The sequence below is a fragment of the Peromyscus californicus genome, unplaced genomic scaffold, assembly GCF_007827085.1.
Source record: "Peromyscus californicus insignis strain IS unplaced genomic scaffold, ASM782708v3 Scaffold_3__1_contigs__length_106647218, whole genome shotgun sequence".
NCBI classification, from domain to species: domain Eukaryota; kingdom Metazoa; phylum Chordata; class Mammalia; order Rodentia; family Cricetidae; genus Peromyscus; species Peromyscus californicus.
The window spans coordinates 23,860,384-24,103,301 of record NW_026294551.1 but is presented as its reverse complement, the minus strand read 5'-3'; the positions used below and the strand labels follow the sequence as shown (position 1 = coordinate 24,103,301).

General features: G+C 49.3%; 10 protein-coding genes, 1 long non-coding RNA gene and 3 other non-coding genes across 22 annotated transcripts; 10 read left to right on the top strand and 4 right to left on the bottom strand.

The window, feature by feature from the left end:
• The first annotated feature begins 288 nt into the window (after positions 1-288).
• On the top strand, positions 289-10,649 carry Gsdma (gasdermin A). 3 transcript variants are annotated; one of them, XM_052758952.1, is made up of 11 exons: positions 289-502; positions 697-877; positions 4,476-4,641; positions 5,565-5,661; positions 6,127-6,174; positions 6,532-6,558; positions 7,054-7,074; positions 7,629-7,783; positions 8,248-8,362; positions 9,780-9,853; positions 10,248-10,649. In XM_052758952.1, the coding sequence occupies exons 1-11, from the start codon at positions 289-291 to the stop codon at positions 10,488-10,490; spliced, it is 1,341 nt and encodes a 446-aa protein (XP_052614912.1). In that variant the 3' UTR covers positions 10,491-10,649. The 3 variants fall into 3 exon arrangements, with proteins under 3 accessions (XP_052614912.1, XP_052614914.1, XP_052614915.1); XM_052758954.1 differs by lacking the exons at positions 6,532-6,558; positions 7,054-7,074 and adding an exon at positions 6,908-6,919 and having other exon boundaries at positions 7,599-7,783; XM_052758955.1 differs by lacking the exons at positions 697-877; positions 4,476-4,641; positions 6,532-6,558; positions 7,054-7,074 and adding an exon at positions 6,908-6,919 and having other exon boundaries at positions 446-502; positions 7,599-7,783.
• A 4,575-nt stretch (positions 10,650-15,224) lies between these two features.
• Psmd3 (proteasome 26S subunit, non-ATPase 3) lies at positions 15,225-32,213 on the top strand. Its single transcript, XM_052757363.1, has 12 exons — positions 15,225-15,601; positions 18,322-18,512; positions 18,805-18,942; positions 21,010-21,146; positions 23,075-23,265; positions 23,964-24,067; positions 29,707-29,821; positions 29,904-30,023; positions 30,144-30,247; positions 30,497-30,652; positions 31,594-31,644; positions 31,751-32,213. The coding sequence occupies exons 1-12, from the start codon at positions 15,394-15,396 to the stop codon at positions 31,826-31,828; spliced, it is 1,593 nt and encodes a 530-aa protein (XP_052613323.1). The 5' UTR covers positions 15,225-15,393; the 3' UTR covers positions 31,829-32,213.
• Positions 32,214-39,076: 6,863 nt separating this feature from the next.
• On the top strand, positions 39,077-40,503 carry Csf3 (colony stimulating factor 3). Its single transcript, XM_052755636.1, has 5 exons — positions 39,077-39,116; positions 39,203-39,375; positions 39,717-39,824; positions 39,948-40,094; positions 40,345-40,503. Exons 1-5 carry the CDS (start codon positions 39,077-39,079, stop codon positions 40,501-40,503), a joined length of 627 nt encoding a protein of 208 aa, XP_052611596.1.
• Positions 40,504-42,080: 1,577 nt separating this feature from the next.
• On the bottom strand, positions 42,081-71,079 carry Med24 (mediator complex subunit 24). 2 transcript variants are annotated; one of them, XM_052756919.1, is made up of 27 exons: positions 70,967-71,079; positions 70,486-70,688; positions 70,316-70,398; positions 56,774-56,812; positions 56,405-56,478; positions 55,820-56,052; positions 55,619-55,675; positions 54,209-54,320; positions 53,960-54,110; positions 53,531-53,644; positions 53,037-53,084; positions 52,329-52,411; positions 51,986-52,072; positions 51,103-51,208; positions 50,575-50,717; positions 49,552-49,589; positions 49,090-49,172; positions 48,574-48,752; positions 48,359-48,458; positions 47,882-48,057; positions 45,291-45,555; positions 44,898-45,079; positions 44,591-44,681; positions 44,158-44,257; positions 43,092-43,172; positions 42,663-42,811; positions 42,081-42,556 (listed from the first exon to the last, which is right to left on the bottom strand). In XM_052756919.1, the coding sequence occupies exons 2-27, from the start codon at positions 70,613-70,615 to the stop codon at positions 42,440-42,442; spliced, it is 3,021 nt and encodes a 1,006-aa protein (XP_052612879.1). In that variant the 5' UTR covers positions 70,616-70,688; positions 70,967-71,079; the 3' UTR covers positions 42,081-42,439. The 2 variants fall into 2 exon arrangements, with proteins under 2 accessions (XP_052612879.1, XP_052612880.1); XM_052756920.1 differs by lacking the exon at positions 55,619-55,675.
• Positions 49,303-49,406, bottom strand: LOC128123588 (small nucleolar RNA SNORD124). The gene has a single exon (XR_008222759.1). It is a non-coding gene; the product is annotated as a small nucleolar RNA SNORD124 (small nucleolar RNA).
• Positions 71,080-82,544: 11,465 nt separating the features above from the next.
• Thra (thyroid hormone receptor alpha) lies at positions 82,545-108,374 on the top strand. The gene is made up of 9 exons (XM_052755896.1): positions 82,545-82,740; positions 94,667-95,019; positions 97,543-97,610; positions 98,346-98,446; positions 101,633-101,780; positions 102,346-102,551; positions 103,340-103,486; positions 103,959-104,217; positions 104,941-108,374. The coding sequence occupies exons 2-9, from the start codon at positions 94,967-94,969 to the stop codon at positions 105,189-105,191; spliced, it is 1,233 nt and encodes a 410-aa protein (XP_052611856.1). The 5' UTR covers positions 82,545-82,740; positions 94,667-94,966; the 3' UTR covers positions 105,192-108,374.
• A 228-nt stretch (positions 108,375-108,602) lies between these two features.
• Nr1d1 (nuclear receptor subfamily 1 group D member 1) lies at positions 108,603-116,125 on the bottom strand. The gene is made up of 8 exons (XM_052755895.1): positions 115,476-116,125; positions 112,528-112,869; positions 112,155-112,243; positions 111,897-112,041; positions 110,909-111,555; positions 110,398-110,583; positions 109,730-109,940; positions 108,603-109,088 (listed from the first exon to the last, which is right to left on the bottom strand). The coding sequence occupies exons 1-8, from the start codon at positions 115,504-115,506 to the stop codon at positions 108,889-108,891; spliced, it is 1,851 nt and encodes a 616-aa protein (XP_052611855.1). The 5' UTR covers positions 115,507-116,125; the 3' UTR covers positions 108,603-108,888.
• Positions 116,126-127,122: 10,997 nt separating this feature from the next.
• On the top strand, positions 127,123-134,920 carry LOC128122705 (uncharacterized). The gene is made up of 3 exons (XR_008222471.1): positions 127,123-127,693; positions 127,977-128,100; positions 128,465-134,920. It is a non-coding gene; the product is annotated as an uncharacterized LOC128122705 (long non-coding RNA).
• Positions 134,921-135,736: 816 nt separating this feature from the next.
• On the top strand, positions 135,737-148,098 carry Msl1 (MSL complex subunit 1). Of its 2 annotated transcripts, XM_052755694.1 has the most exons (9): positions 135,738-137,139; positions 139,593-139,816; positions 140,754-141,136; positions 143,018-143,065; positions 143,520-143,584; positions 144,344-144,411; positions 144,809-144,933; positions 145,335-145,407; positions 145,655-148,098. In XM_052755694.1, exons 1-9 carry the CDS (start codon positions 136,372-136,374, stop codon positions 145,743-145,745), a joined length of 1,845 nt encoding a protein of 614 aa, XP_052611654.1. In that variant the 5' UTR covers positions 135,738-136,371; the 3' UTR covers positions 145,746-148,098. The 2 variants fall into 2 exon arrangements, with proteins under 2 accessions (XP_052611655.1, XP_052611654.1); XM_052755695.1 differs by lacking the exon at positions 143,018-143,065 and having other exon boundaries at positions 135,737-137,139.
• Positions 148,099-149,492: 1,394 nt separating this feature from the next.
• On the top strand, positions 149,493-176,809 carry Casc3 (CASC3 exon junction complex subunit). Of its 2 annotated transcripts, XM_052755692.1 has the most exons (14): positions 149,498-150,332; positions 150,692-150,719; positions 151,137-151,174; positions 163,509-163,664; positions 163,750-163,901; positions 164,574-164,750; positions 164,909-165,594; positions 170,053-170,117; positions 171,458-171,572; positions 171,787-171,885; positions 172,139-172,353; positions 173,989-174,111; positions 174,375-174,439; positions 175,279-176,809. In XM_052755692.1, the coding sequence occupies exons 1-13, from the start codon at positions 150,105-150,107 to the stop codon at positions 174,396-174,398; spliced, it is 2,106 nt and encodes a 701-aa protein (XP_052611652.1). In that variant the 5' UTR covers positions 149,498-150,104; the 3' UTR covers positions 174,399-174,439; positions 175,279-176,809. The 2 variants fall into 2 exon arrangements, with proteins under 2 accessions (XP_052611651.1, XP_052611652.1); XM_052755691.1 differs by lacking the exon at positions 174,375-174,439 and having other exon boundaries at positions 149,493-150,332.
• On the top strand, positions 158,708-158,890 carry LOC128123532 (small nucleolar RNA SNORA73 family). The gene has a single exon (XR_008222711.1). It is a non-coding gene; the product is annotated as a small nucleolar RNA SNORA73 family (small nucleolar RNA).
• Positions 176,810-180,126: 3,317 nt separating the features above from the next.
• Rapgefl1 (Rap guanine nucleotide exchange factor like 1) lies at positions 180,127-196,197 on the top strand. The gene is made up of 15 exons (XM_052757145.1): positions 180,127-181,013; positions 183,560-183,638; positions 184,850-184,985; positions 185,214-185,311; positions 188,221-188,333; positions 188,465-188,632; positions 189,624-189,721; positions 189,839-189,961; positions 192,126-192,304; positions 192,408-192,498; positions 193,001-193,051; positions 193,150-193,237; positions 193,443-193,507; positions 193,868-193,922; positions 194,172-196,197. The coding sequence occupies exons 1-15, from the start codon at positions 180,494-180,496 to the stop codon at positions 194,294-194,296; spliced, it is 1,989 nt and encodes a 662-aa protein (XP_052613105.1). The 5' UTR covers positions 180,127-180,493; the 3' UTR covers positions 194,297-196,197.
• Positions 196,198-205,453: 9,256 nt separating this feature from the next.
• Wipf2 (WAS/WASL interacting protein family member 2) lies at positions 205,454-241,880 on the top strand. 4 transcript variants are annotated; one of them, XM_052756801.1, is made up of 8 exons: positions 205,454-205,617; positions 224,555-224,686; positions 229,007-229,139; positions 229,833-229,949; positions 231,025-231,681; positions 234,437-234,646; positions 237,762-237,863; positions 238,165-241,880. In XM_052756801.1, exons 2-8 carry the CDS (start codon positions 224,624-224,626, stop codon positions 238,203-238,205), a joined length of 1,323 nt encoding a protein of 440 aa, XP_052612761.1. In that variant the 5' UTR covers positions 205,454-205,617; positions 224,555-224,623; the 3' UTR covers positions 238,206-241,880. The 4 variants fall into 4 exon arrangements, with proteins under 4 accessions (XP_052612761.1, XP_052612759.1, XP_052612762.1 ...); XM_052756799.1 differs by having other exon boundaries at positions 205,454-205,655; XM_052756802.1 differs by lacking the exon at positions 205,454-205,617 and adding an exon at positions 205,784-205,893.
• Positions 211,567-211,670, bottom strand: LOC128123512 (U6 spliceosomal RNA). The gene has a single exon (XR_008222693.1). It is a non-coding gene; the product is annotated as a U6 spliceosomal RNA (small nuclear RNA).
• Positions 241,881-242,918: the final 1,038 nt, after the last annotated feature.

The following is a 242,918-nucleotide window of genomic DNA, read 5'->3' as shown; positions in this document are numbered from 1 at the left end:
AGAGAGAGAGAGAGAGAGAGAGAGAGAGAGAGAGAGAGAGAGCCCTTGACAAAGGGGAGGTCTGCCATCTCGTACCAGCCGTGTGAATTCTGGAGTCCAGGATTCTTCATCACCAAATAGGAATCCTTGGGTTCCTTCCAGATCCAACATTCAAAAACCCAGGCCTCTCTAAGGTCTCCCTCAGCTCTAGGAGTGAAGCCTGGTGACCCCTCTTTACACAGTCCTTCCCAGGTCTTGGTGTCCTCAGCAGCCATCTAGACAGTCTCCACCTCTTTCTCCACAGAGACAATGACTATGTTTGAGAATGTCACCCGCGCCCTGGCTAGACAGCTGAACCCTCGAGGGGACCTGACACCCCTAGACAGCCTCATCGACTTCAAACGCTTCCATCCCTTCTGCCTGGTGCTGAGGAAGAGGAAGAGCACTCTATTCTGGGGGGCCCGCTATGTCCGCACCGACTACACTCTCCTGGACGTGCTGGAGCCTGGCAGCTCCCCGGCAGGTCAGCCTCTCGAGCACAGCTGGGCTCCAAGGGTTCCCAAGGGGCTGGGGCTAGCCATCTGGACCACAAGGAAGACTCTGAAGCTGTCTCTTGCCTGATGTGGTTAGGTGTCACCAAGCCCAAAGTTCTCGCTGGGTGCTGAGGCGCCAGTGGGGATGCATCTCAGCTCAGCGCCTGTCTTTTCCTTCCTGTAGATCCAACAGATTGTGGGAACTTCAGCTTTAAGAACATGCTGGATGCCCGCGTAGAGGGAGACGTGGACGTACCAAAGACGGTGAAGGTAAAGGGGACGGCAGGCCTGTCTCGAAGCAGCACACTGGAGGTCCAGACACTCAGCGTGGCTCCCAAGGCTCTGGAGAATTTGCACAAGGAGAGGTGAGAGAGGGCGGGACTGAGGGGGTGATGGGATGGGGTTGGGCAGTGCATAGAAGATGCTCTGGACCACAAGTGGAAGGGTAAATCCCTCACCCTGATCTTTGTTCAATGCAGTCCACACAGGAGAATCTTTAAAGAGAATTCTCCTCGGGGGTGCGGTGGGCAAGTGCTCAATGGTGAGGTCTAGCAGGTGCAAGCGGGAATCCTTTGCAACTCTAGGTGCAACCAAGACATTTCCTAGACATTCTTCCCATCCTCTAGCTCTCTCCTGTTTCATTTCCTCTCCTCTCTCTCTCTCTCTCTCTCTCTCTCTCTCTCTCTCTCTCTCTCTCTCTCTCTCTCTCTCTCTCTCTCCTCTCATGCGCACGCACTGGAACATTCAGATGTTCATATTGACTTGCTGTGTATGTGACCTTGGAAAAGTCACTTCTCAGGGAACCTCAGGGGTTTTTGTTTTGTTTTGTTTCGCTGTAGAATGTTGGGAATGGAAGATAGTTTCTAAGGTTCCTTCAACCCTAAGGTTGTGAAACGTAATGGAAAAGGCAGAGGTCGCTAGTAACTGTTCCTTACAGAGACTGTTCAGAACTCTCTCCCATAAAGCAAGCTTCATACTGGCTCCATCCATGCACCTAGGGAATGCTGCCCCAGTAGATGAAGGGTGTGGCAGAAAGGTTGTTCATACAAGGCTCTGACTTGCATCTGGCTTAACAGGGGACCTGACTTTTAAATAATAAAGTAGTGGTTGAAAGTAGCAAGTGAGGACTGGAGGAGCCGGAAGGAAAGGTTTGAACGTTTGCTAAGTCACCTAGTAAACATTTACAGAGTTCTCACTGAGTGTAAAACATCCTATTATGTGCTGGTGTACCTAGAATGTCTGTGTCCAAGAACCTGGTGGTGTAGGTGGGTGAAAACTACCGTGTAAGAGTAATTATCTAGACAGGTGGTGGTGGATAATTACCATCTTTAATCCCAGCGCTCAGGAGGCAGAAGCAGGCGAATCTCTGAGTTCGAGGCCAGCCTGGTCTACAGAGTGAGCTCCAGGATAGTCAGGGCTACACAGAGAAACCCTGTCTCAAAAAAACAAAACAGAAGAGTAATTATCCAATACAAGAAGTGATAAGTGCATGGGAAGCACTCGGTTAGATTTGTGGCAGGCCAGGGGGCCGGCCGTCTGGCTGGGGAAGTAAGGCAAACCCTCACAAAGTGGTGGTCCTGGGTTTAGGCTTTGAACGATGAGTTGGGCATCAGGGAGAGAAGTGCATTACAAAGGCGTGCAGGTGAGATATCTCAATCCAAAAGGGACCGTGCAGTAATTAGGGGGACAGACACAAAGGAGGCACAAAAGGAAGGAGAGAAGGTTTTAGGGTGAACCAGAGCAGGTAGGAGCCCAACAAACAGACTCCAGGGAGACCCTGCTGCTCTGATGTCTCATGGCCAACCTGACCAGATGAAGAAGTACACTAGATAGAAGACGGGATTAGGAGCAGGAATCTCAGGGAAGACACTGTCCCGCTACCCATCAGAGGTTTAAAATGAGGACATGAGCTGGGAAGTGTGGCTGGAATGCAGGCAGGAATGGGCACAAGGCTTATTGCAAAGGATACTGGGATGGATTAAACTCAGGGCTTATTGCAAAGGATGCCGGGATGGATTAGACTCAGCCTCTGAGTGCAGAGCGATGGTGAGGGTTTTGTTAGAGGTGACTCTGGGTTTTGACTTAGGTTGTGACATTCCAAAGCATTAAAGGTGACAGATAAACAGGAGGACAGGAGAGAGGTAGTTCTGTGGGGATGGCTGTCGGCTCCTTTTGTGGCACAGCTGAGAATGGTCAAGGGGTAGCTGGGAAAGGGGCCAGAAGCTCAAAGAGAGGTCAGGACAAAGATGAACATGTGGTGGTCAACAACTACAGATCAAGATGGCAGGAACCAGGTCGGAAGATGAGGCAGCTGGAGAATACTCAGAGAGAGGAGGCATAGAAACAGAATCTCAGGGGCTGGAGAGAGGGCTTAGCAGCTAAGAGCACTTGCTGCTTTTGCAGAAGCCCAGAGTTCAGTTCTCCGTCCTCACATTGGGCAGCTCATGAGCACCTATAACTCCAGTTCTAGGGGGTCTGATGCCTTCTTCTGGCATACACACACACACACACACACACACACACACACACATCTCAGAGGATTTTTTTCAGAAAGTATTAAGGTTCCAAATCAACTGGAAAATGGGAGTCAAAGAATGTACATGATTTAGAAACCAGGGAAATAGGAGAAGTGGCAGGCAGTTGGAAGCCATGATAGGACAGAGTCACACTGGACAGTTAGGCAGGGCCATCCAGTTTAGAGAGGGCGGGGCCGCTGTGATTCCAGCTGAGGGGCAGAAACAGAAGCCAAATCAGAAGGAAGTCGCAATCAGAAGGAATTACGCTGGGGTGATGAAGACAGAGAGAATGTCGTATCTTTTGAGATATTTACCAGTGAGGTGAAGGAGACAAATAGGTTGGCAATCTGAGGGAGTGTTCCAGGAACGAAAGCGGGTCTCTTAGGGCCAGAGACATGTTTACAGATGGAAGGAGCTAGTGGAGGGGAGGCGCTGGGGATGACAAGAGGTGAGATTAGGAACGGAGCAGAGACGAAGGGGCTGGTCCACAGCTGGGAAATGGAGGCGGGAGCAGGTAAACTGCTTGTCCCACAAGTGTGAAGACCCGAGTTGAATCCCCAGCGCCCATGGAAAAGCCACACACATGTTGGCATGCGTCTGAGATCCCAGTGTTCTTACAGCGAGATAAGGGCTGATCAGAGACAGGAGAATCCCTGGGAGTGTGAACTGGAGGAAGGAGGACCCGGCTAGCCTGGGATATGCAGACAACGAAAGATCTTATCTTAAACAAGGCAGAAGGTAAAGACAGACACCTGAGGCTGTCACCTGACCCCCATACTGTAGTACATATCTCCATGTACACATACATCACACATGCGTGCATACATGTGCAGGCGTGCACACACACACACACACACACACACACACACACACACACACACACACCAAAACATGAAAAAGGAGACAGAGAGGGCCTCAGACACATGAACAGAGGCCAAAGAGGAGAACCTGCTCCTGAGGGTAGGAGGAGAGGAGGAAGTGACCGTGAGGCCTCAGCCCAAGCCAGGTGCTGAGCCTCCGGCTGTTTGCCCAGGTTTATCTTGCACCTTGGGAGGTAGTTGGCGTCATCTCTGTTTTATAGATGAGGCAACTCGGACTCAAAGCAGATGCCCTGCCAGGAAGCCGGAGGTCTGAGTTTGCACTGAGGTCTGAGCGGAGCCCGCATTCCTTCCCTGGCACCTTACTGTCTAGATGCTAGAGCTGACAGATTAAAAAGTAGACGCTGCGGGGCATGGTGACACGCGCCTTTAGTCCCAGAGCTTGGGAGGCAGGGCAGGTAAATCTCTGTGAGTTCCAGGCCAGCTCGGTCAACACAGAGGGGTCCAGGCCAGCCAGGGCCGTATAGTGAGACCTTGTCTCAAAAATAAAATAAGTATAGATACAAAGCACCGACATTGGCCCTGGTAAGGAGATGCTGAGTGATGTCCTTATGCTTTTCCTGCCTCAGAAAACTGGCAGCAGATCACCCGTTCCTGAAGGAGATGCGGGATCGCGGGGAGAACCTGTACGTGGTGATGGAGGTGGTGGAGACGGTGCAGGAGGTCACTCTGGAGAGAGCTGGCAAGGCAGAAGGCTGCTTCTCACTCCCGTTCTTTGCTCCATTGGGACTACAGGTTTGCTTCACACACACACACACACACACACACACACACACACACACACACACACACACATACACAGGCTCCATTAACTCTGAACGGTGCCTACTCACGATAGATGACCTAAAAAAAAAAGTATCCAAAGCCAAGTTGGCCACACACCCCTCTCCTCTGAGCAGTGGTACCGAGCAGGGCAGGTCCCTGTTCCGTATACCGCCGACAATACGGAGCAGGCCAACTGCTACTTATCTTCAATGCCCCAACCCCTCCCCTGCCAAAGCTGAAGAGCAGAGTTCCTGCCTGGTATGGTGGTGCACACCAGTAATCCAAGCACTCTGAAGGCAGAGGCCAGAGGGTCACAGGTTCAAGGTCAGTCTGGACTACGTGGCGAGACCCTGAGGTCGGGGTAGTTTCTTGTTTTCAGAAAGTCCTACGTATAGATGAGACACACAGTTAAAGCCCAGAGGATGCAGGCTTGGAAAATTCAGTAGAAGTAAATGCATCTCTTACATCTATCCATACATCTAGTGAGTGTATTCATGAGGGGTGGGATGGGATTGGGATCCAAGGGAGGAGTTGGCCATGGAAGACTTCCTGGATGAGATATGAATGGAGCAGTTGGTGTAGAGGAAGAGGAAGCAGGACAGAAGCAAGCTGAGAGGTGAGGGAGGAGGATGCACAGGCCGTTCTGCCCAGTTCCCTTCACACGTCCAATCCAGAAGCAGACACAGCATGGTGGATAGAGGGTGAGCCCTAGAAATGAGTGGGAAGGCTTCAAGTCCAGACCACAGAGAAAGAACAGCCTACTGGAGGCTTTCCAACCGCTCGTCTCCTCAAAGGCCCTCAGCCCCGGCTCTGCACCTGCCTCCTGCCCCGACTCTTCATGTTTCCTACGTAAGATCTCAGAGGACTCACAGACTCCCCTTCTGTGATCCTAGGGATCCGTGAACCACAAGGAGGCTGTAACCATCCCCAAGGGCTGTGTCCTGGCCTTTCGAGTGAGACAGCTGATGGTCAACGGCAAAGATGAGTGGGGTGAGCAGAGACCAGCATATTCTCCCCTCAAGAAAACGGTTGCCTGCATCCGTGCAGTGGCATCCTGGTCCTCTCTTGCCATGATGGGGGGAGGGGCTGGGGGAGGCAGCATATTGTATTGCCCATTGCTGGAGACAGAGCAGAGGCTGCTCTAGAAAAGGAGGGGAAGGACCTCTGAGTTCCAGGTGTCTCTGGGCACGAGATACAGAGACCAAACCAGCGCAGCCTTGGACCTCAGGAAGCCCAAGGAGGAGACAGATCCTGACACCAGTACTGGATTTCAGGGGAGAAAACGCTATTGTGGGCGAGAACTTACAACTTCCAGCAGTAAGGGTTGGGTAGAGAACTAGATGGGGCATTTGAGGGGCAGAATCTAGTCCTAAGCAGAACCCTTGGGCTTGAGGCTGAAGGAGGGATGTGGCAGCCGGTTGTGACCTCCTGGGTGTCTTCTCTTGTCCATTACAGACATCCCACACATCTGCAATGACAGCATGCAGACCTTCCCTCCAGGAGGTAGGTGCGCCTCTTACAGGCTTCCCACGTCTCTTGCTCCATGTTATGTGCTAAAATCTCCCAGGCTCTAACAGCCCCAGCTCCTGTCTGCTCTTATTTCCTGGGTCCTCAGACAGACAGAGATGTGGAATATAAATACTGCCCAAAAGGGACAAAGAAACAGAGGCCAGAGGCACAATCAGAAACAGAGATTTGGAGACAAGGTGTTCCAAGGTTATAGGGATGGGTGTGCTAACAGAGTCTCCGTGTTTTCATAACGATGCATGATAACGATGCAGTGAGGCTATCTTGACAATGGCTTTAGTGAAAGGCAGCCAAGAGTTCGTCCTGACAGATGTGCTCTGTTTGTGTTTTCAGAAAAGCCAGGAGAGGGGAAGTTCATCCGTGAGTGTTCCTTTCATTTTACAACTGTCTTGACTCAAGTTCAAAACTCTCATTTCCCTCCTCCGTGGGACTGACCAGAAAGTTGGTGGGACAGGTCTTAGCAAACAACTGTCCCTCAACTACGGCAGAACTTCCAATAGGAAGTTAGGAAAAAGCCGTGGAAAGGGGGAGATCTGTGGACAAGATGCGCAGGAGCTCGGCTGCCTCAGACCTTTGTTGTCAAGGGCCTCAGTAGCTGCAACCTGTTCCACACGTATCTGCTGTCCAGTAACTAGGGCAGGAGGCGCTGAGTCACTCAGCTGCTGGGCGACACCGATTTGGTCGGAGTGCCCTCCTCACACTGTATTAGCTCTTCTGCTCCGTTCCCCAGGAATGGGGCAAGAGGACTCTGGGGACAGCTGGGAGCTCAGAGGGGTTAGAGACTCACTGCCTAGGGATGGCTGCCCCTCTGAAGGAGCGCGTTCTTACCTGCCTGTTTACTCCTTATTTCCTCAGTTATCCAGGCATCTGATGTTGGTAAGGAGTTTTGTGAACGCTTTCAAGACTTTGCCACACAGGTGGGAGGAGAAGCATCGGAGTGGAAGGGAAAAGGCTGAGTCCCAGGTCCTGGGATTAAAGCCGTTCCCAGGAAGCCGCTCTCGCCAACGCAGACTGGATGTGCTTTAGGGTGCCAGGCCTCTACCTGTCTCTAAGTTGTCAAAGGCCTCGTTTCCACAAACTCAAGAGAAGGGGAAATGGGTTTCCCCCGAATGGCTAGCTGGAGTGGTTGAATACAGGAGTCAACTGTGCACTGGGACAGGATGAAGCCTGGGGGTGCGGGGCAGCGTCGCGCGAAGGAACGGTCCTGTTAGTTGACTGCGTGGGGTCTAGTCCACCTCCTTGCTCCATCCTTCATGACCCGAGGCTTTAGTAACTTCATAACCGCACGCCTTGGTAAAGAGGAAAAGTCATATTCAAGCTGGAAGCAGGGTACTGGGTCCTGAGGAAGGTGTGACAGGGCCCACCGAGAGGATGTACTGGGTGGGAGGGGCCCGGTGAAGGGGTGTCTGCGGCATTGACTGTGCCCCTAGGGGAGATGCATGAAGATTTCAAGACACTAAAAGAAGAGGTTCAGAGAGAGACTCAAGAAGTGGAGAAGTTGAGTCCAGCGGGGCAGAGCTCCCTGCTCACCTCCCTCAGCAATCTCCTAGGAAAGAAAAAAGAGCTCCAAGACCTTGAACAGACGGTGAGGTCCCATGGGGGAAACAGGAAGCGTGGGAGAAAGTACGAGTGGGTGGTGGCGGGCCATCGCGGATGGGGAGGGGGAGCTGACAGTGGCACAGAGGCTGTGGAATCCACGGCAGATACTGTCCCACGGCTGGACAAGTGTACCTAGGCTGCTAGGCCACCACTGGCCCCTTAGTCCCTGGGAAAGAGCCTCAGTACAGTTCCCGGAAGACATGGGCGCCCTCAGATGGTCAGAGGGTAGCAACAGGCCGGTGGCGCCCTCTGCTGGATAACAGCTTCAACCTTCCAGAGCTCAAAACCCAGGAACCAAGGAGCCTACCAGACCCGCATGTTCTAGGACCTGGCTTCCCAAAAAAAGAAATAGGAAGTGGGAGAGAATCAGCCTGAGTCCAGAAACTATTGTGTGTCGAGTGCTAGGTTAGACCTTTGCCTGAGGTGTCAGTCACCCAGTTTTCCTCACAGCTTGAAGGGGCTCTAGACAAGGGACACGAAGTGACCTTGGAAGCACTCCCCAAAGATGTCCTGCTGTCAAAGGATGCCATGGGCGCCGTCCTCTATTTCCTTGGGGCTCTAACAGGTGAGTGAGTTAGGCAGTTTTCTCTAAGAATAAATCATGGGAATGACTCCCCCAATGAATGAATGAGTGGATGCCAGGTAGTTTGTGCTACAGTGGTTTATACATACATTTTTTTTCAAACTGGTTCCGGCTGGGTATGTGGTTCAGCATGACAGCACTTGCTTGGCATACACAATGCTAAGGGGCCCTTGAGTTCAAACTCTGGTACTGGAGGGGGAAAAAGAAATCATCACCATTGGTTTCATTGCTAGGGATTCAGTTGGTCCTTATTTATTTATTTGTTTATTTACTTACTTACTTACTTAGCTACATACTTAAGCCTTCTGCATAGAGCTAAGTTCATCACTTCCATATTGCTGCCCACCTGTCAGCTTTCATTTCGGGGAGAGTCACTACTCAGGGGACTCAGTGAGTAAAGGCTCTCGCTGCCAAACCTGACAACCTGAATCCAACTCCTGGACCCCGCATGGTGGAGTACCACCCCTGCAAGCTGTCCTCTGTCCTCCACATACACATCATGGCATGCAAATGAGTGTGCTTGAATGCACACAACACACACACACACACACACACACACACACACACACACACACACACACAGAGTGTGGGGGGAAAAGCCAGACATGGTGATGCACACCTTTAATCCCAGTACTTGGGAGTCAGAGGCAGGTGGATTTCTGAGTTCCAGGCCAGACTGATCTACATAGAGAGTTCCACAACAGCCAGAGCTACATAGTGAGAGCCTGTTCTAAATAAATAAACAAATAAATAAATAAAGTGGAGGGGGGAAAAGAAACTTTCTATCAAATGCCAAACCCAAAGGAAACCCATCAGCTCTGACTCCTTTTACACCCTGGTTGTCACCGCTGTGGTAGCTCATGCCTATAATCCCAGCACTCAGGAGGTTGAGGCAGGGGGATCACTGTGGGTCTGAGGCCACCTTGGGTTATAGATCTGCCTCAAAAACTAACAAAAAACATGGCCTTGTCTTCTCCCCAAAAGTGCAGTGAAAGATTAGAATTTGGCTTTGCTGTGGGTTTTTTGAACAGGGTCTCAGTATATAGCCCTGACTGGCCTGGAACTCACTACACAGAACAATCTGGCCTCCAACTCCAGAGATCCATATACCCCTGCCTCTGAAATGCTGAGATTAAAGGTGTATACCACGTTACTCAGTCAAGGATCACAACTTTTATTTGATGGCCAGCAAAAGTGTGTGTGATAGAGCAGGAGTTCAACTGTGGATGGATGGATGGATGGATGGATGGATGGATGGATGGATGGACGGACGGGTGGACAGATGGACTGACGGGATTCATTGATTAGAGTGTGCAGGAATCCTGTAACTTCACTGTTTGGAGTTTGGAGTTCCTTCTGTACCAGCAACACGTTTTTCTTTCTCTGCTTTTCCATCCAGTGTTAAGTGAAGCCCAACAGAAGCTTCTAGTAAAGTCCCTGGAGAAAAAGATCCTACCAGTGCAACTGAAGCTGGTAAGAACAAGCAACAGAGCCGGGCGGTGGTGGCGCACGCCTTTAATCCCAGCACTCGGGAGGCAGAGCCAGGCGGATCTCTGTGAGTTCGAGGCCAGCCTGGTCTCCAAAGCGAGTTCCAGGAAAGGCGCAAAGCTACACAGAGAAACCCTGTCTCGAAAAAACCAAAAAAAAAAAAAAAAAAAAAAAAAGAACAAGCAACAGATGCCAGGGAAAGTTAGGGAGGGAGCAGCCTTAGAGATCCCTGCCTTATCCTGGGAAAGCTTGCCCTTCTCCGCTCCCTAGATTTTTAGGGTAATCAGCCTGCCTTTGTTAGAGGAGAGAGAGAGAGAGAGAGAGAGAGAGAGAGAGAGATTCTGGTACCTCCTTTTCAGGCCACTTTGGTCCCTTGCAGGTTGAAAGCACCATGGAGCAGAACTTCTTGCAAGATAAAGAGGGTGTTTTCCCGTTGCGGCCTGACCTGCTCTCCTCCCTCGGGGAGGAGGAATTGACCCTCACAGAAGCCCTAGTGGGGCTGAGTGGCCTGGAAGTCCAGAGATCCGGCCCCCAGTACATGTGGGATCCGGACACTCTGCCACACCTCTGTGCCCTCTACGCTGGTCTCTCCATCCTTCAGCTGCTGAGCAAGGCTTCCTAATGCACCTTCTCTGCCCTCTTCCCTAATGTCTTCCCAACCTTACTGTGCCCTATCTATAACACTCCAAGTCACTACAGACCCTCCAGGCTGAAATGCCATGCTCATCATGCATGGTCGCCAAATTCCACCTGCCCCACAGTCTCTTCCCTTTTGTGCTCTACCTCGGCCACCCACTAAGCCCATCTCCTGATGCTTAAATCCTGAAGATACAGAATCATTCAAAAATCTTTGTGAATTTGAGCCATTTCATTAAGAAAAACAAACATCAATTTCCTAGTTGAATCCGTCCCACTTCAAAATTATGTCAAAACTAAGACAAGCTATCTTCTGTTTTTTCTGTAAAGGGAATCATTCATTTGTGCCAGGTAAAGAAACAGACATTATCCACATGTACATGATTCTGCTCACACTGTCCTCAGGCTGGTTGGAAGATGCTCCGAGAACCCAGAGGGTTAGGATGTGGAATATCCGCTCTACCTTGAGAAGATCATCAAAACAGCATGAGTTCATCAACAGCCCATGTTCTCTGGTCCTGGTTGAGGACTTGGGAGAGGGAAGGGTCTAGAGGTATACGATACAAGCCCCAAACCAAACAACAATGAAAAGTTTTCAAGTTCGTTAAGTAAAAAATGCAGGTGATCATAGTGAGACCCTGTGTCAAAACTTTTTTAAATTAAGAAAGAGGAAAGAGGGCTGGAGAGATGGCTCAGTGGGTAAGATCACCAACTGCTCTTCCAGAGGTCCTGAGTTCAATTCCCAGCAACCACATGATGGCTCAGAACCATCTGTAATGAGATCTGGTGCCCTCTTCTGGCCTGCAGGGACACATGCAGACAGAACACTGTATACATAATAAATAAATATATCTTTAAAAAAAAAAAAAAGATATTTAAAAAAAAAAAAAAAAAAGAAAGAGGAAAGACTGGGTGGTGGTGGCGCAAGTCTTTAATCCCAGCAGGCAGATCTCTGTGAGTTCGAGGCGAACCTGGTCTACAGAGAGAGATCCAGGACAGGCACCAAAACTACACAGAGAAACTTTGTCTTGAAAAAAAAATAAATAACAACAACAACAACAAAACAAAGAAAAAGGAAGAGGGGAAGGAACTCTTTGAGGGTTGATCGACCTTTCACAGGGGTTGCCTAAGACCACCAGAAAACACAGATATTCACATTATGATTCATAACTATAGCAAAATTACAGTTATGAAGTAGCAACAAAAATAATTTTATGGTTGAGGGTCACCACAACATGAGGAACTGTACTGAAGTGTGGAAGCATTAGGAAGGTTGAGAAGCACTGCTTTAAATGATACTTTCTTTCGTTTTTTTGTTGTTATTGTTGTTGTTGTTTTGTTTTCAACCCTCAATTCAGGATGGGTGTGGGAGGAAATAGTGCAGATTGGCTTGGCCTGTATATCTTAATCCCATCAAATTTCTAGGTTCATATCACCCTTTGCCTAAAGCAGGCTTTGAACATCTGCCACCAGTCTTATTTATTTGCACTTATTTATTGGGGGTTGCATGTGTGCCATGCCATGCTTGTATGGGTCAGAGGACAACTTTTGGGAGTTGGTTCTCTCCTCCCATCATGCAGGATCCAGGGAGTGAAGTCAGTCAGCAGGCAGCGAGCAAAACCATCTCACCAGGCCACCTGTGTCTCCATCTCCTCCTCCCTCTTACATGTATGGGTATTTTGCCTGCATGTATATATGTGTACCACTTGCATGCCTGGTGCTCTCAGAGGCCAGAAGAGAAGTTTGGATCCCTGGAGGGAACTGGAGTATAGACAGCTTTGAACCACCATGTGGGTGCTGGGCTCTTCCAGGTCCTCTAGAAGAGCAGCTAGTGCTCTTAACCTCTGAGTCATCTCTCCAGCATCCTTCAACAGCCCCCCCCACACACACACACCAATCTCTTTTTTTTTTTTTTTTTTTTGGTTTTTCGAGACAGGGTTTCTCTGTGTAGCTTTGCGCCTTTCCTGGCACTCACTTGGTAGCCCAGGCTGGCCTCGAACTCACAGAGATCCGCCTGTCTCTGCCTCCCGAGTGCTGGGATTAAAGGCGTGCGCCACCACCGCCCGGCTTCACCAATCTCTTTTAAAGCATTTTATGAGTAGAATATATCTCCAGGCTCCCAGAGTCAGAATCTCCCACTTCTTACAGACCTCCTTGCCCAGGTCAGTTCCTCCACACAACAAGAACTCATGACCAGCTGCCAAGTTTAGCCTTTCTCCCCGATTCTCGGCATCTTCCGAAGTCGTCAGGTTCTACTGCATTGTTCTCTGCTGACTTGCTCATCCTTTCCTCGTGATGTAAACTTAATAGAGAGGTGAGCTAACATCTCAACTATCCAGCACGGTAACTTCTTTAATCAAGAGGATGAACAACAAAGCTGGTCTGTTTTCTCCCTTTCCCGTTCTCGCCCACCTGCAGTCCCGGGTGTCATGAGGGTACTTTCATAAGTTTATCCCTGAGCTCATTAGAAACCTCTGTTCCCGGTCCCCCAGCACTGAGGAGGGAGGGTGAAAGGACAGCTTGGAAGAACAGGTCCAGGTGTGTGCCCTAAAACTGGGGCACACAATTCTGTTTGACAAGCGACTTGCCTAATACAGAGAATTATTTGTCACAATAGAATAAAAATAATACAAAAGATAAGTAGGGATCCCAGCAAGATGACTCAGCAGCACTTGCTGCCAAGCCTCATGACCCGACTTTAACTGTCAGGCCCCGCGTGGTGTGAGGAGAAGGGACTTCAGGGAGTTGTTCTCTGATCTCCTCTCATACTAACCAGCCAACCAAACACATAAATGCAATTTTAAAATCCTATGCAGCTGCCAGGTGTGGTGGGGCACATAAAGATCTAGTTGCCTTTTATCCGAGTGCTCTGGAGGCAGAGGGTGAATCTCGGTGAGTTACAGGCCAGCCAGGGCTACACAGGGAGACTGTTTCAAACAAACAAACAAACGAACAAACACAAATGTCCTGAGGATTTAGAAATACAAGAGATGGCCGGGCGGCGGCGGTGGTGGTGCACGCCTTTAATACAAGAGAATATTGTCCGGACACATTCTGCGTCTTCTGAACCCTTGTTAGAGCATGTACTGAGCCAGTCCCGGCTCTTCGCAGAGGAGATCAAGTTTCCATCTGGAGTTTTGTTTGTGCTTTGAGAAACTGCCCCCTCCCCTATCTTCAAAACTAGTGCTGAAGGAATGGGAAGGCTTTCTAGTCCAATTTTCTTCCATTTGTGTACCCCACAAAGGACACCATTCTGCTCCCCATTCACAGGTGTCTGGATGTATACAGGCCTCCGCAAACTGCTCCCCAGAGCCTCTTCCTTCCATCCCCAAACACACTGCATCCCAGAGCAGAACATAGAGTGTCAACTTTTTTTCAAGGTCCCTGTGACGTGTGTGTGTGTGTGTGTGTGTGTGTGTGTGTGTGTGTGTGTGTGTGTGTGTGTCCCATGCTACAGTCCCTGTGTGGAGGTCAGAGAACAACTTTGTGGAGTCAGTTCCCTCATTCCACCTTTCCCCCTTTTCCAGGAACAGAACTCATGAGTCCTCAGGCTTGCAGCAACGCCTTTATTTACTAACTCACCTTATTTATCTGGTTGTTTTGAGCTTTTGAGAAGGTGGCAAACTCCCACACTATAGCCCAGGCTAACCTGCAAGTAATGACAATTTTCTCAGCCTCCCAAGTGCTGGGATTAACTGGAGGGGAGCATAGTGCCTGACTGGGTACATTATACTCTCTCTCTCTCTCTCTTTTTAAAGCATGTATTTATGGGGGTGTGCCACAGCATGCTTGTGGAGGTCAGAGAACAACTCCTGGGACTCAGTGGGACTCTTTTCTCTCCTTCTCTCATGGGACCCAATAACAAGCTCGTATCTTCACATTTGGTGGCAAGTGCCTTTATCCCCTGAGCCATTTAGCCGGCCCACATTATTATTATTACTATTACTATTATTTCGAGACAGTCTTTCTATGTAGTTCTGGCTATTCTGGAACTTGCTATGTAGACCAGGCTGGCCTCAAACACAGAGATCCGCCTCCCTAGTGCTGAGATTAAAGGTGTGGGCGCCACATCTGGCCCTACATTACATTCTTGAGCTGGGATTTGCAACAATCCTCTAGGTACTGACCCTGAGCCGTATACAGCGTGGACTCCTATTATTAAATTTGACTAATTCTACGCAAATACACCCTCCCCATCACACTTCCAGGCTGCAGAGATGATATGCCTTATATTCAGCCCTACACAAAAATTTGACAAGGAAGTTCGGATGCCACAGGGGTTGAGCTCAGTTCAACTTAACAGCCTAGCTACAAGTACACAAGCTCCCTTTCTTCCCGGTGCTGGAAGTATCTGGCGGGCGTTGAGAGCGCGAGCCTGATGGATTTCACAAGGGACCTGACCTGCGCAAACTGGAAGAGCTTGCGGGGCTGGGAAGGAAAAAAAGCCCGGCAACTTGTGATGTCATCTGGATCTGCGCTCCGATAGGCCCTACCTAATTACGTAGTTAGAGTCTGGGGTAGCCCGGGTTGGAGCCTAAGGGGACCTCTCGCGGACATTCAGAGATACGCACTCGAGAGGAAGATAAAATCACCACTCCTAAGCCCCACAAATTCTTGCGGACTCCTCCCCCTTCCTAGAAGATCCGCCTTCATCGTGCACCTCGGCTGTTGATTTCTTTCTCCTCCTCGAAATCGGCCATCTGCTCGCCGGGCCTGGCATTTCCCAGAAGCCCCAGCGCCGGGAAGGAGTTTGCAGCTGCTCGGTCATCGTGCGGCCCGACGCGAGCCCGCGCTGGTGTGCAGGCCCGGCTCTGTGCCTGGTCTCTGGTGTGAGGGTTTAGGCGAGGCCCCTGCCTCGGTCCCCGGACTAGGCCGCGACCCCGGGCGCCATGAAGCAGGAGGGCTCGGCGCGGCGCCGAGGCGCCGACAAGGCAAAGCCGCCGCCGGGAGGGGAACAAGAACCGCCGCCGCCCGCCCCCCAGGATGTGGAGATGAAAGAGGAGGCAGCAGCAGGGAGCGGCTCAACGGGGGAGGGAGACGGCAAGGCAGCCGCGACCGAGCACTCCCAGCGAGAGCTGGACACTGTCACCTTGGAAGGTACGGGAGCCCGCGTCCGGGACATGCCGCGATCACGGGTGACAGCGGCCACGGTGATGCGAGTTCTCCCTGGGACCTCTGCGCAGCCTCCGCCTACCTCGGTTCCCTGTGTTCGGTCCATGGGGCTGGGGTCGGAAATGCCCGCCCTGTCACCCTCGACCCCCGCCGGCGACTGAACCTGTTCTCCAGGCTGCGGACTGCTCTCCTCACACTCCCTCTCCTCATCTGGGGTTGCACCTTGGTCTCATCGAGCCTTTTCTTCAGTTCTCCCCACTGATCTACTCCATGTACACCCTATCTAACCGATTTTAGCGCCTCCGAAATGTTATTGAGCTCTAGAAATCAGCGTTTGTATTTGTGTCTAAAGAAGCCAGGGTAGCATTACACTGGCCCCTTAGTTTATAAAGGGTTCTGTAGCTCTAGCTTCCTTTAGCGAACTCCCTAGATGAGCTATTTCTACCTTGTGTTGCTTCCTTACTTCTGTAATTGAAGTATCTATAAACTGTCCCGTTGCTCTTTTCCTCTCCCTTGAGGTCCTTACTCCCTTCGTTTCTAAAGAGTTCAAGCACATACACACTTTAACTCCTCAGTTTGTCTTTTTGTTGTTGTTTGTTTGTTTGTTTATAGCGCTTACCTGTGGCCTCAACTCCTATAAGCCACCACCTTCCTCAGCTTTCTTCCAGATGCCAGTCCTCGGGTTCCTGTTGTCCTCTTGTTCCTCTTAAATTGCTGTATTACTTTTCCCACTTAGTCCATCCTGTCCATGTTTGAAGTGGGTGGGGTGAGACTTCTCACTGTGAGTCTGTGCGGTTTTCCAAGTTCTAGCTCAAGTGGGACCAGACTCCTTACTGGAATTTTTTTCTCTCTCTCTCTTTGCTTAACTACATGAGGAACTACTTCAAAACATGGAGATAAGCCACGTTATGCCCCGAGTGGTACTTTTGAGGATGTGTGTGTATGTATGGACTGCATCAACTCCCACTTTAAAACAAAAACAAAAACAAAAAAAACTTGGCAACAGGATCTATGTACAGTAAAGGTCTTTTATCTGAAATAAAAGTGGCCAGTGGTAGAGATGTCACTCAGCATTGCCTGAGTGTTTGTGTGTGTGTGTGTGTGTGTGTGTGTGTACACATTTCATTGTAGTTTTTCACTGTAGAAATTTTGAAACATGAGAATTCTAAAGTAACAGGGAGAAAAATTCAACCAGGATTAGCATGTTTTCCTGTGTATTTTCAAGCTCTTCTATAATTGGAATCACTGAAGTACACAGTTAGGATCAAGGTATTAGTATGTAAAAAATTTTTTTTTGTCTTTTTTCATTTAACACGTCCATGAACATAAGGTTCAATTTATTCGAGAAGCATTTATTGACTGCTCAGTGTAGTGATTGAGACTGGAAAGTCCAGAATCAGTTTCCCTGTTTGTATAAGTGAGATTATTAATAGCATTAGCTCTTTTGTTGGGTTATTGTGAACGTTAGAATGCATGAATTGTGCCTAGCACATACATAGTAAATTCATGGTAAGGCCTCTATTCAAAGCAGCTGTTACTATTTGTAATAATTGGTATCACAAGCACCATTGTTAAGTGGGAAATCTGACTAAGAAACTGCCAGTTGATTGCGTTCTCGTAAATTGTGTTTGTGTGTATGAGTGTTTTACCTGTGTGTTTGTAAGTGTACCACCTGTGTGCAGTGCCCACAAAGGCCAGAAGAGGACATCTGATTCCCTGGAGCTATAGTTATGGACGGATGTGAGCCACCATGTGGGTGCTGGGAATAGAACCCAGGTCCTCTGGAAGAGCAGCAAGTACTCAACCACTGAACCATCTCTTTGGCCCCATTTCTAAAGATTTTTATGTTGTCCTGAAAATCTGATTTACATTATAAATGTTCTTTTCCCTTTATTCTTTGTTTCCATTCCATTTTAAAATATTACTAATTTGGTAATATAAAAATGTTTCCTTTTTCAGATATTTGGATACTACCAAAATACAGTCTTCATGTCTTTTATTGGCTTGCCAACCTCTGCTTATGTCCAATGTCCACTTTTGTTTTGAAGTTATGGCCAGCAGTTTCTCTCTCTCTCTCTTTTTTGTAAGATTTATTTACTTATGTGCATTGGTGTTTTACATATATATGTATATCTGTGTGAGGGTGTCAGGTTCCCTGGAACTGGAATTACAGACAGTTGAGTACTGGGAATTGAACCTGGGTCCTCTGGAAGAACAGCCAGTGCTCTTAATTGCTGAGCCATCTCTCCAGCCTCAGTAGTTTCTCTTAGCCAGTTATGTAAGTTCTTTGTGAAATGAGCTGTGAATCTGGTCATGTGTTGCGCATATTTTTCTCTTGTTGACATGGTTATTCAAAAGGCTTTTTTTGTAGTCACACTCCTCAGTCCGCTGTGCCTGTCTCTGAGATTGCTCCACTGTTTACAAAGTCCTTCCCTAGTCTCAGCTCGGATGAATCTCCATGTATTTCTTCTATTGTTTCTCACCTCTTTTCTGTGCCTTTCAGCTCTCCTCTGCCCTGTCCCCGCCCCAGCTGTAGTTTCCTTGTATCCGGTTGTGTCTGAACATTGGTGCACTGCATCCATAAATACTGCTTAACTATTGGGCCAAAAGGGTAAATAGACATGTTCCATGGAACTGCTCCCCCAGAGTGGTGGGGGACAGGAGGAACTGGAAGTAACTTCTCTTTCTTCTCCGGTCCTTTGCAGATATCAAGGAGCACGTGAAACAGCTAGAGAAGGCTGTTTCGGGCAAGGAGCCTCGGTTTGTGCTGAGGGCGCTGCGGATGCTGCCGTCCACATCACGCCGCCTCAACCACTATGTTCTCTATAAGGCCGTGCATGGCTTCTTCACCTCCAATAATGCCACTCGAGACTTCCTGCTGCCCTTCCTAGAAGAAGTGAGTTGGGCTAGCTTCAAGGGTGTCTGATAGGATTTGCAGTGTCTCAGGTGTGATGGCTTCATTCTTAAGCCTTTTGTGAGATTACAGAAATCTTTATTATAGCCTGTTGCCAGCCTCCTTGACACTCCAAGGAAAGGACTGTCTTTAATTTTGTATCCTCAGCACCTGGCAAATTCTTTGTGCGTAGTAGGCACTCAGTAAATGTGCGTCAAAACACGTAGTGAGAGTCCATTAAACGCATGTTGATTGGTTGGCTGCACTTTTCCATGGTAACCCTGTCCTCCCCTAGCCCATGGACACAGAAGCCGATCTACAGTTCCGTCCACGTACAGGAAAAGCTGCATCAGCACCTCTTCTACCTGAAGTGGAAGCTTATCTCCAGCTGCTCATGGTCATCTTCCTGATGAACAGCAAACGCTACAAAGAGGTACCAGGATGCGGTGGGAATAATTAGCCAGCCCCAGGTCTCTGGGGGAGATGATCTCCAGTGAAGAAATAGAGGGGATCACTGTAAACTATCTCTCCACCCACCTCCCCAAGCTAGGCATGGCGGTGCACACCTGCAATCCCATTGCTCAGAGGCTGAGACAGAAGAGGAGTTCAAGGCCAGCGTGGGCTGCATAGTGAGACCCTGTCTCACATTTGCACAGCGTAAACTTTCATAGATCTTTAAGAAATGGTAGCCAAGTAGTGGTGGCACATGCCTTCAATCCCAGCACTCAGAAGGCAGAGGCAGGCAAATATCTGAGTTCAAGGCTAGCCTGGTCTACATAGTGAGTTCCAGGACAGCCAGGGCTACACAGAGAAACCCTGTCCGGAAAAACCAGAAAAAAAAAAAGGAAAAAGAAATGGCAACTAATCATGCATGGTGCCTGTCTATTACCTCAGCACTCAGGAGGCTGAGACAGAAGGATTGATACATGGCATGTGCACGTGCAAATAAAAGTACATATTTGTAAAAATTATATTTTTAAAATGCCAACTCTGGCCGGGCGGTGGTGGCGCACACCTTTAATCCCAGCACTTGGGAGGCAGAGGCAGGCGGATCTCTGTGAGTTCGAGGCCAGCCTGGGCTACCAAGTGAGTCCCAGGAAAGGCGCAAAGCTACACAGAGAAACCCTGTCTCGAAAAACAAAACAAAACAAAACAAAAAAGCCAACTCTGTGAGGCTGGAGAGATGGTTCAGCTGTTAAGAGTGCTGGTTACTGTTGACGAGGACCCAGGTTTGATTCCCAGCACCCACACGGCAGCTCACAACCATATATAACTCCAGCTCCAGGAGATTCAACATCTTCTGGCTTAGCACCAGGCAGGCATGTAATGCACCTAGTATACATTAAGGCAAAACACTCGTACGCTCATCCATGTAGTAAAGAACTCTGGCTTTGGGCCTGAAGCATTTCCAGGAAGGAATTGGGTATTCAAGCTGCACTCCAGTTCTCTCACTTGCCAGGTTGGGTCATCTTGCTTGACAGTTGTAGCTACACGGGACATGCAGAAATGACAGGTGTCACTCTTCATGCTCTGTTTTGTTCTTTTTCACGTCACCGTTTTGTTTGCTTGTTTTTGTTTTCAATAAAATCCATCCTTTTGCTGCCTGCGGTTGGGTGGTTTTCCTGTATACACAGAGGGCTGCACTGCCATCCACACTAACCCAAGGGCGTGTTCCCCGCTCCAGCACAAACGCCACCTTCCCTCGACCCACAGGCCACCTGTGTGCTTTCTGACTGTGCAAGACTGGCCTCCTGCATTAATACAAAGTCTGAAGATTAGGCAGTGGGTAATGGCATAGCGTGGGTCAATGAGCACGTCCTTCTGTGGTTTTAACTGAAGATGGAAGCGAGGATGTCACGTGTGCTCGTGCTGGCAAGCACTGTACCTCTGAACTGTCCCCTAGCCTCTCGGTTTCCCTGTGTTTTACTTCAGTGTTTACTCTATAACCCAAGCTGGCCCGAGACTTGCTGCAGTCCTCCTGGTGGGATTACATGTTTGTGACTGGTTAAGAGTCTTTTGTTTGCTGTTTTACCTGCATGTGGAAGGGTGTTGGAGCCCCTGGAACTGAAACTGCAGACTGTTGTGGGTGCTGGGAATTGAACCCCAGGACCTCTGGAAGAGCAGCCAGTGCTGTTAACCATTGAGCCATCTCTCCAGCCCCCAGCTGGCTATTAGTCTAATGAATATGCCTTCCTTTGTTTATTGTTACTGTTTTTGTTTAGTTTTGTTTCTCTAGCCCAGCCTAGCCTCAAACTGGATCTTCCTCCCTCCCAAGTACCAGGGTTACAGGCATGCAGCACCACACTTGGTTCTTTATGTGTTCTTGGGTTACTTTGAATGATGCAGATATTAGCATTTATCTATAAGCTTTTGTCTGTAGCTCTTTACAGTTCTCTTGGATGTACACCTAGGAGCAGAATTGCTGGCTCATCATACTTCCTCTTTGACCTTTGGAGAATTACCACTTAGTTCTCTTTTACTCCCCCAAACCCCTTTCCAGGCCCAGAAAATCTCTGATGACCTGATGCAGAAGATCAGCACTCAGAACCGCCGAGCCCTGGACCTTGTAGCTGCAAAGTGTTATTATTATCACGCCCGAGTCTATGAGTTCCTGGACAAGCTGGATGTGGTGCGCAGGTATGAGTAGTCAAGGTCTCCATGGGATCAGAGCCATGGTCATCACTACTACAGAGTTGTGGGCCTGGAGAGAATGAGGAACGAGTGGGTGTGAAGTTCTGTCTCAGTCACTGTTTGTTGATGTGAAGAAACACCATGACCAAGGCAACTCAGAAGGTTTAGTCCATTGTCATCATGGCAGCATGCATGGCTCTGGAACAGTAGCTGAGAGCAACATCCTTGTCTGAGGCGGGTGGAGGGCTGGCTTGAGCTTGGGGGGGGGGGGGGCGATTGAGACAGGGTTTCTCTGTGTAGCCCTGGCTGTCCTGGAACTTGCTCCGTAGATTAGGCTGGCCTCAAATGCAGAGATCCTCCTGCCTCTGCCTCCTGAGTATGTGGATGCTTGAGCTTTTGAAACCTCAGTGACACACTTCCTCTAGCAAGACCACACCTACTCCAACAAGGCCACACCTCCTGACCCTTCTGAGTCTTTCCAATAATGCTGCTCCTTGGTGACTAAGCATTCAAATATGTGCCTGTGGGGGCCATCTTGTTCAAACCAACACAGATACCCAGCAGGTAATGGGTAATCGCTAACATACCCTGAGCTGTGGGGATGGTAATCCTGGGTAAGCAATGGGGATAACCTCTGGACTTTAATGAACTACCCTTCCTGTCACCCCACAGCTAGGGAGGATTGGTGGGTGAGGTAGAGGTGAAAGACATACTAGAAATACTTTGGCTTTCTGTGCAAAACCTGCTCCAGCCACCCCAGCCGGAGCCCTTGAGAAAAGCCAGGGTCCTCGTGGTAGTTTCTGAGAACTGAGCTGACCGACTCCTCTTTCTTCCTTGGCTCCCTCTCCTCTCTGCCAGCACACTAGCCTCCTCTTCTTCCTCGGGCATAGCAGAAATCCCTCCTCAGAGCCTTTGGGCTCTCCTTTGCCCAGAACCCTCTCTCTCCACCTCCTTCAAGTCTATCCTTCCCTGTAACCATCTCAGTCCTGTGTGACCGGGCTGTGTAAAAGTCCTACAGCCTGAGTTCATCCCTGAGATCACATCATAAGAGGGTAAAGCCAGTTCCCTAAAGTTGTCCTCTGACCTCCATATCTGTGCTATTGCACACTCACCCATACACAATTTTTAATGTAATAAATAAAAATTTAAAAAAATTAGCCGGGCGGTGGTGGCGCACGCCTTTAATCCCAGCACTTGGGAGGCAGAGCCAGGCAGATCTCTGTGAGTTCGAGGCCAGCCTGGTCTGCAGAGTGAGATCCAGGACAGCCAGGGCTACACAGAGAAACCCTGTCTCGAAAAAACAAAAAAGTAAGTAAATAAATAAATAAAAATTAGTCCCGGGACTGTTGATGGTTCAGTCGGTAAAGACACCTACTGCCAAGCTTGAGGACCTGAATTTGATCCCCAGGACCCAGATGATGGACTGAGAGGACCAACCCCTGTAAGTTGTCCTCTGACCTTGCATACACACTGTGACCCTCAAGTGCACACACATAAGCGTACTGTGAAATGAAACCCTGGGGCTGGGAGAGAACTCGGCTGCTGAAGGCTCAGGCTCACAACCAAAGGACGGAAGGAAAGGAGCCAGCCCGCTCATGCCTCCTGTGTCCCTCTTGCTCTTCCCCTGGTTTCTGCTTAGCTTCTGCCACCATCTGTCCTGCTGGGTAAACCACACTCTTATCATAAGCCCAAGTGTTGTCCTTTCTAGATTGGTGCCAGACCAAAAGTAATTGGTAAATCGGGCAAGTCAGGGTTGTGTTTTGAGACAGGGCTCTGTGTAGCCCTGGCTGTCCTGGAACTAGACAAGTAGACCAGGCTGGCCTCAAACTCACAGAAGCCCACTTGCCTCTGCCTCCCAGTGCTGGGATTATAGATGTTAGCTACCAAGCCTGACCTAGTTTGAGAGTCTGACCTCCCTTTGCTTTCCTTCTCAGTTTCTTACATGCCCGGCTCCGGACAGCCACCCTCCGGCATGATGCAGACGGACAGGCTACCTTACTGAACCTCTTGCTTCGGAATTACCTGCACTACAGCTTGTATGACCAGGCTGAGAAACTAGTATCCAAGTCTGTCTTCCCCGAACAGGCTAACAACAATGAGTGGGCCAGGTACCTCTACTACACAGGTAAGCAGGGGTCCCCACCCACAAAGCTGATGCAGACTTTTCGGGGTTGGCCCGTCTGGCGTAGATAGCACTCATCCCAGATAGAGACGGGAGGGACGAGGTCATCAGCTTGAGCTGATTAGCACAGTCCAGGCCCACACATGGGATATTCTCAAAGCATCAGGCAAGCAAGAGGCCAGAATATTCTAAAGCCAAGGTGTTTGCCCAAAGAGGGGTAGTGGTGGTTGTGGGGAATAACACCATTTTTTGGTTTGTTTGTTTGTTTGTTTTTTGAGACAGGGTTTCTCTGTGTAACAGCCCTGGCTGTCCTGGAACTTGAGTTGTACATCAGGCTAGCATCGAACTCACAGAGATCCGCCTCCCTCTGCCTCCCTAGTGCTGGGATCAAAGGCGTGTGCCACCAGTGCCTGGCCAACACCACTCTTTTTTTTTTTTTTTTAAATGCCAACTTTGCTTTAGAGTTTTTTTTTTTTTTTAATTTATTTATTTATTATGTATACAATGTTCTGCCTGCATGTATGCCTGCAGGCCAGAAGAGGGCACATTCTTCTTATTACAGATGGTTGTGAGCCACCATGTGGTTGCTGGGAATTGAACTCAGGACCTCTGAAAGAGCAGCCAGTGCTCTTAACCGTTGAGCCATCCCTCCAGCCCGCCATCAACACCCTTTTGACCCACTCTCCTCTCATGTCCCCCAGGCCGAATCAAAGCTATCCAGCTGGAGTACTCTGAGGCCCGGAGAACGATGACCAATGCCCTGCGCAAGGCCCCACAGCACACAGCTGTCGGCTTCAAACAGACGGTGAGCCGAGTTCTGGTCCTCCCCTCTGGTCTTGCTTATCTGATACCCTTTAGGTCTGCTTCCCCGTACTGGAGCCCGAGCTCCTTGACCCTCCCCCTGTGGCCGCCCTACTGTGAGTGCTGGAGCAGCCAGCAGCACCTCAGCTCCTCTGCCAGCTGACGTTCAGATGAGTTTGAAATGTTCCTCATTCCCCAGCACTCCGAGCAGGTATCCCAGGCATGGCCTGGCTTGGGTTGATGAGCCCAGGCTTTTACTTGGTCCCTTACGTGCCAATCTTGATGAGTGTTGTCTGTTCAGGAAATCCAGACAGTCTCATAATTCACAAAGCTGAGGGGCTCCTGTGCACATAATCCTTGGCCACTTCAGAGCCTTCAGACTCTGGTGTTGGTCACCGTGAGTAACAGGAAAGGATAGAGAGGGCGTCTCTCGGTGGTGTTTCAAAGAGAGAAAGAGGCCGGGCGGTGGTGGCTCACGCCTTTAATCCCAGCACTTGGGAGGCAGAGGCAGGCGGATCTCTGTAAGTTTGAGGCCAGCCTGGTCTACAGCACGAGATCCAGGAAAGGCGCAAAGCTACACAGAGAAACCCTGTCTCGAAAAACCAAAAAAAAAAAAAAGAGAGAGAGAAAGAATTAGGCCTTCAGGGACCATGGGCCTATGTAAAGTATCAGAGCCCGGTTTGGGACCCAGTCTTCCAGCTATAGGCCTGTGTTCCTGCCTCAGCATGGCACCAGCCTCCATTCTTCCCTTGTCAGTGTGGGTGAACATGGGCAGTGATGGGTCAGTGTGCTGGGAAGCGTGGTGTTCAATTCAGACTGGGCCAACTTGGTTTTAAAGAATAGAAAATCTTAGGCCGGGCGGCGATGTTGCACGTCTTTAATCCCAGCACTTGGGAGGCAGAGCTAGGCAGATCTTTGTGAGTTCAAGGCCAGCTTGGTCTACAGAGCGAGACCCGGGACAAGCACCAAGACTACAAGGAGAAACCCTGTCTCGGGGGAAAAAAAAATCAGAAATCTTAAATTTGAACTGGTTTTTGGAATACTAATAGAATTTTCACACAAAGGAATTTCCAGACACATAGGACACATGAGCAGCCTGGAAGATTCTTACACTATAAGTCACACGCTTAAGTTTCTTTTAAAAATCACTAAAAGGGCTGGGCAGTGGTGGCACATGCTTTTAATCCCAGAACTCAGGAGGCAGAGGCAGGGGGATCTCTGTGAGTTCCAGGCCAGCCTGGTCTACAGAGCAAGTTCCAAGACAGGCACCAAAAGCTACACACAGAAACCCTGTCTTGAAAAAAAAAAAAAATTCATTAAAAGGGAGGTATGGTGGCAGACAGTGATCCAGGTAGTTAGGAGGCTGACACAGGAAGGTGGCAGGTTCAAGGGCAGCCTGGACTACGTAGTGTAAGACCTTGCCTCAAACAACAAAAATCACTACACATACAGATAATGAATAGTATGTCACGTGCTGGTGTAGCCTCGTGGGTAAGTCTGGTATCTCAAACAAGATGTAAGGATTCATGGCTCCTTACAGTAGCATCCGGGGCAGGATGGAGCCGAGAGAGTTGGGCTGGAATCTTTGGCCACTGTTCAGTAGATGAGGAAGCCTGGGACAATGGAAAAGGAATGTGTGTGTGTGTTTAAGGAGAGAGCCTATCCCCTGCTCCACCTCTTTCACAACTTTTTAAAATACATGTTGCAGCTGGGCATAGAGGGGCACAACTGTACACTCAGGAAGCACAGGCAAGAGTATTAGCACTGGTACCTGGGGCATAGCGGCATCCATCTTTAATCCCAGCATTTGGGTGGCAGAGGCTAGCTTGGTCTACACAGTGAGTTCCAGGCCAGCCAGGGCTAAATAGTGAGACTCTGTTGAGAAAAAGCTCATGTGCACATATGTGAGAGAGAGAGAGAGAGAGAGAGAGAGAGAGAGAGAGAGAGAGAGAGAGAGAGAGGGGGAGGGAGGGAGGGAGGGAGGGAGGTTTCTCAGGTACCAGTGCTGCTGGTAAACGTGAGACTGATTCACTTTCTTTTTTTTTTTTTTTTTTTTTTTTTAAATTTATTTATTATGCACACAGAAGAGGCTGCCAGGTCTCATTACAGATGGTTGTGAGCCACCATGTGGGTGCTGGGAATTGAACTCAGGACCTCTGGAAGAGCAGTCGATGCTCTTAACCTCTGCGCCATCTCTCCAGCCCCTGATTCACTTTCTTTAGGGATGCCATTCAGCATCCATTCCATTAGCCTCTCTGATAGTAAAATGGCACTGGTTACCTGCACAGAAGTCACTGTCCACAGCCACGACTACCAGAGTTAGAAAGAGCTTTATTAGAAGGGAAAGGCGGGGAGCCAGGGTGCGGGGGAGCAGAGCAGAGAGGAAACACAGAAAGAGAAGGGTGGGGGTCTGTGTCCCGCCCCCCCCAAAGCTGAGGGCTGAACCCGTGCCCCACTTTTTAAGTTGGGGATTACCATGCGGCGGGTACATAGTTGCCAGCACCCACTGATGATGTAAGACGCCAGACCCTGAAGATTGAAGGCAGGATCTTAACATTCCAGACTTTTTGCTTGTTATAAAAAAAGCGAGTGAGCTGGGCGGTGGTGGCGCACGCCTTTAATCCCAGCACTCAGGAGGCAGAGCCAGGCAGATCTCTGTGAGTTCGAGGCCAGCCTGGACTACAGAGCAAGATCCAGGAAAGGCGCAAAGCTACACAGAGAAACCCTGTCTCGAAAAACAAACAAAAAAAAAACAAAAAACATGAGTGAATAGGAATAGGGGTGTCATCTCTCCTGGAAAAACTGCTTCCAGCTGACTTGGTGGGCGTCGGTTGGCTCTTAGGGGAAGGGTAAGAAAGGGGGCCTTCCGAGGTAGACAGGCATCTTGGGATGGTGGGCTGTCCTGCTGCCCTGGAGCCGTCCATCCCTCTTGGCTTGGCACCCTGGCCACTTTTGTGTCTGACAGGATGCTGATGAGACAGAAAAGGCCTGAAGTAGATCCCACCTGTCCAGATGGATTTAAGCTGGTTTCTGGGGCTTGGGAAAAATTTTGAACATGTTAAGAAGCCGCCATAAGAAAATTAGTGACCATGGTAGTGTTTAGTACTCTGCTTGTATTGGTTAGTGTTGATGAGAGAGACAGAGATTGGAACATGTTAAGCTTTATCACAGACAGATTGTTTTAAGGCACCTGTTTCCTTTACTAGTTTAGCACCCAGGAGACACAGGTGACCAATTGTTAAAAGCATTTAACAGTAATAGATGGTTCTATTAAAGTCTGTTTTTGCAGAGCCCAGACGCTTTTGGGTCTGGGGTGTAAATACCTTTTAGCTGTTACGGTTTCTTACTTGATGATCTCTGGACTCCAGTTCTGTGGTGGTCCTGTACCATTAGCTGAGCAGTGAGTTAGGAGAGGAGCTGGGAAGAGAAAAGCTTGTGGTGCATGAGAACTTATTTCTGTGGAATCAGGGACAAGGCAGAGATCAGGGCCCTCCCTGTCTGTGTGCATGAGGAGGAGAAGCACTCTGACAGGTCTGGAGTGAGGCACACGGAGGGAGCAATGAAATGAAAGCGCCTACCTTAGCTGCAAAATCTTTTTCCATTAAGTAACCCTGAAAGTACAATTAAATCTGGTGAGATGGGTAAGGCTGTCCTCCCTACCCCGACAATAGGGAAACAAGGAGAGGTGAGACCCCAAAACTCCCAGGACTGGGCCAGTGGCTCTGGTGTCCAGAAGGAAAGAAACGGATCGCTTCTAGGCTGCATTCATTCTGGGTTCCCTTCGAGCCTGTGGCCAAGCCTAGGTCTGCTGGAGGTCTTAGCTTGATGTTCCCATGCCATCTTGGTGCCTGGGTATAGTCAGCTGACTGATTGTCTTTCTAGGCGGCACTTTGAACAAGGCTCAGTTGATGGCCTGGCCTGGCCTGGCATGTACTAGCCCACCTGGGCCCTTTTTTTTTTTTTTTTTACTTAAAACAGGGACCCAATGGCTTTCAGGAGCCAGTGTGTGCCAGCAATGCCAGCAATTTTGTTCTCGGGCTTTTTTTTTTTTTTTTTTTTGGTTTTTTGAGACAGGGTTTCTCTGTGTAGTTTTGGTGCCTGTCCTGGATCTTGCTCTGTAGACCAGGCTGCCTCGAACGCACAAAGATCCGCCTGGCTTTGTTTCCCGAGTGCTAGGATTAAAGGCGTGCGCCACCACCGCCCGGCTGATGATGTAAGATGCTGCGCATGTACAGGGTCCCAACACTCTCCACCATAAACCTTAAAAGACAAACTTTCAAAGTAGGTCTGGGAGAAATTTAGGGAAGGGAGTAGGGGATGAATATGATCAAAATACATTTTAGGAAATTTTCAAAGAATAAAAATATAAAGTAAGAAAAAGCAGATATATTGGTCCAGGCTTCTTGGTGCATGTCAAATTCTAGGACTTGGGAAGTTGAGGTAGGAGTATTGTTCCTAATTCTATGGCGAGTACAGGGCTAACCCAGGCTATAACCTAAACTGTATAAGGAAAGCCTGTCTTTTGAAAAGGCAGACATAGCCGGGCGGTGGTGGCGCCACGCCTTTAATCCCAGCACTCGGGAGGCAGAGGCAGGCGGATCTCTGTGAGTTCGAGGCCAGCCTGGGCTACCAAGTGAGTTCCGGGAAAAGGCGCAAAGCTACACAGAGAAACCCTGTCTCGAAAAAACCAAAAAAAAAAAAAAAAAAAAAGAAAAGAAAAGGCAGACATAAATTTGCTCCCTTCCACTTCTGAGGACTAAAGCCTGACAGGAGGTCTTACTGGGCCAGCATCAAAGCACGGGTGGGGTGGGCATCCTAACCCCACACTGTGTCATTCCAGCCTCTCCTTCCCTCTCATCCTCTGTAGGTTGTTTGTTTGTTTGATGTGAGTATGAGAGAGAGAGAGAGAGAGGGAGGGAGGGAGGGAGGGAGGGAGTGTTAAGAGTCTCCACATAGCCCTGGATGCCCTAGAACTCACTCTGTAGACCAGGCTGGTCTCAAATTCACGGAAATCCTCCTGCCTCTGCCTCCTGAGTGCTGGGATTAAAGGTGTGCGCCACCACGCCTGGTCTTTTTTTTTCTTTTTTTCTTTTTTTTTTTTTTTTTTTTTTTTTTTCAGAGCTGAGGACCGAACCCAGGGCCCTGTGCTTGCTTGGCAAGCGCTCTGCCACTGAGCTAAATCCCAGCCCCTCTTTTTTTCTTAAAGATTTTATTGAAATGTGTGTGGGATGTCTGTCAGTGTGCACCGTGTGTCTGTGGGTTCCCGCAGAGACCGAAGAGGACGACATCAGATCCCCTAGAGCTGGAGTTTCAGGCAGTTGTGAGCCACCGTGTGTGTGCTGGGAACCAAACGCCTATCCTCTGCCGGAGCCGCAAACATGCTTATCTGCTGAGCCATCTCCGCATCCCTCGCTCCCTTTTAAATTCATTTGATTTAGTTTGTGTGTACACATGTCCGTCTACCTGCGTGACTGTGTACGCCACCATTCTGCCCTCCCTCGTCCTCAGTGTGTCTGATGAGATCAGAGCCCCATTCATGTTTCCCCATGTACAAGCTCCCTGCCCACTGTGCTCCCTGCCCACTGTGCTCCCTGCCCACTGTGCTCCCTGCCCACTGTGCTCCCTGCCTGTCACCCCTGGCAGGTGCACAAGCTTCTGATTGTGGTGGAGCTCCTGCTGGGGGAGATCCCAGACCGCCTGCAGTTCCGGCAACCCTCCCTCAAGCGCTCTCTCATGCCCTACTTCCTCCTCACCCAAGGTAAGGCTCATCCCCCAGAGCCCGCCCTGGAGCCCGTGTGTATACCCATTACATCAACTAAGCCACTCCTGTGCCCTCACAGCTGTTAGGACAGGAAATCTTGCCAAGTTCAACCAAGTCCTGGATCAGTTTGGGGAGAAGTTTCAAACAGACGGGACCTACACCCTAATTATCCGACTGCGACACAATGTGATTAAGACAGGTGTGGATTTGAGTCTGAACAGGATGCGGATGGGCTTTCTTCCTGGGACGGGCAGCCTCGTGGGTAGGTGGGTGGTAACCCATCTGTGCCCACCTGCCCAATCCACTGCTGCTCCCACAGGTGTGCGCATGATCAGCCTCTCCTATTCCCGTATCTCCCTGGCGGACATTGCCCAGAAGCTGCAGCTGGATAGCCCAGAAGATGCAGAGTTCATTGTCGCCAAGGTGGGGCTGGCTTGGGAGCCACAGTGGCCAAGGATGTGGCCTTCCTGCTGGTCCAGTGGGCAGGAGTAGGAGGGACTTGGCCAGAGGGTACTGCAGTAGCCCAGTCCCATCAGAAAATGCCAGGAACTGTAGCCAAGCCAGGAGGTTGTCAGAAGGAGAATGAGTCTGGGCGTGAGTGTTAGGACAGAGGACCAGAGCAGCACAGCAGTCTGGCAGGCGGTGACCTTTCCTCCCTTTGGGAGCCCACAGGCCATCCGGGACGGCGTCATTGAGGCCAGCATCAATCATGAGAAGGGCTACGTTCAATCCAAAGAGATGATTGACATCTACTCTACCCGGGAACCCCAGCTAGCCTTCCACCAGCGCATTTCCTTCTGCCTGGACATCCACAATATGTCTGTCAAGGTGAGGCGCCCTTGGCTATGATTGGGCTCCTTGGCATTTATGTCTTCCCTCCCCAGAACATTCAGGGAAGCCTGTCTTGGTTAGTGCCCATGTCCTCGCCCATGTCTAAAAATCACTCATGTGCATCGGGCCGTAGGGACAGAGGACTCAGCCAGTGCTCCCTGGCCCTGGCAGCAGGACTGTAGGGCCTTCTGTCCTTAGAGTGTCACCAGGGAGGAGCAGCAGGGCTCCCAGCGTTAAGGGATCACCTTTGTGAGCCCCTGTCCCGTGAAGCAGATGGTGAATTGCTGCCTGGCTGGCCTGCTTCAGGGATTGCCGAGACAGTTACTCCACATGGAGCACTTGGCCAGGCTCACCTCTATAAACCATGAGGTGGCATTTAGTTCCATGGAAGGTTCTAACCCCTTCTGTGCCTAGACACAGTTTGGCCCTGTTCTGGCCTGGTCTTCCTCTTTACCCAGGAACCAGGGTATTGCTGCCTGCCTTAAAATCTGACAGTGTACTCTGCAGACGTGTGAGGCCCTTTGTGATCAAGTCATTTCTATCCTCACCTTTAACATCTGGTAGTATAAGAATTCAATTCTGAACTGGTGTGATGGTGCACATTTTAATCTCAGCACTCAGGAGACAGAGGCAGGTGGATCTCTATGAGTTTGAGGCAAGCCTGGTCTACAAAGTGAATTCCGGGCTCACCAGGGCTATGTAGAGAGACCTTGCCAATAGATAGGTGGGTGGGTGGGTGGGTGGGTGGATGGATGGATGGATACATACATACATACATACATACCTACGTACCTCCGTACCTACGTCCATACATAGATAACTTGGCACCTAGACAGGCGGGTGGCCATGGCCCACCGTGTTCAGGCCTTGGTGTCTGGGGTAGACAGAGGGCACGCCAGTGACTCCTGCTTCTCTCTTTCTCCACCTGCTGTTTTCAGGCCATGCGCTTTCCTCCCAAATCCTACAACAAGGACCTGGAGTCGGCAGAGGTGAGCAAGAGTGAAGGGTGGACCTTTTCAGAGGGAAGCCGGGAAGGCAGGAGGGCAGGGCAGCCCCTCCTCCCTTGGGTGAAGCCGGCAGCCCCTCTCTCCGCAGGAACGGCGTGAGCGGGAGCAGCAGGATTTGGAGTTTGCCAAGGAGATGGCGGAGGATGATGACGACAGCTTCCCTTGAGCCGGGGCCTGGGGAGGGGTGGGCTGAGTGGAGACTGGCGTTTGTCTTTTCCCTCAGGGGTCCCCTGCCCGGGAACCTGGCCTCCTTTTCCCACACACAGCTCAGACTGCATATGTGCTGTGCGGGAGGGTCAGGGATGCCGGGAGCCAACTCTCCCCCTCTTGTTGCCATGCCTCTCTGTAGCTGGTGACAATACACTGTGGGCAGAACGGGTGGCAGTCTCCTGGAGGCAGGGTCCTGCCTAATGGTGGTGTAGGCAGCAGGAGGGGACGGGCAGAACCGTGGATTAGGGTGTGGACTAGGGCCTGAAGTTGGGACATGTTGGGTTGTATGTTTTTGAAGCTTCAATTATGATTTTTAAACAATAAAAAGTTCTCCAAAGCTCCTTGCACTTGTTGAGTTACAGTGTTGACAAGCCCAGGTGGCTTTCTTTCGTTGGCATCCTAGGCCCAAGTGTGATCAGGATCCAGCGGATCTGCACTGAAGGACGACAGGTGAGGTGAACTGAGGTCAGGAGGCCCAGGTTTAGGGCTCTCAAATGTCAGGCAGATGGATGAGTGTCCTAGGCTTCTCTGCACCCGCCATCAAATAAAGGACTAGACTTTGCCTCCTGGTCTTCAGATCAGAACCTGAACTTCCAAGAGGCTCAAAGGGGTCGAACAACAAGAGATGGAAGTCAGTGGGCAGAGCGCTTGCCTAGCATGCATAAAATCTCTGGGTTCGAGTTCCAGCGCTGCACAAATCAGGCATGATGGCGCACACCTGTGACCCAGCCCAGGCTTGGGTTCAAGAGCAAACTGAGCTGTGTGAGACCCTGCCTTTAAAAGTCAAGAAAGAATGAGCGCTGGCCTCGTGGTGTGCCCGAGAGAAAGCAAAGCCTGGCCGGGTGGGAACAGTTTTGCCCAATGGCCCTGCGGAGTGGGAGATAGGTTGCTCACTGAACACAGAATTGGGGGCCAGGAAGGGGCACCTCAGCTCCCCAGCCAACCCCAGCTGCACGTGGCTTGGGACATCCACCCGCCTTTGTCAAGTGTCCCAGGGCTGATGACAGTACCCACACTGGATCATCGGTGCAGTCAGGCCTTATTCCTGGAGCACTGCACACAGGCGGGGTCTGCCTCTGGATCACTGGTGCAGTCAGGCCTTGTTCCTGGAGCTCTGCACACAGTGGTGGCTGCCTCTGGCTCTCCAGGGTCACCTTTGCACCTTGCGTGCTCAGGGCCACTTAGTCATGTTTTCTGACAGAGTGGTCAGTGGGAAAGCTTTATCTTGCCAGCCTGTCTGTGAGCTCCTTAAGGACTGGGCTTCTAACCTCAGTGGCCACCCTAGTGGCTGGCATGACATTTGGGTTGGTTAAAGTATTGTTCATTGGTGAATGCACACTGACACACCTCGCCAGGAGCACAATTCACTCAACATGTTTTGGTCTTTGCTTTGGTTCCTGATCTCAGCCCTGGTCACAGTGACTGGCATCGCTACATCCTTCAAGCTAATGCCACCTCATTGTCATAAAATGCTTCTATGAGATAGGACTCCCTCCAGCTTTCCACTCCGTCTTTGCAGATCTTATCCCTTTGTCCAAAGTGTTCATGCTTTAAATATTCTATAGTTTTGTTTTCTGAGACAATGTAGCTTCGCTTGGCTGGGAGCTGGCTATACAGAACAGGCTAAACTTTTAGCTAGCAAGGAGGTTAACAGAAAAAAAATGACTGACAGATTCAAGAAGAATGAGAGCCAGAAAACCTTGGCAAATGGACCAACTGTCTAACGACGACAAACTCAAAATCCTAAACTCATCAAACCAGGAGAGGGTCTCCTTTGGATCAGGTGGTAACCATGAGCCTGTGGTACTGGGCATTACCAGACGCTGAGCAGGTAAGGAAGCGGCAGGCTCAGATTATATGATAACACCAAAACATACAAAAGTGCACATTTAAAGGTCATAGACTGGGGTTGGAGAGATGGCTCACCGGCCAAGAGCTTCTTGCTCTTGCAAAGGACCTGGCTCATAACTGTTACTCCAGTCCCAGGGGATCCAGTGCCTTCACTGACACTGAATGGGATATACACATGTACATAAAGGCAAAACACTCATACACATTAAATATATATATATATATATATATATATATATATATATATATATTTTTTTTTTTTTTTTTTTTTTTTTTTTAATTAAGCTAGGGATGTAGTTCAGGGTAGACTGCTTTCTTAGCATGCCCCAGGCCCTGGATGCAATTCCTAGCCCTGCAAAAAAAAAAAAAAAAAAAAAAGATGAAAACCTGCCTGAGCCCTTCCAGGTGTTGACAGCCAGGGCTGCAGCCAACCCTGTATGAACCACTCCGGCCTCCCTCAGTTGGGCTCTGTCAGCCCCTGGGTGACTCTCCAGGGGAAAGAGGCCTCTGCTCTTTGATCTTTCCCCTCCCACGCCATACAGCCCAGGCAAGCCTCAGACTTGCTACCTAGCAAGTTTGACCTTGAACTTCTTTGTTTTTATTAGCATATATTAACTATACACAACAATAGGCTTCACTGTGACATTTGCTGAGTATATATACTGTATTTTGACCATATTAGCCCTCATGACCCCTTATTTCCTTCCTGCTTATCCCCTTCCTCCTCACAACTACTTCCTGTTCAACTTTATTCTCGTTTTGTGTGTGTGTGTGTGTGTGTGTGATCAGGGAATTTTTTTTTTTTTTTTTTTTTTTTTTTTTTAGTTTTTTTGAGACAGGATTTCTCTGTGTAGTTTTGGTGCCTGTCCTGGATCTCGCTCTATAGACCAGGCTGGCCTTGAACTCACAGAGATCCACCTGGCTCTGCCTCCCAGGTCCAGGGATTAAAGGCATGTGCCACTGCCCAGCGATCAGTGAATTTCTTTAGGGTTCCTTTGGTTTGTTTGTTTGTTTGTTTGTGACAAGGTTTCTCTGTGTATCCCTGGCTGTCCTGGAACTCACCTGTAGATCAGTCTGGCCTCAAACTCAGAGATCTGCCTGCCTCCACCACCTTAGGGTTCTTACAATAACTCAGAAGTTAGAGGCATGGGCACCTTGCCATGGTAACTGAAGAAAAATCTCTTCCTCCCCCAGTAACCATAAACTGCAGATAAATCCCTGGGGAAGGGGGCAGTGAGCCCCTTCTCTTCCCTAATAGGATGCCAGGCCCTGTCTCATGCAGGTAACCATTACAACAGCTGTCATCAGCAGCCAGATGTGGTGGTGCATGCCTTTAATTCCAGTACTCAGGAGGCAGAGGCAGGCAGAGGATCTCCGTAAGTTTGAGGCCAGCCTGGTCGACAGAGCAAATTCCGGGACAGCCAGGGCTACACAGAGAAACCCTGTCTTGAAAAATAAAACAGGCTGGAGAGATTGCTCAGTGGTTAGGAGCTGGCTGCTCTTCCAGAGGACCAGGGTTCAATTCCCAGCACCCACATGGCAGCTCACAACTGTCTGTAACTCCTGTTCCAGGGGATCCAACACCCTCATACAGACATACATACATACAGGCAAAACACCAGTGCACATAAAATAAAAATAATAAATTAAAAAACAAAAACCAGCTGGACGCTCAGGTGCAGTGGCCATGGCCATGTCATTTTGAGAAGTGTTCTACAACACAACCCCTCCCCCCAAGTCTGCATTCTGTCTGCCCTCTTCCACAACGATCCCTGGGCCTTGGGTAGGCAATACAGTTGTCTCACTAATGGCCAAGCATCCAGCAGTCACTTATTCACAGCACTTTGACTAGTTATGACAAATTACCAATGCCCCCTACTACTGCTGCCTGGGGGACCAGCCTCCAGCGGCGCAGGGCTCAAGGAATCTTCAGCATTTTGTCGGTGTGTGCTAAGACCTTTCTATCTGAGGGGGTTAGGGAAAAAGACACTCACACACTCTCTTGATGTTTTCCTTCTTTATTCTCCATTCTTCTGCGTTCTTTCCATGTTCTTGCTACTGTATACCTTTTTTTCTACAGCTTACATACCCCATAAAATCTTTCAGGCAATCCAGGAATCACAATGTGATTATATTCTATTTTTCAAGTGAATGATTATAATGAATACAAGTAAAAACATGTTTTTCATCTCCCTTAAATGATTAAAAACAAAGTCACCCCAATAAACCACATTTACATCTAAGTAACTTGTTATAGATTAATAGAACATGAATAAGCAAGGAACATTTTTTTCTCAGGCAACTCTTTTGTTGGCAGGCTACATATTGTGGTTACAAAGAAAGAATCAATCATTTTATTATTTATCTTGAAAGGTAATCTTATAAGAAATCTTAAAGAAATCATAAACCTAAACTTTTATATGTGAAAAAGAATCAGTCAGCTCTACTTTAAATCTTTAGGGTACATACCCACTCATCAATACTTTTTTATATCAGGAGATTGAGGGCAGAAATGGGTCTAAGGAATTAATTGTCACCTTTGATCATCAACCAATCCTAGCAAGAAAGTACATCAGCTAATGATGTACAGGAAAGTACATCAGCCCAATGGCTGCTTTGTTCCTGTTCCCTGACCTTAAAGAGTTCCTCACTCAACTCTGTGCCTCTCTAAAACTTTAGATTTTCTTCTTGGGTTTTTTACCTCAAAGCTATTTGATGAAAACATCTTAATCTAACTTTAAGTTATTTTCAAAGCTTTGTTTCAGTTATAATGCACTCCAAAACCTGTGAACACATCTCTCAACATTAAGGTTAAAAGAATTAAAGCTAGTTGAGCTACTTGGACTCAATTGTTTTTCTTAATCTGGGCCACATTAACCTGAGCCACAGTCTATACGGCTCCCCAAGAGAAACTCATGTGTTCTGACTGTGTGGGCACATCCTTGTTTTATTTTTTATCATCAAAACTCTAAACTGACATTAAATCATCTTCATGAAAATGTCCAGGAGAATGGGATGTTTCCATGAGATAAACACACTACACTGCAGGCAGTGGGGATCTCCCCACACACATTCACATCGTGCCGGATACAAAAGGAAAATGGCAGCGGCAGGCATGTAAAGGCACAGCAGAAGCAAAAGACACTCTGGCGGTTGTGGTCTCGGGGTCTTGCCTGTCTGAGATTCACCCATCAGGGACTTTCCTCCCGGTGGGCTGACACGCTGAACTTCAATCACCACCTGCTGCTCCTCTGGCATGGCCACCGGTACCATACAAAAAGAAATTTCTCCGACCTAGGCTGACACTCTATGGGCATAAAAATCATTATTTGGATGGCACCTGGACAAGCACATAATGTCTGTTTATCAGAACAAGAACAGTAGTTTCCCTACTGGGTCCTATGACTTCCCAGTCATAGACACTGACCATGATTACAGCATTAGGGAGAATTCCCTCCTGTGGAGCCAGCCTCCAACCCAATCAGGAAGCCATTGGTTGCTCTTAGAGACTTGCCACTATTGCGTGCCAGAGGCCCTGGGTTCACATTGTGCCTGGCCAGTCAGGAGTACAACATGCAGAGACCATGGCAGAGTAGGACAGTGGATGACAGTTCTCTCAGCAGCCTGCATAGCTCCTTCATGCACTGTGAGGTCTAACCTCACATGTGAGGGAGGAAGCTCTGAGGTCAGTTCCAGCTTGATTTCTCTGTATCTTATGACCAGAACCTGTGATGTCTTCAGCAACAGAGTCTTACCATCGAGTTCTGGTTAGCAGCTACCAGCAGTAGCACTTTCTCATGGTGTGGTGACCCCCGACCATAAAATTATTTCATTGCTACTTTATAATTCCTAACTCTAATTTTGCTACTGTTATGAATTGTCGCAACCCACAGGTTGAGAACCACTGACCTATACACAATGAGGAGTTTCTGACATGTGAGGCAGCCAGTTGTTGCCAGTCAGCATGTTTAAGAATAGGAATCTCCTGCTCTGCCCTCCCAAGCATAGAGGACAGGTAGATGATGTCCTGGACATCTGTGGCCACCAGAGGGCACCCTAGCCCCAGGAATGGCCCCGCCCATTCAGCTATGCCTTAGCATCAAAATATGTCTGTTCCTTGGTCCAAAAGGTGGAAGTAAAAGGGCTCAGAAAGTGACAGCTTGAGATGTGATCAACCAGACAAGTGTGCCTCTCCTCTTTAGCCAGTAAAACCCTGTCGGAACTGAGACAGAGGCTGGGATGTCCCTTCAACTCTACTACCCATGACTGGGCAAGGCATTTCCCTCTCTGGCCCAGTTCACAGGGTTGAAAACTCAAGATCTCTTCCAGAGCTAACACCGGACAGAGTTCTAGGATTGGAGATGCAATGTCTCCTTTCTCACCCCAGCCTGCATCCATTCACGTCTCCTCACTTGTTTCAGTGGAGTAGAGATCATCGGGACCCTGTGTGTCCCAGCCCCTTGACTCCAGATCCTCCAGACTCTGCTACAGCAGGGTAATATGCCAGGACAGTTATGCAGGGAAACAGAAAGGCAAGGTCAGGTGAGCAAAGAGCCCCAAAGGGTCTTGATTCATTCAGGACAGACATCCGGTTTCCTCTGGCCTCTCTGCCGGGATCCAGGGGCTTAAAGGAATGAGTCATACGAGGGGTATTGGGGAGTTCCCAGCTAATCAGCCTGGAACAGGACAGCCCGAGTGCTAGATCATTTTGTTTCTATCCAAATGTGGAGTGGGCACAGACAGCAATACCCTAGGGTGCTGACCAGGGCTTCTGGTACTGCAGGAAGCAGCCGCCTGGGAACTTACGGGTACGGAATGAGAACAACGGGTTCTTCCGTCTCTCTCAGAATGGTCGCCCCAGGTATAGGTATCTTGAGACTCACAGGAGAAGGGGCAGAGGGGGCACCCCAAGCATGTCTAGCCGAGGGTGGAGAGACAGAAGCAGCCTTGACCTGAGGGCCTGATTCCTCCCCAAGGTCTGACTGAGCGCCCGGCTGTAGCCTCCAGGGCTTCACCAGAACTTCAGCCTTGTTGGACTATTCAGATCAAACACCCTGGAGCAATCCAGGCCTGGGTGTGGCTGGAGGAAGAGAGTTTGAGGGGGACAAGACGTCAAGGAAGGAGCAGAGATTCCCCGATTTCACAAAACTTTCGCAAAACAGCTTTTTCCCAACCCCCTGCATTGTCCTGGGCAACAGCAGAAAATTTGCATAAATCCTGGAAGTTATTACTAAGCCTGAGTTGCCCCAACCCCAGGTAATTTCCTCCCAGCCTCAATGGGGTTATGTATAAAGGCCCCCTGGAGCTAGGCCCTGGCAGAACCCAGAGCTGCAACCCAGATCACCCAGAATCCATGGCTCAACTTTCTGCCCAGAGCCGCATGAAGCTGATGGGTGAGTGATCCTGACTACCTGCCCTGGGCGTGGAAAGGAGGGAGGCTGGAGTGGCACGTGTCTCAAACCTGTCTGTCTGCTGCCAGCCCTCCAGCTGCTGCTGTGGCACAGTGCACTCTGGACAGGACAAGAGGCCATTCCCCTGGCTTCTGTCACCTCTCAGCCACCAACCCTGCCTTTGCCCCGGAGCTTCCTGCTTAAGTCCTTGGAGCAAGCGAGGAAGATTCAGGCCAGGACCTCGGTGCTGCTGGAGCAGCTGGTGAGTTAGGCTGTGGTGGGTACACAGGGAGGGACACGGGAGGGCAAATGGGAAGGAAGCAGGCGAGGGAGACACCACAGTGGCCGTGTTCGCCTAGTGTGCGCAAGGGCCTGGATTCCACCCCCAGAACCCTGACGAAACACTGAGGAAGGCGACATGGGACATGAAGGGACATGGAAGAGAATAAGAGGAGGCAACAGTGGAACCCTCTGGGTGGGACAGCACTCAGGGTCACCGGGACAGTAGGGGGCTGGGAAGCCAGGCGGACAGGGATGAGAGGACTCGGAAGGGAGAAACAGCCTGGCCCAGGTGAGTGGCCCTCAGCATCCTTCCATTTACAGTGTGCTACCTACAAGCTGTGCCACCCAGAGGAGCTGGTGCTGCTCGGCCACTCTCTGGGTATCCCACAGGCTCCTCTGAGCCACTGCTCCAGCCAGGCCCTGCAGCTGGTGAGTATTTGGAGGGGAAGGGGGACCAGGAGGAGGATGAGAAGGGACTACACCCTGGTATTTGGGCTCCTGAAGGGAGGGGGTGTCCCACTTCCCAGTGCCTAACCCTCCTCCTATCGCCAGACCAAGTGCCTGAGCCAACTCCACCGCGGACTGTTCCTGTACCAAGGCTTCCTGCAGGCCCTAGCGGGCATTTCCCCGGAGTTGGCCCCTACCGTGGACATGCTGCAGCTCGATGTTGCCAACTTTGCCACCACCATCTGGCAGCAGGTGAGTTTCACCTGGAGGGGCGGGGAGTGAGGGTGAGGAGAGGATCTGGGCCAGCACACCTGGGCACCCTGGAGGCACTCGCTCTGAGGCCCGTGTATGGGGGGCCCTACCCCTAGGCCCCTGCTTCCTTCAGGCTGAGAGGAGGGATTACTGTTGACATTAAGAGCGAGCCCCACAAGCCAGCTTACCAACTCCCAGCACCCCCTCCCCTGCAGTGAGGACTGACCCCTGACTGATCTCCTCCCCACAGATGGAAAACCTGGGGGTGGTCCCTGCTGGGCAGCCCACCCAGAGCACCATGCCAACCTTCACCTCTGCCTTCCAGCGCCGGGCGGGAGGTGTCCTGGCCACTTCCCGCCTGCTGAGTTTCCTGGAGACGGTTCACCGCGCTCTGAACCGCCTCGCCTAGGCTGCGAGCAAAGCCCTTTCCAGCCAGTTTATTTATCTCTATTTAATATTTATGCTTATTTAAACCCACTATTTAAAGCTGGAGAAGAAAAAGATTTCTTAATAAAGAAAAATAAATAAATAAAGACGGAGAAGAGGGAAAGGAGCCCCAGCTTCTAGGCCCTTCTCTCCACTCGGAGCTTTGTTCTCCTGCTTGTAGCAGTGAGGGGAAGCTCTTGTGTCCTCCTGTCCCCAGGGCTGGAGGGAGATAGGTAAATACCAAGTATTGATTCCTGAGGCTGCTCCAGGTACCCGGTTCTGTGGTTGTACGAAGGGGCCACAGTGAGCCCCACTGTCCTGAGACCCTATCTCAGGGCCCGGCAGCATCAGGGGGTCTCCCTTTTTGGAGACTAGACATCCCTGTTTAATATTTAAACAGCAGTGTTCCCAAACTGGGTCCTTGCATCCCTTGCTCTGGTCAACCAGGTCGTAGGTTTCCCTGTCCCCATAGGAATGAAGCCCCCGAAGAAGCAGAGGCAGCCAGGCTTGGCCCTGGAATTTACTGGGTCCTTTTTTAGGGCCTTGTGAGCTAGGACTCGGAGTGTGAGAGGGAAAAGGCAGAGGGGACCCTATAGGGAGGGTATGGCACAGGAGGAAGCCTGCCTGTCCAACCTCCCTCTAGGGCCCACTTGCTCACTGTAACCAAGCTTGAGGATAATAAAGTGTTTGTATCCAGTAAATGTCTTTCTTCCTCCTTGGGTTTGGCCGATGCCTGGCCAGGGGCTGGTGAATAGTGGGAGAAACCAGATAGAGAAGAGGAGGGTGCTGAGAGGAAGGACATTCCAGCTCACCCTGACCGATCTGGGTGCCACTTAGTACATCCTGAGCTATGACAGGGACACACGGTGAAAATGGGAGAGGGGGCGTGGGGATGGGGGCAGACGAGCTGCAGCCGGGGTACACTGAACATGTGCACAGGACTGGTCCCTTCAGCACCTATGAAAAGCCCTAACAAAGCTGTCCATCGTCCAGTAGAATGACACCATGCTTTGACAGGCAGAAAGCGGGATCAGAACTCTAGCTCTGGGTTGGCTGGCTTTCCCTCAGCAAGCTCCATCTATCTCTTTGCTATCATCCTTGGGAACACTTCCCTGCCTAGGCACCTTCCTCCACAGCCCTCTATAACATACCATTGGCTCCTCAAAGCCCTACCCACCCCAACACACACACACCATTTCCCTTCCCACAGCCTCACAGGTCCATGTCCCTAGACTTGCAGAGTATGGAGGACCCTCATCCCTCCAACAATCTTCTGGAAGGCACACACAGTGACTTCTGGGCCAGAGTGGGGAGTGTAACTAAAGAGCTAGACATCCTGCCCTGCACAGCACAATGCAGGGGCCTTTCACCAGAACTTTCCGCTTTCAACGGGGAGTGCTGCTGACTCTTCATCATTCCCGTGGGGCCTGTGAACAATGTGCCCGGCCTTCCAGACCTCCTCCCCCCACCACAGGACTGTGCCCTTCCCTGCCACAGCACAAGAGACTGCAGGGAGACACTGTCCCCACTGACAGCAAAGCCACCAACAGCACTCAACAGTCACAAGAGCCACAAGAATCTTTATTTACAAATGAACCAAGAGGGATTCCCCCTCGTGAGTTATAAAAATAAACTTATATACACACTGTGGCCCTATAAAGTCCCTCCTTGGAGGTCAGCTATTGCTAGAATTGGGCAACCATCGGGACCGCTCACAGTCTCTGGGTTCTGGTCGAAAGGACAGAAAATTACAGAAGGACCTGGGAGAGGTGGTAGGACACGGTAAGTAGAGGCAGGAGTGGGGGTGGGCCTCAGACCGAGGAAACATCCTTGCACCACTGGCTGGGGCAGCCTGGGCTCATCTTCACTCTCCCTGCTGGGATGCTGGGGCTGGGAGCCTCCAGGCCACTTGGAGCTCCTCAGAGTGCAGCAATGGCTTTGGCGGCCACTTGCCGACCCAGGGGCAGGCTGAGGTCTGTGATGGCCAGCACTACCTTGGGGCTGGACATGGCAGACACCTTTACCAGTTCTGATACCTGCCACAGACAGATGAACACAGGTAGCTCCTGGGTGTGACATCCCCGGAGGAAGACCCCCCCTCCCTTCTCTGGGGTCACCCCTGCACCCGCCTGGGACACTCACGGTAGTGAAGGGCATGAACTGCAGAATGCTGCCCCTGCTGTCCTGCTCCAGACAGTCTACACACTCCTCCATGAACCACTGCACAAACTGGGTGTGGGGGCCTGCGGTGCGCGAACCCAGGATGGAGGAAATGAGCAGGAACAGGTTGGCTGTGCAGAGCGGAACAAGACAGCAGAGCTCTAGAGCAAGTCATCCGGGGAAGGGACTGAGGAGGTAACAAAGAAGCAAGAGGAGCTCCCACAGGACGGCCCAGGACAGCAGGCACGGGAGGAAGACGGGAGTAAAGGGGCAGCAAGGGAGCAGGAAGGCATGTGGGGGCGGCACAGGAAGTCGGGGCCCAGAGGATCCCTTCCGGTAGACACGCCCTGCCTCTGACGAGGGGGCTCCTTCTAGCTCAGTCTGCAGACAGGTGCAGCTGCGAGGACTCACCCAGGACTCGGTTCAGAGGGTCCCTCATGTTGACTGTGTGCAGTTGGGAAGCCGAGAGGGAGCTGTTCATGGAGCGGTCAGCTGTGGAGTGGCAGAGAGGGTACTTCGTAAGCTCTGACTCTAGGGGAGCCTTACCTGTCCCCTACCTTCAGGGGAGTCTGGTACATGTGGGGAACAGAAGAGTCTGACTCTGGAGAACAGATGAGTGAGGAACTAGCCCTGCTGAGCACCATCAGAGGCCAATCCTGGCACTCTGTGTGGCTGAAGCTGCCTATCCCACTCCAAGTCCCCCTGCCCTTTTTTTTCTTTTTACACAGGGTTTCTCTGTGTAGCTTAGGAGCCTGTCCTGGATCTTGCTCTCTAGACCAAGCTGGCCTCGAACTCACAGAGATCCTCCTGGCTCTGCCTCCCAAGTGCTGAGATTAAAGACATGTGCCCGGCCCTCAAAGCCCATTTCATAGATACACAATCTGTTTACTAAGGGCCTGGCTAAGGTCAGAGGTGGTCAACCCTGCATCTTTCCTTTGCACAAGCATGTGGCTGGTTCCCTGGTCCTTATAAGGCTACAGAGAAACTTCCAGGTTCAGGAGAAATCTCTGGAAACAGGAAACACGGGATGTCAATACAGAGCTTGTGTCCGAAGGACACCTGGCTGCAAGGAAAGGATGCCATGGGCTGCCCTCTGGAAGGAAGGCAGGCCAGCCCCAGGTCAGAGCCTGGTGGAGCCTGTTCTCAGCCACAGGGCATGTCTCTGGGTTAGAAGGAAGGCAATGTCCAAGCTGTGCCAAGGCAGTGAAATCTCACTGGGTGTCTTGTCATCCTTTAAGTGGAGACAAGAGAGGGTTAGCTGTGCGGCTTGGAGGGGCCTTGGAGGAGAACTTCAGGTCCTATGGAGAGTGTCAACCCTGTTCCCACCAGCAGGCAGCAGAGCATCCACTAGGGGACAGAGGTGCAAGCACCCGCCACCCCACACTGTCTGAGAGCCAAAGACGGCTATCAGCGGCAACCGAGGCAGGTCCTTGGGATGAGCGGGTCCTAGCAAGCCCGTGACCTCCCCAACGCTCACTAGGACTGGACAGAATGTTGGCGTCATCCTCATTGGAGCTCAGCAGTCTCATAAGCTTCGAAGGCTGCATGTCTTCCACGGGGAAGAGGCTGATATAGTCCTGTGGGCAGGGAGTCACTATCAACACACCAACCTCCCAAGTCTCAGAGGACTGGAGAGGGCGGGAAGTCAGACCTGAGTGGAGAGGAGTGAGCTTCCTAGTCCTTGGCCAGCATTCCCAGCAGTGACCCTTCCCACACCCCAACCTCTGCCCTAGTGAGCAGAAAGGACCCTCATCAAGGATACTCAGGGGCCCACTCAGACACTCCCCCAGACCCTGACCAATCACAGCTGACCTCAGCCCCGCCCTCTGCCTAGGAAGGCAGCTCTCCGCTATGAGTGATCAGAAAATGTCTGTTGAATAAACACATGACCGGGTCAGCAGTGGGCCTACCTCGATATCTTCCCTGTGCCTCTTCTTCTGGCGTGAGGACGCCTGTCCCTTGTAGGAGGAGTAAGAACTCAGGGCACACCACACAGCTAGTCTGGTGAAGGGTTCCAGGAAAAAGGCATAGGTAAGAGCTCCCAGAAGAAGCTATGCATTCATGCTGAACAAGCCCCTCCCACCCACCACCACTCAGCAGGCCCCCCAACCACAGCCCAGCTTCTTGAGGTGGCCCCAGGGCTGTGGTGCCTGAATCTGGGTGCTACATGCTTGGGGCTCAAGGGGGACACCAGGAAGGCTCTGGAGAGAATCCTACTTGGCTAATGCAGTGCCAGGAGGGTCCATCAGGCCGGGCCACTTGGAGGAGTCAGTAAGCAGGCCGGGCAGGATGTGGCCCAGCAGGACCAGGGTCACTTGCTGCATGTCCAGGCAGAAGATGGAGTAGAGGAGCTGTACCGCCCTCAGTGTGTGCTCCTTCCGAGTCTCCTTCAGCAGCTCCTGGACAGGGGGCAAGCAGCGGCTGAGACACTGTGGTTCTCACACCCCAGCCACCTCTACAGCCAAAGGTGCTATCCAACCCCAACTCCAACTGTCTCCCCAGGAGACCACCCAGCTTCCAGCAACCTCTCAAAGGAACCCAGCCTACTGCGGCTGTGCACACCCACGCCCCAGTCTACATGGCTGTCCACATCCAGCCCAACCCAAGTACCTTAATCAGGTTGTTGCAGAACCAGTAGACGCCGCCCATGTGCAGCAGGGTGTCAAGGATGTGGATGGAGCGGCTGTCCACCCAGCCCCTCTCCAGTACCTTGGCAAAGATGTCTGTCAGTACCTCCTTGATGGGGCGCTTGGGAGGAAGCAGGTTCCAGTAGGGCATCGTGTCCACGCCCGTGGATGGAAATTTGATCTGTGTGGCTGTCTGCTGAAGCACGTCCGCACACATGTGTTCCAAGATTGAGTTCATAATCACCACCCTGGAGGCCAAAGAGGATACATGCAGGCGTTACCCCTGCGTCAGGTTACGGAAACATGGCTGAGGAATTAGACCCACTGTATGCTAGGGGAGGACACATCGGTACAAACCACCACTGACGGGGGCTATTTGTTGGGCATGAAGCCGAGAAGAGGCACAGGGCAGGGCTTCTCTTCTCTCACAGGTTCCACCAATCTATTCAGATTTTCTAGTCCTCCCTCCCCCCTCCAACTTTCCCATCATCCCCCAGGCCTGAGCTCTGCCAAATCAGGGTCATAAATAGATACAATCACTTCCCCCTGAGCTGAGTACTTGGGGGGGGGGGGTCCCCGCCCAGCCTTGGCCTCCTCCCAAAGTAAACTGTAACTTCCAGGAGAGGGCCTTGGGCTGCCCCCGGGATTCTTCCCGGCCCTGGGTAGCTGGGCAAAGTGTTCACAGCCAGGAATCCTCTCAGGAACATCTGGGGCTATGAGGCAGCTGGGGTCTGGAATGTCTGGAGCGCAGGGACACTGCTGCTACCTTCAGAGCCTCTCTGTCACCTGCACAAGGGAGCCCTGGATTTCCACTGTGCCCGTGGGGTGTGTGTGTGTGTGTGTGTGTGTGTGTGTGTACACATGTGCACATGCACACATGCTTGAGATGGAGGATGTCAAAGCAAATGTTCCACAGGCAAGAGGAGAGCAGATGTGATCTTACAGACCCTCCTCAAACTTGGTTTCAGCTGGGTTTCCACATGTTGCTCAGAAAACACCCAAGCAGCTGCCTTATGAGCTGGCCTCAGCACCCACATTTCAGAGCAGTGCTCCTCATGTGCCCCTTGAGGGCAGGATGGTAGCCAGGAAGGGCACATACATTCCATGTCACTCAGCCTTAAAAAGGGAGGAAATAAGCCAGGTGGTGGCGCATATCTTTCTTTGATCCCTGCACTCAGGAGGCGGGCAGATCTCTGGGTTCGAGGCCAGGGTGGTCTATAAAGTGAGTCCCAGGACAGCCAGGGCTACACAGAGAAACTCTGTCTCAAAAAATCCCTGCCAGGTGGTGACAGCACACGCCTTTAATCCCAGCACTCGGGAGGCAGAGCCAGGCGGATCTCTGTGAGTTCGGAGGCCAGCCTGGTCTACAGAGATCCAGGACAGACACCAAAACAACACAGAGAAATCCTGTCTGGAAAAGCAAAAAAAAAAAAAAAAAAAAAACCTCACTCCCCCCGCGCCCCCCCACCCCACCCCCGCAAGAAAAAGGGAAGGGAGGAAATCCTGTCACATGCTAGAATATGAATGAATTTTGAGGAAATTATGCTGAGTAAAGTTATGAGAAGGCAGATATTACGTAACTCTAGTTATATGAAGTATCTAACGGAGCCAAATCAGAGGGACAGAATATAGCATGGAGTTTCCAGGAACTGAGAGCAGGGCGGTGAGCAGTGTTTACTGGGTAAAAGGCCCAGAGACACAAGATGAAGACCGTCTGGAGGTCTGTTTCACAATTCCAACAGATTCCGTATACTGAAGGACACACATCAGCACAGGTTAAACGGTAGACTTTCGATTACGTGCTTCTTGCCACATCTAAAAACCAACAGTCCAGCACTCGGGAGGCAGAGCCAGGCGGATCTCTGTGAGTTCGAGGCCAGCCTGGACTACCAAGTGAGTTCCAGGAAAGGCGCAAAGCTACACAGAGAAACCCTGTCTCGAAAAACCAAAAAAAAAAAAAAAAAAAAAAAAAACCAACAGTCAAACAACTTCCCAGTTGAGTGGATGAACCGACTGAACTCAGCTAGCGGAAGTCCCTGAAGAGCCAGTACTTGAAATGGCCACCAGGACAGCTGGGGGGGGGGGGGGGGGGGGGGGGGGGGAGAAGCGATGAAAAGTGCAGATGGCTCAGAGTTCCTCGACAGTGACACAGCCATGTAACCCTTTGCTCGTCTACCTCAGCCAGTGTTCTGGAACCGGGAGCCTCTGAGGACAGATGTCAAGCTGTTTGGGCTCTGTACTTCCCGAACACGGTTGTGCAGGATTAAAACACTCGCGATACAGAGACACACACCAAATATCTGCTGAGCCAGTCGAGTGAATATGTGAACAAGAATGTGAGGGAGTGGTAGGGAGAGCGAGAAGAGAGACAGTCCAACTACCCTGAATGGGCACCCCCTCAGTGGTAAGAAGGTGGGCTGGTCAGAACCCGGACGGAACAGGAAGTGGCTTAGCGTGGCTACCTGGGAAGGTAGAGGCTGAGAGCGTTGGAGTGGGATGCGTGTCCCTGCGGCGCTGACTCCTCACCACACACCTGCAGGGGCAGGGAAGGGCGGGGCAGGGCAGCTCACTGACCTCTCATTGTAGAACTGCAGGGTGTTCTCACTGTACAGGGGCCCTGCCAACTGGCGGATCATCTGCAGGGACTTCTCACGCTCATCCAGCCCCAGCATCCGGACATGGGCCACAAGCCAAGCCACAGCACACACTGCCAGACTGCATACCTTTCCCTTGATATTATCGGTGATTTTCTGTGGGGAGCAGAAGAGAATGACCTAGGGACTCTCTGCCTCCCCCTGGCCATCACTCCCATGGCCTCTGGAGGTAGCTGGGGGTCACATGTAAAATCTCAAGGTACATTCCACACCTCTGTAATACGAATTTGATTTTCTCAAAGATAATGGGAAGGAGGAAGTGGCTAAGACAAGGATTCTAAGACTAATACCCAAACATGATCTCCGGCTTGAGGATTTATCTGTATGCAAAACAACAAGCTCTCAATGACTAGTCTGTGTCTCAGGCAGAGGGGAGCTCAAGTAGAGGTGGAGCTACCTGGATGGACTCGAAGGCCAGAACCCCATTCTCCCAGGCATTGAGGATCTCCAAAATGGCTGCTGAAATGCTCAGGCAGGCTTCATGCCACTTCATCTGTCTAGAGAGGGGAAGCGAAGGAGGAATATCACTACAAGGGGCTGGAAACAGGGTGTGGGGAAGAGGGTCTTGGATGCCCCCACCGCTACCCTGAGGTCAGGACCTAAGCCACTGACACTAGTTTCATCTCTGAGGAGTTGTTGAGCAAGGCCACCAAGGACTCTACTTTGGTGGAGTCAGGCCGAAAGCAAGGGTGGTCAGGGTTCAAAATCTTGCCCTCCTCAGGCATGCAGGTCTGCATCCAAGTCTCAAAGAAGGGGACTTCTTCTCCTGAGCTTGCCTCGGAGAGAATCACCTGGATAGGACAGAGACACCAGTTGAGAGAGGAGGGCGTGGCACCTGCCAGGGCTGAGCCAGGGCCTCAGTTCCCTGCTCTGTCACCATTCCCTTTCCAAGGACCCATCTGTCCAGGAGAGGCAGACAGGGAGCTGTGCTGCCACCTAGTGGTCAGTATGAATGTGACACCAGAGGACTTGGGATGCTGGGTACCCACAGACATAGGAGGCCGATTTCAGGCCAACAGAACCTGCTGGCTAAGGAAAGGCTGAGGTAAGGGAGTTATTGGCCATTTCCTTCCTCTTTGTCCTACTCCGTTGGTGCTTCTTAATGGCACCAGTTCTCATCTCACTCACCTCTGAGCCATAGGTCTGGGCCACATGGCATAGCATCAGGAAGGAGATGTCGAAGAGCAAGGCACGAACAGAGGCTGTCTTCGCTGTGGGAAAGGCAAGAACACCAACCTCTCAGCCCAGGGCGGGGACCCCCAGCCCTGTACAGATCAGGAGGTGCTGGGGATCCAAGGCCTCATGCACAGTGGGCGGCATGGAGGCGACATGCCAGCTCAGGATTCCCGATGGAAGGTCAGGAACCAAGTGGGTCCTTCAAAGCTCTGGGGCTCAGAATCCTTTTCTTGGGTCTTACTTAGAACATCATCCCTTCCTTGGAATCCAAAATTTCCAGAACCCAAACCCATCTGAAATGGTACGGGTGGAGAAAGGTGGGGGGTGGTTCTGGATGAGACTTTGCCTCCCCAGAATGAGCAAAGGCGGCCCCTCCCTCCCTCCCTTCCTCAGTGCGGAGGGACACAAACTTACTGCTCTCTCCGCTGCCATGGGTAGTGAACTCGTTTAGGCTGCAGGAGGAACAGAAACAGGCAGCATCAGCCAGGGTAGGAGCTGAGCAACGGGAGTGGGGGAGGTGGTCACTAGAGCCTAACTATGGAAAGTGTCACCATTACAGAGAAATTAGCACTACTATTAAAAGACTATGGTGGCTCACATCTCTAATCCCAGCACTGAAGGGGCTAAAACATGGAGCGCTTGAGGGCAGCTTGGGCTACACAGTGAGACCCTGTTGCAAAAATTTGTAAGATTCCCAGAATGGAACCATGTTCCAAATGTCAAACTCCAGCCAAAGCAACAGAATTGAAGAACTCCTTATTGGCCGGGCGGTGGTGGTAATGCACACCTTTAATCCCAGCATTCCCAGTAGGCACAGGCAGGTGGATCTCTGTGAGTTCCAGGACAGCTTGGTCTACAGAATGAGTTCTAGGACAGCCAGGGCTACACAGAGAAACCTTGTCTTGGAAGGGTGTATGTTTGGAGGGGGTCCTGCAGAGGCCAGAAGAGGACGTTGGATGCCCTGAGACTGGAGTCAACAGACAGTTGTGAGCCGTCATGTGGGTTCTGGGAATTGAACCCGGGTCCTCTGGGAGAGCAGCCAGTGCTCTTAATCACTGAGCCATCTCTCCAACCCGATGCCTCATTATCTTCTTTTTGGTTTCTCGAGACAGGGTTTCTCTGTGTAATAGTCCTGGCTGCCCTGGAACTCACTCTGCAGACCAGGCTAGCCTTGAACTCACAGAGATCCGCCTGCCTCTGTCTCCAGAGTGCTGGGATTAAAGGTGTGGGCCACCACTGCCCATTATCTTATCAACCATCTTTAGCTCATCTTCAGCTGAAGAGAAAGGAGCTCTCTGAGTCAAATGAACCTTCTGTCATGGTTTCTAGCTAGGATGCTTTGCCCTGGCCTGTGCACCTCAAGGGAGACCGATACCCAGGCATCTCCTCCCTTCGAACACAGCCTCCCATGCCACATCAGGCTATGGCTCTCCTCACTTGATGAATTTCCGGGCAAAGGATTTAAGCTTCCCAGTGGCAGCTGCAGCAGCCAGCAGCAAGTCCAGGCTCTTCCCAGACAGCATGTGTCCCAGGACCCCCAGTAACCCCTCCGGGGACTTGGAGTGGTCTGCATCCATCGTCTGGGGAAAGGAGAGAAAGTCAGTGAAGACCCCCAGATCCAGCCCAGCCACATCTCCTCTCTGCATGTGTCCACTGACTGGTACACCGTACTTTCAAATGTAATCTGTCACTTCCTGGCTCTAACAGGAGGATGAACGCTGAACACTCTCCTCACGCTGCCAGCTTTGTGCTTAACTACACTGGGGGCCGGGAGGTGTGAGTGAGGATCTGGCTGGGAGCTTCCCTTCTGTCTCCTCATCTAACGTCAGCTTTCAGTGGCCTCCCTCTTTTTCCACTCCCTAAACTGCTTAGCATGGAAGCCAGAGAGCAGAGAGGTCTGTGGGCCCAGTTTGTTTACCCGGCTGCAGAGAAAAGCTCCACAGTAGCACAGGCAGGCCCACTTACCTTGAGGATGTTCGTGACAGTGGGCTCTGCCCGGAGGATCAGCCCAGGGTTAGGCTGGATGTTGGCATTTTCTGATGATTTCAGCTGGGGGTCTCGATCTGCTGTGCTGTGGCCATAACCCGGAGAAGAAAACAGAAACAAAGAGAATTCTCATTTTTCTAGTGACAGAGCTCACACTGTAACCTAAGGTGGCCTCAAGGTAATCTTCCTGCTTCAGCCTCTCAATGCTAAAATTACAGATGGGAGCTGCCACTCAAGGCTAAGAAAAATATCTTGATACATTCTCTAATCCACTGGGTGGGATGGCTGGCACTTTCTCTCAAGCCACTCAAGTGGCTGAAGCAGGTGGGCCTCTGCATTTGAAGCCAGCCAGAGCTACGGAGTGAGACTCTGTCTTGTAAGAAAGAAACTCTCTACTCCAACTCCAGAAACAAAAGCAGAGAAGAGATGGACGCACACAGGAACCTCTGGGGTTGGAGGTGTAACTCAGCCACCCAGCATTTGCCTCACGTGCCCAGCGCTCTGGGGTTAATCCTTAGCATAGCAAAAAAACCAAAGAGGCTTTCAAGTTGGGATGAAGTTTATGACCAAAAGTGTGCTCAATATCATAACCATTTCTGGTTGTCATTACCACTACAGCCCTTTTGAAAGTTCATTTCAGATGAAAGGGAGATTAAGGCCTCACAGGCCAGGGTGAGTCAGTGAGCATCAGCTCAGAGCAGGAAACCCTCCTCTGGTGGTCCTGCTCCCTGGACCCGAGGACGGTCTCAGTCACTTGCTCCTCAGACTTCAAAGAGAAAGGCAAAGGCACCAGAAACCAGTCTGGCAAGAGAGAGGGAGATCAAGGGGCCCCTAAGGCAGCCCAAGGGGGCTCACAACATACCGCTTGCCCACAAGGATGGCAAAATTGACTTCGGACAGAAGTCCCTGCTTGTTGCACTCTTGGAGGAGGAAGTTTGTGCAGTCACAACTGTGAAGGAAAGCCAGGGACGGAAGTGAGCAGAGAGCTGGGAACAAGGGGTGTCTATGCAGTCTCCTCCCCGCTTCAGGGTGAAGAAAACTCAAGTACCCAAAGGTAGAAGGGAGGGCTCTGGGGACTTGGTAACTATGAGCCTGCTGCCTCCCACCCCTGCCGAAAGGGTCGCTCCCTGCAGCTCATCTGACAGCGAGAGCAGGGACGGACTCGGGACACCTTCCAGGAGAGCAGGCGAGCAGGGGGCTCATACTTGCAGCGCTGGTCAGCTTTGTCCAGCAAGGGCGTGAGCTTCAGCAGGAACTCAAAAGCGGAGTTGACATCCTCAGTGAAGTCCTACAAAAGTCAGAAACTTCCAGCTGGGTTCTCTGTCCTCCAGGCCCCCACAGCCTGAGGGCAGGTCCACAGGGACCCCTTGCTCAGTGAAAGAGAAAGCAGGCTGTGACCACCACTAGCCCCCAGTAACCAGATGGGGAGAGGGTGGAGGTACCACATTCTCCATGGGGTTACCCTGGCCAAATCACTGCAGGTGATCCTGCCTGTTGGGGTGGAAGGAACCAGCCTAAGGTGATCCTGCCTGTTGGGGTGGAAGGAACCAGCCTAAGCCACGACAGGAGTCTAGGGCATGTGCAAGGATGGACACAGGTGTTCACAGGTGCACACAGCCTTCCTCTGGGCACAATACACTACCACTCAGCTGCAGTCTAAAAGATCCACCCTTAGCTGCTGGGCCCTGGTGATGCACACTTTTAATCCCAGCACTCGGGAGGCAAAGGCAGACAGATCTCTGTGTGTTCAAGGCCAGCCTGGTCTACAGAGCGAGTTCCAGGATAACTAGGGCTACACAGAAAAATCTTGTCTTGAAAAAACCAAGAAGGAAAAAGAGAGAGAGAGAGAGATCCACCTTGTATTTGCTCATCCTTATCTGTTCCGATAACCCTCATCTCCGTCTCTAACTCACCTTTTCCCCATGAAAATATTTCTTCAGCTTCACCAAAACCTGTGGAATCTAGGGCATGAGGGAGGAAAAGAGGAAGATCAATGTCCTTTCTCTCTCCCTCACCACAGAAGACGCTCTGTTCCCCGCTGCGGGCACTAAGTAGAGGCACTAGGGTGACAGTACTTGGAATACATGGTAGCCCGTGGGTACCAAGCACGTGACACCTCTTGGCCTACAGGTCATGGGGCCGCCCACTTCCGCCACCTCAACGAGGTAAGAACCACGGTTCGGAGGGGATCAGGGCCACTTCCCTGGCTCTCTCAGCTGCCCTGAACTAATTGGTTAAGGGTGAGCTGGGCAAACAGCAAAGCTCCAAGCAGCTAAACTCAGGGAAAATGACCAGCCGGAGCTTGCGCTGGACACTCAGTGGGCTGGACTAAGTGCCAAGAGGGGACACACGGGACAAAGGTCTAGCATGTTGCTCTTCTTTGTGTTGCTCCCATGTCACCAAGTACCTTGAGATAGGTGAAAGCCGTCCACTTCAGCTCCTGCGTACCCTCAGGGGACTCAATGAGTCCCACAAAGCAGGCTTTCCAGATTTCCAGGACAAAAAGGGGGGTGGGGATATGCTGTGGAGAGTCCAAGAAGGAGGTGTGAGGGGGTGCCCAGATCCCGGCCACCTTCCACAGGCTCCAGGGAATGGCTGGGTCTCTTGACTACACAGCAGGGTTCCTGCTCCAGTGCTTAAAACCAGGATCATGAGGTCAGATGGCAGAACTGTGCGATTGGCATCCATGTTCCACCAAGGAATCAAGAGGAAATCTACTCAAGTACCAGGCTCCTCCCGCTTGTCCTAAATGGTCATCCACCTTGCTTGGCCACACCCACCTGCATGGGCCACACCCACCTGCATGGGCCACACCCACCTGCAGGGCCACACCCACCTGCATGCGCTTCACCATCATCAGCTGCTCCACCAGGGGCTGCATCTCCCCTGTCAGGTTCATGGTGCCCTCAAGCAAGATCAGCGCGTGGACGGTGGGGAAGCCAGTCTTGTGCAACTGCTCTGAGTGCACGGACAGCATGGTGGGGATACTGAGGAGACACACACACACGGGGACAGCTTAGGGACTGAAGAGACAGCGCAATAAGAGACCACATCCCCATCTTCCCATCTCCTCCAGAAACCTAACCTCCTGATAAGTGTGCCACACTGCTCGGCCTGGCTCCGGAGCTGGGGGTTGCTGAGATTGGCCAGGATCTCCCCGAGCTTTAAAAGACAATGCTCGATGGCAGTCCAGGAGGCTGGTGGAGGAAAAGTAAGGCAGAGACATGCTGGGAAGGAGAAGTAGGGCATGGCCCCAAACTCGACTGTGGCCCTCCCTGGGCCCATGAAACCACACAGCAAGGCTTTCCTTCTCCGAGGAGGATGTGGAGGCAGGGTCCTGAGGGCGGCATGCACTGTTTCTACAAGGGGAATAGGCAACATGGGACGGAGCACCCTAGAAACCATACCACGGGCCTGGCTGACAGGAACTACCCACACTGACTGGAGACACACGGCAGTAGGAGAGAAGCACAGGGTGGGTGGAGAGTCCAGCGGCCAGGCAGGGACAAAGGCCACGAGGTACTTCTGGAGCAGCCCCACGAGGCCAGCCTCACAGCCGCAATCACTTCTACTCTGAGGAAGCTAGCTCTACACACCATGCCAACACAGCATGAGTTTCTGCTCTCTTAACAGCTTGCCGGACTGGTCTAGTCCACTGGTCTCTCTCTTAAATGCCCGCACTCATGGCCCACAGCACATACTCAGTGCTTAATTACTAGTCACTTATCCTAGCTACAATTCCAAAGGTCAACTGATGAATGATGGCACCAGCTAGCCAATTAACCTCCATGTAGCACAGGAGTAAGAAAAAGACAACCAAGACCCGAGATCCATTAAGATTAAGTATTCATCTACTTTTTTACCAATAAACATTTATCAAGTGTGCAAGAGGGCAAGGGACTGCCAACACTAACAAGAAAACAGATGAAGAAAAACTGTCGGTGCAGTCCATTTTGACACAGCAATCGTTCTCTTTCTGGACTTTTCCCAGACGAAGCAATTGAGAAGTAAATAGAGACTAATCCCCTAACAAGCTCTCCAACCGAGCCCTGAAGACGCGGGTGTCACCCACTGTGACATCCATGTCAAAGGCAGACAGGAGACCCTTAGGTGGCCCTAGCCACTGGAGCTCAAGCAAGACTGGCCTCAGGCCTCAGCTGCGGGAAGACTTCCCTCCCACAGATCTGCCTGTTCTAGGCTCTGGAAGGTTCTAATACTTAACATTGGACCTGGAGTTAAGAGGAAAGAGCACACAGTCCTGACAGACAGGCACTGAGTCTCACCGAATGTTGCAGGCCACACCTGAGTCGTCTGCTTACAGCAGACGCAGTGCCTCTCTCGTCGTGAATTTCCTCCAGGTGCATGGCACTTACTTCCCACCAGTGTGAAAGTTTGCTGAGGGCAGGGGCCCTGCCACATGCTCCTTTGGTAGCCCCCCTCCCCCACCCCCAGCACCTGGCACAGTGCTGGGCACACAAGAATACTCAGTAAATACCTGTTGGTTGATTGGCTCGGGTGCCACCCTGCCCAAGTCCCTGGGATGTGTGCAATGCTTATGAGGAGAGAAAAGAGGAAGTGGGATGATTTTGGATCCTTCTAGAAAGAAGTGGGATGGCATCCTGCCTCTCCCCTCTCAATCAAAGGACCAGCCACAGAAGCAGCAGCAGGCGGGGCGCAGGGGAGGCAGGGGACATACAGGCCTCCTCTAGTTTGGCGATGTGCAGTAGAGCTCGGTTCTTGGTGCTGCTAAGGGTCTTTTCCAGGCACTGCAGGCACAAGGCAAGCTGCTTCTCTCCGGTGGCTGGAGTGCCAGCCTCCAGTCCTTCTTGGGGCCGCTCTGCAGAAGCTGCTGTACAACGTAGCAGCCAGTGGAGGGCGCTAAGAAGCGCTCGGCACAGCCCGATGCATTCCTCTGCTTTGCCGTGGCAACTACCCAGAAAGGATGAAAATTTGTATCTATTCCAAAAGCTTAAATCCAACCCACACCAATGTTCCCCCAGAGTCTCTGGCACATCCCTACTAGGGGATAGAGTTGAAAAGCTGGCAGGATCCTACCCAAGCTACCTAGTGCAGCCAGCTTCCACAAGACAAGATTTTAAACCTGCTCTTCCAAAAAGAGAAGGGGCACTTAGTCTTAAGGGAACAGAAGCTGGGGGTGGGCAGGGGGGTAGAAGAGATGTGGGAACCCACAGCTGGTCTCAGTCTGCCTCCTAGACTCCAGGCTTTTCCTCAGCACTCAAAGAATGATGGGATGCTCTGAGCTTCCTCACCCATCTCTTACCTGAGTCGGTCACAAAACATGTCCATGATGTCCAGCAAAGCCTGGACACACAGGTCCCGGGAAAAGTCATCAAACTGGGGGAGAACAACAGAGAGTCTACAACACTGCCTGTCAGCCCTGGGTCTCATGAGCAGCAGCCCTGTGCACAGGTCCCCTTCTCCTCCCTCCAGCCTTGGGCTGCAGACGCGGCATCCTCTCCAGATGGAAATGTGTTCCTAACTCCCAGGACCTCCTCCCTCTAGGGGAGTCCACCATGCCAGGCAGAGGCTTCAGGTGGACACATGGCCAGAGTGGCCAAGGTGGTGGGTCTTGTCTGTCACTATGGGACCTCTGTTCCCTCCCGCAGCTCCTCAGTGGCCATGGTCATACCTTACTGATAGCTGTGAGCACAGAGGAGTAGGACACCATCTAGAAGGGAGAGACAGGGCAGTCAGACAAGGCATCTACTTGAGAGGGGCAAACATTGATGCTTCAATGCCACAGCTCTGAATCCCCAACCCCTTCAAGAGGCTTCCTCAGCGCATTAGAAGACACACAAGAATGCGGGGGTGCCGTCCTCACTCGCGCTTCTATCAGACACACTGCAAGTGCTCCCCATATAAGCCGGCTGAGAGGACTCTCAAGAACTCAAAGGGACTGTTTTGTCTTCTTACGGTGTTCCTTGCCAAAACTAAACAAGGTTTAGTTGGCCACTAGTGGGCAGAAGAGCCACCAACGGTGAAGGCAATGTTGCTTTATTTCTATAACCTTTCTGTGTAAGGGGGGAAGGGACCAAACTCGGCCTCGTGCCAGAGAGGCAGGGATGATAAGAGTGATTCTGCTCAACTGAAGACACACAGCAATGGTCAGTGCCGGCCTAGCACGTGCCCTAAACTCAATCTGAAGCACAGGTGGTGTGTGTGCAGGTCAACTTTTTCCAAGTCAACTTTTTTTTCTTTTTTTTTTGGTTTTTTCTTTTTTTCTTTTTTTGGTTTTTCGAGACAGGGTTTCTCTGTGTAGCTTTGCGCCTTTTCCTGGAACTCACTTGGTAGCCCAGGCTGGCCTCGAACTCACAGAGATCCGCCTGCCTCTGCCTCCCGAGTGCTGGGATTAAAGGCGTGCGCCACCACCGCCTGGCCCAAGTCAACTTTTTAACTAGCCCTGTTGCTTCTTCTGTCAGGAAGACTGAGGGTATGGCTGAGCAGTAAAGTGCCCCGGAGCACTTTCCTAGGTGAGCACTGGCCTAGTTCAAGCTCCCGCACCAGAAACACACACACATATACACACACACACACACACACACACACACACACACACACACACACACACACCAGTGACCTTGAAGGACACAATGACAGCCGCATAGTCCCAGCTACTTGGGAGGCTAAGACTGGAGAACCACTGAGCAGTGAGATCAGTCTGGATGGACATCATAGCAAAACCTGAGATCACACAAACAGGGACATGTGACAAGAAGTGACAGATATCCCCAACACTGAACAGGAAGAAGCTGCTGCCTTCTCCCAGTCAGGGAATCACTTTATTCGGAAACCGCCACAACCTGACGTTTGTAGAATAAGTAAATTAAAACATACCCTTAAATTAGCACTTCCCGGAGTTGCTGGCAAAGCTGCATTAACGGAAGGGAAACAAAATGGCGTGCACCTGCAAAGCCAGCACTCAGGAGGACTGCTGTAAAGGTCAGAGCCAGCCTGAGCTACACGGTAAGACCCAGGCTTAGAAACCAAAACAAACTAAATGAATGTAGAACTCCGGTTCCTGGTGCTGGGTGTGCAGGTCGGTGATGGAGTACTCGTCTAACCTGTGCAAGGGCTTCGTTTCATCCCAATATTGCAAAAGACACACATAACTGAGTTTTTAAACTAATTTTTTTTTTTTTTTGGTTTTTCAAGACAGGGTTTCTCTGTGTAGCTTTGCACCTTTCCTGGAGCTCGCTCTGTAGACCAGGCTGGCCTCAAACTCACAAAGATCCCCCTGCCTCTGCCTCCCAAGTGCTGGGATTAAAGGCATGCACCACCACCGCCCGGCAAAAACATGCTTTTTTTTTTTTCTTTTGGTTTTTCGAGACAGGATTTCTCTGTGAAACAGTGCTGGAACTAACTCGCTCTGTAGACCAGGCTGGCCTGGAACTCACAGAGATCCACCTGCCTCTGCCTCCCAAGTGCTAGGATTAAAGGTGTGCGCCACCACCGCCCTAAACTAATTTTTAAATGTGTATTTGATGTGTATGTACGGATGTTTGCCGGCCTGTACGTCTGTGCCACAAGCAGGCCCCACCCGGAGATCAAAAGGGGGATGGGATCCTCCAGAACTGGAGAAGTGGCCAGATTTCTTTTTCCTTCTTTTTGAGACAGGGGTTTCCTGTGCAGCCTTGACTGTCCTAGAACTCTCTCTGTAGACCAGGCTGGCCTCAAACTCACAGAGATCTGCCTGCCTCCCAAGGACTGGGATTAAAGGCCTCTGACACCATGCCCCGCCTGTGTTTTTAACCACTGAGCCATCTTTCTGGCCCACAAATACTTTTTAATTCCTCAGTCATACTACCCTCAATTCAAGTGCTGGTGGCCACTTTACTGTAGAAAACCATCTTAGACCATGTTGCTCCAAAGCTTCAAGACAGTAAGAAATGTTACAGGGTTTGGTGATGTGCTCAGTGATGAGAGCATGTGTTAGAATGCTGATGGTCCTGGCTCCCATCCCCAGCACTAAAAAATTAAAAAAATGGGCCGGGCGGGTGGTGGCGCACGCCTTTAATCCCAGCACTCGGGAGGCAGAGCCAGGTGGATCTCTGTGAGTTCGAGGCCAGCCTGGGCTACCAAGCGAGTCCCAGGAAAGGCGCAAAGCTACACAGAGAAACCCTGTCTTGAAAAACGAAAAAAATAAAAAAATAAAAAAAAATAAAAAAGGGAGGCAGGGAATGGTTTTTCACACACATAGAGCTTCTGTATGATACATATTTTAAAAACATTCAGCCGAGTGTGATAGTGCATGCCTTTAATCCCAGCACTCAGGAGGCAGAGCCAGGTGGATCTCTGTGAGTTTGAGGCCAGCCTGGTCTACAAAGCAAGTTCCAGGACAGCCAGGGCTACACAGAGAAACTCTGTCTCAAAAAGCAAACAAACAAAATGCATAAATACATAGATCCTCATTGTAAGAGTTCTCAAAACCATCATGTAGGGGCTGGAGAGATGGCTCATTGGTTAAGAGCACTGGCTGCTCTTTCAGAGGACCCAGGTTCAATTCCCAGCACCCACATGGCAGCTCACAACTGTCTGTAACTCCAGTTCCAGGGGACCTGACATGAAAGCACTTAAAAAATAAATAATTTTTAAAAAGCCATAATGTATTTATAAACATTGAGAGGCAAAGACTCTTGCTGCCAAACCTGATGACCTGAGTTCAATACTCAGGACCCACAGCTGGAAGAACTGACTCCTACCAACTTGTCGTCTGCCCTCTACACACGTACCCTGGCACATGTACCCCCTGTCCAGAGGTGCACAAGCAACAGCCTTCGAAGTTGTTTCATCCCGAGATCTCATTTAACTAGTGCTTCCAAAACACATTTGTAGAAATCCCGCCTGGACAGTACATTCCCTGAGGACAGAGATAACATTCAATTCCTGTCTGTTTCTCTAGCATCAGGAAGTTTCCATTGCTTCAGGTTAACTGAATGCTATTAACGAGATGCAATCTGAAAAATTTGTACCTTGCAACGTATCTCTGTTAGTAAAATACATTTGTCACCATAGAGAACCAGTTTGAAAGAAATCATTTGTTCTGAGTGAATTTAAACTCTGAGCTCAGTAAGTTGAGGTATATGTAGCTCAGTGGTTGAATGCTAGACTAGCACGCATTCGGCCCAGAGTTCAATCCTCAGCAGTGCAAATAAGAACAATAACCATGTGCTTGCAGAGTGTGGGTAAGATACGATGTCTCCATCACCTGGACAGACATTTTAAATTTATTTATTTTTATTTCATGCACATTGGTGTTTTGCCATGGGTGTTGGGTCTCAGGAACTGGAGTTACAGACAGTTGTGAGTTGCATGTGGGTGCTGGGAATTGAACCTGGGTCCTCTGGAAGAGCAGTCAGTGCTCTTAACCACTAAGCCATCTCTCCAGCCTCTGGGTCAGACATTTTAAACCAGAGCTTGTGGATGAACAGGAACAAATACAAACAGGGCTTCAATACAGACAATTAGCATGCAGAACCATCAGCAGCAGGACAGACTGTGAAGCCAAAGGGAGCGTCTGTCGGTGATCAGAGTTGGGAACCTGCCTGGGCAGAATGACCATGCCCGTCCAGGCTAGTGTTTGTTTATTTATAACCCATGTCCCCATAGCGAGAGCTTGGAGAAGAACTGAATCTTGCTGGATGCCAACCTGTAGGGGGAGCTAGGTGTTTCAACTTAAAAAACAAAAAAACAACAAAAACAAAAAGCCCTGGACCCCACACCAAGCAGGGAACCCCAACTATGTCGTGCATGCTCTTAGAAGGCTGTTAGTCAAAATGAATTAATGGCCTTCAGATGGTGAACTCTGCACATTTCTTCTAAGTTTATCAGTTAAGTGCTGCTCTAGACACACCTAAAAGCACTTACCACATGGTGACCTGTTTCTCCCAGCAGGACTTAAGTCCATTCCAGTCTTAACAATTCTACCAACTAGACGCTGGGAGCTGACACAAGACCTCGAGGCTAGAGGCTGGCATAGCGGCCCGCACACGTGGCCAGCCCAGGCTGACCTTGCAGCTGTCTAATCCTCTTGCCCGTCTTCAGACTCAACACCCCCAACCACTCCTAAGTGCCCTCTCCAGGCTCAGCACTGGACCAAAGAGCCTCTTAACTCTGAAGGAAGAATAAATTACTAATTTTGCATAGCACTCAACAGGCCATGAAAGTCTTTCATATACATTCTCTTCAGCCATTCTGCTTCTTGCCTTTCTCGTCAGTGTTTATTACACATCTTAAGAGCCTTCTATTTTAGAGAGAGCTTCCCACAGACCCCACAATTCCATTTAACCACCCTCTCTGTTCTCTCCACAGACGCGGCGTTCGCTCCTCTCACGGTCTCCCCCTCCACACCCTCCGCTCCCTCTTCACACTGTCATCACTTCTGTCCTGACCCCTGCATGAATCTTTTCATCACGGCCATCAACCGACTCTTGCTGTTAAGCCCATGGGCTCTCACTTTTGATGGAACCAGCTTCCTGGCAGCAAGTGACACCATCAAACACATCCTTGACTTCCACCCTTTCCTTTTCTTATTACCTTAAATGCTCTGGGTGGTTTCTTCTCTACTCTCTTCAGATTGTTCCTTACATGTGCTCTTGACATAGGATTAGGTTCTCAGGAACTTGCCATGGACCACTTCTCTCACCCATGTTCCCTGAGCAATGCTATCCATGCACATCCTCCATCACCATCTGAGGCCGACGACTTGTTAGGATTTGTCCCCCAAAGACGAATGTGCTTCCAGCTAGTGGATATCCAGCTAGGATAACCCTGAGAGCTGACTGGATTAATCGATACATGGAGTCACAAACTGATGGCACTACTGAAAGGGTGTGGAAACTCCCAGAGGTGGGGCCTCGTTGGAGGAAGAAAGGCACAATTTTGGGAAGCTGTATCTTGTCCCCAGCCCCCCTCTGCTTTCCTTTGCTTCCTAGCTCCAGGGTGTGAGCAACTTTATTCCTGTGCATCCCTCCAGCATGCTCTTCAGCCTCATCACTGCCTAGAGATGACAAAGCTGGCCAGTCACAGCCCACACCAACCCTTCTTTCCTTAGGTGGCTTGTCTCCAGAATTTTGTCACAACAGAAACGACTACACATTCCTAAACCAACAGCTCACATCTACACTCCTGAGTTCTAGGCATCAATGCGACCTCCTCCTGTCTCCTCGGACAGTCCCCACTGGCACCATGCACGTAACAAGGCTGCAGATGGCTATCTGCTGCCCTCACTTACATCCGAACCCTAATGACAACACCACTCTGGTTCTTTGTCCTCACGATGCTATCAGCTATCGAGCGTCCATAGCAGAAATCCAGGCCTCACCTCTGACCTCGTCCCTCACTCCCCTCATCCAGTTCATCAGCAAACCCTCTCACTATGACCTCCTAAACCAGTAGTTCCCAACCTTCCTAATGCTACAACCCCAAGATACAGTTAGTTCCTCATGTTGTGGTAAACCCCAAACATAAAATTATTTCATTATTACTTCATAACTGTAATTTTGATACTGTTATGAATTATAATGTAAATATCTGATATACAAGATATCTGATAGTCAACCCCTGTGAAAGGCTCTTTCAACCCTTGAGGGGTCACGACCCACAGGTTGAGAACTGTTCTTGAACTCATCCTGAGTCTGCTGCTTTTCCTGAGTTCATGTTGGTATTACCTCTCACCTAAGTCAGGGACCGGAAAACTACGTCTTACGAACCAAATCTGCCTCTCATTTAGATACTGCCTCTCTCGGCTTTCAAGCTATAGAAACAGAACAAAGCTGTAGAAACGGAACAGTGGCATCAGAGCACAAAGAGGCTTGCAAAACTGAAATGGTTACTGTCTAGTCCTTTACAAAAACAGACAGACACAATCGGAGGAAATGGCCTCCCTGCCTTCTGCCTTGATTCCCTTCCACTTGGCCTTCAAGCTGCAACCGGAGTGGTCTTCTCAAGTTAGTACATACATTTGAACCTAAACTTTGTCTGTAAGCTGACATGCCTGAAAACAGCCAGGAACTTTTTTTTAATGATTTGTGTGCACACACACACACACACACACGCGCGCGCGCGCACACACACACACACACACACACACACACACACACACACACACACACGCTAGAGTTAGAGGAAGTCGTGAGCCACCAGACAAGGGTGCTGGACACCAAACGTGGGTCCTCTGGAAGAGCTGTAAGCACTCTTATAACTGACGAGCCACTCTCCAGTCTCCAGTTTCATGAATTTTTGAAAAATGAAAATCCTAGGGCTGGGATGTAGCTTGGTGGCACAGGGCCCGGGGTTTGATCCCCAAGCAACAGTAAGACAGCAAAGCACGTGTGCCAAAAAGGACAAACGTATCAGGCCTTGTCTATAAGCGAAGTCAAGACAAAGGATGGCCTATTCAATAAAGGTGATTAGGACAACTGCTCATCTACTTGAGAAAATGAGTAAGTCTAAATGATTTATAAAAAGAAATACAGAAAATAAAGTCAAGTGTTGGCAGAAATGAGCTGGGCGTGGTGGTGCATGCTTTAGTCCCAGGCCTTGGGAGGCTGAAGCAGGCTCAGCGACACAGGGAATTTGAGACCAGGCCCAGCTCTGTGAGAGTGTCCCCCAAAATAAAAACAAATAAAAAACAAAAATAAATAATAAGTAAACAGTGCAGAGGTCAGGTGTGGTGGCCCATACCTCTAATCCCAGTACTGGGGAGAATGAGGCAAGGGGATCTTGGAGAGTTCCAGGTAGCCTGGGTTACCACATAGTGAGACTCTGCACCCCCCCAAATAAAAACAAAACAAGTGTTAAAAAAATTTTAATGTGCTGGGCTATGATGGTACACGCCTTTAATCCCAGCACTTGGGAGGCAGAAACAGATGGATCTCTGTGAGTTCGAGGCTAGCTTGGTCTATAGAGTCCCAGGAATTCTAGAGCTGTTACAAAGAGAAACCCTATCTTGAAAATCAAAACAAAAGAAAAAAATTAATGTATATAATTATTACTGGAGAGATGGCTCATCAGTTAAGAGTCCTAGCTGCTCCTCCAGGTGGTCTAGGTTTGATCCCCCTTATCCATATATCCATATGACAGCTCACAACCCCAGCTTCACAGGATCCGATGCCCTCTTCTGGCACCCACATATTGGTCAAATATACATTCTCTCTCTCTCTCTCTCTCTCTCTCTCTCTCTCTCTCTCTCTCTCTCTCTCTCTCTCTCACACACACACACACACACACACACATAAAAAAAAAACTGAGGCCGGGCCATGGTTGCTCACCCTTTAATCCCAGAGTTCCTTAACAGCCAAGGCTACACAAAGAAAACTACATCTTGAAAGACCAAAAGTGAAAGACTGTACGCAGCACTGGCAAAGGGCTAGGCAAGCACTAAAGCACAGTGGAGAGGGCTGGGGATGGCTCACTGGTGAGTGCCTGCCTAACATTTTCAGGGCCAGGATTCAACTCCAGCACTCAACAACACCACACACACTATGGGAGTGTAAAGCGATAGTTTTTTTTTGTTTGTGGTTTTTTGAAACAGGGTTTCTCTGTGTAATAGCCCTGGCTGTCCTAGAACTCACCTTGTAGACAAGGCTGGCCTCAAACTCAGATTCCCCTGTCTCTTCCTTCCCGAGAGTTGGGATTAAAAGCGTGTGACACCACTATCCAGCCAGAAATTACATTTTTAAGTATCATAGAGATAGTTTCCCAGATATGCAGGTAAAGGTATAGAAGGATGTCCTATGATCCAATGATTACTGTGGTAAAAACAAATGATAACAACTTAAACTATAGTAAACAGGGAGCATTACACACAGTTTAAAAGAGTGGGATGGGGAACTACAGTAAATACCACATGCTAACAGGACAGCAGACAGATAGACTGCCAGGGAAAGACACCCATCAACAATGGCATCCCCAGCTGAGGAACCCTGCTCCCATTCAGCATTCCTAACACCATCCCATACCATAGGGATACATTTCCATGGAATCTAAATACTGGTACCATTTGTTGACAGAAGTTACTTGGTAGCTGTGGGAAAGGAAGGAGACAGAACACAAAGTGCAGGGTAAGTTTCCAGAAGGATGGAAATGTCTTGCTTGTCTGCTGTTTTGGACGTTGGTGACATGAATACATAGAATTGCTAATAGATAGATAGATAGATAGATAGATAGATAGATAGATAGATAGATAGATAATCACTGAATAGCTGGGTTTTTTACAGCTGGAGGTGAGGCTTGATGGTAGACTGCTTTTTTAAGTGCACAAGGCCCTGGGTTCTATCCCCAGAGCCTACCCTAAGACACATACACAGAATCTGTATATTTTATCCTAATTTTACACATTTACACACATACAAAATTGTTTCCCTTATGTGTGTATGGTGTGTGCATATGCATATGTGTGTTCCTATGTGTGCTGGTATCCATGCATGCATGTGCACATGCATGTGAAGGCCTGAGGTTGAGGTCTGGTGACAGCTCACCACCTTATTCCTTGATGCAGGGTCTTTCAACTGAACCATAACTCACAGATAAGGCTCCACTAGCTGGCCTATTATTAGCTCAGGACGTCCCATTTCTGCCCTCCAAGCACTGGAATGACAGGCAGGCTGCCATGCTCACCCAGCATTTACTTAGGTTCTCATACTTCTTTACCCACTGGGCACTCTCTCTGCCAATACAAATCTTATCACACTATTTCTCCTCCTAAAACTCCCTAAGTGATGACCAGCCACTGTGGGATAAAGTCCATCCTCCTCACATTATCATGGGTTTCTTTTTATCTGATCTCTGCTTCTCTAACCACTTTCCTAAACCAGGTGTCACAGTGACTTACACCTGTGATCCTCAAATTTGGGAGGCTGAGGCAGAAGGACTGCCATGAGTATAATGCCAGGCTGAACTAAAGAGTGAGATCCTGTCTCAAACAAATAACAAACAAACAAAAACTCAAATTTTGAAATATACCACTCTCCTTGAAGTCCTAGGCAGCAGATCTCAAGGTATGATTCAAGGAACACTTAGGGTCCCCAACACCTTTTTAGAGGGACTGAAAGCCCCAGCTATGGTTAAAATAAGGCCGAGAAGATGACCCAGCAGGTAAAGGTACCTGCTGCCAAGTCTGACAACTCGGGTTTGATACCCAGGACCCACATGGTCGAAGGGGAGAAGCAATTTCCAAAAGCTGTCCTCTGACTTCCATGTGTGTATGATGGTGCACACACACACACACACACACACACACACACACAATTAATGTAAAAGAATTTTTAAAAAATAATACTAAGGTATAATTTCACTCACATTTTCTCACAGCTGAGCAGTAGAGTGTCCCAGAGATTTGATGATGTGTAATGATATAATATAGCTAAATGTGGCAACAACTAGATTATCTGTGTAACTCAGTTACACAGTTTCAAAAGGACCATTTCATGATGTTGCAAAAATCATGCACGATGCTCCATAACTGCAGTAGACACCTGTAATCTAGCACTTGGATAGCTGAGGCAAGAGGATTGGGAATTTGAGGTCAATCTGGACTACATGAGACTACTGTCTCAAAACAAACAATTATGCATTGGTAAAAAGTCAGCTCAAGGTACAAAAGGGCCATTGGGGGTATATTCAGGTGGTAGAGCACTCACTTAGTACATATAAGTTCCTGGGCTTGGTCCCCAGCACAAGGAAGAAAAGTGTAAGAGAGACCATAGAATCTGCATGCAACTCTATACAAAGTTATCAATGATGGGCTCATATTACCTGCTAAAGTTAGGTATAGTAACAAAGAATAAATCCAGGCATGATGATGCACGCCTTTAATCCCAGCACTTGGAAAGCAGAGGCAGGTGGATCTCTAATTTGAGGCCAACCTGGTCTACAGAGTAAGTTTCAGGACAGCCAGAGCTTCATGGAGAGACCTTGTCTTGAAAAAAAGAAAAGTGGGGTTGGGGATTTAGGTCAGAGGTAGAGCGCTTGCCTAGCAAGCGCAAGGCCCTGGGTTCGGTCCTCAGCTCCGGGAAAAAAAAGAAAAAGAAAAAAGAAAAGTAACAAAGAACATCCAACAATCTAAAAAGCTTACTAAAATTTCTCTCCCATGCTGGTAGAATGGTTTGGTGTGCGTGTGTGCTTGTGGTACATGCCTGATGACCCAACCTGAGTTCCATCCCCAAAATTCATGGCAGAAGGAAAAAAAGTGAACTCTTGAAGGTTGCCTTCTGACTGCTACATCAGTGTGATGGCGTGCATGCCCACACTCACACATCTATACACAAATAATACTAGTAAATACAAGTTACATTTATTTTTAAAATATTTCTCCCTTGCTGGGCATTAGCTGTACATGTCTTTAATTCCAGCACTCAGGAGGCAGAGGCAGGCAGATTTCTGAGTTTGAGGCCAGCCTGGTCTACAGAGTGAGTTCCTGGACAGCCAGGGCAAAATAGAGAAATCCTATCTCCAAAACCATACCCCTCCCCCGCAAAAAATATTCCTTTTCAAATCAAATGTTTGCTATATGAAGTCAGATTTTTGTTATATGTCAAGAAAGACAGACTAATGGCAAAGATTGCAGAAGCACGTAAGAGAATTTAGTGGTCTTAAGTAAGACGTTAAACAGATTTGCGAAACTAAAATGATGCCGATTTCCTCACTAATTAGTTTTAGTTTGGGAAATACAGTTATTTTCACAGTTACTACTTTTTCATTTTGTTCTTGCTTTGAGGTTTTTTTGTTTGTTGTTTTTCATTTTCGGGGGGGTTTTGTTTGTTTGTTTGTTTGTTTGTTTGTTTGTTTGAGACAGAGTTTCTCTATAGAGCCCTGGCTATCCTGGAACTTACTATGTAGAGCAGGCTGGCCTCAGACTCACAGAGATTCACTTGCCTCTGCCTCCTGGGTGCTGGGATTAAAGGTATGTCTGGCTTTTTACTGTTATTTTAAAATGTATACCTCTCTCTCTGAGGCTGCCCTCAAACTCATTATGTATCCACAGATAATCTTCAACTTCTGACCTTCTTCCCTCTACCTATAAAGTGCTGGGATTACAGGCACATTTGTGCCAGGACTTTGGGTCACACCTTTAATCTCAGAACTTGAGGAAGAGGCTGTCAGATTTTCTATGCATTCAAGGTCAGCCTAGTTTACATAGTAAGTTCGAGGCCAGCTGGGGCTATATGGAGAGACCCTGTCTCAAAGAACAAAAATCCCAGGACCTTGTCCATGCTGGGCAAGCACTCTCCTAACTTAGCCACATCCCTGCCTCTGGACAAGTGTGCCTTACATTTCTGTTTTAATCCCCATGGTATCAAGTATGTGTACAGTGCACATAAACAGAACCTCCGTGCCGAGTCCAGCTCTGCGGCAGCAATGCCACATTAACTTCCATTCTTTTGTGGCCCCAGGATCAAACCCAGGGCCTTGTACATGCTAGGCAAATGCTTTACCAATGGACATTTCCAGCCCTTACTTTCAGCAGTGAATGTCCTGTGATTTCTCCCTCCCAGCCTGTGTATACCTTTCCTCTCTGCTTTTCACTCTCATTAATCTGTGTGGCTAACAGCAACTCAACACTGAGACCTCGTTTTAAACATCACTTCCTAGGGGCTGGAGAGATGGCTCAGGGGTTAAGAGCACACTTGACTGCTCTTCCAGAGGACCTGGGTTTGATTCCCAGCATCCACATGGCAGCTCACAACTGTCTGTAACTCCAGTTCCAGGGGTCCCAATGTCCATTTCTGGCTTCCACAGGCACTGTCTGAACATGGTTGCACAGACATACATGTAGACAAAACACCCATGCACATTAAGTAATAAAATGAATAAATCTGCCGGGCGGTGGTGGCGCACGCCTTTAATCCCAGCACTCGGGAGGCAGAGCCAGGCGGATCTCTGTGAGTTCGAGGCCAGCCTGGGCTACCAAGTGAGTTCCAGGAAAGGCGCAAAGCTACACAGAGAAACCCTGTCTCGAAAAACCAAAAAAAAAAAAAAAAAAATGAATAAATCTGTTTTAAAAAAATCACTTCCTCGCCGGGCGGTGGTGGCGCACGCCTTTAATCCCAGCACTCGGGAGGCAGAGGCAGGCGGATCTCTGTGAGTTCGAGGCCAGCCTGGACTACCAAGTGAGTTCCAGGAAAGGCGCAAAGCTACACAGAGAAACCCTGTCTCGAAAAACCAAAAAAAATAAAAAAATAAAAAATCACTTCCTCTAGAAAACCTTCCCTGGTTGCTCAGACAGGACTAGGTATCACGTCCATGTCCTCCTTCCATTGTCTCCATATTCTGTCCTAACCAGATCTTAAACCCATCCGATCAACCATTAGTGATAGTCTGCATTACCTTCTAGGACCAAATTCCCAGGGCCTACCACTGTCTGAAATACTAGGGTAGGGCTACGGCTACTTGCTATAGCATGGAGTACTTGCCTACCATGTCCAGGGCCTAGGAATTTAAGTCCATCCTGGGCTACATAAGACATTGTCTCAAAAAACAGAAACAAGGGGCCGGCAAGAAGGCTCAGCAGGTAAAGGTGCTTGGCATGCAATCCTGCTAACGTGAGTTCAAATCCCCAGAGAACCTATATGAAGGTGTGGGAAGAACAGAAACAACTCCACACAACTGTTCTACCTTCACATGCATTCTGCAGCATACACGTCGCCCCACAATTATATAAATTTCAAAAGTTTTAATTGTAAATGTATATGGAGAGAGCAAATGAATGTAATGTTCATCACAAAAACGAAGTGTTGCCGGGCGGTGGTGGCACACGCCTTTAATCCCAGCACTTGGGAGGCAGAGGCAGGCGGATCTCTGTGAGTTCGAGGCCAGCCTGATCTACAGAGCGAGTTCCAGGACAGGCACCAAAACTACACGGAGAAACCCTGTCTCGAAAAACCAAAAAAAAAAAAAAAAGTGTTAGCTTTATTAAGAAAATAAGCCAGGGCTGGAGAGATGGCTCAGTGGTTAAGAACACTAGCTGCTCTTCCAGGACCTGGGTTCAATTCCCAGCACCCACATGGCAGCTCACAGCGGTCTGTAACTCCAGTTCCCAGAGATCTGACACCTTCACACCAATGCACATAAAATAAAGTTAAAATAAATTTAAAAAAAAAAAAGAAAAGAAGCCTAAACTAAAACTGTTCTCCAAGTGTTTTACCTCCAAAAGCCAGGGGATGGGAATGTTTACCTGGGAACTAATGGCGTACTTCAGGTAGGACAGGATGAGAGGATTAGGGGAAGGTCCAATCATGGCCTGCTCCAGGAGTGCTTCTGCAAGGGAAATTTTAAAAAGGCTGAGTGGTGACAACTTTCCTGGGTTCTCCCCTCCCACCCGTCCTTCTCCATGTTACTGGAGACCTGCGAGGTTGAGAATGTCCCAGGTGGCTCCTCTAGGAAAGAATTTCTTCATGTTGATGGCCCATTGGTAGTCACTCCAACGCTCCTTCCAGGCCTGCAAAATGGCTTGCCTCAGGTTCACCACCTTCATGATTTCACTCCAAGGAGGCGAGACCGGTGACGAGGTGGGAGTTTCAAAATGGAGCCAGAGGAGAGATGGGCTTCTGAGGCAAAGAACAAGGGAGAGATAAATAGAAGGGAAATTCGGGAAGACTTAAGCAAGACAGAAAAACTAGACAGAGTAGAAATGGAGGAGGCAAAGGAGAGATTCTGCCACCCTCTCCCCTTCTGATCTGGGACAGAAGGTGTGTCCAATGGGCCAGTCCAAAGCCCTCAAGAGAGCAGGAAGGGGTTAAGCCCTCTCCGGCTGCCTTCGCTCTAGCTGTGTTCCTCACCACTACCACCCCAAACCCAGATCTACCCATTCCCCCATTTCCTCTACCTTCCTCAGCCCTGAAGTTGTAATTCTCCTTTTCTTTCATTCACCATCTCCCCAAATTTAAGCCCACCGGAAAAACCACTGCTACGTCGTAGGCAGCGCCATCTTGGCACCTATTAAGGAACTCATTTACTATTGGTCCGCGGTAACAGACACCGACCAATAGAGAAGTAGCAAGAGGCAAGTCCTGCCACAGTACCTTCTGGGAATTGTAGTTCCTTAGGACTTGTCTATGCCACCAAGCAAGCAAAAGAATCTAATTGGTTCTGGTGGTTTTTCTCTGAGATTATCCAAAGAGCTGAGTTACGTTGGTACCAGGAGACTCAGGACCTGGGGAAGAAACCCTCTGTCTCTCAATGTCGTAGCCATCTATCTATACCTTCAATCATTCTGGATACCCTGGTTATCCCCCAGGAACTAGGCACAACATGGGTATTATGTGTTATGTACAGCAGTGTGTTCTAACATGACTTCTGTTGGGTTTTTGGTTTTTGTTGTCCAAAGCCCCTGTTGCCACTAGAGTTCTCATTTCATGTTCTATTCCAAAAGGGACACAGAAGTGTGGCTAGTCTCACACATACCACCATTTCACCCCAAAATCTGACAGTGCTCCTAGAATCCCCTGATCCTGAATACTGTTTGTATATGAAGGGAAGTAAGGGGAAAAAAAACCTAGAGCTGGGTGTGGTGTTGCACACCTTTAATCCCAGCACTTGGAAGGCAGAGCAGGCAGATCTCTTGAGTTTGAGGCCAGCCTGGTCTACAGAGTTCCAAGTCAGCCAAGGCTACACAGAGAGACTCTGTCTCTCTGTCGGGGGGGGGTGGGGGGCAGGGAGGATAGGGGAGAAGAAGGAGGAGGAAACAGAAAACAGAGGTTAATATTAATGTATGACACCAAAACTGTCTAAAAGGCCGGGCGGTGGTGGCACACACCTTTAATCCCAGCACTCGGGAGGCAGAGCCAGGCGGATCTCTGTGAGTTCAAGGCCAGCCTGGTCTACAGAGTGAGATCCAGGACAGGCACCAAAACTACACAGAGAAAGAAACTCTGTCTGGGGGGGGGACGAAAAACAAATAACAAAACAAAACTGTCCAAAAGGCCTAGGGAAACAAAAGGTACTGTGGTACTGTGGGTGAGACCATCCTGTAAAACACACTTGGAGGCCCCCAGCCAGTGTTTTATCACCCCTCTTTTTCTTCGCTTCCAGTCTCAGATCCTGAGGAGATGGATTCCACTTATAGTCCCCAGCAACTCTCTCTCTCTTTTTTAATTAATTAATTAATTAATTAATTAATTAAATTTTTATTTATTTATTTATTTATTTATTTATTTATTTATTTTTTTTTTTTTTTTGGTTTTTCGAGACAGGGTTTCTCTGTGTAGCTTTGCGCCTTTCCTGGAACTCACTTGGTAGTCCAGGCTGGCCTCGAACTCACAGAGATCCGCCTGGCTCTGCCTCCCAAGTGCTGGGATTAAAGGCGTGTGCCACCACCGCCCAGCAATTTATTTATTTTTCTATTGTCAGCTTGATACAGTATAAATTCTTATCCTAACAGTGAAATGTTTCATTGAGGCTTGCCCAGTAATTGTGTAAAACCAAAACTTATTATAAGCCACAGTCATCCTAGGGTCCTCCCTGCTGTAGATATAGCCTCCCTGGTTCCCCAATAACTCTCTTTAGTCCCACCCTCCTTTTTGTACAGCTCTGCCAGGACTCTACCACTGAACTACAGTCCCTACCCCAAGCTACCTTTTGAATGACCATCAGGATAAAGCTTGAGAAAGCAGACCATGAAGGCACTAAAGATGGCCTTGTAGACATTCAGACAGACTGAGACTGACAGGAGCCTGAATGCCTGGAACATGCTATAAACGGGGAGAGGATGGTTGGAGTAGGGCCAGATCACATCCTTCTGAGACTGGTACTGCCTATGGTCTTCCTCCTTCTCTACACCCCCCCCCCGCCCCCCCCCCCCGCAGCTCCCCCACCCCTTCTTATTCTGCTCCTTGTGCCTTCCCAAGGGCTATTACTGGAGCAGAGCGTTTACACAAAACAGCCACCAAGTACGTGCAGCCAATGCTTCCAAAGCAGGAAGGAGGGAGAACTCAGACTCCCGATTCATAACCTTCAGGATCCCCCTCCAAACAGACCTGCGCTCGACTGATGCTGCCGTGGGCCGCTTCTCTCCAGGCTCTCATCTAACTGTCTTCCCTCTACCTTTACCCGTGGGGACCCCCTACTCCTTTCTGTCACACAGCCTGATACTCCCCTTCCACCGCCATAAATTGTTTCTGGATACGGCTGTTCTTTTCCTACCCCTCATAGCCCAAATGGCCCCTCTTGGAGAGAGGCTGTCAACTCCGTGAGTGGGCCTTATCGAGTGAGTGGGTGTTCGGTCCAACCCATATGGGAGGGGGCGGGGATACTTGGGCCTGAGGGTAGTTAGACTCAGCTGAGCTCAAATCCTTCCCTCTGGCGCGCAGCCTGGCAGATTTCTGAGAGGGAGGGTGTTCCTCCTCCACACTTCATAATGATGAGAGGCAGCTTTTGGTATGGAGCCATCTGCCTTCCCTGGCCCCCTACTCCTCACCAGCAGCCCATTCTTTAGGCTTGGCAGGGTTTCCCCAAGGACTCAACTGTATGTACAAGGACTTCCTCAGCTCTAGGCAAGGGCCATCATCGACTTCTCTACTTTTTCCCTATCCCACCTCCTTCCTCCTGGGAGCTCTCTTAAGCTCTGAGAATTACTTACCACACAGGGAAGACAGACTCCATGATAATGCTCCCAAGAATGAGAGAGAAGATGCCGCGTTCCCTTTGGGGTATATGGAAAATGTCCCCAGCTCCTCTTAAGCTCCCCCTCCCCCCCCCCCCTTTACTTATTCCATTGTCTTAAACTGCTCCTCAGAGGCTGGGCTCCCGCTTCTAGCTCTGAGCCTCAGGATCTTCACCATTTCTTTATTATTCGTGTGTCTGGTGTGTGTGTGTGTGTGTGTGTGTGTGTGTGTGTGTGTGTGTGTGTGTGTGTATGAGACTGACTTCAATGTGATCCCTAATTGTTCTCCCCCAAATTTCTTTGAGACAGAATCTGCTACTGAACCTGGAGCTCACCCAATTCTTTTAGCTAGATAGTTGGCCAGTGAGCTCCAGGGACCCATCTGTTTCAACTACCACTGCTCCCCCAGCACTGGGATTATAGATCTGGGCTGCTCCACCTGGGTACTGAGGATCCAAACTCAGGTCCTTCTGTTTACATGCCGAGCACTCTACTGACTGAGTCATCCTACCTTCCCTTTTTAAATTTTTTTTTGAAACGCTGTATGTCTCAGGCTAGCCTGAAATTCACAATGTAGCCAGGTTAGCTTCAAACTCATCCTCTCGCTTCAGCTTCCTGGATGCTAGAAGTCTAAGCTTGTACTAGCATACTTAACATCTCCACCGTATTGGCCGGTCCGGCTGAGGGAGAGGTCTAGATGGAGAAGAGGGGCATGTGGAAGCAAGCCAACAGACTGAATGACATGGAAACATCCAGAGCCAATGAGAAAAGCATCCTGGCCTTGGAGTAAGGGGCTGCAAGAAACAGGGTTGGACTTGTTGCTCTTGTAGAGAACCTGGATTCACTCCCCAGCACCCATACAGTGGCTCACAACCATCCTTAACTCTTGTTCCAGGGGCTATGATCCCTCTTCTGACTTCCATAGGCAGCAGGCACATACATACATACATGCAGGCAAAGCACATATTATAAAAAAAATTAAAGGCTTGAAAAAGGAACAGGTTTTTTTATTTAATTTAATTTTGTTTCATGAGTGTCAGAGCCCCTGCAACTGGAGTTACAGACAGTTGTGAGTTGCTATGTGGGTGCTGGGAATTGAACCTGGATCCTCTGGAAGAACAGCCAGTGCTCTGAACTTCTGAGCCAGCTCTCCAGCCCCAGGAACAGGGTTTTGTACCCAAGGGGGAGTGGACATTCCTTATCTAAACTAGTAAAAAATGGATAAGAAAAAGTACCAGGGCTGGAGATATGGCTCATTGATTAGGAGCACTGGCTGCTCTTCCAGAGGTCCTGAGTTCAATTCCCAGCAACCACAGGGTGGCTCACAACCATCTGTAGTGAGATCGGGACACCCTCTTCTGGTGTGCAGACATACATGCGGATAGAGCACTCGTATACATAAAATAAATAAATAAACCTTTAAAAAATTTAAAAAACAAAAGAAAAAGTACCAAGGGCCCAGACCCCCAAACCCAGAAACAGTAAAATCATTTAGAAGCATATGAGGCCCAGAGAATTTCAGATTCCCTTTTTCTCAGAGTGGAGGCCTTGCCTGCCTCCTCCACGAGCACCAGCTATGTGAGGAAAGAAAGTCTTTCCTACAGGCTCATATACATAACTCCAAACTAGTTCCCAAACTGTAACCCCTGCTTTCAAAGGCTGGAGAGATGGCACAGCAGTCAGGAGCACTGGCTGCTCTTCCGGAGGACCCGGGTTCAATTCCCAGCACCCACATGGCAGCTCACAACTGTCTATAACTCCAGTTCCAGGGGATCCTACTTTCTCTTCTGGCTTCCTAGGGCACTGCATACAAGTGATGCATAAACACACACACTGCCAAAACACCCATACTAATAAAATAATTAAAAGATTATTCAAGCCAGGCATGGTGGCACACGCCTTTAATCTTAGCACTGGGTAGGCACAGGCAGGTGGATCTCTGAGTTCAAGGCCAACCTACTCTATACAGTGAATTCCAGGATAGCTAGAGCTACACAGAGAAACTCTGTCTCAGAAAAACAACAAAAAAAAACAACAAAAAGAAACCACTGTCTATGTAGGGGAAGAAATAATGCAAAGAAGCCAATAGGTGATTATACTTTCCAGACAGTCCCTGTGTCCCCAACACTCTATCTCTATCATCCTGCTAACCCAGAAGTGAAAAGCAGAATTTGCTTGGGGTTCTTTTTTTTTTAAGGCTTTATTTATTTTTATTTTATGTGTACAGTGTCATGTTTATATGTTTGTTTGTGTACCTTATGCATGCAGAGCCCATGGAGGCCAGAAGAGGGAGACAGAGCCCATGGAACTGGAGTTACAGTCAGTTGCAAGCTACCATGTGGGTGCTAGGGACTGAACCTGGGTCTTCTGAAAGAGCAGCTAGTGCTCTTAACTACAAAGCCGTACCTCTAGCCCCTGGGTTTTGTTGTTTTTGAGACAGAAACTTGCTATGTGTCCCAAGCTGGGTTGGAATTTACTAAGACACCGGACCTGAACTCCTTGTCCTCCGGGTTTTGCTTCCTTAACTGGGATTACAGGTGTGCCTTTCTACATACCAGATGAAAGAATGGAGTCTGAGCCAATCCCTATAAGTTTCCTAATACCCTGAAGGATCTCTCCCCGCTCCACACTCATGACAACCGGAGAAGAGAAGGGAGGTGCTGGGACCCTAAAGCCCCAGCTTTAGGGAAGGGAGGCCAGCTGCCATCTCCTTTGTAGTATCCTTCTCTTCAGGCCCCTAAAACAACTCTGCCACTGTATACTTGAATGTCCGTCTGTCCAGAGGACAAACCTGGTGCGCCATTCCTCAGGTTCTGCTCCTTTATTTATGTATGTATTTATTTATTTGAGCTAGGGTCTCTCATCGGCTTGGAATTCACCATATAGGCTAGGCTAGGCAACCCCAGGGATCTCCCCAGCTCTGTCTCCCCAGCACTAGGATGACAATTTCCTGTGGCCACACCCAGCTTCATCGTCGTCGTTTTATTTTGTTTGTTTGTCTTAAACGTAGTCTCTCTATGGAGGCCTAGCTGGCCTCGAACTCTCCGAAATCTGCTGGCCTCTGCTCCCGAGTGCTGAGATTTAAGATGCTCACCCTAACACCCAGCTGACACCCAGCTTTTCATGTGGGTTCCGGGGATGGGACTGAGCGCGTCATGACTACGAAGCTGGCAGTTTGCTGACTTAGCTCTTTCCTCAGCCCTCTGCTCCTTATATTCTTGACCTCCATGCAGACTGCCGTCCTCTCCTCTGAGTGGAGGGGGAGGGCTGCCCGGGGGGGGGGGGGGGGGGAGGGGCAAGCCTATCCTCTGATGGTAAATACTGGCCTCCGCCCCATTCTTTTCTCTTCTGTTGGCAAAAACAGGATGAGGGGATTCTGGGAAAATGAAACCAGAAGGTGGGAACATTTGGAGGATCCAATGCCTGGCACACATTTAATATTTTTTCTAAAAGTCAAATGAGGGGCTGGAGAGATGGCTCAGTGGTTAAGAACACTGACTGTTTATTGCTAAAATGCCTTCCCAGAAGGAGATGTGAGCAGTTTCTATCCCTTCTCCTAAGGTCTCAATGACAGACTGCGGCACCGTTCTACCGAAGTTCACTCTGCGGAACCAGTGGGTTTACTGGACTTCCTTACAAAGCACAGGTGAGGATTTACTTAAGGGGTGTGGTGCTTCTTCCCCACAGGTCACACCTCAAAGCCTTTACCCAGCAGGGTTGAGGGCTTCCCCATCACTGAATAGATGGAGCTAAAGACACGAGTCACACGTGTATACTCTAGCCCTTGCAGGAGACTGCTTGCAATCAAGGCAGCATTTCATGCAACAGATGGTAGAGAAGAGTTGGATGCTCAGGGAAGGGTCCTGTGACCCTCCACACTTCTCCTGAGGGGTGGCAAAACTACAAGCCCGGTTGACATGATCTTTTGGCAGTGGGGGACACCTGAACACCCCAAGATGGCAGTTGTTTGGCTCAGAGGATAGTCATCTACAACACAGAGGATCTTCGTTTCATTCCCAGCACCCACATCACGGCTACCAATCAAAGCCAACTCCTGCCCCAAGGGATGTGAGGCTCTCTTCTGGCCTCTTCGGGCACTGGGCATGACTGTGGTGCACAGACATGATTACAAGTAAAAACACCCATATAAATATAATAATTTTTTTTAATGAAGTCAACACTCAGGAGGCAGAGGCAAGCAGATCTCTGAGTTTCAGGTCAGTCTGGTCTATATAGTGAGTTTCAGGATAATCAGGAGGGATTACAAGCAAGACCCTGTCTCACAAATAAAATAAAATAAAATAAAATAAAAAGGAAAGAAAGCAAGCCAAATGAATGGATAAAAGTAGGAGAAACCTCAAAAGACAACCCAGAGAAAGCATTGGTTTATTTCTTTATTATTTTAGTTTTATTTTTGGCTTTTAGAGACAGGTTTCCTCTATGTAGTCTTGGCTGTCCTGGAACTGGCTCTGTAGACCAAGCTGGCCTCGAACTCAGAGATCTGCCCACCTCTGCCTCCAGTGTGCTGGGATTAAGGTGTGCACCACCACCGCCTCCTGGCTTGGTTTATTTTTTCATATCTCCCCTGAGTGCCAACACCAAGGCTCACCAGGCCTGGTCCTTCTCCTGGTCTTCTTCAATGACCCATCTGATGGAACAAAAGTGATTGATGAGGGAAAATTAGTGACCTCTTAACTTTTAGCAGGGTGAACCCTAATTTCCTATTTTCTCATCTCTTCCAGCCACTAATCCCCGATCTACATATTGTCCCTTTCTCATCCTTTTTTTCCTTCATTTTTTTTAAGCCTCTGCATATGGAGCCATTAGTCTTTTATTATTTGAAACAGGATCTCACTATGTAGTCCTGGCTGACCTGAAATTTGCTGTGGAAACCCAGTTGGCCTTGAATCCAGAGATCTACCTGCCTCTGCCTCTTGTGTGCTAGAATTAAATGCATGGCTCCTTTCTCTTTAAAAAGAAATATATGTATCCACACTCACACAAAGACACAGGGAGGCCAGAGGACAACACAGGAATCAATGCTCTCCTTCCACCAAATGAGTTTCAGGGACTGAACTCAGGCTCACAGGTTTGGCAGCAAGACCCTGTAATCCATGTCACTGACCCATTTCTATTTCTTGCCTTGTTTGATTATTCAATTTTATTTTATGTGTTATGAGCATTTTGCCTGCGTGTCTGTATGTATGTGCACCACATGTGTGTCTGGTGCCCTCAGAGGTTCAGAAGATGGTGATAGATCCCCCGAAATTACGGACGGTTCTAAGCCACCGCGTGGGTGCTGGGAACCAAACCCAGGTCCTCTGCACAGGCAATCAGTGCTTTTAACCGTGAGTCATCTCCCCAGTCACTTCCGACACTTCTTAGGTTGGAGAGCATTAAGGGGGAGAAGCTTTTGGGTTTAGGTTCTCTTAGCTGGTGGTACTAGAACTTCCTCAGCTTTCTTTTCATTGCACCCCCAATAAAGGAGGCTTTGTCTGCAGGCCCGAGATCTGATGGAGACCTTCCCACTTCCTGACATCACTCAGTAAGCTCCATCAGTCTGTAAGCCTCAGATGAAATGCAACAAGGGGCATGCAGCTTGGTGGTAAAGTCTGTGCGTATGTTTTGCAGCCTGAGTCTGACCCCCAAACAACAAATAAAGATGAAATATGGAGGACAATTGCTGAGGTCTGAACTAGCTAGCTGCAGGGCTAGCTGGCAGAAAGGCCTGCTCCCTCGGTCCTCAAATTGCTAGGGATCTACAAGCTTCCTAGCAGAGGTGAAGGATGCTGAGTGGGTTCCGGCTGCCAAGCTTTTGGAAGAAGCTCTGCAGAAAGATATCTCCTGGTTCAGAGGGGGTGGAACCCTCAAGAAATCTTGGGGTGCTTCCTAGCAACAGCCTTGGAGGAAGGGAGGAAGAGGAGGAAAGGAGCGAGGGCGGGGCTTGGGCATGTCTGCTCCCACTGGAGCCCAGAGAACAGGCTGTTCCTCCTGCCTCCTTGGCAACCAAAATCCAAGCTGGAGGGGAAGGGGCTGGCAGAGAGAGCCCCTTGGAGGGTCTTTAACTATCTCACTCATGCCCCACCTTCTGGCTTTCCCCATAGGTGAAGGAGTGCCTTGAAGCAGAGATGAGGGGATGGGAGGGAACGGTCTGATGGGGTGTGGTTCGTGGAAAAGAACGGGAGCTGGGGATACACTGAATTTGAGAAGAGCTAGCAGCTCCAGGAAACAGGTGGGCAGGATGGGCAGGTGGTAAGAGGGATGAGGCAACACCAGGTCAGGGGCTACAAGCCCAGACCTGGACTGGGTCCTGGCATCTGGTGAGATGCCAGCTCTGGAGGCAGCATGCCCTTCACATTGCCCTTGCTGGGTCTGTTATCAGCCCATATTGGGAGCTCAGGGGATAGGGGGGATGGTGAACCTTTGTTGTTAAGTTCAGCGTGCCCCACTCTATCCCTGGCAGGGCTGGTTGAAGGTGTGCTTGTAGGTGTTTCATTTGTTAGATGTTACGTAGGATTTCACTTGGGGTGGGATATTGAGGATTTAAGGAGGTATCCTCCATCTTTAGAGCCTTTATCAAGACAGATGTAGTGGAGGATGACTGAATCCCTAAGCATGGTGGAGCATGACTTTAATCCCAGGACTCAGCACTTGGGAGACGGAGGCAGGAGGCTCATGGGTTCCAATCATTCTGGCAGTTAGGGCTACATAGTAAGTTAGTAGCAAGACCCTGACTTTAAAACCAGCAAGCAAATAGACCAGCAAGTGAAATAAAATAAACAAACAAAAAACCCCTCCAGAACACGGAGAGGACAAGAATACCACCTTCCCATCTGAATTCTCTCAGTCCTCATCTTGGTCCAGACCAGTGCTGAACCACTCAGGCAGAATATAATTGTATTTCTCATACCCTGGGATTATCTCTCAGCTCCTCTGGTACCCCAGTCTCCAGAGACTATTTCCATATGGGCTTGCACATGGACTCTGAGCCTGTACACTGCCTTGCTCCCCAGGGTTTCGGTCAAATCTGATTATTGTTGAGGTGGCCTCCGTTGGCAGACAGCCACCCTCAGTACACTGACTGCACACTGCAGCCTTCTGCTCTCAGCTGCAGCTGTTGCATGTCCACGGGGAGCTGGGACTGAACAGGTTCATTTACTGCATGCTGACTCCGCACGCTGCAGCCTCAGTTCCCCACTGCAGCTGCCCACTGTACAGTGTAGGCTTCCTTCAACCTGTGTGTGTGGGGGGCGGGGGGTGGTGGTGCGTCCCATCACCAGTAACTGTTGCCTTCAACTTTACTCTTCCCTCATCCCAGCTTTCTTTTGTATCAGGAGCCCCAAGAGAAGCATTCTCCCTTCCCCTCGTGCATTGCGAACCCTTAAAATCCCTTGGAAGAGAAGGGGCTCCGTGGCTCAGGGTGTAGGTGGCTGAGACTAAGATGAGCAAGGGCAGCCCAACTTGGATAGACTGTTGGTCAGCATCCCACTCAGCGAATGATTCTACCCAGCATAAACTGAACGGTTAGAAGTGCAGCTCCCCTGACAACACTCACTGGCTCCTCCCCAAAGAGCAGGCTGTGGAGGCAGGGCTCCGCCCTGGGAGCCGTGGGAAGGCTATGGCCCCCGCTGGTAAAACTGGGCTAATGACAGCGGGGGAACCGGCGGGGCCAGAGGGGGGTGCTAGGGTAATTAGACCTCTGCCTGGCGGGTAGTAGATCCCGAGATGAAAGGGGCTCTGGCGTCACTGACAGGGTTTTATGTCCATGAATGCAGAGGTGTGTGTGCGTGCGTGTGTGTGTGTGTGTGTGTGTGTGTGTGTGTGTGTGTGTGTGTGTGTGGCTGGCGCGCGTTCGTGCGCGTGCGCGCGCAGGGGTCCGGAACTGGCATGGAGACCTCTCCTTTGAGAAAGCGAGTCCATCTCTTTGCAGCCACCCTGCTCCTTAGGTTAGCCCTGGAACCATTTGGGTTTTTTGTTTGTTTGTTTGTTTGTTTGTTGTTTTTTTGATGGTGCAAACATGAGAGGAAATCCCACCTCAGTGAAACCAGGGGATGAGGGGCAGTAGCGAGTCCTACCCGCCCGGCTCCTCAAGCTTAGCACGGGCTGTATATTGTTGGGGAATGGCTGGTGGGCAGTGAATAGAAAGAGCCTTTGTGGAGAATAGAAACGTTTTCAAGAGGAGGCAAGGGATCCAGCATTAATGTTAGAAATGAGAGAGGAGGCACAACGTAGAATGAGCCTCCAAAAGGGTTAGAAAATAGGACTGTTGAAGTTAGGAGGATTTCAGAAGTAACCTGTCCACCACTTCGATTTTAAGCTCTAACCCTGGCAGCTGTAATTTGTTCAAGGTCACACAGAGAGTTGCTTGGAGAGAAGGGACGCGAACTCTGAAACAAACAACCCCTAGCGTTTGGTATCTGGACTTTTCCCCGGATTTATAAGGTGCAGAGAGCTCCCTGAAACTTCCCCTCTACCCCAGGGTGCAAACCAGAAAACCCCCAGTTCTCCCAGCGAATGAAAGCTATTTTGTTTAAAAAAAAAAAAAAAAAAAAATGACATCTTTCTCAAAATGTGTCACCGAGCACCGCTCCTCGACGGAGCCGCAGGGGGTGAGGTGGGCGAGTCTGAGCCTGGTCGGGGCCAAGGCGATCGAGGGGCAGCCGGCCGGGGTCCCGGGGCGCGGGCGGGGGGACGAGGGGCGGGGGCCGGCGGCTGCGAGGCGGCCTGCAGGGAGCAGCCGCGAGCCGGCCGGGCGCGCGGAGCCGGAGCCCCAGCCGGAGCGGGGCGGGGGAGGGAGGAGCCAGAGCGGCCGCCGCCTCTGCCGGAGGAGCCGCGGGGGCCGCCACACTCGCCCCCCGCCCCCCCGCGCTCACTCGCACTCACACCCCGGCGCTGGAGGCGGGCGGCCCGGGCCCCACCGGCCCCCCATGGACGCCCCCGGCACGGGGCGCTGAGACCCCCGCGTCGTTGCCCAACTCGGTTCCGCGCGCCAAGCCAAGGTAAGGAGGAGGGAGCGAGGGGGGCATTAATATGCAAATGCATCGCGATTGATTATGCAAAGCCGCGGGTCTCTGGCCAGCTCGTAGGCGGGCTGGGGGCGCCCAGGGGGTTCCCGCCGCCGACCTCTGCCTTTCCGGGCGCCCGGGTGACCCTGTCACAGCCCGAGAGCCAGCCGCTTACGCCCTGGGGAAGGGAGGTGCTGTTCAGTGGTCGGTGGGCCCCGGGGTTCGCCCGCGGAGATGGCGTCTGGGCCTCCCCTTCGAGGGCCCGCCCGGCCTCTGTCCGGCCGGTCTGCTGCGCATTCCCGGGCTGGGCCCCGCTGCCTGCCGAGGCTCCCCCGCCCGCCGCGCCGCGGTTTGTTTACGGTGTGCCAGAAGCCTGTCGTGTCCCCCCCCCAACCCCCCAGGCAAGGAGGCCGAATGGCCTTTGCAAAGCTGCCTCCAGCTTCGGAGGGCAATGTGGGTGCGGCAGGGTGGGGGGGCTTGCATGGGCTGGGGGAGAGAGAGTCCCCCTCCCCTCCCTGCCTTCCCAGTTGAGCATGGCTTTCTGGTTGCAACACTCCTAATTGCAAAAACGCGGCGGGTGGGGTGCGGTGGGGGGAATGTGAGCGTGTAGTAGTGGGGGTGTACTCGATGGTCCCTGGATGATTAGAATTGCTGGCCGGTGGTGGGGAAGAGAGGAAGGAATGGACTCATGTTTTGTATGTGTGCGCGTGTGCGTGTCGGGGTGTGTGTGTGTGTGTGTGTGTGTGTGTGTGTGCGCGCGCGTGCATGCTTCCCATGTTTCCCTCCCTTTGCAACGTGTCTCTGGTGCCCCTTTTCTGTCTAGGGCCCTCCCTTGTCCAGTGTGAAAGGAAGGCCTGGGAAGATGTCAAAAGCAATGGAGAGAGCCACCCATTTCAGGGACCGAAGGGGGGGCACACAGAAGGAAAGCCAGGGAGATGGGAGTCTGCCCCTGAATGCTGGCTCTGGACCCAGGAGGGGGAGGGGATGAAGGGGGCCATTGTCCAAGATGAAGGGGGAGGCAAAGGTGACATGCAGACACAGATATGCCCACACAGACAGCCACATGCACACCCAGGGACACCCAGGCAGATTCAAGGACAGGAGCTTCTGGACACACCCACATGGGGACAAGGGAAGAGGCAGGCTGCCGCTGCATGGTGGAGCTCAGAAGGGTTGGACACACCCACGGGAGACCGTGAGCAGAGAGAAGGCCTATGCACATACCCACGCACAGGGTCACAGGGAGATGCTGTCACACACAGGGGCAAGGAGGAGTCGCTGTCACTATTGCATGCGTGCATGCATGCATGTGTGCGCGTGTGCACACACAGCAATTGCCCACAACCACACAATTACAAAAGACCCTGTCACTCACAAGCACACACGCTCTCACATGTGCCCAATCATGTAGTCGTCATTGCTTGCCAGTTTGACAGTCACTCAGTCAAACAAAAAACATAGCTACACATCAATACATGTGTACACAACTTAGCAACAAGTATTTTCCTGGATTCTTCTGTGGAGCTGAGGTTCTGTAGACAATAAAACCTCTACTACCGAGAAAATCAAATTCATCTGTATGAAAAGACTTTTCTGCATAATGGTGCAAAGCATGCATTCCTGATAATATAGTCTCATTACTGTCGGTTGCCATACCACCCAGTTACTAGATGGCAAGCTCCTTGAGACATGGGAGAATCTCTAGAAGAGCCCTGGATCCCACCCAGAGCCTAGCACAGTGTGTGCTCTGTAAACACTTGTTAATTGATTGACTGTGGGAACTCCAGGCACAGGTGCACTCCTTTACACCTCGTCTCACAGGTGCAGGGGCCATGCCCGGGGCTCCGGTCTGCAGTCCCAGCTCCCACCTGGCAGTGTCCAGATAACCCCTGCAGAGAGACACATTGTAGCTGGGGCAGGGATGCGCTTAAAGGCACACAATCACAGACTCTTCCCTCTGGCTTCTTTCTATCTTCCAGGCTCAGCCACTGTGTAGCAATGGGCTCCCCCCCCCCCCTTTAGAGAGACAGAGAAACAAGAGCAAAGTGGGGGCAAGGGGGTTCCAGACGGCCGAGTCATGGGCCTGCAGCAGTGTCCAGTGACTTCTAGCAGCTGGGATTGTCCTGGTTGCTGGGGGAGGGGTGTCTGGGGAAGAGTTGGGAGTGGCTCTCTGGCTCTCTCTCATCCCTAGCCTATAAGCCAGTGGGGACCTAGCTGCCCCTGCTAGGGGTTATTTGGCTGGGCCTTTCCTGGGGACCCTTGGTTGTCCCCAGCTGCGTGCCTGCCCCCCACTGTGAATCTGCCCCCTTTCTCACCTCTGGTCCTCCTGTCCAAACTTGGAAGCTTTCCTTGGGAGGCCGTATGCTGGCGAGCGTCTGCGTGAGGGAGGTGTATTTTTGACTTGGAATTTCTCTCTAACTCTGTCTGTATTTCTGTTGCTGTCTTGGGGTGTCTGACTCTCTCCTTGTGTCCCTGCCAGTCTGTAGCTCTCTCTCTCTCTCTCTCTCTCTCTCTCTCTCTCTCTCTCTCTCTCTCTCTCTCTCTCTCTCTCTGTCTCTCTCTCTCTCTCGCCGATTCTGCCACGGCCTCTTTTCTCAGAGCTGACAGCAACATTCTTCATACTTTTCCAGTTGTTAATGCTCAAATTCGGGCCCTCTGGCCCGCCCAGCCTGCCTCTGGGGTCAGCAGGAGGTTGGGGTGGGGGGTGGGGGTGCTCCGCTGGCTCAGGACATCCTGCGCTTCCTTGATGCTGCAGCTGTGGCTGGCCAGCAAGTTTTGGGGGCTGGGAATGGGGAAAGGGAGGGGAGTAGGCTTTGCTGCCTGTGCTGACCCCTCAAGCTGGCAGGCCCAGCCAGGGAACACTAGTTCAGTGGGAACACTTTAGGTTCAGGCTGCAACTCTCTAAGGAGGCAGTGAGGAGGCTCCTCCCCTAACTGACCCAGGCGGGAAAACCATGCCCCCCCCCCACCTTGCACAGTGGCAGGAGTTGGCAGGACCCAGTTGAGTCCACATTAGGACTCATGATGGCCTTTCTTCACACCCCTGGCAGCTGAGACCTACCTCAGAGATGTCCCAACAGCTGTGTCTTCCTTGCCCAGCTTCAGGATTGGTTCTGAGGGTACAGCTGTGCCAATTTTAGGGGGTGCTAGAACCCACATGTGAGGACAGAAAGGGTAGCTCTTTCAAGGAGGGAATTTGAACAGGGACTACTGGCACAGGAGATCCAAAGCCTGGGGGGCGGGAGGGGAGGGGAGGGCACGACAAACATGCCTTGCTGTGCTCCCTCTAGCCTTGGTCTGCTTGGATGAGAACATATTAGTAACGATCCATCATAGAGTACTCATAGACTTCAACAGAAAGACAAACTGAGGTTTGTCACAGGGGATACATAGCCAGATGAAAGAACAGGGTATCCTTATTCTATCGAGTCATATTGCAGGTCTTAGGTTGTTATGGTTAAAAGCAGGCTTTTGTTGTTTGCTCTGGAGTTCAGCTGCCTAGGTTTGAATCCTAAATGCCTCCTGCTAGTTGTGTGACCTTGAGAAGACTTCAATTTCCTTCTTGCCTTATCTAGAAACTGGAGATGATGATATCTATCTCATCTAGCTTTGACATTTATAGTTGTTAAAATATATTAAATGCTTGGGAGGCTGAGGCAGGAGGATCAAGGCCAGTGTCATCCACATAGAGAGTTGGAGGCCAGCCTGAGCTATGTGAGACATTGCCTCAACCAGATAGACACATATACAATGCTTTAAAAGTGCCCAGTTCCGGGCTGGGGATTTAGCTCAGTGGTAGAGCACTTGCCTAGCAAGCGCAGGGCCCTGGGTTCGGTCCTCAGCTCTGGGGGGGGGGGGGGGGGGGAAGTGCCCAGTTCATAGTGAGATATAGTAAATATAGTAAATGGCACAAGCCTGGTCTCCTAGCAATGGCTGGAAAGCCTGAGGAAGGAAGATCAGGAGTTCAAAGCCAGCCTTGGACACATAGTGAGACCAGCTTAACTCCTCCCCCAAAATGCACCGAGTTCATGCCTGGAGACCCTAGGATGTCTGGTAGGAGTGTAGTAGAGATTTGGGTCTCCCAAACGTTACGGGAATGGGGATGGAAGTGAGTGGGGAACAATGTATGTCCACCCTCCTCACCATTCACACATAACATCTCTTGCTCACAAGTTTTTTGTTTGTTTGTTTGTTTCTAAGAAGAACTAAGAGCCCACAGCAGACCTCTCTGCCCCTCCTCTTCCGACCTCTCACCTTTTAATTTAAAAGGAGTCCTTGGCATCTCAGCCTGGGACACACCTCCTCAGCCCTATGGCACGTGCACGTGAATGCCTGGGTGTCACCACGTCTCTCTTGGGACAAGTCTGAGTGTTGGCAATGAGAGGGACAGAGAGAAAGAGAGAGAGAGAGCACGTGCATGAACAAAAGCAGGGTCATCTCCACAAGCCTAGGAGCCTGGAAAGGAGGGCCGTGCCCTTCCTCCTCCTTCACCCCAGCTACCTACCAGGACCTAGTCCTGCCTCACAGATGTCAGATTCCCCTGACACACAGTGCCCATTTAGTAAAAGGTGGTGGCAGGGAGGAAACGTGCTAAGGAAGGGCCAGCACATAGCACCTGGAGGTCCTGGGTCTGTCTTGGTGTCCCTTGCTTGGCCGGGACTCTTAAGAATCAGGATCCTCTTTCCCACAAGCCCCATTTATTCAGCCCCTGCTCTTCAAGGTGAAGTAAGGACAATGAATGGGTCGTGTCGGTTGGTGGAGGGACTTGGAGCCTTTGGTGTGAGAGACAGTCTCAATTCCAGTCTCATGGCTGCAGAGGTGCTTAGGGAACTTTGGAGCCTCTTGAGGGGAGGCAGGTGTGGTGTGTGGAAAGAATACTGGCTGGGAGTTGGGGACTGGGTTTTTGCCATTCACCAGTTGTATAACTCGGGGCCTGACTTTTTATTATATATTACCCACTTAGGGTAAGGGTGAAGAACATAATATTGGGCGTAGGGCGATGGCTCGGTAGGAGAATACTTGCATGTGTGAGGTTCTATGTTTGATCCCCAGCACTGCAAAAAAAAAAAAAAAGAAAAGAAAAGAAAAAGACAAGCCACTTAAGGCAAGATGGTAGCATGCTCAGTCTGTACTGCTGCCTGGCATGGTAAGCTGTTCCTGTGGCTTCCTCTCTCCTCCCCAGGCTGAGGATGCACGTGCCACCAGGAACCAGAGACAGTTCCGTCTCTCACCGAGACATCTGTGGCTCTCGTGCAGTGGCACACGTGTCGTGTTCTTTTGCCTGACAGGCAAGAGATGGGGTACCCAGTAGGGACCGCCTTGCCTTCCTGTTTGTTCAGAGGGGTCAGAAGTTCACAGGTAGACAGGGAGACAAAATGGATATTATTGTACCCGGAAATACTGCCCTGCTGCTTTGCTTTGGAGGTGGGCATTGACCTGAAGAGAGGGAGTTAGGGTTCACAGGTTAGCGCCAGAGCCACAGCCACACCCACTCAACAGTGGCAAAGAGTGGTGGTGGTTTGGACAAAGCGGCCACCCACGTTCTCTTCCTCCTCCTCCTCCTCCTCCTCCCCTTTCTCTTGTAAAGAAGAGATGGGCTCCTGGCTCTGAAGCCCTGGCTGCCCTGTTTCATTTTCTCTTTTACCGGGCATGGGGAGGAGGAGGGGACAAGCTTTGGTAACTATCAGCGTTTTCATACACATCCGTGAGTGGGTGTGTTGTGCATGCATCCATGTGAGAGTGTTTTGTGCATGTGTGGGCTGGGTAGGGCTCTGAATATCTCCTGGAACGGGTACTGGAGCCCTGTAGTTCTGCGCATGCGGGATGAATGTGTGAGTCTGCACGTGTCCATGTGTGTGCCTGAGACTCAGCTGCATTTGCTCTGTTCTCTCTCTCTCTCTCTCTCTCTCTCTCTCTCTCTCTCTCTCTCTCTCTCTCTCTCTCTCTCTCTCTCTCTCTCACACACACACACACACACACACACACACATTCAATCTCTCCAATTCCATTCTCTCCTTCCTTCCTTTTCTATTCTTCCCCTCCCTCTCTTCCCCTCTGTCTCCTCTCCAGCTCCAGGCCTCCCTCCCTCTGCCTCTGCCAGTTCTGACTGGGTGGGGGCTAGCTCTTGCCTCCCTGGGGTGCCTAGGAGAACATCCTGTCTTTCTCTCCCCTGCACCATTCCTTCCCTTCCCAGGTGATGCTTCCTGTAGCTGGCAAGCAACTCCTGCCTTAGAAAGAGGGAGTGCAGAGGGGGTACCCCCAAGCCTTGTGCCCATGATGCCATCTGGTGCCAGTGCCTTGGCCCCATGACATTCATGCCTCCAGCATTCAGCTGCCCCAGCTCCCAGCTCCAATTACCCCGTCGGCTGGGGGTGGGGTGGGGAGAATACACTATGCCCAGGTTTTTTGTTTTTTGTTTTCGAGCGGGGGTGGGGGGTGGGGGGTGGGGGGGGAACCTGCCTAATTCTTACTTTTTGGCGACTTAGATTTCTTGCTGGTTTTTCTGAAGGGAATTGGGAAAGGGGACCTGAAATTCTGTGAGGGATGGGTGGACAGCCATCCATCACTAAGTGTGGAGGCTGGGCATGACCAGGGAGGTGGTGACCCCTAGACCTAGCACCCTTGATGCTTTCTGGAGTTAGCCTGGACTAGGTGAAGGGCGAAGAAGAAGCAGGTGGGTAAGGCTATGGGGGAGTGGGTTGGGAACACAGTCTTTGATGTTAATACTGGGCATGTGGCCCAAGACAGGGCTACTGTTTATGTCTTTCTGTCTTTGACCTGCAGGGGGGGGATTTCCTGTTATAGTCTTTGTGGTGGTTGGAGGTGGGGGGGGCGGGCAGGGAGGATCCTTTGTTTAAGCAACCAGTCTCCCTGTAGTGCACATTCCCCCACCGAATTTCCCATTCCCTAGTTTTAAGGCCTACCATGGCTAGGAAATCTGACTTCTGGGTCACTGCTCTTAAGTTCCAGAGTGCTCAAGCAAGATCCCACCCAGAGGTGCTGCGCCTCTCGGTCCCCCACCCCCACACCTATAAACTGCACCTAAGTCTGTGTGTGTGTGTGTGTGTGTGTACTTCTCTGCCACATCACACCTGCCAAATAGTCCCTGCCTTCCCGCCTTCTCTCTTTCCTGGCACTGGGATAGCAGAGAATTGGGTGGGGCAATCCTGCCCAATCCACACCTGAGAACAGAACAGGGTATGGGTCTGGGGAAGGAGGGAGAAGCCCCAGTCCTGGGGGAGGCTTCTGTCCTGAAACATAGAGTATGTGTTGCCACCATAGGTCCTCAATGGCCATAGATGACCCCTACCTAGCCACTGTTGGGTCGGTGCTACTTGTGGGAACCCACGTTGGCACCGGGCACGCCTGCACACAGATGCCTGTTTGCCTGTGCATGCCCGTGTGTGTTTGGGCTACAGTGGCTGCCCTGGCCTCTCCACATTACCCTTGATGTTTCTCCATAGTGTGGAATCAGGACATCTATGCAGGATGACTGGGAGTTGGGGTGGGGGGACTCTTCCCCCCATCCTAGTAGCAAGCAGAGGGGAAGGGGAGAGGGAGGTGTGAACCTACCCACAGCACTATTAATAGCCCACATGCCAGGCCACCAAGAACCAGCTGTCACCGTGGAAACCATTTCGACTCCCCCTCCCCCAGCCTCCATGGGGTGGGACTTAGGCAGGGCAGAAGCACCCCCCCATCTTGCTTTGTTACTCCCCCTCTCCCTTTGTCTCTCTCTCATCTGCCTCTCCTCCCTTATCTGTCCTTCCCATCTCACCCCTTCCTCTCCCACCCTCTTTCCCATCGCTCCCTCCTTCCTTTCCCCCCACTTCCTTGACACCCCTTGCTTTGCCCACATCTCTACCTCACCTCTTTGTCCTTCCCTCTATATTTTTCTTTCCCTCTTTTCCCATCGTTCCCTTTACCTGTCTCTTCCTCCTTTTTTCTCCCCTCTTTACAGCTCCTCAGTGTGTGTGCATGTTCGTGTGTGTGTGTGTGTGTGTGTGTGTGTGTGTGTGTGTGTGTAAGGATGGCTAGGCTTTCCTCAAAGCATTTAAGGACAAAGTTCAGGGGCCCCAGAAAGGTAGAGCCATAGCCCAGTGCAGAGCCTCAGAAGCGTGCACACTACTTGCTACTAGATGGTTAGGGGCAGAGTCCCTGCCGGCAGCCTCAGGAGTCCTTTGGGCGTATCCCAGGGATCCACGGAACTGCAGAGTAGGACAGGCGGCAGTGGGAACCTGGCATGGTGCCCATGGATGCCGCATCGGCTTCTTGTCCCTGTCCCCCATTGCAGAATCACTTAAGCTTAATGAAATGCTTCCCCCTCTATGGGCAACTTGCCCATGCTGCCACCCAACAGCTCTTGTCTGACAAAGGAGGAGTGGGTGGCCAGGCCGTTGGACAGGTGGGTCTTTTAGTCCTGCTGTCCAAATGAGAGCCTGGACCCCATAGCTCCACCCTCTTTTGTCTCTTTGGGTCTGAGCCCCCTTCCCCGCCACAAAGGCTGTGCTAGGAAGGAGCTGGGGACTATTAAGCCAACTCCAGGAAGAGGGGAGAGAGGCTGCCCTTCAGGGTGGTTATCCTTGACGTAATACCCCTTCCCCACTGACCCTTTCCTGCCTGGAGCTGACATGGGCTCACATGGTTTGTGCCTTCCTGCATGCTGGGCCTCTGCCTGGGCTCTGTGTAGGCCCATATCATCCTTGGAGAGGTTTTCAGGTGTCCCCAGGGGTTCCAGACACTTGCTAGGCGCCAGACAAAAAATGCTCTAAGAAGTGAGGCTAGCACCTTGACCCTCTTCCACTGCCAGGGGATAACCGTAACTTGGGCCACACCACCTGGCACCAGGGCACATTCAGCTCAGCACAGAGGTAAGGCAGACAAGGACCATGCCCCTCCCGCTGTGGGCACGTGCAAGCCTTTGGCAGTGCCCAGACACATTTGGAGTTAAGGCTGGGCCAGGGAGGAGAGAGGGGAAATAAACAGGGTAGCTTAGATTGGCACTGCCCCACGTCTGCCTTGTAGCAACTGGTAGTGGTGGGATGCTGGGGGGAAGGGCACCTCCAGAGCTCTGGCCTGAGGCAGGAGCTTCCCATGCCACTGGCTCCTGCTGAGGTTCCCTGCCAGGCCCTGCCCACAGCTGCTAATACCCATTCCTACACACCCTGGCCTTCTTTGCCTGCCCCCAAGGCCTGTTCCCCAGGGCTGCCCCTCTCTGCTTGCCCACTCCTGGGTCTGCCTCCTCCCTTCCCTGGGGGCGCTTGGGCCTCCGGCTGGCGAGTGGATTTTTCCAGCTTCTGTAAACAAGTGATGGCAGTGTGCCAGGCGGGCAGGAGACAGGCGGGGGCAACACCGCAGCCAGGGTGTGCCAAGCACCGAGGCCTAGTCGGGTGGTGGTGGGGGGACGGGGGACGGGGGGGGGACGGGGAGGGAGACACCCAGACCCAAAGAGAGAGAGAAAGAAAGAGAAAGAGAGATTCAGACCGACAGACAGACAGACAGACTGACTGAAGCCTTGCTGGGCACAGCCAGCAGTGGGGACAGAATGGTCTCTATTGTCCAGCACCCATCGTGCTCCTCACTGTTGCCCCCCTGTTCTAGCTAAGACAGTGCCCAGCCCTGGGCATCCCCACCCACTTCTCCTCCTCCCCCACCTCCACCCCTTAGGGCTGGCTATGCCATTATAAATTTATAACAGGAATTTCTCCACAAGCCAAGAAAAACTTGACCTACTTTCTTGATGGCTCCCTGGGCTAAGTCTCCCCACTCACTGCCCCCCCAGACTCCTGTCCAGCCCCCAGTGCCCAGTCCTGGCCTGGGGGTGTCAGAGACAGACTGAGCCCCTTTTCTGTGTAATTCCTATTTTTCCCACCCCAGGGGCTTGCATGAGTCCAGAGGCCCTGTCCTGTTGCCCTGCCCCTGCCCAATGCCCTGCTTTATCTCTGCCCCCTCCTCTCACCCTGACTCCTTATCAGCTCATGGGGGTGGAGCAGGGGGCCTAAGCAAGGTCTCTGCTGCAGCAGCCACGTGATGGAGTCGTATGTGGGGAGCTGCACCCTTTGCCCCTCCCATATGCCCACACCTGCTTGTGCATGCAGCCAGGACACCGTAGGCCTGCAGCCAGGGTCACAGTGGGCAGCTCAGAGGAACTGGAGGTGGAAGTCTGGTCTAGCACTCTTTTTCCTCCAAGTAGCAGAATAAGGCCAGCACTAGAGCCAGGCTGTGACGCTGTAACCCCTGAGCTACCAGCTTCCTAGCTGCATGAGCTTGAGGGACTCACCAAGCTTTCTGAGACTTGGTTTCCCCACCCAGAAAGTTCATTCTATTTTATTTTATTTTTTAATGTTATGCTCTTTTGTTTTTTATATAGAGTTCACTGTATAGCCCAGGCTTTCCTTAGATTTGTGACAATCCTCCTGCCTCAGCCTCCTGAGTACTTGAACTATAGGCATACATCATCAATACATCTGGGAAACTTTTTTTTTTCTTTTTTTTTTTTTTTTAGGACAGGGTCTCTAGCACAGACTGGTGTTAAACTCACTCTGTGACTGAGGATAACCTTGAACTTCTTCTTTTTTTTTTTTTGAGACAGAATTTTTCTATGTGTAGCCCTGGCTATCCTGGAACTTCCTGAAACTCACTCTGTAGACCAGGCTGGCCTCTCAGACTCACAAAGATTCACCTGCCTCTGCCTCTTGAGTGCTAGAATTAAAGGCATGTGCCACCACCACCTAGCCAACCTTGAATGTCTAATTCTCCTGCCTCTAGCTCCCAAGTGCTGGGATGACACACACGCCAGCCTCTTCCATCTGCAAAGTTCTCGAGCCCCCTTCAGAATGAGCATCCTATCTGTTCAGTGGACATCAACACATGTTCGCTTCCTTCCTTTTCCCGCCCTGATGGATGGCAGCCAGTCAGCTAAATCAGCTAATTCTCGTCCTTACACTGGACACTGGGGTTTGGGACTTGGTGTGAGGGATTTAGAAACCCTTAAAGGGGCCAGGCATGGTAGGGCATACCCTTACTCCCAGCAGTCCAGAAGCAGAGGCAGATGGATTTCTGCAAGTTCTAAGACGGCCTGGTGTACATAGTGAGTTCTGGTCTCAGAAAAAGAAAAAGAATGTCCTCGAGGGGCAAGAGTTGGAGTTTCGCTAATGCACTGGAAGCAGAGAGAGTCCATTCTCCTTTGTTTTTGTTGTCTCTCTCTCCTTTAAGAGTGGGCTAGGGCTGGGCAGTGGTGGCACACACCTTTAATCCCAGCACTCGGGAGGCAGAGCCAGGTGGATCTCTGTGAGTTCGAGGCCAGCCTAGTACACAGAGTGAGATCCAGGACAGGCACCAAAGCTACACAGAGAAACCCTGTCTGGGGGGGGGGGGGGAGTGGGCTAGGAACATAAGCCAGCGGTAGAGTACTGGCTCAGCATACACAAGGCCCTGGGACATTCATAATCCCTATATGCTATCCTTCTGCCCCACCCTGCCTTTGTGGGGGACCCCAGCCCCATGCCTGTGCTTCAGACTGCTTATCTCTGATCCCCTCTTGCCTTATAACACTGATAAATCCTAAAAAAAAAAAAAAAAAAAAAAAATCTTGGGTAAAGGGTGGTAACAATAGCTAATATTTAATAGGCGCTCATAAAAGGCCAGGCGTCTGTTTGAATGTGAGCATTGAGACTAGTTACCTGCTGCGTAGATGACCTCATTCTTCCCCCTCACCCCTCCCTGTGTCTGGGGCCTGTGTTTAGCTCTCCAACTGTACCTGTGACAGAAGGTTATTCTGGTCCTATTCCTGTACCTTCCCGCCATGCCCACTGCCATTTTGCTACAGGCCCCAGGAAGCTACTAAATATTTCCACTAACTCTTGCTCACTGACCCACCCCTGTGGCACCTTCTTACCCCTGCCTCTCTCTTCTCTCCACAGATATCTCCCGACAGGACACGCCTCTGAAGACCTCCCAGCCCCTAACCCAGTGCCATTCACCAACCCAGCTTGCCCCTAGCTCTCCCACCTGCCGCTCCCTGGCCCCTCCCACCACCCGCCCTCACCCCTTTGGGGCGCAGGGCATGGTGTGAAAGGCTGAGTACTGAGACGGGTACCATGGGTGCTGTGCCCTAGGGCCTGGGTGGTGGGGGGTGGGTGGCCTGTGGGCGTGGGGGGGGGCAGTGTGCCCACCCCAGTCTCTTGGCGTGCTGGAGGGCATCCTGGATGGAATTGAAGTGAATGGAACAGAAGCCAAGCAAGGTGGAGTGTGGGTCGGACCCAGAGGAGAACAGGTAATGAATGGGTCTAGCAAGCCTGGTAGTGCCTACTCATAGCAACAGACATGGATAGCTCTCTGGGCTTAAGAGAGCTGGTCTCTTTTAAGTACCCCTGAAGATGGACATGAAGCCAGCAGGCCAGGGGCTGAGGGCATGTTTCTATGTCTCAGAGAATTAGGCACTAAGCTTGAGAGATGCTTACTTTGAAGGGGAAAGTGATAGGAAACAGAGTCATCACAGGCAACAGACATGTGGCCCCTTCCTTGGCAGTGCTGGGCAGTCTCAAATGTCCCCATTGTCCCCTCTCCCAGTGTTCCCTTCACTTGAGCGTGTGTGATCCCAGTGGCCTTACCGTTTTCTTCTTCTTCCAATCCATTCACCATCTGACCACCTGACCACAAACAAGCATGCTCGTCCACAAGCTGTGGTGCATATAACATAACATTTCCGGGTACAGGCACCAACAACTGTCGGTCGGAGCCCACACTTCTTTTTGGAATCTATTGGAAACCCCACACACTCTCCGTTGTTCATGGTCAAAGGCGGGCACTGCGATGGTGCTCCTCCCAGGAAGTGGAAGTATGCATCAACTATGAAGGTTTTACTTAGACATGGATGAGGCGTCACCCTGTACGCACAACTAGGGAGGGGCCGCCTCTCATCTGCCTGCCCTCGATCAGTTCAGAGGGTCCCTGCCTTCTCGGGCCGCTCCAAGTGGCACAGAGCTCTGTCCCATTTGGCATGGTGTCCCAGGAGCTGGGTACAGCCTGTGCCTATGGCCAGGGCAATAGTGGGGGTGGGGTGCTCTGGGGAGCAGTGTAGCTGGCTGTTGTCTAGGAGATCAGGTCCTGAGCCAGAAGGCCGGAAGTTTGGCCAGGCAAAGCCCTTGTGTTCAAGACTGGTTCTTTGGAGGGGCAGAAATAGTGGATGGAGTTTGTGATCGTGTCGGTAGGGCACTGGGTAAGCCCCTTCCCCCAAAGTCCCATGCTTAGACTCTGAGACAGACTGCCACCATGTAGCTATCCCTTGCATCTCCAGTATTTCCCTGCCAAGGCTTCTGGGGGAGCCTGCTCTAAGGTCTTGGATAGAGGTAGAAATGTATAAAGGTTCCTAGTCCCTCGGAATTGAGACACCTCTTCTCCTCCCCCTCCCCTCCCCCATGCATATGCACCACCTTGTGGCTGTGTGTGGAACTGCACCCAGAGGCTCTGAGCCTGGTGATATCCGAAGCTGTCTGTTCAGCTGGGACCTAGGTGGCCTGAGTTCGCCTGCACTCGCACACTCACACACACACAGAAGGCTGGAGGCAAGCCTGACCTTCCAGCCTTGTAGAAACCAGACAGGGGTAATCCCCAGGGTGTGTGAAGCACAAGGCTGTCTGTGACCGTGACCCTGTCCAAGGTCACTGTGTCAGTGTGTTGGGAGCTGCACCAGGCTGTAGGAGGAGGGGCTCTGCAACATGTCACACACAGGGTGGGTGTGGAAGGTTATACAATCCTTGCATGCGTAGAGGCTTATGTAACCTGCGTGTGCTGAGGTTACGTAACACATATGTGGAAAACCTGGCAACATATATGTGCTGTGGCTGACAGTTGCTAATAATACCTTGCATGGAGCAGCTCAGAGTCCTTTTCCTGGCCGGTTCCAGTGCTTGGTGTCACAGTGCCCAAATGGCACCTTAAGTTTCCGATTTGTTATTTGGAGGCCATGAACAGGGTGACCCTAATAGTTTCAGTCCGCATGGGTTATTTAGCATGTGTGCATGACCTAGAAATTAAGCAACATGTTCACATGGGAGGGAGGATGGCACTAATGGGTGCCTGCCCAGGGGGTTCTATAACACATGGACACATCCTAGAAGTCGTTTAATACATTTGAGAATGCCCTGAAGATTGCACGAATTTGTAGATCCTAAAGCTTATTACCATACTTGGGTTTATACTGAAGGCTGCATAGTTATTCACATGCGTAGGTGTCATATTGCATATATATATATATATATATATATATATATATACACACACACACACACACATATTCTAAAGGTTACATAGCTTTAAGAATATTCCAAGGAGCATTTCAGCTCCTTTTGGCATACACTGAAGGCTTAACTATGTGAATGTTCTATAGATTGTGGGTGAAATGTATATGTGTGTGTGTGTGTGTGTGTGTGTGTGTGTGTGTGTGTGTGTGTGGTGGGGGACTTTGGAACACTGCTTACGTGTGAGACATGTATGCATTTTGGAGTCTCATAGCAATCCTTGTCTGTGTGAATGTGTTGGGGCCCTAAACATGGTTTTGGTCCCAAGTAAGCCCCTTATCTCTCCCATGCAGCTACCAGATAGATAGACCCTTTTCAGCTGTCAGCTGATGTAGGGGTGGGAGGTGGACTAGGGACCTAAGACGGAGGGGGGAGCCAGGCGTGGGGGGGAGCCAGGCATGGGGGGGGAGCCAGGCGTGGGGGTTCGGGAAGCCTCTTAGGTGAGAAGGGGCTGGCCAGAGGCTGCTCTGTGATTCTTCCCACTTTGCCCCCTGCAGTACCAGGTCACCAGATGGAAAGCGAAAAAGAAAGAACGGCCAATGTTCCCTGAAAACCAGCATGTCAGGTGAGCCTAGCTCCGCATGCATGCCCCTCTCCCTACCTCGCCCCTCCAGAGCACACTTGGCTCCTCCAAGGCTGGGCCTGGAGCTCCTATGTCTCTAGAGGGAACAGCCTACAGCACATGGGTGGGATCTGCATGGGGGTGAGACTGGTGACTTATCTTGGCCTTTAAGGAGGAATTAGGTCAGGAAGGGCCTCTTTCACCCTCCCAGAACCTCCTCATTGAAGGATCCACCAGCCTCAGGGTGTCTGTTCTCCTAAGGTGGGGTGTTTCTTCTCCCAATTCCCTGTGCTATTCTGTCACTTAGATGTAACATTAAAAAAAAAAAAAAAAAAACCCTAGCCAGGCCAAGTGTAATGGCACCTACCTGCAGTTATAGCCCTTTAGGATACTGACATAGAAGGATCACTTGAACCCAGGGTTCAAGACCAGCCTGGGCAACATAGTAAGACCCAGCCTTAAGAATAAATAAAGACCTGGAAGGAGGGGGTGGGGGAGGGCCACTGAATGGGCAGTCGGAAGAATGAAGGGTCCATGTATTTGAAGGGAAAAGGGTGGGCAGTCCCCTCACCCCCTCTACGCGTCCCAGGACTTCTTTCTACTTTGAGATAAAGAACCTTTCAGTGAGGCTGAGCTAGGAGAAGAATGGGAAAGGCAGCGTTGGGTGGGCACCATCTAGGAGCTCCTCTGCCGGGCTCCACACCATGCCCACTGCCTCCACCCTTTCCCCCTTCCCAGGGTATATCCCTAGTTACCTGGACAAAGACGAGCAGTGTGTCGTGTGTGGGGACAAGGCAACCGGTTATCACTACCGCTGTATCACTTGTGAGGGCTGCAAGGTATGGACGAGCCGTCTCCTGTCCCTTCCCCAGAGCCTGAACCCCTTTGAATCTCCATACCTGGCATGACAGTCAGTCTCTGTAAACGTGTGACCTAAAGCCTGCCTGTTATGTCATTTTCTTCTCATTTATTCATTTGTTTGTTCATAATCCTCTCACATGCCATTTGCCTGACCTCTCTGAGCCTCAGTTTCTTCATTTATAAAATGGGAGAAATTATGCTACCTTTATTATAGAGTTAATAAGCAGATTAAACTAGATCATTTACCTGGCGCTACTTTAAATAACTGCAGAGGGGTGGAAAAAAGAGTATGGCAGATGTAAGAATTAGGACTGTGATAGCCTTTAAACTAACGCCAAGCACATACAAACATTTAGTAAAGGCCAGGCATCATCCATCCTTGCAGTGTGTTAGGAATAAGGGGTGAAAAGCCAAGAGTGGTAGAGCACACCTGTAATTCCAGCACTTGGGAAACTGAGGCATGAAGATCATGAGTTCATGGCCACCCTGGGAGATATATATATTAAGTTCTAGGCCAGCCTCAGCTACATAGGAAGACCCTGTCTCAAAAAAAGAATTTGTTGCACAGTAGTGCATGCTCATAACCCCAGGGCCCTGGAGGCACAGGCTACCTGATGCCTATGAGTTGAAGCCAACCTGATCTACCTAGTGAATACCAGACCAGCCAGGGCTACACAGTGAGACCCTGTGTCAAAAAAACAAAAAGCATGAGGGATACAGTATGTGTCCTACCTACCTTCAAGCTACTTGCAGTCTACCCAAGAAGCAATCTGCAAACAGGAATCAGTGTCTTTCAAAATCTGGCTCATAGAGGTTTGGCGAGATGGCCCTGTGGGAAAAGCGCTTTGCCGCACAAGCCTGAGGGTGTGAGTTCAGATCCCCAGCTCCCACATAAAAAGCCAGGGATGGCCGCATATCTGTCTGTACTCCAGAACTGTGAGGCAAAGACAGGGAGATCTTTGGGGCCTGCTGGCTAGCCAGTCTAGCTGGTCAGTAAACTCCATAGTGAGACCCTGTGTCAAATACAACATGAGACCAAAAGGGTGAGGAGTGATTGAAGAGCACACTAGATGTTGACCTCTGTCCACCACACGTGTACACACACACACACACACACACACACACACACACACACACACACACACATTACGGAGGCGGGGGTGCAGTATGATTCCCGGGTGACCTACAACACTAGCTGTAATGCAGATTCCCAGGCTACGTATGCCTCCTACTTAGTCCAAACCTTGTTGTGGTGGATTCCAGGAATCTGCTTTTAACAAGTGCCCCAGGTGATCCCAATGTACCTGAAGAGGTGAGAGCCCATGCTGAAGGGTCATGATGGGAACATAGAAGAAAAGATGACCAAACATTCTTTCCAGCAGAGGGTCAAAGGCCACAGACTTGGAAAAGCCTGTTAAATTCAACCAGTTTCAACCTGTATGGCTTTTCCAGGACCACCACCTCCTGCAAATGCGGGTCTTTCCAGAAAGAGATCATTTAGAAGTAAGTGAGACCAGGCATGGTGGTCTCATGCCTACAGTCCCATATTCAGAAGACAGAAGTAAAAGAGTCAAGTTCAAGGTCATCCTTAGCCAAATAGTGAGTTTGAGGCTAGCCTGGGCTGCATAAGACCCTCTCTCAAGCTGGGTGGTGGTGGTGGTGGTGGTGGTTCACGCCTTTAATCCCAGTACTCAGGAGGCAGGGGCAGGTGGATCTCTGAGTTCGAGGCCAACCTGGTCTACAGAGTGAGTTCCAGGATAGCAAGAGCTACACAGAGAAACCCTGTCTTGAAAAACCAAACAAAACAAGACCCTCTCTCAAACTAACACGCAAAGGTATACATACACAGTGCAGAAGCTTGAGGTTTCTCTCTCTTACTGTCAGCCAAACCAAAACCAGTTGAGATTCCACGTTTCAAAGCAGTGTTCCTGGAAATAATAGTAGCAACAAAGCCAAGAGCAAGGGTCCTCAGCTCCAAGGACGTCTGAGTCGCAGGGGAACATCCCCCAAAGACAGAGGTGCCCTGTCTCCACTTCTAGAGTTTGGTTTTGTAGGTCTAGAATGAGGCCCAGGAGTCTGTATCTTGGTGCGGTAATTTTAATTCACTCTAGGTCTGGACTCTCAGACCCTAGTGTCTTCTAGAGAAGGCCCAGTTCTGGCTTCGAGGTTAAAAGTAACATGCATGAAAGGCACATGCCAAGTGCACATCACATAGTGAGTTCATCGGGAATCAACACTTCATGTTGCTATCATCCCGATTCTTCAGGTTTTCCCTTTAAAACAAAGACTAAAGCAATAAGTTTTTAAAAATTTACAAGCTATTCATGTTCACACTCAGTGCATGTTCTCGAATATTGACCTCCCTATTTTATAAATCCTTTTTTTTTTTTTTTTTTGGTTTTTCGAGACAGGGTTTCTCTGTGTAGCTTTGCACCTTTCCTGGAACTCACTTGGTAGCCCAGGCTGGCCTCGAACTCACAGAGATCCGCCTGGCTCTGCCTCCCGAGTGCTGGGATTAAAGGCGTGCGCCACCACCGCCCGGCCCTATTTTATAAATCCTGTCTGCACAGATAATAGGCAAAATATTGTATATGGGAATGCTTTGGGGGTCAGCGTTGCTTTTAGAGTCATTTAGCAAGCCAGGCAAGATTGGACTTTCTAGGGCTGGCAATGGAACTCTTTTGGTTGAGTGCTTGCTTAGTATGCAGAAACCCTGGGTTCCATCCTAGCACCACAGAAACCAGCTGTGATGGCACATGCCTGTAATCCTAGCACTCCCGAGGCCAGAAGTTCAAGGTCATGCTTGGCTACATAGTGAGTTTGAGACCAGCCTAGGCTACATGAGACTCTGTCTTAAAAACTATTTAAAGTAGATTTCCAAGGCCCTTAGAGCACACACACCAGCCCAAGGCCCAGTGCTGCCAACGACACTCACTGTTCTGCCACCACAGACACCCCTCATCCCTCGGCAGCCTGGTGGTAAGGGCATGTGTTTCTCAGATCCTTTGGCTGGGTAGAGTCCAGCAATCCTGGGCCTACAGTGACATGTGGGTACCAGGTGACACTTGCTCCCCTTGCCCCGCCCCTACTTGGTGAACTCTCTGGTTGGCTCAGGAGAGGAAGTTGTAAGGGTGAAAACCTGCTCCCTGTGCCCCCGACCCTAGGGCTTCTTCCGCCGCACAATCCAGAAGAACCTCCATCCCACCTATTCCTGCAAATATGACAGCTGCTGCGTCATTGACAAGATCACCCGGAATCAGTGCCAGCTGTGCCGCTTTAAGAAGTGCATCGCCGTGGGCATGGCCATGGACTGTAAGGGGCACCCATGGGGCAGTGGAGTCAGGCAACTGCTGTGGTGGGGCTGAGTGCCAGGGTAGCAGATTCCTTCCTGGGTCCCCTCAGGGCAGAGTGGTAGCCAATGCAGGTCAGGCTGATTGTAAAGTCTTGATCTCAGATTTGGGGGCCTGGTGCCCTCATCCCAAAGGAAATGGAATTCCTGGGTCGGCTTGATGCTTCTTGCCATTTGAGGACCTTAGGGAGGGAGTTGTTGAGTAAAAACTTGGGTGTTGTGTGTCCCCAACCTAGCAGGGTTCCTGTTCCCCAGGAAGGCACATCTAAATGAGGAGGGGCTCTTTCCTCAACTGTGGGTTAGGTAGCAGGGTCAGCTAGAACTCCTCTCAAACAGCTCAAACCAGAACATTATTCCTCGGGCCAGCCTGCCTAGAGTTGACTTGGTCCCAGTGATTAAACATGGTTCTTATTGTGCCACCCTATTACTAAGTGATTTGGGAAGTCACTTAACCCCTTGTACTAGGATGAGAAATTTCTGAGCATTGTGGGGGCGTTGCCAGGCAAAATGTCTTTTGTCTGTCAACAGTGGTTCTAGACGATTCGAAGCGGGTGGCCAAACGCAAGCTGATCGAGCAGAACCGGGAGCGGAGGCGAAAGGAAGAGATGATCCGATCGCTACAGCAGCGACCAGAGCCCACTCCTGAAGAGTGGGATCTGATCCACGTTGCCACGGAGGCCCACCGCAGCACCAATGCCCAGGGCAGCCATTGGAAGCAGAGGCGAAAATTCCTGGTAAGAAAGCATGCCCATTGAGAGCGCAAAGGCTTGCCTCCCCTGGAACCCTTCTTGATTTAACCCAACCCAAAGCTGGTGCTCTGTACCTGTATCCACATGCCTTTGCTTTCTGGAGCCTGTCTGTTCCATCCAATGGGATGCTCTGTGAGAACTGGGCCTTCTCTTCCTCTGAATTCCAAGGCAGTCCCCACAGCGACTGAGGACATAGTCAACATAACAGTATTTGGGGGCACCTGCAGGGATCCAGGTGTTGTGTTGAACCCTCACAGAACTGACTGCCAAGTGGGTGGTCAGATTGGAAGGAGATGGACCACTGGGGCCTGGCTCCCTGATAGAGTATGCCAGGGAATGGAAAATGCACTAGGAGAATTTCCCCAGTGCCAGGCAGATGTTTTTGTAATGGACTGGTCCTGTGACTCTGCTCGTCCTAATTAGTTGTGCTAGGCTTCTGTCTCTGAAGTGCTGGTGACTCTGCCTTCCATACAGACTTGTGGTAAGGGCTAAAAGGAGCTGTGTAGAACAGGTGGCCAGCCTACAGCTGAGTGTCATGTTTTCAGTCACTATGGCTGCGTTTTTAGTACAATTTATTAACTGCTATTCTCACTACTATCAATATTAGCAAATTTCAAATGCTCTCCCTGGGCTCTCCCAAAGTTGAAACCTTGGCTGGAATAGGGGGACTTTTTCCCCAAGCTGCCTTGGAGCTCCCCCTGGTGGGCAGGGAGTCTCAGTGAGTGGTTGAAAGGGGTCTGCAGCCCCAGCTGACCCTCAATCTCTCCCTCTAGCCGGATGACATTGGCCAGTCACCCATTGTCTCCATGCCAGATGGAGACAAGGTAGACCTAGAGGCCTTCAGTGAGTTTACCAAGATCATCACCCCGGCCATCACCCGTGTGGTGGACTTTGCCAAAAAACTGCCCATGTTCTCCGAGGTGAGTAGCAAATGGAACCTTGGGTCACTCCCCACTGGGTCACACAGCCTCACTGGGTATTCCTCCGATGTTCTCTAGACAGAGGGAGTGATTCTTGTAGACCAACAGATATTTAGCACATGAGTGTATACGCATGTGTGTACACACACACACACACACACACACACATGCACACACGGTCCTAGAGTGACCATTGTACCTCCAGGCAGCGTGACTCATCTCTTCATTCTGCGTAGCACTGACTGGAAATAGGCTGCTGCACTAGCTGTGGGACCTTGGCCAAGTTACCTAAGTGCCCTGTACTACAGTTTTTTGAAGAGGACTGGAAGAATGAGGGGACCTCACTCTTGGGCATAACTGTGAGGTTTAAGTGCAGTAGTGCATAGGTGGGCATGGCCCAGCAAAGAGAGTGGGGAGATCGTGGGGCATGGGGAGGATGTACTGAGTGGTCTGTGGTCCTACTGTTCCACAGCTGCCTTGCGAAGACCAGATCATCCTCCTGAAGGGGTGCTGCATGGAGATCATGTCCCTGCGGGCAGCTGTCCGCTATGACCCTGAGAGCGATACCCTGACGCTGAGTGGGGAGATGGCGGTGAAGCGGGAGCAGCTCAAGAATGGCGGCCTGGGTGTAGTCTCTGACGCCATCTTTGAACTGGGCAAGTCACTCTCTGCCTTTAACCTGGACGACACGGAAGTGGCCCTGCTTCAGGCTGTGCTGCTAATGTCAACAGGTATCTTGCCACATGTGGCTGAGAGGTCCCAGAAGCTCTCAGGGGCTCTAGCGTTTATCTCCACCCTAGGCTTCCTGCTTGCCCCCTTCCTTAGGTTCGTCTTTCATAGGCACTCTGCTTTCACTCCCCAGCTCCTTCTCTGTAACCCAGTCCATCCTCTGTCCCCTAGACCATGCTCTATTATTTTATTTTTTAATGAATTTTTCCCTCTCATGTTTGGTCTCCAGACTATTTATTGCCTTTGACCCCCAACCTTCTCTCTGTCTCTGTTCCTCCTCTGTCTCCAGCTTTCCTCTCTTAATGCCACCTCTCTGTTTCTCCTCCTTATGGATGGCTTCATAGCCCCTGGCTCTCCATGCATCTCCCCGACCCCAGTCACCTAGTCCTGCTAAGGAAGTTGCTCCTACCCATGTCCCTTGGTGCCTTTTTTTTTTTTTTTGCTTTTTTTGTTTGTTTTGGTTTTTTGAGACAGGGTTTTGTAGTCCTGGCTGTCTTGGAACTCCCTCCATGGACCAGGCTGGCCTCAAACTCACAGAGATCCGCCTGTGTCTGCCTCCTGAGCACTGGGATTAAAGGCGTGCACTACCACTACCCAGCCTCTCAGTGCTATTTTCTTCCCCTGGTCTCTCCTGGGCTCTCTGCCTCAGTGTCCCTCCATGCCCTCCCGAATGTTTTCTCCTGTGTTTTTCTCAGCCCTCAGCACTCATTCCCTCCTCCCTGCAGACCGCTCCGGCCTGCTGTGTGTGGACAAGATTGAGAAGAGTCAGGAGGCGTACCTGCTGGCCTTTGAGCACTACGTCAACCACCGCAAACACAACATTCCACACTTCTGGCCCAAGCTGCTGATGAAGGTGACTGACCTCCGCATGATCGGGGCCTGCCACGCCAGCCGCTTCCTCCACATGAAAGTCGAGTGCCCCACCGAACTCTTTCCCCCTCTCTTCCTGGAGGTCTTTGAGGATCAGGAAGTCTAAAGCCTCAGGCGGCCAGAGGGTGTGCGGAGCTGGTGGGGAGGAGCCTGGAGAGAAGGGACAGAGCTGGGGGCTGAGGGAGAACCCCCCCACCTCTTCTCTCCTTCCTCCCATCCTTGGATAGATGCAGCTCCCATATACCCCTGCACTGCCCAGTCCCCCTCAGAACCTCCAGCCCTCACACAGGGCAACAAATGAACTTGCTATGAAAGACAGTATGGGAGGCTGGGACCTAAGTCCTAGAGTTCCCGGGAACCCCCAACCTCTAAGAAAGTAGGGAAAGGGAGGAAGAACTAAGAGGGGCAAGCCATCCTGATTGTAGGGTCAGGAGGAATGAGGAATAGGGGCAGATGCCCTCACTCATCCCTATACACACAGGAGAGCCCTGCCAAGTTCCTTGGCCTAGATTCCCCTTCAGGCCACAGGTCTCTACTTCCCCAAAAACCTGGGTCCTGGCTGTAAAGGACAGCTTGGCTTGGCTTAGCTCCTCCCCTGGAGGCTAAAAATGGTAGTCATCCTAACTGCACTTTGGAAAGCAAATAAGGGGAGACTATAAATGAAGAAAACCTAGACAGACAAAAGACAAAACACAAAAAAACAAAAAAACAAAAAAAAACAAACAAAAAAAAGAGAGCGTTGAGAGAGAGAGAGAGAGAGAGATGATATTAAGTTATTAGCTGAGGCTGGTCCAAGGGGAAGGACCCCCCCCCCTCCCCACCCCCATGCACTTTGAGAACTGCCCTTCTGACCCCCAGAGAGAAATGCCCCCAGCGGACCTACAAGGGTAGGGCTGCTGGTTAGAGCTGTGAGCTAACACAACAGGGTCCTGGCGCCCCCCCTTGCCTTGCCCCTCCCCCCCGCCCCCCCCCGTGCCCCTTTGGCACCGCACCCCAGTACTTCCTCTGCTCTCTGCCACTCGTGCCCGCTGAGTTCCATCTACCTCTCACGCTGGATGCCAGCTGGCCCCTCACCAGCCTGCCCTGTTGCCCACACAGCTCCCCTTTCAAGTGCCCAGCCCCAGGGGCCTCCTGTTCCCCCTCCTCCTATACCTTGGCACCCACACACAGGAAAAACTGCGGCCCAGGCTCCTTCCCTCCTCGTATCCTGCAGTATTAGCTACAATCCAGATGCTGCTGCATGGGGGGCGGGGTGGACATGTGTGTCTCCCAGAACCTCCGCCCACCCCTGTGGGACTCCTGTTTCCTGTCTGTTTTCTGGGCTCCCTTGGCCCTCCTTACTGACTCCCACTTGATGCGCTAACCCAGACGTAGGGCAGGCTGGCATGCAGTGGGAGTGTTTCTATCAGTGGCACTTAGGGGCCCCGGGGAGGAGGCAGTTGGCACTCCTCCTGTTTTCTTTGACGCTCGCTCGCTCGCTCGCTCTTTAGGCCAGCCACCCCTCCGCCCCTGGGACCCTTCTCCCCTCTCCTTTTCTAATTCAGGGACTTTGGCTTGAGCCAGCTCCCACCCTCTGGTGAGGAGTGCTCTGTTGGTCTGCACTTGGGTGAGCTGCCCTCCCAGTCCTCCCTCCCCCTCCTCCCCCTCCTCCTCTTCCTCCCTTTGACTACAGCCCACTCCTCTGCAGAGAGGGAGGGAGGAGGCGGCCCTCCCCTGAGTGGGAGGGAAGGGAGGAGAGGGAGAAACAGAGCAGACCAGTGGCCCTGGCCTCAGGGCTGCATGTCGGCAGGGATGGATGGGTGGACATAGATGCCCCCCGGAAGCCATGGGGAATGGGGCAGGGGGGGCGGGGAGGGGTGCCAGGGCTTCCTGCGCTTTGCACTATTGGGGCAAAAATGTCTTAAGCGGTGGGGAACCTGCCACCCCACTCTGACCCTCAGCCTGCCACAGCCCCTCTACACACACACACACACACACACACACGCACGCACGCACGCACGCACGCACGCACGCACACACGCAGAGGAAGGCAATGCTTCACTGTCCCCAGGGCAGTGTCCTCCACCACTGTCCAGGTGTTCCCACTGGGCAGAGGGCCTGGAGGAGCATCTCCTGTCATCACCTGTGCGTGTGCCTGCCCCACCCCTTGGGGCCTCCGGGCCGCCTGTGCTCTCTTTTGTCTCTACCCTCTTTCTCTCTCCGGGGGTACTGATTTCCGTATTCCTCCAGTCCCATGGGTAAACCTTCTCATACCTTCCCCCGTGACCTGGGGGCCCAGTGGAGTTCCTGACCTTGCCTGCTGTCTCCCTCCTTCCCCTGGCTCCACGCCTCCCTGTCCATTCCCAATCTCCGCCGTGGGCATGGCCTCTTACAGGCACTTGGGAATCCCCTCCCCTCCCCCAAATCGTATGAGCTGTGAGCCCCTTCCCCTCAGCCCTCCCCCTCCCCCTCAGTGACGTGGAGTGTATGTGTGTGTTCCTGTGTGTGAATGTATGAGTGAGTACACGTTGTGGGAAGGAGCCAGAGAGACTCAGGAGTGCCACGCACCTGCTCTAGAGAGGCAGCTGTCCCAGTCCCTACTGTGGAAGTGGGGGACAGGGCCCTCTCCTGGGGGCCATTGGTGCTAATGGGGGGATGGACTTGGCATGGGTGCTTAGCATGCCTTCCCCCAGTGTTGGCCCGGGGCACTAGGGCAGGCCGGGTGGGGCAGCGGGTGCAGTATTGATGGGAGAATGGGTTGCTGGGAGAAGGTTGGGGGGGCCAGGCCAGGACAAGGGGGTGCCAGAGCCATGACCACTACCTGCCCCTACCACTGCCTCTCCATCTCAGTATTCCCCCCTCCCATCACTTATAACACACATACCTCATCCAGCCTCCTCCCTGCTCAGACTTGGGGAGGGTGGGGGAGGAGGAGCCCCTACCCCTTCCCCGGGTGGTGGGTCTGCAGGGCTGGGAGAGGGCAGGGCAGGGGGTGTGACATAGACACCGTCCATTAGGGGGAAATGTACTTCCTGCCCTAGGAACTCCTGGGTGGAGGAGGGGGGGGACACTACCCAGAGGCGCTACTGAATGTATGAGAAGCTGGTGCTGGGGTGGGGGGAGGGGGTTTATGGCTAGAAAACAGGGAAGGAGATAGGTCCCTTCCCCAGAGACGGGTGGGACCGGTAGGGGTGACTTGAGGGGCTCCTACTCCTGCCCCACAGTTGACAATCAGTATGTCTGTTATGTGCGATTTTTCACCCCATTGTGTTTTGGGTCAGGATTTTAAAGAAAGATATTTTTATGGTAATTGTTGCTCGTCTATTTTACTACATATTTATGTAATAAATATATGATGAAAATAACCCCCGTGGGCACCCCCCCTTTAGACTTGTGTGCTGTTTCCCCATATTCTCCCATCTGCTGGCAGAGTACCCACCCCACAAGCTGACCAGATGGAGAGGTGCCCCCCCCCCAGCCTTGGCAGTAGTCCCCTCCACCCCCAGCCCCCAAACGAGCACACACCACAGAAGCCAACTCAGCTGTGAACTATTGGATTTGAGACAGGAACAGAACAAGTCGGGGGGCCAGAGGAGGGCGGGAGAGCAAGAATGGTTTAAATAGGGGAGGATGGGAAGCATGGTGATGGGGGTGGGGGAAGTTATTTACAAGAAGGCTCAGGGGGCCAGAGGCTCATCTTGGAATATTTTATAACAATATAAATAAGATTCTGGTTTGCTTTTCCTTTTCGTCTCGTAAAGGAGAGAGAAGTGCAGAGTTCGATTCTGTACAAGGGGGCAGCGGCAGAAGGCCGGCCGGGCGGGTCACTGGGCGTCCACCCGGAAGGACAGCAGCTTCTCGGAATGCATGTTGTTCAGGGTCCGCAGGTCCGGCAGCTTGAGCAGCAGCTTGGTGAAGCGGGAAGTCTCCGAGGGCCGGTTCTTCAGCACCAGAGCCCGAAGAGCCCGCAGCAGCGTCTCCTGGAGCTGCTCCACCGAAGCGGAATTCTCCATTCCCGAGCGGTCTGTGGGGAAGAAGACAGCGGTGAGGCAGGCTCCCCGAGCTCCTCCTCCTCCTCCTCCTCCTCCTCTGACGAGGACCCGGAGGTCCCCGAGGATATGGCAGGCAAGGCAGCCTCGCCCTGAGGCCCCTTGGAGGGTGATGGGGGAGGAAAAGGAGGGTGCTCCTCCTCCTCCCAGGCCTCTGCCCCAGAGCAGGGCATGCCCAAACAACACTGGGAGCAAGGCCACAGGCTGGCCACCTCCCACCCCTCCAGACCACCCTCCTACCCTGAGCAGGCCACACATTTGGCCAAGCTCCCTCGCTATGTGCTCTGTAGTTCCCCCTGCCTGGGATGCCCTTCCCCCTCAATGCCTGGCAATATCTTGTCCCTTTGAGGCTACTCAAGTGTCACCTCCTTCCCCAGCTCTCCCAGGCAGAAATAGTTGTCTGTGCTTCCCCCAGTTCATGCTTCTACTGTGACACTTATCTCACTGTTTTATAATTAGTCGGGCATGAGTCTGTTTCCCAAGCTAGACTGTGTCTGAATCATGTCTGTACCCCAGTGCCCAGTGCAGGGCCTGGCCTAGAGTAGGTACTCCATAAAAGGTATGTTAAACTGAACTGCGTGTGCCTCCTCCAGGGTCAGGCGAGAGCTTGGCCTACCTGCAGAGACAAGCACCACAGCGGTGAAAAGGCCCAGCTCCTCCTCGGTAAGCGCCAGGGAGTTGAGCTTCTCGCTGAAGTCAAACATGGCATTGAGCAGGTCGCCCATGCCCATGGCACCGAGCTCCTGCAGACTGTAGGTTGTGCGGCTCAGGAACATCACTGTCTGGTCCTTCACGTTGAACAATGATGCAAAACGCACCATCAACACCTGAAGTGAGGACAGTCATCTTGAGGGAGGTGGGAGGAGAAGCCTTTGACCCCTACAGTTTGCCCAAAACGTCAAGGGGGTTGGTTGCCTTTGTTGCCTTAGATTGCCAGTAAGGGGGAAGACCTCGGAATGGTCAATAGGGGGGGGGGACCCAAGTGAAAGCACCCATCAGTTCTGGAATGCACATTTAACCAAAGACCATCCATCGGCTCCTGTCTAGAGAGGGGAGCAATGTGCCCTAGGTGTTACTCTGATACGGGAGATTGGAGTACACACTGGCTTAGAGGATGGAAGTCCCACATACCCAGAGGTGGGCGATCGTGGTGGAGGTTCCCCTCTTCCGTCAGAGATAATACCGTTCCAAGGTCTCTGTGAACCCCTTCCCACCCCAGTCCCTAAGCTATTCTAACTGGGTCCTGCCCATAGTCAAGAGCAGGCAACAGAAAGTATTGCTCACCTCAAAGGTGCCAGCCTTAAGCAGGGTCACCTGGTCGTGCTGAGAAAGGTCACGGAAGCCGGGGATGTGCTTGGCAAATTCTACCACTTCCCGCACAGCAGGCGTGAAGCTCATCGAGAAGTCTTCCCAAATCTCTTGCACGGTCCGGCCACTGCGTCCGTGGGGATACATGTTCATGGGACATGCCTATGGGGAAAACGGAGTTAAGGAGGGGCATGTCAGCCGGGGGGGGGGGGGCTCACCTGGGCTCCCTCAGCGGGACTCTTTTTTCCACATTCTGCCTGGGTTCAGAGCTACGGCCCCTGAGGATGGGTCTCTCACCTACAATAGCATTCAGGTGCCAATTGATGATTTAAGAGTTTCCAGGCAGAACCCAGGCTTTAGGGTAGAATGTCATTTCCTGGGCAGAGGGTATCCGCACTCTCAGCCTCCAGGAATACTAGCTGCCTTACTCTGGGTCCAACCTTTGAGCCCCCCTCCCCCTCTCCCCACACTGGCTCCGTGCCCTCACCAGCAGAACATTCTTGGTGTTGCCTTGCCGTAGACTGTTGGCAGGTGCCTCGCCTTCTGAGGCCGAGTAGACGTGGGTGGGGCATAGACGGTGCCCATTGCTGTTGGGTTGGTGGCAGCTGTGGTGGGCAGAGCCAGAGGGCCAGGTAGGAGGGTAGGAGGAGGGGCCTTGGCATAGACCATTCAGTGCTTCATTATGACGCTGAGCCGCCAAAATGTTATTGTCATTAGGGGTAGGTGGGCATCCCTGACTCTCCCAGCGGTGTTGGGTAGGAGCTGAAGGGCTACTTGATGATGCATGATTGGCATTGAAGTTGCCAGGTGAGGTGCCTAACTTGTCATGGGCGTAGGTGAAGATTTCTCGATGGGCCCGAGCCACCTGGGATATCACATCCTCCACGGTGGGCTCAGGGCTGGGGGATCTGGGCGGTGTCAGCTGTTGTGGGAACTGAGAGAAGCCCACCAAAGGCGTGGGGGCTGGCGCAGGAGGTGTCGAGGGGCCTATGGAGCCTGTGGTGGGGTGAGGGGTAGGTGAGGTCTCCAGAGGGCACAGGCTGCTCAGTTGGTTGTTGGCCAAGTTCATGGCGCTCTGCATCTCAGCGAGCATCCGCTGCTTCTCTCTCTTGGGGATGCGCCCAAAACGCACAGCTGCAACAGGACGAGAGCAGTGTCAGGAAGTTCTCACATACTCACGTGCCCCTCTTCCTTCCTTCCTCCTGAAAGGGCAAGACCCTGAGAGCTGGGGTTCCACTTCAGAACTGAAACCAGCAAGGCCACACCCATTCAAAGGGTTTGATAGTAGGTGACCAGGGGGATGACTGGGAGACGAGTGTGCTTGCCCAAGAGGTTAACACATGAGCGTCCTCCATGCAGATGACACTCACAGTACCACGTTCTCAACTTAAGGCTCTTTTTTAAACGGAAGGATTAAGGCAGAAACAAGGTGGAAGGAAATGGGGCAAGGAGGTGGCATGGGGATGCCGCCTTACCATCTCTGGACATGCCAACGGAGAGACACTTCTTGAAGCGACATTGCTGGCAGCGGTTCCGATTGATGCGGACGATGGAGCAGTTCTCGTTTTTCAGACACCGTTTGTACTGGATATTCTGTTGGATGCTCCGACGGAAAAAGCCCTGGAAGGCAGGGGCGACTAGTGAACATCTTCATCTAAGCTGAGGCTGTGCATCTTGGGGGGTGTGTGTGTGTGCAATCACCTGCCTGGGTCCTCAACCCCAACCCGCCTCACCTTGCAGCCCTCACAGGCATGCACGCCGTAGTGGAAGCCTGAGGCCACGTCCCCACATACTTTACACAGTAGCACCATGCCATTCAGCTCTGTGGGAAGAGACAGGCAGAGGGTAAGCAGAGAGGCCTGAGATACAGAGGCTTTCCTGGTAGAAGATTCTAGGAGGGAAAGGCTAAGGAGGAGCTCCCATGTCTAGGAACACTCAGGTGACCAGACTGGACTTGACTGGACAGGAGCTCGTACAACTCTAAGAGAAATCCCAAAGGCCCAGACATAGACCGGGAGAGTAACTGTCTCTAGATGGATGGAAACCAACTATCAACTAAATCCTGGCTCACTTCCTTTCCCCTAAATCAGTTGGGCATTTACTCACTGGTAATGTTGCTGGTGCCCTTGCTGGGAGACACTCGGCTGCTGTCTTCCATGGCCACTTGTAGACTTCCTGGGGGGCTCCCATTATAGAAGGAGGAGGAAGAGGAGGAGGACGAGGAAGATGCCGAAGAAGGGGAGCTATCATCACTGAGGCTGGGTGGTACACTTCCAAAAGAGCGGGCAGGGTCCTGGGTGAGGGAGCCGGTGGGTGATGGTGGGAAGTATGTGGGACAACCTTGAGTCAGGGACTGGAAGCTGCCATTGGAGCTGTCACTGTAGAGGGACTCCGGGCTGGTCCGGCTGGGAGAGGAGCCACTGGAGCCAATGTAGGTGATAACACCACCTAATAATAAGAGAACGCAAGAGGAGGGTATCAAGCATCGTGTCTGTGGGTCAAGGGCACCACCTGATCCATCACCAAAATACTGTTCCTCTTAGGAGTTATTCATGTAGAACCCCTAACCTTGGAGTAATAAGCAATTCTCCCACACACATTAGACATGACGAGGTCAACCTAGTCACTCTAAGAAAGTCTCCATCACATGCTACATAGGATAGTCGACCTAGTCCCAGGAAACACCCATGGCCACTTATTTGCACAATACATTCAAGTTCTGCTTTGAGTGTGAGGCATAACCCCACTGGCTGGGCATCTCATACATGGGAACCTAGATAGTTTCCTGGGGAACATAGCAACTGTAGCTAGTCACTTAGTTATAAGGGGCAGACTTGGGGACAGGATGGGCAGCTGGCAGCCATTCACAAACCAAGCTGCCAGTTCTACGCTAAGACCTATCCAGTGATGGACTGTGAAGGGCGGCGAGCCAAGAGTTAATAGGATAGAGGTCATACAAAGGTAAGACAGTCATCTTCGCTTCAACCCCAAAGACCCAGTCTCAAAGAGTACTGCAGGGAAGGACTCGGTTCAGCCTGGTTCCCCTGGCCTCCAATCGATGAGTCACAATGACTCTGAGTCCAAGAAAGACTTGAGAGATAGGAGCTGCAGGAGACGGAAGGGAGGTATAAATTGTCCAGCTTGGGGATTTAGGCGGTCCCGCTTTCGGGTCTCAGCCAGATGATGACTTTGGCTCTAGGGCCACTCAAGGACTTTGTCTCTCTGGTTACATGGCCAACCAGGTGGCCCTGCTCCCGTGTATCTGCAGAAGAGAAGGGTGACGTGCCCGCCACACCTCTGCCAAGCACTCTGCTTGGCCTGCCATGGGTGGAGTGGGGAAAGGGAGGATCCCCAGACACGTGTGTGTGCTGACACATGCCGTGCCACCGTGTCTGCGGAAGCACATGTCTTGCTCACCCACTGACACACACTAAACTAGGCAGGGCAGCCTTAAAATAGCTCAAGGTTGGTCAGGGTGAACCCAGCTGCCCGTAAAATAGTCGCAGAATGGCTAAGCGGCTACAGTTTCACGGCTGGGGTGGGGGATGGGATATTTACGTGGACCCAAATGAACTTGACCTAGTTTACCCATCCTGAAAGAGGGCATGAGAAAGTCATTCAAAAAGTCTTCCAACTTTGAACTGAGGGGCGCTGCTTAAAAGACCATAGTTCTAAATCTAGAGCTGTATCACTACCAATTTGCTTTCCAACCTAGAGGAAATCAACTCTTTCTCTTTTGGTCTGTTTTCCTCTCTGTGAGGACAAGAACAGTATGATGAAAAGAAGGAGGATTTCTGCTTTGATTCTAATATGTTCATGTTTTGGCGGAGAAGACATTCATGGCAGGCAAAGAGCTACTTGGGGAACAGTAAGACTTTGGGAACGAATATGGAAAAGCTGGGTCTAAAAGCAATAAAATGACGTTGGTACGATTCGGATTAAGGGGAGTAAGGATGATCCAGTGTGAGGTCTCGTTGGGACGCATAAACTCGAGGCCAGAAGAAGTCACCGGGGTGGCCCCATCTTACTCAAGTCTCGGTCATGGAGGGTAAGAGGGCCAGGCAGTGGAGAGGAAAAGAAGGCAGGCGGGGGCGGTGAGTCAGCCCAGCTTCACCCAGATCTAGGTGGAGAAGGGCGGGGCGGGAGCCTGGCCCTCAGCTGGCCTCACGTCCCCGCTCCACGTGTGCCCCTCGCACGTGGCTCCCCAACGAGGAACCCCGGAACTCGAAGCACCGCCTTCTTCTCTTCCCTACTGTCGAAAGCAGAAACCCGCCCTCGCCCCGCCCCTCCGGCGGCGTCCTGGGTCGAAGGCTGGGCCCTAAAACCAAGCTGGGCCGGGACATCAGAAGGGAGGAGAGAAGGGAACACGCGTTGCTCAGGCAACTTGAGGGGCGGAGCTCATTATGTAACGAGGCCGGGAAGCAATGACCAATGGGATGGTGGCCACGGCTTCTACTGAATGAAAACAAATGCAGCACGTGGGCCCGGCTCTGCAGCCATGTGAGCCCTCCCCAGGCTCAGGCGCTGTGGGTGCCCTGCCTGGAGATGAGCCCCGAGCACCCGACTCCTCAAGTGGAGCTCCCTACTGCCACTGAGGATTCCCCTGCAAGACCTGACCCATTCCTTCAGACCCTCCAATCCCACAGCTTCCCAGACTCCTTGGAAGTAGGCTAGAACTGGAGGAAAGGGAAAAGTGACAGGTATACCTACAGCTGCAAAGGGCGAACAGATGGGGACCTTTCCAGACACTGCTTCAGAGTGCTCAGTCTCCCTAAACTCTTCCACTCGCCACTAGTATCCACCTTCCATTTCACCTGCGCAAGATTCAAGTTCCTCGGGCTCAGGGGAATTCAGGGGGGTAGTAGTAATGACATGTTTCAGGCGCATTCCCAGCCAGAGTAACCGGCTCTGGAAATCCTACCTAGTGACTCTCTCAGCACAGTAGCAAACACCGGCCAGAGGGAATCCCCAATCCCTTACAAAGTTCCTCTCATAAGCCGAGGATGGAAATGGAGACAGCGACAGAGCAAGGAGGATGATAAGAATCTCAGTACCTGTGTTGTTGTTGGAGTCCAGAGTCGTCATGTCTTCACCAGCTGAGAGCGGTCATTCAAACTGGACCTTGACACAAACTGGAGGTTGCGATGGTCTCTCTCGCCCCCTGGGCAATGGCTGAGGGAGACAAGTGGAGCCCGCGGCTCAAAATCAGGATTCCAGGCACCGAGCAGTAAGGTTCTGGGGTAGCCGGACTGCAGCCCTGCAGAAGGGTAGGACGCTGAGGCAACCGAGGTCTGATTTGCATGGGAAGAGCAGAGAGAATGTGTGTGAGGAATCAGCCTGCAGCAGATCTGGCTGTTAGGTAGCAAGGAGGGTCGGGTCTCTGCAGTACACCGGATGCCACTCCTGAAGGCTCCGCAACGCTGCAGGGTAGCGAATCTGGAGCTCCGGGTGCAAAAGTCCCAAAGGGAGAGAAGCTGCAACCAGGAAGTAGTAGGTGATGGAGAAACGAGGCACCCAGACGCAAAGAGAGACGTGTGCCCTGCTACGATCCCTCAGCAGTAATATTTCACTCTGCCAATCTCAACCGCCTTTTGCCCGAGCCTTTCCCTGGGACAGAAGGCTCTGCGCAGGCGCCAGCAGCCTAGGGTTCCCGGGCCGCACGCGGCACTGGAGCAGGTACCATGTGATTCCAGGGAGCGCCTCGTGCCCCAGTGACACACTTTTCCAGCCGCCGGCACGTTGAGCTCTATGCGTCTGCGCACCGCCAAGATTGTTGGGATTTGTAGTCTACTGACAAAGTAGGCGGAGTGCGTCCAGTCCCCTTTTCTGCTAAGCAAAAGTGCTTGCTGGCAGCGGGGAGGAGCTGAAAGTGGACTGGGGTGGAGTTTTCTGAAGAGTCAGGGTGGCGTGTTTGGAAAGCCTTGTATGGCAAGGGCATGTGAATTCCTGGGGAGGGCCTGGCAAGCTTTACTGCTCCGTGGAAGATCAAAGCTAAAAGGCCCTTTTTGCAAACCTAGCAAACGTGAGACCTTCACGTGATTGCAGAACTGACCTCACCCTGAGGTTATTGGCGAGGTTATTGGAGTGGGGAGGAATGGGGGAGCATGGGACACGGGACACGGGACACCAAGCTGGGGAAGGAGATTTCCCTGGAGTCAAGAATTCAAGCTGGTTTTTGCTATGGCGACAAGGCCGGATAGACAGTGTGATCCCCTTTCCCTTATCCCCCTCCCCTCACCCCCACGCCCCCAGGAAGAATACCCACGGGAAAGGAACGACATAGATACAGTGGGGATATCCCTGGGGACTCCCTGTTTGTTTTTACGGCACCACACTGCCCACTCAACTGACTTTGGGGTGAGTCATTTCCCTTTATCTGGGAAATAAAAAGGACAGCATGGTGAAAGTGCTTTGAGGTGCTAATGTGGAGGGGTCTGCTCCCTGCAGTGCTTCATGGGAGCAGAAGGAGTTCACAGGTTACCTGAGAGGACGTGAGGATCATTTTAATCCCCCCTTCCATTGGCAGAGTGTGGTGGCTCATGCCTGTAATCATACTTGAGAGGCTGAGGCAGGAGGACTGCCATGCGTGTAGCTCTCTACATGGCAGGACGCTGGTGGGGTGGGGGTGGGGGTGATCTTTCCTCCTCTTACTAAAGAAAAGAAGGGACTGGCCCAAGGTCAAACATCCACTGCTTGTTTTTGCATGTTTTGTTTTGACACCGGAGTTTCTCTGTGTAACTGCCCTACCAGTCCTGGAACTCACTCTATAGACCAGGCTGGTCTCACACTCACAGAGATCCGTCTGTCTGTGCCTCCCGAATGCTGGGATTAAAGATGTGTGCCATCACCACTCGGCCATGCTCGTTTATGAACATCACAGAGATCGTAGGTAGATGGGCAGAAGAAACACTGAACGGGACTTAGAAACAATTAGCATCTCCCTTTCAGAGCAGCAGTTGAGTCAGGAGTCGAACACAGGTCTGGAGAAGGGCTTGGGTTGTACGGAGAGATAGAAGCATCCACAAGCAGCCAAGTGAGCTAAGCCACCTGCTTCTCTCTCCAAGTCCCCTGAAGTGCTTCCGGGAGTGGTTTTCTTTCTTCCTTCCTTCCTTCCTTCCTTCCTTCCTTCCTTCCTTCCTTCCTTTCTTTCTTTCTTTCCTTCCTTCCTTTTTTCCTTCCTTCCTTCCTTTCTTTTTCTTTCTTTTTTTACCTGAAGCCTTTTTTCACTTGCTTTTAGGCAGCTCCAGAGAAAGAAATAATGGAATCCTGGGACTCAGGGCAGCCACCTAGGTAGCAGAGAAAAGCATATAGGCAGCATGGTGGTTTGCCCTGGGCTACTTGGGAAACTGAGCCAGGAGGACCACTTAAACAATATGAGACCCCCACCACCACCACCTCAAAATTAGAGTGAGGGCACCGAGGGAAAAGTAAGCCGAGAGTTAAGGCCAGTGATGTTGACTGGGCAGCAGGCTCGGCCACTGCTCATCTGAAGGCTAGGCTTCAGCTCGGTTCCCTCACACCTAACAAGAGTGGGACAGACAGGGAAGCAGTCTTTTCTCTGGCACGCCCTGTCCCTTGGGCCCAGAGCTAGGAAGCTGCCGCAGAGCACCATGGGAGGAACTGGGAGGAGCTAGGACAAACAAGGAAAGAGACTTTCCAGGAAAACTTGGTTTTGAACTCAGCCTCCACTCCCTCTCCCTCCTCCTCCTAGACTGTGTGGAAGGAGAGCTGGGAGGCGAGCTGCTTTGTCCCTGGCTGCCTGCTCTTTGTGACCTTCCTGACTGGGTCGGAGCCCAGGGACCCCACCCAGGTATCTGCCAGGGCTGCTCCAAATCCCAAATGGGACCCGTGGCGCTCTCTAGACCCTCCACCCCACCCCACACAGCACACTCCCCTGTGTTGCTCTGGGTCGCCCCAAGGCCCTGTGCTCTGTTTATAGCTGTGGTGGTCCTGCCCACATCCTCTTGATGAGCATGTTTCCATATCAAGGAAGGGCCAGAGATCAAGACTCTCTCCTGGAGTTTGCAGCCAGTGAGAAGGCAGAGGGAACCAGAGCTGCAATTCAGTCAGCCTATCCCTGCTCTTGGCAAGAAGCAAGGTTGTTTTGCAGTGTGTGTGAGGTATGAAGGCAGAGGCTGGGAGGAAGGGAAGGAGGCCCATTACCTCTGACCCTGTTTCCTCTGCACTTTTCTCCCTGACAAAGAACTTTTTTTTTTTTGAGACAGAGTCTAGTTCTGTAGGATGGCCTTACATTTTTAATCTTCCTGCTTCTGCCTTCCACGTGCTGGGGGTTACAGATGTTACTCATACCCCCAAGTCAGAGAAGTGACTCTGAAGAGTCTTTGCAGTGGGTTTGAGGATATAAGCCCACTTCCCACTCTCTATCTCTTTTGTTGGATTCAGGGTAATAAAATGAAAGGTAGGGCTTTTGTCTGGTTCTAGAAAATTCTAATATATAAATTGTGCCCTTTCTGTTTATCAGGAGCTTCTGGAAGAAGGGCAGAGGAACCAAGGAACCAGGGCCACCAACGGAACGTGCTATCTCACTCAACGGGGGACTAGAGTAGACGGGTGGCCTCTCTTTGACCTAAACCTTGGCTTAAGACAACAGCTGTAGGGGCTAGAGAGAGATGGTTTAGTGGTCAAGAGTGATTGCTGCTCTTGCAAAGGACAAGGGTTCAATTCCCAACGCCCAACATGGCAGCTCACAACCATCTGTAACTCCAGCTACAGAGAATCCAGCATACTCTTCTGGCCTCCATGGGTTCCAGGCACACAACAAATACATGCAGGCAAATTACCCATATCCATAAAATAGAAATTAAGTTTAGGAAAAAAGACAACAGATATAGTTCAATATAATCTATTGTACGGTGGCTGATCATGCCTATAATCCAAGGAGTTTAGAAGCTAAGGCAGGAGGATTACTATGAGTTCAAAGTGAGCCTGGGCTACTTAGAGTTCCAGGCCACTGATCCTTGACTACAATAGAAGACCTATCTCAATCAATCAATCAATCAGTAAAAAAAAACCTTACCAAGGGCTGGAGAGATGGCTCAGAGGTTAAGAGCACCGACTACTCTTCCAGAGGTCCTGAGTTCAATTCCCAGCACCCACATGGTGGCTCACAACCATCTGTAATGAGATCTGGCACCCTCTTCTGTATACATAATAAATAAATAAATCTTTAAAAAAAAAAAACCTTACCAAAACAAAACAACCACAATACCCTTCAAGCTCCCACCAGCCAGACATTCTAGCTTACTACACACACACACACACACACACACACACACACACACACACACACCCCATGCACTCACATAATACATATAGAGCTAATTTTAGCTCCCTAGAGCCTGACTCAATGAAGAGCACTCAATAAAGTACAGCCCTGGATCCATATGGTATGCACTTCCACTTGGCTTCTTTGAAGTCTGGGATTCTGAGGCGTGACCTCACTATTTGGAGGCTTTGTTAGGTCCTTTGTGTTTGTGTTTTCAACTATGTCTTTAGTTTTCCCAGGATTCTTGGAATGGGGGACGACATCAGAAATAGAAAAACAGGGCTTGAGAGATGGCTCAGCAATTAAGAACACTAGCTGATGCTAGGCGGTGGTGGCGCACGCCTTTAATCCCAGCACTCGGGAGGCAGAGCCAGGCAGATCTCTGTGAGTTCGAGGCCAGCCTGGTCTACAGAGCGAGATCCAGGAAAGGCACAAAGCTACACAGAGAAACCCTGTCTCGAAAAACCAAAAAAAAAGAACACTAGTTGCTCTTGCAGAGGACCTGGGTTCAGTTCCCAGCACTCATGTGGTGGCTCACAACTGGGTGTAACTGCAGGTCCTGGGGATCTGATGTCTTCTGCTCTCCTCAGGCAACAGACATGCCTTTAGTACACATCCGTACATGCAGACAAAACACACATACACAAAATAAAAACATTTCTTTAAATCTTTAAAAAGAGAGAAATAGAAAAAGGAGAGAGAGATCAAGGGCTCTAAGCTCTGGTCAGAGCTCCTTGGAATGCTCTTAGGGGGCTGGGGGCCATGATTAGGAATGTAAACAGCACCTTTACATGTGTACATGTGTGCAGTGAGTACAGGAGTGGGTGGGGGTTTGATCTAGTCCCCTTGACAGTTGGTTGTTTTGGGTAACAGGGCAACGCCCTATGCAAATCTTGAGTGGCCTAAATCTTGGGCAGACTGACTGACTGACTGACTGAGGGTGGGTCCCTACTGAAAATAGGTCAGACTTTAGTTAGGTGCCTTCCCATCCCCCTCCTTTCTCACCAGGGACCCATTGTCCAGGGTAAGAACCTGTTGGCCCAGGTGATGCAAACCTGGAATAGAAACCCAGGGATGCCCCTGAATCAGGGAACCAGACGTTTACCTGAAAGAGGTTCATTCCCTGCCTTCCTGGATCATTTTCCTGGTTTCTAAAAGGCCAGTTAGTTTTCTCTACCCCATCCAAAACCCTACCATTCGTGGGGGACCTCGAGACCAGAGGGACAAAGTCTGAGTTAATTTATTATGAAAACTTGAGAAAAGATAAGACAGGAGCCAGGGCTGACGGGGTTCAGTGGTTCTGTTTTTCCACCCTTTTCCCACTACAATTCTTTCAACAGAAACCAGACAACAAATTTCGTATTAACTACCAACTGTATACCAGGCACTGTGCTAAGGACCTTCTAAACATTATTTCCTTTGGTTTTCATAGCAATTCAGTGCTGTAGATCAGGTTTTTTGGCTGTTTTGTTTTGTTTTTCTGAGATGGAGTTTCTCTGTGTAACAGCTCTGGCTATCCTGGAACTAGCTTTGTAGACCAGGCTGGCCTCGAACTCATAGAGATCCACCTGCCTCCGTCTCCCAAGTGCTGGGATTAAAGGCGTGGGCCACTACCCGGCTGTAGATTGCATTTTATATTTTGGAGATCAGGAAACTGAGGCTTAAAGATGTTTGTTAACCTGGCCAGGATGCCAGAAGGGACTAGGATTTGTCTTGAAGCTGTGTTTACAGAACACTATCAAAGAATGATAGGTCATAGAGATTACTGGAAGCCTAAAACTCCCTATCCATGCTTGGGACAACCACTATATGTCACTGTCAATAAGCATGGCAGTGCTGGGGCTTCAGTGCCAGCCTGAAGAAGAAATTCAACTGGCAAGACTTCCCCTCCCAGAGAGAATAGGTCCTGCAGGGGGGTGCCTCTGAGTCCTGTTTCCCAAGCAATGGTGGTACTGGGAAGGGCAGTGTAGCACCAAGGAGAGAAACTTCTGATCCCTCCCACCAAGAACCTCAGGTTCCCAGAACCTCTCTTTCAACTCCAGCATTTCCTCTTCCCCTAAACTCTTTCTCCATCCTGCATTCCCGTTGTCTGGTTGTACAGGGTAGGAACAAATCAGAACAGGATGCAAAAACCAAACCAACCAGTCAATTAAAAAAAAAAAAAAAAACACCAAACTTCCACATGGGCTCCTGCAGAGGTGAGGGACTCAAGCAGACATCTGAGCTCAGGTCTCCACTCAAGTCCCCAGCTAGTGATGGATGGCTAGGGAAGGGCTGATAGGCCAGGGCCTTCAGAGCCCCTTGGTGCTTCCTTCAAGGGATGTATTAAAACTGGGTTCATCCAAGCGTGGTGGTGCCTCACACCTTTGCTCCTAGCTTGGGAGGTAGAGGTAGGCAGAGTTCTGTGAGTTCCAGGCTATCCTGGTCTGTAGAGTGAGTTCTAGGTCAGCCAGTGAGACTCTTTCTCAATGAATGAATGAATGAATGAATGAATGAGCTGGGTTTGCTGAAAGTCTGGAAGGTCATCAAGGACAGATATAAGTTGTGACATGACCCTAAGGAAAGACAATCTGGCTTTCCCATTTATCTGCCTGAGATATGTGTACCTTTAAGGCCACCATCCAAGATCAATGATACTTCAATGCTTTGGGAACTCAGAGGAGAGTCCCCTTCTCTGAGCTCAGGCTCTTAGTCACATCACAGGATCCTAGAGGTGGCATGGACTGTCCTTAGCAGGACAAGATAAGCCCAAGGTGACCCTTTATCTGGTAAAGAGTCCACCTTCCTAGCTGGGGGGACAATAGTATCCAACATGTCGTGTTGATGTCTCCCGTCCATTCTTTACTGTACCACTGCTGTAGGCCACTGTTGAAAACCATCTTCCGGGCTCCTGCACCTGCACACTGGCTGTCCTCGAGTTGAGCCTCTGAGGACGGAGATGCAGAGAAGCGTAGGTGTGAGAAGGCAGGGTGCTTCTGTGCCTGCTGTATCTCCGTTCTAAGCTGCACGTCAAACCCTCTCCTGATCCAGCTTCTCCTATTCTTTGGGCCTTTGCGGATCTCAGTGCAGCTGTCTAGGGAAGCCAGCGGCTCATGACCGTCCTCGTGAGAAGGATGGACTTGGGAGGAACTGGGGCCTGGGCAGGCATCGGGGGCCCTGTGTAGCTTCTGGGAGGCTTACATAAACACTGGCTGGGCTGAGGAGGGAAAGGAGGGTGCAGTAGGCTTCCCAGAAAAAGAAAGCAAGCAACCCCCGCCCCGCCAGCTCAGCCTGTGTGGAAAGAAGGAATAAGGCTCACGTTCTGTCCCTCCTCCCGCCCCGTCTCCACTGGGTGCAGCTGTTGGTTGGAAGGGCTGCAGGATGATGGGGGAGGGAGGCAGGGGAAGGAGGGAGAAGATGCTACTTCACAAATTTAGGATCCCTTCCCCCTCTTCTAAATGGAGGGGGGGGAGCGCTGGCAATTTGATGGGATTTTCAATGCGGCAGGAAGGAGCTTTGGCTCATTAGAATGCGCAGTTTGCACCCTTGGAAGAAAAAAAAAAAAATCTGTGCTGGTTGCAAAAATGCAGACGTGTGTAGGGGCCCAGAGGAGAGATTAGGAAAAAAAAAAAAAAAAAAAAAAAAAAAAAGCGCCAGCTCTGCAATGCAGGATCTGCAAAGTTTTTGGTGTGCGAGGAAATGTGGGTCGTTCTCATTTCATTTGCTTGTTCCTGCTAACCTACTGTCCGCCTGACTCCAGCACAGCCTCACCTCGCAGCAAGAGGCACTGCGGTGCAGAAACAGGGTCACCAGTGGGCTGGGGCAGAAGCCGTGGGCTGGAAGTAGGGGCTCTGGGGTTGCAATGCCTGTGAGCGGGGGAGGGGACGCTTCAGTGAGGGTGAAAGCTAAACTTGTCTTTTGCCCGGTTGCTTGTTCTGGACAGGAGTCGGTGTGACAGCCTTTCTAGGTCTCCAGCTCCTCCTAACCACGGACTACCAAAGGGACTTCCCCTTCCAATCCACGGTCTCCATAGACCCCTGGTGCAGACATGTTCTTAGCTTCCTGTTCCCGACTCACAAATCCCTGATTCTCCTTGTTCTAATCCTGGAGTGAACACTAGCTACACGAATGTGTGACATCCGCCTTCCTAGAAAGAGGGGACAGGGAAGCCTGTTTTGGGGAGCCCAGGCTGCCGGGAAAGCAGGTCTCAGCTTGGAGGCCAGGACCCCACATCATAAGGAGGCTGGGGTGAGAGATGCTGGGCTCTTGACCTGGAGAGGCCCTGTGTTATTTGGGGGAATCTGGGCTCTGAGGACTGTAAATGCCGAGGGGCTGTTGGGGAGGTGACCAAGCTGCCTCGCTGATGACTGCGCTCCCGGTGGCTCAGACGAGAGAGAGAAAAAAAGGACACGAGCGGAATACAGGGCAGCAGACAACAAGGCGGCCCAGTGGCCTTTCACTCCTTCCCCGGTCTATCCCTCCTGCTTCCCCGGGCACTGGAGGACAGGGCCGAGTGTGTTTGTGCCGTCTTGAAGCTCACGCGGGCTGCCCGGGTCACATGGCCCGGGCATGTGCAGCCTGCTCCATTTCTACCACAACAACTCGCTCATAAACAGCCTGGCTGCTGCGGCGGTGGCGGCGGAGACATGTGCGAGCGAGGGGGTGGGGCACGTGGCCCTGCCCGAGCCAAGGGAAGGACTGGATTGCTCGGCGCTGCCTCCACCCCTGCAGACACTGGGCTGCCTAGCCACAGGAAATTCCTAGTGCTCCCTCGCTGTAGCAAAACATGTTTTGGGGGAAGTGACTTTCAATAAGGATAGAGTCAACGGACTAAATAAAAAGAGCACGGACAATCAAGTTCTAGATTGACATGCCTGCCCTTACCGCGTCGGGTGGAGGGTCTGCGCAAAAGTGAGGTGCTCACGATGCTCCCCGCTTCCCTCCTCCTATATAAAATTGGGACCGACCAGGTCTTCGTGGTGAATATTGAGGTGAGGGGCTGGGATTCACCGAGGCAATGATTCTCAGATCAGTAATGTGGAGATTATTAGCATTACCTGAAACCCTGTGAGAAATGCACATTCTTAGGTCCACCAGAGGCTCGCTGACTCTCAAACGCTGGGGACAGCTCAGGAATCTGGTTTAGGACGCCCACCAGGGGATTTATTGTCAGAGGGAAACACAGCTCTAGGTCTGAGTTCTCTCCAGGAGATACAGCCATGATCTGGGGATATTTTTACCTTTCTCCAATGTGGGGCAACATCTCAGAGTTCAGCCAGAAAGCATAGTCAGATTTAGTTTGACTCTGTACAAAACCCCATTTATCGAGTGCCTCCTGTGTGCCAGGATTCTGGTAATGAGGGCAAATGGCACAACAGTAGCGGGGTAGTGAGTTGCTGGGTTCTCAAAGGGGAGGAGAATGTACTGGAGGAAGAACGAAGCAACCAGAAGAGCAGATCCTCCATTTTCCCTCCCCTTCTCCCCCACACCTGCGCTCTGAGTTTCCTGTTCAAACAACTGACTAGAGGGCTGAAGACGCAGCTCTGGCTTCAAGTCCCAGCACTGAGACCATGAGGCGGCAGACCCCTGACCTTCGCACCTTTAGTCCCTGCACTTGGAGTTTGCAAGGGCAGGTGGATCCCAGCCTCCGCTACACAGTGAGACCCTTTCTCAAAAGCAAGCAAACGAAGAACAAGTCAATGCCCCCTCCCATGAAAAGAAAAGCCCATTATTGTAATTTGTAATTTTTCTCTTTCTTTTCTTTTTTTTTTCTTTTCTTTTTTTTTTTTTGAGGCTAGAGGTAGACTTTTTCCCCTTATTTATTTTTATGGTGGTGTTGGTTTTTGTTGTTGTTGGTGGTGGTTTTTTGTTTGTTTGTTTTGTTTTCTGAGACAGAGTTTCTCTGTTTTGGTGCCTTTCCTGGATCTCTCGCCCTGTAGACCAGGCTGGCCTCGAACTCACTGAGATCCACCTGGCTCTGCCTCCCGAGTGCTGGGATTAAAGGCGTGGGCCACCATCACCTAGTTGTTTTGTTTTTTTTTGAGAGAAGATTTCTCTGAGTATTTCTGACTGTTCTGGAACTCACTCCGTAGACCAGGCTCACCTTGAATTCACAGAGATTCTCCTGCCTCTGCCTCTGCTGGGACTAAAGGTGTGCGCCACCGACCTCTCTCGTTTCTTTTTATTATTTTATTTTATGTGTAGGAGGGTTTGGCCTGTCTGTGTACTGTGTGCATGGCTGGTGTCTGTAGAAGCCAGGAGAGCATTGGGTCTCCTAAAACTGAGTTACAGATGATTGTGGACGATAGGGCCTGTTTTTGTCGGGCCTGGGGATCTTGAGCTAGGTTTAGCCATAGACCCTTGATTGCTCTGTGTCAAGCTAATGCATGAGCACACATTTGCCCGAACTCATATTGCTTAGATCTCTCCAGGGTGAGGGTAGGAAGAGCCAGGAGAAGGGATGAGAGGGTTGGAAGTTCCCCGGGTCAAATGAGTTTAGCAGATAACGGGCAGGAAAAGGTTTTCAATAGGAGAGGGTGGGATAGCACTGGCCTATTCCAAGACCCCAAAGCTGTGCCCAGAGGGTCTCAAAGGTAAATCACAAAGGTTCCTGAGAATGAAAGCTGAGCCTGGAATGTGACTGGAGAGTGGAGGATAGCCACCAGAAGCGGAGTCTCCTTACATAGGCAAAGAAAGCAAGAAGGGGGGCATCAGGACCGGGAGCGTGCCCAGGCCTCTCGCCTCTCGGGGCTTTCCCTCCAGCACGGGGGTGGGGGGTGGGGTGGGGGGGGTGGCGGGCTGGTTGCAGGCTCAGGCTCCAGTGACCGACTCCTTCACTCTCCCTGATTTCTGTTCTGAGCAATAGATTTTTGTCTGAATCTCATGGAGCTCTTTCTTTTGCTTCTCTGCAAGACTTCCTCTGGGCCTGAAAGGCTCTGGGCCCGGAGCAGAGAGAGCCCTGCCGGCCCAGCTGCAGTGACCTACATCGGCTCTCCCCTAGGCCTGGGCTGTGGGGGCTGAAGTCTCCAGATAGCAGCTTGGGAATCTGGCACAGGTCTGGAGGTGATGACGGCAGGCAGACAGGTTGCAAAAGTGGCACTGGGGATCTGTGAGGCAGGGGGCGGCCACCAGACTGAATTCTCCTTTTTCCTATCAGAAGATTCTCCTCCCACAAATGCAAAAGAAGTTTTGAGCAGTGAGCCCCTTCAGTAGGACAGAGAGGTCCCTGTCAGGGATCTGAAAGTGGGTTTTTTTGTTTGTTTTTGAGTCTCTTCGTTCTCGATAAACGCATCCCAGTCAGCTGCATCGGGCTGCAAAGATTTCCTTGGTCTTGAGCTGCATGAGTGAGTTCAGATTTCAGCTGATTTGTTTCAGGGAAAATGGAGGCTGAGTCAAGGTCAGGTACTCAGAAATCAGCTTACTCCTAGGTTTAATCATATAGAGACTTTAGACCCAAGGTTCTGCGAAGGAACTTGAGGGGGTGAATTGCCATTAATAACTGATGGCCCAAGACCCTGACAACCGAATCCCTCCTTCCAGACAGGGAAAGCAGATCCTGAAATAGGTGCCTCCCCGACCTATTGTGAGCCACAGTGCTCAGGGTGACCACCCACTCCCAGACTGTAGATGTTTTTGCACAGGCTAGGAAATCCTACTGGGGTGGGGGAAGGAAATCAGACTGTGGTCACAAAGAGTGACTTCAGAGCCTTTCACTTAGCGGAGAGAGGGGGTGGGGGGAGGGGAGACAGGCTTGCAAGACTGGGTGGCTCTGTGTCCAAAGGGCTTCCCCTTGCCAAGCCCCACCCCAAAGCCCAGGAAGTCCACAGCTTGGCACCTAGCCAAGGCAGAGCATTCCTCAACCTTCTGACCGGCTGTGTGGGACGGTTCCCACAGGAGGAGGGGGGAGGGGCGGGAAACAAGGCAGAGAAGAGGTGACCCGGCAGTGTGCAAGGTGAGGGTGAAAGGCGGAGATATAACCTGCAGCGTCACGAGCCCCTGTTAGCGAAGGTGAGACTGGATGCTTTCCGGCGGCTATGCCAGGGGTCTGCAGCCTCAGAGCAGAGGGTCCTTGTGTCAGCTCTCCGTTCAGGGTCATCCCTGACGTCCCAAGTTGTCCTGCAAGCTACTTCAGTTCCCGTGTTTTCTCTCCCACTTACTCTGGTTGAGCTCGGGCGCCCCCAAGTGTCTAAAAGCGGGAACTGCAGCTGGACGGGGGGTGGGGGTGGGGTGGGGGGAGGCGCTCTGTGGGTCTCCCTTTGCCTAGATGTCTCTGCCCCTCCCTTTTCCTCAGCCTAAGCCCAGGACTCTGGAAATAGCACCTGGTAATGGGAGCGCTGACAGATGCTGAGTTATAGGAGCGCAGATGGCCCAGCCAGTCTTCGGACTTGATCGCTTTGGGACTCTTTCCCTTCAAAGTAGGTGCTCCAGGCCAAGCGTGACAGTCCATACCTATAATCCCAGCACTTGAGTGGCCAGGGCAGGAAGACTGCAAGTTCAAGGCTGGTCTGAGCTAATAGTGACACGAGGAAAAGGGGAGGGTTGTGGTCGGGTGTGGTGGGGTCTCGGGACTCTACCCATTTTCCCCCACATTTCCTCACTTCATTCCTTAACGTGTCCCTGTCTTATGTGTTTCTTGGCCACAATAGGGTCCCTTTCCTTGGGCTTCCAGGCTTGTAGCTCTTGGGTTATGACTTCTGTGACCTTGGAACCACAAATAGGCCCACAATGATTCCCATTTTATTTTTATTTATTTCTTCTGTTTTTCAACTGGGGCTGTAGAGACAGCTTGCTGATACCTGCAGAGGCCAGAAGAGGGCACTGGATCCCCCGGAAGTGGAGTCACAGGTGGTTGTGAGCAGCCCTGTGTGCTGGGACTCTTCCTCTGGAAGACCAATCAAGGAGCCATCTCTCCATCCTCTGGCCCCAGTCTTCCTGCCGTAGCCTCTCTAGTGCTGGGACTACAGGCTCGCACCACCATGCCAGCCTACTAAATTTACCCTTTCTTTCCCACACCACTCAGCCCTTATCTTTCTGTGAACGTTGTCCACGATCCACCCCCTCCCCAATTCTGCAACCCCAATTCCCCATCCAACTCTTTTATTTCCAGAACAGGAAAGGGGAGATTCTTGCCGTTGTATTTTGCTCAAGGTATTTTCCCCCAAATAAGTTGAGAACCAGAGTGTTGAGAAGACAGAGACCTCAAATCAGGATAAATGAGCACAAGAATCCCATCCACCTCTTTTTGTTTGTTTGTTTGTTTGTTTATTTATTTATTGGAGACAGGTTCTCTCTATGTAGTCCTGGAACTTGCTATGTAGACTAGGCTGGCCTCAAACTCACAGAGATCTATGGCTGCCTCTTCAGTACTATGATTAAAAGCATGGGCCACCACGGGGTGTGTGTGTGTTTTCACTGCGTGCCTCCTCCTCCTCCTTCCAGCACCATCTCCTGGGGCTCTTTCCTTTCAAAGCTAGTGCTCCTAGTGCTGACAGGGAGATACTGTTTTAGAAACCTGTTAGCTTGACCAGTCTGACTGAGCTCGTATAGAGATCTACTTAGAGTGTTGTTGGGGAAGTCCTTTAGGAACCGTCCACCCAGTTCAGAGAGGCACTGCACCCATAACCCAGTTCATAATTAGGGAATGCTCCTCTCTCAGCTCTTCATCAACGCTATGAAGTCTGAAGGAGTTGGAATAAAGGTAACCAAACTTTACTAACTCCACACCAAGACAATTTCATTGATGGTAACTCTCTCTTGTCTCTAAAGAGGGCACTGGGGGTTGAATGTAGAGGTTCCAGCTCCTGCACCCTACCATTCTGCAATGTTACCACTGAGCTACATTCTCAACCCTTTTACTATTTGGAAACAGGGTGTGGCTAAAATAGCCCAGACTGACCTGTATGTGGCTACCCTCTTCAACCTCGCCATAAGCCCGAATTACATCTTCTGTGTACCCTTGAAGTTATTTTTGGTTTTGTTTGACAGAGTCTCACTGTGTAGTTTTGGCTGGTCTGGAACTCGTTATGTACACCAGGCTGGTCTCGAACTCACAGATCCCCTGCCTGCTCCACAACATCGGGCCCCAACCCTTCGTCTTCAACCAGAGAACTATGTGGGTATAAACAAAGTCATCTTCGGCTGGAGCAGCCACATTACCCTATAGTCAGTGACCTCTCCGTAACTAACCCTAGCCCAGGCTGCCGCCCCAGAGTCACCCTGAAGAGGGCACTTTTGTTCAGTGGCTGGCTCATGCCAGCTCTAAGGGAGCCTGAGGAAGGAAACACAACAATTGACCACGTGTTAGGGGTGGTTCTCGCAGGGGTTGCTGGGACAGGGAAGGGAGGTCCACGTGGAGTGGGCGGGACACTCTGGAAGTTTTGGCGGGGCTGGCCGATAGGGGGAAACAAACAAACAAAAACAACACCCAAATTTGAGTTCTGGTCTGATTGGGAAGGGAATTGAAGAAGCGGGCGGGTGTACCCCGTCCTTGGGGAGGACCCAGGGACGGGGCACACCCACCCGCAGGCCCGATGGAACGCAGGGCAGGGCTGCTGGCAGCGAGCGCCCTGAGCCCTGCAGACCGTCCAGGGAAGCTTCTGGCTCCGTCCGGGCTGCTTGGTTTCCTAGCCTGCGTCTAGACGGGAGAGGTGGCGAACGGGGCCGTGGTCTCCCTCCGGGGCCGTGGGGGGACTGAGTTAATGTCAGCCACGCAACTCCAGTTTTTATTTACCTTCCTGAGCGCCTCGGAAAGCCGCCCAGGAGAAACCTCTCCCTGGAGAGAAGCCAAGACAAACGTTCGCTTTCTCACTAGCAAGTTCTGCCCCCTGTTAGCAGCCTCATTGTCAAAAATGGAAGAGACTGGCAAGATGAGCTACTCCAGTCTTCCTTCTTTAGGGGCTGTGGTGGAGGTCGGTGTGGTGTCTGGGAAAACCAAGACCCGGACAGGTGAAATGGCTTGCCAATGCTCTTCACACCACGGGGATGCCCTCCAAAGAATGGAGGTCATAGGACTGGAACTCTGCAATTCCTTAAACCTGAGTAGGAGGGTGAAAGACTTGCTATGAACTCTCTCCAGACTTGCAACCACGAGGCAAAGTGGTTGTCATCCCACGGGAGATAAAACAGTTTAGGGACTGATTTGTGGGTATTAAGCACTGCTTCTCTTGGGTTCCCTCGCAGCTGACTCCGCTTTTAGTTTTAGGACAGGGTTTCTCTCATATTGTAGCCCAGGCTGGCCTGGAATTCATTATGTACACCAAGCTGAACTCAAAATCCTCTGGCCTCAGCCTCCTCCTTCCAGGGCTGGGATTACAAGCGCGCCCCACCACACGTCTCCTGGCCTTTACACTATGAAACCTCACTTCCTTATGTGTTTAATCAGGGGTCACCGAAGCTTAAGGCTTAATGGTTTAGAAGCAAGATTTCTAATGAAAGTAACTCTCTGCCTGGCCTGGAGGCTCACACTTGTAGGAATCTCAGCACTTTGGTGGGGGGTTAGTGGAAGGTCATAAAGAGTTGGAGGTGAGTCTGGGCTACAGAATGACACTCCGCCTCAAAAAAGGGGGGAAAAAAAAGTCCAGAAAGACCTTTCTAGGTTTCTGGTGGTTTATTCCTTGGAATTAAGCTACAATCAGACCGCCAATCCAAAGATTCCAGTCTTGCCTTTGGGGAAAAAGTGTGTTTACTTAATTTGATGCAGTGAAATTGTAGACTTTGGACTTTAGAGCTGAGACGTTTCCAGGAAAAATAAAGTTGGGGACTGATGTAGGATTACCAGCTGATAATTTGTCTGCCGGTAAAGATATTTTAAAAGTACTGCCATCGATTAGTTTACTGACATCGTTCATTTCACAAAAGAAAGTATATTTTAGGCCGGTGGATTGAAAGTTCACAGTTCAAGGTCAGCCTGGGTAATTTGGTGAGCCTGTCTCAGTGAGTGAAAATCAGGCTGGACATACAGCTCGGTAGTAGACGGCTTGCCAAGCACTCATGAAGTCCTAGATTCACTGTCCGGTACTGCTTAGCAAACACCAAAGAGCTTATCTCCATTAGAAACTGCTCCCGCACACCTGGCACCTATGGCTGGGCACTAGACCAGTGCTCCCACCCACAGTTCATCCTAGACTGACTCCAGTTCGGTCTGTGTGCCCCCAGATCAGGGGCGGGCAGCCAGAAGAGAACCAACTCAGCACTTAAAAATTTTTTGTATATAAACAGGCTCTTGTAGGTACCCTAGCTGGCCTCTAACTTCTATCTTCTTGCTTCCATATCTCATGTTAGTAGTTAGGATTACAGGTAAGTACTTTCAGGCCTGGCGACCTAACACCATTTGGTATGCCTCACACACTAAGAATTGTTTCCAGTACTCTGGAGGCAGAGGCAGGCCCATCACCCTGAGTTCCAGGCCAACTTGGGCTATATAGTGAGACCCTACCACAAACCAACCAAACCAAGAATGTGTAATAGTTGCATTTTGTTTTTTTCTCTTCGAGACAAGGTTTCTCTGTGTAGCTTTGGTGCCTGTCCTGGATCTTGCTCTGTAGACCCTGCTGGCCTCGAACTCACAGAGATCCACTGGCCTCTGCCTCCCTAGTGGTGGGATTAAAAGTGTGTGCCACCACTGCCCAGCATAGTTGCAAATTTTAAAATGAGATTGTAAATTAAGATGATTAGAAATAAGGCTAGGGGTCTAGCTCAGTTGGTAGAGTACTTGCCCAGCAATGTGAAGCACTGGGTAAAACCTCCAGCACTGAATACACTTGGCCTGTGGTGAATGCATACAATAGTCAATGCCTATAATCCAGCACTCAGGAGGTAGAGGCAGGACAATAAAAAGTTCAAGGTCCTTGTCAGTTACACAGTAATTAGAGGCTACCTGGGATGGATATATATACACATATATATTCCAAGCAAAATTATCAGGAATACAAATACCATGTAATACAGTTATACTGGAAAATGACCACATTCATATCATGCATTGGGGCTGCTTTGGCACTACAATAGTAGAACTGAAGGTTAAAAAAGAAAAAAAAAGCCTTCTAGTCAGCCAAGCCTAAAATAGTTACTGTCTGGCCCTTGAAGAGTAGGTAAGTAGGGTTAGCCTAGCAGGATGGTGTGTGCCTGTAATCCCAGCACTGGGGACGTGGCAGCAGGAAGCCAGTTTGGTCTAAAGACCCTATCTCAAACAAAACCCCAAACCAGAGCTTCTGAATCCTCAGGTGTAGGGCAGGACTAGGTCATCTGCACATCCACGGTTTCAATGAGGAGGCTGGCTTGGGTTTATTAGGTTTGCACTCGGAGGAATGTCACAGCGTTCTGTGGAAGTCGGGATCACTTCGTGGAGTCGCTTCCCTCTCACCTTTACACATCCTGGAATTTACCTCAGGGGGCCAGGCTGTGCCTGCTGAACCAGCTCGCCAGCCCTGAGATTGCGTTCCGTAGTTTCATGCTACAGCCTTGGCGTCTTCTCTTTGATGAATTTACATTACATTTATTTGTGTTTTTGGCATGGGTCCCCTCACTGTGAAAGTGGAGCTCAGAAGACAACTTGTTCATCTCCTTCCATTGTTTGAGTTCCCGGGCCCCAACCCAGGTCCTCAGACTTGGTGGCAATTTCCTTTACCCTGTGAGCTTCCTCACCTGTCCTCCTTTTATATGACACCGAAGGCTGAACCTAGTACTCTGTGGGTGCTAGGTGAGCAAAGAGCACTCTGCCACTGAACCTAGTACTCTGTGGGTGCTAGGTGAGCAAAGAGCACTCTGCCACTGAACCTAGTACTCTGTGGGTGCTAGGTGAGCAAAGAGCACTCTGCCACTGAACCACAGCACAGACCTGTCACTCCAAGACCTGGGAAGTCTTGAACTTGGGATAGTCCTACCTAAGTCTCACGAACTAGCTGGGATCACTGGCCTTTGAGACAGGCCTGGCACTCTGCTCACACTCTACTGGTAGTTTCTCTACATATCCCTATACCTCTGGAACCCGAGATGAACTACTCACCATCTCACACCTGAACTAACAGTTTTCAAGCTGGCCCACATTAAGAGCCTACTCTTAGCAGGTATATGTCTAGATACACGGAGCTAACAATCTATGGAATTCACATGTTAGTAGGTGAGGATACTGCAGGACAAATGACGTAGTGGGTGGTGAGAAATTCTGCAGAAGAAATGGAGGTCGGCAAAAAAAAGCATTAGAAGATGGCATTTAGTCAAGAGCCAAAGGAAGCGAGGAAGTCACGTGGACCTGATGAAGAGTCCATGCAGAGGGAGCAGCAAATGCAGGGACCTGAGCAGACAGACAGGAGGCGACTGCGGCAGGAGAGAAGGGCAGCAGTGGGAGCCCTCAAGTCCACATGTGAAGGGCCAGATTCTTCAGGCCATTCCAAGACTGCTTTTACTCCAAGTGAGACAGGAAGCCACGAGACTTTAGAACAGAGAATGACTATGACCTATCAGGATCACTGTAGATGCCCAGGGCGGACTTAGGCAAAGGTGGAAGCTGAGAGACTTGATTACAAGCATTCCATAATTAAAACAATCTGTAAAAAAAAGCAGGGATTGTGGCTTACATCACGGTGGGAGTTGTGGAGATGATGCAGAAGTGTATTATTGTGGATTTGTACTTTGAAAGAAAGATGGACTGACTGACTGGATATGGGGAAGCAGGACTCCGGTGGCAGAGTCAAAAGCTTGACTTTGAAATGCCTGTTAGACACCCAGCTGGACACATTCTAGGCGCTTGGAGATAGGGTTCTGGAGTAAAAGCCCAACAGGCTACAATCTGGGCGGTTCGGTGTATGCCAATTGATAGTGAGACGGTGGGGAGTCTTCATACTGAGAAAGATCACATCCTACAAACTTCTCAATCCCCCCCACCCGACCGTCTAGTCTCACGTATCCCTAAACCCAGGACTTCCCTGGCAGAGTTGAGGCCAGTCTGCCGGAAAGAGGGCTGGGACTCTGGAGATCCACACCCATTCCCTCAAGCTTGTCAAGGGTTTCATGGCCCACAAAGCAGAGGGAGTTTCTAACTAGAAGCTTTGACATTGGGCCAGATGTTCTATGCCTGCACTACTTATTTTTGGAGACAAGGTCTCTCCATGTAGCCCTGCCTGTCCTGGAACTCACAGAAATTCTCCTGCCTCTGCCTCACAAGTGCTGGGATTAAAGGCGTACACCACTACACCCGGCTATCTCCATAAATTTTTTTTTTAGAAATGCACTTCTGACTGGCACACACACACACATGACACTATGAACCCGGAGAACGGGAAGAAGTGCTCAAAAGAGAAGGCCCCAGAGAACGCTGAGTGTGATACAAGCATACATCTCCTCGCGGACGTCTGCGCCTTCTCCCAGAAGATGCTAGCAGTCGCTCAAGAAGGCTGGGGGACATGGCTCTCGGCAGTCCTTCACCCCAAGAAGGCTGTGGTTAAAAACTCCCCCGGGCAGCAGACATCATCGATTTTGCTGCTCCGGGAACCAGAGGTCCCTCCATTTCTGGCGCTGGATCCCTTAGAGACAAAGAACTCGGTCTCACGGAGCCGACGGGGTGGAGGCTCTACCTTCCACGCCACGGAACACCCGCCGGCTCCGGGGCGGGGGGGGGGAAGGGGGGAGCCTGGGTCGGGGCTGCTCCGGAGGGTGCGTGGGGCCCCGGCGTGGGCCAGGCCGCCGGGCGGGGGCGGGCAGGCTCGGCGGAGCGGCCGGGAGGCGACCGCGAGGGGCGGGCGCGTCTGCCTCCTTCCTTCCTTCCTCCCAACCCCATCCTCTCGCGCTTCGTTCGTCCGGGGCTCCTCTCCGCCTTCCCCGGCCGCCCGCGGCCGCCCCCGCCCCCGCCGCCCACCTTCGCCCGCGCCGGCGTCCCCGCCCCCACCCCCGGCCTCCCCGCGTGGGCCCCCCGCGCCCCGGTCCCCCCCCCCTCGGGCCGGCCGCGGCCCCTTTCACAATAGCGCTACCCGCCTCCCTCCTCTCGGCTCCCGGTTCGCTGCCGCCCGCCCGCCCGCCGGCCCGCCGCCCTCTCGGCGCATGCGCGCTCCGGGCGGCGGCGGCGGCGGCGGCTCCGGCTCCGTTTTTTTTAAAGGGAAACGCTGAGGCGCCGGGGGTGACTGTGGGGGAGGGGTCCCGGAGCCGCGGAGACCCCCCGGGGGGAGGCGGCAGACCTCCCCCCCCTCCCGGAGTAGGAGGGTTCTGGGCGGACCCGTCCCTCCCACCCCCTCCTGAGGAGGAGCAGGGAGTGGGGGGGGGAAATGGAGGCTCGGGGCGGCTGAGGCGAGCTCCGGGGCGGGGGGCCGGGGCGGGGAAGGGGGGGTGCGGGGTGGGGAGACGAGGCGGGCCCGGCCGGGCCAGGGGGGGGCCGAAGCGAGCTCCGGGGATGAGCTCGGGGGCGGCTGGGTGCGAGCTCCTGCCTCTGCGGCGAAGGCGACGGTGGCGGCAGCAGAGGCGGCGGCGAGGCCCCCATGGGTCGGCGGCGGCGGGCCTCAGCCGCGGCCTCCACGCGTCCGCTGGCCGGCGGGATGGCGCCGGGGCCTCGGGGGAGCCGCGTTAGCCGAGGCCTGCGGCCGCTCCGCTGAGGCGAGCCCGCCAAACTCCCCTCCCCCTCCTCCGTCCTCGACCCCCCGCACCTCGCCCCTTCCCCACCCCCTCCTCCGCCTCGGTCCCCCGCGCCGCTCCGGACCACTATGACCATGAGATCCGCGGTGTTCAAGGCGGCCGCGGCGCCCGCCGGCGGCAACCCCGAGCAGCGACTGGACTACGAGCGGGCGGCGGCGCTGGGTGGGCCCGAGGACGAGTCCGGGGCGGCCGAAGCCCACTTCCTCCCCCGGCATCGTAAGCTCAAGGAGCCGGGGCCCCCGCTGGCCTCCTCCCAGGGCGGGAGTCCCGCGCCCTCTCCAGCCGGCTGCGGCGGCAAGGGCCGGGGCTTGGTCCTCCCGGCCGGGGCGGCCCCCGGGCAGCAGGAAGAGAGCTGGGGCGGCTCGGTGCCCTTGCCCTGTCCGCCCCCAGCTACCAAACAAGCCGGCATCGGCGGGGAGCCGGTCGCAGCCGGCGCCGGCTGCAGCCCCCGGCCCAAGTATCAGGCGGTGCTGCCCATTCAGACGGGCTCTCTCGTGGCGACGGCCAAAGAGCCTACGCCCTGGGCTGGGGACAAGGGTGGGGCGGCTCCCCCAGCTGCCACCGCCTCGGACCCGGCGGGACCCCCACCACTACCTCTGCCCGGGCCGCCACCCCTCGCGCCCACCGCCACTGCCGGGACCCTGGCGGCCAGCGAGGGCAGATGGAAGAGTATGAGGAAGAGCCCTCTCGGGGGTGGCGGCGGCTCGGGAGCCTCCAGTCAGGCCGCCTGCCTCAAACAGATCCTTCTGCTGCAATTGGACCTCATCGAACAGCAGCAGCAGCAGTTGCAGGCCAAGGAAAAAGAGATCGAGGAGCTGAAGTCCGAGAGAGACACGGTACGGGAGGGGTTAATCGGCAGCCGGGCCGGGAGCGAGTTGTGCGCATGCTCGGGGGAAGGGGGCTGTAGGAGGCAGAGGTCCCCGCTTGGTTAGGGTTAGAGGAAGTTGGCCACCAGCGAAGGAGTGCCCTAGATGCTGCTGGGTCGTTAGGAGCCTGGCTCACTGACAGCGTTGGGTCCGAGGGAAGGGTTAAAGGGCAACCTTGAGAGTGTGTGTGTGTGTGTGTGTGTGTGTGTGTGGACTTCGGTTGCCAAAGGGTTAATTTAAAATGACAGCCCCAGACTTGTGGGAAAGACGTTTAGAGTGGGAAAAGACCGATTTATGAGGGGTTAAGATGATGGGGTGGGGTGCAGATGTGGTGGCTGTACAGAAGGGTTAATCTAAAGCGCTGTTGCGTTAGAAGTGCATTGTAGAGGAGAGGGACATAACAGCTGTTGCTCCAACCGCTACTGCAGCATCTTCAGACAGGAGGGTCGTCATAGGTCTTTTAGCCGGTAGAGGGTAAAGATGGTCTACGTGGAATCCTATTGTAGCTTTTCTAGATGAGCATCACTGCCTTTGATTTCAGGCAGTTTTTGGTGTTTTTTTTTAGTGGGGGAGGGGGAGGAATCTGAGTTACAAAACACTACCCACTGACCAAGTCTCTTGAATAAGCGGGAAGATTTTGAGACATGAGCCTATTCAATGTATTCAGTAGCTCCTTCTACCTCCCAGAACCTTGAGGTAGTAGAGAAGCCCTGCTATTTCTTTGTACTTCTGAAGAACATGACTACATAGGATTGTTTCCACTGCAGCAGCAGTCTTGGGTACCTCCATGTTAAGCATACTGCCTCCCGCCCAGGGAAGCTGGTGTGGCGGGGTATTTCTGTGCTAACATACCTTTTGACTGCCTAAAAATAAACATGGTTTCTGCAGTTGGGCTGAGGCCGCCGCTCTCATTCTCGCTCTCCTCTCCCCTCTCACCCTGGTGCTGTGGGCACCCAGGGCTGAGCAGGGAGCAGAAGAGCTACTCATTTGTTTGTTCTCTAAATGAATCGCCATCCGGCGACTGTCTCATCGGAGACTGCCTTCTGCAAGGTGGAATGGGAGCTGGGGCAGCTCTCACTGAAACCCCTCAGTGTTGATTTGTGGAAGTTACTCAACATGGAGGTGACCCTGCCCAGCTACTGTACTGCAGTCTAAGGGTGTGATGGTACTGTAATTACAACACATCATATCCTTCCTTCCATGGGAAGGGGGTGGGAAGAGAGGGACCAGTAAAAGAGAAGACATCAAGACTATGTCACCCACAAAACATGGTTAAGTAATGCTAAGGCTGTGAACCAGAACAGAAGATGAAGTGAGAGGATGGCTGACAAGGAGAGCTCTGCTGAGTCCCTGAAGTCATGTTCCCTTCATAGGCTTTTGGAGGTAGGAAAAAGTGGGGTGAGGTAAGGATAAAGGACCTGTCTGAACTTGGCGTTCACTGCTCCTCTTATGTGCTGCAGTCTAGTATTGCCTCAGCCCCTTCCTCTTATCACAGTTACTGTTTGGCCTCTGCTGAAATCTAGGCTATGGATGTAATGAAGGCAGCATTAATATCACTGTTTAACCCAGGCAGCTTCCTGTAGTCTGGTGTAAGTATAATAAGTTTTTATGACAATAGACTTCTATTTTCTGCTTGATTTTTGTGGTTCACTTTAATTAGAATGAAAGTAATTTTAATAAATACTTAGATAAGTTATTTTTTTTGTTGTCTCAAAATCAAAGCAGAATATATGTCATATTTGTTGGTATTAATATAATACTGTATTATAATTCTTTACAGTGTAGTATGTTTTAGAAGTACTCCCTCAACTATACACACATAACATTTTCATGTAACACTACTATCCCTAGTGACACTCTCTGCGCTCCTGATTCCTTTTTACTGTACTGTTTGAACATTCCATTGTGTCTGGAGTTTTGGAGTGAACATAGAGCAGATAGAATTTGGATAACCTTAGGATACTTTAAAAGAACACAGAGCTGAGAATGTAGTTCAGAGTGCTTGCCAAGCACACTCACGAGGCCCTGGTTCTGTCCCTAGCATCACATACAACAGTGAAGAGTATGTATTCTTCACATATATAAGGTTAACTTCAGGACTCTCAAATGACCTGCAGCCACATGGCTAGCTGAAGTGAGGCCTTCTCATTAAAGGGCACACTGGCCCAGCCCAGTAGAGAGGATCTTCTTTCAGAAGAATGAACTTAGAATTGCCCCATCCCTCTTACCATCCAGACTAACTCCTGCAATTGTCTTTTGCCTTTCTTGAGTTTAAGGAAAGCTATTCAGATTCGTGTCTGCCAGTTCAAAGTTGAATTCGTAGGGTCCATGGCAACATGCAGAAGACTGCTGATTCCTAATTGGGGCTAAGTGCTCGTGTTTAACTTGCGTGTGTAAGTCTGCATCTTGTCATTTTGTTTTAGCTCCTTGCTCGGATTGAACGTATGGAAAGGCGGATGCAGTTGGTAAAGAGGGATAGCGAGAAAGAAAGGCACAAGCTGTTTCAGGGCTATGAAACTGAAGAGAGAGAGGAAACAGAGTTGACTGAGAAAATTAAACTGGAGCGCCAGCCGGAGCTTTGCGAGACATCCCAGGCTCTGCCTTCCAAGCCTTTCTCATGTGGACGGAGTGGAAAGGGACACAAAAGGTGTGCTGATAACTTTATTCCAGCTGTCTGAACGAGATGAGGAACTGTTACTGATGACTGGGCCTGTGGGATTGGGGTTTATGGATTGGCTTTATAACACACAGAGCCTGAATTGAGAAGTCTGTTATGCCAAGGGCATGGTGGCTCACACCTGTAATCACAGCACTTAGGATGCTGAGACAAGAGGACTCTTGTGAATTCAAGGCCAGCCTGGGCAACAGAGACCTTGTTTTAAACAAACACCTGCCCCCCTCCAAGTTTCTGTGTTAAGAAATTGTCTTGAAACATTTTTTTTTTTTTTTTTTGTCACAGTACTAAATACAAATGCAGAGTATATCTTAAAGAGAATGAGTAAAAAGTGTTACCTTGTTGAATCTAGTAGGGAATAGAACAGTTAATTAATTATTTTCAAGACAGGGTATCTCTGTATATTCCTGGCTGCCTTGGAACTTGCTCTGTAGACCAGGCTGGCTTCAAACTCAGAGATCCATTTGTCTCTGCCTCCCGAGTGCTGGGATTAAAAGCGTGTGCTACCACCGCCTGGCTCAGGTAGATTTTTTTTTTTTTTTTTTTTATGTGCATTGTTTTTGCCTGTATATATGTCCGTGTGAGGGTGTCATATCTTGGAGTTACAGACATGTTAGCTGCCATGTGGGTGCTGGGAATTGAACTCGGGTCCTCTGGAAGAGCAGTCAGTGCTCTTAACCACTGAGCCATCTTTCCAGCCCTCAGTTAGATATTCTTAAGCATAGATGCTTGCTCATTTACCAAAGACCCATTCTGTATACTTTCAAGCATGGCACTTGCTGCCTGCCATGTCTTCCAAATGAACAATGGTTGTTTAGGTACCTGGATACTGCTCTTGCCTTCAAATATTCTAATCAGATTTTATTCAGAAGTCAATTAATTTTATAACATTTTCTTTCCTACCTAATAGGAAAACCCCATTTGGAAATACAGAAAGAAAGACTCCTGTTAAAAAGCTGGCTCCTGAATTTTCAAAAGTCAAAACAAAAACTCCTAAGCACTCTCCCATTAAAGAGGAACCCTGTGGTTCCTTATCAGAAACTGTTTGTAAACGTGAATTGAGGAGCCAAGAAACCCCAGAAAAGCCCCGCTCTTCAGTGGATACCCCACCAAGACTCTCCACTCCCCAAAAGGGACCCAGCGCCCACCCCAAGGAGAAAGCCTTCTCAAGTGAGATGGAAGATTTGCCGTACCTTTCCACCACAGAAATGTATTTGTGTCGTTGGCACCAGCCTCCCCCATCACCGTTACCATTACGGGAATCCTCTCCAAAGAAGGAGGAGACTGTAGCAAGTAAGGCATAGAGAACACTTGCTCTTATACCCTAGTGGTGGCGGTCAAGCTAACAAGTGTGAAATGCCTTTGGCATTTTTTAAAAAGTGCAATCAATAAAGCAGAGTTCTGTCAAGAATGAGTAAGTTAACAGCCAGAGACAGACACTGTGCAGGCATTGCAAATAGATGGAATTACAGCAAAATGTGCTCAATGTATGTGTCTGCTTACAACACTGGGAGATGTGTTTGCCAGTAAGTTGCTCATCACAAGAGCACCAGACTTGGGGGTGTAATCTCCGGCAACTTGCATGCCCTCTGAAAGAAGGGTTTTCTGTGCTGTGAAACGCATAGAACTTACACTTTGCCGTGCACGACTGTTCCTGCATTGATATTGTGTGAAACCTGGGAGGGTGGTCTTTGGGTGTTCTCAGGGGCCAATGGTAATCTTTGGTTGGGGAGCCAGCTTGGGGTGGGGAATTTCACCTGGGCCTCCGCTCTCTAACTACATAAACATTTATCTGTATCTCTATGTCCCGGTCTGGGGGCAGGAGGGATCTGCCAAAGGCCAACAGTCTTACTTTACCTTACTGCACTTCACAAGGTTCTAAGATGTGAAGAGTTGACTTGGATTGCAGTAGCCCATTGGTTGTTCATATATTTAAATAAAATGGTCTACAAACTATTTTTCAAACAATAAGGACTATCTTGGGATATCTGAGCTGCTTGGGGAGGGGGTGGGGTGTGGGAACTTGGTCTTTATTCCTGTTTATTTTCTTAATGGCTTCCACACAGAGATGATCCCCACCTTCTATATGAACCAGTAACTAATGTGTCTTCAAGTGTGTTATATTAGTCTATGACAGTTATTGTGGGTGCTCTTGGGTCATGGTGGGGAAAGCTTTCTTAGGTAGAGCCTTAGACCTAAGTTTCTAACCCTGTGCCTTACTATAGCAGAGATGGGGATGGGAATCCATTCCAATAAGATGTGAGCCATCTCCAGGCTTTGTTTGGCTGTTGTGGGGAAGACAGATGAATGATCTAACCTTTAGTAGGCCTCACACTTAAGTATACGAGACAGACCAGGGTCCTGCTCTAGAGTCTGATACTTTTGTTGTTTCAGTCAGTTGAACAGGTTCTCTTAATAGTTAATTTTTGCTGCTACAGCAATGCTGTGTAACAATTTTAGGAGAAACCGTGAAGCAACTTCCCATCCGGAATTAGGAAATGGCTTGGTCTGGAGTTCTTCTGTGTGACTGGCTGTTTTTGAAAAACCCTGTCTACTCTAGTAGAGCAAGTTCCAAACACATCTGAGATTGTGGGCTTAACACCCTGAGGGAGTGTGACTGGGAGATCCCAGTCTCTTGAGGAGCCTGAGTTCTGCATAAATGTGTGAACCCTTATTGTATGACGCCCCTATCTCAAGAGGAAGTCTCAATGACTTATCCTAAGGAAGCCCAAGTCTTTGTGCGTGTTGTTCAGGCTGGACCAGCAAGGTAGTTTGTGTGGAGGGAGGAGGAACTTGAAGAAGACTCCGTGTGTAAGTGCTGGGAACACTCATCTGTTTATTTGACAACTAGGGCCGACTTTTACTCACCTGCCACGTTCTGAGTTTAAGGTTTGGTATCCTTGGCCATCAACTGTTGCAGGGAAACCACCCTAAATAATGAAGAAAAGAAGTCGTCTCAGTGTAAAAAAAAAAAAAGTGGTGGGCTTATTTTCTTTTCTTTTGTCTGTTGTTCCCTCTTCCCCTCCCCCAGAGAGAAATTCTCAAAAGAACAACTCAAAAAACAAAATGGCTTCCTAGTGAGAACATCAGTCAGTGATGCTCCTTTCCTCCATTTTGGGTATGGGCTTTTTTTCTTTTTACACTGAGATGATTCTTCTTTCCTGCATTATTTAGGGTGTCTGATGCCATCAAGTGTTGCAGGAGAAACTTCAGTCTTGGCTGGTGAGTAGATTAGGAATTGCTGGCCGGGCCTGGGTTGGGGATTGGTGGGATGGTGGCTGGTTGGGAGCTTCCTTCTCCGTCTGTTGGATGTGGAAGAGTAAGATTCCTTGGTGTTTGAAGACACTACCGTAGACAACAAAATGACAACACATTTCAGTTGTTTTTCAGGAACTTCAGTAGCATCCATTATATGAATTGTCAGGTATTGGCGTAGGGTTTTTTGTGATCCTGAGTTTGGCAGACTGCAATGGCATTTTAGATTCTTTCATACCATAGCGAGGACACTGACTATGGCTTTGGGTGAGGCCATAGAATGGACTCCTATCACTTGGTAACTGTCTTACCTAGGGAGAGACCGATTGTCCTAGTGAATAGTCGGACGGTTGTGTGACTTTGGATTTAAGGGTGCTTCCACCCCTCCTCTTTTTCTTTTTCTTTTTCTTTATTTTTTCAGTTCCTTCTTGGAGGGACCACTCAGTAGAGCCTCTAAGGGACCCAAATCCTTCAGACATTTTGGAGGTAAGTACCAAGAACTGTGAATGAAGAAAATTGGAAACACTAGAATATAGGGGGGTACAACTAGCCCCTGTGGTTGGCATATAGTCCTAGCTACTCAAGGAACTAAGGCGAGAGAATTACTTGAATTTAAGATGTTGAGGCTTGTCTAGGCAATATAGGGAGATACTATCTTCAAAAAGGGCATGGGGGGAGAGGAGGACCTTAATATTTCCTATAACTGTCGATGGATTAAAAGAACTCCTAAGAACAGAAAGGAACTTGAGGTTATTTATTTAGTCTTTGTTTTTCATCTTATGAATGAGAAAAGTGGGTTCTAGAATAATTAAGTTATTTTTCAAAATTAGTATTGAGATGGTGTTCCAAACTAAGGTAGATTCCATACTGAGTACAGAAGTTAGGCTGTGCCACTCGGCAACATAATTCTACGTTCCAAACTTACTTGGTTATTGAAAAAAGGATATTTTGAATTCAGACTCTTATAAAGTATAGAGGTAGGGAGAGTTTATGGCCCTCTCACAGGCATTTGACATGACTTATCCTGGAAAGTTATGGGAATTAAATTTGAAATTTGGGATTTCTGAAAGGATAGGGGTAAGGACAGGAGTGTATTTGATTGAGTCTTTTACCAGAAGGTTTACATGATCTATAGAACTCTTTAGATAATTTTAGAACCTGAAGGTGAACATTTTTACACTCCTGAAAACTTTGGGTTATTCCGGCATGGTCATAAGGAGCTTACCCCTGCTGTTCCTCTTCCAGAACCTGGATGACAGTGTGTTTTCAAAGAGGCATGCAAAACTGGAGCTAGACGAGAAGAGGAGAAAAAGGTAAGGCCAAGATCCCCATCCCGGGACATCTGATCCCCAGGACTGAGACTCCCTCTTCCATATTGGGGAGAGTCTTAGGGCACTTAACATTCATGTCGTACTCGTGTCCTAGTTAGCTGAGTGTCTCAGCTGGGGCGGTTGTTCTTACAGGCAAACAAACATGTTGGCCATTTCTTGGATGTCTTCCCTCAGTACTATTTTGTGTGGAACACCAACACATAATCTAGACTGCTAGACCCAAAGAGTTCTTCCTCATCCAGGTAGTCAGTTCCCTTTACCCCATCTAGAGGAGTTAAATAAGGATCTTCTAGCATCCAGAAAATGAATTGTTTTCGTAGGACAATTTTTAGGTCAATAGTAATGCTAGGTTTGTTTGTGTTTGTCTGGTTTTTCCCAGATGGGATATTCAGAGGATCAGGGAACAAAGAATTTTACAGCGACTGCAGCTCAGAATGTATAAAAAGAAAGGAATTCAGGAATCTGAGCCTGAGGTTACCTCATTTTTCCCTGAGCCCGATGACGGTAAGTTGTATCTATCTAAAAATTTTGGGGCTGGAGAGATGGCTCAGTGGTTAGGAGCACTTCTGTTCTTGGAGAGAGCAGAGTTTGGTTTCCAGCACCCACACTGGGCAGTCCAGAACTGCTTGTAACTCCAGTTGCAGGGGACCTGATGCCCTTTTCTGACCTCAGAGGGCACTGCACTCACGTGTACAAATCCACACACACAGACACATTCATAAACGCTTAATATAAAATAAAGCAAAATAAACTTACAAATGTAGACTTTTCATGGAAAAAAAAGGGTTCAAGTCTCTACAGCACAGCTTGCTCTGATGAGGAAGCTGTGTTTTGGAGGTAGTATAGTTGTTATACATTTCTCACCTCTTGCTAATAAGGTTGTCCTGTATGATTTTCTTCCATAGTTGAAAGTTTGATGATTACCCCCTTCTTGCCTGTTGTAGCATTTGGACGACCATTACCAAAATTAACTCCACAGTAAGTATAAAGGTTTTTTCCCTTCTCCTTTTTCAGGTAGTTTGGACCTCCTTTTCAGACTCTATGAAGGAAGCCTAGATAAAATGGGGACCACTTGGCTTAGGGATAGTCATGATTCTTTGGTGATAGCCAAGAAGTAGCAATGCTGTTTAAGTCAGAAGCAGGTGATTTGCCACTTTGGTGGTAAGCTGACTATTGCTAGTCTCTGATGCAGCCTTCTCACTCTGTTCTCATGTTTTTTTGCCAGGAACTTTGAGCTGCCCTGGTTGGATGAGCGAAGCCGTTGCAGGTTGGAGATCCAGAAGAAGCAAACACCTCACCGGACGTGTAGGAAGTAGCTGTACTGGCAAGAACCCTGTCTTCAGATAGTTGTAGCATGCCATTCCAAGAGAATGGCAGAGACCTGTATATGTGACCTATGTCCTCATGTATGTTATCATTCACTGGTAATGCCTTTCCATATTCCTTTTTGAGTTTTGTTTTTTCACTCTGATTTCACAAAACAAACAAAAACCTCTTGCATTGGGCTAATTGTGATTATGGAGAGTTATTGGGACTTGTTTTCCCTTTTTGGGGAAATGAGCTCTGGAGCTCATCCTATAGGATGGTGGATTTGGAGTTTTCAGGAGCCGCTTCTGCTCACTTTGCCTATGTTAAAGGGGTACAAGGGCTCTTACTTAGCCATGTCGAAGATGGAGCAACCCCTGCCTCATAGGAGCTGTGCCTGCCCTGACCCTGTGCTTCCCTGGTGCGCCTTCCGAATAGTTTGGGTAGAATAGATTTGACACTAAAATAAGACAAGAGGAACTTACCATGAGCCTTAGGGCCCAAGGAGGAACAACAGAGGAAGAAATTAGAGCAGTTCTGTGAAAGTTGGTTCTCTCAAAACTGGCTGATCACTTTAATTGGGTAACTGAAGTTCTTCTGCACCCCTCAAAAAAGAAAATGTTCAGAGAGATTGGGGATGTACATTTCCAACTAGTTACAGTGCTAAACAGATGCCTTGTCATCTGGGGATGGCATGCCAGAATCTGTATAGATGTCCTTGTGTCCCATCACTTCTCAAGTATTCCTTAGTGGGGTTTCATCCTATTAGCCAAACGTTTGGTGGTGAGGTAGAAAATTTGGGGAGGGTGGGGGGAAGGGTATGGAAAAATATGCTTCCTTTGGCTGGCAAATGTCTACATCTTGAAACAAACAGTTGTACCTAATGAACCTCTATTCGTTTAGTAAAGATAGATTTATACATGTACCATCTTGGTTCCCATCTCCTGCCCTTGTTTTGTTACCAAAAGAAAAAAAAAAGAAAAAAAAAATCAGGATGGACAGCACTCCCAGGCCACTTGGGTCTCAGTGTAAGATCCCTGTGAACTATCTGAAGGGAAAATAGAACCGAGACCTCTGGTCTTATATATATATAGGAATTGCCTTTCATTAGTCTTCAGGACTATTGTATAAAAACAAGTAGGGGTCTGATCTCCTAGGAGGTAGGGGCTTTTATCCTTGAAGAGAATATGTCCCCGGATTATTAGCACTTTTAGAGGAGAAGCCAAGGTATTGTAGGGTGTGTGGCTGGCCCATCAGCTGAGCATGAGAGAATGGGATTGCCATTGTGGGAAGAGAAGAAAAGTTCCTCAGGGGCCTCCCACTGCTAAAGCTTTTTTTGAGATGTTATCTGTGCTCCCTGGGTTTGACTTTGAAAGGAATTATTCCAGCAGTACATGTAGTATTCTTGGATGATCTTGCTGCTCTCAATTCTCTTGTGTGTGTGTTTGTGTGTGGCTATGGGTTTTCATTGTAACTCCATCTGCTTAGGAGTGTGGTCTCTCTGTAATGGAAGCTGCCGTAAACTTCACTGCAGCAAGGATGTAGAGAGAAGAGGACTTATTCCACAGGGGCTTTCATCTCACACCTTAACGATGAGGATATATCTAGAAAAATTGGGCCAGATTTTTGTGTTTTGTTTGTTTTAATGAGGCAAGCTGGTTAGTGCTCCTACTCTGACCTATGTTAGGGCTCTTTAGAATTTGCTCCTCCCAAAAGGAATAACCTCAGTCAGTTGTCTCTTTCTTTGTTCCTTGATCCCTCTCAGTTTCTTCTTGCTACTATGATTTGTCAGATTCCTACTTTGGGTGTGGGTTAGCAGACCTAACCTCTCACAGAGGAGTCCACAGATCCTGTTTTTGCTAGACTGAGAGGAATCCATGAGGTGCTATCTGGCAGGACTTAAGTGGATTCTATTGCTTTGGTTCTCCTTTCCCTGAGGACCTAATACTTGTTATGTCCTCTTCTAGATTTCCTTTGGTTTGGGTATGTGAGGTTTGTTGAGAAGGAGGTTGAAGCGAAGTTCCAGGAGTGAAATTACAGTGTGTTAAGAGTGTGGGGAAAATTAGTCTTATTTTTCCCTACATGGGATACAACACTGTGAAATTCAGTCTTCAACAGAAAGAAAGGCCCTGCAGTTCTCCTAAAACATAGTTCCTTATTTCTTTCTTTAACAAAGTTTAAGCTAGTGTTAATAAATTAAAAGAGAAGTTGCTTGTCTCTCCAGCTCAGCTTTGTTTCATGCCGTTTCATATGGTTGTCTGTGCTGTATTCATACTTTTGATACCATTTCTGATGTGTACAGTCGGCTGTCTTGTAAATATCTTACAAAGAGTTCAAGTGTAAATAAACTATTGTGGCCGTTAATTTTTGAACTTTTGCCTCAATTTATTAGATTTGTTGGGAAACATTAAATAATTGTTTGTCTATATGAAAGATTGGGAAAGTCTTATTCTCCAATAAAATAGAACAACACATTATTTCCCCCTTTTAATAAGGGGCTCATTCCATTTGTGTCAGAGTACAGAACATGTTTCATTCCTTTGTCCCGAGCCCTTCTTTGTACATAAATGGCAAATTACAAAGCTCATAGCAAGACCTTATAGGTCATCAACTCAGCCCCTGATACATGATTTCTCCTGGATAACAGTCCAGACAAATGTCCAGATCTGCTTAAACTATGTCTTCTACGCACATCTTTTTTTTGCTTCTGCCTCCCGAGTGCTGTGATTAAAGGCCTGTGCTACCACTGCCCGGCACATCTTCTTCTGTATGTTTGAAGACCCTCATTGTAACTTGAACCCCTTGGTTCTTGTTTTGTAACTAGAGTGATGAGAAGAGATCATCTCTTCCCTCATAGTTCTTCTAAGAAGATGTCTGGTATCCCAGACCATCTGTTCATGCTAAACATGCACAGTTCTTAAGAGCTGTTTCTCAGAAGGACTGTGATCCCAAGCAATCACACAGGATAACCCCAGGTTCACCCCAGGTTCGAGGTCAGCCTAGCTTACAGAAGACCCTGTCTCAAAAACAAAGTTGGACCAAGCAGGGTATGGTGGTGCACACCTGTAAATCCTAGCACCTGGGGAGGCTGAAGCTGGTGGATCATGAGTCCGAAAAGACTGGCCTGAGGTCATAGATTCTGTCTTTAAAAAAAAAAAAAATGGACTCAGACCAAACAAAGGACAAAGTGGCAGACTATCCTTTTCCTTATTTAGACACTAAACTTGGCAGTCTTACTGCACATTTTAGCTTGTGATGGATAAGATTCTTAATGCCTTTCACACTTATTAAATCATGCATCCTCCATTTTGAATTCAGGCAGTTGGTTTTGGAGCTGAACTCCATGATACATTTGGTTGCCTGTCTCCAGTTGAGAGAACCAGCCCCTGCAAATATTCATGATTCCTTCTAGTCCCATACTGTCTGTAAATCTGGTAAGCAGTGAGATCTTTATAACTATTTATGAAAATAGCTCAGAATCCTATTACCTTACGACGATTCGATGTACATTATCAATGTGCACTGATAACAGGTAACAAACTATATGCTGTTTCGAGGTAGCAGTATTGAGATTTTTTTCATGGCTGACAAATGCATTGCCCAAAGCATTTTCTGTCAGATAACACATCAGAATTTTAAACGCTAGGTTTCTACTAATATGCCGAGACTTTTTTTTTTTTTTTCTATTTTTGGAGACATGATTCCAAAACTGGCCTCTAACTACGTAGCCAAGGATGATCCAGCCCTAAGTGTCCTACCAACCTGAACTTCTAAAAATGTGATAACTAGGTTGGGAAGACACACGGAGAAAGGAAAATTTGAAAACACACAACAAACACCGCGGTATTGTGTTTCCACTGCAATTTCTCCTTTCCTCTAAATTTAGACTGAGGTGAAGAGCTGGCAAATCTGACGCAGGACTAAGGCGTTTTCACCTGGATTCGTGATTTTATCATGCGAAGGAATACAGTAAAATGCTCTGTCTACAACTCAGGGAGAAGCGAGAAATGGAAAACGAAAATCATGCAACAGCTCCAACGCCACAGTGGAGCTGTAACAGGTCGAAGCCCTCCCCAAGGAAAGCCCAAGATGGCCGAGCTCGGCACCCACAGAAGCTACAGCAGACCGGTCCCCGCGCTCTAAGCCCGCACGGGGGGACACGAAGTGCCGGGCCACGCCCCCTTACATCACCGACATACGTAATCTCGCTCTCCCGAAAACGTGCCGCAGGGAGCAGGCCCCGCCCCACGGAGAGAGGGGCGGTCCGCCCTGGACGTGAAGCACGCCGGGACTCCTCTCGAGCCTCCCGGCAGCCTCTGCGACGGGCGTGGTGCGTAAGGAGCTGACCAGCGGTGGCCGTTCTCCGTAAGATGGCGGACCGGCGTCGGCAGCGCGCTTCCCAGGACACTGAGGACGAAGAATCCGGTGCCTCGGGTTCCGACAGCGGCTCTCCGGCGCGGGGCGGCGGCAGCTGCAGCGGGAGCGCCGGGGGCGGCGGTAGTGGCTCGCTGCCTTCCCAGCGCGGCGGCCGCGGCGGGGGCCTGCATCTGCGGCGGGTGGAGAGCGGGGGCGTCAAGAGCGCAGAGGAGTCGGAGTGTGTGAGTGAGCGTTTGCCGGGCGGCGACCCGGGAAGGGGGCGGGGTGTAGGTGATGCGAGCTGCTCGGCCTCCTGCTCCAGGGGAAGGTTATCCCGCTGCGAATTTGCATCCAGCCCCAGGGAAGAAGGGCTGGGTGGTTTCTGAGCGCCGGGCATGCAACGCGGATGTTTATACGGAAACTGGGTCTGGAGGTGTAGAGAATTGGCCTTCTTGATTGTGACTTATAAAGATTTACCTGTCCCCATATCCTTAGTCAACCATTCGTGTTGATTTTTCGGTTCTCCCTCACATTTAATTGCGGGTGGGCTCCCCAAGTCTGGATATTACAGCTCTAACCGGTGTCATCTTCTTCCTCTCAGGAGAGTGAAGATGGCATGGAAGGCGATGGTGAGTGATTTTACTTTACCGTGATGAGTTTTTTGGACCTGAACCGAGACCACGTATTTCTAACGGTGGACTTCTCTCGGATTGTTAAGTTTATTTTTTTTCGGGGAGTGTGCCCAGGAGTAGCTTTTTGTACCATAGGGATCACGAGCAAGGTTGTTTTGGTTCCTTTCTGGAAGGTGACAGATTGAGATCACTGCAGTTACTTACAGTACCGCCTGCCAATACCATAGTTTTTTGTCAGCATAGTCACCAACTTCTCCATCTGTAAATAAATAGAAACTATAATTTCACGCGTCTCAAAAGTTGCTGTCCAAATTGAGGTTTTTAGCCTGATCCAAAGCGATCAGTCAGGAATGTAGTTATAATAATTTTTATTGTTTTCTTCCCCCCTTTCACATATTTGTGTTTTCTTTGCAGCTGTTCTTTCCGATTATGAAAGTGCAGAAGATTCAGAAGTGAGTGTGATAGATTCTTTTTCCTTATGGTCAGAAAATGTCTTTTTATTTTTTATTTTTTTTTAAATTTATTTATTTTTATTTCATGTACATTGGTGTTTTGCCATGGGTGTTGAGGAATTGGAGTTACAGACAGTTGTGAGCTGCCATGTGGGTGCTGGGAATTGAACCAGGGTCCTTTGGAAGAGCAGTCAGTGCTCTTAACCACTAAGCCATCTCTCCAGCCCTGAAAATGTCTTTTTAAAACCTACATTTGTGTGGTACAAAAATTCCCTGACTTGTTTCTCTGTTTGTGTGTTCTTCATTTATGCTTTTAAAACTCTGTTAGAAGCAGGGCGGTGGTGGTGGTGGTGGTGGCACACGCCTTTAATCCCAGCCCTGGAGGCAAAGGCAGGTGGATCTCTGTGAGTTCAAGGCCAGCCTGGTCTTCAGAGCAAGTTCTGCACAGCTCGGGGTACACAGAGAAACTCTGTCTCGAAAAACAATGACAAAAAGTCTTTTAGAGAAGATCTTGTTGAGCTGGTGACAGCAACTGGCAGCCATGTCTCTTCAAGCTATGGATCACAGTGCTAATTGGTTTGTTCTCATTTGAACAAAGTGAGTTTCGAGGCAGAAAATGAGAAGATACTGAAATGCTTTAGGAGATGTTACAGTTCACTTTATACCATCTAGGTTGAAAAGACAGCCACTTGGACCCCTCCTCCCCATTCTGAATGGTTTGTGGGGAAAAAAATCCATCCCTTATTTTATAGATAGGGCTTTTTGGTGTCTATGGGAGTGTTTCCCAGGGCAGACAGCATGTTTGGTTTTGATTGGCTAGATAACTGTAGATACTGTCAGAATAACTTTGTCCTAGAATGATCTGCCCCAGAGTTGTTGAACAGACTTCTGAGTTTTGTATTTTGGTGATGGGGTTATATTTGGGGAGAATTGGATTGTGGGTCAAGGATTTGCTCTATAAATATGTTTGTTTCATTAGTTAGATTTTGTGATTTGTTTGTTTTGTGATTCTAGGGCTTGAGCCTAGAGGTAGGCGCATGCAGAGAAGTGTTCTACCACTGAGGCTACTACCTCAGCCCTATATATCTCCTAGGATTTTGACTGTCTTAGACTGTATTACAACTTGGGAGTGTAACAGTAAACATTTCAAAATTCCTATTTTAGAAGGAAACAGTACTCTAGAAAACCTGAGAAAACAAAAGCTTGTGGCATAGAAATAAATTCAGCAAAATATAAATTCAAATAAGTTCAGGGCCATCCTGGACTATAAACAAGACCCTATCAGGAAAAAACAAAACAGGAAATGAAACTTTTTTTGTTGTTGTTGTTGTTAAGATTTTTTTTTTTTTTTTGGTTTTTCGAGACAGGGTTTCTCAGTGTAGCTTTGCGCCTTTCCTGGATCTCGCTCTGTAGACCAGGCTGGCCTCGAACTCACAAAGATCCGCCTGGCTCTGCCTCCCGAGTGCTGGGATTAAAGGCGTGCGCCACCACCGCCCGGCTTGTTAAGATTTATTTTATGTGTATGTGTGTTTTGCCTGAACTTATGTGTTGCACCGTGTTCACGTGTACAGGTGGTTTTGAGCCACCATGTGAGTGGTGGGGACTGAAACCAGGTAGGTCCTCCGCAAGAGCAGTGAGTGCTTTTTAACTGCTGAGTCTCCAGCCCCTCACTGTAAGTGTAGAGTGGCTTACCATTCTGTTTATAAAGGAGTTTGGATGTAATTCTGAGAGCAAAGAGAGAAATTGCACAGAAGGTTTGCCCAACATCAACCGTGGATGAGGCAAGACTACAAAGTAGACATCGAAGTTTCTTAGGAATTAGGTGTCATAATATACAACGCACCTATAATTCCAGCACTCTAAAGGATCAAGAGTTCAAGGCCAGCCTTTGGCTTCATAGCAAACTGTCTCCAAAAAAGGGTTTAAAAAATGTGTTTTAAGATAATCTAAAGAACTTGATGGTGGTTCCCTAGACATCTAGTGAGACTGGCAAGATGTGGACCAGTGTGAGAGTTATTTTGGTTGGACTAAAGGACTTCCCCCTCAATTAAATCTAATTTGGTATCTAAAGAAGAAGTCAGTGTTTAGATTGATTAATGGAGTTAATAACTAAAAAAGAGATAGTACTCAGAAATTCAGTAGTGGCTTAGGTTTTAGATGGCTTTTTAATTTTATTTTTTTGTGCTCCAATCCAGGGCTTGTCCCTGAGGCTGGTGCTCTAACATTAAGCAACACCCAACCAGGTTTGGGATGTTTGAAGAGAAAGGAACCTATGAGGCTTTCAAGTGTTAAAGTTTAATACATGATTTATTTTTTTTTTATTTTTTTTTATTTTTTTAGTTTTTCAAGACACGGTGTGTATTATATATATATTTATTTATTTTGTTTTTGTTTTTCAAGAGAAGGTTTCTTTGTGTAGCCCTGGCTGTCCTAGAACTCACTTTGTTGACCAGACTGGCCTTGACTCATAGAGATCATCTGCCTGTCTCTGCCTCTCAAATTGGGGGATTAAAGGCGTGCACTACCACCACCACCACCACCACCACCACCACCACCACCACCACCACCACCACCACCCAGCATAATGAGGCAATGCATTTTTTTTTTTTTTTTCCAGAACAGGGTTTCTCTGTGTAGCCTTGGCTGTCCTGGAACTTGTTCTATAGACTAAGCTGGTCATGAACTCAGAGTTCTGCCTGCCTCTACCTCCCGAGTGCTGGACTTAAAAGTGTGTGAAGTTAGCCAGGCAGTGGTGGCGCAGGCCTTTAATCCCAGCACTCAGGAGGCAGAGCCAGGCGGATCTCTGTGAGTTCCAGGCCAGCCTGGGCTACCAAGTGAGTCCCAGGAAAGGCGCAAAGCTGCACAGAGAAACCCTGTCTCAAAAAAACAAAAACAAAAAAAGGTGTGTGAAGTTATACTTTTGATAGGGTATGGTCTGGCATGCCTTTGTTGTTTGTAGGAATGCTGTTCTTTTTATCCTTTCTATGTGGCTGTCAGCTGCAGCAGGAAATGCAGTTCAGTGTGGCTGCCAGTTCAGCCTGTGAACGCTGCTAAAAACTTTGAGGGGGTTCTACTCAAATATTCCTTCTTGGGATGCTTGATGGATACCACAGCAAAGGATTTCGGGGCAAGTCAGAATGAGGCAGTTAGTTGAAGTTATTGATGAAAAGAAGGATAAAGCTGTACATGGTGGCACACACTTTCAATGGGAGGCAGAGGCAGGTGACTCTGAGTCTGAGGTCAGCTTGGTATACCCAGCAAGTCCTAGGCTAGCCAAAGCTACATAGTAAAACCCTGTCTCAAAAAGAAAGAAAAAATAAATAAAAAAGAACAACAACAAAACCGAAAATTACCCAAGAAGGATAATCTAAAGAGAATCTAATGAAGGTGTTAAGAGGAGAACATGCCTAGTTGTTTTTATTAATTTTTTTATTATATTGAGACACAGTCTCTTTTTCTATAGCCCTAGCTGGCCTGAACCTTATTTTTCTTAACCACAGGATTCTGTCCTTGAGTGGGAGGGAGACCTTTTTTCTTTAGGTACATTGTGCAGGCTTGCAGGTGGAGAGGGGGTGTTAAAGGGTCCCGATTTATACAGAGGTCACAACGAGGGTAGACTTAAGACATAGTTATTTTTAAGATTTATTTATTTTATATGTATGAATATTCTGCCTACGTGTATGTATGTGCAACACATGTATTCCTAGTGCCCTCAAAGTATATTGGATCCCTAGAACTTGAGTATTCATGGTTGTGAGTCATTATGAGTGCTGGGACTTGAACCTGGATCCTCTTCAAAAATCAACAAGTGCTCTTAACTACTGGAAGTCTCTCCAGCCATTTACCTATTCATTTTGTATGAGTTTGTTTTTCTTACCCTTTAGAAGAAAGCATGTTTAGGGTACTGTTAGAAAGGTACTGTACCTTTTCTCACTTCACAGAGCTCCCTCTCCCATTTTTCTGTGATGGTGAAAAGTAAGGGAAGCTTTCTGAGGTTTCTTGTTTTCGTTCTTCTCCCCAGCTTGTGCTGGAACTTTCTTGTGCTGATTGGTTTGTTGTCTTCTCAGTCGTCTCTTTGCTGTTCGTGTTCAAGAAGGAGCCTTGACAGCTGGTCAGTTTGACCCTGAGATTGTATCATAAGCTTTTCCATTTACATGGTATAACCCCTCCTGGTCTCAGCAGTCAATGACTGTTGGTTATTTCAGGGTTTTCCTGTTCTTTGGTATCTTTACATCTCTCTTCCTCCTAAACCAGCACTATGCAAGTGCTATGGCTGTCAGTACTTTTGTGTATACATTTAGAGTTGAAAGTTTAAGACACACCTTGTTAACATAGTTTGGTTGTAAAGGTTTGGGTTTTGCTGTCTAGAAGCTATCATTCCATGTAGAGATTGAAGAGAAATAAACTGTGTTGCTGAAGCCGGGCATTGTAGTACTCATCTCTAATCTCAGATACTTAAGATGGTGATGCAGAAGGTCACAGAGGCCAGCCTGGCAACATAGAAAAATCTTGTCTCAGAATTCTTTTCTTTTATTTCAATTTGAGACAGGATCTATGTGTACTTGATGGTTTGAAACTTGCTTTGTAGATCAAGCCTGCCCTGAACTCACAGACATCCACTTGCCTCTGCCTTAGCATATCCTTCCATGCCAGGCTTCAGAATAAAAATTTGAAAAGGGCTGTGCGGTGGTGGCTCATGTCTGTAATCCAGCACTCAGGAGGCAGAGGCTGGTGGATCTCTGTGAGTTCAAGGCCAGCCTGGTCAACAGAATAAGTTCCAGGACAGCTACACAGAGAAACCCTGTCTCAAAAAACAAAAAACAAGCCGGGCGGTGGTGGCGCACGCCTTTAATCCCAGCACTCGGGAGGCAGAGCCAGGCGGATCTCTGTGAGTTCGAGGCCAGCCTGGGCTACCAAGTGAGTTCCAGGAGAGGCGCAAAGCTACACAGAGAAACCCTGTCTCGAAAAACCAAAAAAAAAAAAAAAAAAAAAAAATTGAAAAAGGGTTGGGGTTTGTAGCTCAGTGATAGACTGTTAAGTATTTACAAGGCCCTGGGTTCATTCTCCAGTATTACAAAACAACCAAAAAGATGTGTTACTTCCATTTTTCCCAGAGTGGTCCAAGAAACCTTTTTTAAAAAATGTTGTTATTAGGGCCAGGCATGGTGGCGCACGCCTTTAATTCCAGCACTCGGGACGCAGAGCCAGGCGGATCTCTGTGAGTTTGAGGACAGCTTGGTCCACAGAATGAGATCCAGGACAGGCACCAAAACTACATGTAGAAACCCTGTCTCGAAAAATGAAACAAAACAAAAAAGAGTAAATAAAAGAAAATTTTTTTTAAGGGCTGGAGCTGGAGCTCAGTGGGAGGGCATTTGATTCAACCCAGTATTGAGTAAAAGAACAAAGAAAATTTTGACAGAAAGGAAAGCTAGAGAGAATACTTCAAGGTCAAAAGGTGATTTGTTTTTTATTTGGGAGAGTCTCCAGTTTAGTTAAAAATTGGAGGAATACGTAGTAAGGGAAAGAAAAAAGACAGAATATGGGAGAAAATATGAGCCAGACAAACATTTTTATTGTTTTGTTTTTGAGATAGGGCAGCCCTGTCTAACCTGAAACACACTGTGTACACCAGACTGGCCTTGAAGTTACAGAGATTTGCCTGCCTCTGCCTCCCAAGTGCTGGGATTAAAGGCGTGTGCCACCACTGCTCGGCAAATACCTCTTTTAAGAGGTATAGTTGGGCAGGATTCAAGAATGAGAGGTTTGCCAGAGGCTTGCATTAAGGTTCAAGAAAGGAACTGAAGTCAGGCAGTGTGTGCCTGGTTGGATTCCCTGCATCAAGGCTCTGGGAGGCTAGTGCTTGAGGCTGTAAAGGTGATGTCTAAGTTGCAGTGGAGACCCCAGGATATTGGAGATGTCAGAAAACTGCAGTATTCTTGGCCATAATCAGGTGTCCTGTCTTAGGGTTACTATTGCTGTGATGAAATGCCATGACAAGACGCAACATGGGAGGAAAGGGTTTATTTGACTCACATATCCTGGTTTTTTTGGGGCTACCAGCTTACAAAAAAAACGACTTGGAGACTTATTAATTATGAAAGCTCGGCCTTAGCTTAGGCTTGTTTCTAACTAGCTCTTATAACTTAAATTAACCCATTTCTCTTCATCTACATGTTGACAAGTGACTCATGGCTTTTACTCCTGCATGTGTGTTCCCTCTGCATCTTCTGGCGATTCCTCCTTTCTTCTTCCCAGAGTTCTCTGTCCCTAGAAGTCACACCTAACCAACCTCTTCTTGTCTAGCTAATAGCCATTCAGCTCTTTATTAAATCAGTCACAGTGACACATCTTCATACAGTGTAAGGGAATATTCTACAACAGGAAGCCAAGGCAGGAACTCAAACCAGGCAGGAACCTGGAGGCAGGAGCTAATACAGAGGCCATGAGGAGTGCTGCTTACTGTTTGCTTCTCATGACTTGCTCAGCCTGCTTTCTTAACAGAACCTAGGACCAGGAATAGCACCAACCACAAAGGACTGGGCCCCACATCATTCCCTAATTAAGAAAATGCTCTACAGGCATGGCTACAGCCCAGTCTTGTAGAGGCATTTTCTTTATTGAGGTTCCCTTCTCTGAGATTATTCCAGCTCTCTAAGAATATTCCGAGTTGACATAAAACTAGCCAGCACATCTCCCCACAAAGGAAAACCTGAGACCAAATGGATTCACTGATGAATTCTGTCAAACTTCTAAGGAAGATCTCCTCCTGGTCCTTCTTAATTTGTTCCACAAAATAGAGAAGGAACACTGCCAAATTCATTGTATGAAGCCAATATCATCCTGGAATCAAAAACAGGTAAAAACATAACAAAAACAACAAACCATTTTCTCAGATGAATGAAATGCAGACGTTCTCAGCAAAATACTTGCAAACACATTAAGATCATACATCATAACCAGGCAGTGGTGAGGCACACCTTGAATCCCAGTGCTTGGGAAGCAGAGGCAGAAGGATCTCTATGAGTTCAAGTCTGGTCTATAGGGTGAGTTCCAGGACAGGCTCCAAAGCTACACAGAGAAACACTGTCTCAAACAAACAAACAACCCAAAAAAAACAGAATCATACATCATGAACAAATGTCTTCATCCCACAGGTGCAAGGTTGGTGTTGCATGTGTAGATTAATGCATGTAATGCACCGTATAAACAAGCTAAAGCACAATGCATCCTCAAAGAAATTAGGGAAAGTATCTCATTCATAGTAGAATGCTTGGCAGATTCATAACTTGTTTCTCTTCTTAAAAAGAAGCTTACTAGCCGGGCGGTGGTGGTGCATGCCTTTAATCCAGCACTTGGGAGGCAGAGCCAGGTGGATCTCTGTGGGTTTGAGGCCAGCCTGGTCTACAGGTCGAGATCCAGGACAGGCACCAAAAACTACACAGAGAAACCCTGTCTCGAAAAAGCAAAAAAAAAAAAAAAAAAAAAAAAAAAGAAGAAGCCTACTGTAGCTGTCTCTAAATAAATAAAGTCCCAAGTGTGGAAAACCCAGGTGGTCTCACCACCCGGGCTCTGTCTGAGTGGTACATGGGAGTGTAAGTCTCCTTTCACATAGTTGCAGATGGAGCCAGGCCTCATGTCTACACCTACATATCCAGGCCTTCCTCAGAGACTTGTGGGCAATGACTGAGGAGACAAACTCTGTAGTGAACAGATTTCTAAAGCACTTGTTCAGGGTGTGAGTCAGTCACACCTGTTGAAGAATTGTGCTTTGTTCTCTTTTAGTGTATTAATAATAAACAAATTCTTTAAAATTTATTATTAGATATGCTGGAGAGATGGCTCAGCAGTTAAGAGCATTTGCTGCTCTTCCAGAGAACCTGAGTTCAGTCCCAGGTCCCAGGCCCACTGTGGGTGGCTCACAGCCACCTGTATGTAACTTTAGCTTCTTGGGATCTGACACCTTTTCCTAGCCTCTGCAGACACTTGTGTCGTTGGTTGTTTTATTACTCTTTATTGTTTGGGGGCCCACCACCCAGCTCCAAATAATCACACATGGAGACTTTTTCTTATAAATGCCCACCTTAGCTTGCCTTATTTCTTGCCAGCTTTTCTTAAATTGTCCCCTCTACCTTTTGCTTCTGGACTTTTTCCTTTTCTTACTTCTGTATATCTTATTTTCACTCTTATCCTCTGGCTGGTGGGTGGCTGGGTGGTTGTTCCCTTCTTTTCTCGCTCCTTGATCTTCTTGCTTCTAGATCTTCTTTTCCCAGATTTCTCCTATTTATTCTCCCTGCCTGCCAGCCCTGGCTACTTCTCTCTCCTGCCTGGCTATTGGCCATTCAGCTCTTTATTAGACCAATCAGGTGTTTGTAGACAGGCAGAGTAACACAGCTTAAAATAATATTTCACAACATACTTACACATCTTTGACATTTATTATTGTGTGGAGGTAGGGCATACAAGGACTATAGGCTTTGAATCTGACTTGAAGTCTCCTCAGCACTATGCTGTTCTTTTTGCCCAGTTAACAAAATTAGGTATCTTTCTTTGTGTTTGCGTGTAATATTGGGTCTCGATTTTTATCCCTGGAACTCACTGTGTATAGACCAGGCTAGCCTCAGATTCACATATCTGCCTGCTTCTGCCTCCCTAAACTGGTATCAAAGGTGTGTATCATTACAACCAGCAAAATTAGTTTCTCAATAGGAATATACACGTTTCTTCATTGACATTCCATCACAGCCTAAATAAAATGTTGTATAAAACAAAGTTCCCTCATTAATAGTGCTAATACTACTTTTACATCTTTAAATTAATTAGCTGGACATGGTAGCATGCCTATAAATCTAGCTCTTGGGATGGGGATAATTCACTAGTTCAAAGCCAGTCTCAGCTACGTAATTCCAAGCCAGCCTAAGCTATATAATTAGACCCTGCCTCAAGAAAGAAAGAAGGAAAGAAAGAGGACAGAGGTGAGGGTGGGAAACCGATGGGTAAGAACTCTTACTGCTCTTGCAGAAGACCCTGGTTCTATTCCCAGCACCCACATGGCAGCTCACAACCACCTGTAACTCCAGTTCCAAGGGATCTTATGCCTCCTGACAGCCACAGGTTTCTGCATGCATGTGGTCCACTTAACATACATTCAGGTGCACACATATATGCATAGAATAAAAATCAATTTAAGGGTGAAATTCAGGGAGCATACGAGTAGAAGAGCATAGTGAAGAAGTATGTATGTACACTGAGCAAGTTCTTGTTTGTCTGTTCCATAACCTAGGAGTAAGGAAAGTACTGAATGATTACCATCCTCTCATCCCCCAGAGAGGGAAAACAATAGAATTGCAGAGGATGAAAAGAATCAAGGGTGCTTGTTAAGCTGTAGATAAAGACTGATTGTCACGTTGCAGGTGTAGTGAAGCTTCTTTAGTTCTCCATCTCTTTTCTGAGACTTGTCACTCAAAACACTTTGAAGACAAAACATCCAGATGATGAGTGGTTTGGAGTATAAACATAGAAATGGAAAGAGGGATTAATTGGCTTGTTTGTCTAGGTCAATTAGGCAAGCTTAGCTTTATTTTAAAAAAGGACAGAACGCCGGGCGGTGGTGGCGCACGCCTTTAATCCCAGCACTCGGGAGGCAGAGCCAGGCGGATCTCTGTGAGTTCCAGGCCAGCCTGGGCTACCAAGTGAGTTCCAGGAGAGGCGCAAAGCTACACAGAGAAACCCTGTCTCGAAAAAACCAAAAAAAATAAAATAAAATAAAAAAGGACAGAACATTGAAAGCTTCAAGCCTAGCCAGGACTCTCACATGGTATCTTTACCAGATCCTGGTAGGCTAGCCTGAAGTGAGAAGGCAGTCTGATTTAGGTTAGGTGCCAGGTACAGTAGGAGAGTAAGAAGTAAGAGGCCAGGTGGCAGAGGTTTAACACATCATTAGTGACTAAACCACCTTCCCTTCAGCCCATTTCTTTGCATTCTTAATAGCTCTGTAAACCTCCCTCTGTAATCCAGTTATGTCTCCTAAGCATCAGGTTTGGAGAGAATGGGGAGGAGAGTTTGACCACATTTTCTAGCCACTGCTTTTCCCTATGTGGAGCTAGCCATACCTTCATTTCTTTCCCCACTAGTGTGCTAATGATACCTCTTCCTCCCCACCCCCACAGGGTTTCTCTGTGTAGCTTCAACTGTCCTGGAACTCAGAGATCCTGCCTGCCTCCGGCTCCCCAGTGCTGGGATTACAGGCATGCACCACCACCCACCCGAGAGACCTAACATTGTTAGGAACTGTATTATTCAAATTTGTGTGTTAAGAGAAGGAGAAAAAAAAGGTGTGGTGGCTCACACATTTAATCCCAACACCAGGAGGGAGAGGCAGGTTTGAGGCCAACCCAGACTACATAGGAAGTTCCAGGCCAGTCAAGACATGGCAAGACCTTGTCTCAGAGAAAAAAGGGGTGGTAATGGGCGAGTAATAATTCAGAGAGAGTACTCATGCATTGTTTGTTTTCGTTTCTATGGCAGGTCATTCTCTAAGATTTTCCAGATAAAAATCTTAATTTTACGATGTTGTTGTGGATAGGGTTTGTTTTCTCTGGGAATCTCATGCTGTAGGAAATTCAGTACTCCTATCATAGACATAAAAAGTACAATCTTAGGGGCTGGAGAAATGGCTCAGCAGATAAGAGCACCGGTTGCTCTTCCAGAGGTCCTGGGTTCAATTCCCAGCAACCACATGGTGGCTCACAACCATCTGTAATAGAATCTGATTCCCTCTTCTGGTATGCATGAAGACAGGTCACTCATATACATAAAATAAGTAAATATTTAAAAAAAATACAGTCTTAGAGGCTGGGCATGAGAGTGCATGCCTTTAATTCTAACACTTGGGAGGCAGAGGCAGGCAGATCTCTCTGTGTTCCAGGCCAACCTGGTCTACAAAACAAGTTCAAACCAGGCAGTGCTGCATAGTGAGACTCTTGTCTCTAAAACAAGAAATTGGTGTGACTTGGGCCTGTAGTGCACATAACTCACTGGTTAGTGCTTGTATTGCCTGTTTGAGAACCTGAGTCTGATCCACAGTAAGAGGGGGAAAAGTAAGTCATGAACTGTAAGCAAGCTAGGACTGCAGTTCAGCAGTGGAATAAATATACCCCAGGCCTTGGATTCAATCCCAAGCTCCAAAAGAGGGGGTATGGAGACTCTTGAGATTACTCAGTGAGTAAGGGTACTTGCCATAAAGCCTGTCAACCTGAGTTTAGTTTCTGGAATCCACACGTGGAAGGAGAGAACTGACTCCCAAATTGTCCTCTGACCTCCACACGAGCCATGGAAAGTTTTTGTCTTCATATTTTCTCAGCCTGCTTATAGAAATCCTGAGAGTTGGAGATGCTAGATTCAGAAGGACTCTACTTTTTATTTTATTTCATTTTTTTTTCTTTTTTTTTTTTTTTTTTTGGTTTTTCCAGACAGGGTTTCTCTGTGTAGCTTTGCGCCTTTTCCTGGAACTCACTTGGTAGCCCAGGCTGGCCTCGAACTCACAGAGTTCCGCCTGGCTCTGCCTCCCAAGTGCTGGGATTAAAGGCGTGCGCCACCACCGCCCGGCTTATTTCATTTTTTTAGGTAAGATATTAATGGGATACCCAGGCTAGCCTTGAACTCTAAGTCTTTTCACTTCAGTTTCCTGAATTGCTGGGATTATAGGTGTGTGCCACCTCAAGCCACATAATCAGAAAGATTGGTAATTTCTACTGTAATCCATTTTTTCGAATTACTTATGGTGTGTGTGCGCGCGCACGCGCGCGCATATGTGTCTGGAGGACTGAGGGCAACCTCAGGTGTTATTCCTTAGAGCTATCTACTTCATTTTTTCACACAGGGTCTCTCATGAAGACCAGAGACTTATCAATTGAGTCAGGTCAACTGGCCAGCAATTCCCCGAGAATCCCCTGTCTGTGTCTCTTCAGCTCTGGAATTGCAAATGTGTACCACCATGCCTGGCTTTGTGCATGGTGCTAAACTTAGGTCCTCATGCTTTTGCAGCAAGCATTTTATCAACTGAGCTATCTCTCCAGTCCATGTGTTTTGTTTTTGTGAGGCAGGGTCTCATGTAGCACAGGATGGCCTTAAACTTACTATGAGCTGAAGGGATCTTGAACACGTAGTCTTGTCTCTCAGCTGCTGGCTTGTACACGTGTGCTGCCATACTTGCAGTGCTTGTTTCCGTTCTAATACTAGTAAAAGGTTGTCAGAAAATGCTTCCCAAAAGAATGGAAAATAAAAACTTACTGGTCGGATCTCATCTCCATGATTAACAGGGATACTTTTTCAGGGTGAAGAAGGAGAATACAGTGAAGAGGAAAACTCCAAAGTGGAGTTGAAATCAGAGGCTAATGATGCTGCTGATTCCTCAGCAAAAGAGAAGGGAGAAGAAAAGCCTGATACTAAAGGCACTGTGACTGGAGAGAGGCAAAGTGGGGATGGACAGGTCAGTACCCAGCACAGTCTCCACTTGGGGGCTGGCATAGGGCCTCTCACCTCCTTGGAAGAGTAAGGAGTCCTTTGTCTTCCAGGAGAGCACAGAGCCTGTCGAGAACAAAGTGGGTAAAAAAGGCCCTAAGCATTTGGATGATGATGAAGATCGGAAAAATCCAGCATATATACCCAGGAAAGGGCTCTTCTTTGAGCATGATCTTCGAGGACAGACTCAGGAAGAGGAAGTTCGGTAACAGCCATCTTTTGCTATTCCCACTACTGGCTAGCTTGTGCTTAGTGCTTGCTGTGTCGGATGCTTTGATGACTTCTTCGCCTGTATTGTTTCCTTTACTACTCGGAACATTTTAAGATAAGTGTTAGGATTATTCCTTCTGTACAGATGAGGGAAATACAGCTTACGGTACTTGGTAACTAGTTGCTAGGCATGGTATCATACACTTGTAGTCCCAGCACTCAGGAGTCTGAAGCAGTATGGTTATAAGCTTGAGGCCAGCTTGGGCTACATAGTGAGACCCTGACTCATAACGCAAAAAGAGGTGGGTGTGCTAGTGTGACCCCTGATCTCAGCTCTAGGGAGGCAGAAGCAGGAGGATATAAGAGAGGTGAGTTCAAGGCCAGCCTTGTCTACATATAGCAATTTCCAGGCCAGCCAGAGTTACGTGGCGAGACCCTGTCTTTAAAAAAAAAAAAAAAAGAAAAAGAAAAGATTTGGTAACTGTTGGTGGTAAAGGAGCTGGGATCCAGATTCAGGGTGGTCTGTCTTCAGATCCTAAATCATTACACCTCTATGGCCTTTAACCTGTGGCTCCTGAGATAGGAAGTTTTTATAGGCTACATTTTAGTAGAGAGATAATTTCAAAGTATTAATTGTCTCAAGACACCTCTGGTTGGTTTGATCCAGACCCAAAGGGCGTCAGCGAAAGCTGTGGAAGGATGAGGGTCGCTGGGAGCATGACAAGTTCCGTGAAGATGAACAGGCCCCAAAGTCCCGACAGGAGCTCATTGCTCTTTATGGCTATGATATTCGATCCGCTCACAATCCCGATGACATCAAACCCCGAAGAATCCGGAAACCTCGGTAAGGAAATTCAGGAGCTTAGATTACTGATATTCTGCTTTTCTAAATGCATTTCTAATCTTTCAAGTGAGTAAGTATGTGGTGTGAACAACTCCCTGATTCCGAGTATATACTTGGAGGGCTCTTTTCTTAAGTTTTTCTTAATTTTACTGTTTCAGATTTGGAAGTCCTCCACAAAGAGATCCAAACTGGATTGGTGATCGATCAAACAAGTCCCATCGCCACCAGGGTCCTGGGGGCACCCTACCACCAAGGACATTTATTAACAGGAATGCAGCAGGTACTGGCCGCATGTCTGCATCCAGGAATTATTCTCGATCTGGGGGCTTCAAGGAAGGTCGTACTGGTTTTAGGCCTGTGGAGGTTGGTGGGCAGCATGGTGGCCGGTCTGGTGAGACTCATAAGCATGAAGCTAATTACCGGTCACGGCGTCTGGAGCAGACTCCTATGAGGGATCCGTCTCCAGAACCAGATGCTCCGTTGCTTGGCAGTCCTGAGAAAGAAGAGGTGGCCTCAGAGACACCAGCTACTGTTCCTGACACTGTACCACCAGCTCCTGACAGGCCCATTGAGAAGAAATCCTATTCCCGGGCAAGAAGGACCCGGACCAAAGTTGGGGATGCAGTCAAAGCTGCTGAGGAGGTTCCTCCTCCATCTGAAGGGCTTACTTCAGCAGCCACAATCGCAGAAACAACTCCACCTCCAGCTGCTAAGACTGGGAACTGGGAGGCTCCAGTAGATTCTACCACAGGTGGACTGGAGCAAGATGTGGCACAGCTCAATATAGCAGAACAGAACTGGAGTCCAGGACAGCCTTCGTTTCTCCAGCCACGGGAGCTTCGAGGTAAGCACTAGAGGCTGGGGACTAGATTTTCTTGTGTCCCTGGGACTTCCCTCTAAGGAATGAGTGTCTGACAGAAAGCGCTCTTTCCTTAACAAGTGTAGATTCTCAGTCTGTCTGCCTGTCCTCAGAGTAGTTTTCTGTGTTACCCAAGCCTGTCCCATCAGTACTTAGTGCATCGGTCAAGATTCATTTTCTCTTCTTGCACAAGGAGTGACAGAAGATAGAGCATCTTCCAACTGTTTGAGCCAGTGGTTAACTGTTTGAAGACAGAAACACACTTGAATTTGAGTCTGGATAGTTTGTTCTAAAAGGAAAGCCCTTCTGATGTCCTTCTTTCTAGAGACAGATGAGAGACACTAGAACTACATAGAATGCTGGTGCTTTAGGGTATTTAAAATGCAGCTAGAAGGAAGAATTGGACTTTGAGTTAATCAATTTTAAAAACACATATAGCACTGGCAGGTGGTGGCATACATCTTCAATCCCAGCACTCAGGAGGCAGAGGCAGTTAGTTGGATCTCTGAGTTCAAGGCCAGCCTGGTCTGCATAGTAAGCTCCAGGATAGCCAGGGCTACACAGAAAACCCTGTCTCTGAAAATAAAATAAAATAAAATAAAAGCACATGTAGCAGTTACCATTTAGTTTTTGAAATCTAGCTCAAACTTTTTTTGGAGATTTTTTTTTTATTTTTGTGTGTAGGTGTTCTGCTAACACACATGTCTGTGCACCATGTATAAGTGCTCACAGAGGCTAGAAGAAGGCATCAGATCCCTTGGGAATAGAATTATAGATGATTGAGTTGCCATATGGATGTTGGGAATTGAACACAGGTCAGGAGCAGCCAGTACTCTTAACCACTGAGCCATCTCTAGCCCTCTAGGCCAAACTTAAGGATTGGAAATCTTCATGATTACTGGGAATTTTGGCACTCTGGTACAGGTGATTTTATTTTAATTATTCCTTTTAATTTTTGAGATTATAATATAATTACATCATTTTCCCCTTCCTTCCTTCCAAAGCCTCCCATATCATCCTCCTTGCTCTCTTTGAAATTCATGGCCTCTTTTTTATTAACTGTTGCTACATGCATATATGTCTATACATTTATATTCCTAAATACATCATTGTTCACCCTGCTCAGTCTGTATGTTACTTGTCTATGTGTTGTCAGGGCTGACTGGTATTGGATCAGGTGGCTCTTCCCTGCTCTTAGCATTCCTTAGTTGCTTGTAGGTCTTTGTAGAGGGTTAAGCCTGGTAGGTTTTCCACTGTCCACTTGGGCATGTCTGTTGTTGTTGTCATTGTTCGGCTCAGGTTTGTGAGATTTTATGCATGTGCCTTCTTTTGATACTAGGAAATAAAATCTCTCAGCGGACTCCCCGATCCTTTGGCACTTAAGATTTTTCTGCCCCCCTCTTCCTCAGTGATCCCTGATTCTTAGGTATGGAAGTTGTTTTATAGATGTATCTGTTGGGACTGTGCTCCAATGTATCATGAATCTTAACAGGTCTTATTAATAAAATCAAACCTGAGGCCAGTTATTGGGGTGAATGCTGGAAGATCAGAGAAGCAGAACAAGCCACAGCTACCTTACCTTGCCAGTTCCTCAGCTGATCCTGTTTCCTCAGACCGGAAGCCTCTGAGTCCTCATCCAGAATGGGTCTCAGCTGAACTGTGCTGCTAGAAGCCTGAAAGCTTAACCAGCCAAATGCTTCTAGTTCCTGGTCTTCACGCCTTATATACCTTTCTGTTTTCTGTCATCACTCCCTGGGATTAAAGGCTCGCTTTCTGGGATTAAAGGTGTGTGTCACCATGCCTGTCTGTTTCCAATGTGACCTTGAACTCACAGAGATCCAGAGGGATTTCTGCCTCTGGAATGCTAGGATTAAAGGTGTGTGCTACCACTGCCTATCCTCTATGTTTAATATTGTGGCTGTTCTCTTCTCTGACCCCAGATAAGTTTATTAGTGTGCACAATATTTTGGGGAACACAGTACCACCACATTTCCCTCTTTTTTTTGTCTAAAATTTAAAAAAGCTTATAACTAATACAAGAAAAATGATATCCAATAAGTATATACAATATACACAGTCAAGATTAAACTAATGATGTCTAGTCCATTAACATTTGACAGATTCAGACAAAGAACTCAATATATATTAACAATGTCCAGTCCAGTAATATTTGATAAACTCAGACAAAAAATTCATTACTTATCCTATTTAAAACAAGTAGTTCCTTTTTAAAAGTAGATTCCATAATCTCCCTTTTTATCTTATCATATCCATATTGCTAGGATTAAAAGTGTGAGTGCCACCATTTTCTAGCCTTTGTATCTAGTTTTGATTGGTTGTGGTTTTCTGTAGTGGTCTTCATCTATTGCAAAGAGAAGTTTCCTTGATGGGTGGTCAGGACTACATTATCTGTGGGTATAAGGACAGATATTTAGAAGGTAGTTAGAGATTATGCTGACTTAGGAAAATGGTGGTTGTGAATTCTCCTCCGAGATCCATTACTTCACTACCGTGGGTAGTTGGCTAGGCTTCCAGTACCAGGCATGATCTCCCTCTTGTTGAGTGGATCTTAAGTCCATTTAGAGAGCTGTTGTTTCCCACCAAGCTTTGGGTGCCCCTCTACACCCTTGGGTTATCTGGCCCATGCTGGTCCTCATTGTGGTTCATAGATGTCTTAGCCAGGTATCACTGATTACGTCTTTCCTTTGGAAACCTGCATGGTGTCTTCTGGTACCACACAAGCTAGTTACCAGGGAGGAGGCTTTCAGGTCAGTTCCAGCTGAGGAGTCTCTGGGCTGGTACAGGCAACTTTTGAGCACTGAAAATTAGTATAAACTGTATTCATCCTAGAGTTAGTTGGTCTCTGGACAGAGAAGTTTAACTTTTTGTACTGATACTTTACTATCTTTGGGAGACTGTCTATAAAACATTCCCCTTTAACTTAAAAAAATCATTTTTACTTATTTATTTAGGTTTTTCAAGACTGGGTTTCTCTGTATTGCTCTGGGTGTTTTGAAACTCTGTAGACCAGGCTGGCTTCAAACTCAGAGATCCACTTGCCTCTGCCTCCCGAGTGCTGGGATTAAAGGTGTGAGCCACCCCCACCTCCTACCCCCATCTTATTTTTTTACTTACTTGCTTACTTATTTGTTTATTTTTAAGATTTATTTGCACCAGGCTGCAGTGACACACGCCTTTATTCCCACACTCGGGAGGCAGAGCCAGGCAGATCTCTTGAGTTCGAGGCCAGCCTGGTCTATAGAGCGAGATTCAAAGCTACACGGAGAAACCCTACCTGTCTTGAAAAACCAAAAAAAAGATGTATTTGCTTTAGGACTAGAGAAATGGCTCACTGCTTAAGAGCATATAGGGCTTGTTCTTGCAGAGGAACCCCAGTTCAATTCCCAGCACCCACATCAAGCAGTTCATAACTGCCTAGAACTGCGGCTTCAGGGAGCCAATACATCTCTGACTTCTTTGGTCACATATATACACAAACAAACATAAAATTTTTAGGATTTATTTACTTTATGAATGTATTTTGGCTGCATGTATAATTGTGCAATATACATGTCTGATGCCTGAGGAGGCCAAGGTCAGAAGAAGGGGATAGGATTCCCTAGAACTAGAGTTATTGGTGGCTTTGAGCCACCAAGTGAGTGCTGGGAATCAAACCTGGGTCCTCTGCAAGAACAGTGAGTGCTGTAACCATTGAGCCATCTTTTTATTCTAAGTCACTTTTGTCCAGAGAGAATGTACTCTCTTTCTTATAGCTAGTGTTGTTAGAAAACATTTGGGCCAGCACTTTATGGTATGTTTCCTAATGTGCTAATTACAACCTCCTAAAGTTTCTATATAGAGAAATACCTTATTTAGTACGAAAAATTTGAACTTGAGTTTGCCAGTCTTTTTTCAAGGACTTTGTTGTTATAATAAAGATGTTGGGCAACAAGGGCAAATTTTCAAATGCTAGCATTGACAGTAAGCAGACAGTTTAAAATATTTGTTTTATGTGTGTGTGCACCTGAGTTGATGTGTGTACATGCGAGGGCATTGGATGCCCTGGAACTAGAGTTACAGATGGTTGTAAGCTTGCGTGTGGTCGATGGGAACTGAACCCAGGTCCTCTGCAAGAGTGACAAGTTAAGCATATGGTTTTAAAAGGAATTTTGCTAGTTTAAAAGAAGGGAAGAATGCATTTTTTTTTCTTTTCTTTTGGTTTTTCAAGACAGGGTTTCTCTGTGTAACAGCCCTGGCTGGCCTGGAACTTGATTTGTAGACCAGGCTGGCCTCGAACTTAATGGAGACCCACCTGCCTCTGCCTCCCAAGTGCTGGGATTAGTGGCATGCACCACCATGCCCAGCTGCACTTATTTTCTTGATGACCTTTGATTCCTATTCACTTATATGTGCATTCAACCAGTGACTTTTGGTGTATTACAGGTATGCCCAATCACATCCATATGGGAGCAGGACCTCCACCTCAGTTTAACCGGATTGAAGAAATGGTACAAAATGGGAAGGAGGGGGACTGGGGCTGTGTATACTTGGTGGTAGAGAATGCATGACAGCCTTCATTCAGCTTCCAGTACTGTCAAAAAAGTGTTGAGATAGAATCTCACTGTTTAGCTCCGGCTGGCTTGGAGTTCCCTATGTAGACTAGGCAGGCCTTGGACTTAGAGAGATCTGTCAGCCTCTCAACTAAAAGGTGTGCACCACTATGCCTGGACCTTAGTTACTGTGACAAAACACCATGACTAAGGCAACTTAGAAAAGAAAGCATGTAATTGGGCTTCCGGAGGGCTAGAGGCCGTGGTGGCAAAGCACAGACATGGCAGCAGGATCATCTGAGAGCTGACGTTTTGATCTGAAAGTAGGAGGCAGAGAGAGCACACCTGGACCGGCCCATCTTTTGAAACCACAAAGCCCATTCCAGTGACACACCTCCTTCAACAAGGCCACACCTCCTGGTCTTGTCCAAATGTTCCACTAACTGGGGTATTCAGGTATTCAAATGTGGTTCACTCTCATTGAGACCACTACATTTTTTCACTGTTAAAACCCAAATAAGCTCTTTTTATTATTTGAGATGGTCTCTTATCCTTCAACACAGGCTGGCCTGGAATCTATCATATAGCTCAGGTAAGCTTCAAACTCAGTCCTCCTGCTTTGAATCTTGAGTTCTGAGGCTACAGGCTTAGGCTGTTATGCCAGCCAGTATAAGTTTGGTGGGGTTTTGTTGTTGTTGTTTGGGTTTTTTTGAGACGTCGTTTCTCTGAGAGTAACAGCTCTGGCTGTCCTGGAACTAACTCGCTTTGTAGACCAGGCTGGCCTCAAACTCACAGAGACCCACCTGCCTCTGCCTCCCAAGTTCTGGGATTAAAAGTGTGAACCACCACTGCCCAGCTTTTTAAATTTTTTTCTTTTATAATTTATGTTCCTTTTTTCCCTCCTGCACATACGTCTTGTGAAGGTGTCAGAAGCCCTGGAACTGGAGTTATAGACATTTGTGAGCTGCTATGTAGGTGCTGGGAGTTGAACCCAGGTCCTCTAGAAAAACAGCCATCTCTTCAGCCCCCCCATATAAGTTCTTGATAGCAGTTTTTCCATTGATTATTCATTGGATTTGTTTTGTTTTAATTTGAACCTCAGAAATGTAGAGGATTTGGGTTCATTCAAATGCTGATATTTTTCACCAAATTTTCAGTCCAGTTTATACATATTTATTAAAAACTTCCATGTACCAAGTTTTACTAACCTGTAACAGATAGGAGTTGACTTGAGAAACAGGTAGGATTTGACTTGAGAATCACTCTTCTGGAGTCTTAATCAAATCTCTTTATCTCAGGGTGTCCAGGGTGGTCGAGCTAAACGTTATTCATCCCAGCGGCAGAGACCTGTGCCAGAGCCCCCTGCTCCTCCTGTGCATATCAGTATCATGGAGGGACATTACTATGATCCATGTGAGTTCTTTCTTATTGTTGGGATACCTTTCTTGTCAGTGTCCAGCCTTCTACCGTTTAATTCCCTTCTGACTTCACAGTGGTTATCTCACATTGTCTAGTTGCTATTTTCTTCATATGGAAGATTTAGAGCATTAAAGGTCTGCAGGACAGAAAGAGTTGCTGATGTGGTATGAAGCGTTGGGGTTTATAAGAATCTCAATATATCTTACAGTGCAGTTCCAGGGACCAATCTATACCCATGGTGACAGCCCTGCCCCACTGCCTCCCCAGGGCATGATTGTACAACCAGAAATGCACCTTCCTCACCCAGGTACGCTTGCATCCCTCTTGTGTGCTTATAGTGTGCAAGGATCTGTGTTAGGGACTCTACAAACCCTGCCTTTTTCAGCACTGTCATGCTATCCAATGATGCTGACCACCCTGGCTGTTTATGTAGCAAACTCAATTTTATAAGTCCATCTTAAGGACAATCTAACCTGTTGTGCTCAGTGGTCCAAGATAAGCCAACCCATGATAAAGGTGGTATCCTCCTTTACAGTTTTTGTTTGTCTTTCTTTGCCTAGGTTTACATCCCCATCAGTCACCAGCACCTCTGCCCAATCCGGGTCTCTACCCACCACCAGTGTCCATGTCTCCAGGACAACCACCACCCCAGCAGTTGCTTGCTCCTACTTACTTTTCTGCTCCAGGTGTCATGAATTTTGGTAACCCCAGTTACCCTTATGCTCCAGGAGCATTACCTCCTCCTCCACCTCCTCATCTGTATCCTAACACACAGGTAAGATGCCTAATTTTTTCTAGGTATACATCCTTTAAATCACACAGGGAAAATGTTAAAAAGAATTTTGTGAGATCATTTCAATGCCACTGATTCTCCTGTGTGGCACTAGAATACCCCCTGGTGGTCAGGAGCTGGAAATGCAGGTTATGTAATGTCTATCATTGCTTCTTATTTTCAGAGTATTTTTTTGTTGGTGTTACATTTTTTTGATGTGGGATATCTCACCATATATCCCTTACTGGCCTGGAACTTGCTATGTAGACCAGGCTGGCTTCACAAGAGATCCACCTGCCTGTACCTCTTGAGTGCTGTGATTAAAGGCATGCACTACTAAGTGTGGCCTTGATTTGTGTTTCAATTTTTCTTTTCTTTTTTATTTTTATTATTTATTTGTTTGTTTTTGAGGCAGGGTCTCACTGGCTGGGAATATATATATGATCCTCAGCCCCTGACTCCTAAGTGCTTGGGAAAACCGTGCCTCTTCAGTTTCTTTAAGGATCAGTATCTTACAATATATCATGGGTGTCCCCATCTGTTATAGTTTTTTTTTCCTCGAGATAAGGTTTCTCTGTGTAGTTTTGGTGCCTGTTCTGTATCTCGCTCTGTAGACCAGGCTGGCCTCGAACACAGAGATCCGCCTGCCTCTGCCTCCCGAGTGCTGGAATTAAAGGCGTGTGCCACCACCGCCCGGCCCCATGTGTTATTTATTCAGCTGTACGAAGCAGTGTATTTTTGTCCTGTACCACATATCCTATCCCTGTCCTGAGAGCACTTGATATCATCTGGCATCTAGAATGCCACCACTGAGCTCAGCCTTTCTATTTGTCAGCTAATGAAAGGACTGGGAAGAGTTGGACACTACTTTAAAGGATGGAAACCAGGAATTGGAAAGATGGCTCAATGGTTAAGGGCACTTGCTCTTGCAGAGGGACCCAGGTTCAGTGCCAGCACCCATGGCAGGCAGCTCACAACTGCCAGTAGTAACTCCAGCTCCAGGGGTCTTCCTGGCCTCTGAGGACACCACCATACAGTCACATAGACACTGTCTCAGTTAGGGTTACTGTTGCTGTGAAACAAAAGCAGTCATGTGACCAGTGTTACCTGGAGGAAAGGCTTATGTGGCTTATACTTGTACATCACTGTTCATCATGGAAGGAAGTCAGGTTAGGAACCTGGAGGCAGGAACAAAGGTCGTGGAAGAGTGCTGTTCTCTTGCTTGTTCCTCATGGCTTGCTCAGCCTATTTTCTGTTTTGTTTTGTTTTGTTTTATTTTTTTGAGACAAGGTCTCACTATGTAGAGCATTCCACTCTACCTGTCCAAAAAAAAAAACCACCCATTTTTTTAAAAATTGAAGTTCTTAGCCAGGCGGTGGTGGCGCAGGCCTTTAATCCCAGCACTCAGGAGGCAGAGCCAGGCGGATCTCTGTGAGTTTGAGGCCAGCCTGGGCTACCAAGTGAGTTCCAGGAAAGGTGCAAAGCTCCACAGAGAACCCTGTCTCGAAAAACCAAAAAAAAAAAAAAAATTGAAGTTCTTCAATGCTTTTTATTTTTGTAGCTGGCTAGTGTTTTGTTTCTCCTAATTTGGGTTAATTCTTAACTTTTTTTTTCCTCCTGGCTTTATGGGGGTCCTAGGCTCCATCGCAGGTGTATGGAGGAGTGACCTACTATAACCCTGCCCAGCAGCAGGTGCAGCCAAAACCCTCCCCACCCCGGAGGACTCCCCAGCCAGTCTCCATCAAGCCCCCTCCACCTGAGGTAAGTCTCATTCCCACACTTTAAGCATGTGGGCTTGCTTTCTCCAGGGGGTGTGTTTCTATGGAAGTCTTTGTTTTGAGACAGGGTTTCTCTATGTATCTCTGGCTGTCCTGGAACTCAATCTGTAGACCAGCCTTGCCTTGAACTCAGATTCTGCCTCTGTCTCCCAGAATGCTGGGATCAAAGATGTGTGCCACCACACCTGGCTAATGGAAGTCTTTTTGTGTGTGACATGGTAACAAATTCCAATTTTTTTATTTCAGGTTGTAAGCAGGGGTTCCAGTTAATACTGAGTTTGCAAATATTTTAAGTGTAACATCATGTGAAAGTAAGTACCCAGTGTACTGTGACTCTTAGTCTAAAACTAATTCTCACCCTTATGTGCTTAATAAAACTACCTAGCCGGGCGGCGGTGGCGCACGCCTTTAATCCCAGTACTTGGGAGGCAGAGCTGGGTGGATCTCTGTGAGTTTGAGGCCAGCCTGGGCTACAGAGTGAGTTCCAGGAAAGGCTCCAAAGCTACACAGAGAAACTCTTGTCTCAAAAAAGCAAAATGAATGAATGAATGAATGAATGAATGAATAAGTAAATAAATAAATATAAAACCACCTAATTAATGCTTTACATTATAGTCATGAGATATCTCAGGGAAATTGTTTTATGAATGCATTGGGCAGAATTGAAGAAAAACCATTTCTCCCTTCAAAGTTTCGTGTGGGAAACTGAAGAATAAAAATACAAGAGCCCAATCTAAACTAGATCAAAGAAAGAAAAAAACCTGAATTTAAGTTGTTATAGCCAGAGAAGCCAGTTGTAAAGCTATTAGAAGAGAGGGGCTGTGGGGCTGTTTCAGAGCTTTGGAGGAGTGTGGTTTGTTTAGGAAAAAAAGATCGCACTGTATAACCCTAGCCGGCCTCAAACTTTCCATCTTCCTGCTTCCACCTCTGACTGCTCAGATTACAGGTGTGGGCTGCCACACCTGACTCTGGGGTGTTTTTATTGCTCTTGTTTTGTTTTGTGGTCATTCAAACACATTATTTAGAAGCCCAGGGTGATCTTTGGCGCCAAATAAGCCACACTGTTTAGAAATGTGGCCTTCTGAGAAGGCTTATATGAATACCCAGAGGTCCACTGACACATAGTTCTTCTCTTTTTAACTCACAATAGAACAGGAAAGGTGAAAACTTGGGGGAGATGAGAAATGTGGGGTGACCCTGCCAGCCGAGCACGAGAGGCCCTCTTCTGAGGACAGGCCTGCTAGAGAGAGAAGAAACCTCCACTCTTCACTTGAGCTGCCTGGACTCATAGGAGCAGAGACTGGACAGCCCAGGCTTCAGAGTCTAGATTCCTGCAGAGTCAGAAGCCTGCATCTCACTGTTGTTTACTTTCTCCCCGGAAATTCAAGTGTCTTCTGCTCCCAGGGAAGTTCCTTCCTGCTTATTTGTTTGAATGTTCATTTTTAAAGCCTGACTTAACCCTTCTTAAATTAATATTCTTAGTTTTTTTCTCCTTTTCCTTGATCTACCCCTGACTTTACATGAAACAAGTTCAGTCTAGTTTACTACCCTTTCTGGAGTCCTTTTGACTCCTCCCCGACTCCCACATAATCGAGACTGTATCAACCAAGTGTAAAAATAGCTGGCCTTTTCCTTGTGAGTGGTCTTTATTAGTCTCTAACTCCTAACCCTGTGGAAGCTATCTGCACCCAGTATCCCACTGTAGAGGAGAGCTCAGTAGGTGAGCAGGAGCCCTTGTTTGGGGTGTAGGTCTTACAAGACTGAGCCTCCTTCAGTACCTCTATTCTGATGGACTTCAGTCCTCCAGGGAGGCAGAATCTCTGCTGTGGAGAGAGAAAACAAGCTGAATGCTTTTGTGAGAAGGGAGGGAGGGGTGAGATCCTCTGCACGATGAGGGGACGCATGGCTGAGTCCTCAGGGCTGTCTTTGAGGTGAGTGAACTAGTGGGCCCTGCTTCTTTTCTTTACATCCCTCCTACTACATCCCCTCCCAGTTGCTGTGGACCAATGCATCTCTAGAGACAGATACTATCCAGCAGTCTATCTGCCTTGTCTTTTGCAGTTCTTCTCCATGCCTTCCCTGCTACAAGTGTTTTTAGATGTTACTACCTTACTTTCCCCAAATTCTGCTCCTGTACTTGGAAACAGAAGGTAACTGTACCTTGACTCCTAAGGAAGCAAGTCACCTTCTGGGCAAAGGCTCTCCCTTCTGTCATTCCTCTCCATGGCATGTCAAACCACATCCCTGTGCCCTGTGGAAGTCTGTTACTGCAGCACTATGCCTGCAGGGTTCCTACAGAACCTGAGGAAAAGGTGGTGGCTGTCTCTCCCCAGTAATGTCACTGTTTTTATTCTTCCCTCCTACAGCTGGCCTAACCACTCTTGAGTCAGGGTGGGGGGTAACCCCCAAGGAGGAAATAACTAAGAGGTTCTTCCAGGGGTAGCTGGTGGTTGTGCCTTTTATGGGCTTCCCTTTGCCTTAAACCTGAAGATGTTTCCTCAAGCCTGTGGGCGCATGCCCAGATTCCCAGACCTTAAGACACTGTGACAGTTGTCTGTTGGTCCACTGTGTTTAGTTGCAAAGATTTCACCCTGTGTGTTGTTTTTGTTACTGTTTTAAAGGTGCATATTTGTGATCAGCATTGTGACTTGGAGATAATAAAATTTAGACTATAGACTTGACTCTGTTGCCACTTATTATATGTATCTTGATTTGGGAGGAAAGAAAGAGACTAATTTCACTATAGAATCACAGTCATAATTTGAGCCAGCACAAACTGGTAAAATGGAAGGTCATAGAGGTAAGGAGCCCTTGTGAGGCCCCAAGTTTGAATGTGCTCACCAATAGTTTCTCATTCTATCCCTCTTTTTTTGTTTTTCAGACCTGGGGCTCATACAGTCCAGGCTGGCCTCTTAACTCACCCTTCAGTTTCTGATCCTACTGTCTCCACTCCCAGGTGCTAGGATTTCAGGTGTACACTGCCACACGCAATTTCTGTCAGGTTATTTTTTTTAATATATTTATTTATTTTTGTTTTTTTGAGACCTTGTCTCACTCTGTAACCCTGACTGGTCTGGAACTCACAGAGATCCACCTGCCTCTGCCTCCTGAGTGCTGGGATTAAAACTGGGTTACTATGACTTGCTTTTAGTGCTGTCTTTACTTTCCAAGAAAGATAACTCTACGCAGCTGGGCATAGTGGGATTAAAGACCATAGAATGCTGGTCTTTAATTCCAGCACTCAGGAGGCAGAGGCAGGAGGATCTCTGTGAGTTCAAGGCCAACCTGGTCTACAGAGCACCAGCCAGGTGTACACAGAGAAACCCTGTCTCGGGGGTAGGGGGGTAGGGGTACTAAAATACCAAGGCCTACAGTCCGAAGGACAGCTACCAGTCTTGGTACTGGTAAAGATAAGGAAAACAAAAACCAACTGGTTCATTCTGTCTTTCACTTGAGACTCTGGAAGACAGAGTAATTACCAGTTTTGAATGGACTTTCCCTGGGTGGAAGTTTACAACTGTTATGCAAAGGCCACTCTAGGTATGGAAGAGCATTTGGGTGTTGTGGGGCTGGAAACATTTGTTCTTGATTCCACAAAGCTTTACACTGGTGGTGTGGGTGTCATTGGAACATCTTCCCTCTGTCCCATAGGTGATGGGTAACTATATGCCTGGTCTCCTGGGTCATGCAAAGAATGCCAAACAACTTTGGCAGTGGGTTACTGGCAGGAAAGAGGAATATTAGGATGCTTCCTCCTCACCCCTGCCTCTTCCCCAGTCCTCTGCTTAGATCCCATTGCTCTCTCTGTTGCCCTGGTAACCGGCTCAGCAAGAAGAAACTCAAGCTCAGCAAAGCCCTCAGGTTCTCTCTGCCCTCCCAGCCTGCCTCTCTGTGGGCAGAAGTAATGGGAGTTTAAGGGGCAGATACATTACTGCCTTGGGTAGCCCTGTCCAATACCTTTTTTAGAAGCTCATGGGTTGGGCAGGCTCAGTTAAGCTTGTTGGCCTCCATTCCCTCAGTTAAGTAATTGTACACCACCCTACCTTTCTCATAGTAATACAGATGCCCTATCAATCCCCCACCCCCCACACTCAGGAGGGTCAGTTCATGGACCTACCTTGTAGGTAAAACAGCAAGGATTTGCAATTGCAAATACCTCTGATACCTGCAGCCTGCTAGGGTTGACCAACTCTGACTATTTGGGGGTTTTTTGGTGTTTTTTGTTTGTTTCCTTGAAACAGGGTTTCTCTATAGCTTTGAAGCCTGTCCTGGAACTTGCTCTGTAGACCAAGCTGGCCTCCAACTCAGATCCTCCTGTCTCCAGGCTTAAAGGTGTGCGCCACCACTGCCTGGCCCAATGCTGGTTATTTGAATCACCTGGGGAGCTTTCTAAGCTAACAGAAGCCTGGGGCCTGCCTCAGAGGATCTCATAATTGATCTATGGTGTGACCCAGGCACCAGTAATTCTGAAAAGCTCAGAACATCTGTGGTTCTGGTGTGTAGCCAGAGTGGAAACCACTGATGTTCCGGGAGTACTTAGTGCCTCCCTTTCTTCTGGTTCAAGGTCTTGAATGGAAGGGTTTGGAAACCAAGCCTTTAGTTTCTAGAAGTATCTCAGTCCCTTTTATTTCCAGCCCCCACACCCTTCACACTCCCTAATTTTTCACCCTTCCTAACCGACAATCCCAAATCCTGCCCAGAGAGGAGGTTTCCAAGGCAACCGCTTAATCTGGTAACTGTGGCATGTGCAGAAGAGAAGCCCTCCCCTCTTCCTATTTGGTTCCTAAAAGGTTACCTGGGGAGCTCCAAGCCATTCTAAGCCAGTTTCTACTTTCAACCTTGAGATACTGAGTGTCCGAGTAAGGGAACCCAGAAAGTAAATACTCAAACCTAGCTTCTTAGCCAAAATCAGAGCTATCTTTTTGTGTGTGTGTGTCTTTTTTGTTCCCTCTCCAAATCCACAGATGGGTGTGCAGAGCTTTATTTCTGTGAACACATGCACACATGGAACTGGGTATGCACAGACAGCAACACTAGTACACACCCCGTCAGTCCCACCACTCCCAGCTATTAGCATTCCTGTCCATCCATGCCTGTCTGGTGCACAGTAAACAGGGTTGGGGAATTGTCCAAGGAGCCCCAACCCACCAGGATCCTGGTGCCACTCCCTCACTGTGTATACCTAGCCTGGATGTGTTCACACTGTGTCTCTGCAGCCTCATCTTCCAATCCAGTGTACCCTTGGTGGCAGAATGCTCTGGCATGGCCATCAGGAGTAAGGGCAACATTTCTCCCATTCCATGAACGTTATGTGTTTGGTGACAATAGTTAGCAATTTGGGGACTTACCACTCAACTCTTCGGTCTTGCTTCCTTTTGCTACTACTACCTGGGCTAAGGCGCCCTTGTGCTCTTGGCCTCCTCTTGCTGCCTACTATCTCTTTTCACCCCAATTAGACCTGCCACGACCTGCTGGTCTGCCTGGCTCTTTCCTACCTGCCGGTACCTGCCTTACAGGGCGGCCCTGCACCACCTACTATACCCTATCAGAGAAGGATGTGGGTACCGCCCCCAGTGCCAATGCCAGTTCACCCAAGATGCCGTCCCAACCCTTCTCACGGGTGGGACATAAAGACCACATAACTGGGAAAGATGCAATGAGTTCAGCAGTCTTTTAATAAGGCTTACCTGTGTACAGGTAGGCGCGTCAAGGTGTATGTCAAAGGTTTTCCCTGGTTATTTGAAATGATCGTAAGAGACCCGGTAATCGAGAACCAGGAGCGCTCTCCATTGGTAAATCCCCCCCCCCCCGCCCCCTCTTTTGCCCTTAGCTTCTGCGACTGTCAGAAGCCAAGTCCGAATTTCCCTCGCGGTCAGCACCAGCGCCCCAGTTCAAGCCTCGCGCGGCCGGGTGGGGGCGGGCCTAGGCAGGGTAGGGGTGGGGACTGGATGAGGGGGCGCGGTCTCAATTCTGCCACCTTCCCCGGGGCCAGGAGCGCAGCCGCCGCCGCCGCCGCCGCCGCCGCCGCGTCCTCAGCCTTGCGCTCCGCCCGCTGCCTCTGCCGCCTCAGCCCGGCCCCGGAGCACTGAGCCGGGGATACCGGCCCCTCCGCCTGCCCGCCCTTCGGCCGCAGCCAGCATGGGGGGCTGCTGAGAGCGAGCTCCTCTCCCCTCTGGCACCTCCCCCGGCCACTGGCCACTGGACTCTGGCCAGCGAGCTTCGGCCACCTCTGGCTGGCAGTCCGGCGCCTGGCACGGCCCTCGGCTCTGCTCCTCCGGCTCTGAGCATCGTGTCCCCGCCCCCCCCGCCCGCGCCTGGGACACCTGGGTCCCCCGGCGGCCCCTAGGAGAGGGGCGGGGGGGGGCATGAAGCCACTGGAGAAATTTTTGAAGAAGCAGACGTCGCAGCTGGCGGGGCGAGCGGTGGCAGGAGGTCCCGGCGGGGGTCCGGGTTGCTGCGGAGGGCCTGGAGGGGGTGGCGGCCCTGGCGGGGGCGGCGGTCCGACCGGGGGACCGCGGCCGCTGCAGCGGCGTCAGAGCGTGTCTCGCCTGCTGCTCCCAGCTTTCCTCCGAGAGCCCTCAGCCGAGTCCGGGCTGGAGCCGCCGGCTGAGGAGGAAGGGGGAGAGCCCTTAGGGGTCTCGGAGGAGCCGGGCAGCGGGGGGCCGTGTTGGCTGCAGCTAGAGGAGGTGCCCGAGCCCGGGCCGCTGGGGTGCGGGGTACCCCTGCGCTCCCCTTCCTCGTACTCCTCAGATGAGCTATCCCCGGGCGAGCCCCTGGCTTCACCTCCCTGGGCCCCCCTGGGCGCCCCCGAGCGGCCAGAGCATCTTCTGAACCGGGTTCTGGAGCGCCTGGCTGGAGGGACTACCAGGGACAGCGGCGCCTCAGGTAAGTCTGCTCATCCCTCCCAGAGCAAAGGGGTGCCCTGGTTTCTTTTCTTGTCCTTAGCACCAGTGTAGGAGCTGAGGGTAACCCCGCAGTAATATAGGGGAAGGGACATGGTAGGCCCACCGACCTTTCTCCTAAGATGAGCCTCATCCCCAGGGAAGAAGCCAACCATCCTCTCTCTCCTTCAGCCATCCTCCCTCTCCCTTGGACATTTAAGCCAGTCTCCCGTGGCCCTTGATACTGCCTATCTCCTCCCATGCCCCCAAATTAGGGCCTGACTCCCTGATGGAAGGAAGCTTTCCAACTGAGGTTTAACCACCCTCCAGACCGTATATGTATGAGGCCTGAAAACCTTGACAAGATCCCCCTGGCTGTGTAGACGCCCGCAGAGCACAGGCTGGCTCTCTTGGTGGGGCAGTGTGGATAGGCATAGGGCCCGGCTGCCTTTAGGGAAAGTGTCCTCCTTGGGGGTGAATTTGAAGGTCTTTAAGGAAGGCACCAGGAGACTGCAGCATCCAGAAGGATCTGGGCCTCAGCATAAAGCTTCTTTGAAAAATAATAACCACACCCCGAGAGGCTTATTCCCTAAATGATGATGCCATTTCACCCCACTCCACCAGCACCCTATGAAAGGGCTTATGAGAAACTGAGGCCCCACATTACTGGTTAGCACTCAGGTAGAGGACATCAGGGTCTGTAGGTCTAACTAGACACTCCAGTGAACCCAAAAGGGGCTTAGGTTTGGGAGCCCAGAGTTGAGACCCTGAAGATGAGGGCCTTACACGTTGCTCTTCATCCTCTGCAAAATGCTCTGTCTTTAGAAGTAGATGTCACTCCCCTCTACTCCGTTTGTCCCTCCCCCCTTGTCTTTTCTTTCTTTCTTTTTTTTTTTTTTTTTTCTTTTCCTGAAGGTCTGGGTCCTCTCTTTTGGCTCGGGCTGCAGTTGCCCTGGGGAGCTGACACCTTTTGGATTTAATTAGAAAAAATATCAGACACACCAGAGCTCTCTTAACCATAACTTCCCGCCTACAAAACACACCCTGTGTCTCTATGACACATTCCCCAGGGAGGCTGTGCGTTGGACCAGAGCCTGCTTTGGAAGAGACAGATGCCAAACTGCAGCCCCCATAGCAGCATCTCCCCCACTCTGCCCGTGTTCCTTTTCCTTCACTCTGGTTTTAGCATTCCCACTCTAGTGAGATAAAGATAAAGGAAGAATGTCAGGTCACCTTATGCCTAGGCCCCATCCCTGGAGCTGGGCACGAGGGCCAGAGTGCTTCTTTACTTTCAGAGAGAGAGGTTGACTTTCCTCTTCTGCAGGGGCATGATGCCACAGATTGTTCAGTTTCCACTGGGTTAAGACTCCCAAATTGTCACCCATATTCTCTGGCTTGGCAGGCTGAATCCCCAGAGAAACTGGTTTGGGAAATCTACCAGCTTAACCTGCCACTCCAATATTTCCAACATAAGCCACATCCTCAAGCCATTTGGTTTCCTCCCAGGCTTGTAGGAGGAAACATGTGCTTGTAGAGGGCTCTCCACGCCCAGCCAGAGCCCCTCAGAAGTCTAGGCAGCCCCTTGTGGCCACTAGATTCTACTCTGACACCCTGTTTGTCTCTATATTGAGAAAAGAACTCAGTAATCTAGGTTCTTTTGGCTCGAGGCAAGTGCCTCTTAGCTGTGGGCCTCAGTTTCTCATCTGTGAAATGAGATAGATGGAAGTAGACAATCTTGTGTTGCCTCTCCACCTCTCCCTTCATGGCTGGCACTGGCAGCAGGGCAGTTGTCAGAAGCCTTGGTTTTGTCCTGGAGCAGTGCCTGGGGACCTGGCCCTAACCTGTCCTGGTGAGGACACCTGGCTCCCACCCTGTGCCCTGCCTGTCTGTGTGTGCCAAGCAGCCCTGCCCCACCCCAAGGCTGGCTGCAAGTCAGGGCGACCTTGTACCTGGCTGACTGGCTGAGCCAGGCCCAGACAGGGGTGTGGAAGGAGCAGGGTGGTGAGAGGAGCCCCTCCCCCTCTCCTCTTCATCATTAACCCTTCCACCTCTGGGCATCCTGAGAACAAGGGGTGGCAGTCTGTCCCTCTCCTAACTTTAATGGGGCTGGTCCCCACCTGCCCTGTCAAAGCTGTGAGGTAAGGCGTGGTGAGGGGAGGATGGACACACATCCCCACACACCCACACCCTCTGACTATAACCTCTGTGTTGGCCAATTCTCTGTTTAGGGTCCCTTCTGTGGACTCCTTTTTCCCAAGCAATCCCAGGCATGGTGTATTATCTGACCAACTTCCCACACACTGAAGAGAAGTGTGCATGGCCTTCAGAGGCACCCCCCCCCTTCTCTCCAGCTGCCTTGGCAGCTGCCAGCCCCACCCCCGCAGCGGCTGCCCAGAACCTTCATACATGTGTGTGCGCGTGTGCAGAGCATGACAGGGCAGGTGGCCGGGGCTCCAGCCTTACTAAAGAGGCAAGAAATGAGGGTGCAGGGTTTCCAGACGGTTCTAGAAGCACCATCCTGACATCTGCGATACCCATTGATCTCCACAGATATTCTGCTTGATGACATTGTCCTCACCCATTCCCTCTTCCTGCCAACAGAGAAGTTTCTACAAGAGTTACACCAGTAATATCCTTTTATGGAGCTTATAAAAGGGCAGACCGGGAGGGGAGTCATTCCCACCCACAAACTACAACCCAGTGCAAACTCTCCCTGAGAAGATACAGCCGGCTCTTCATCTCACCAGCTGTGTGACCTTGGGCAGATCACTTCACACCCTGGAGCTTCAGTTTGCTTCAGTCAGTAAAATGGAGATCAATAGTTGCTCTGCTCCGGGCTGCTCGCTCTGAGGATCAGCCTTGCCGCAGGTGTGGGAGTGCTCTTGGAAGACCTATACAAGTGGAAGGTGCAAGCCGGACAGTGGTGATAGGCACCTGTAATCTCAGTGTTCAGGAGGCAGAGGCAGGCAGATCTCTGTGAGTTCCAGGCCAGCCTGGTCTATAGAGCAAGTTCTAGGACAACCAGAGCTACACAGAGAAACCCTGTCTCAAAAACCAATAATAATAATAATAATAATAATAATAATAATAAAGATGAGCTACTGCCGGCCTGTTGGTTGGGTCTCTTGGTAGCATACAGCATTCACTTTACTTGTTTTTTTTGTTTGTTTGTTTGTTTGTTTTTAGAGACAGGTCTCACACTATGTAATCCTGGGTAGTTTGGACTTTTGTTGTTGTTCTGAGACAGGGTTTCCCTGAATATTCCAAGCTATCCTGGAACTCTCTGTAGACCAGGCTGGCCTCAAACTCACAGAAATCCACCTGCCTCTGCCTCCCGAGTGCTGAGACTAAGGGGATGTGACACCATGCCCAGCCAGTTTGGAACTTCTAATGTAGATCCGGCTATCATTAACCTGTGGTGGTCCTCTTGCCTCCGCCTCCTGAATGCTGGGATTACAGGACTGTACCACCATGCCTGGCTTCTTGGAATTATTTTAGAATCTGATTGTACCTGTCAAGCCCTTGAGTAGAATGTCAGGCTCTCCTAGAACAATCGGGCCTCACCATGAGGTAAGGTCAGGTTTGTGGGTTGGCCAGAGATTAGATGGGTCCTGGCAATATTCTTACGTGAACCTCTTTAACAGGCAAGAGCTGAATGTGGTCAAGCTGAAGCCCTCGCTCTTTGTACTCTCAGCAAAACCATGGCTGGTATGAGTAAAACTCTTGGTTCCAAGGCCCTGAAAACCTTTCCTCTGGTACCCAAGCCCAGAATATTTGGGGGCAATTTGTGTTTCCCAATTTCCTTGGCTCTCCAGAACTTTTACTTAACTTAGGGGTCAGCTTTGTTCAGTCAAGGGATGTGGAGGGTCCAGAGGGGCTGGGCCGGAAGCAAGCCTGTCTAGCTCTACTCCTCCATTTCTTGGATACCTACCAAGGACTGTTACAAGAGGAAGAAGGGGCCGGCCACATTATCAAGGTGGGCCTGGGAAGGGAAAGGTGTATGAGCTGGCTCTCAGCTCTGGAAGGGGGCCCTTTGAAGGATTCACACTCTGCAAGTTGGGCATCTGGAACAAAAGATGCCAGTGGGCTTTGGTCCATGTGATTCCTGAGTGCTTGAGGCATGGAGGCCCTGCCTCAGCCCTCACAGTGAGTGGTCCTTAGGATCAGACATCCACCTTCATCTCATCTGTTACACTCTCCCTAGGAACTGTATCTGCTGATTATGAAGGATGAGTCCCTTTACCAAGACCTCCGAGAGGACACTCTGAGGCTGCACCAGCTGGTGGAGACAGTGGAGCTAAAGTGAGGGGGAGGGGTTCCCTGAATTCCTCTATTATAGGGGCTGCCTCTGGTCTTGTGGCTTCAACATATTAGTTTGTCTGCTTGCTTGCTTCTCGAGATATTTATTTATTTTTATCATTTTGCCTGCATGTGTATCTGTGTATCACCTGCATGCTTGGGTGCGCTGAGGTCAGAAGAGGGCATTGGGTCCCCAGGAACTTGAGTCACAGACAGCTGTGAGCCACCATGTGGTTGCTGGGAACAGAGCAGCCAGTGCTCTAAACCACTGAGCCATCTCTCCAGTCCCTTCAACTCTTCAATATAGTTTCTTTCAGCTCCTTTCCTTTTTTTTTTTTGGTTTTTCGAGACAGGGTTTCTTTGTAGCTTTGGAGCCTGTCCTGGACTAGCTCTGTAGACCAGGCTGGCCTCGAACTCACAGAGATCCACCTGCCTCTGCCTCCCGAGTGCTGGGATTATAGGCGTGCGCCACCACGCCCGGCTCAGCTCCTTTCCTTTACTGGAGAGTAACACAGAACCACAGAACACTGTTTCTAACCCAGTCTTTTTTTTTTTTTTTTTTTTTTTTTTTTGGTGGGGAGGGCTAAGCAACATGTCTTACTATATAGCTCAAGCTAACCCCCAACTTACTGTGTGGCCCAAGTAGACCTGTACTACCAGGCCCAGGTCCAGGCTTTTTTAGTTTTTGGTCCATTTTTCCATCAGTTTGTCTATTAATATGATAGTGTTCTGACAGATATTTAACAACCTGTGCTTTATGAGAAACAGCCCTGGTTGATTGCTCTGATTCTCATAGCGTAAATTCTCTTACCAAGCTATCAACAAGGCCTCACTGACTGTAGAGCTGGGATGAGACCTGCAGTAGTGGTTACATAGTATTTCCACCACATTGTTACATATGTGTAAAAAAACCGGAGCCTGGGCAATACAAAACAGCAAAAAACGAACTTAGAAAACTACCATTTCTTTCTTTCTTTTTTTTTTCTTATTTATTTACTTTTGAGACAGAGTCCTTGAAACCTGAAGCAATCTTTCTGTATTTGCCTCCAAGGTGGGATTATGGATTTGTGCAATGCTGCCTGGCTTGAAACTGTCTTTTTCATAATAATTTATTTAACCTCAAGTTTCAAAATGTGTATGTATGAACGAACACACACATATTTAATAGCTGTCCTTAGAAAGTTAGCGTACTGTGGGGCAGTGGTGGCTCACACTTTTAATCTCAGCACCCAAGAGGGCAGAGGCAGGCGGATCTCTATGAGTTCAAGATCAGCCTGGTCTACAGAGCGAGATCCAGGACAGCTAAAGCTACACAAAGAAGCCCTGTCTTGAAAAAAAAAAATCAGTTAGCAGGGACTGCAGAGACAGCCTAATGGTTAAGAGCACTTGTTGCTCTTCCAAAGGACCCAGGTTGGATTCCCAGCACCCACATGGCCACTAACAACCATCTGTAACTCCAGTTCCAGAGGATCTGATGCCCTCTTCTGACCTCCAAATGTAGTGCTTGCATGTGGTACACAAGGCACTTACGGGCAAAACACCCATACACATTCAAAATACAAATTAATCTTACAAAAACAATATGTATCAGTTATGTATCAGTTAGGCGTGGTAATCCTAGGTTTTCGGGAGGCTGAAGCAGAAGAATCGTCAATTCCAGGCCAGCTTGGACAACTTAGTGAGATCATGTCTCAAATTAAAAAAAAAAAAGCCGGGCGGTGGTGGCGCACGCCTTTAATCCCAGCACTCGGGAGGCAGAGCCAGGCGGATCTCTGTGAGTTCGAGGCCAGCCTGGTCTCCAAAGCGAGTTCCAGGAGAGGCGCAAAGCTACACAGAGAAACCCTGTCTCGAAAAACCAAAAAAAAAAAAAAAAAATTAATAAGGGCTTGGGATGTAGCTCAGTGGTGGGCTGCTTATCTAATATGTGTAAGGTCCGGGGTTTAACCCCTGCTATTACCTAAACAAACAGTTGGCAGAATTCCCCCAAATTGACCTCACTAGCTTCAGGATAGGAATACATCCTGTTTTCTCCTCTCCATTCCTGGTGCTACAAGGTTCGTTAACTCTCGCCTAGACTGTTGCCACAGCCCGCTCAGGACTTCAGCTCCTGGCCTTGCATCTTCTCTCTTCTCTCTTCTGACACCAAAGATATTTTCCAGACTTCCACAAACGATGCCTCCACCCTCCTGTTCCCAAAGCATCCGTGTTCCCTAACATCTCCAAGTTAAATGCCCCAGCACAGCATCAGCACCCCCCTCCCTTCCTGCCATCTGCTGATCTTTCCCATCTCCTCTCGTACATCCCTCTTCACCTGCTACTCTGGCAACTTTTGTGAGTTCCTACTTTTTCTTCCCATGATCCTTTAAGGCCTGGGTCAAGGGCCATCTCTTCCATGGAAACATCTCAGATTTCTCCCTTTAGGAAGAGTTTCCGTCCTCCCCCACACCACATCACTCTCCGGTACCTTTGTCATCTCACCATCACTTCCTGGCTGGTGTTAGAAGTAGCTGCGTACACGTCTGTCTCCTTCCCAGACTGTGAAGTCCTTTTTGGCAAAATTCAGACATCTGATGTCCTATACCTATCATGCGCCAAGAAGTGTGCTAGATCCTGAAGAGTGAAAAACACTCCTCATAAACTAATCCTGTTCCTCAAAACCTGTCAATCTTGTGGAAAAGATGACATGAACATAAACAACATTGTTCCATTGTTTTATAGCCTTTGAGACAAGAGAGTGACCTTGCCTCCTGGATGAGTGGCCTATGGAGGAGGCACTGAAAGAGGTGGCATTTGATTTGGGTCACTTGGACAGTTGTCCTATGCTGGTCATTGTCCTGTCCCTGCTTAATGTTCCTGCCTGGTGCTCCCTATGCCTGGCAGGGCTTGCTGATGCCCGGCTGTGTTCATGCCAGGATTCCAGAGGAGAGCCAGCCGCCCAGCAAGCAGGTTAAGCCGCTCTTCCGCCACTTCCGCCGGATAGATTCCTGTCTGCAGACCCGGGTGGCTTTCCGGGGCTCTGATGAGAGTAAGTATGGCCATTAGGAAAAGCATAGTTTCTGGGGTGGATCAGGGAGGTGGGTGGGGTCCCTGGGCCTCCTGCACCTTCAGTGGAGTCTCCTCAGCCCCTTTCACAGAACCCTTCCCGTCTTTGCGCAGTCTTCTGCCGGGTCTACATGCCTGACCACTCTTACGTGACCATACGCAGCCGCCTCTCAGCCTCAGTGCAGGACATCCTGGGCTCTGTGACAGAGAAGCTGCAGTACTCGGAAGAGCCCACAGAGCGTGAGGATGCCCTCATCCTGGTAGCTGTTGCCTCCTCTGGAGGTGAGGGTCAGCACATTAGGCAGGGGTAAATGCTAAATTCTAGATCCTTGATACTCAGAAGTGTCATCGTGGGTCCAGCCTTGGTGAGTGCATCACCTAGGAGACCCTACCCCAAACCTACAGCATTAGAATCTACATCTGAACCAGACCTGGCCCCCTCTCACCCAGGGGATCCCTATGCACATTTAAATTTGGGACACACTGGTTCAGAATCATTGGGTTCTGTCCTGGGTACTACCTAATACCCACCTGGAGATTGTGTTCTGGTCCTTCACACACAACTCTCCCCAGCATCCTGTATGCTCCATTTTTTTTTTCAAAGATTTATTTATTTATGTATACAGCATATGTGACTGCAGGCCAGAAGAGGGCACCAGATCCCATTACAGGTGGTTGTGAGCCACCATGTAGTTGCTGGGAATTGAACTCAGGACCTCTGGAAGAGCAGTCAGTGCTCTTAACCTCTGAGCCATCTCTCCAGCCCCATTTTTTTTTTTTAAAGGCTGAAGACATAGGGTTGGTTCTAACCCTGTGGGGAGGCAGAGAGCCAGCAATGTAGTATAGCATGCGTGCGTGCGTGCGTGCGTGCGTGCGTGCGTGCGTGCGTGCGTGTATTGTATAAAACTTCAGGCTGGTCTGGAATTTACAGTCTTTCCTGCTTCGGCCTCCCAGGTGCCAGGACTTCGGGCATGCTCCATCATGCTAATCTTTGCTTTATTTTCCATAAAGAAAAAGTACTCCAGCCTGTCCAATGTCATAGAGACGAAAGAATGGGAGATGGGCTGCATATGGGGTGGAGTCTATAAATGCAGGAGAAAACGTTTGTCAAATTTCATATGAATATGGTATAAGCTGGTGATGATAAAAATCCCATTAATCTAGGATGTGTCAGCATAGTGTTAGGGGTTTCTGGGTGGGAAGGGTGATGGTGGCTCAGGTATGTATGTGAGAGGTGTAGGTGGCCAAAGCTGAACAGCCTGTTCCTCTGCAGAGAAGGTCCTCCTCCAGCCAACAGAAGACTGTGTTTTCACCACCCTGGGCATCAACAGCCACCTGTTTGCCTGTACCCGGGACAGCTATGAGACTCTAGTAAGAATTCCTTCACCAGTCTTGGCTGGTAACAAGAGCTGGGGGGAGGGGCTGCTGAGAGCACGTCTCTCACCCTACCGCAGGGAGCCAAGTTCCTCTGACCCCACCTGCCACCAGGTACCCCTTCCTGAGGAGATCCAGGTCTCCCCTGGAGACACAGAGATCCACCGGGTGGAACCTGAAGATGTTGCTAACCATCTTACTGCCTTCCACTGGGAGCTGTTCCGATGTGTGCACGAGGTGGGACTGAGGCTTGTGCTGGGCAGGGGTGGGGGGGGGGCACGGAACGTGCTGGTAGGGGTCTGCTTTTGCAGCAGACAGTCCTAGTCCTAGCCTAGAAGGCTCCCTTGCAGCACACACGTGGGCAATGTACAAGTATAACCTCTGTAGGCCTTTGCCCCTCGTCTGGGGAAACAGAGAGTCTCTACGGCAGCCTGTTTCGGGAGCTGCCGACATAGACTCTGAATTGGAACTCATATCAGGAGTCATAAAGATGTTTGCTATCGAGCTGAGGGTGTAACTCAGTTGGTGGAATGCTTGCCTAGCATGCACAAACCCCTGGGCTCGGCCCTCACCACTGAATAAATCAGGCGTGGTGGTGGATGCCTGTAGTCTCAACACTAGGGAAGAGGAGGCAGAAGAATCCAGATTATCCTGGGCTACACGATGAGTTGGAGATACAGGAAACCCCATATCAAAACAAAAACAATAAGGGGGCTGGAGAGATGGCTCATCGGTTAAGAGAACAGACTCCTCTTCCAGAGGACCCAGGTTCAAATCCCAGCACCCAAATGGAAGCTAACACCTGTCTGTCACTCCAACATCTGACACCCTCGTACAGACATACACGCAGGCAAAACAGCAGTGCACATGAATAAAAGTAAATAAATTAAACAAACAAACGAGTGAGGCCTGAGAATTGGCTTAGAGGTTACGAGTGCTTGCTGTTCTTCCAGAGGGCCAGAGTTGAGTCCCGGGCCCATCATAACCAGTGGCTTACAACCACCTGTAACTCTGGCTTCGGGGGCTCTGATGCCCATTCATGGCCTTTACATGAATGTGCACTTACACACACATACACACACACACACACACACACACACACACACACACACAAATAAATATTAAAGTCTTAATTTTTTTGTTGTTGTTTTTGAAGCAGAGTCTCAGTATATAGCCCTGGCTGTCCTGGAACTCACTCTGTAGACCAGGCTGGCCTCAAACTCACAGAGATTCACCTGCTTCTGCCTCTTGAGTGCTGAGATTAAAGGCGTGTGCCATCACACCTGGCAAATTTATTTTAAGATTTATTTTATTTTTAATTGTGAGTGTATATGTGCATGTGTGTGCATGCATACATGCACACATGTGATGCAGGTGCCCACAGAGGCCGGAGACATCAGATTCCCCGGAGCTAGAGTTACAGACAGTTGTGAACCTCCTTTTGTGGGTGCTGGGACCCACATTTAGGTTTTCTGGATGATTAGTACACATTTTAACCACTGAGCAATATTTCCAGTCTCCCAAATAAAATCTTTTCTAAAATATTATTGTTATTTATTCACGAGTACTTGTCTATTTCTGGGTATAGGGTCACAGAGGTGTCAGATTCCCTGGAGCAACAAGCAGTTGTAAGCTGCCTGATGTGGGTGCTGGGAATTGAACTTGGGTCCTCTGCAAAATCAATATGTGATCTTGGGGCTGGAGAGATGGCTTAGGGATTAGGAGCACTGGCTGCTCTTTCAGAGGACCTGGGTTCAATTCCAGCACCCACATGGCAGCTCACAACTGTCTGTAACTCCAGTTCCAGGGAATCTGACACCTTTACACCAATGCACATAAAATAAAGTTAAATAAGTTATTTATTTATTTATTTATTTATTTATTTATTTATTTATTTATTTATTTATTTTGGTTTTTGGAGACAGGGTTTCTCTGTGTAGCTTTGCGCCTTTTCCTGGATGTGAGGCTGGGCAGTGGTGGCACACGCCTTTAATCCCAGCACTTGGGAGGCAGAGGCAGGCGGATCTCTGTGAGTTCGAGGCCAGCCTGGTCTCCAAAGCGAGTTCCAGGAAAGGTGCAAAGCTACACAGAAAAACCCTGTCTCGAAAAAACCAAAAAAAAAAAAAAAAAAAAAACGTGATCTTAACCACTGAGCCATCTCTCCAGCCTCTAAAATAAAATCTTAGAAAGAAAGATAGAAAGATAAAAGGCAGCAATAAGTGTCTCCCAGAGGGAAAATAACACTAATTTCAGGCAGTGCATAGTCACTCCATGCTCACTAGCTTATGTCCTCTCCTGTCCCTGTTTTTCTCTTTTCATACCCACTACTCCTGTCTTTCCTTCTCCATGTGCTCTGTGCGGCCATCTTCGCCCCCACATTCCCTCTGCCCCGCGGTTGCAGCTGGAGTTCGTGGACTACGTGTTCCACGGGGAGCGTGGTCGCCGGGAGACAGCCAACTTGGAGCTGCTGCTGCAACGCTGCAGCGAGGTCACTCACTGGGTGGCCACCGAGGTGCTGCTCTGTGAGGCCCCCGGCAAGCGGGTCCAGCTGCTCAAGAAGTTCATCAAGATCGCCGCCATGTGAGTGCTGCTGCTGGAGGCCGGGAAGGTCGCAGTTCCCTGATGCGCCCTCCCTGATGCGCCCTCTCCTCGCGTCCCCTCACCTCGCCTCCCTCCCACACAGCTGCAAGCAGAACCAGGATCTCCTGTCCTTCTACGCTGTGGTTATGGGACTGGATAATGCTGCCGTCAGCCGCCTGCGGCTCACCTGGGAGGTGAGGCGACCTCTCCCTTCTCTCCCCACAGTACCAGACGCATCATCCCACCTCAGGATCTGGGTGCCCCTCCTGCTGCTGCTGCTGCTCTGTGGGGAATCTTTGTGCCAAGGGAAGCAGATGCCCTCTTCTGGCCTCTGCTTCTCAGGGCACAGAGCTTTGCTCGTCATGTCTTTGCAGATTAGTAAAAAGCTAGACTCCCAGCCGAAGTGCCCTGGCTATGAGTCTCCTGAGTCTCAGCCAGCACTCACTGGGAGCGCTTTTGTGCACGCTGCCGCAGAGGCAGAGGTCTTACTATGTCCAGAATAATTTGTTCCTCAGGCAGTTTCAGGCTCCCTGATTTACCCTTAGGACTGATTCTATGTCCTCACCTGCTAGCATCTCCTTCCCCTGAAAGACATGTAAGCCCATAACCCTCTAAGGAAGACTAATCACATGCTTCCATGAAATTCAAGAAGCTCCACACTGACATTTCTGTTTTCTTCCTTCAAACTCTCTGCAGAAACTGCCAGGGAAATTCAAGAACCTCTTCCGCAAATTTGAGAACTTGACGGTGAGTGGGGGTTGGCTTTCATCAGCTCCTAGAGAATGGGAAACATCTTTGGGGGTGCCAGGGGCCCATCTGTTTCTGCTCCTTCTGTGGAATGCTAGGACCCCTGCCGGAACCATAAAAGCTACAGAGAAATCATCTCCAAAATGAAGCCCCCTGTGATTCCTTTCGTGCCCCTGATCCTCAAAGGTCAGTCCCTCCCATGCTGTGTTTCTCCTACCCACAATCCCTTCTCCCACACCCTAAGCCTGGCTCTGAGCCCCCTCTCAATTCAGCTGTGAGTGCCTACTTGCAGAGAAGCGCCCGTCCCCCCAAGCTGCCTGTGTCTTGGAGGGTGGGATGGGTTCCCTCTGCCTACTCAGTCCTCACATTTAGCTGTCTTTCTGTTCCCTAGACCTGACCTTCCTGCATGAGGGGAGTAAGACCCTCGTGGACGGTTTGGTGAACATCGAGAAGTTGGTGAGTAGTACTGCCAGCCCCTGTCCTGGGAGTGAGGGGCTGTACCCATTCTCTCCCTCTCTCCTGTCACTTCCTCAAAATAGCAGCCTTCTTCTCGGGTGCCCAGCTTGCCTAACAGACTACAGACTGTCTCTCTGGTGGCGTCACTGTGGCAACCCACCCACCAGAGGCAAAGCTGACAGGCAGTTTGGGGGCAATTCCACCTCCCCCGCTTGGCACCTTGCTATGACCCATCCTTTGGCCCTTCAGAGGCCCCATCACTGGAGCCTGGAGATGGGAGAACTGACTAACTCAGTTGAGAATGAAGGGGGAAGCAGCTGTCTGTGCCCGTTTCAGGGCTAATTCCTTGTCATCTCCCAGCATTCCGTGGCTGAGAAAGTGAGGACAATCCGAAAATACCGGAGCCGGCCCCTCTGTGAGTACCCGGGACTCAGTGAGCTGGCTTCCCAGTAGAGCTGTGGAAGCGGAGGGATTGGGAGAACTCCATGCTCCGTGAGTGTATGTTTTGTTACCCTGCTCAGTTCTTCTGTCTTTCCTTGGGCTACCTGCCAATGGCTGTCCCCATTCACACCCCTTCGCCCTGCCCTGCCCTGCCCTGCCCGGCATGCATATAGTGGATAAGAGGAAGCTGAGAGCTGACCACCTCTCCCTCTCTACACCCCAGGCCTGGACATGGAGGCCTCCCCGCATCACCTGCAGACCAAGGCCTATGTGCGCCAGTTCCAGGTCATCGACAACCAGAATCTCCTCTTTGAGCTCTCCTACAAGTTGGAGGCTAACAGTCAGTGAGAGTTTAGGGGCCCAGCTGCCCCCACCTAGGTCCTCGGCACCTGGCACTCAAGCACTTTGCACGATGCCCTCAACCACCCACGTCGGCCATCTTTCCCCTGGAGCCTCTTCCTATCCTACAAGGAGGAGTTGGGTTGACCTACCAGAATGCATAAGCGTGTCTGTCCGTCCTGCTGAGGCTCTCTTACCATGCTCCTCCACACTCTTGGTTTCTGACCTCTCCCGGTGAGGTCTGTTCCAGAGATGGAGTTTCCAGACCCAAGCAGGAAGGAAGCACCCGCTCCCGGATTGCAGCTGTGGTACCGGGAGGCGCTGGAAGCCTTCTTCCTGCCACCTGTTACTTCCCCCTCATCGGGGCTGAGATCCCTGGATATACACCCCCAAGACAGTGTGTGTGTGTGTGTGTGTGTGTGTGTGTGTGTGTGTGTGTGTGTGTGTGAGAGAGAGAGAGAGAGAGAGAGAGAGAGAGAGAGAGAGAGAGAGAGAGAGAGAGAGAGATTTACATGTCCCCTCTTAGGGAGCAAGAGTGCATCTGATAAGGTAGGGAGAGTATCACAAGTGGGTTTTGTTGTTGTTGTTGTTTGGTTGTTTTTGGTTTATTTTGCTTTTGTTTTTTGAGGATCCCTTCTGTTTGGTGCTACCCTTGTCGACTCTGTCTCCCTCCTTCCCTCCCTCCCTCCCTCCCTGCCCAACTCCACCTGCTGTCCTACATGTGAAAACTGTGGGCCAACCTGTTCCTGAAGGCAGGCAATATCAGAAGGCAAGAGAGTTAGTACCCATTAGCCCCTGTAAATCCCACACCCAAGTTTCCCCAAGATCTCTGGGTATATGGCAGTGAGAGGCATAAAGATGCTCAGGGAAACACAGGCTTATGCTGCCTCCAGGACCCTGCTTCTCTGCCCGGCAGTGGGTAGAAGGCAGTGGTATCGGGAGTTAGGGGCACCTGTTCCCCATACCTCTCTGCTTTGGGGGGTGTCTCACTGCTAAGGGGGGAGTTGTCATCCTTCTTCTGGCTCTGTGTCTGCCGCCAACCACATAGTCTGGCCATCTTCACCCCCACCCTGCCCTTTGTCTTTCTATAGACTCAGGGTGGACCCAGTACCTAGGGCAGCTAGCGCCTCCCTGAGTGGGGAGAAAAGGCAGCAGCGGTTATAAAGAAGCAGCTGGGCTCCGGCAAGGCTTTTATTACCTCTCCGGCACCCTTCCCTCTCCCATCACGGGCTCCAGGGCAGAGGGGTTGCAGGGGCTCTTGGCAGCTACTGGGTGGGGCTTCCTGGCACAGCCTCACCCTCCTTCCTGGCCCTTCTGAAGAGGTAACGGTGGCCATGGCAGCAGTGAAATCAGCTGCAGCTCCTGCTCTGGGAGTGGATATATTTTTTACCCAAAGCTCTGGAATTGTACATTTATTTTTTAAAACCCAAAGAGGGAAAGAACCTTGTATCATATGTAAACATTGTATTATAGGTTATGTTGTACAGTCCCTTTTATACAGCAGTTCCTGTCAAAATATCCACAGATATGCCATACCACTCCCCCTAGCTCCTAGTGGTGATGGTGACCATGCCACCTCCCAGCCCATAATGGTGATGGTAACCATACCTCCCCATACTCTGCTTCTCCCACGCAGCTGCTGGCTGCTCCCCCTGCAGCCCAGGCTTCCTGCCCCGCTTCAATAACCCCTCATCAGTCTTCTCTAGTTCCCTAGCCTCCAAGAACACTGCCTCCCCCACCCCTTGGCTGCTGCTTGCCTCTGGTTGTGATGCTTGTCCCCACTGCTTCTCAGGGGCCCCGAACCTCCCAACCCTGTAGCTTTAATGGAGTGAACCCTGTGTATTGTACAAGCCCAGTTGTCACTGAAGAAACCGCTGGATAGAGAAAATACACTCAAGTCTATGAATGAAGCGTCCAGTGTTCTCCAGTGTTTCTCTGAAACTGGGGGGAAGGGCTGAGCTTGGGAGAGGGAACAGGGGGTGCCCTCCCAGCACTCAAGCCTCCTCAGCAGGGCTGTCTAGAGTGACCTGGAAAATGTGAGTGGGAGGAGAAGGTGCCAGCCTCACAAGATCTGTGTCTGGTGTCTGGAACTCAGGAGATGTTTCTGTTCTCACCTGTTCCGGGTCACGTGGGTATGTGATCACACTTCTAACCCTGCAAGGTCTGAGGTGAAGTTATAGGGCTGGATGGGGCAGGCCTGCTCTCCTAGCCCTGGTCTGCCTGCTGCAGGCCGCACAAGCTATTCACGCAGCCGGCAGTTACCAGTCTTGCCAAGGCAGAGACACACGGAGCCTGTGTTAACGCTCGTGATGGCCTGACCTCCAGGAGACACTGCCCACTTAACATAGCTTTATGTGGGCCCTTAGCTCATCTCCCTGAATCTTGCTGTCAGCAAACAGTCCTCTTATTCTCCCAACTTTGCTTTGCTTTTGACTGGGTTTCCACTCAGCTTTTCAAGGCAGAAGCCAGAACTTAAGAGGCCTGTGAGCTGGCTGACTGAGGAAAGTGCTTGCCCTGCCAGTCTGATGACGACCAGTGTTTGAAACCTGGAACCCGTGTAAAAGTGGAAGGAGAGAAGAGACATCACAAATTGTCCCCTGGCCTCTATGCACCTCCTGTGGCTTGTGCACACGCGGCACATACACAAACACATTGACCAAGTCTAGTGTTCAGCTGGGTGTGGTAGTGCGTGCCTGTAATCCCAGCACTCGGGGGATGGTGGCAGGATAGAGAGGTCTGTGGACGACATAGCTGGACCCTGTCTGAAATGAATATCTGAACTTACCTATCTCCTTCCACTTACTCTCCCTCATCTTTTTGCTCGCTCGCTCGCTCGCTTGCTTTTGAGACAGGGTCTCACTAGATAGCGCTGGATGGCCTGGAGTTCACTCACAGCAGGCCCACCTGCCTCTGCCTCCCAAGTGCTGGGATTAAAAGGGTGCACTGCCGTGCCTAGCCTCACTCACTTTATCAGCCAGTCCCAGCTTTCTTGGGTGTCGAGACTAGCCTCCTGCTAATCTAGCAGCGTCTTGTCTCCAGCCCATCCCTCCCTGCTGCTGACTCTACGCTGAACCTGCACAGTCTTCCTAAAACCTTTATTCCATTGCATAGCGCCGAGGTGAAAAGCATGACCAGTCCCAGTGGAACTTTTTCCCCCCCTCTGAGACAAGGTCTCACTATGTAGCTCAGGCTAGCCCACAGTTCTCATCAGTCTTCCTCCTTCAGCCTCCCAAGCGCTGGGAATACAGGTGTGCACCACTATGCCTGGGTACCACCGGAACTTTTATAGGCTGCTGGTGAGAATGTAAACTGGTACTACCACTTTGGAAAACTGGGAATGTCTGCTAAAAGTAGGTTATATAACTAATACATAGTACATGACCTAGCATTTCCACTCATGAGCATATACCCAAGAGAAATTAGTCCAAGACATATATGACAGTAATCATGGAGGAATTTTATTTGTTTTGTTTTATGGTTGTTTTTCTTCTTTTTTCCCCCACTCTGAGACAGTCTCACTATGTAGCTTGGTCTAGCCTTGAACCTTCAATCATCTAACCTCTGCCCCCCAAGTTCTGACATTACAGCCGTGGACCACTTAGGTGATTACAGCAATTTTATAGTGATGAATTAAACAGCACTTGGTTGGCTAAAACAGGAAGGTTGCTGCAAACTGAGGTTAGCTTCAGTTACACCGTACGTTCCAGAGGGGTTGAGAGCATAGCTCGATGGTAGAACACATGTTCAGTTCCTCAGGGCTGGGGGTGGGGAAGGAAAGGAAAGGAACAGAAAAAGGGGACAGAGCTAGAGAGATGGCTCAGCGGTTAAGAACACTGGTTGCTCTTCCAGAGGATCCTGGCTCAATTCTCAGAAGCCATGTGGCAGCTCACAACCATCTGTAACTCAGTTCTAGGAAATCCGACGTTGTCTTCCAGCCTCTGCAGGCACCAGGCATGTACATGATGCACAGATGTACATGCAGACAAAGCATCCATATTCATAAAGATAATAAAATGACCTGTTTAAAAAAGAGTGAGCCGGGCGGTGGTGGCGCACGCCTTTAATCCCAGCACTTGGGAGGCAGAGCCAGGCGGATCTCTGTGAGTTCGAGGCCAGCCTGGACTACCAAGTGAGTTCCAGGAAAGGCGCAAAGCTACACAGAGAAACCCTGTCTCGAAAAACCAAAAAAAAAAAAAAAAGAAAAAAAAAGAGTGAATCCCCCGGGCGCACGCCTTTAATCCCAGCACTCAGGAGGCAGAGGCAGGCGGATCTCTGTGAGTTCGAGGCCAGCCTGGTCTACAGAGCGAGATCTAGGAAAGGCGCAAAGCTACACAGAGAAACCCTGTCTCGAAAAACCAAAAAAAAAAGAGTGAATCCTATCTCAAAACAACAAAGACGACAGAAAAGCAAGCTGTGTGTGGGTTTGAGGAGATGGCTCAGTGGGTACAATCACTTGCTATGCAAGCATGAATATCTGAGTTTGAATTCCCAAACATCCATATAAAAGCTGCACATGGCCCCACATACCTACAGTGCCAGTGTTGGGGAGCAGAGACAGGCAGTTCTCAGGAGCTTGTTGGCCAGCCAGCCTATCTGAAACAGTGAACCTCAGGCTCAGTGAGAGACCCTGTCTCAAGGGAATAAGGTGAAGGGCAATAAAGGACAGCTGACAGTCTCCTCTGGTCTCTGTATTCATATACATGTACAAATGCACCTGGATACACCTATGCACGTACCATAGAGAAAGCTGGCTACGAGGACATACCTGTAGAATTCTAGCACTCTAGGGAGTTGAGGGAGGAAGGTCATAAATTAAGGCAAGTCTGAACTATGGAGGAAGAACTCATCCCAAAACAAAAATACACATATGCACACTCGTACACACACACACACACACACACACACACACACACACACACACTACAACACAGGAGAATACAAATCCACAAAAAATAAATGTTTTTGGTGGTGGTGGCACATGCCTTTTAATTCCAGCATTGGGGAGGCAGAGGCAGACAACTCTGTGAGTTCAAGACCAGCCTGGAGAGAAGTAAAAAATAGGGTGGTGCTCAGAGATGGGTATTGAGGACTTGTATGGCCATGTTGGGGCCTACTGGAATAATAGAAATGTCCCATATTGTGAACCTTCCACAAGTGTGTGTACACCCATTGGGTGGTTCATGCAAAATGTGTATGTTTTGTAATGCCTTTAATCCCAGCACTCGGGAGGTAGAGGCAGGCTGATCTTTGCCAAGTTCAAAGTAAGCCTGCTCTATACAGAAAGTTCCAGGCTAGCCAGGGCTATCTTTAAATATGTAGCCCCTTCTCCCCATCCCCGATCACATCTCCTGTTCCTTTGTCCTTCACTCTCCTCTGGCCATCCTGACCATCTTCTTGTTCTTGTAGCTATCATTGTTGGCAAAATGACTTTGCCTTGTCCATTCCCTAAGTCAGATTTGACCACTCACACAAAACCCACCCGCTATTCTGCTCTCCCAGTCTGGGTTCTGCTCAAGGCACTCCTCACTCATGACATCACTTATTGCGTCTTTGTGTGTTTGCTTAGTGGTTACCTCCCATACCAGAATGGGTCATCCCTGGGAGTGGATCTTGCTCATTGGCCGTAACTGCAATAGTAGCTGGCACAGAGCAGATACTCAATACATATTTGTTGAATGAATAAATTAAGTTGGTTGTAATAGGAACCAGAGGAGCAGGACACAATGCAAGATGATAAGTGCTCCAGGAATTAAGCCAAGGAGAATCCCTGTTGGTCTGGGAATAGGGAGCAGAGAAAATAAAAAAAAAAATTCCTTTGAAGAGATAAGCCCAAAGCAGGGCCAGGGTTGGCTGTTTTCTTCTTGTTGGTGTGCTTGGTTGTTTGGTTTTTTGGGAGAGGGTCTTTTCATGGAGCAAGGCTGGTCTCAAACTCCCCACCCCCACCCCCCCCACCCCTGCCTCAGCCTCTGAGTGCTGGGTTACATGCATGTACAACCATCGGCAGCCAGAATACGGAACTGAACAGCTAGAGACGAGCCACTGGGAGTCGCTCAGGAATTGGGCTTCACTCAGTCTGGAGGGCTGCCCCGACCTTCAGGACCAGAACAGGACATCCAGGGTGGGCGGGAGTGTGGCTGCTGAGCAGTTTCGGCTGTGTACAGAGGATGTTGCTTTGCTGTGCTCCCAGCCCAGGGCGGGCAACAGAAGTGACCTAGTTAGTGTGCGCCTCTCATCCTGGTCTCAGCCACTCTCAGAACCACCAGTCATTACTTACAGGGTGACATTCCAGGACAGGGCCTTTGCCATTTCCTGTGCTCAGCTTCAGGTGTTTTTTTTTTTTTTTTTTTTTTTCCTAGCCTGGCCTCTAACTTTGAATCCTCCTGCCTCAGCCTCCTGAGTACTGAGATTCTAGGGTTTGTTCATATTCTCTTTTCCAGCAAACCCCCGGAGCTGGCTGGCTGTGTCAGCTCTACTTTCTAGCTGAAAATTTGAGAACTTGAGAGACTTTTGTTTTTACCTGAAATTCTCCATGAAGCTGAGGATGACCTTGAACTCCTGATCTAACTGCTTCCACTTCCCAAGTGTTGGAATTATAGGCATAAACCATCATCTCTGGCTACAGACAATTTTTATTTTTTAAAACAGAGGCAACAAGGGGCTGAAGAGATGGTTCAGTGGTTAAGAGCACTGGCTGCTCTTCCAGAGGACCCGGGTTCAATCCCCAGAATCCACATGGCAGCTCACAACTGCCTGTAACTCCAGTTCCAGGGGATCTGACACCCTCATACAGACAGACATGCAGGCATAACAACAATGCACATAAAATAAAATTTAAGCTGGGCGGTGGCGGCGCACGCCTTTAATCCCAGCACTCGGGAGGCAGAGCCAGGCGGATCTCTGTGAGTTCGAGGCCAGCCTGGACTACCAAGTGAGTTCCAGGAAAGGCGCAAAGCTACACAGAGAAACCCTGTCTCGAAAAAACCAAAATAAATAAATAAATAAATAAAATTTAAAAAATTAAAAACAGAAGCAACGAGAGGTCTCAAATCCAGCCTTTGAACAGAAGCACTGGGTCTCATGGGATGGTAAGATGATGAGAAGAATCTGGAGTGGTCCAAAGACCAGCCTAACCAGAAAGAACCCTGTTGAATGTGAGTAGGGGGGGAGCAAGGAATTTAGGCAGTGATGCTTTCAACCGCCAGGTGTCACCACAGAGAACACTTTCTCAAGGTGCCTAGGAGTGGGAATCTGGCATAGAGCTTTCCCCCACTTGAGACAGGGTCTCAGTGTAGCTCTGGCTGGCCTGGAACTCACAGAGATCTGCCTGCTTCTGCCTCTGAAGTGCCAGGATGAAGGGTATGGGTGGCACGCCCATCCTCAATCTTATTTTTTGAGACAGCGTCTGTCACTGAAGCTCCCTGATTTAAGTAGCCTAGCTGGCTACCCTAGGGTCCACTTGTTTTGTCCCCCACCTTTGGGGTTACAAGTGCATATCACACAGCGTTTACATAGGTGCTGAAGAGCCAGACTCTCGGGTCCTCCGCTTCGGCAGCAAGCACTTAACCACTGAGCCACCTCCTCAATTCTATTATTATTATTATTATTAATAATAATAGTTAAAAATAGGATCTCATAAGCTGGGTGTGATGGTGAATGCCTTTAATCATGGCACTCGGGAGGCAGAGGCAGGTGGATCTCTGTGAGTTTGAGGCCAGCCTGGTCTATATTGTGAGTTCTAGGCCAGTTAGGGCTACATAGTGAGACCCTGTCTCCAAATAAATAAACATAAATAAATACGTAAATAAATAATAAAAACTACAATCGTGGGTCTGAAGAGATGGCTCAGCAGTTATGAACACTTATTGCCCTTATGGAGGATGCGGGTTCCAGTCCTAGCATTCACAGGGTGGCTCACAGCCATCTGCAACTCTAGTCCTAGGGAATCCAGTGCCTTCTGACCCCCAGAGGGACCAGGCTCCCCTGCGGTACACATACATATGTACAGGCAGAACACGCATACACATAAGAACCACTCATTTCCACAGGGGAGGGAACAGAGGCGCTGGTGGGAGCATGGAGAGCACAGACTGAAGGCATGTCTGCTACTTCGCAGGTCGGTGACTTGAACGTAGGTGGTTAAGCTCTGTGTCTCTCCTTCACCTGGGAAGCGGGAGAGTACTATTACCTTCTTGAGAAAACTGTGAGGATTAAACGGAGTAGGATGGCATGTGAAGTTATGACAATGACTGGTACATGGCAAATTGCAATAAATGTCAAACCTTGTGGTTTCTTTTTAAAATATTTGGTTTTTGACAGTTTCATACATCTATAGAAATATTGACCAGACTCACTCCTATTCCCCTCTTTTGTCCCTTCCCGCTCCCTCTGGAACTCTTCTGTCCAACATGTCCCTCTCCTCCTCTCATGTCTTCCTGTTGGTTGAGACGGGGTCTCCTTGTGTGTCCCTGGCTGTCCTGGAACTCACAATGTACCCCATGCTGGCTTGAAACTGACAGAGACAGGCCTGCTTCTGTATCCCAAAGGCTAGGCCACTCCTCCTGGCCCTCAGTTACTTTTTAAACCCTACTTTCTTTCTCCTTCGAAGAACTCTAGCTCTAGGTACATCGAAACCTTGTTCTGGGAGGACGAAGCTGGCGAGAGGGCTCGGTGTGCAGGTGCTTGCCCTCATGCCTGCCAACTTGAGTTTAATTCCAAGAATCCACAGGATGGGAGGAGAAGCAGTTCCTGAAAATTGTCCTTTGACCTCCACACGTGGCCTGTGGTGTACTCCCCTATTCATAATGAACAAAAAATGCATCTTTAATCCCAGCACTTGGGAGGCAGAGGCAGGTGGATCTCTGAGTTTGAGACCAGCCTGGTCTACAGATCAAGTTCCAGGACAGTCAGGGCTACACAGAGAAACCCTGTCTCAAAACAAAACAAAACAAACAGGCAAAAAAAAAAAGGGGGGGGGATAACATAATTCTTTTTGCTTTGAACAAGTTTTTTTCAAGAATGCTTTCTTTTGTTTCCTACCCTGGCCCCTTCATACAGACTTCATGTAGACAATGAGAGTTACCCTCTTTTTTTTTTTTTTTTTGGTTTTTTGAGACAGGGTTTCTCTGTGTAGCTTTGCGCCTTTCCTGGAACTCACTCTGTAGCCCAGGCTGGCCTCAAACGCACAGAGATCCACCTGGCTCTGCCTCCCAAGTGCTGGGATTAAAGGTGTGTGCCACCACTGCCTCATGGTTTCTTTCTTCATAAAGCTTATTATTGATATGTCCCCAAATGAGATGTCCCTGTATTCACTCTAGTGGCTGCCCTTGACATAGAGTGATGTACTAAGAGAGCAGGGGCTTGCTTAGCTATTCTGGGCAGAGAATACCCTCTGGAGGGGGCGGGGCATGAAGCAAAGGCTTGACCAATGAAGACGAGACAAGGGTAACCTGTTCAAAGGCCTTGAGGTGCAAACTCCATTGTGTGTTTCAGGAACTGGAAGTAGGTCCACATAAAGCTGAGCCACTAAGGATGAGTCAGGAAAAACGATGAGGCAAAGAGCTAGGAAACAGTCTAGCTCCACTGCCCCATGGGTCCAGTCACCCCACTGTCAGGTATGAAGGATGTAGCGACCTGCGCATCTTCACCTTCGCACCCACTGATCCTGCCTGGCATGAGTTCCTTGCCTTCGCTGATTAGTAATGGAATTCTACCTGTCTTTTTTTTCCTTTTCTGTTTGGTTTTCTGAGGCAGGGTTTCTCCATGTAGCCCTGGCTGTCCCGGATCTTGCTCTGTAGACCAGGCTGAACTCAAACTCAAGAGATCCACCTGCCTCTGCTTCCTGAGGGCCACTATACCCAGCAAAATTCTACTCATATTTCAACGACTAGTTCAAGCCATTTATAAAATCTTTTCTTCAGCAGGAATTAATCACTCCTGTGACATCCCAGCACACGTCACCATAACACTAATCACATGCTGACTTGGATCTCAGCTAGCTGTTTGCATGTCAGTCTGTGCACCAACATGGTGAGTTCCCAGAGGGCAGAAGCTCTGTCTTAGTCACCTCTGGAACCATCTCCTGGTACCTAGCCTAGTGTATGACCCATAGCAGATACTCAATGTGACATTTACTTCACTAGTGGGTGGGGCCCAGCCCTTGAGGCAGAACAGAGGGAAAACAAAAATAATAACAGCGTATGGCTTATCACATGCTTTCCCATTCATTACCTGATGAGCCTTCACGGACTCTATTAGAAAGGCCAAACACTATGAGGTAGCTGAGGCCCAAGAGCACATTGCTAGTAAGTGGGGATTAAGCCCCAATACTGTTCTTTTACTTGAGTTTCAGCCCTGGTCATTGGGTTGACCTGAGGAGCAATGAGACATATGTAAGCAATGGGGTTGCCTGGAGTGGTGACAAGTGTAGGAAGAAGAGATCCTTAGTCATTTGCAACAGAGTTAGCAGTGATGTCAGCAAAGGACGATGATTCCTCGCTCTCATCCAAGCACCTAGAGGAGTCCACAACACCACCCCTCAGCCCAGTGAGCTGGGGATACCTCTGCTGAGGAGGATGTTCAGTGGTTAGAATGACCTAACAGATGACATGTAAGGAGAAGCTTGCCTCTCGGTTGCTATGACAACCGGAGCTTGTCTACTGGGCCCCTGCAAGGGTAGCGGAGTCGTGTTCTTCCTTAATTCTAGACCATATAAGGGCTTATGGTGTGTGTGTGTGTGTGTGTGTGTGTGTGTGTGTGTGTGTGTGTGTGTGTGTGTGTGTGTGTGTGTGTGTGTGTGTGCGTGCGCACCCGCCTAGTGGAAAAAACACGAAAAAAAAAACCCATATGTAAGAAACAGCGGTTAGCTCAGTGGTTCTCTACGTTGGCCAGAAGTTAAAATCATCTGCTCAATTTTAAAGGTCAGACTGAATTTGACAAATTAAATAAGCAGCTCATGGGCTGAACCCTGGCATCACTAGTCATTGAAAGCCTCGCAGGCGGTCCCAACTGCAGCCCGAGAGGCAGACCCGGCTTTTAACTGCGGAGCTCGTCTTGCGACCTTCTCAAGATGGTGGCGCTCCGCCCCCACGTGCGCCGGTAGGGGGCAGGCTGCTCAAGGCGCATGCGTCCCGCGTCTCTGGGCTCCCGGCTACCTCCTCCTTTTTCCCCCGCCTCCATTTTGTTCGCGGACGCTGGGGACGGTGGGAGCAGATCCATTTCCGGGTTGGTAAAAGGGGCGGCGGCGAGAAAGAGAGCTTGCCGCGGGGCGAACGGGCAGGACTCTACCAGGACGGAGGTGACGGAGGATCCGCTCCCGGAGCAGGCCCGGCCAGGTGGGCAAGACGCCGGGGCGGCTGAGCCCGCCGCTGAGGTGACCTGCGGACCGGAGTGGGAGGGAGAGCCGGGAAGGGGGTCCGGGGGGGAGGGGACGCCGGGGGAGGGGCCTGAGGCGGAGAGGGGGCCTGGGGGCGGGGCCTGGAGACCCTGGCGAGGGGGCGTGGGCCATCGGAGCGGAGGGCGGTGGTGTGCGGCCGGTGCGGACAGTGCAGAGGGGCAGGAGGGAGGTTTTTGAGAGACAGGAAATTAGAGATCCTGAAGGGTTGGGTGAGGTGAGTAAGACGGCAACTCTGGGCGAGGAAGGAGGGGAACCGTGCGCAGAGGGGGAGATGGGGAAGGGAGGGAGGACCTGTTGGGAAAGGTAATTATTAGCAGGATGCTCTGAGTTGAGGAGGCCGGTGTGACATTTCGGAATCGATTCAGGTGAAAAGGGGTGGTCGAGAGGGAAGCTGTTTACATTAGAGGAGGTTTTGAGAGTGGCGGGTGAGAGGGAGTCGGAGAGATGTCTGAGATGCGTTTGGAAGCACCTGGAGTTGGAGGTTCCTGTTGGAGCGGTGTGAAATGAGGGACTGTGGAAATCTGAAGGCGCTAAACGCAGGCTGTGTGTGCGGTTGAGTTACTGATTAGGAATGGTTAGGAAGGCATATTCTGGAAGGATAGTATTGGAACGAGAAGCTGGAGGAAGCTGGTGTGTACTGGAATCTACCCTCACCCCCCCATTCCTTGCTGGGGATTGAATCCTGGTCCACTTGTATGCTGGGCAAGGGCTCTACCTCTAACCTGCACCCGAACCCTGGAATTTTTTCTTTTTTCTTTCTTTCTTTCTTTCTTTCTTTCTTTTTGTTTTTTGGTTTTTTTTTTTTTTTTTGGTTTTTTTTTTTTTTTTTGGTTTTTCGAGACAAGATTTCTCTGTGTAGCCCTGGCTATCCTGGAACTCACTCTGTAGACCAGGCTGGCCTCGAACTCCCGAATGAATGCTGGGCTTAAAGGCATGTGCCACCACCGCCCAGCCGGAACTCATATTTTTAAAGCGACTTGAATTGTACTAGATTGATCTCTCCCTGGACCCATTCCTTTTTTTTTTTTCATGCTATTTCTTTTGCTTTAGAGTTGTGTCTTCTGACATGTCACATGCTTTTGACTACTCTTTTCTCTTTTTATGAACCAGAAGAGAACTTTGGAGAATAAGAAGTACTCTAGCTCATGTATAGATTTACATGTAACTTTGCGACAGATCATTAAACTCTCATTCTCTTCCTCCTTTGCAATATAGGTCTGACCCATCTGTTCCCCTAAAAGACTGTGCTAACCTATTAGATCTTTGAAGTCTGTGTAAAGAAAAACAAGATTGTGATAATGCTGTTTATTGGTTTTTTTGTTTGTTTGTTTGTTTTTTTGAGACAGGATTTCTTTGTGTTGCCTTGGCTGTACTGGAACTTGCTCTGTAGATCAGGCTGGCCTTGAACTCATGGAGGGTGGGCACCTGCCTCTGCCTCCTGAGTGCTGGGATTACAGATGTGTGCCACCACTGCCCAGCATCTATATGCATTTTAATATATAGTCTTTAGCCTTATAGTATCTTTATATATCTTAATATTTTTAATAGTCAGAATTTTTGAGTTACTGTGTTGGTTACCACCAAGAGGAAGATACGGATTTTAGAGTTGGAAATGAATGAATGCAGCTGTTAGTGACTTAGAGAATGCAGTGTTTTATTTTCTAACTACCTGAGTATTTTAGAGAGGCGAGCCATATGCCTTGGTTCAGTCAGTATCTGTGGCCTTGCTGTCAGAGGGTAGAGACTGTAGACAGGATTAGATGCTTTCTTGTCAGTCCTTGGAGGTTTTCTTGTAGCTTTTTCCTTGACTGTGCTGCTCTGAACACTTAGTTGGTAAGTGAACTTGTTTAGCCTAGAAGAGTTTCTGAGAGTCTTGGCATTTCTGAGGTCTGATGTGATTTGCCAAAGACTGGGCAGTTTTAATTCTGCCTCACTCTTGATATCAGAAATAGTGTTTACATGAGGTGGTGCTGATTAGTGATGTGGACACATAGGTAAGAGTCAGGGGAGGGGAAGGGTAGTGGGACAGTCGATATAGCTTGGAAGTTTTACTCTGGAGTTTAAGAAAAGGAATCCTGTTCTGTTGAAGGGAATAGCATCACATGTTCTTGCCTGACTTTAACCTTCTGAACTGCTCCCTGGCACACTTGAGTGTGCTTTTCTTGTTGCCCTCAAGTAATTCTGAAGTTCATGGCCTGTTAGTTCAGGCTGTTCTAGCAAACCCTAGTCATACCAACTCCAGGAAGGGCTAGCTGCAGGCATGAAGTGTGTGCACACATTGGAGATGAAAACCTGTGTAATAGTGTACTGCTGGGTTTGGATTTGTTTGTTTTCTTGAGACAGAGTTTCCCTGTGTAGCCCTGGCTGTCCTGGAACTGGCTCTGTAGACCAGGCTGGCCTCCAGAGATCTGCCTGCCTCTGCCTCCCAGGGTAGGATTAAAGGCGAGCCCCAGCACCGCTCGGCTTTTGGTTTATTCTTAAGAGGGTTTTGCTCTGACTTACAGAAGCTCAAGGCCGCTGCATGGCTTGTTTCTTTAACACAGTGGTCTTCATTTTTCCTGTCTTGACACATTTTCCCATTGCGCTGCTTCAACTAGTCCTAAGTGGCAAGTGGCAAGCTGCCCTCCGCCTTCTTCTGGTGGGCATCCTGTCTGTGTCACAGCTTGAAGCCACCAAAATGAAAGGATTCTTGACTGCTTCAAATGCGGAGGGTGACAGAAGCTGAGCTGCGTTTCTTGAGCCAGAGAATGGACTCTGTCAGGGCAAAGAATAGTTGCAGAGACACAAACTGGGACCTGGAAGCTGTGACTAACATTTTGGCAACATGCATCCCTTTGCCAAATCAATTCTTTTCTTTAAGAGTGTGATTGTTGATCTCTTTCTCAAAGTAAGCTCTTGTTAACTGTTCTTCACACAGCTCCCAAGCAGAAGCTGGCAGAGTTCCGGTTGATTGACTGTCTTTTGGGGATGTATTCCTTGGATTAGAGTGCATGGGACGTCCCACGTCAAATGAAGTCCTCTGCTAGATCTCAAGAGCTGCTCTGCAAGGAAATAGAGGCAGAACTCTCTACAGTGTGTTTGGCAATTCTTCTAAATTCAAATCTACTTCTATTTATCTGGTGATTAAATGCAAGATGGCCAGGGCTACACAGAGAAACCCTGTCTCGAAAAACAAAATAAATAAAATTAAAACAACAACAACCAAAGAATATTGAAAAATGTTAAATATAAGCCAGATGTGGCTCATGCCTGTAGTCCCAGTACTTGGGAGACTGAGGATGACTGCAAATTCAAGGCCAGCCTGGGCTACAGAGTAAGAGCCTGTCTTAAAGGGGATGGAATCTAAAGAACTTAATGATATTGTTAGAGAAAAAAACTGTTGATAGGTGTGTTAATATCTAAGCCAGTCTTTAATAACTTAAGAGTTTTGATTTGGCATGCAAAGAGATTCTGTGAAGGCACATAGGTTATCAGATACCTGAGCAAGGCTTGGCTACCTGGCTATCTGGCTATCCAGTTGTTTATTCTTCAGGAGGTAGGTAGTTGAAGATGATGTTTTCTCTGCTGGATTTTTCGGGTCAGGGTGCCTATGAAGATGTTTTCTTGACTATATGGCAGTAGCCTCATAACGTTGGCGGTAACGCCAAAATGATACACAGAGAAACCCTGTCTGGAAAAAAACAAAACACAAAAAATATTATTATTTATTTATTTATTATTGTATATATGCATGGTGTGTGTGTGTGTGTGTGTGTGTGTGTGTGTGTGTGTGTGTGTGTGTAAGGGGGGAGTACTTGCTGGGACGTGGGTTGGTCAGAGGGTTACTTTGTGGAATTGATTCTCTCCTTCCACCTTTATGTGGATTCTGGGGATTGAAGTGCGGTTGCCAAGCTTACCCGGCAAGTGCCGCCAGCCACGGAGCCATCTCACCATCTCTCCAGCCCTGGAATATTCCATTTTTGATACTCAGATTTGAAAACCTGGCAGTGTGGCTAGTGATGTAGCTCAGTGGAAGAGCACTTGTCTAGCATAGCCAAGGATAGAGTGGGTCCCCAGCATCCCTCTCCCTAGGGGGGAAAAAGGCCAACAGGTTTAGATATAAAGATTTTGACTCTGGTCCAGAGCTTTGATTTTTGATTGTGGCAACAATACAAGTTATGTTTATGTCCCAGATCTTTCTTTTCTGAAAAGTGGCAAATCTGTATGTAACTAAGAAATGTGGTAAATTTCATCCCCTTTATATTGATTTAAAAAGGTGTGTGTGTGTGTGTGTGTGTGTGTGTGTGTGTATGTATGTAGTGTGTGTATGTATGTGTGTGTGTGTTTTGAAGGGGTAAGGGTGTGCATGCCACTGTACACATGTCAAAGTCAGAGAACAAATTGATGGGTTCAGTTTTCTCCTACATTTATGTGGGCTCCAAGGATTGAACTCAGGTCATCAGGCTTGCGTTGTTGAGGGGCATACGCTACTTAGCCACTTCACTACTTAGCCCCCTTGTTAAGAGATTTGGAGATAAGGTCTCACTCTACGGCACTTCACAGGTCCCAACTTCCTAACACCATCAGGTGTGGCTCACAACTGACTAACTCCAGCTGCACCTTCTGGATACTGTGGGCACTCACGTATGTGGCATGCACTCACATAGACACACACAACTTTTTTTGTTGTTGTTTTTGAGACAGGGTTTCTCTGTATAATAACTCTGGCTGTCCTAGAACTCACTCTGTAGACCAGGCTGGCCTCAAACTCAGAGACCAGCCTGCTTCTGCCTCCCAAGTGCTGGGATTAAAAGCATGTGCCACCACCACTGGGTGACACACAACTTTTTTTGGGTTTTTTTTTTTTTTTTTTTTTTTTTTTTTGGTTTTTTGAGATAGGGTTTCTCTCTGTAGTTTTGGTTCCTGTCCTGGATCTTGCTCTTGTAGACCAGGCTGGCCTTGAACTCACACAGATCTACCTGGCTCTGCGTCCCGAGTGCTGGGATTAAAGGTGTCCACCACCACTGCCTAGTTGACACACAACTTTGTTTTTTTTTTGTTGTTTGTTTGTTTTTTTGTTTTTTTGTTTTTTTCTAGGCAGGGTTTCTCTGTGTAGCTTTGCGCCTTTCCTGGAACTCGCTTTGGAGACCAGGCTGGCCTCGAACTCACAGAGATCCACCTGGTTCTGCCTCCCAAGTGCTGGGATTAAAGGCGTGCACCACCACCGCCCGGCGACACACAACTTTGTAAAGAGAAATAAAGATGAAATTGGTGTTTGCAAATTTTATATGTTAAATTGTGGTGGAGCTTGTTTATAATCCCATTATTGAGGAGGTGGAAACAGATGGATCAGGAGTTCAAGTTCAAGGCCTATGTAGGCTACAGGAACCCTGGTTCAAAAAAACAAATACAGTTTCTATTTGAAATAAGTAATACAACATTCAAATGGCAAAGAATAAGTGAAGCTGAGCTTGTTGACTCATGCCTGCAATGTCAGCACCGCAGAGGCAAAGGCAGAAGGGTTGCATTTGAGGCTAGCATGGGTTCAAGGTTAGCTTGAGCTCTACGGCAAGACCCAAAGGCTGTATGTAGCTCAGTGGTAGGACAATTGCCTAACAAGTGCAAGGAGGCCCTAAGTCCCATTCTCAGAATTGGGGGGGGGTAGGGGTATATAATACACTCTGCCTTTGGCTTGCCTTCAGCTCAGTTCACCTGTTCCATCTTTACAGGATTGTGAACTGCCTGACATGGGTGCTGGGAATCGTATTCAGGTCTTCTTGCAAGAGCAGTGTATTCTCTCAGTGGCTGAGCCATCTCTGCAGCCTGAGGGGACAGTTTTGAAAACCAGTGTAGCATACACTGTTAATACTACCTGCATCTTTTGGTTTTGGTTTTTGTTCTTGTTTTTTCACACATGGAACGCTTCATGAATTTGCATGTCATCCTGAGCAGGGGCCGTGCTAATCTTCTCCATATTGGTCCAGTTTTAGTGTATGTGCTCCCGATTGAGCATACATCTTTTGTCTTTAAATGTATTTTGGTCATTATTCCCCATTAGTTATAAATAGATTTGCCCTATCCTGATACAGTTTCAAACTCTTTCATGCTATGCTCCAAAATTACCACAACGTATTGAGCTTTTGAAGTTGGATTTAGGGTTTTTTTTCTTGGTCTCCTTTTTCTATGAACTGAACTCTAACCCAACCCTTAGCTCATTAGAAAGAAATGACATATGTGTGCGTGATTGCTCACACATGCCTGTGGAGGACCGAAGAGGTTGTTGCCAGACTCCATCGAGCTGGAGTTACAGGGGATTGTGAGCCGGCCAGTGGGGAAGCTGGAATTAAATTTGGGTCATGTAGAAGGACAGCAAGTGCTCTCAGCAGTGGAACCATCTCTCTAGCCCCTTGTTTTGTTTTCTCAAGGCAGGGACTTGTAGCTCAGGCTAGCCTTTAAGTGTGTGCCACCATGCTCACCTTTTTTTTTTTTAAATATGTTTTCCTTTGAAGTAATTCTGAAGCTGGGAAAATAAGGACATTTTCCCTAATGTGTGCCAATCACTGTGCTGGATGTTAGAGATACAGCCAAGAGCAAATGAGCAGTTTGGCCTTTGTGACAGTTCCGGTCTAGTGGAGAAGACCTCTTTTGAAGAAAGGACTAGCTGGTGCTGCTGGCCCTTGCCCAGGCTGACTGAATAGAGAGCAGTCAGGGGAGAGCTTGGAGAAACTGACTTTTAAGGTGAAACCTCGGGACAGGGGCAGGGGGATGAAAAGGGCGATTTAGGGGAAGGTCCTAAGGAAGGAATGTGTTTTGAGGAAAGAAGGCCCTCATAGCTAGTGCCTGGGTGAGAAGCAGAGAGGTCAGGCAAGGGTGTGGGCTTTCCTGGAAGATGAGGTAGGTACTTCAGTTAGCTCACTTGTTGGTGATACTGAAGACCAGACTCGGGGTCTCAAGCATGCTAGGCCAGTCTCTGCCTCTGAGCTCTGCCCTCAGCTGCAGCTTCAGAGAATTTTGAACTCAACGTCTGTCCGGAAACTTGCAGGTAACTTTCTCCAGTTGCTAGTTTGTTGCTGTGGATGCTGAAGTTGTCTGCAGCATGTTTGGATCTCATTCTCCATCAGAATTTTCCTTAATAAAGCCTGTCCCTTTAGTCTCAGCTTCCCCCAGGGCTTATAAATTAGGCCTGGTTGGCTGGGTTAGGTTTTAAGGTTACTGGGGTGCTGTCCTTAGATTATGGGGATGATGGGATTTTTAGTTTGCTATGGAGGAGACAAAAAGTCTATACTTGTAGGGCATTCTGACGACTTTGGGAGTCTTCCTGGGGCCAAGGAGAGAATACAGATGTTCTTCTGAACTGGTGTGAATAGTGTTCTGTCATCTGATCATCTGGGTTGTGTTTCTGCACAGGACACATAACCTAAGTCTTGCTGTGCATGCAAGTAAATGAGTACCCGACGGGAGGACTGTCGTGACCTGGAATGTCTGTAAGCGTTTTATCTGGGACCGTTATAAGAGTGGAAGAGCATTTGTATCTGCAAGTGTGCTGACTTTCGTTCAGAAATCACAGCGTTCAAAGCCCAGATGGTCCTGTTTGATGGAGCACTTTTCTTATGTAATTGGATCAGCTTGTCCTGCTTTCATAACTTCAAGTAGACTCTTGATTTAGCAGCCTATCGCTGGTGATCAAGGAATGACAATGTGCGAGCTTTTCTAGCATTTCAGTGCAAAGCATCTGCATTTCTGGTGGCTCAAGGGTATTAGAATGTGAGAGAAGAGACTTCAACAGGAAAAGTCATGGCGCTGTTATTAGATTATCTGTGGTGAGTTGGGACTTAGTACATTCTGTTTGAAATGAGGCATGACACCTCTCTGTGTGTGAAGTCTGATGAGCGTTTCATGGAGCATCTGCTTAAGTTTCTTTCAGGCCTTTTCTTAGTGGAGTCTGTTGTCAGGTTTTCTTCCTGTGTCTGTCTGTGTGTACTGTTCTGCATTGTGTTTGGGATGTGGACATGAAGGAAGGACGCTCTGATGGAGATGGGCAGCTAGTTAGAAGAGGTATGGCTGGCTGACAGTGAGAGTAGCCTGTTTTGCTGTCAGTGACTAGGTGTCTGCCGTTCTTGTTTGTAATAGATCCCCCACCCCAAGTTTTGGCTGGCCTGGACCGCTGGGACTTGTTTTCAGTGTAACGTTACTGTTAAAAAAACATTGGCATCAGGTGGTGGTGATGCGTGCCTTTAATCCTAGCACTCGGGAGGCAGCGGCAGGCAGATCTCTGTGAGTTCAAGGCCAGCCTGGTCTACAGAGTGAGTCCCCAGGACAGCCAGGGCTACACAATGAAAGCCTGTCTCGAAAAACATAAACAAATAAACAAAATTTATTTAAAGAAATAAGTCCTGCTGTGTCACCTATGCTGGCTCCAAATTTCTAGGCTCAAGCCATTTCCTGCTTCAGCCTCCTGAATAGTTGGGACTGTGACTGGGTGTCACTACACCCGGTTTGGTCATGATTTCTTTTAGTGTCCTAGAGGTTGCTCATGCATTTGGCCTCTGATAGAGTAAGTGCTGAGATCACTCATCACCCTATGGTTACACCCAGACTATGGCACAGATCCAGGTCACCACGGGCAGCCTGACTCCATTAGAGTTTCAAGCAAGACACAAGTGCTAATGTCCTTCTAGTTTTTCTTTACTGTTGGTGAGTATGTGCTTGTGGTCTGCTGTGGTGTGTGTGCAGGGGTCAGAGGATGTCTGTATGGAGTGGTTTCTTGTCCTCCACCTTTACTTAGGTTCCAGGTATCAGATTCAGGTTGTTGGGTTTGAGGGGCAGGCACCTTTACCTGCTGAGCCACTTTGCGGACAGGCAGTAAACTTTTTTACTCTATTTATTTGCTTTGGTAGCATATCCAACACTGACTTTCTCTGTGTAACCCTGGCTGTCCTGGAACTCGCTCTGTAGCCCAGGCTGGTCTCAAACTCAGAGATCGCCTGCCTCTGCCTCCGAGTGCTGCGATTAAAGTCGTGTGCCAATGCTGCCTAGCCTTTTTTTCTTTTAATTTAACTTCTTTATTGACTCTTTGGGAGTTTCACATCACGCACCCCAATTCTGCTCACCTCCTATTCCCCCAAATCCTCCTCTCACCCCTGCCACGCCCCCCATAAAAGAAAACAACAAAATAAACAGGCAAACAAACAAGCAAAAACAAAAGAAACCCAATGAACCAAAACAACAAAAATCTCTTTGCTTCTCCTTCTCTCCCGCCTCTCCAACATCTCATCATTGGTCCTGATGGCATTGGGAGCCTCGTTGTATCACATAGTATACCCCCTTGTCAGTCAGCTTTACTAGCAAATGTTCAGTGCAGTGAGTCACTCGTCGGTTCAAAGCCTCTGGTTTCTGGTACACCATCATCAGTGGATCCTCACCAGAACTCCCCTGGGATAGTCTACCCCCACCCCCTCAGTCTTGGAGATCCTGCTGGTATTGTTCCACAGCACCAGTCCTTTCACAGGCTCCTGCAGTTCCTAGATGGGGTAGATGCTAGTGTGGGCCTATCCAAGGCCCGGCTATGTGCCTGGGTGGTAGCCGAGCTGGTCAGTACAGGCCACTGTGGCCACCTTCCTCAGCTCCCCTACCCTGGTAGGTTCAGCCTCTGTCCAGCGAGAGGCAAGGCCAGCTTTCCCAGGGCCATCGAAGGGTGGGGCCAGTTCAGCATGGCCCTCTGATTTCATCTCAATGGTTCCTAAGGCCTCCTGAGGTGACCCAGACCCAGACATCAACACAGACCCCAGCTGCAGCTGGACCACAGACCCAGACATGACCCTCAGCAGCAGCTTGGGCCCAGGGCCCTGCCTGTGGGTGGAAGGAATGGCCACTCAGATGGGAATGGCTGCCAGATACAACCAAGGCCTCAGGTTGTGACCCCACCCCTGAGCCTCTGTGTGACCATTGGTGACAATACAGGACCCAGACTTGAGCACAGACCCCAGCCTCAGGAGGACCATGGTCCCCAGCATGGTCCTTGGCAGCAGATGGGCTGGATGGCTTGGGCCTTATTTTTTTTTTTTTTGGTTTTTTGAGACAGGGTTTCTCTGTGTAGCTTTGCGCCTTTACTGGGACTCACTTGGTAGCCCAGGCTGGCCTCGAACTCACAGAGATCCACCTGGCTCTGCCTCCCGAGTGCTGGGATTAAAGGCGTGCGCCACCACCACCCGGCTGGGCCTTATTTTTATGAGGCAGTTTTGCTTATACTCTCTTTTTAAAACATGGCACAAATACACACATGATTAAAAATAAAGTAAGTCTTAAACAGAACTAAAGTAAAAAAGCTGGGAACAGGATGGTTGGGTGGGTAAATTCACTCACTGCCAAACCTGTCAATCTGAACTCCATCTCCAGGACCTGCACAGAAGAGACCTTACTCCCCAAGTCATCCTCTGTGCTCTGACATCAGAGTGCACCGTGGGCACGCACACACACATACACACACACACACACACACACACACACACACCCCATTAAAAAAAAAATAGAGCCTGCCACTCAAGCCTGGTGACCTGGGTTCAATCCCCGGAAACCACATAAAAGTGAACTGAACAAACCAACTCCACAGAGTCCTCTGACCCCCCACATGTACACTGTGGAACATACACACAAATGAATAATAAGTGGTGGGGGAGCAGTGAGGCAGTCACTAGGTAGCCCAAGCTGGCCTTAGTTTTGCTTTGTAGCTGAGGAAGTCCTTAAACTTCTGGTCTGCCTGCTTTCACCTCCCAGGTGTTAGAATCACAGGCATCCATGCCCAGGTTTTTGTTGTTATTGTTTTTTGAGACAGGGTTTTTCTGTATAGCCCTGGCTGTCCTGGAACTCACTCTGTAGACCAGGCTGGCCTCAAACTCACAGAGATCCGCCTGCTTCTGCCTATGGAGTGCTGGGATTAAAGGCGTGAACTACCACCACATGGCTCTCTTTCTCTTTTTAAAAAAGCAAAAACCAAACCACGATTGCATTATGTAGCCCGAACTGGCTTTGATTTGGAAGCACTTCTGCCTCAGCTTCCTGAGAGCTAGATTACAGGCAAGAGCCTCCATACCCAGCTTGTCTTCTTATTAAAACAGTAAGAATACATAGTTCAGGGGCTAGAGAGATGGCGTAGCAGTTAAGAGCACTGGCTGCTCTTCCAGAGAACCTGGGTTCAATTCCCAGCAACCACATGGCAGCTCACAATAGTCTGTAACTCCAGTTCCAGTGGATCTGACTCCCTCACAAAGACATGCAGGTCAAACACCAATGCATTAAAAAAAATATATACATAGTTTCAAGATTCAAATAGAACTGAGTGTGGTGGTACACGACTTTAATCCCAGCATTCAGGGGGCAGAGGCAGGTGGATGTCTGAGTTTGAGGCCAGCCTGGTCTACAGAGTGAATTACAGGACAGCCAGCGCTAAACAACTTTGTGTTTCAGTTCTCTTTGTTCCCCATTAGGTGGGTTCTAGGGATTGGAATTATATCACCAGGGTTTTTTGTTTGTTTGTTTTTGTTTTGTTTTAAGGTTTACTTATTTATTATGTATACAGTATTCTGTCTTCATGTATGCCTGCACGCCAGAAGAGGGTACTAGATCTCATTGTAGATGGTTGTGAGCCACCAAGTGGTTGCTGGGAATTGAACTCAGGACCTGTGGAAGAGCAGCCAGTGCTCTTAACCCCTGAGCCATCTCTCCAGCCCCTGTTTTGTTTTTGAAATAGGGTTTCTCTTTGTAATAGCCCTAGCTGTCCAGGAACTTGCTTTGTAGACTAGGTTGGCCTTGAACTCAGAGATCCGACTGCCTCTGTCTCCTGAGTGCTGGGATTAAAGGCGTGTTCCACTACCACCTGGCTCTGCGTTTGTGTCTTAAACAGATATCCTAAATATGACTTATTACAGGTGAGCTCAGAAACCCCGCTTTAGAAGAGTTCTTTGTAGCCAGGTGGTGGTGGCGCACACCTTTAATTCCAGCGCTCGGAGGCAGAGCCAGGAGGATCTCTGTGAGTTCAAAGCCAGCCTGGGCTACAGAGTGAGTTTCAGGAAAGACACAAAGCTACACAGAGAAACCCTGTCTCCAAAAACCAAAACCAAAACAAAACAAAAAAAAAAAAAAAGAGTTCTTTGTAAACATTGGTGCCCTCTTACATCTCCAGGGCAAACTCCGTGGGCTTTCTCTAGTATTGCCTTTATATTCACAGTTTTCAGTCTGTCTAGCTTTGGTCTTTTGGTCTGGATTTCTAAATTAGAATATGTGTCTTTTGTCTGACTAATTCCTCTCTTCCTGAGAGTGCTTCCCCCATTCTTGAGGAATTTATTCAGGTAATTCTTTAGTAAAGGAGCAAAGTCAGTCAGTATCCTAAATCTTGACCTTCCCTAGTATTAAAGCTGGCTGATGGTAATAAATTTTAGCTGTGTGACTCCATTTTTCTTGCCGATGTCTCTAAGCACCCTGGTTGCTGGGAGATGTGGGTGGGGAGGAAATATTAATTATAAACATTGAGCTACTCTATCATTTAACTGTCAAAATTCAGGACTGTGGTAATGTCTCTGGTGAAATGGAAAATGGATGCAGTCTTTGAAAGAACATGTAAATCATCTGCCTTGGATTTTCACAACGTCTTTTTGGAGATGATAATGCACTGAGATTTTGAAGTTGGGTTTTTGGTTTTGGAGACAGGGTCTCAAGTAACTCAAGCTCTCAATCCTGCCTCTACCTCCCAAGTGCTAGGATTGTAGACATGTGCCACCAAGCCTGGCTTTTTAACTGTGACCATATGAAGGGCACATTGGCATCTCCCCTTATTATGATAGGTTCACAGGAAAGAAGAACTGCTTTGTCCTTTACTGCTAGTCAGCCAAACAACTGAAAGTATGTTTGCAGCTGGCTACTCCTTGGATGCTGTCAATTGCCTGGAGGTCAGGAGCTTCGTACGTAGTACTTGTAGTTAATGTTGCGGAGGATCGTGACCACTTCTTAGAAATCCCTGTGTCTGTTAGTTAAGACACATTGACTCTGGCATTGAGTGCATTTACATTCTCTGATGAGTGGCTTTATAGAAGCAGCTCTATGTTTTATGTATTTTATTTTCTGCTGAGGAATAAACCCCAGGCTTTGTGCATGTTATGTACATACTTTACCATTGAGCCACACCCCTAGGTCCCATCTTTTCTAAAACTTTAATTTATTATGATTTTGTGTGTGAGTGTGTATTCAGTGTATGCATGTGCAGGTATACGTGTGGAGCCCAGAGGGCAACTCTTGGGAGTCAGTTCCCTCTTTCCACTGTGGTTTCCAGGGATTGAACCCAGGTTTTCAGGCTTTCATGCCTAATACTTTTATCTGCCGAGTCGCCTCCTTGGCCCATGCTATCCTAGACCCTTTCTAAAATGCTTTTACAAGTTTAAACATTGAATAAAAAATGTGAATGTCTTGGGATTCTCCATCACTGACTGTCTTTACCTCCGATTTATTGCAGTTAATATCGTATCCTGTGCTTCTCTGTTGGAGCTGGATTGTCTCTGCCTTGAGGGGAGGAGCACGGTAGGGCTGGAGGTGTTGAGTGAGGTCACTCCCTGATGTGTTTGGGGTGCTGCTCAGACACTGAGTCTACAGCTCTCTTGTATTGGTTATCTCTAGTCTTCATTAGTATGAAGCCGTTCTTTGCACTGTGCTTATTTAATTGAGTGAGTGTGGCTATCTCCTTGTTTGTCATTTTAGATAAGAAGTCTTGCCTTCTGGGCTTTCCTGCATCTAGAAATAACCTAATATTTACATATAGGAAGTAAGTAGACATCTACAGTTACATTTTGGAGCTTAAAAAATAATCCAGGGCAAGAAGAGAAAGCTCCTTGTGGGAAAAAAGCTGGCTGATTGGGCTGTACCCGTTTTGTTTTGTTTGTAGGTAGGGTCATCCACCTAGCCGTCTACCTCTGCCTCCCACGTGTTGGGGTTACAGGTGTGCTGCTGGCCCAGCTTTTGTGCCTCTTCTAACTGGAAAGCCACTGTCCTGGAGTAAAGGAGCCAGTTGTGCCGTGTCCCTGTAACCTCAGCACTCAGGAGGCCAAGGCAGGAGAGCCAAGAATTCAGGGTCGTCCTTGGCTGTATAGAGAGTTCAGCGCTAGCCACAGATATTTGAGACTGCTTATTTATCCGTTCATATATCCATCCGTTGGTTTTTGAGGCAGAGTCTTCTCTAGGTAGCACTGGCTGGCCTAGAACTTGCTGTGTAGATCAGGCTGGCCAGTCACTCAGAAGTCTATCTGCCTCTGTCTGAGAGTTGAGATCAGAGGTGTGCACCACCACTCCCAGCTAGAACTTTGCTGTAAAAAAAACAAACAAAAATCAAAACTGCCCATACATAATCTGTTTTAGACTACCTAAGACGTTTAGTTAAAAATATTTCTGGTAAGTATTTGATTTTTAACTTCTTTCTGGGCCAGTCAGGCTTGCTACACAGTTAAATTTATATGTTAAAAAAATTACCTATAGTTGGGAAAAAAATTCCCTTCATGAAATCACCTTGGGATTTTTTTTTTATTTTTTTATTTTTATTTTTATTTTTTTTTGAGACAGGGTTTCTCTGTGTAGCCCTGACTGTCCTGGAATTGCTTTGTAAACCAGTCTGGCCTTGAACTCTGAGATCTGCCTACCTCTGACTCCCAAGTGCTGGGATTCACCTTGGAATTTTAACTCTATCTCTGCTTGTGATAGAAATCTGTGTTACCAGACATTTGACTGGACTGAATTTCAGAAAAGAACTGGCACCTTCTCTGTTGAGAGAAGAGAACTCTGAACTCTATAACCATTTTAATGGAGTAGTGATGGAAAAGTAAGTGTACCATGAAAGTCGCTCTTGCCTGGTTCATTGTATTTTAGAGACACTAGAACAGCATTAGTGGGAGCCGTTTCTAACCTGACCTAGAACACAGGATGTGTGTGCTTGATTCTGTGTGGACATCAGTAAGTACAGAAACCTGTTTGGTTCCTGTTGTTGAGTAGTCTCCTGGAGAGGAGTGCCCAGCCCCTTGACCACTCCTTCTCTTCTTTCTGTACTGAGGTTCCTTGTCCTGGGGACTGGATGCCATTACAGCACCATGCTAAAGAACTCCTGATTTCCCAACTTAATTGTTTTGCTGTTGTTGTTTTGTGTGGTTGGTTTGCTTTTGAGACTTGGTTTCACTATACATCCCTGGCTGGCCTGAATTTCTTACACAGAGCAGGCCAGCCTCAAACTTAGAGATCCACTTGACTCTACCTTGAGTGCTGAGCTTAAAGGCACATGCCACCATATCAGACTTGGATTGATTTTTAGGAGCAATATTAAAAGGCAGGTAGACAGGCAGGCACATTCCACGTGGTGACTTTTAACCCTAGAAGGCTTCTAAGTAGTGCCTAAGTATCCATCGTCCTAAGGTAAGAGATTGTGTTGTGTCTGTGGGATTAGTGAGCTAACTGTGCTCCTGATTCACTGTGAGTCGGAAGCTGTTGCTTCATGCAGGCTTTTGGCGTTATTGGCCTATTGGCTAGAGAAGGACTCTTCTGGATTTGGATCCAGAATGACCCCTTAAGTTTATTTGAAATGTATCCCCTTGGTGATAGGGTTTCGATTTAGGAAGATTTACTACTTTAATTAATATTTTAGTGAAGCTGAGCATTTGTTTGGGGTCATTGAGTGAGATGGGGTCCTGTTTTGTCCAGGTTGGTCTTGACCTCCTGGGTTTAGGTGATTTTCCTGCCTCAGCTTCTCAAGTCGCTGGGACCGTAGGTGTTGGGCACTGCTTCTCCTAGCGTATTCTGATAGTCAAGGGGGACTGCCACACTCGGCTTTGAACCCAGAAATGAAATGGGATTTCCCTTGGAGGGGAGCTAACTACTGTGTGTGTGTGTGTGTGTGTGTGTGTGTGTGTGTGTGTGTGTGTGTGTGTCTGTACTCCTGGCAGGACAGTCTTGAATGCCCTTTCTTAAGAATGTTGTCCACCCACCTTATGTAGAAACAGTCTCTCACTGCCTGGAACTTGTTAAAGCGTAGACTGGCTCCTCCTCTCTGGTCTCCTCAGCACCAGGGTTATAAGTGTGCACCGCCACACCCAGTCTTTTTTTCTTTCTTTCTTTCTTTTTGGTTTTGTGAGACAGGCCTTTTCTGTGTTGTCCTGGCTGTCCCGAACTCACTTTGTAGACCAGGCTAGTCTCAAACTCAGAGATCCGCCTGCCTCTGCTTCCCCAGTGCTGGGATTAAAGTAGTGTGCCACCACTGCCCAGCTAAATACCCAGTTTTTTAAATGTTGGTTCTGGGGGTTGAACTTGTTGCACGTTACCAGCTGAGCTGTCTCTGGAGTCTCTCCTGTGATGTGTGTGGAAGTCAGAAAACAACTCGTTGGAGCCTTTTTCTTCTCTTTTCTTCTCTCCCCCGGAGCTGAGGACCGAACCCAGGGCCCTGCGCTTGCTAGGCAAGTGCTCTACCACTGAGCTAAATCCCCAACCTGCCTTTTTATTTTCTAAGCTGTGTTGGCCCTGAGGATTGAATTCAGGTTGTCAGGCTTGGAGGCAAAGGCCCTCCCCCGACCCCTACCGCTTGGTTTTGACCTGAGTGTAGACGTCATTCTCCGTGAGAACTCCCCATCCAGGTACTGTTCCGATCTTTGTCTGTTGGAAGCAGGTGGCTCTGTTGGACATCGCACAGGCAGGAGTTGGGGTGGAGATTTCCAGTCAAGTTTCTGATCAGGTCTACTCTCCTGCAGCTGTTTCTGGTCTTTGACTATCTCCTCTTTCCTTTCTTCACTCCAGGACATTGAAAGACTATTAAAATTACTTCTTATTCACAGTGGATTTTGGGTGTCTCTACAAGGAGTTCAAAACTAGGCCTTCCTGTGACTTGCCATGCTAGCTTGACTTTAGGTTTGGCTTGGTACACATGGTCTCCCATCTATACTGTGGCCTACTGAGAACCTCCTTGGTCCCTAATTACGTTAATTCCTTTATTTAGAGGCAGTTCCTCTGTGGACTGACTAATTGACTTTATTCTTTTTTTCCCCTCTTTAGATTTATTTTTGCTTTTGTTTCTGTGTGTCTGTGTGCCACATGTGTGTGGGTGCCTATGAAGGCCAGAAGAGGGCATTGAATTCCCTGGAACTCGAGTTCCAGGCTGTTGGGAGCAGCCTGGTGTGGGAGCTGTAAGGGCAGCCAGTGCTTTTGACTCTGAGGCGTCTCTGCAGTCCTTTCTCTTCTGTCTTTCCTGTCTGGCAGTTCGCATTCATGGTGCCCGTGCTCTTTTGGCTTCCATGTGTAGAGATCAGGAAAGGAGATTTTCTTGGGACCAAGCTTTGGAGGACTTGCTGTTCTCGAGCTCCGGTTATATCTTAGTCAGTCTAGTGTTCTACGTCAGTCACTTCCCTCATTTCAGTCCTATCTGAAGTGTAGCAAACAGCAATGGGCAGCTAGCTCTAGGGTTCACATGCTAGGTGTTGTGTGACCAAGTCAGGAGGCAATTTCTCACGTGGTATTCATTCTCTAATCAGGTCCCATGGGTGTGACTACTGCCAGGTACAGGTGAACTGTGGCCTGTGAGTCATATCTAGCCTAGAGCTTGTTTTTGAATGCCTCACAAACTGAGAATGATTTTATATTCTTAAAAGGCTGTAAAGAAAATTACGAGAATGAGAAGGCACACACAAACTAGAAGAAAATATTTCACTAGAGACAGAGTTCTTGAACCCAACAGTAAAAGGAAAAGTCTAATTGAAAAAAAGTAAGGCTAGGCTTGTGAATGGCTCATTGGTAGAATGTAGGCTTACCATACCTTCAGCACCATTGTCCCAAAGTCAAAGGACCTAAACAGACACCTCAGCCAGGAAGATACACAAATGGCAAGGAGGCTTCTGAACACGTGATCAGCATGAGGACTTGTGAGAATTGCAAATGCTTACTAGAGTAGCCAATTCTAAACTGACAGCACCAAGTGCGGCAGAGGTGTGGAGCAGCAGCAGGTCTTCAGTGCTGGTGCAAACTCCAGATGGGTGGAGCCACTGTGGAAGAAGTTTGGCAGCTTCTTTTTTTTTTTTTTTTTTTTTTTTTTTTTTTTGGGTTTCTCGAGACAGGGTTTCTCTGTGTAGCTTTGCGCCTTTCCTGGAACTCACTTGGTAGCCCAGGCTGGCCTCGAACTCACAGAGATCCGCCTGGCTCTGCCTCCCGAGTGCTGGGATTAAAGGCGTGCGCCACCACCGCCCGGCGAAGTTTGGCAGCTTCTTAAAGAGTCAAACATACCCTTAGCGCATGATCCAGCAGTCGTCACACTGTGGCGTGAAATGCATGCATGATCCAGCAGTCACACTGTGGGGTGAGATGCATGCATGATCCAGCAGTCGTCACACTGTGGGGTGAGATGCATGCATGATCCAGCAGTCACACTGTGGGGTGAGATGCATGCAAGATCCAGCAGTCACACTGTGGGGTGAGATGCATGCAAGATCCAGCAGTCACACTGTGGGGTGAGATGCATGCATGATCCAGCAGTCACACTGTGGGGTGAGATGTGTGCATGGAAACTTGTGGTACTTCTTGCTCAGTGTTGCTATGAACCTAAAACTTCTAAAATATAAAGTAATTTTTGTTGTTGTTTGTTTTAATTGGTCTGAGAGTAGAGATCAGTGGTGAAGGCCATGCTAAGCACCCTTGAGGCCCTGGGTTTCATTCCCACTTCCACTAACAAAGAATATTGTATAAAAGGAGACTGTAAGTTGGCATTTCACAGAGAGTGTTTATGTAGGGGATGAAGTGTTCAGGGTCTCTGGTCCCTGTCCAATCCTCCAGACCTCCTGGGCATGCAGAGCCTCTAATTATAAAGCGGTTCTTTTGAATTTTGGTTTTGTTTACAGGTATATGAATGACCTAAAGCTGCAAGTAAAGACGGAGAGAGAACGGTGCCAACTGGGAGCAGGGCAAGGATGCCAATTCCTCCTCCCCCCCCACCCCCGCCTGGTCCTCCCCCACCTCCCACTTTTAATCAGGTACGTAATCTCTCCACTAGGCTGTCTTCAAACCTTTAAGTAAATCAGTAGACTCCCACACTGGTTTGTTCCTTTTCTTTTCAGTCCTCTTTGTTTAAAACTTCAAGATTTTCATACCTAATCACTCCTTTACTCTGAGCTTGCTCTTTAGTTCTATTTCTTTAATTTCTTTCATATTTACTTTACAGGTATGAGTGTTTGGCCTGCATGTATGTATGTGCACCACATGTGTGCCTGGTGCCCCAGGAGGCAGGAGAGGACTTCAGGATCCTCTGGAACTGGAGTTAGAAGCAGCTGTATGGCCAGATACGGGTGCTGGGAACTGAACCTGGGTCCTCTGAAAGAGCAGCAAATGCTCTTAACCACCGAGCCACCTCTCCAGCACCCACCCCTCTTGTGGTTTTGGTTTTGGTTTTGTTTGTAACAGGAACTTGGTATGTAGTCCAGGCTGGCCTTGTACTTGTTGAGTAGTCCAGGCTGGTCTTAAACTTTAGGTCCTCTTGCCTCTTTCCCCCAAGTTCTGGGATTATAGATATGAGATAACCATGCCCACTAATCTTTTTATACCATCTATAATTTTAATATATATTTGAACTTGTAACTAGATTTTTTTTTCCCTAGCATTTTGAGACAGGATCTCGCTGTGTGAGTGGCTGAGAGCTTGCTCTGTAGGTCAGACTGGCCCCTAAATTGCAGAGTGACCCTTCTTCCTCTGCCTTCTGCATGCCTTCCAGATTGGAGGCCTGAGCCACTGCCCAGCTGCATCCTGGATTCTTGCAGATGCTTAGGAGACACATCTAATAGCAGGCAGCGTAGGGAGATAGAGAACACACAAGCCTGGGTCTCAGCTGGTTTGGACTTCTGAGAGGTCCTCTGAGGACTGCACTGACAGTTTGTTTCCTTGTCCTGATTCATTCCAAATGGAGATTTAGACACATGGAGTTGGAGCTAGTGTTTCTCCCTAAGCTTCCAGACAGGGTCTCTCTGTGTAGCCCTGGCTGTCCTGGAACTCACTCTGTAGACCAGGCTGGCCTTGAACTCAGAGATCCACCTGCCTCTGCCTCCTGAGTGCTGGGATTAAAGGATGTGCGTCACACTATGCCTGGCTTATTTATTATGTTTAAAGATTTAGTTTTTATTATTTTTAATTGTGTGTAGCTGTGTGTGTGTCTGCATATGGGTGTGTACACTGGAGTGCAGTAGCCCTCAGATGCCAGAGGATCCCAGGAGCTAGAGTTACAATTGTTTTTTTTTTTTTTTTTTTTTTGTGTGTGTGTGTGTGTGTGTGTGTGTGTGTGTGAGCTGCTGACATTGATTGAGCAGACAGTGCTCTCACTACCGAGCCATCTCTCCAGCCCCTGTTGTTTTGAGACAGGGTTTCCTAGCTCCGGTGCTGGGACTTAAAGGTGTGCACCCCATGCTCAGCCTTTGCTGTTTTGTCTTTAAGACAGGGTCTTACTGTGTAGCCTAAGCTGGTCTGCATGTGAATAGTTCTCCTGGCTCAGCCTCCTACCAGACTCTGCTTTCATCTAAACAGTTTTTGCACTTTTCCTTCATATGCCAGGCACTGTAGAGCAGTGAGCAGTGGTCCTGTTGTCCTGAAGCTATACAGTCTATAGTTTTAATCTTTACTAACTTAATGCATAAACTGTATTATAGTTTAGCCTTTCTTTTTATTTTTAAAAATATTTTTAAATTAAAAAAAATTACTATGTGAATGAGTGTTTTGTTTGTATGTATGTGCACAGCATGCATGCCGGTATCTACAGAGGCCAGAGTGGGATGTTTGATCTGGGGCAGGAGTTATGAGTGGTTGTGAGTTGACTGATGTGGATGCTGGGAACTGAACTCATGTCCCTTGAAAGAGCAGAAAATATTCTTAACGTCTGAGCCATTTCTTCAGACCCTGTATTCTTTTTAATTTTAGTATTGCTGAAAATTTTTAAATATTTATTTGCTGTTTCATTTATTTTTCATTGCTGTGTCCTTTGGTTAAACTGTTGGTTTGTAAAACATTTTTCTATGTTAAGGTTCTGCAGATTTCAGTCCTTCCCTGTGCTTTAGCTGTTGTTAGAAACCGTGAGCCTTTGCTCATAGTTGCATTCACTATTGCTTAGGCTGGACTTGAACTCCAGATTCTGCTGCCTCGGTCAGCTGAGGTTAGCAGGGGTATCGGTATGTGCTATCACACTCACCTTTAGAGTGGTTTTAATTTTTAATGGTCTACAAAAAGTTTCATTGAGAGCTTAAAACGCTCTTTCCGTGGACTAGCAGGATGGCTCCGCTGGTAAAGATGGTTCCCAAAGCCTGGCAACTTGAGTTTGATCCCATGGTAGAGAGAGAGAGAGCTGACTTCTGAAAGTTGTCTTCTGACCTCCATATGTGAGCACACGCAGGTGTGTGTGCACGTGCATGCACACATAGACACATAGGATAAATAAATGGAGAAAATGAAAAGCAGCTCTACACTTAATAGTAATTAACACTGTTAAGATTTAACAGATGAACTGGGGCTAGTGCTCAATGATAGAGCACTTGCCTAGAATGCACAGTGCCCTGTGTTTGATCCCCAGCACTAACACACACGCACATGCACACATACATATAGGTCTAACAAATACATTCAGAACCATGACAGTGGTGTGTTACATTTGAGGTGTGTGTAGGTTTTTCATTTGAATATGTACTGTACTTGCTGGTATGTATGTGACGCTCAGATCAGACATGAGAGTGACACAAAAAAAATCTATGGGACAGGGAGACAGGGAGATGGACCCCTCAGACAGTAAAGTGCTTTCATCCTAAGTGTGAGGACCTCAGTTTATTCTAGCACATATGTTAAAAAAAAAAAAAGCTGGGTATAGCAGGAGCTAGAGTTGAATGGATCTCTCTGAGTTCAGGCCAACCAGGGCTACATAGTGAGACTTGGTCTCAAAAATAAAATAGAAAGAAATACAAAAAATAAAAGTAGAGAGCAGTCGAGGAAGATATGTGATGTCAATCTCTGGTCTTCACATGCATGTGCACACACATACATATACATGATCATGTCTAGTCTACCCCACACACAGAGAGATTTAGTGTGCAAACCCTGATTGGCTTTTTCAGAAACATTTAGATGGAGGCTAAGGATAGAACTCTGGGAGGTGACATAAGAGGAACATGAAGGACCTGAAAAGGAACAGGGTGTGGAAAGAGACGGGGACTCTGAGGCAGTGACATCAGCATTTAAAACTTAGCTCAGGTTTGACAGGCACAGGCTCTCGCTGTGCAAGCCTGACACCTGTGTTCATTCTCAGGACCCCAGGACAGGTGCCCTCTGACCTCGCATACACAGTGATGACAGAGAACATTTTGAAGTTTAAAATACTGGTTCTGGTGTCTGTTAGTCATGTGCCCTGGACGTTCTAGAACCGTTACTTCCTCATTTTGGAGAAGGACTCTCAAGGTCTACTGTATAACATCGTGTAGAAGGCAGAGTAATAGGAGGCAGCAGACTGTGCTGGGATGAGATTCTGCAGCGTCAGCGTTGGGCGGTGGGTTTTTTTTTTTTTTTTTTTCAGAGCTGAGGACCGAACCCAGGGCCTTGTGCTTGCTAGGCAAGCACTCTACCACTGAGCTAAATCCCCAACCCTGGCTGTGAATTCTTGTCTGACCAATTACTAGTTGCATGACCATCGGAAACTCTTCAGCTTCTGATCCACACTTTTCAGATGTGGATAATGATAATCATACCTTTCTGTGGGAGTATTTCAGGTTTTAAATGAGGTCATCTAAGTAATACTTAGTACAATGCCCGAGGCATGGTAGGTGCACAGTAAAAGCTTGTGCTGGTGATAGTGCCATGTTAACATGTCCAAGACACAAATTCACCGTTAGTCTTGCTCTCCCTTCAGAAGCTTGTGAATAGGAGGGAGGTCTGTGTTTTTCACAGGAGGAAGCAGGGAATTTGGAAGAATGATGGTGCACATTCACATTGTTACTTGGCACATATATCTGAATGTGTTGCAATGACACCTTTTTGTTTGTTTGTTTATTTTTAAGATTTATTTATTACGTATACAGTGTTCTGTCTGCACGTATCCCTGCAGGCCAGAAGAGGGCACTAGATCTCATTATAGATGGTTGTGAGCCACCATGTGGTTGATGGGAATTGAACTCAGGACCTCTGGAAGAACAGCCAGTGCTCTCAACCTCTGAGCCATCCCTCCAGCCCCTGCAGCGACATCTTATAGAATCCCTTGGCTTAAGTCATTTATTCCAAGCTTATGATAAAAGGAGCTCTTTAGGGTAAAGTTACACATTTCCTTCTTCCTCCAGGCAAACACAGAGCAGCCCAAACTCAGTAGAGATGAGCAGCGGAATCGAGGGGCCCTCTTACAGGACATTTGCAAAGGGACCAAACTGAAGAAGGTGACCAACATTAACGATCGGAGCGCTCCCATCATCGAGAGTGAGTCTATGCTTTTGGCCTGGGGTAGAGTCAGGGTCCCAGGATTGGAAGACTTCTGGACCGTCGCGTTCATTGTAGTCTCTCCAGTGGGAAATGGTGTCCTGGGTATCTTGACTTCCTTCCCCGCGGTGGAGTTGAATGTGATGAAAGTTCTCCTGAACTCTTTTCCGGGTGAAAACTCCTCCCCTGGTGCCGATAGTGTTTGTCGAGGCACAGCCGTGGCTCTTCTCTTAGGAGACGACCACATTCCTGGAAGCCTCCTGGCTGAAGCCAAGGATGGCTTACAATTGCTGTGCATGTCTGTTCTTGTAGTCCTCAGCAAAGTTTGCTCGCGCTTCATCCCCCTGAGCCACTAGCCTTGTGGGGAAGAGCGCCCAGAGAACAGTCGAGCATATCTATTTTAATTGAGTTGTTCTCCTTCCCCTAAATAAGAGCGACTCCTCCTTCCTTCCCTTTGTCCGTTTAGTTTGCTTGTTTCTTGTAATAACCCTTGCGTGAAGGTGTGCAGCCGCAAGGCCTGGGGGTTCGTGGGTTGGTCTGTGTGTTTTGGTGGTAGTGATGCTGGTGTGGCTGCCGCTTCTTGGTAGATTGGTTTGTGAAGTAGAGCCTAGGTAGAGGAATTGTTTCATCTCAGGCTTGACTTGGTCGGCAGCTCAGAGCGTGTGAAATGAAAACCTTCCCTGTGCCTTCCAGAGCCCAAAGGGAGTGGTGGCGGCTATGGCCCTGGAGCTGCTGCTTTGCAACCCAAGGGAGGTCTCTTCCAAGGAGGAGTGCCGAAGCTGCGACCCGTGGGAGCCAAGGATGCTTCAGGTAACTGAGAAATGACCTCCTGGGCTATCTTGTAGCTGTGTCTGTTTCCTGGACTTGCTCCAAGTATGCTGTCTCAGGTTGAGAACTGGAGTTGAGGGTGGAAGAGGGAAGAAACAGGAGTAGTTGCCCAGTAAAGCAAAGGTGAGGGTAAATAAACGGCGTTTAACTTAGGTAGAGAAAATGTGAGCTGGTGGTGTGGTGCGTGACTGCAGTCCCACTTGCAGGGCTGAGGCTGGAAAATCACAAGTTTGAGGCCAGACTGAACCACAATTGTGAGAACCTGCCTTAAAGAAACAAAAGAAATTTTAAGTCCTGGGTTATAGCTCAGTGAATTGAAGACTTGCTAGTGTGTATAAAGACCCGAGTTCAGTCCCTAGCACTGCATAAACCAAACTAGGTAGTACGCATGTGTAATTCCAAAACTTGGGAGGTAGAAGCAGGAGAATCTCAGACATTCAAGGTCATCCTTGGCTACATACTGAGTCTGAGGCCAGCCTAAGTTACATGATACCCAGTCTCTAAATACGCAAATCACTACATTCAGAATATTCACACACACACACACACACACACACACACCCCCCAAGTGTGCGCACATGCGCATAGGTGTCTAGTGAAATAAGCCAGAAACAGAAAGACAAGCTGGGCATGGTGGCCTTTAATCTCAGCACTCAGGAGGTAGAGGCAGGCAGATCTCTGAGTTTGAGGCCAGCCTGGTCTACAGAGGAGTTCCAGGACAGCCAGGGCTACATAGACACCCCTCCCCTCCCCCAAAAAAGGTAAAATAAATGTAATTCAGTTCAATTGTATTCAGCTTATGTCAACAGGCCCTGAATCTGAAACCTGATTAAAACTCAGAAGTAGGGCTAGCGATCTAGCTCAGCAGTAGAGCAAGTGCTTTGCATGCCTGACACTCTGAGCTTGATCCCAGGGCCACAGGAAAGCAAACAAACCCAAGACCTTTGCCGGTACTTCCTCCGCTGTTGTACAAGGTGCACTGAGGAGGCCGGGTCAACCGGAGACCTGAGCGATACACACTTAACTGTTAATCCGGTGTTGTCTGGTGTATTTGTAGAGACTCTAGCTGGTAAGCCAGCCCTACAAGTTCCCAGTTCTCGAGCTGCTGCTCCAAGGCCTCCAGTGTCTACAGCCAGTGGGCGTCCTCAAGATGATACCGACAGCAGCCGAGCCTCCCTCCCAGAACTGCCCCGGATGCAGAGACCCTCTTTACCGGACCTCTCTCGTCCCAATGCCACTAGCGGTACAGGCATGAAACATAGCTCCTCTGCTCCTCCCCCACCGCCTCCAGGGCGCCGTGCCAACGCGCCCCCTACCCCTCTACCTATGCACAGCAGCAAGGCCCCGGTCTACAACAGGGAGAAACCCTTGCCTCCAACACCTGGACAGAGGCTGCACCCCAGCCGAGAAGGACCTCCTGCTCCACCTCCTCTAAAACCGCCTCCTTCCCCTGTGAATATCAGAACGGGACCAAGTGGCCAGTCTCTGGCTCCTCCCCCACCGCCTTACCGCCAGCCTCCTGGGGTCCCCAATGGGCCCTCAAGCCCCACTAATGAGTCAGCCCCCGAGCTGCCACAGAGACACAATTCTTTGCATAGGAAGACACCAGGGCCCGTCAGAGGCCTTGCACCTCCTCCACCCACCTCAGCCTCCCCCTTTTTGTTGAGTAACAGGCCACCTCCGCCGGCCCGGGACCCTCCTAGTAGGGGAGCGGGTAAGTGTTTGGAAGCTTTTTCTCTCTTTGCTGTTTCTAAGAGCATCTCTTCAGTGATTAGAACAAGAATTCATGTATTCATCCGGTTTATTGGTGCCTTTTTATGTACTGGTAATGGTGAGGGAAGAGAGAAAAACTTGTGCACAACCTAGTAACTAGATATAAATAACGGTGTGTAGTGTGTTCTAGAGAAAGCCAAACCAGGGAAGAAGACACATAGGGAAGGATGGTGGGGTTTTGAATTGGGGGAGAGGGTAGACTGAGAAGAAACTTAGCCTGTCTGGTGACAGTGAAGAAGGTCTGAGGTTGGACTGTTCCTGACAAGGGCTAGCAGGGAGGTCATTGTGAAAGGACTGGATGAGTGAGGGGGTGGCCAGAACGGAAGTGGGAAGCTGGACCCCCAGGAGAGTGTGGAGCGTGGAGGTCTTCAGGAGGCTTGGGCTCACTGCTCCCACACCACTGGGTTGTTGGTGTTTTGAGACATGGTCTCTACGTGTATCCTTGGCTGGCCTGGAACTTGCTATGTAGACCAGATTAGCCTTGAACTCATGGAGATCTGTCTGCCTCTGCCTCTGGGATGCTGGGATCAAAGGTGTGCACTAGCATACCTGACTCTAAATAAATTTTAACTAAAATTAAAACAAAACAAAAAACCAATTGCTAGCTGGGCATAGAGTTTTAATCCCAACACTTGGGAGGCAGAGGCAGGCAGATCTCTTGTGAGTTCAAGACCAGTCTGGTCTACAGAGCGAGATCCAGGACAGCTAGGACTGTGTTACACAGAGAAACCCTGTCTCGAAAACCAATCAACGAACCAACAACAACAGACATGTTCGTGGTGGCTCAATGGTTAAGAGTACTAACTGCGCTTCCACAGCACCTAGATTGCTTTCCTAGCACCCACACATCGGCTCACAGCCGTCTGTCTCGTTAATTTCAAGAGATCTGATGTTCTCTTCTGGTCTCTGAGAGCATCAGGCACATGGTGCACATTCAGACACACAGGCACACACATACGCATAAATAAAAATAAATACAAACGATGTTGCAGGTAGACTTGCGCTCTCAGCAGCAGTCTTTTAGAGGACACCCCAGACAGCAACCTGATAACAGGGGACGTGGTATTTCCCTGCCTATAGCCATAGGTAGCTCAGGATTCTGTGAAGTTCAGGTTTAAAGAAAAAAATGCACAGCAGGTTGGGGTTCAGCTGGAGAGAGGGTGGCTCAGTAGTCGCATGCTGGCCGCTCTTCAGTTCCCTGCACCCAGTGCCAGGGGACACCGAAGAGTACTCTTTTCTGACTTCTCCTGGCACGAGGTGTACTCATGGTTCATACACACATGCAGGTAAACAGGCATACGCATAAGTAAATCTAAAATAAATAAAAGTTTTTAACTTGGAGATTTTAAAAGACTTTTTTTAAAGCTACGTTTTTTTGTTTTTTTTTTTAATTTTTATTTTATGTGCATTGTTGTTTTGCCTGCATGTATGTCTGTGTGAGGGAGTCAGATCCCCTAGAACTGGAGTTACAGACTATTGTGAGCAGCCACGTAGGTGCTGGGAATTGAACCCAGGTCCTCTGGAAGAGCAGCCAGTGTTCTTTACCACTGAGCCATCTCTCTAGCCACCTTAAAAGACTGGTCATGTGAATAATCCCATATATTTATAATCCCATTCTGTAATAAAAGCTGAGAAAATGAAATTGATACATGGTTGAGGTGAGTAGTTTCAAGTGCCTGCAGATTTCCTGCTTTTCATATGTTATGGGTTGTATTCTGTCCAGTAAACCATGAGCAGCATGAGCTAGAAGAGGCCTCAGCCTGCTGCCCCTCACTAGCCAGGGCAGCAGACTGGATAGCCAGCCCACAGTCTTTCGAGCAGGGGCTGTATTTGTTGTGTAACATTGGCAAATTTCTCTGAGTCTCTTGAGTTTGTTGTGTGTGTGTGTGTGTGTGTGTGTGTGTGTGTGTGTGTAAGCTAGAAGTGTCTGTAAAAGTGCAGTGCGCTGATAAACTTGTTTTATGTAAAGGGCGTCTAAGTAATTCATGGACTTATTGCTATTACATCACATTGTGACAGTGTTGTACGCAAATGCATATTTGTTTCTGTGGAGGCTGAGCAGGAAGCAGCATGTTCCAGATGAGCCTGGTCTACAGAGTGAGTTCCAGGACAGCCAGGGCAACACACACAGAAACCCTGTTTTGTTACAAAAAAAAAAAATGAGCCCCATCTTAAAAATAAAAAAAAATAAAAAGCAAAACAAACCCCCCAAACACCCAACAGACGCCAACTAAACAGACAAATGAGAGCGAGGGAGCCGAGCAGCAGCTCTGGATCGGAGACTTACCTTGCCACCCCAAGGCTCGCTTCGGAGAGTCGGAGGCTCTCTTTAATTTTCCATGATTTGTTTGTTTGCTTTGTTTTGTTTTTTTGAGACAGAGTTTCTCTGTGTAGCCCTGCTGTCGTGGGACTCTGTAGACCAGGCTGGCCTTGAACTCAGAGCTCCACCTGCCTCTGCCTCCCAAAGTGTTACAAAGCGTGCACCACCACTACCTGGTATTCTATGATTTTTTTTTATATCAGTGTATAAAACAAGGAATTTCATCACAGCATTTCTCTCCATCTGATTCATTGTGCGTTTCTCACATTTGCTCCCTCGCTAGCCTTCCGCAGGTTGCTTTCTTACTCTGTCTCTCAAACTCTCTCTCCTTCGCCAGCTCCAACCCAAGCCTAACCGCTTTGGATTTTAATTGCAGCTCCTCCACCCCCACCGCCCATGGTCCGAAATGGGGCCAGGGATGCTCCCCCTCCCCCACCACCTTACCGAATGCACGGATCAGAACCTCCAAGCAGAGGAAAGCCCCCACCTCCACCCTCAAGGACGCCAGCTGGACCACCCCCTCCTCCACCACCACCCCTGAGGAATGGCCATAGAGACTCCATCACCACTGTTCGTTCCTTCTTGGGTAAGTAGTCAGTGATTTGTTTGTTTGGTTTTTCAAGACGGGCTTTCACTGTGTAGCTCTGGCTGTCCTGGAACTCACTCTGTAAACCAGGTTGGCCTCAAATTCAAAGAGATCTGCCTGCTCCTGCCTCTCAAGTTCTGGGATTAAAGGTGTGCACCCCCACCCCCCAGCTAATAGTGACTTTGTCTTGTAGTTGCAGTGGTGACTTCACTGACTCTGGTGCCTTAGCTGCCAGAGGGCTCCTATAGTTGGAGAACAGCCAGGAGCAGTCCCTGTTGACAGCAGTTCCCCTCCTGACTTTTCCTCTGACTTCTGCTTCCAATCCATTGACATCAGGGGTCATGCTAATTCTAAAACTGCTCTCAAGTTCCCACAAGAATCACTGATCAGGCCTTCCATCAGCGACTGTCCTCTTTATTCACCTATGTCCTAGAATTAGGTATCTAAGGAGGGGGTTCCTTCCTGGTTATTTAAAAACTCAAGAGGCTCAGTGATGCAGCACTGGCCTATCATGTGAAGGTACTGGGTTCAAGCCCACAGTACAAAAACAGCACAAAAAGCCAAACATGCTTAGCTGATGGAGGCCTTCAGTGTGAGCCCCTGCACTACAAAAACAGAATATACAGAGGCCAGGGGTGAACCAGCTCTGTGTTTTTGAGGAAGTCATTTCATTTCTTTGGACTCCGTTTTTATTATGTACAGAACCGGGAAATTGACTAGATCAGGAGCATATCGAATCAACTTTCTGTGAGTCTGTGGAAATCCAGCTCTGGCCTGCTTCCACCTATCAAAGGGTTCTTGGGTAGAGGAGAGAGGAGTGAGGAAATAATAGTTAGAAAGAGAGACCTAGACAGTGAGGAGAAAGACAGACACAGGATAGCTTCGGGAGGTCCCTGGGTCAATACCCAACTCCTCAGAGCTTTATTCAAAAGGACTTTTTATAATATGCCAAGGGGAGAGGCAAAAGACCATCCCCTTGCAAGTTCAAAGCACACCGTACAGCCAAGTGTAGACCCTTCCAAACACCTGGTAAACATGCCACTGGCCAAATCATCCTGTTATGCAGCCCTACTGGGTAAAGCAAGCTCAGATTCTCTGACCCTGAGTAAGGTCTCACTAGGAAGCCTCTGTGGGCCACCACAACTTTCCAAGCTTTTAAGTGTTGAGGTCTTTACTTAAGAGAATTCACCTCATGGTCTGGAATAGAGCCATAAGTAAAAGTTGTCCAGAGGTGTTATCAGGCTCTGTTGAAGACTTGTGGAATAGATCGTGAGGTCTCTTGAAACTTAATACTCCAGATTCTCCAGTGGGTGCTCCTCCATCACTACCCACAACACAGTCCAGCCTGTTCTTAACAGACGCACCAGGGTTTTGCTTTGAACATACAGCCTATTGTAGAAACCTTTGAATGTAGTGGGGCACCATGCATGTGTCTGTAATCCCAGAGCACAGGGTTTAGTGGACACAGGAAAATCTTAAATTCAAAACCAGTCTGTAATACATAGCAAGACCCTATCTAAACAAAAAAGAAAGCTCTAACTAGAAAAAGGAACTCCGGAAGTGTGATCAAGCCAAAGCCCTAAGACTTTTGAATCTTATGAAGGGGTCATAGAAAGTAGGAATGGAGCAGGACATGGCTGACTGAACTGTGGTTGCAGAGCATGATAGGGTATCCAAGGCTGAAAGAAAGTTTTCTCGTTAAAATTCTCATTAGCTAGAGACACATTCCCATTTGAGGTTAATGACGCCAGGGCTCCAGACACTGCCTAATTTAGTCTGGTTGTGGTGGTGTACCCTTTTAATCCCAGCACTTGGGCACTTGGGAAGCAGAGGCAGGTGGATCTCTGAGTTCGAGGCCAGCCTGGTCTACAGAGTGAGTTCCAGGACAGCCAGGGCTACACAGAGAAACGCTTTTTTAACAATAATAGTACTAATAGTTATGTGTCTTAGTTTGGGGTTTCTGTTGCAGTGACCATAGCAAGTGGGGGAGGAAAGGGTTTACACTTGAGCACTGTGTTCATCACTGAAGGAGTTGGGATAGGAACTTGAGCAGGGCAAGATCTCAGAGGCAGGCTGGAGCAGAGGCCATGGAGGGTGCTACTTACTGGCCTGCTCCTCATGGCTTGCTCAGCCTGCTTTATTATAGAACCCAGGACCACCAGCCCAGGGGCAACCCCTACCCACAATTGGCTGAGCCCTCCTCCATCAATCATTAATTAAGAAAATGCCCTATAGCCAGATTTTGTGGAGGCATTTTCTCAATTGAGGTTCCCTCCTTTCAGATGACTCTACCTTGTGTCAAGTTGACATAAAACTATCTAACACATAAAGAAAGAACCTGGAGAAATAGCTCAGTAGTTAAGAGTATTGGCTACATTTTCAGAGGACCCAGGTTCAGTTTCCAGCACCAACATGGGGCCTCCACAAGAGTCTGTAATTCCTGCCTCAGAAAATCTGATGCCCTCCTCTAGCCTCTGTGGGTGCTATGTGCACATGGTACAGAAATGTACATGTAGACAAAACACCCATACACACACACACATACACAATTTAAAAGAATTAATTTTTCTCTTTCGTATGTATGTGTGCATATATATATATATGTGTACAGGTGGTTTTGGAGGCCAGGGGTCAACATTAGGTGTCTTCCTTAGTTGCTCTCCACCATATTTTTCTGAGATAAGGTCTCTACTGAATCTGGAGCTCCACAGTTGGTCTGGCTGTCTGGCCAGCAATCCCCAGTGATCCTCTGATCTCTGCTTCCACAGCCCTCAGTTACAGGCTCCTGTGAGCATACCCAGCCTTTTACATGAGCGCTGGAAACCCAAACTCAGGTCCTTATACTTACACACACACACACACACACACACACACACACACACACACACACTTCATTGACCACGCCACCTCCCTAGCCTCCAGATAAAGGGTCTTTGGATATCCACTGTACACTACAGGCACCCAGGGCGATGCTTGGTGTGTCTCAGGAACTTGGGTTTGGTGGGTAGAGCAGGCTCTCCATACAGCAGAACCTGCAGGAGATTAATAATAGGGAGGATCCTAAGAAGTCAGAAGTCTGTGGGAGGCATGACGTAATACTCTTTTCTTTCCACAGATGACTTTGAGTCCAAGTACTCCTTCCACCCAGTAGAGGACTTCCCTGCTCCAGAAGAGTATAAGCATCTTCAAAGAGTGTACCCCAGCAAAACAAACCGAGGTGCGAGGGAGTGAGGGAGCGCCATGATTGTGTGCAACATAGAGTGTGTGTGTGTGTTTTCTGGGGTCAGAATGCACTTCTGCACAGTAGAGGTCAGCAGGAGTTGGTTTTCTCCTTCACCAAGTGGATCCTGGGCTTAAACTCCGGTCAGCAGGCTGGGCAGCAAGTATCTACCCCTCAGGCCATCTCTTCAGCGTTAGTCCTTGATGTTAAAAATTGACTTCAAGAGCATGTCTCATTTCAGAAATGTTATTTAGGGCCTGGTATGTGAGCTGAATATCTGTGGTTTTTGTTTCTCCAGCTGCCCGTGGAGCCCCACCTCTGCCACCCATTCTCAGGTGAAGCCTGGCTTGGTCCTGCTCCTCAGGAAAAGGATGGACCTCCTCTTCTCAGACGGTCCCCCAACCCCTAAAACCTGCATGAGAGCTCCTACAGTGTTCCTCCAGTGCAACCAACCCTAGACTCTAAGCATCCTCCCGGCCCAGCTCCATCTGTGCATCTTATCTCTGGACCTGGTGATTGGATTCTTTCTGTTGGCAGTGGGTCTCAGGCCCTGTGCCCAGCCCTCTTCCAGCAAGCCCTGCTAGCCAGAAGAGGGGAAAGCTTCCATGTGTCCTGCTTTCTTCCAGGGAAAGGTGCCTTGTTAGGGTGAATGGACTCCCGTTGGGCAGGGTGGAAAATGGTACCCCTGTCTGCTGTTATTCACCAAGGGGGAGAATGGTGTGTGCACTAAATTCCATAGTTTAGGAGGTTGGTATGGCCAGGACTGCTGAGGAAAGGGTACTTTTCGTGAAGCAGGAAAGGGGTTTGCAGAGAGGTGATCTGTTTTAAAGGTCAGGTTACAGAAAGGACAAGGAAACGGATCTTCTTTATTTTTAAGAGTGTTTTGGTTTTGTTCTCATCCCTCTTCTCCCCTGGGGACCCCAAGGGGTAAGTTGTACATACACTAAATACTAATCAGTTGATCTACACAATAAAAGAAGGGGATGAAGTAAACTGAGAATCATTCCAGAGCTAGTCAGCTCTTCTGCAGCTAATGGGCCAGGGCCATCTGAACTCCGGACCCCCTGCCCTTCCCTGGGGTGCTAGGCTGAAGGATGTCCTTTCCCAGTCCCTCAAGACAAGAGCCACTTTTTCTTGGGTCCATTATTCATATTCCCAGTTCACAACCCCCAGAAACTTCCTGTAAGAGATGAAAAGAGGGAGTGAGGACCTTAACCCCAGCCTCGAGTTGGCCTCAGTTTCTTCTGATTAGCCCTGAAGTGGTCAGCAGCCCTCAGAGTCCTTCAGCTCTTGGAGAATGCTCCAGGGGGACCAGGGGAAGGAGGAAGCACTTCACGGGCGGGCGGGTGGGCGGCTCTGGGGGCTCACACCCACCTCACACCCATCGGACCCAGCAGCTTCTCCCTGTTTTCTCTGCCACCCTACCTTCCCAAGGCTGCGAGGACTAAGACCACAGAGTAGAAAATGGCAGGAAATACGTGGGGCCTTTGAGGGCATATCCAGAGTCTTCTAAACCAAGAAGCACAAAGACTTAGGGAGGTGTGCCTCGGTCTAGTCAGTGGGTCTTCCTTGGCGGCCAGCAATACATTGTTTCTTTGTCTTCCAAGTTGTAGGTGAACAGCACAGGAAAAATGGATGTTCCAACTGAGGTTGGTCTACTGGACAGTGAGTGTCTCTTCTCCAACAGCAGTGTGGGCACGGGGACTCCACACACTGGAGAAGTTGGTTTCTTACAGTCGTAGCCATGGGTAAAGGCTGCTCAAACCTTGTATGACCGTGGGGAGACCAGGTTGTTCTTTGAATCGAATAGTCAGGGAGCGAGTTAAAAACCTTCAGACACTTCACAGGGTTAAACTGTCACAGGGACCTTTCTTTTCTTTATCATTATTATTATTATTTTCTAAGACAGGGTTTCTCTGTGTAGCCCTGGCTGTCCTGGAACTCGCTCTGTAGACCAGGCTGGCCTCAAACTTAGAGATCCACCTGCCTCTGCCTCCTGGGTGCTGGAATTAATGTTGTACACTACCACACCCTGCTCATAGGGACTTTTCTGATCTAGTGGAACATAGGCTAAGGATCTGTGCGTAATGCCAGGTGAAACCCAAATCTTCCAGTGCTGGTGAAGGTGGGCTTAACTTGGTTTATTTATTTATTGGGTGTCTCCTGGACCACTTGGACTCTTCAGACAGGCAATGATTGGATCTCATCAGATTTTAATTGTTCACTATTTATGTTCTTCTCAAATACGTTAGCAGTCATCTCCCAGGAGTATCCCTAGCATCCTAAAGTGAACAGAGCTAAGAGGAGGAGAAGAGCTGATCCTGCAAGAGTTCCAGGGAGATGCTAATTACTGAACTTTGACTGTGAAGTCCTTCCCATTTGTGTTTGAAATGGGAGTTGATGCCTTTTGTACAATGTTATCAAAGTGTGTAGAGATTTCCCTACTGAAACATAGAACATCAGAATATATAATATAGCAAATAAAGCCAAATCTCAGCTTTTCACTGGGGCTGATCCCTTCCTCCACATGAACTGCATCCTTTATATTCCCCAAATTTGGACTGTGTCATGTGGGTATTGACTATATTTTCAATGGAACAACAACCAAAAAAGGCCTGGGGTTAGATCTGAATAAATGGGTTTGCTGCTCTAGAGCATGTTTATGATACAGCACCTAACTTCAATGTCTTTGCCTTATACATCATTTGGTCCCGCTGTTAATAACAGATTTATTATCCTGTATATTTGCTATTGAAGATGGGAATGTGATCCTCAAAATTGTTGGTCTATTTTGTATGTTGTACAAAGCTTGTAATACAGGTTTACGGTGGGTGGGCTGCAAGAGCCCTGAAAATTTTCCCCTTTTGAACTGCTTTTTTATCTGCTTGCTCATGGGAATGTTGTCTCTTCAGTGGAAGATGGGTGGTCTCACGTTGAGGCTCTTGCCTGTCCCTTTAATTCCCTTGTCCCCTCCTAAAGGGAAGAGACATTGCCCAGCTAAGCAGCAGGAAGCTTTGTCAACAGCTCTCCTCTGAGTTTCGTGGTGTTTTTCCCTAACAGGAAACACTCGCGGTAACTGTTTCTCACTGCCCTACCTGAAACTGGGCAGTGGCCTCTGATTTTCAAATGAGCTAGATGCCCCTCTTTCCTTTCTCCAGTTACCAAACCTGGACCAAAGCACTTCGATATTCCAGGTGTGGTTTTTCTTTCCTGGGGATTGGCTGCAGCTGCAGGGCCCGCCCTTTTCACAGCCTAGGCTCATTGTGTGAGCAGCGAGGGCTATCCCAGCTGGTGGATGTGAGGCTGTCATTGCCAGGAATTCGTCCCTGCCCACTTTCCTAGTAAAGGCAAGGAAACTGGTCACTGGCATTGCACTAGGGGATTCCCTTACCAGTGGCTTCCCAGCTTGAAACCCAGACTTACCTCCAGGGAGAGGTGAGGGGAAAAAATGACTGTAAATAGATTTGCTACAGAGCAACTCAGGGTTGGGCATGTTTTAATTCTCCTGATCACTTGAAATAATCTGTAGGCTGAGTGCTTATGGGAGTGTGGGAGAAATGTGACTCCAGGGTCCTTGGTTCTGTGAAGCTGTGGGGGGTGGAGTGTAGGGCACCAGAAGCCCTTCCATTGCGCTGTACTGCGTTGTCTGTCCTTCTGGAAACCCAAACCTACAATCAGCTGCGAAACCGACTTCCCATCCCAGGTGTGACTTCTCTTTCCCTGTGACTCTCAGTCCCTAGCCATGTGGTCCAGGTGACCCTGTGAAGCCACCCAGACCTAGGGAATGAGAGGGAAGAGAGGGGGCCATTACAATTCTGCCTTCAAGACTCATTTCCTGAAAATAAAATAACCACCTTCAAAATCACATGCAGAAACAAACACAAAAAACCCAGCAACCATTAACTGAAGGAAGGGTTCCGCTCACTCAACTCCACGTTCATTGTGCCTTTACTTGTGTTAGATTTCTGTGCTTTCCTCCTCCCTCTGTGAAGTAATTAAAATCTTCCTTGATAACTGCTGTTTCCTTTCTGCTCCTGTTTCTTACAGCTCGACGGGTTTCTTCTCAGACTGTCTTGTCTTACTCCCTGGTGCAGAGGGGCTCTAGTAACCCTCCCTTTTCCTGTCTGCCTTTTGTCCTTTCCCACAGTTTCCAGTCTGGAAGTTACAGTCCACACTGAATAAAAGACCAGAGTGGTGTGTGTGCATGTGCGCGTATGTCCATCATCTGTATATGGATCAGTTTCTTTAAAAAATAATTTATTTTGTGATTTATTTTGGAATTTTTGTTCTGGTTTCAGTGCTTCTCCACAATAGCAAAACGAATCCCCACACCCTTCATCCTCCAACATAAAATGTATAATCTCGTCTCAGGTTGAATTCCTTGGTACATTTCTTTCTTCTGGATGCTGTGCAGTTTAATTAAACCTTAAAAACAAACAAAAAACAAACAAAAAGGAAAACTGTATTTTTGTCATGAGTAATACTGGCTCAAGTGATGGCAAGGAGAGGGGAGGAAAGCCACTGCCTCTCTTTTGGGTATGCGTGGCAGTTTGATTTCAGGTCCCCAAGGAAGGACATGTGTGGATGTGCATGGCAGAAGCCCCGGCAGCTCTCCAAGGGCTCTCTCTGCCTGGCTGTCTTAAAAATAATCACTGTTTGGCCCCGCTGAGCAGTGATTCTGTTTTGTATTTGTTAACTTGATCTCAAGGAGCCCCGGAGGCCCCCTTCTCCTTGGTGTTTCGTTCCTTGTGGCCCCTGCGCCTGCGCCTTGAGGCTGATTCTCAACCAGATGGTGGGAGAAAAGGTGTGTGTATGGGGGGCGGGGAGGGTTTGGGATCTGGAGAATCCATTTGTAGGGGCTGTCTAGTTCTCTTCACTACTTTGTTTGGTTTGGTTGGTTGGTTGGTTTTTCGAGACAGGGTTTCTCTGTGTAGCCCTGGCTATCCTGGAACTCAGAGATCCTCCTGCCTCTGCCTCCCAGATTGCTGGGATTAAATGCATGTGCCACCACCCCTCGGCTACCATTTTCAAGTCTAGTGGGTTTTTTTGTTT

Bases quoted from the DNA above. Each gene is read 5' to 3' on its own strand.
- Casc3 (XM_052755691.1), top strand. From the start codon at position 150,105: ATGGCGGACCGGCGTCGGCAGCGCGCTTCCCAGGACACTGAGGACGAA. The intron at 163,665-163,749 runs GTCAGTACCCAG...TTTGTCTTCCAG, and splicing joins GGCAAAGTGGGGATGGACAG to GAGAGCACAGAGCCTGTCGA. The intron at 165,595-170,052 runs GTAAGCACTAGA...GGTGTATTACAG, and splicing joins CCAGCCACGGGAGCTTCGAG to GTATGCCCAATCACATCCAT.
- Thra (XM_052755896.1), top strand. From the start codon at position 94,967: ATGGAACAGAAGCCAAGCAAGGTGGAGTGTGGGTCGGACCCAGAGGAG. The intron at 103,487-103,958 runs GTGAGTAGCAAA...ACTGTTCCACAG, and splicing joins AACTGCCCATGTTCTCCGAG to CTGCCTTGCGAAGACCAGAT. The intron at 104,218-104,940 runs GTATCTTGCCAC...TCCTCCCTGCAG, and splicing joins TGTGCTGCTAATGTCAACAG to ACCGCTCCGGCCTGCTGTGT.
- Csf3 (XM_052755636.1), top strand. From the start codon at position 39,077: ATGGCTCAACTTTCTGCCCAGAGCCGCATGAAGCTGATGG. The intron at 39,117-39,202 runs GTGAGTGATCCT...GTCTGCTGCCAG, and splicing joins GAGCCGCATGAAGCTGATGG to CCCTCCAGCTGCTGCTGTGG. The intron at 40,095-40,344 runs GTGAGTTTCACC...TCCTCCCCACAG, and splicing joins CCACCACCATCTGGCAGCAG to ATGGAAAACCTGGGGGTGGT.
- Psmd3 (XM_052757363.1), top strand. From the start codon at position 15,394: ATGAAGCAGGAGGGCTCGGCGCGGCGCCGAGGCGCCGACAAGGCAAAG. The intron at 21,147-23,074 runs GTATGAGTAGTC...TTTCCTTCTCAG, and splicing joins AAGCTGGATGTGGTGCGCAG to TTTCTTACATGCCCGGCTCC. The intron at 24,068-29,706 runs GTGAGCCGAGTT...CACCCCTGGCAG, and splicing joins CTGTCGGCTTCAAACAGACG to GTGCACAAGCTTCTGATTGT.
- Med24 (XM_052756919.1), bottom strand. From the start codon at position 70,615: ATGAAGGTGGTGAACCTGAGGCAAGCCATTTTGCAGGCCTGGAAGGAG. The intron at 44,682-44,897 runs GTAGGATTCTCT...ACCCTTCACCAG, and splicing joins CCTGGCACTGCATTAGCCAA to ACTAGCTGTGTGGTGTGCCC. The intron at 42,812-43,091 runs GTGAGTCCTCGC...CGCTCTGCACAG, and splicing joins CCCTCTGAACCGAGTCCTGG to CCAACCTGTTCCTGCTCATT.
- Wipf2 (XM_052756801.1), top strand. From the start codon at position 224,624: ATGCCAATTCCTCCTCCCCCCCCACCCCCGCCTGGTCCTCCCCCACCT. The intron at 229,950-231,024 runs GTAACTGAGAAA...GTGTATTTGTAG, and splicing joins GGGAGCCAAGGATGCTTCAG to AGACTCTAGCTGGTAAGCCA. The intron at 231,682-234,436 runs GTAAGTGTTTGG...TTTTAATTGCAG, and splicing joins CCCTCCTAGTAGGGGAGCGG to CTCCTCCACCCCCACCGCCC.
- Gsdma (XM_052758952.1), top strand. From the start codon at position 289: ATGACTATGTTTGAGAATGTCACCCGCGCCCTGGCTAGACAGCTGAAC. The intron at 5,662-6,126 runs GTGAGCAGAGAC...TGTCCATTACAG, and splicing joins CAACGGCAAAGATGAGTGGG to ACATCCCACACATCTGCAAT. The intron at 9,854-10,247 runs GTAAGAACAAGC...GGTCCCTTGCAG, and splicing joins TACCAGTGCAACTGAAGCTG to GTTGAAAGCACCATGGAGCA.
- Nr1d1 (XM_052755895.1), bottom strand. From the start codon at position 115,506: ATGACGACTCTGGACTCCAACAACAACACAG. The intron at 109,941-110,397 runs GTGAGCAATACT...TCCTCACTTCAG, and splicing joins TTAAGGCTGGCACCTTTGAG to GTGTTGATGGTGCGTTTTGC. The intron at 109,089-109,729 runs GTAGGCCAAGCT...TCTTCCCCACAG, and splicing joins TGTGGTGCTTGTCTCTGCAG to ACCGCTCGGGAATGGAGAAT.
- Msl1 (XM_052755694.1), top strand. From the start codon at position 136,372: ATGACCATGAGATCCGCGGTGTTCAAGGCGGCCGCGGCGCCCGCCGGC. The intron at 141,137-143,017 runs GTAAGGCATAGA...TGCATTATTTAG, and splicing joins GAAGGAGGAGACTGTAGCAA to GGTGTCTGATGCCATCAAGT. The intron at 143,585-144,343 runs GTAAGTACCAAG...TTCCTCTTCCAG, and splicing joins ATCCTTCAGACATTTTGGAG to AACCTGGATGACAGTGTGTT.
- Rapgefl1 (XM_052757145.1), top strand. From the start codon at position 180,494: ATGAAGCCACTGGAGAAATTTTTGAAGAAGCAGACGTCGCAGCTGGCG. The intron at 185,312-188,220 runs GTGAGGGGGAGG...TGTTCATGCCAG, and splicing joins GTGGAGACAGTGGAGCTAAA to GATTCCAGAGGAGAGCCAGC. The intron at 192,305-192,407 runs GTGAGTGCTGCT...CCTCCCACACAG, and splicing joins TTCATCAAGATCGCCGCCAT to CTGCAAGCAGAACCAGGATC.